The sequence below is a fragment of the Mirounga angustirostris genome, unplaced genomic scaffold, assembly GCF_029215605.1.
Source record: "Mirounga angustirostris isolate CCGP_5_RB_7025 unplaced genomic scaffold, mMirAng1.0.hap1 SCAF_8, whole genome shotgun sequence".
In the NCBI taxonomy this organism is placed as follows: domain Eukaryota; kingdom Metazoa; phylum Chordata; class Mammalia; order Carnivora; family Phocidae; genus Mirounga; species Mirounga angustirostris.
Genome location: NW_026991716.1, coordinates 137,268,073 through 137,495,531, shown reverse-complemented (window position 1 = coordinate 137,495,531; position 227,459 = coordinate 137,268,073). Strand labels below are relative to the sequence as shown.

The following is a 227,459-nucleotide window of genomic DNA, read 5'->3' as shown; positions in this document are numbered from 1 at the left end:
CCTTGTACGTACTGGTATTTCTAAGTAGGACTTTCTTCTCGCAGACTTACCCATCATTTAGCACACTACCAGGTCTGACTAAGCCGCTTCAGGGAACAGGTGCGGAAAGGTGGGTAACATGTGCTAACGCTCATTTACCAGAAGCGGCCAGGGACAAAACTGTGTGCAGAGCTAACGGATCCAATCTTCTCTCAATAAGCCGCTTGCTCTGCAGGGGCCAAGCAGTCTCTGGATTTCTGCTGCAAATGGTGTCTGTGGTAGAATCCAGTTGGCTTTTGTCACTGTCACACAGGGAGAGGGAGGGAATCAGGAAATCGGACTCGGTCAGAACCATGAGCTCTAGCTTCTCTCCCCTCTGCCAAATATGTGAAGTCCCAGTCCCGGTCCTGTGCTTTACCCCTCCTCACCATCTCCACTCCTGGGGAGCGCTCGTGTGTGTTCCTACAGGCTCACTGTCCACACCACTCATCTGAGCCCTTCCTTCCCATCTTGCATGGCTGTGCATCTCTCATGACTAGGTATTCATCTTGCCTTCTTATATTGCTCTTCCGTCTCTCATGGCTGTATATTCATTTTGCCTTCTTGTGTTGTAATATGACCTCTCGTGACCATACATCCATCTTGCCCTTCCAAGAGAACTGTGAGCAGTAGAGGGTAGTTAAGAGCAGGCTTTTGGAGTTAGACAGATATGGGCTACAAGACCCGCTTAGTCACTGCATTTATCAGGAGAAGATAGGGTATGCTGGGGTAGCAAACAAACCCTAACATTTTAGTGAATGAACACAATAACCATGGCTAGAAGATCAGACCTGTATCCGTCAGGGTTGGGTTGCTGAAAATGGAGCCCTCTCTAGTTGGATTAGACAGGACAGAACTTATTACCAGTCTTCAGTTGGCTTAGAGAGTCACTGGGAATGCTGAAGAAACAGATTTTATGTTCAGGTTTAGGAATGTGTCCCAAAGGCATATTGCAGCACTGACTTCTCATTTTTTTTTTTCAGCACTGACTTTTCAGATTAGGAAGCCACTGACTCCAGAACCAAGCCTCCATGATAAAGGGTTGCCAGGAGGAGGGAGTAACCCCAAGCAGAAAATGGGATGTGTCTACTGGCTCCAGGACTTGTTGTGATCCACAGTAGCAAAAGGGATGTCCTGTTCCTTTTCAGTAGACACTCAAGATAATGACTAGACACTGAAACCTCTGCTAACACTGGTGTTAAAAAACCCAAGGGCCTCTTTGACTGTGCTCAGATGCACAGCTTCTACCTCACTCCTGCCTTCCAGATCTCACTTGAGGACATCAGATTGTCCTTGGTCATGTAGAAAGAGCCTGGATGCAGGAGAGTCTGAGAAATCTCCAAACTCCGGAGCACAGATCAGTGTTCTGAAGCAAGGTGGAATGGAGAAGGAATTGGGAGTTAAAAGAGAAAAACATGCATATGTACATACAGATAGCTTATGTGCATATTTATATGTCTTCATTTAGAACGGACTCTTATTTTCATGAGATGTCCCTCTTTATCTTTGGTAATATTCCTTGTTTTAAAGTCTACTTTGTCTAATATTAAGGCAGCCACACTAGTTTTTGTGTGCCTACCATTTGCTTAGTATGTCTTTGTGCCTTTATTTATTTATTTATTTATTATATTATGTTAGTCACCATACAGTACTTCATTACTTTTTGATGTAGTGTTCCCTGATTAATTGTTTGCATATAACACCCAGTGCTCATTGCAATACGTGCCCTCCTTAATACCCATCACCGGGCTAACCTATCCCCCCACCCCCACCCCTGAAACCCTCAGTTTGTTTCCCAGAGTCCAGAGTCTCTCATGGTTCATCTCCCCCTCCAATTGCCCCCACTTCATTTTCCCCTTCATTCTCCCCTTCCTTCTCCTAATGTCCTCCATGTTATTCCTTTGTTCCACATATAAGTGAAACCATATGATAATTGTCTTTCTCTGCTTGACTTATTTCACTTAGCATAATCCCCTCCAGTTCCAACCATGTCGATGCAAATCGTGGGTATTCTTCCTTTCTGATGGCTGAGTAATATTCCATTGTATATATGGGCCACATCTTCTTTATCCATTCATCTGTTGAAGTGCATCTCGGTTCCTTCCACATTTGGCTATTGTGGACATTGCTATGAACATTGGGTACACGTGCCCCTTCTTTTCACTATATCTGTATCTTTGGGGTAAATACCCAGTAGTGCAATTACTGGGTCATAGGGTAGCTCTATTTTTAATTTTTTGAGGCACTTCCACACTGTTTTCCAAAGTGGCTGTACCAACTTGCATTCCCACCAACAGTGTAAGAGGGTTCCCCTTTCTCATCCTTTCCAACATTTGTTGTCTCCTGCCTTGTTAATTTTTGCCATTCTAACTGATATAAGGTGGTATCTCAACGTGGTTTTGATTTGAATTTCCCTGATGGCTAATGATGTTGAACATTTTTTCATGTCTGTTAGCCATTCATATGACTTCTTTGGAGAAGCGTCTGTTCATGTCATCTGCCCATTTTTTGACTTGATTATTTGTTTTTTGGGTGTTGAGTTTGAGAAGTTCTTTATAGATCTTGGATCTATATCTATAGTATCATTTGCAAATATTTTCTCCCATTCCACGGGTTGCCTCTTTGTTTTTTTGTTTTGTTTTATTTTTTAAAGATTTTATTTTTATTTATATATTTGACAGAGAGAGCGAGAGAGCACAAGCAGGGGGAATAGTAGAGGGAGAGAGAGAAGCAGGCTCCCCGCCAAGCAGGGAGCCCATTGTGGAGCTCGATCCCAGGACCCTGAGATCATGACCTGAGCTGAAGGCAGACGCTTAACCATCTGAGCCACCCAGGTGCCCCTACCTTTTTGTTTTGTTGACTGTTTCCTTTGCTGTTCAGAGCTTTTTATCTTGATGAAGTCCCAAAAGTTCATTTTCGCTTTTGTTTCCTGTTCTTTTATATTTAAAATATGTCTCTTACAAACAGAAGATAGTTGGGTTTCACTTCACAATTTCTGCCTTTTAATTGGAGTGCCTAGTCCTTTTTATTCAATGCAATTATTGATATGATTGGGTTTGAGTCATATATTTTACTCTGCATATGCTAGTACTTTTAGTCTAATAGTTATTTATCTGTTACAAAACTTAAGAAAAGAAAAAAACCTGTCTTTTGTATTTACCCATGTATTTAGCTTTCTTGTGTTCTTCAGTCATTTTTATAGATCTGAGTGTCCATCTGGTATTATTCTCTTTATACTAAATAACTTATTTTAATATTTATTGTAACAAAGGTCTCCTGGGAATACATTTTCTTAGCTTTCATTTATTTGAAAATTCCTCCCCCTCTTCCTCCTTCTTCTAAATTTCAGAGCTTTGAAGATTTCATCACATTGTCTTCTGGCCTCCATTACTGCTGATGAAGAGTCAGCCATCATTTGAATTGTTGTTCCTCTGAATATAATATATCATTTCTTCTTGCTCCACTTTTATTTCCCCCCCATTTAAAAATTTTCTCTTTATCTTTGATTTTTAGAATTTTGACTATGATCTGCCATCGCATGGTTTTTGGGACTCATTGGTTCTGTAGATTGGTGTCTTTTCACCAAATCTGGGGAAATTTTGACCACACTTTCTTCAAATATGCTTCTCCTGCTCCCATTTTTACTCTTCTCTTCTTCTGAGACTTGATTATGTGCATGTTAGTCCACTTGATATCCCACAGGTCTCTGAGGCTATTTGTTTTGGTTTGATCTTACTTCTCTGTTCTTCAGATCAGATCATTTATATGGATCTGTTTTTGAGTTCACTCACCTTTTCTTCTACCCTATATAATCTGATCATCTGATTAATTTTTTCATTTTGGATTTTGTGTTTTTTTTATTTTTGGAATTTCCATTTGTTTCTTTCTTATAGCTTTAATTTCTCTGCTCAGATTCCCTACTTGCTTGCTCATTAAGACTATCTTTTCCTTTAAGACTTTGAACATATTAATACCTGTTTTAAATTTCTTATGTACTAATTCTAACATCTGGGTCATTTCAGGGTCTGTTTCTGTTTACTATTTTTGTCCTTGATTATGGGTCAAAATTTTCTGCTTCTCACATGTTTAAACATTTTTGTTAATATGCTGGACATTTTGGGTGATACAGCATAGGGGGGCTTTAATTTCTAGAGTTTTATTCACACCTAAGGAATGGCCTTTCTGGTGCCCCAGCTGAATACCTGGGATATTAATGAGGTCTCTCTATGCTGACTGGGCTATAATTGCACTGTTTTCCAGAACTGTGCATCTTTAGTATCTCTGTTCCTCTCTCAACCCTGTAGCAGATCTCTCTGCTAAGGCCCTTGGAGAAAAGTGCAACGAGCCTTTGACCAAGGACTCACAGAGAAGCATCACAAAACTTCTGTCCCTTCCTGCTTCTATATTCCCCCTCCTTCAGTGCAAATCCCTTCTCCCTGATATCCTGAGACTTGAATTCACAAGTATGCTTTCTCAGTTCAGCAGGACTGCCTTACTCTGTTTGAGTTCTATCTTCTGATACTTAAGTCAAGAAACGGTCCTCAAAGAGAGAGCCATGGTGAATGTGGGGCTCACTTCACATATTTCCCTTCTCTCAGGGATCCTGATTCTGCAATGCCTGTTGTTCAGTGCCTAAAAACACTGTCCTCATATATTTGTCCAGCATTATGACTATTTAGGGTGAAAGAGTAAGTCTGGCACCAGTTACTCCAATCTGGCTAGAAATAGAAGTTCTTCTATGTGTATATTTGAAATGCACGTAATACAGAGAAAAATCAAGAAGTACTAATTTTAAAGCAGCTCTATTAATTTTAAGCCAACCTGAGTTAAAAACACTCTGCAAGTACATACAGATGATACGTAAATGTTATGATTTGAAAAATTATCTAAATATAAGATATATCTACTATGGTTTTTGTACTTGGGTGTGGCAGGCAGGAAAATCCTTGTGTTGCTAATAGCTCCTGGAGATTTTAGCATGAGCTGAAGGACTTCATTTTCCCATTTATATAGTTTCCAAGGATGAGGTGAATGTTTCCTTTAGTCCTAACACTAGAGCATGGGTTGGCCAGACCTGAGAAGCTGGACTATCATAAAATTGATGACTTTAAGAGAAATTATTTAAATAGAATGAGTTTAAAGTACAGAGAATGAAACTGCTGTTACATGTTAGATAGAAAAGGAAGTGTGATTCAAAGAAGAGACAGCTATTTATAGCAGCTCAAACTGTATGGGGGCAAAGTGTGACTGACAACCCAGATTACTATACAACTGTCATCCTACCATTGTGAGTCACACATGAGCCCTCCAGGAAGCTCTTTATTAAATGTTCTCTTTGCTTCAGTGGTCAAACCTGGACTCTCCAGGGATAGCCTAATGGGCCAGCAACATTTCAAGCTAAAACCTAATAAATGCAATGAAAACTTTAAATGAGTTCATATTTAAAAGACTAATAAAAAAAGATGTGCTTATGTTGCCAAGTACACTTAAGAAAGTCTGATCCTTGACATCAATGAAAGGAAATGTCACCCTCTGTGGTTAATTCAATTGCAGGTAATTTTTCAGTGTCTAAATTATTGTTTTCTATTAAAATCAGCTAAGACTTTTGGCCCAGGCAGCATGGGTTATAGCAACAAACCCTGAGGGCTATTTAGTAAGTAGGCAAAGGCAGACCCTAACCTGGGCCTGGAGACTTATAGAGACTAACCTGAGGCCAAGGGGGATGTGGGAAAATGTGTGATTGACAAAGATCATTAAAGGTGGTGGTTAAGGCTGATGTTTTGGAATCAGACACACCCAAATTACAATCCTGACTCTGACTTTGGGCAAATTAACTTGGCTTCTCTGAAAATAGTTTCCTCATTTGTAGAATGTGGTCATAATTGCATTGACTGCTCAGAATCCACGTGATGTTTCAATGAGATGATGTTTGTAAGCGCCTGAGCCCAGATCTTGAAGATAATAATGCTCAGTATATGGTAGAAGTTATTATGAACATGCACGTCCCATGGCTTCTCTGCAAGTCTGCACATCACTAACACAATAAAGCCAAGCACTATGGTTTCTGCATTTTGTTGAGATGCTAGTGGATCATAGGTTGTATATGAACAAGTGTTCTTTCTCCCCCACCCCACCCCCATTTCTCCCTAACCCCCATGCCTTCTGAAGATCTTTGATCTCTGCAGTAACCGGGCAGCCTCACATTCATCCAGTGATTAGTTAGGATCTGTCAATGTTATTTTAAAATCCTTGTGTTGTGACATTAACCAGACATTTGTACACACTGTTTAGGATAAGGGCAAAGCACAGTTGATTCATCCTGGAATATGTATTGGATAGACACTACAAAGCTTTGTTAGCCTGGAGAAGGGGACCACCTGGTCAATTGTTTTAGTGGACTACTGCTCAAAGGATGCTTTCTGGAAAGTGGGATGCTGGGAAAGGCTGATTTTAATGCTTGGAATTTGTTTGCATGAGTAAACATAAAACTCAGGGATACTGTCTTTTATTATCCATTCATCAACTGCTTAATTAATTAATTCAGCTCATATAAAATCCACAAAAGTAGTTGTATCTACTGGCCAACTTTGCAGGACTGTGAAGAATGGGAAGGGGGTAGCCTCAGGGAGGTTGACTCAAAGGTCATTAACAGTGACTCAAAGGAAGTAAATTGGTCAGAATTGTTTTTATTTGTTGTCAGTTTTCCCAGTGGGTCTGTGCTAGGCAAATGTAATGGGGTGTTTGTCCTGGCTTCTTCTGTGCTCCCTCCTTCTTGCAGGACATTCCTTGCTCCTCCTTCATTCTTCCTCTAATAAGGGAACCAATAATCTGACTTCCCTGGGATCACTCTGGTTTTGGGGTTTCCCTGCACCCATCCTCATATTGTGGACTATTCCTCTTTACTCCCCTTTCCAGAACTTTGTCTGTCCTTTGACCTCTTCTAGGCATTTTGCTACCTGCTTAAGCAGTTCATCTGTGGTAGTGGAAGTGCAATGAATTACCTGCCCTGCCTCACAAAATGTATTTACATTTTAAGGGTGGGGGGCACAGAGAAGCCTTCCTCAAAAGTAATGACTATCCTTCCTCAGATGGGTGCAGAGTGAATTTTAGAGGGAGCATGGGTGGTGGTGTTAATTTTTCGGGTTCCTTCAAATTACACCCCATATTCAGCCTCACCAGGAAGCACAGGCTTTGGGGATGGGTTCACACAGCCACACAAGCCTCCTGGTTCTAGGCTCTGGAATTAGAAGTGGCTCTCTGCACCACGTGCTTCAGCGTGGGGTGACCCCTATGGGTGCTGGATCCATGGGCTGAGGGCCTGAGCCAGGAAGAGGCCACTCAGGGTCAAGGAGAGATAGAGACGGGAAGAGGAAGAGTCCAGGAGAGATGCCATTTCCTCTCCCATCTCCCTCTGGGCTCAACCTCACACTGGCCCCCACAACTCCCAGCCACACTGATGTCCTTGAGTGTGATATCACCATAGTACAGAGGTGGGGTTGGGAACAGGAAGCCACTGAACAATCTTACTGCAGCTGCCTGGACTCCTCTGTGTAAGGGAACTGCCATTCATCAGGAACCTGAGGTGGAGCCCGAGTGCAGTCTTTCCCCTGACGCCCACCCTCTGAATCTTAGTGGGTGTGTGAGTGCATGCTTCTCATAGGGTCTATCCCACTTTCTCTAGCCCCGAACACCCAGGAAACCCTTCACAGGGAGGAATGGTGGTGGGAGGGGTTGAGTTCTGGCACACACTGGCTGTCCAGGCCTGGAAAATCCAGGTCCCTCCTTCCCAATGGTCTCTGGGAAAAAAAATAGGAGAATACTGAGGTACCACGTAAAACACGACAGGGCTTTTTTTCTCTCCAAATTTGGTGTTTCTATAAAAAAAACAACACTGTGGTTACTCCTTGGTGGAATTATTATTAAAGTTGTATGAGTTCTAGATGCTCTCGGTCATCTCCTCCTTTGAGCGTCCTGTTATTCCCTCAGGTTGGGTCCTCAGATCATCAGATCATGGGTTCCCTTGACCCTGTCCCATTCTTCCCTTGGGTTTGAGGAGACATTTTGTTATGATATGATGCTGTGCTGCCCTTGACTTTATATCTAAAACCATTCTTCAGTCACCAAGTATCTACTGGGACCCACTGAGTGTCCACCATGTTTCTCAGTCTTCTCGGGGCCCTTCACCCATCGCCATGTCACACCCCGAATCTTGCCTGCAAGAAGAGAAAATTTTAAAACATCCCATGGTGTCACATCTACAAAACTGTGCTCGTCATAGAGTATTTTAGAAACTAGAAAAAAGGAAATTTCCAGACGACTTCTTACTCACCCAGAGATCTGGTGAGAGGTGAGCTTGGAGGCAGAGAAAACACCTGGTCAGTCAAAACTCAGCTCGTACCAGGTTTCACACATTGTGTCACTTGTGAAGTGAAAGGTACTTGAGCCATCAATCAGGGCAGGGAGAGCCTGTCAACTGGTGGGGGGGAAAGCTCTGATTGAGAGGCGGGAGGAAAGGCAGCGCTGACGGCATCCCTCACCGTTGGTCCCGAGGGCCCGTGCACAGGAAGTCCCTGAACCAGGCCCATTTAATGCAAATGTCCTGGGACATTTTAAATTCCTTTTAAGAGGTCAAGCCATAAATCTCAGCGTGATGTCACAAATTTCCAGAGTAAAGGAGCTCTCTCAAGTGTCTCGATCAGAAGATGTTTTTGTTGGGGCTGGAAAAAACAAAGGAAAAAGCATAACCATCCCTGCCGGGGCTGTGTGTGAGGCTCTGTTGCCAGCCCCAGACGACATGCAGGAGCCATGAAGAGGAGGCCAACAGTGACCTCAGCTCTGCTCACCTTCCTTCTCCCAGCCCAGGTCACGGGGCCTCAGGGCCTTGACCTTGACAAGACCATGCACTCTGAGCCCCCCAACCCCGGTCCCAAACCACAAAGCTCCCTATCCCAGCCTTTAAGGAGGTCAGAGGTGGAAACTTTATGGGCTCACAGTGGGACTTTCCAATTTGGAAGCCAGGATCTCCTTCCCGTATATTACAATAATAAAAAATAATTACTCCTACTATTGAATTTTTATACTAACCACACCAGGTCCGGACATCTGCATTAAACTGAACTGTAGAACCTTTAGTGGAGATTTTTCCACAGCTGCAAAGCTCTGCAAAACTAGAAAATGTCCAACAGCTGCTGCAGCCACAAAAGTATTACAAGAATGAAGACATTTCAAATGTAAGAGAAATGGCTGATTATGCATATCAGAGCAGCCTTAACGAATAGTAGTTTCCTTTGGCTAACGCTACAGAAATGAGTAATGAGCCATTAATTGGAATTAGGAAGATAACGACCTTTCATTAATCATGTAGCGGGTTGGAGGAAGGAGAAGAAAGGGTTGGTCCTGAATTGGATCTAGGAGATTTTATCCAATCAGAGAGGCAGCCTGGAACGCATGGGACAGATTAGCAGACTAGTTCCTGTCAAAGAGGAAGAATCAGCTGCAAGAATTTTGGAAGGGACCTATTTTCATGCTGGTTTTGAATATCCAGTTTAGTATATGTGATGTGGGAAACAAGGGCAAAAGAAAAAATTATATTTCCTTACTACTTACAGACCACTGACAAGTCCTTGAAACAGGCAGGGTGACATTTCTCTAGGAGCTCAGCTGCTCAGATGTTAATGCTTTGTTAAGGGCAAAAGGCAATCTTAGCCTAACCTTATCCTGACCCTCTAGGATCCTGTAAGTCTATTTTAACATATACAAATTCCTTTGGAGACTTCTCTATCTCTACCCCACCAAGATACATGTTGACAAGCATCTCCCAAGCATATGGCCCACCGAAATAAGGTTTTATTAGACTGTAATAAATGACCTTTTCTTAACAACAGCTAGCCCCCTCAAGGTCTTGGAAACCTTGCTTCCAAAATTCCTTAGAGACTTATGCTATCCCTAACCCCCTCCCAACTTGAAAGTATATAATCAGTCACCTGTCACAACCCCAGTGTAGCTCTTTCTGCCCACGTGGCCTGTCCCCATGCTTTAATAAAACCACCTTTTTGTACCGAAGACATCTCAAGAGTTCTTTCTTGGCTATCGGCTCTGAGCCCCAACATTTTCTACATCATTATGGAAACTAAGAAATTTTACCATTACCTACTACTTGTTTTTGCTATAAATAGACATGGTGGTCATATCTTAGAGTGGAATGCTTTATTAAATGGGAAATCAACGATCTGTTATAAAAAGAGCACAAACTTGTAACATTCGTAGACGTGTCTCTGCTTCTGTTGCCGTGTGCACTCAGGCACCATCAGGCCTGTGTACTCTGGGCAGAAGTTCTCTTACCTGACTCAGCCACCCTTCCCCCAGCATGGATTCCTTTCATCTTTCTTGGTTATTCTTTCCCTGGGTCCAGGGAGATTATTTAAGAGGTCACAAGTCAGGGTTCTCTGGAGAAACAGAACTAATAGTGTATATACACACACACAGACACACATATATATGATATTTTAAGGAATGGCCTTGTGATTATGGTAAGTCCAAAATCTGTAGGATAGACCAGTAGACTGGAAATTCAGGCAGAGTTTTTATGTTGCAGCCTTGAGGCAGAATTCCTTCATTTTAGGGAAACCTCAGTTTTTGGTTTTAAGGTCTTCAACTCGAGGTCCACCCACATCATGTTGGGTAATCTTTACTTAAAGTCAACTGATTACAGATATTGACCACATCTACAAAATATCTTCACAGAGACATCTAGACTAGTGTTTGACTAAACAACTGGGCACTGTAGACCAGTCGAGATGACCCTTAAAATTAACCATCATACCTTGTATCTGTTTCAAAAGCATTCCAGAACTCTTGAATTCCCAAGGGAATCAGGTCCCCAAAGCCATACTTGGCTGAGCTTGGCGTAGAGCCAGTGGGGCCCATGGAAAAAGGTGGCTGTGTGGGATAGTGTTATTAATACTATTTCCCAAAGGTGGAATAAATGTCATTTTTCTGTGTTCAAATTTTAGTAAAATTTCTGAATTCTAGAATACTGAAAGAATACAATAAGCATTATTGAGGGCTAGAAGGAGAATGTCAGTTAAAATTTATCAACAGGCTGCTACCGCCGTGAAAGCAGATTGTAGAAGAGTGAAAATCTGCCTCTCATTTGCTCCCTCACACATACCATTCACGCCTTGGGGCAGGAGGAACCCCACTGGAGAGGCAGATCTCTTTCTGCTAAAGCCCTTGGCATGTTGAAGTTAGGGCACCGCCTGCGGTTAAGGCTTCCCAGGATTCCACGTTATGTAAAGTACCTGCTGGTCATCAAGAGACTGGGTCACTGGCCCCAGAGCCATAGCCAACCTGGTGACTCTGCCTACAGGGGCCCCACCCTCGTCCTTGCCTCCTGTGACTCCATCCTTTTCTTGCCTGTGGAGCAGAGATGCCAGCAGAATGTGGAGCTGACAAAGGCCCCAGAGCTCTCTGATAAGGACACTCATCACTTCTTGACTTCTGGATTACTGATTGCCAAATTCAGGAGGAAAGATGATATCTGGGATTCTTTTTTTCTTTTTTGAAACAGTATGATTGTGACTCTCTGTCCCTTCTCTGCCTGTTGAATTTCCTCTTCTTTCCAGGGTGAGCGCAAATCCACATCTTCCCTTAAGCTTTTTCCTGGACCCCTCTAGTCAGAGCTAATGCCCTTTTCCTTGCAACTCTTATTCTTTCTATCATTCATTCAAAAAACATTTGACCATGGTGTTGCTACTTTTTAGGTCCAAATTGTCTCTCTTCAGCAAGGTTGGAAACTCCTTGGCCCAAGTGTCACGTTTATTTAAAACCTGCTGTATAATGCACCTCCTCCCCGCAACCCCCTCATGTACACACTCGCCCAGGCATGTGCACATACATAACACATACATGCACGCACACAGCCCCAGAGAGTAGAGATTTAATTAACATTTATGAGTGGTGTTGATGGCTCAAACTGCTTCACTACCCAGCACATGATAATTCAGCATATGATAATGACAATTTTTATAGGAAAGAAGTTTTCCTTTAGAGGATTATCTTACGTGGTTCTACTGCCTTAAAGTTGCATTTATTGTGCAATTCCTATGTGCCAAAGACCCAAGGCTCTTTTTGTATGTTGTCTTATTAAATTTCACAATAGCCTTGAAAGATAAGGGTTCAATATGCACTTTTTTAAATGGCTAATTGTGACTCAGAGTGGCTAAATAGTAAGAAAGTTTATTATAAAAGCACCTTGTATGACTATGCTCATTAAATTTAGTCACCATATAGGATAAAAATAGACAACCATCTATCTTAATAAGAGTTTGGTGTCAACCTGATAGGAGGCAGGAACCCAAGAACTTCCTGGGAGGGCTCTGCTCTTATATTTTGAAATAAGAGTAGTAGAGTGAGTGGATGCACGTAGGAAAAGGAAATGGGGAACAGACCTGCTGGTTTATAAATAGTAACAAAGATGCTTTCAGTTAGCCTCGCATGGCTGGTTAAGTTAGAAACAGAAGTGAACCATGTAACAACTCAACTATGGTGGTGCAAAGACCCCTAAAGCAAAGTCCACACACAGGTTCTTGCTTCCTTTAGTGTGGGCCTAGCCCACAGCACAGTAAAGGCTGGGAATGGAGGGTGAAGGGATGCAGTGGGATACAAGGCAGCCCTCTGCTTCCAAAGGAGAAGACAGGAAAGAGCTTGCAAATGCTTAATGATGAGTTCTAAGTAGGAATTTGCAGTCCAGGACGTCTAAAAGCAATAAATACTTGGTGAGATCCACTTAGGATGGGTGTTCTCTCAGGTGTCTTACAAATCTGGTGGGGGTCTCCTGCTGAGCCCCAAGCAAATCTACTCAGATGCAAACAGTGGGGAGAAAATCCAATAGCACAGCTCCATTTGGATTTTCAATTAACTATCAATGCGAGGTCTTGTATTCTGAAAAGTACTAGGGATGAAAAGTACTATCTGATGAAATCACTCAAGCATTGTTTTAAATTCTATCCTACATTAGGGTTAGGTTCTAATTCTGCCTTCATTTCAAAATTGTCTGTATACCATGAAACTGTAGTAACAACTTGTAGGACCACTGTATTTATTCCAAATGCTGTGAGCTCTAAGCAACAGAACACCTGACTAAAAGGGATTTAAACTCCAAAATGGCTTAATTATCTTACCTAATAAATTGGAAGATAAGGGTCCAGGTTGAGCGCAGAAGCTCAAAGAATGTCATCAAGGATGCAGACTCTTGTCTTGTCAATCTTCAGGGTATCAACTTTTTATCCTTAGGCTCATACCTCAATGTTGCAAAACAGCAGTCACGTCTGAACACCACTCCCTTGCACAGGGACATTTAATATAGGAAGGAAAAAACCTTGATGAAAAAAGGGATTTCCATTTACAGCAGAGGAAAAGATTTCCTAGAGGACACTCCAGCAGCTCCTCCCCACCATCTCATGACCAGACCTGGGTCAAATAGCCACCCCTAGTTGCAAACGAGTCTGGGAAAAAGGGTACGTGGCAGAGATGAATGATTGTCGTAATTGGCCTACACCAATCATGAATCATTGTCTGGAGCTGGTCAAATTGCCACCCTGAATAAAATCATGGTTTTGTTAGCAAGGAGGAAGGCTGAAAATAAATATTGGTACACAGAAGATTTTACCACAGCTGAATAATACAGCTTTAAGGTTTTAAATTCCAGTGGAGATGCAATCACCTTTTCTTGCTATAAGTAAACTGTCTGTCCCAAAGAGCTAAAATTTTTGGCCAGTGATAATTGTGATGGAATTTAATATTTATTTCTTAACAGCAGAATTTAAATCAGAGTAAAAGACATAGGATTGGTGTTATGGACCAACAATAATGAGACTGAAGGGGAATCAGTAGTCTATTATATATCTGTATATATTCACAGCCATGAACAGCCTCTTCCAAATTAACCCAAATGAATTACTCATACATTTCAACTTTGGTTATTATTCTTCAAGATAATGCAATTATAAATTTTAGTGGAATATTTCTGAGAACAAGATAGGTCATGAATTCACAAGTGTGGAGGCATAAATATTGGCACAAAAACAGGAGGAACATTTGCATAAAAGCAAATGGCTGGTAAAACTGCACTAAAGGATAGCTGATTCCATAGGTTAAGTGCTACAGGGAAATGCAGCCCAAAGAACCCAAGTGCTACTCAGGTTGTGAGTCTCAGGCATGGGATAAGATTTAGTCCCCTTATGGATACCAGGCACTTCAAAAAAATGCATCTTCTTTTGGTTACCCTGGCGAGCAGTCAAGAAAGTAGAAACACTTAGCAAAATTCATCACCATTATTGGAAATACCTCTAAGCCGTTCTTATTTCCCTTTGCCTTACTTTCCTTGGTTAATTTTTATTTTTCTTGCCATAGCATATGCAGCAGTTAAATCATTTCCAATCATGTCTGATGCAGGGGGTGGAGTGTAAATAAACAATTAACCAAACAGACTCAAAACATATATTATACATATGTTCAGTGACATTCTGAATGTAAAGTCTTTACCCTCTGCTATAGGCCATTTAAACAATTGTAAAAATTGTTCTTTGTGTAGATAAATCATACCTTAAAAAGAAACAAGAAATAAAAGTATATGTACTTTAGCATTCCACATCAAGAATGGCCACGTGAAGGGCTGTGTGGGCTCAGTCCTCTCCAAAACAAGGACAACTGGTGAAAATGATAAAGAACAACAAAAGCCATTAAAAATCTCTGGAAGTTTTTCTAAGGGTATGCAGCAAATGAAGAAAATATCCTCAAGGAAATCTATCAAGATTCTGTAAGAACAGTGAGAGTCTGTGGCATTTGAACCATGACTTCTCGCAGCTTCTTCAAAAAACATAAAATTCTATAAAGCAGTAAATTTTGCCATGTAACATTGAATTTCTTTTTTTTTTTTTTGTAACATTGAATTTCTAACCCACGTCTATATCTGGTATGTGTGATAATTGTAGAACAAAAAGGAGGGAAAGGAATAAGGCTATTCCTGAGATGTTCCTGTATTTCATTTTACCTAAGTTTGCATAAATCTGAAGTAGATTCTGAAAAGACACATAAAGTCTAAAGTAACCACTAAGAAAACAACTCAAAAATATATAGTAGAAAATCACTGAAGGAATGTAAATGTTATACTAGCAGGAAGGAGGAAGGGAGGAACAAAAGGACATGAGACAGAGAAAAAAGGGAAAATGCCAGATATACATACAACTATCTCTGTAATAACATTAAATGTAAATGGGTTTTCATTGGACAACAACTCAATCAAGGGACAGATCATCAGACTGGATGAAATGCAAGATCCAAGTGTATGTTGTTCACAGGAGGAAAACTATAGATTCAAAGATACAAATAGGTTACAAGTAGAAGGATGGAAAGAGATATGCCATGAAAATAGCAACCATAAGAGAACTTAGAGGCTTTATTCTTGCTGGACAAAATTGACGTTAAAACAAAAAAAAACATGTTACTAAAGATAAAGAGGAACATTTTATAGTGATAAAAGGATCAATCCATCTGGAGATACAGCAATTATAAACATATATGCGCTTAGCCAACAGAGCCCAAAAATACATGAAGTAAAAACCGACAGAATTAAAGGGATAAATAGACAATTCAACAATAACAATTGGAGACATTCATATCCAATCTTCAATAATTGATATGGAAGAACTAGGCAGAAGATCAACAGGGAAATAGAAGATTTAAGTGACACTTATGAACCAACTAGACCTAACAGACGTCTACAAAACACTCTGCCCAACAGCAGCAGAATATACTTTTTTTCCAGAATATAGAAAAACCTTCTCAAATATTGGCCGTATGCTAGACCACAAAACAAACTTCATTCACTTAAAATGACTGAAGTAGTGCAAAGTCTGTTTTCTGACCACAATGGAATGCAATTAAGAATCAATAACAGAAAGAAACTTGGGAAATTTAAAAAAATATGTGGAAATTAACATACTCCTTAATAAGCCATGAGTCATGAGGAAATCATAAAGGAAATTAAGAAAATGCTTTCAGATGAATGAAAATGAAGACACAACATACCAAAATGTATGGGATGCAGCTAAAGCTGTGCTTAGAGGGAAATGTATAGCCATAAACACCAGTAATAATATAAGAAGAAAGATCTCAGATTAATAACCTAAACCTCCAGCTTGAGGCACTGAAAAAAAAGAACAGCAATCTAAACCTAAGGCAGGGAGAAGGAAGAAAGTAATAAAGGTTAGAGTGGAAATTCATAAAATGGAGAATAGAAAAACAAGGGAGAAAATAAACAAAACCAAAATCTGGTTCTTTGAAAAGATTGACAAAATCTTAGCTAGAAAAGTATATGTATATTAAGAAAATGTGATCAACTTCCACTCTGTAAGCTGAAGTCATCTCCCTGTACATTCTCAGTTTTTTAGGCAGGGTAGAGCATAGGACGTACAGCTGAAGTTCACAGCAGCAAAAATAAGTGGCTGGTATGGAAAGCGGTACAACTAGCATACGTCATAGCAGGGCGCTGTAGAGCTTAGCGGGAACAAGAGAGTGCATATCCAGCCCCCTGGTGGACTGTTGAACAGGAACAACTTGAAGGTACGCCAACTCTGAGAGTTTCTGATTTTATAAGTTTCAGCAAAATGTCCAAAATAACACAGTGCAAATATTAGTAGATCTGTTTCATAAATCTCTCCTATTAAGATGTTGGGAAATACAACACCATTTAACAATAATGCTTTAAAAAAAAATTCCAGGGATACACAATGCTGTGATTTATTCAGTTAGTTTGGCCAACACTGCTGGATGGATGCTGTATGTGAATATTTGGGTATGCAGTGCAGCCAACAGGCATGTCTTCATGAAATACAGATACACAGCTAAGTAAGCAGTGTGGAGAGGAGATTGGCAGGTAAGCTTGTTCCCTGGTGGTCTGCTCTTCTCTGAATATTTCAAGGACTATTAAATCAGTTAGTTGCTTGCCATAGCCAACAAGGTCATTCTTACCCTCTTGTCCTGTTTGAGAGGAAGCCATCATTAGTAGTTACTACCTTCTGTGGCAGAGATCAGCCTGCTTCTTGTACGTGTCCCCAGCGGCTTGTACCGAGCCTGGCACACATAATAAAGGTTTGTTGGTGTAAGAACAATAACCACGATATTTTGAGTACTTACGATGTGCCAGCCTCCTGTCATGTATCTATGACTCCTTCTGGGTTACCTTTGTGCCTGGTGAGTGCATTTTCATTATCTTCACCCTCTTAACATCATCATCATCGTATCCTACAGGCTGGCTGCCTGATATAATCCTGGCACATGCCTTTCTTGATGTTAAAATGTTGCCAGGAATGATTGCTGGCTCAGCCACCTCCTATCTGTGTGGCCTTGGGCAAGGTGAACTTAACCTCTCTATGCGTCAGGTTCTTCTCCGGTGAAATGGAGTGAATGTTAATACCTACCTCTAGGTTTATTTAAGAATTTAGTGAATTGAAAGTTGCAAAGCACTTAGAGTAATGCCCGGCAGATAGCAACACTATTTTTCTTTTTTTCTTTTTCTTTCTTTCTTTCTTTCTTTCTTTCTTTCTTTCTTTCTTTCTTTCTTTCTTTCTTTCTTTCTTTCTTTCTTCTTTCTTCTTTCTTCTTTTTTTTTTAAGATTTATTTATTTGTTTTAGAGAGAGAGAGAGGCACTCACAAGCCAGGGGTGAGGGGAGGGGCAGAAGGAGAGAGAGAGAATCTCAAGCAGACTCCTCTCTGAGCATAGAGCCCAACACGGGGCTCAATCTCAGGACCCTGAGATCACAACTTGAGCCAAAACTGAGAGTCAGACGCTTAACTAACTGAACCCCCCAGGCTCCCTAACATTGTGTGTTTCTTAAATAAATAGAACTAGTCAGCGAGTTAAATCTCCCTTTTACTATATGAAAAAAAAACTCATTTGCTCCAAACTTCACAGCCTTTTCTGCCAATAGCCACGTGCTTCTGCCAGAGGGAAAAGGAGAACAGACCTCCGTTTCTGATATCCTCATTTGGCCACAGCCTTCGGCCAAAGACTCTGTGTTTATCCTCATGTAGGACTTACTCCCTCCCCAACACCAGCTTAAGGGCACCCCCTAAAGCTGCCTTTCCCCAGCAGTGATGAGGCATGCTTTTTGCTGACTCAGATACCTGAGTATTTTGCCAAAGCAGAAACATCCTTTTTTTTTTTTTTTAATATTTATTTATTTATTTATTTATTTGAGAGAGAGAGACACAGCGAGAGAGGGAACACAAGCAGGGGGAGTGGGAGAGGGAGAAGCAGGCTTCCGCCGAGCAGGGAGCCCGATGCGGGGCTCGATCCCAGGACCCTGGGACCATGACCTGAGCCACCCAGGTGCCCCTGACTTTTTAGTGTAAGTATATCCCATGCAATAGTTGGGAGATACTTATACTAAAAAGTTACTTGTTGTTTATCTGAAATTTATATTTAAGTGGGCATCCTGTATTTTATCTGTCAACGGTACATGCCCTGGATAGGAAGAAATCCAGGAGAAGCCCTACAAGGCTAGTTAGTATTTGGTGGGGGGACGACCTCTCTCTATAAATGATTTTTTATCAAGGGGACCATGTTCTGCCTCCCATAGACAAGAGGGACCAGAGGTTGGGTTGTGGGCTCAGCAGCTCAGAAGCAACAGGAGAGAGGTTACACGGGGTGTCTTGTGCAAGGCAGTGTGCCCATGTGTGACCTCAGATTTGGACCCAAATCCTCCCTATGTGCTAGAGCTTAGTACTTCCATTTTTTTACCTCTCCTGAAGAACTATCTCATATTTCAAAGGTACATGATTCATCAGGAATCCTCCACACTGGCAACACGCTAGCCACTCTGAAAATAGAGCCTGCAGACTCACATGGGAACCCCAAAGGATGGGGATCTCTTTGACTTCGAGTCACCAGGATTGAGCTAAGATGAAGTGATCCTCATAAAAACACACTTATGTATTCATGCACGTGCTTTTTTTTATTATTATGTTATGTTAATCACCATACATTACATCATTAGTTTTTGATGTAGTGTTCCATGATTCATTGTTTGTGTATAACACCCAGTGCTCCATGTAGAACGTGCCCGCTTTAATACCCATCACCAGGCTAACCCATCCTCCCACCCCTCTCCCCTCTAGATCCCTCAGTTTGTTTTTCAGAGTCCATCATCTCTCATGGTTCGTGTCCCCCTCCGATTTCCCCCCCTTCATTATTCCCCTCCTGCTATCTTCTTCTTTTTTTTTTTTTTAACATATAATGTATTATTTGTTTCAGAGGTACAGGTCTGTGATTCAACAGTCTTGCACAATTCGCAGCGCTCACCATAGCACATACCCTCCCCAATGTCTATCACCCAGCCACCCCATCCCTCCCACCCACCACTCCAGCAACCCTCAGTTTGTTTTCTGAGACTAAGAATTCCTCATATCAGTGAGGTCATATGATACATGTCTTTCTCTGTTTGACTTATTTCGCTCAGCGTAACACCCTCCAGTTCCATCCACATCATTGCAAATGGCAAGATTTCATTCCTTTTGATGGCTGCATTATATTCCATTGTATATATATATACCACATCTTCTTTATCCATTCATCTGTCCATGGACATCTTGGCTCTTTCCACAGTTTGGCTATTGTGGACATTGCTGCTGTAAACATCGGGGTGCATGTACCCCTTCGGATCCCTACATTTGTATCATTGGGGTAAATACCCAGTAGTGCAATTGCTGGATCGTATGGTAGCTCTATTTTCAACTTTTTGAGGAACCTCCATACAGTTTTCCAGAGTGGCTGCACCAGCTTGCATTCCCACCAACAGTGTAGGAGGGTCTCCCTTTCTCTGCAGCCTCTCCAACATCTGTCATTTCCTGACTTGTTAATTTTAGCCATTCTGACTGGAGTGAGGTGATATCTCATTGAGGTTTTGATTTAGATTTCCCTGATGCCGAGTGATGTTGAGCACTTTTTCATGTGTCTGTTGGCCATTTGGATGTCTTCTTTGGAAAAATGTCTGTTCAGCACATGCTTTTATATATTCTCTTTTATGTTTACTCTGGCTAAGCCTCGAGTATGTTACCCAAGTCATCTCAGCACCAGACTCTGAGATGTCTTTGGAGAAATGGGAGCAGCATCCTGAAGAATAAAGTTTGATCCTAGAAGAGGTCATCTTTAGAGGTCCCGTGAGGGCTACAGTTATATTTCAAAGTTTAGTCATATTATACAGACAGTGAAAGACGCCTCTGGTGAGCAGAAGGAGGAGGGAAGCAGGGAGGACAGAAGAAAGAGACATCTGAGACAGAGAAACAAAGAGAAGTCGAGAAAGGATACCCAGGACCTAATTTCTCCTTCGGTTGGATGAACTTTTCTTTAACAATCAAGCTTCTCATCTTTTTAGACTGAATGTAGAAAAACTTTGACAAAATACAATCAACCTGATCCAAGAATCGTTGTTTGGGAACACAAGGAAAAGCACCATTGAATTCAAATGGCAAACCCAGAGTGTTCTGATACAGTGATTCTCTCTCCATGTAGTTGATATAGGGTCCATCTGTAAATCTATGTAGGTAAATACATTTATCTATAATTAAATATAATGAATTAGTTCTTGTCCCCAAAATGGCTTACGGATATGGTATTTTTTGGTAATATATATTTGTGCATCCTTAAATTTGACTGTGGAAGTAATCACATTTCCTGAATCAAGGTGTTTTATTTTTTGGTTTTGTTTTATTTCCTTGCTCCTCAGCACACTGATTGTTAGAATGCTCTGGAAGAACAGTGAACCAAACAAGTATCCCTGCCCTAGGGGGGCTTGTACACGCTCCCCCTACACTCCTGTGCTCTGAGGCAAACAATGGTGCTTCTCTACAAGCATCAGAGATCATTTATTCCCTTTTCGGCTTTGGTTCGGGCGGGACTGGCTTCCTGGGTGTGTGGCCTGTGGAACCACAGGGCCCCTGCTTGGGAGAGCCTTGTGCTTAGACGAATGCTCTGCTGTCCCCAGCCTGAAACACATAATCATTTTTGTACAAGGGCCTCCCATGTTCATTTTGTCCTGGTCTTGCAAACTATGTAGTCTGTCCCACACTTATGCATTATAATACAAAAAAATCAAAATAATAATTATGTTTCCATAGAGAACTTAGAATATGTCTCCTAAATTATTCAAATATTTTCATATTTGTAACCTCTAAATCGCTAGGAAGTCAGAAGATGATTTTTTTTTAAAGATTTTATTTATTTATCTGAGAGAGAGAGTGAGAGATCACAAGCAGGGGGAACAGCAGAGGGAGAGGGAGAAGCAAACTCCATGCTGAGCTGGGAGCCCAGTGCGGGACTCGATCCCAGGACCCTGGGATCATGACCCGAGCCGAAGGCAGACGCTTAACCGACTGAGCCACCCAGGAGCCTGATGATTTTTTTTTTTTTTAAATGGGGTAAGTGAGGCCCAAGGGATTATGTCTATGTCTAGCTAACACCCATTTTTCCTAAACCTCACACTGTATTTCTCAGATGTGATCGCTCTACCTTTGTGCTTCCCAGAGCTCGACCTTTCTTCTCATGCCAGCTAAGGACTTAACCAAAGAGAGTGGGGCTCTGAGCTCTGTCCTTGCCACTTTTCTGTGCATTAAATTGGAATTTTTATAACCTGTGGGACTTAGATAGCTCTTCACAGCCAATAACTTTCCAATCATCAAATTTCACTGTGATTTGGCCGATTGTGAGCATATTTCTACTTCTTTCCTCTGGTTTGCAGAGAACAGGAAGAAAAACAGGATGCACAGGGTAGGGATAAAGCTGGCAGGAGGAATCAAGCTTTCCTAACTCTGTCCTCTGGTCCAGCAAGCTGGACCAACCGTGGAGCCGTCAGGAGCCACCGATGAGAAAAATCCTGGTTGCAGGAGACTCAGACCCTCCGGCCACTGCAGACGGGCAGTGTTTCCGAGTTACTCTTCCGTGAGGCCATGGACAGTCTGATCCGGCTGCCTCTCATCGTTACTTCCTTTTTGGATGCTCCTCTAACTTGCACTTACTACAGATCTGTGTTCTCAATAAATGACTATTGTGGCCTAAAACATACCACAGCTTTACTTTGCCAGGATTAGGTTAAATCTGTTTTGGGGGCTGGTGTGTTTCGAGGCAGGGTGATATTATCTTAAATAATTATCAGATCTCCAGAGGTGAATGGGAGAATGAGGATTTACCTTATCTGTGGGACTTAATCCCTTCTATCTTGTTATCAAGCTTCTATGACCTTAATCATGCTTTCTTGTCTGTTTGTATTGTATTTGTGCGTATCTGATATATACATACATATACACACATCATATATATACATATCATATATATACAAACCATATATGTCATATACATATGGTTCTGACACAGAAGAAGTCTCAGAAAATGTTTGCCAAATTCAAATGTATATTTTGATCAATCAGAAATACAGGGGCACCTGGGTGGCTTAGTCAGTTAAGCATCTGCCTTCGGCTCAAGTCATGATCCCAGGGTCCGGGGATCGAGCCACGCATTGGGCTCCCTGCTCAGCTGGAAACCTGTTTCTCCCTCTCCCTCCCCTCGCTCATGCTCTCTGTCGCTCGCTCTCTCTCTCTCAAATAAATAAATAAAATATTTAAATAAAAAAAGCAATACACATCTACATTAACACTGCTTGAGGGGCACCTGGGTGGCTCAGATGGTTAGACGTCTGCCTTCGGCTCAGGTCATGATTCCAGGGTCCTGGGATTGAGCCCCGCATCGGGCTTTCTGCTCAGTAGGGAGCCTGCTTCTCCCTCTCCCTCTGTCTCCTCCCTGCTCATGCTCTCTCTCTGTATCTGTGTCTCAAATGAATAAATAAAATCTTAAAAAAAAAAAAAAACACTGCTTGAAAAGTTTAGAAAAGAACGTGGTCATCTGTTGCCATTGTGACTTTCTCTTCTGTGGCTCACAGAACAGGTATCATTCTTCTCTCTCAGCGATGGTTGTGTATACATTCTGAGTGGGGAGAGTCAGTTCTAAAGTCAGTGGTCAGATTAAACTTAGGTGAGATGCAACACCAGCACCTTATAATGACCTACTTTCTACTTTGCAGTCCATAATATCCATTTTAGGTGAATCACAAAGATTCTTATAATAAAGGCTATTCCCCTAATGAAAACAGAGATGGAGTGATCTTCCCCACCCCTCTTTTTTATTTTTAAATTCAAAACCCACAACTTTTTCATAGAGAAAGAAATCTGGAGTGCACGATCAGGACAGTCATTTCAATATATAAAGGCAGAGGCTCCCCCAGCCCTAAAAGTACCCTCTTTCCCTTTCTCGAGCTCTAAACTTTCCTTCATTATTCTCAGACTTTGAAAGCAGTTCGCGGATTTTCAGGAAAAATGGCAAATTTTCAAGCATTCCCTAGAAAGGGTGGAGCCCTGCATTTCTCATTTATCTGCTCTCCTTACATCAGTGCATCAGCCCGATGTTTGCAACCCCAGGCATTTTTTTTTACTCCAGTTCATTCAAGGGTGAACCAGAGATGACAGGCCCGCTGGGCTATGGGGGGTGGGGGGTTGGGGGGAAGTGTGAGACTCAAAGCACAAGCAGGTGCCCTCACAGAAGAAAGCTGGACAAAGCTTGAGAAGTCCCTGCTCTCTGATTTCTAGCCCTTCTACAAAGCTGTTTCGTTTCCAATCCATTTTCTTATAAGTTTTGACTCTTGGAAAAGTCTCGTGACTTTCCTAGGCAAAGTCTCCAGGGGAGCAAGGTTTCAAAGCCCGCTGCTAAATATGTGCCAGGCTAACACGTGCAAGGGGCATTTGTTTACAAAAACAGGGTAAACGCACAGATTGCTTCTCACCAGGCCTTACACCCCCACGGCTGCTTAACAACTAGTACTGAGACTTGCGGGCGTCTGGGGAACAGACTGTTTTGAAGCTGTTTCTTCTCTGGGACTCTTGACTGTTATTATGATGTCATGCATGTTCCTCTTGTTTTGTTCCAGATGTATAACATTAACACAAAAAGTTGGAGGTCATGATTGCATTAGGCTCCAAAAACATTATTGCTTGTCTTTTCAGCGCCAGTCCCCAGCACGACTTGCTAAAGAAGAGCTGGCATTTCTAGCATTTACACAATCGGAGGTCTGGGGTGGGGGGGGTGGGAGTGGGGATGGGGTAGGTCCACTTCACCGGGGACCCCAGTAATATTACAGACCCAAGAATATGTCTAGTTCTCAAGGTGGCAGCTTATTTTACTATTGTTATGGGTCAATCAAAAGGGCTTTGGATCGCCTTCACAAACTTATGGAAGGGCTATTAAATACACTTGCAGGGTTAGTCAATTGCAGACATACTTACACAGGTGTAGTGATGCCAAGTAGCAGCATCTCCATCGTCTGACCTCCAGCTGCCCCACGTGAAAATAGTGTGCTCGGCATGCAAGCATAGCTTCAATACAAATCCCCTAGACCCCCCTTTTAACCAGATAGCCAATCCTCAGCCCCATTATTTCTTATATAGAGACTCACGTACGTTTGCAGTGAAAACAGAGCGATCTCAAAAAGTCTGTGCAACAGTTATCTGTTGCTGCGTAACGAATGACCCCAAAGTTCATGGCCTGAGCAACAATCATCCTTTATTATTTCTCACAGGTTCTTGCCTCAGGAACTTAGTTAGGGCACAACAGGGCTGGGCTGCCTCTGTTCCACAACTTCTGGGGCTTCAGATGGAAGGCTCAAAGACTGGGGGCTGAAACCATCTGAAGGCTCATCACTTTCATTTCTGCTAGTTGATGCTGGCTGTTGGAGGGGGGCCTAGCTGGGGCTAAGGGCCAGCATGCCCCTGTGGGACCTCCCCATGGGGCTTGGGCTTCCTCACAACATGGTGACTGGATTCTCAGTGTGACCATATTGAGACAAAGAGAGATCCGGGCAGAGCTGCGTGCATGCCTTTTATGACCTCGTGTCGGCAACATGCAGCATTACTTCTACTGTGTTCTTTCGGCCAAGACAGTTACAAAGGCCTGCTCTGGTTCCCAGAATCCACCTCTCGTGGCAGAAGCATTGAATCACACAGTAAACATGTATTGGATCAGCCACCTTTGAAAAATACAAGCTACCAGAGGTACCACCTCCATGTACAGTGGCTTTTCTGCAGAAGCAGTGGATTCTCTATCCATATTAGCAAAGGCACCTCCTGAATCAATATTAATGGAGCTGTGTGAGAAGTACAACGATGGCAGGTCTCCCATGGGATGCAACAGCTGTCAGAAAGCCGAACAATTCAGTGGAAACCCTTGAAGAACTTGCCGACTGGAAAGACAAGAGAGCTGATTGTTGGATTCTTCTCCCAGCTAGAGAGTATAAGGCTCAGCAAGTTAAGAGCCAACAAAAGCAACACCATAAAAACAACAACACCCATACTTTCCCGCACTTGATGTTTCTCTAAACTCTATCCCATCTGACTCACAGGACAGCAAGCTGAGTGAAGTATGGACAGTCTTTCCCAGAGTGTCAACGGTAAACAGGGAAGACACTTCTCCTATGTGCAGGGAACTTGCACTTACATAGGAGGAGATGGACAAAAGACAAAGCAGAATAAACGAGGTGACAAATGAACAGGAATATGGCAGCTAGTGATGGGCATTGTAGGAACGCTTGCATAGAAAGTGGTGGAGACGTACCCAGGGCCGTGCTGAGCCCAGCAGTGCATTTTAAGTGTTCGATGACAACCTCTCCCAGACTCCTGGGATATGCGTCACACACGACTACATTCTATGGATGGAGGAATTCAAGTCACCGGGGACATCCCGTGGCTTCATGAAACCAGCGGCCAGCAGAAATCTCACAGGTTGGTGTAGCAGCAAAGGCCAGGGTGGGAACTCCGGCTTACTGGCAGTCGTCCCTTGTTCCCCGAGGGCTGCACAGCTCCAAGCAGTGGTGGGTGATCAGGTCTGGTGACCTAGGTGGTGGGTGATCTAGGCTGGGCCAGGTATTGTCTCCCCTTGGGGACTGGAAGGAGTGCCAGGAGCCCTTTGAGAATGGAGAAATCAGTGACAGAAACACATGATCTTCCCTAGCTGTTTGGATCAGGAAATGAATGAAAATTATCTTTCTCTACATAGTAGATGTGGTCATGAAAAGCTAGATGTAAATACAGTCTTTGTGGATTGAACTGTATTTTAAAAGCTCTCTGACATCAGGATTGGCAAAATATTGATAATGGTTGAAGATGAACAAAGGATACGTGGGGACTCACTAGACTATTCTATTTTGGTATATGCTTGAACATTTCTCAAATAAAAAGTAGGTAAATGAGCAAATAAATAGCTGTCCTTCTGGCAGTGGATCTCTCTCTCCCTCTCCCTCTCTCCTTCTCTTAAAATAAGAACAATTAATTCTAACTAATCTTTTTTGAAAAAGTAAATTTTCCAAAAAAAAAAAAATGTCTAATTCTTCAAACACATTTGGCTTTTCTAGCGCCGAGCAATAGCATATTGAAATAATTGGCAGTATTAGCGCCACCTTTAATTTCTGTGATAGTTAAATAACACGAATAGGCCTGTTTCTACCTATTGGGAACATATTTACTAAGCATCAGAAGGAGGCAGCGTGGTTGGCGTGGTTACTCAGGAGAGGCGAGAGGAACCTGGGAGTTCTGGGCCCAGGGTCTGATCCCGGCTCTCCTCCAGCAGGTCTGTGACTGGAGGCAGGTCTCCTCCCATTTCAGGGTCTCAGTGTTCTCAGGGAATGGAAGCGTCTGCTCTGGATCGCTTCAGGGATCCTTCCTCCCGACAATGGGAGCTTGAGACAGGACCGGGAAGACAGGTTAGAATTTCCATGTCCTTGGACCAGAATCAACATAATCTTCGTGGCCATTAGGGATGTTCCTATCATCCGAGGCTTCTCTCTCTACTTGTCTCCTTGCCCCTCCTCAGGCTAATGTCTTACACTGTCTGAAAAGGAAACCGATGAAAAGATGAGTAACAGCTTCTGGCTATTGAAAATATTTTCACAGTATCTTTGAATTTCTCAGATAACACAGCATATAAAGGTCATTCTCTTCATCTGGAAGAAGGTAAAGCGAACTTCGACCAGACCGCCACAACTCCGTGCCCTGTGGAAAGTCTGTGCTTGGGCTGCGACCCCACAGCCACCTTTTCCTTTCCTTCCCCTTGACTGGTGACATGACCTCTCTGGGGTCACTCTCCTCTTCACCCCCTGACCAGAAACCAACCATGGTATCTCTAAAACACAGCAAGGAAACGCTTGATGCTCATGCTGTAATATGCTTACAATTCTTTCTAGGCAGTGGGATTGTGACTTCTAATTTTTTATAAATTTTACTTATTTTAGCTTTTCTCGTGGGGTTTCTGGACTCTCCAACTTTTCCTCAATGAGCAGGCATTCCTTTGTACTCAGGAAATTAACCCCAATACACACCATGTTTTAAAAAGTAAATACAGTTACTCCTCAGTTTAAAATCCGTCGCTGGCCCTTGGTTGGCTGTCCATGCTTAGCGCAGAAAATTCAGAAGCACCGGCCTGGCCCCTCGGCCTCCAGGACCCGGGTTCCCTACTGACCGATCTTACTCCTGGTTCCCTGACCCTCTGCGCTCGGATCCTCAGGCTGTCTACTGATCGCACCCATGCCCCGCACCCACACGCACCTGCCCTCTGCCTCTGCTCCCTGCCCTGCCACCACCTTGCCACCAGCGGTCCTCCCCATGTCTGCACTTCCTTATCCCTCCTGCGGGGGGTGGGGGGCAGGATGCAGCACGCTCCTGCAGCCCGAAGCCTTGTCTGGGGGCACCCTCGGTTACCCCCCGCCCCGCGCGGGCACCCAGGCTATCACGGAAGCAACCCCAAACCGCAGGGCGCAGTGCCGTTTCTTCACTAGCCGGGAAATGCCCTGTCGCCAGGCTCAGTGTCTTTCTCCAGTTTTGCTGTTTTCTCTTTTGTCTTTTTGGACTTCTCAGTGTCCAACAATGTCAGACTCACAGCAAGTGACCCATGAAATCACTGAATGTTTGCTTGGGTTTCAGGATGTCTCCGCAGCAATTATAAATCACTAGAGGTCGTTTCTGCTCCAATAAAGGCCACTTAGGGATAAACCCACGAAGAGTGTTGCACGCAAAGGACCAACCTGAACACAAATGACTTTCTTGGGACCGACGTTACCTGAAGCAGGGTTCCCCGCTCTACCTGCGCTGCATTTGCCTGCCACCTGGAGCCCCACCTGCCTTACAGATGACAGCCTCAGGCGTGCTTCTGTTTCCACCCCCCCCCCCAAGCTCCTTGGGGACCCTCTGGTATACTGTAGGTGTTCATTCAATGCTTGGGGAAGGAATAAATTTCACACTTAGGTAGCCCGTGTGGCAGGAAGGGTTCCCTCCAAATGAATAAGGGCGTTAAACAGTGGGTGCCTGGGCGCCCCTGGGGGAGTTTTGGGGCGCGGTTCCTGCACTGGGGCACCTGACGGAGCGGGGCCTCGGAGCCTGGCGCTGGGCCCTGGGACGGGGCTGTGCGGTCTGGAGCCAGGCGCCCGGAACTCAGCCCGCGTCCTGGGCGCTAACAAAGTTCGAAAATTACTTGCCTTTCCTCCTTCCCACATTAAGCTGCAGATTCTCCGTTATTTTTGAATTCTCCTCTGCCCTCTCTCCAGAGCTTTGCCAGTCCCGACACTGAAGAGTCTCAGAGCGTCACCCTTTAGGAATGTAAAATGATTCTTGTCCCAACGCAGCTTTGCTTAATAACACACTCTACAAATTCAGGGAGCTCGTTTGGGTAAAACACAGTTTTTCCTTTTCGTCCGTTTTCTGCTTTCTCCAAACAAATTCTAAGAAAGACTGCAACATCAGCAAGTTGGCAATTTGGAACTGAAATAGAGAGTCTAGAGTCTGGAACCTCAAGTCTTTCTCCAGTTGAAAAAATAAAAATTCTTTGAAGTGTAGAAATTTGTGCTTGGCAGCGCTTCCGTCTGGCGTTGTTTCATTTTTCACAGACCAAGCCAAAGCTGGGAACTCTATTCCTCAACCCTTCAGCACGAAGCTTCTCTGCCTTGTAAACCTTCACAAACCGGGACGAGAGTTGTCCTGAAAAGGGGTGTGAGCCTCCTTCCATCATGTCTGACCACAGAGAGGAATCCCCAGTGCTCCTCCTCATCTTCCTAACCATCCTGTCCCCACCTACAGTGACATACACCTCAGAACCCAACACCCAACACCAGGCAATTGGTTAAATGCTCTCTGAAGTATGGGGCGGGGCGGGGGAGGGGGGATGGAAAATGGGAGCAGGCTTGGTTAGGTGGCTGCCACCTATGCATCCGATCCCCGAAGTAGCCCCCCTCTCTTTCCTGGGTGGCTCATGCGTGGGGTGTGGGCTGTGCTGGGGAAATGTGTGATTTAAATATGTGTGTTGTTTAAAACCATTAGTTTGTGATTATTTGTCATGTAGCAACAGATAGCCTTGCCTGGAATTGCCACCATTCATGGATGGATCCCAAAGGCTCTGAGGTCCTGGTGCTTTTTGGAATATGATGTGCCCACACCAGCCCCCAGCACAGGGCGCTTGCGGGGGATGGGAAGCAGCACTTGATCACTGGGTGCAGTGAGAGGAGCCAATGATAACAGATAATCAATACAAGTAGTACTTAAAAAACACACTAAAAGTAACTGGGGTGATATAATCAGGAGTGTTATTACTGTCAATTAGGCACCAGGGAACTTCTACTATAAAAATATGAATATTAAATGAAAATACAATTTATTTCACAGTAACAGGTGGAGGAGGCTAGAAAAGACAGGTTATTTGAGAAGTGCTTGTGAATTATTTATTTCTCAAAACTATGTCTCTTACCCCTTGCTTAGAACCCCCTCTCTCTTCCTCAGTTGCTTTCCCACTGCCTCCCACCTGGAAGCTGATCTCCTGCCTTCCTCGTTGGATCGGTGACTCAGTGGAACCATGTGCCTGTCTGATTTTAGGCATTGGCTAAATGCACCTCTCTGGTTTGGGCACATCAGATCCCAAAGAGCACCAGGACCTCAGAGCCTTTGGGATCTGAATGGTGACAATTCCAGTCAGGGCTCACCACAAGAATCTGGAGAAGGCCCAGGGGAGCTTTGCCATCCATGAAGTCTGCACCATACTTTTCAGCTTTCCTCTGTCTGATTAAGATCAAGGGCCAATTTCCCAATGTGTTTTTACTTGTTTGGAACCCAGTAGAAGTGGAGAATTTGGATATTTCACCACTTGAAATTGGAATTCTTCTATCAGTTTCTGAATTTAATTTCTGAGATATGGTGCCTGATGGGCACTTTCTTTTAAGTTGCTTTTGTGATGTTGTAAGCTCCACTGACACAGCTTTAAGGTTTGATGAAACATTGAAGAACATTTCTATAACGAACAAAATGCTATGTCCAGGAAATCACCCTCATTTTGTTGTCAAAAATATTTTTTTTTCTGTACTATTTGTTTTATATCAAAGTGTTTGGATTAAGTTTGTTATAAACATAAACTGTTTGGAAGGTTTTCTTTAATGCAGTAGTCATTTGTATCTCCTCAATCTGAAAGACAAACACACACACACACACACACCACATTATCACCTAGAAGTGAAGAAAGATGGAAGGATCCACATGTGGGGTCACTTTCTCATGCTTGACCTCCACACAAATGTTCTGAAACAAAGATTAAATCAGACAGTGAGGCCTGCAGAGTAAATAATCTCTTCCAAGTTTTTTTCACTTGGTCCTGGAAAGCTGGTCCATTTCTAGACCAGGAGGGAGGCTAGCTGAGTGGAGCCAGGACTTACCAATGCTCGTTCTGAAGGATGTTGATAATGCCACAGCCTCAGCCGGAGTGTTGAGTCAGGCAACTCTCAACTCTTCTATTCGGATAAACTTAGGCAGCAAACCTTATCTTTGTACCACCCTTGGAACAGGTGAGCCAGGGAAATTCTGCAGAGACTGGAAGTGCTTATCTGCGGCGGCAGGAATGTTCATACCAAGGGAAAAAGCAAAACTGAACTGCATGTGTCCAAATTGCTTTCCTTGGCAGTGGGTCTCCAGGGATCTGGCCTTGGCCTGGGCTCTGGGAGCTGGCCTAGCATGGAGGAATGATGGGGCTACAGATCTGGAGCCAAAAATCAACATTCAGAATTAAGCAGGCAGAGGGGCACCTGGGTGGCTCAGTCAGTGAAGCATCCAACTCTTGATTTCAGCTCAGGTCATGATCTCGGGGTTATGAGATTGGGCCCCATGTTGGGCTCTGCGCTCAGTGGGGAGTCTGCTTGGGATTGTCACTCTCCCTCTCCCTCTCCTCACCCCTGTCTCCTAAATAAATAAATAAATAAATAAATAAATAAATAAATAAGTCTTAAAAAAGAAAGTATCAAGTAGGCAAAGTAGGAAGAATAGGAAGGGACTGAGCAGAAAATTTGCTACAGGGAGATTGCATCGGGACTCCAGCATGAGTGAGGACAAAGGCACACAGACAGAGAAGTCAAAGCCCCAGGAGATTCTGTGAGGGACAGGGCCTCTTTAGGGCCCCTCGATCTTGTCTCTGGGTGGAGAGGGGATGTGAGAGCAAACTCAGCACAGCAAAACCAGGGTTCCCAAGCCAAGAATGGAATGGAGAGAGCTGACAACACTGAAGGGAGGCCGGAAGCCAGTGTCAGAGCCACAGTCTAGAGTTAGCAGAACAGACCAAGTTCAAGTCAGGACCGCAGCGAGTTAGATGGCCTGGTCCAGGAAGCAGTTTTAGTCTCTGCTTGCATTAATAAATCAACCAATGCATGATTTATGGATAGATCATGTATGTTACTGGTAGGACCAGGGCTGGAAGGGATACTTTATGTTTAACCTGGACAGTCCCTGTACCACCAGCAATGGAAAGGAATGTCAAAGGCTCAGGACAATTTCATCCCCATCCAGGAAAAAGAAACACAAACCACAAGGCCCTCAGACCCTGGGTCTATTGCTCCCCATTTGTTCATGGGGGATAGCATTGGCCTGTGGGGAGTGAGCCTTCTCTGGGGCCTGCAAGGCAGAGGTTGGATTTCATTCTCTGGTCTGCAGCTCTAGGGGTCAAGCTGAAGTCTTGCAGAGGAAGAAGGCAGGTTTTGAATTCAGACCTGTAGTTGACATTGACTGGAAGCCTGTTTAGTGCCTGTCATCCGGGCTGTGCCCTGGGGATGCTTTCAGTGCTAGAAGGGAAATTTCTGAGCAGTGAGGATGCAAATCTATGGGTGAGAGTATTCATTTTTCTTTGCTGAATTTTAGCCATTTTCAGATTTTCCTTCTTAGAGTTATACTGTTGTTAAGATTTTTTTTTTTTTAACAATTTTTTCCTCCTTTGCCAGTAGGAAAATGTATGCTTCACATTTCTTTTGAATGTCATTCTCTTCTTTCACCCAAGGGTAGGGGTGGGTCTAGTTTTGTGGGGCTTGGAGACTATACAGTTTGGGAGTGGTCCTCTCCAAGAAAACGAATATAAAATTTTAACACAAAATTAGGTACATAAAAGTGAAATGATTAAATTGGAATGAGAAAAAGAAAGAAACCACAATATATGATCAATTTTTAAAAGCTGTCAAATATAAAACATCAGATCTAGAAACTATCACACTATTTTTATTAATTAGCTGCCTGACTTTAATAATCTTTGACCTACATTTTTGGCTGGGTAGTCCAATCATCTCATTTAGCAACAATTTTTATAATATTTTCTATAGAGAAAAACCAAAAACTACTTCAGTCTTGTTTTGAGCATGATGGTTTTACTATTGATAGTTTAGAAAAATTTCCTTTAGCTTTTCAACTTTTTTTTTTTTGATGATGATGTGATGATGAGTTTTAGAATTGTTACCAAATGTGAGAAAATCTCTATCAATTTTCCTTCCTTTAGGAGCTGCTATGGGTGCACTCAACTTTTTGGAGTCCTACTATATTCCAAACACAGGAGTCCTGATAAATTCTATTTTTGCATGATTCCCATTAAAGAAGAACAAAGCTGCACAACACATTTCTAATTCCATACACTGCATTGTGGAATATATTCCCAGTAGGGGAAAGTTTTAATTTTGAATAGGCATTGGTGAGAACTAACTCCTTGACTTACAATTTCCATGCCTGATGTTGCAAAACTTTCTATGGGGTAACTTCTGATTCTGTACATGCCAAACTTTGTTTCTCTTTCACCTGCCACCTGCATCCCAGGTCAGGCACTGGACATCATGTTCACATTGTAATAATTCCCGTGTCCCGGTAGCTCTGTGTCTGAGCTGGGTAAGTCAGCAGGTGTGCAAGCAGAGAATTCCTGGGAGCCATTCCTGTATCTGGACAGCTGGCCAGGACTTAACCATACATGAGAAAGACTGTGGGGTTATTGTATACATGTATCGCTAACTCAACTTTTCTTTGGACAGATCTCAAAAATACCCATGGACTCTCCAATGCTACTTGACATTGGGAAATGTGACAAGGCGGAATAAGAAGTACGGAGAGACAATGGTCTTGACCATGAGCAGCCAAAATATCCCACATTTGCTCATATTACCAGAAACATGTGATCCTGTAGACATGTTGCTAGGGTCCACCCAAGGTTTTAAGAGAAGCTGAGCAAATGCAGAGCCCAAGGTGGATGCACCACTTTCTGGAAAATCAAACCTTCCCCAATATACTAATTTCTCAGAAGTCATGGTTTTGAGCTCCTGGATTTCATTTTCTCCTAGAGAAGAGTGGGATTTTTAATTCCTTCTCCTTGGGGCACATTTTCTTATTTTCCTCCTTGTTTTCACAGTGGGCACTTTAGCTGGCTTCCAACATAGTGACATAAAGTACTTAGGATTTTTAATTCATGCTTATTATTGTTATTTGAAAAGTGAAAAGTCTCCAAATGTAATAATTGTTTAGGTTCGTCCAGGACAGAAACACAGGGAACCAGCAGCTCACCTTTCAGCCACGTGGCAGCTCCTTTATTTCTGCATGAGCTCCTCCTGCCGTGGACTCAGGACAGTCTATAAGGCCATCACTGGAGGGCACAGAGAAGGACGTCTCCTCCCAGGATTAAAACTCAAGTCAGTTCATTGTAGATCAGCAGATTTTAAAAAGCTGCGTGAAGAATTTAAATCTCTAGTATTTCTAAAATGTTGGACATGTTAAAAAATAAGGTGTTGGCAAGTGTATGGTTTTCTAGCCCTGCCTGTTCTCACTCGCAGCTGATGACTCGGATGCCAGGTTGGGCAGCATGCTCCGCTCTGCGTGGTATCCTGAGGAGCCTGGACTCAGGGCCAGCACAGTGACAATCTGGTCCCAGCCTGGCTGCTTACACTAAGTCACATCCCCTTTGTGCAGTATGCAACCTGGGCAACCAGGAGCAGGGAAGGAAGAAGATCCAAAGCCCACCTGGCTCTGCGGCTCCAGGTTAGAATTCACGCCATTTAAAAACTACATTCCAGTATTTCAGTTTCAGCTTCTCTTCCTCCTTCCCCCTCCCCATCCTTCTTCCCCTTCTCTTCCTCCCCCTTCTTCTCCTGCTTTCCCTTCTTCTCCTCCTCCATTTCCTCCTCCTCCTTCTCTTCCTCCTCCTCTTTCTCCTCCTCCTCCTTCTTCTTCCTCCTCTTCCTTCTCCTCCTCTCCTCTTTCTCCTTCTTCTCCTTTTCCTTCTCTTTCTCCTTCTTCTTGTCTCCTCCTCGCCCTCCCTCCCCTTCCTCCTCCTCCTCCTCTTCCTCCTCCTTCTTCTTCAGCTTTCAGCACCAGCACAGAAGAAAACTTTCAGTAACTCCTTTTGGCAGTAAGAACCAGATGTTTTGTGGAAATGTTTGTTCAAATTAGGGGGTCCTTCAAGGTTAAGTAGCTGGTCTTTCATTCTCCCTTCAGGGCAGGAAAACAACACAGACCCTAGCAGAGAGGAGATTGTTCTCATTTAAGAAGCTCCAAACAAGAAAATTCCAGAGCCTGTTACTTGCTTTGGTCATTTCACGGTCATGTATTCAGCATCTGTAGGTGCCTCCCGTGAGGTGCAGAGCAGCCTGTCTGGGAGGTCCTCAGTGGGAACAGCGAAGGGAGAGCTTCCATGAGTGCAGGAGGGAGCCTGGCTGGCTGCGGGCCGGTTCTGCCTCCCGACACGTTTTGTTTGACTTGAACAGTGTTGTGCTACATTAGCTTTTAAAATGATGAGAGAGTTGACAGCATTTTAAAATTCAGAAAATTCATGCGCACTCACGCTCACTTTCTCCCCACACACATTTACAACCCGATTTCCAGTATTTCTTTAAAAACTGAGGTGATATTTCAACTACACTTCAATGAAAAAAAATAAACTTAGGAAAGCTAGGGATGATTGAGCCCGTGTTCCTGCCTAGCTGTAGGCACGTACTCCACGGTCCCCATCACTGCCTGTGGACACCCCAGAGGGACCACCCATGTTACCAGCCGGCCTCAGTGGTCATTGACTTGGTGTCCACGGCTAGAGCCATGTTAACAGAAATATAATGCCAGACACACGTGCAAGCAACATAGGTAATGTTCATTTTCTAGCAGCTACATTTTTAAAAAGAACAGATAAAATTAATTTTAATAATATGTTTTGCTTAACCCAAATAAAATGTCAAAATGGGATGCAACTACTATAAAATTTTTAATGTGATATTTACATTCTTTATTCATCCTGTGGCTTCATAATCCACTTTGAATCTCATGGCATATCTTGATTCAGACTCACTCCATTGCAGATGCTGCAGGTGGGTGGGCACCAAACAGCGCAGGATTCTAGCATGCTACGTGGAGGAGGTGGGCCAGCTGTGGAAGGTTAGGTTGGAGAGAGAGATTGAGGCCAGATCATGACCTCAGAGTGCCAGGTCAGGCAGAACGCTCAGCTCTGGGTGGCCTTAAAGGAGGCGCTTTTTTGTATCTCCTTTTATCAACAGTTAGAAGCCACTGGAATTCTGTTTGGGGGCTTCTGTGCAATGTTTTAAAATTCCTTTATTTTATCTGACATTCCTACTCCCACATTTCAAATCCGTGTACTCTTGGACTGTCTTGAATGCATATGGAGAACAGCTGAGCAAATGCTTCTAGAGGTTTCCAAACTGTTTCCTTTAGAATGCCAGGGTTTCAAGGAGGGACCTCGGAGGAACGGTGTGTGGGAGCGCTAGACCCGGGGCCCATCTGGGCATCAACAGGAGGAGCTTCATCAGTTTTACACATGGCATGTGCGAGATTTTATTTATAGAAAGAGCTCTACTGGTTTTTTTTGTTTGTTTTTAACTGAAGAACACTCCTTTATGACATAACCTTCCAGAATGTATAAAATAGTCTCTTCTGTGTTAGGTATTTAACTACTTGGTGTGTTTCCCATTCCCTTCATGTCTTTTATGAATCTTTTATTCACCTTAATTCCCTTTATCCTGGATGGTCCAGTATAAGTTGGGTACCCGATATGGTCATCAGATGCTAAAAGAGGCCTTTTTTTTTTTTTTTTAAGATTTTAATTTATTTAGAGAGAGAGAGAGAGTGCACATGAGCGGGGAGAAGGAGAGGGAGAGGAAGAGAGAGAATCTCAAGCAGACTCCCTGCTAAGCACAGAGTCCCTTGTAGGGCTCGATCTCACAACCCCAAGATCATGACCTGAGCCGAAATCAAGAGTCCGATGCTTAACTGACTGAGCCACCCAGGTGCTTCTAAAAGAGGCCTTTAAAAAAAATATATAGTCATAAGTCATGCTTTAAAAACTTCAAAGGGTTATTTAGTGACTACATATCTTCACAAATCTCGTGTTATTGAGTGATTATGGATCTGACTGTACAATTATAAGCTTTTACATTAAACTCCATTTTCTGTTACATAAATCAGGACAGCAGTCTTTTGTAGAGACAGATTTCCCACAAAAAGGAAATGGACAATGAAGAAAGTAATTGGCTCCTCCTAAACCTTCGAATCAAACTGACCATGCTTACCCACCCCCTTCCCCAAACCCGTTTGTAAGCTGATCTCTTAGCTTTCCGTTTTTATGACTTACATGGAATAAAGAGCTATGTCTCCACCTCTAGACTGTGACTGTCTCTGACTTTACTGTGATCTGTGGTGAGAGTGGAATTCACAGAGGAACGTTCCCCGGTCAGCCGCAGATGGGCTTCTCGGGACGTTTATCTGCCTACATGGCTGAGCTGTCTGCTCTCCCTCTCCTTCCTCTTCTGCTCAGGTGCTTCCTTTTTATTGGAGTTCATAATTCATCATTCTTTACCTGACAATCAACCGATTGATTGATTGATTTATGGTGGTTCCAAACACGACTTCATAGCACGAGGTGGTTTCTTTTATTGAATTCCTTCAATGTGAATCTAACATGTCCAGGCAAAGCCTGTGATGGAAACCCACACCAACCCAGTAGTAGTTGTAAAGGACTTCCCCAGGGCTGTGTTCAGTTACAGAGTTTCTGTAAACTTCCTTGGTGTTCCTCATTGTCTTCTGAAAAGGCAAAAAAGGAAGTCAGATGTGTCGGTGAAGTAACAATGCTAATATAACAAGGACTAGGGTGAGGAAGGCATGCTTGGGGACCCTGGGTGGGACAGAGGCTATGCCCCAACACTTGCGTTCGGACATGTAGTCATTCATTCCATGAAATGTACTGAGTAAGGAGCTCATCGATCCAGGCATGGGTGAATAGGGCATCCTCCAGAATGGGGAATCCATTCTGGGGAGAGCTTTGAGGGGACACAAGATGGTGCTCCCATGGTGTCACACTTAGGAGAAAGTCCTTGCTGATTGCTGTGATTCCACCTTCACTCTTTTTTTTTTTTAAAGATTTTATTTATTTATTTGAGAGAGAGAGAATGAGAGAGAGCACATGAGAGGAGGGAGGGTCAGAGGGAGAAGCAGACTCCCTGCTGAGCAGGGAGCCCGATGTGGGACTCGATCCAGGGACTCCAGGATCATGACCTGAGCCGAAGGCATTCACTTAACCAACTGAGCCACCCAGGCGCCCGCCACCTTCACTCTTGTATGAGAAAGTGTAGAATAATGCCAGGGAGATGTTATCATAGGCATATATTTGAATCTGTTCTAACTTACATAAAAAAGTAGGTCATTTGCAAACTTGGATACTTGAATATCAACTTATCTCATTCCCTAGAAATGCCCTGACAGCCCATGTCTTTCAGCACCAAGTTCAAAGGCAAAGCAGACTTCAAGCATCTCAGCAGGAAAAGATGGCACATTCAATGGGGATAAGTAGGAAATTTTAATATTGTGATTATTTGCAAAAATATGAAAAAGCTTAAAAGAAATGAACATGGAACCATGAAGCACAACTGGGCCAGCTACAGCAAGGAGACTTTCTCCCCTGAGCCTGATGCAGGGAGGGCAGAAGTGCTCACTGGATTCTAAGAGAAAAGAGGGCCATGTGGAGGGAGCTACAGTCTTTGGGGAAGCCACCAACACTCTGTGACTGAGCTCTTCCTATCTTCTGAGCTGTTGCTTATAAATGCCACTGTAAGCCAAGGGCAAGGGATGATGTTGAAGCAGCCCATAGAATCCGGCACAGAACAAGATGGACAGGAAGTCAGAGGGTCAAAGGGAAAATGCCTCGTATAAGCATCGATTTCAACAGGATGGGGCTGTTCATCAGCCAGAGGACCAGGGAAACAGGGCAATCTGGCCCAGTTTGAATTATCAGAATCTGAAGTAACAGCACATTCTCTCCCAGTCATCACTGTAAAGCAACTGCTACTCTAATAAATGGCTTACTATGTGTTCTCTCCTGCATGCCAGACTGTGAGCTCCTTGAGGGAAGCACCTGCCTTTTCATCTGTACATAGTTTCGTGGTTTACTGCAGAGTGCTCAATAAATGGTTGCAGACTGAATAAATGAACGTCCCAGGCCACTACTAAACTGAAGCTCTGTTCCTTTTAACTCTTTATCTTGGCCAGAATCGGTCTTCAAGAATGGTGCAGACCAATAAAACTAAGAGTTAGTTTTTTGAAAAGAGAAACAAAATTGACTAACTTGTAGCTAGACTTATCAAGAAAAAAAGAGAGAGGACTCAATTAAATAAAATTATAGATGGAAAGAGGAGACATTACAACTGATATCACAGAAATACAAAGGACCATAAGAGACCACTATGGACAATTATGCAACAACAAATTGGAAAGCCTAAAGAAATGGATAAATTTATAGAAGCATACAACCTACCAAGAATGAATCATTAAAAATGAAAAAATCTGAGCAGACCAACAACAAATAGGAGATTGAATTAGTAATCAAAAACTTTCAGCCAAAAGGAGCTCCAGGACCAGATGGCTTCCTGGGTGAATTCCACCAAACATTTAAAGAAGAATCAGTATCAATTCTTCTCAAATTCTTCCAAACAACTGGAGAAGAGTACACTTTCAAACTCATTTTATAAAGCCAGCATTACCCTGATATTAAGACCAGATAAGGATACTACGAGAAAAGAAAACTCCAGGCCAATATCCCTGATGAATATGGATAAATGCAAAAATCCTCAACAAAATACTAGCAAACTGAATGCAACCATACATTAAAAAAAAATAACATACCATGATCAAGTGGGATTTATCCTTGGGAAGCAAGGATGGTTCACATATGCAAATCAATAAATGGGATATACCACATTAATAGAAAGAAAGATAAAAATCAGATGATCATCTCAACAGATGCAGAAAAAACACTGGATAATTCAACATCTTTTCATGATAAAAACCTTCAACAAAGTGGATATAGAAAGAATATATCTCAACATAATGAAGGCCATATATGACAAGCCCACAGCTAACATCACATTCAATCGTGAAAAAAATGAAAGTTTTTCCTCTAAGATCAGGAACAAGACAAAGTGCCCACTTTCATATCTCTATTCAACATGGTACCAGAAGTCTTAACTAGAGCAATTAGATATAGAGAGAAGGAAAAGGCATCCAAATTGGAAAGGAAGAAGTAAAATTGCCTTTATTTACCGATGATACAGTCTTATATAGAGAAAATCCTAAAGATTCCACCAAAAAAATGGTTGGAACAAATAAACAAATCTAGTAAAGTTTCAGCATTCAAAATCAACATACAAAAATCATTTCTACACAGTAACAATGAACTGTCTGAAAAAGAAAGAAAACAATACCATTTACAATGACATCAAAAACAATAAAAATCTTGGGGCGCCTGATGGCTCAGTCAGTTAAGCAACTGCCTTCAGCTCAGGTCATGATCCCAGGGTCCTGGGATTGAGCCCCACATCGGGCTCCCTGCTCCACAGGCAGCCTGCGTCTCCCTCTGCCTGCTCCCTCTTCTTCTGCTCTCTCTCTCTCTCTGTCAACTAAATAAATAAATAAAATATTAAGAAAAAACAATAAAATTCTTAGGAATATATTTAACCAACATAGTGAAAGATCTGTATATTGAAAATTATGGCACTGATGAAAGAAATGTAAAAAGATACAAAAAAATGGAGAGATATCCCAAGTTCATGGAGCAGAAAAGTTAATGTTAAAATATCTATATTATCCAAATCCATTTATAGTTTCAATGCAATCCCTATTAAAATTCCAGTGAAACTTTCCACAGAAATAAAAAAACCCTAAAATTCATTTAGAACCACAGAAGACCGTGAACAGCCAAAACAAGCTAGAGAAAAAACAAACCTGGAAGCATTACATTTCCTGATTTCAAACTATTTTACAAACGGTAATCAAAATATAATGGTGATGGCATAAAAACAGATGCATAAACCCATGGAACCAGAAATAAACCTATGCATATACTGTCAACTAATATCTGATAAGGAAACCAAGAATACTCAGTGGGGAAAGGGTGGTCTCTTAAATAAATGGTGTTAGGAGAATTGGATATTCATAGCAAAAGGATGAAAGTGGGAAGATAAATATAATGCAAGAATATAAATATAATAAGTATTATTTGGCCATGAGAAAGAAGGAAACCCTGCCATTTGCAACAACATGGATGGACCTTGAAGGCATTGTGCTAAGTAAAGTAAGTCAGACAGAGAAAAGTACTGTATGCTCTCACTTACATGTGGAATAGTAAAGAGCCAAACCCATAGGAACAGTAGAATGGTGGTTGCTAGGTAATGGGGGTGGGGGAAATGGGGTGGTGGTCAAAGGGTACAAACCTGCAGTTATAAGATGATTAAGTTCTGGGAATCATGGTGATTACAGTTAACAACATTGTACTTTATACTTGCAAGTTGCTAAGAGAGTAAATCTTGAATGTTCTCATCACCGTCATACTGGTCACAATAAAAAAAAAAGTAATTATGTGAAGTGATGATGTATTAACTCAACTTACTGTAATTATTTTGTAATATATATGTGTATTAAATCATCATGTTCGACTTACATAATCTTATATATCAATTATATCTCAATAAAGCTATAAAAAAAAAGAATGGTGTGGAGCTTACCTATAGGTTTAGTTATCAAGGTTAGAGGCATTTAAGGAATTTGGGATTAAGATGCTTGTTGCTATAGCTGAAATAGCTGAAATATTCAAGGTCCCGAGACTAGGGGCCCTGGAGGTATATTGAGAAGATCAAGGAACCCAAATGCTAGCAGATAGGGATCTCAGTGGGGGCATGGAAGGTTTACTTACCACAGCCAACAGGAGCATGGACAGGTCTCTCTGTAGGCTGAACTATAATCTATGTATGCATCTCGGTAGAGCAAACTGAAGGTCTGTTGATATAACCCTGACAGCAATGTAGACCATAATAAATGGAACAGGCCAAGTAACAAAGGTAAGTAATTCTATGCCTAAACTTGAAAAGCATATTCTGAGCATATAAACATATAAAATACTCATGTTTATAGGACTGGGAAATTACAATAGTACATTCATTTTTTCCTAAGGACTTAGGAAAATAAATTGGGTCATTTTTCGAGCTCATTGTTTTTTGGGAAAGTAACATACATGAGCACAAATAAATATATGAGTATTTGCAACAATTTGAGGTTTGCCACAATACTTTGACTCTCTAAAACTTATAGTGGTTCTGCCTTGAGGGCACCATATTTACCATGGCCTGGTGTCTTTATGGAAATGCATTTGGGGGTCTGTATTCTTCAATAAAAGAACCACCACAAATTTGGCATGGCTTAAGTCTGTCAGTTCTTCCAGAAGCTGGGGACTTGGACCCATGAAGCCCTCTTTCAGAGCAATAAGACCCTCACACACATGATATTCTTAATAAAATTCTATGACTCTCATCTTTGGAGACCACATTTAAGACATTTATGATCTTTTGCCATATTGCCTTAGGAAAAAAGTAAAAAAATTAACCGTAGACATTTCAACCAAAGAATCTTTCAGGAAAATGAGAAATGTCTTTAATTATAGAGAAACCAGTACGGTATAAAATGGATTCATAATATGGATTCCACCAGTTCTGAACTCCTTTGTAGGGCTCTTAAAATTGACCATGCTATATAAAATCTACAAGTCGGAATACAATAATAAGGACAATTGAGGGATTCAGGGCAAATACCAGCATATTTTATATTTACATACGACATCAACAGCCACAACAATATTATCCTAAGATGTAGTGGGTTGAATTGTGTCCCCCCCAAAAAGTCCTAATCTCTGGTACCTGTGAATGTCCACCTTATTTGCAAAGAGTATCTGCAAATATAGTCAGGTAAAGATGAGGTCATACTGGATTAGGGTGGATCCTAAATCCAACGACTGGTGTCCTAATAAGAAAAGGAGAGAGACATTTAGACATGGAGACAGAACACACTGTGCAGGAAGGCCACATGAACCCAGATGCAGAAGCTGGAGCAAAGCAGCTACAAGCCAAGAAGTGTGGAGGATTGTTGGCAACACCAAAAGCAAGAAGGGACGGACCCTCCCGTAGAGGCTTCAGAGACAGCTTGACCTTGCTGATGCCTTTATTTCACACTTTTGGTCTCCAGAACCATCAAAGAATAAATTTCTGTTCTTTCACACCACCCAGTTTGTAGTAATTTTGTTAGGGCAGCTCTAGGAAATTGGTACAAATGTAAACAAAAGTAATAAAAAAAAAAGCTGGTATTTCCTGCTCTGTGCACAGTAAAAACCCAGAAGTCGCCCCGGCAGTTCCCCATATCCAATCCATGGCTGGGTCGGTCCAGTTTCACCCCCACATCTGTTGGCTGCTCCATTTCTCCTTCTCCCCGTCAGCCCCTCTCCAGACCGGGCTCCTACGCCACCTCGACCACAGTGGCCTCTCTCCACGCCTTGCTGCCCCAGAGCTTCCCCAGGTTCCACACCATCCTCCCGCAGCCAAGCTGACCTTAACATGTGAATCCAATTACACCCCCCCCCACTGCCCTCCCAACCTCCCCACTCACTTTTACATGGTTTTAACCATTTTGCACTTTTTAGAAAAATTTTTTATTGTTATGTTCATCACCATACATTACATCATTAGTTTTAGATGTACAATTTTGCACTTTTCACTTCTGATGGAATAAAAACAAAAACTTGTACTGTGAGCACTGGTGCCTTATGTGGTCTGGTTTCTTCCAGCCTCTCCCCTCATCCCTCTCTGTCCCTTGCTCCCTGCTCTCAAGATGTTCCGGCCTCCTTTCTGCTCCGGAACTTTTCAGAACTGTATCCTCTCCCAGGACGTTCCCACATGCCATTCCCTAGGTCTGGAGCACTCGTGCCTCCTCCCTTGGAGTCGGTCAATCTGCACCTGACATGCTCACAGCTCCCGAACTCTGTAACATAATTACACATTCGTTTGTGTGATATTTGATGAACATCTTTCTCCCGTGCTCCACAGTTGTTACGTTGTAGCTCTGTGGTCAGTTCTGTTCCCAGGCCCTGACCCAGCGCCTGCCCCAGGAGGAAATCAGCAAGCTGCTACTGAGTGCCTGGATTTCCTACATCCATTCAAATACTCCTTTCATCTAACTACCACGTTTTTAGGAGGGAAAAACCTACAGAAGACGTACATGTGTGTAGTCTTGACCCTCCTCATCGTCCTTTCTCTCTCTTCTTCCAGCAAATGTGAAAGAATTGTATATGATTGACCAAAAATAAAACAACAACAAAAACAAAAGATAATCTAGCTACAGATTGCAGCCTCAGGCTTGTGGGATTACTGAGTGATGAGCGCACTGATTACAAGAAACATTTTTTCATTATAAAAGGAAAGAGATCAAGAAAAAGATCTTATCTCGTCTCTAAAGCTCTTTGTAAACATGAAGCATCACAAAGCGGCAGCTCTTCACAAATGTCTGGCCCCTCTCCACGTGGGGAGCTTTTTCAACTACTTTACTGATAAGAAGATTGGCTCTCATTAAAAGTGAATAGTTCATGAGACCGCTGGACAAAAGACAAACGGAAAACTGTGCTTTAGGTCAGGAACAAGAGCGGAGCGTTTCTGGAAGACACCGACCTCCATTGAATGAGCCCCCTCGCTGGGTGGTGCCTGGTGGGGCCCTGTCCCTCTCTGGTCAGAACGCATGCTCCATCTCCAACCGGGGCTGGCGGTGCCCCCTCCACCCCTAAAACGGTCTGCTTCTGGGCTGTTCCTGGAGCGCTCTCCTGTGGTCCCCAAAATATCCACCCTCCCTTCCTCCCCGGCTCAGGACAATTTGTAGTTATTGGCAGGTGACTAAACCTACTCCAAACGTGCGTGTGCATACACACGTCGAGCTGAGGTACAACGCGGAAAGCAACGCGAGCCTCTTCTCCACGCTGCGGCGCCAGCTCTGGGAGGAAAGACGGCTGCCGGGGGTGGGGGGTCCTGCTCCTTCCAGCCCTTCCCTAGGGCTCCAAGATGGCTACTTCAGTCCTCAGCCGTGTTTTCAGATGGCAACCGCCAGCCAGTCCAAGGCCCCGAGGGAGTCCGAGACACCCCCTACCATGAGGAGAGGAAGGCAAAGGCCCGGGACTCAGGACGGAGCACAACCTTGCCATCCGCCCGGCTCCTCCATGCCTCCCCGGCCGAGGCCTCCACTTCTGGTTCTAAGGAGCGAGGGCTTCCGGGAAGGGGCTGCTGAGGGGTCCATGGGGCGTGTGATGAGTCCATGTCCACCTGCTCTAAGATACAGTGTCTAACAAACAATACAGCCCACATAGCTACAAGAGCACCCCCTTCCCCATCCCAAAGGACCTATTGCTTTGATGGCAACCTGCCCAAGAACAGCTTTGTCTTTTATTGGTTGGTTTCTGCTTTATATTTATTTGACTGATGCAAATGGGTATTCAGCTAATCTTTGAGGTTATGTAAAATACACAGACCTAAATTAAGGCTTACCGAAAGGACCCAAAGGGGACAAAGAGCCACGTCGGGTGTCGGCTCCTTCTGAGCTACACAGTCACTCCAAGTCCCAGGGCTTCCAAGACAGGGATTGCGGACGGAGGAGGTTTCGTGGAGGGTCGGGATGGTAGCTCAGACAGAGAGAGAAGAAGGTCAGGCAATCTTGTGTGTGCATCTGCCTGTCACACCAAGGAATGAAGTCGGAATGGGCTGCACTGCTCAGCTTTATCCAACGGCACCTCACGTCCTACTTGGATCCTCACTGTCTTGGGCTTGTGCATCTGTATGTCCTCATGGCCATGTGTGACAAGGACCACAGGAGCAAAAATCCCTACTTGGAGTGGCTTTCCCCAGAAGGGAGACGTGGCCTGGCGGGTACCAATGTCTAACGGAAGCTTCGGTTCTAGCACTTTACAAATTTTCAAACACCTTCATCCTCACAGGAAACATAAAGCCAAATACCATTCTGGCAGTTTTGAATAGGAGGGAGCAGCAGCCTGAGGGATAGTTGGTCAGTCGTGGGGCATCTGGGATTTGAACCAGGCTCTGGGATTGCTCCGAAGCCCACTCTTCCATGCACAAGGCAGAGCTTGCTTCAGGGGAGCTTTGCAGGCTGCCTGATGGCATCGTTGTTATTCATACACAGTCTTGTAAATCCTGACGGAATTGGCTGGCTTAGTTTTGTGTAGCAGGGATGACTTCTCATCGTTGCAAGCTGGAGTGGGCAAAAACTAACTTTATTTTTCATAACTGGAATGATTAGCTATATTCTGGTTCTGAGCCCCATCCAATGAAAAACTAAACACATCCAGACATGATTCTTGTCTAGTCGTGTCTGGGAAACTCAGCTAGATGTATTCCCTGCTTATGACCTTGCTTCATCCTCAACACCGCATGCTCGTCCCAGCTCAAGGAACTGTTATCAAATCTGGATGCCAGGAGGGAAGGCAGCAGACACGATTATGCCAGATCACATCTCCCTTCAAATCTTTTCTGTTTTATACCCGGCTCAGTGGCTTTTGAAGTTAATAGTGAATGACTCTTTTTGTTTTCTGGCCCCAAAGCAGTGGAGTGTCCTAAGCCGAGCAGTGTGGGCTATGGCCCGGAGGGGAATGGGCGGTGGAAAGAAATCCTACAGTAGGGGCAGGGAGGGGCGGGTTGGCCGATCCCTGGCTGATTTTCACACTTTCTTCCAGTTCCTGCTTAGATAACCACTTATCAGGGGTTCACCCTGACTCCCCCACATAAAACAAACCCTGGTCTCCTCAACGGGTGAGCTTTCTTACCTTCACTGCTGAATCTCTAGCACCCAGAGCAATATCAAGCAGAACATCAATGTTCATGACATATTTTTTTTTTTTTTAGATTTTATTTATTTATTCATGAGAGACAGAGAGAGAGAGAGAGAGGCAGAGGGAGAAGCAGGCTCCCAAGGAGCAGAGAGCCCGATCGATGCGGGATTCGATCCCAGGACCCTGGGATCATGACCTGAGCCGAAGGCAGACGCTTAACCGTCTGAGCCACCCAGGCGCCCCCTGTTCATGACATATTTACTGAAAGAATTAATAAATTGAATGCCACAGACTCTCCCACTTGAATTGGTTTTATAGGAAAGACCCAGTCTTCATCTTATAAAATGACTCTGTTAGTGACTTGCTGTTTATACATCTTGTTGCCCCCAAATCCACCAGCACGTGAGCAGTCCATCCCAAGGCCTGGGCCATGGGAAGGCCCTCTCTCATTGTGGCCCATCAGACTTGAAGGCATTTCACTTCTCCACCACATTGCAATAAAAGAAACCAAGAAATAAAAACAGTCAGTCTGCATCTTTCTAGCGTCTTTCAGTGTCCGAAGGACATAGCCACGTAAGCCACAGAGTAAGTGGCAGACATACACACTGAGGATAGAACAGAGAAGACTCCTAGATGGTGTACGTGTTGGGAGGGGAAGTTGTTAGAAAGCCAGTTGGAAGTCTCCACTCGGAGGGGAAGGTCATCTTTTCCCATTGTTAGCCAAATATTCTTTCCCATGCTGGAAACATCTCCAAGCTTGTGTTGGTGTCAGCAAGTTACCCAAGGGTTATCTGTCCATCCATTTCCATGGTAAATACTGTAACTATGGAAAAACAAAGCATTCCAGTTTGAGCAACATGATTCATTTCTCTCCGTTGATGATATTTTGCATAGTTTTAAAAGATAGTAGATCAACGAACTGAACATGCAAACAGGCAAATGTTATGTTGCCAGAGTTGCCAAAGATCCAATACTTCGGATGTGGGAACACCAACGAGTAGCTAAGTCTAAATGGGAGAATCTGAAAACAACAAGAAGAACCCTGTACGCCTGGGTGGCTCAGTTGGTTGAGCGACTGCCTTTGGCTCAGGTCATGATCCTGGAGTCCCTGGATCGAGTCCCGCATCGGGCTCCCTGCTCGGCGAGGAGCCTGCTTCTCCCTCTAACCCTCCCCCCTCTCATGTACTCTCTCTCTCTCTCTCATTCTTGCTCTCTCAAATAAATAAATAAATCTTAAAAAAAAAAAAAAAAAAAAGAGCCCTGTACCAAGGAATCCCTCTCTGCTGGATTTCAGTGGGGCTGTATGGGTTTCCTGTTACTTCTTTGATCCTTTCAGTTTTTAGCTTAGCACAGATTCCCAGACTGGATCCTAATATTTTCTTAGCTACTTGCTTTTAACAGCCTGTCCATCAGCAACTCTGGCTTGTCCCCTTGACTCTGCCATTACAGACAATTCTCCCCTTGACTTTCCACTGTTGCTTCTCAGGTTCTATGGTGCTGCATAATCTAGTTGTGTGTATTGACTCGTATGATCTGGTAAGGGGTCATCCATGCTCCACTTGACCTCAGTTTTTTAAAAGTGTTCCGAGCAAGTATAAACCCTGTTGTCTGTTTTCGGCCAGTACTTCTGTTGGGCTGTGCGGGAATGGCCATATAATATGAGTAGTAAACTGAGTGCTCCACGTCCATTAAGAATTTCACTTTCAAACAAGTAAAATTGGTACCAAAGACAATATGATGTATTTGGAAATAGGCATGACTATTTCCCTTGCTGTCTATATGTTTGATATTAATGTTAACTCAAACCTGGCAATAAAATACTGGTAGTATCTTTACATTGTCAGCTGGCAGAAAAAGTGAATCTGGGATGGAGGAGGTAATTTTAGCCTATGGCCACGATGAGCTCCCTTAACAATGAGGTGCCTGTTCAGCAGGGAAGTGGAGGGAAGGCAGGGAGGGGGTGGAGCCCCCAGGTCCAAGGACCCAGAGCCCTTGGCTCTGGGTCCCTGCAGCTCCTCAGGGACCAGATATGCTGAATGCACTTGCCACTATGGCTGTGAGACCAGGCATATTTTCAGGGGGTGAGATGGAAGGGGCTTAGAAACTGTGCAGTATTTAATATAACTACTCTGACTCTGTCCTCTAGAATGTGATGCCCTGGATCAAACCTGATTCCCTGCTCTCCATTATGATTCTGGAGGAAAGATGGAACATTGATTGTCCTTAGGTCCCCTTTAGGGGAGGGAAGAGACATTCATGCCCCCTTTCTGTCATTAGGAGAAGCTGTCATTCCATCTAAGGACAAGACAACCCCCATATCAGTGTCTGTGCCAACACAACCTTGGTGCTGGAAGTGGAGTGAATGATGAGAACACAGATGTCTTAGAAATATGGGTTCGGGCGCCTGGGTGGCTCAGTCGTTAAGTGTCTGCCTTCGGCTCAGGTCATGATCCCAGGGTCCTGGGAGCGAGCCCTGCATCGGGCTCCCTGCTCCCCAGGAAGCCTGCTTCTCCCTCTCCCACTCCCTCTGCTTATGTTCCCTCTCTCGCTGTGTCTCTCTCTGTCAAATAAATAAATAAAATCTTAAAAAAAAAAAAAAAGAAATATGGGCTCATTAATTTATTAGTGCCTGCACTCTCAGACTCAAACCTCACAACAAGTATGGCTTGTCTGAAATTTTAAGAGGAGAAAGGAAAGTGTTAGCTAATTAACTAGCTCTGGGCCTTCTTAGGCACATGCTCACTCATACTAGGTTACGGACTACGGCCAGATGTTATGCCACAGGCTTGGCTTAATTAGCTTGGAATTGCAGTTAAATACAAATAGTAATTTAATTGTGAGCTCAATTAAATGAGTACATGAAATTGAGGTTACTAATAAAAGCTGAGAATTACTGATTAAAAAAAAAAAGATTAAGTTTAAGAGGCTCCGTGGGCAATGGAACAAAATCAAATCAAATTTGAGTTACACACCAGCTCAGACCTGCTCCACTCAGTCATCTTGATCTTATAATCATCAATAGTAAATCATGTTGACTACTCAAGTCAGGGTTTCAGATTCCAGGCCCCCCCTATATAAAAAGCATGGCTCCCCTGCATTATGAGGCTGAGGCAGAGAGGATGCATCTCTTTAATGAGAGACATCACACAAGACAAGCTCTCAAACTGTTCAGAGCAGCTGGAGGAAGAGAAAAGGGTCTATTACGTGTTAAGTTGTGTACTCCACCCCCACCCAGTCATATTCATATGTTAGAATCCTAAACCCTGGGACCTCGAGTGTGACTTTATTTGGAAATAGAGTCACTGCAGGTGTAACTTAGTTAAGATGAGGCCATACTGGAGTAGAGTGGGCTCCTAATCTAATATGAATCTTGTCTTTATAAAAAGAATGCTATGTGCAGAAAACAAGGCGCATACAGAGGGAAGACAATGTGAAGGCACAGGGAGAACACCAGCTACCAAACAAGGAACCTCAAAGATTGTCAGCAAACCACCAGAATCTAGAAGAGAAGTTAGAACAGAACTTCCCTCACAGCCTTCAGAAGGAACCAACCCTGCCTGCACCTTGATCTCAGACTTCTGACTCCCAGAGCGCTGAGACATTTCATTTCTGTTGTGTAAGCCACCCAGCCTGTGGCATTTTGTTACAGAAGCTCTAGCAAACTGATGCAGGGCCAACTCGAAAGGGTAGGAAAGCAGCCACGTCATTGGTGGGCTGTGCTCCTGTAACATGACCAGATTCCTTTCCTGCCGCCATCTCTCTCTCTCACGTGGAGGGTAGAGTTTTGGGTTAGTGCTGAAAAGAGGGCACAAGGAATTTGTCAGTGTAGCATATTTGAGGTAATTCTTGAGGTTCCTTCCATGGTGACTCCCTGTACCCATTCCTTGCCCCACCACTGGTGACATCGATGGCATTCTTTGTGCAGAAACCTCAGGGGAAGGGAGGATTAGCCAAGAGTAGAATCAAACTCTTGGCTCTCAGTTTCTGTACAAGAGCTGGAAGATTGGGGGAGGATTTTCTTTAGGGATTCATCAGCTTGACCTTGATTATAAGGAGGAAAAAGATCTATGGAACTTAGGACGTATAATTTATATACGTGGAGTGGGAAAGAGTGTGTGATGATGTGAGGACAGTTTTCCACACAGAAGAGAAGAATCTTTGCCAGCCAACGGTTGGGGCTCAGATGCTAGTGAGTTCCTGAAGAAGACATTCCACCCTGCTTTGGGCCCAGCCCCTGATGATGGGAGAATGAAAGAAATCTCAGGAAAGTTGGGGGTGGGGGACCTAGAGTTGGGGCACAGTTTTGTCTCTGAATGCTGAGGGGCAACAGGACTTATGGGAAGGCCCTTGAACAATGGGGAGCAGCTTTGGTAGGGAAGAAATGGCTGTGTGGATCACTGATGCAGAAGGAGCCTGAGGCAGGCCCCACACATGTCTCCCATTCACCCTACCATGGAAAGGACACAAAAGTGTTCTGTTCCCCTGAGGATGGTACAGAGATGCCAGGGGGATGGGCAGTGCCACACGTACACAGGTAGATCTAGGGTCACAGGAGTCACCTGGGGAGTGGGGGAGGGAAGCGATATGCAGATGCTTTAATCAGGTTGCAGGAAGGAAAGTCTATCAGTTGGAAGTCAGAGTGGAGGGGTGGGCTGTGGTCACCTTGTAATGCTTGAATCCATTCTATAGCAAGTATATCCAGTCAACCTCTGATGTGTGAAGGAGGCCTATGAATGGGCAGAGAAAAGAGGTAAGAAATGGAGTAGAGACCCAGAGAGGGAAAGTATAAAAGATCCCCTTTCCCCTCCTCTGAAATGGGTACCATGTTGTCTTACTCCCCTTCCGTGTCTTTGCCTTCCTCAAGCACGCACACATGCACACATGACTGTGTAGAGTAGTGCGGCAGGCAGGGCTGGGGGACCATCTTATGTGAGATGGTTGTGTTGTGCTGCTTATAAAGAACCAGGCCATAGGCTCCACCAGAAGCTGTGCTGTGGACCACAGTGGACATACGCATGAACCCTTCTCCATCTCTCTTGTTCCTACCATACTTCAGCAGAGGTGAGGAAGAGCTCCACGGCTCTGGCTGACTGGCTGTATGGCTGACTGGGCCCTGTGTTTTAACAACTAGGTCTTAAGAAGAAAAAATATCTCTTTCTACTTTCCCAAATTGTGAAGGATTATTGTTTATGAGGCAGGAAAGGAATCTGGTCATGTTACAGGAGCACAGCCCACCAATGACGTGGCTGCTTTCCTACCCTTTCGAGTTGGCCCTGCATCAGTTTGCTAGAGCTGCTGTAACAAAATGCCACAGGCTGGGTGGCTTACACAACAGAAATGTAATGTCTCAGTGCTCTGGGGGTCAGAAGTCCGAGATGCCGTAAACCTGAGAAAGGTGAGGGATCTGTGAAATTATATTTTAAAAGATCCTTCTAATCTGCACCTTGTGTCTCTACCCTTTGTCCAAGCTTATCTTTCTCCTCTTACCAAAACAAATCACTGTGAGATGTGTGCACTTTTAACCTGAGATGCAGGTCTTATATAGTTCAACAAACGTTGAAGATCTGGTTCACAGAAATTGGATTGGAAATCAAATAAAATTTGCCGCAAATGATTACCAATGGTCTTACTAGTTTGCTTCTATAGGTATACTCTCTGCTCAAACCTCCAGAGAGTTAGAGAAGACTTTCTGGTTAATAAGAATTTTTTCAGGCTTTATCTACCAGTTGCAAAGCCTATATCCTAGACAAAGTATACCAGTAAATACAAATACATAAATATGGCTTGCCATATATATGCAACACTTAAGGTTAGTAATGCATTTTGAGTGGTTTAGTGAGAAGAGGTGGATGATGTTTCTATATTATTCTAAGTAGTATAATCCCTGGGAAATACCATTTTGAAACTGAATTATTAAGAGTTGCAATTGTCTTTTATCTCAAAGATGTTTTTGGCCAAGTGCTATTAAATGTGTGGTCTGCTGAGTCCTCAAGTTGAGAAGCATGACTGGTAGTCATTTCTCCCACTCAAATGGATCCCCAAATCTGGTCCACTTCCCACTGGGGAAGTGGTTTTTATTGGAGCCCAGGGCTTTCAGAAGTATTCTCAGGAATGGTCAGCTCTTGACTAAAAGCTTTGAAAGAGTTATGCCAGTCCAATCCCACTATGCTTTGTCAACTCCTCAGAGCTTTCCCATTTCCAAATTAAAACTTAAGCAGTTCTTGGGGAGAAATCTGCCTCTGATGTTTAGAGAAAGAACACTCAAACAGACATACTGGGTGTTGATTAATTCAATTCAGTTAATATGTGCCAAGCGTTCACTGAGTACAGTGGGGACCACAATGCTGACATGATACAGGTCCTACCACGTAGAATCTTATATTGGGGCAAAAAAGGGAAAGGGGGGTAGATACGTGAGAATTCTACAGAAAGAACTCGAAGTTCAGATTATAATCATCAAAAAAGGAACTTAAGTGCAATGCTTTGAGGGCCAGTTGGCCTTGTGTTCATAACTGTCGAGGCTGGATGACGGGCATGTGGAGAAGAGCTTCATCATGCAGTTCTCTTTACTTTGAATCTATTTAATAATTTCCATAATGAAAAGTTTTACAAAATACTCTGGGGTACCTGGAAGAGTTTGCATATGTGTGGAAGATTGGGAAAATGGGTTCAAAGAAGAGGTGATAATTATGGGAAAGATTTGAAAGACAAGAAGGATCTCAACAGGTGGAAGTGGATACGAGTTTGTTTCTACCATTTCCCCAAGAACGTCACTCCTGTCTCCTAATCTCACAAACCAGGTTGTGTCGTTATTGTTGGAGTCTTTGGTGGTCCTGCATACTTCGCTCTATCCGGCACGGTGCACTTAGCCCCACTGATACCGGTAGCCATAAATCCACCGGGGGAATCCAAGTGGTGACAGGTCTATTCTTGTGGTTCTGCCGGAAGCTCCCCCAGATTTTGCAGAGGCTGCATTTCCCTGGTGCTGCTGAATGGACATGGAAGCCAGCCCATCTGGCTATACATTAGCAAAAATTCCAACTCAACTCAAATTTTCAGTAGGTTGTTTTCCCTGAGCAAAGTTGCAGTTGAAGCCAGGTGTTCCAGTTTGACAGAAGAGGAAGCCCCCCTCATTCTGCTTGGGCTCCAACCTCCCATGCTCTACCATATTCTACATGGATGTCCTCTTCACTCTCTTCGGACTCTGACCCTCACTCCTGGCCACCACCATGCTGGGCTCTCTCACATCCTATGTGGATAACCTCCTTGTCCTGCTCTGGATCCTAGTACCCATGCTGGATCACTCCCACCCTGCATATATATATATATATATATATATATATATATATATATATATATATATATATATATATATTCTCTTTACCTGCTTAGGTTCCAGTGCCCATGCTGGGCTTTCCTTTCAAGTGGAAATACTCTTCACCCCATTCATCTTGCGACATCTTGTGTTGGACCACCACCATCCATGAAGCTTTACTAATACCCATAGGATCTGACTCCCCACTTATGTGGATGCCATCCTCACTCGCTTTGGGCTCTGACTCCCTATACCAGGCCACTCCCACAAGATGACATCTTCCTCGTCCTCTTGAGCTGTGACATCTCACAAAGGGCCACAACTCAGGGGATGCCTCTTACATGCTTCACAGACTCTGAGACTCCACTTGGACCAGCTGTGGCTCCTCCACACACAGCATGCACGCCTACCTTGCTAAGCCTACCAGAGTGGCTCCCCAACTTAACTTTTCAGCAAAGAAGGGAAGAGAAAGGAAGGAGGGGCACAACAGTCTTGGGAGATTATATTTTGTTCTTTTTTGAGGGGAGGGGTCAGAGTTACTGAAGTATAATTTGCATACATGAAAATTCACCCTTTTGGGTAAATAGTTCCAGAAATTTTTACAATTGGTGCCACAAATAAACAAATAAATATATCACCCCCTAAAACTCTTCATGCCCCTTTATAGTCAATGCTTATTAGTAATGCTTTCTTTTTCGAAACTTTTTAGTGATTGCCCTAGGATTAATAATATACATCTCTAATTTATCATTATGTACCTTCAAATAATATTATACCACTTCACATACATTTAAGAACCTTACAACAATAGACTTCTAATCCCTCTCTTTTACGTTTGGCCCAGTGGTTGTCATATATTTTTAATTTTATTTATGGTACGAACTCAGCAGCCAAGCTTGGCCTGTATCTGTGGCAGACATTGATCAGAAGAGAGTCTTCTACCCTCAACCAGGAGTAGGTCTCTAATTCTATTTGTAGAGAATCCTGGGCCCTGGGTTCTTTCCTTCCCCTCTCCAGGAATCAAGGGCTTTTTGTGTGTGTCTTGGTGGTGTTCGATCTTTTCCACAGCAAAAACGTGTCTTTACCTGTGCCCTGGGGATGGCACGGTTTGCTTTCCTTTCTTGAGAAGCTCAAGGTGTTTATTCTGTGAGAAAAATGCCCAGGCAAGGGGCAAGGCTTCAAGCCTTGGTCATCACGACCGCGGCTCTACTTCCCAACATCTGTGCCAGTAGGCGGCGCTCTCTTCACCTCCTACCCTGCGCCTAAGCTTTCTTGTGGGCACCCAACAGAGGTCTGTGGAAAAGATCGTGTGAGTTAGTGTAAACTCCCCTCATATCTGGGACCTCCACGGAGTCTGTGCTGTCATGTTAGCCCACTGTTGGCCTTTAGAAGTTCTGTAAAACTATAGTTGGTTTCTTTTTACCTACTTATGTGGCAACTCCCCCTTCCTCCAATCTTTCATGCACGTGCTAGTCTGTGCATCCTGACTCTCCAGGGAAGCTTATCCCTCCTTGGATTTTGGGGCTACTTGATGGCCCCATGAGGTCAGCTCTCTGATGGGTTCAAGAAATGCTGTGATATTACTTTTTTTTTTTTTCTGCATTTGTCTCATTATTACAGTGGGTCAATACTCTTCTAGCTTTCTACCTCCTAGGTGGAAGTAGAAGCCCTAGAAGATTTTTAAAACTTGAAATGTTGGGGCACCTGGGTGGCTCAGTTGTTAAGCGTCTGCCTTCGGCTCAGGTCATGATCCCGGGGTCCTGGGATCAAGTACCACATCGGGCTCCCTGCTGAGCGGGGAGCCTGCTTCTCCCTCTCCCGCTCCCCCTGCTTATGTTCCTTCTCTTGCTGTGTCTTTCTCTGTCAAATAAATAAATAAAATCTTAAAAAAAAAACAAACTTGAAATGTTTTCCTTAAAGTTGTGTTTTTGAAGGCATAAAGTTACTATTAATTATATAATAATGAGGAAGGAATTTTTGAACCTATGACAAAAAGAATTACAATTAAACAAGAAGAAATAAGACTGTATACTCTAGAATTAATTTTCTAATATGGGCTAATTCTGTAAAATTACATGCATGCATAAATGTCTATAAACAATGACTGATGATCGTTGGAAAGCGATGCTTTTTTGTTAACTTTACTTTTAATTGATTTGTAATATATATTTAGAAATGCACGCCAGTGTAGAATTCAAGAAGACTATTTTTAAAGACACCTCTAACTTCTAAATATATCCTTGTGCTATTAGAAATTGACCATTGTTTTCCATGTGAAGTTCTCAGCTCCCACAATAACAAGTACCAAAGGAGAATGGAAATAATTATGTTGGAAATTGAGCAGAATCTGTAGTTTTGCATGACATCTTTTATTTCTCAACATATTTTCCCAAGTCCCAAAAACTTCTTGGATAAAGCTAAAACCTCTTGAGTATATTTTGCCAAAAATTGAATGAGAACAGGAGCTGCTACAGTTGAAAGCAAGGACTTGAATGAAACTCTCACATCCTTGCAAGAGAAAAAATTGCCCCTTTGGTTGGGCCTAGGGAACATCAACTCCTGTCTCTTATGACCTTGCTGGTAGTAGGTTATGGAAAATTAGGATTTTTACTCTAAATCAGAGGAAAAAGTCCTCTGATTGACCTCTCATTTTTCCTCTTGGAACCAAATTCACCTTGGGAAGCCTCTATTTCAGACAAAGGATTCTCCTAATGATAATTGACTCTGGAGAGGGGATTAGTCCTTTTTATGGAACCTGAGCTTCTTCGGCTGACTTTGAGTGTGTGGCTGACTTTGACTAAAATAAGAGACCTCTCTATATTCTTCACTGAGCAATTGCTCCCCTTCCATACTTCCTGGGAATCAATTGGTGTCCCCTAGAAACACATGACTCCCTGCTTATTAGATTGTGTTTTTCAGGTCCCTGTGTCCGCCCTCTTCTTTGTGACGTGATTTCCATCAGACCACCAAGAAACATCAGCAGAAGATTTAACAGACCTGGTTTGACCCTATTTTCCAACAACAGTACAAGAATTGCTTGGGATTCCTGTGTTCCTTCAGAGAATTAGTCTGTGTCTAGGTTAGTTCATTTTTTGTGGATCCATCCAATATTTAATTTTCTCCCCTAACACCTTAAATAAGTTGTCCCTGATTTTCATCCTTCAGCAGTGCATTCATTCCCATATTGAGTAAGCCAAAATAAAGAATTTGAGGCCAGCTTCATTCTGGAGTCTAGGCTCTGATGGCATTAGTAGGTAGAAAGGGCCAGAGCCTACAGAGAGGGTTTGCTTAACTGCCTGATGTGCTAGAAGCATTAAGCCAAACCACGCTTTGCTTCCCCAGTGGAGTAGGTCTGGGAGGCCATGGACTCCTACTATTGTCTCAGGGTAAACTGAGTCAAGAAGGATGAGGTTTCGCGAATGCAAACATGATAGATAACTTGTGACCCCCCTGGCTTTCTCCTAGCCTGGAACCCAAACTCTCCAGGGACAAAGAGGCTTAGGTATCTGGGTAGGTCCCATGCTGGTTTTAAGGTGTGGTTCTGTCTTCAAGCATAGAAGTTGAAGGTCTGATAAAGAGTACCCAGTTCTCACAGGACATCCAAAATTGTCTGGCCTGACCTCAGCCCTTTACAAGAGTCATGCTGGTGGGGGTGATTAATAGCCCTGATTTGAACTTTTGAAAGCCTCTAGAATAAAGCTAACCACAGTTAGGGATCTCTTTTAAGGCAGCTCTTTTCTCTGGCCCACTTATTTTTGGAAGATTGACTATCCTTGCTGATTCTGCCCCTCCTGGTCAGCCAGGCTGGCCTCTATATTCCTGGTCTATCAGCCTCTCCCAGACTGTGGACGAGCTCACCCAGTGATGGCCCTCGCTGGTCTGATGAGCTTTTCCAGATACTTTCAACCTAACATCCTTCTAAGTAGGTACCCTTCCACCGGTAAAGTGGCATTGAATCAACCTGAATGAGGAGATAAAAATTCATCTCCTTTTTCTGTAAGATCATGCTCAAGATTGTGAACACTGGTTTCTCTCTGAGTTAAAATATAATTTTTTCTTATTACAAAGCAATAATTGTTTATCATCCTAGAGAGGGGGAATTATAGTTTATACTCTTGAAAATTACTAGGTGAAGCTATGCAAAATTGGGAGGTTTTCAGTAAGGTCCTCTTCAATTCCTCCTCTGGGCACCTTCGGACTCACTCTGCCCAAGCTCGTGTATTCATGCCCAAGAACACGCTTGTGTAGCCGACATTAATGCCTTTTAAAACAACATTTACCTTGAGATTGTTTTTCTGCATCAATACAATCGGCCATGGAGTAAAGAACTTTCTTCTAAGAAGTTTCCATTTAGTGAGTGAAACAAATAATTTGGCATTTGATAACTGCTAGTCTGATTCCCGTGAGATCTACACACACAAACTCAAATGTCCTTCTTCTGAGTTCACATGATCTTTTTGTTCTGTATCGCCAACAAATAGGGATTTGTGTTAATGAACTTCTTAATCCTGGGCAAGTTCCTTGAATGGAGGAATGTAGGTATGGCTTTGGTTCACATGTTCTTAAGTAATTCATGAGCGCCCTTATTTCAGAAGTCCTGAAATGCTGAAGAACGTGGTCCTCCCCACAATCCTATGAGAAGGGGTTATTCCCTCTGTTCTGCACTTGAGGAATTTGAGATGCTCCAAGGAAATAAATAAAGCCTTGAAGGTGGGCTCGCTGGGAAGTGGCAGCCACTGGGTTTGGTCCCTAGTTGGTGCCAGAACCCAAGTTTGTGTCCTCACCCCTGTCCTCCCCTGTAACCTCTGGTAACCAGCAGCACCCCCTCCAAACCTCACAGCCTGCCGTGTCTCTGTGCCATTAGAATGGGGTTGAACGTGGCAAATCTGGGGTTTGCCAGGTCCCACAGCACAGCTCACAAGGATAAATAACCACCCCAACCAGGGCGCAGGAGTGTTGCAGGCAAGCACATCTGCCTAACTCCTCACAGAGCCGTGTTTCTCTCCCGAAGAGTGCGAGGTTTTCATAGTAACTATTAAGATGCCTTTCGGGAATCCAATATGCTTGACAAATGGTCCTGGCTTCAGGCCTCCCGACTTTCCACATGGCTGAGGTTGCTTAAACTGCAGTGACAATTTAGGGATTTGTCTCGTTCCAAGCCCCTACTCCCTTTTCCGCCCCCTTCCCCACCCCTCCCTTGGTTTCCAGTCCCTGGCTGAGGACCCAGCTGCAGGAATCCGCTGCCACCAAGCAAAACAGGGCATCTTGTTGGCATGTAACTGTGGGGAGAGGCCCAGGACTGTATGAGAGCTGAGCTGGAGACCCCTGAATGCCCTTCACTGAGGTGGGGGCTTGGCTGGCTTTCCCCACACCGTTTCCGACCCCGGCATTCTCTTTCCTGGGGAGTTCGGTTTACACAGGACTGCACATTGTTTAGCTTGGATGCGAAGATAAAAACAAGGCTTCCTTATGCCAACCCAGGATCTGAGGTACAGCTTTCTGTGAAGAGAAAAATCTATTTACCAAGGTTTGAGGCAAGAATGTGCCTTGAGGCTGAAGTGCAGATCCCCGAAGAGATGTTAGAAGGATTTCTTTCATTGCTAAATTTTACTTTGTTTTAAAAATCATGTACTTTTTTTGAAATTTCAGTTTTTAACGTGTACATGTAGGTAAAGCCCATCCTTTTTCAAGGTTTGAATATCCCTTCCCAAAGTCCCGATTCCCACACATTCTCCAGTCAAACCTCCTTTGCCTGCAGTTTGCATGAAGCACACTTTTTGTTACGGGAGGTTTTCAGAACTGCTGTTTTCCTGTGTGCAGTGTCCAAAGGCTAAAAGAGAAAGAAGTACATGTATTAAACCTTGAAAAAGGAGAGCAAATGTTTTCAAAGTCTTAAATATGGCTTAAATAATGACCCGGATAAATATACCACGATGCACTCAGAGGTGTGCAAAATAAGCAACTGTATTAAGTGTCATAAAATTGCAAAGAGAACACTTTGGTAAATTGCCTGCAAGGTGGGCGCCATTGCCAATGGGTGCCAAGAGCACCCCATCCTTGGGTCCACGTGCAGCCCCTCCCATCCAGAGGGAGAACCATTTTTCCTCCCCTGAACTTAGGCTGCTTGGAGGCTTGTCTCACCAACAGGTTGCTACCTCAGAGCCCAGACATCCAGAGGCCTCCCCGCTTTTGTTGTGCCCTCTTGGAAGCCAGCTGCCATGTTGGATCCTCGGTGAGATCGCTGAATGGTGGGAGATACAGGGAAAGAGAGGTCACGTGGATGGGAGCTGAGCCCCCCTACGGACACCAGCGGAGGGACGACAAAGCATTGCTTTGAAGCAGGCACTGAGATGTTGTGCTTTTGAGCCCCTAAGTTTTGGGGTGGCTTGTCCTAGAGCAATAGACTACGAAAGCAACGTGGATGGCCACCTATGCAATACGGAGAAAGGAGGAAATACAATTAATTCCACCTGCATCGCCTGGAAGGGCCACAAAAAGGCCACAGTGTGCACCGTGAGAGAGAAAGACCTCATGAAAAGTTGCTATCACCAAGCTTCCGACTCAGGAAGCAGACTCCCGTGTAGCGATAGTGAACGCCGAGGCGATGCTTAGTCCCTGCCAGGTGCTGTTCTCAGTGCTTTATGCACTAACTTGTCCCCGCCTCCCATAGTCCTCTGGGGTAGGTGTGTAGCTATCATCACCTGCATCTTACCAGTGGTTAAACTGAGGTAAGAAGGGGGTAAGTAGCGTGACAAAGAATCATCTCCAGGCCCTGCAGGACCAGAGTCTTAAGCTTTTTTAGTCTCTGCCTACAGCCGGGTTCAGGATGCCCCTCTGGCTTTGTCATGTAAATAGCCTTTGGCAGGTCACTTAGCTGCTCCAGGCCTAGCTTTCAAATCTATAAAAGCAGGGAGTTGGGTTAGATCAGTGGTTTTCAAATTGTGCCCCCTGGCGAGGGAGAGGCCCCTGGGACCCGGAGAACTAGGAGCTGGGTGTTTTCAGCTTCCTCCCCTGCTTGGCCAGAGGCAGCTCTCCTGGTAGCAGGTTCCACGTTAGCAGTCCACCGAGGAGAGAGTTCTGCTGATGAAGACACCTCCGAGAACGGCCAGATTCTGGAGTTCTGCCATTTGATTGGCTGCCCCTTCAGACCCCAGCAGCACCCCCTCCTCTCACCTGGCTGACTGCTGGACCCCGGCTGCATGTGGCCTCCCTTCCCTGCCCCACACCAGCCTGGCTGGTTCTAAAAGCTGCAGGGCCCAGTGACACAGTCAGATCACCGGGTTCGCATGTGATCCTTGCGCAACAGGGAAGGCGTTACGGGGAAATGAGGGTCCCTTCCAAGAATCTGATCTTTACATTAGCATACCAAGCCTTGGCTAGAGTGCAGGCCTATTATTCAGCATTTTGCTAAAAGGCTGCCTTCCCTGGGAGTGCAGCATACGAAGGTCAAGAGCCTCCAATATCACTTTGGGCAGGGGCGGGCCGGATCCAGGGCTGAGGGGAGCCTGTGTGGCCCCACAGGGACCCAGTACTGGACCAGGACCGAGGAGAACCACATTCTTCCTTTGGCTCTGACGCCGCATCATCATGGGGCTTCCAACAACTCACCTTTATAAGGTAAAGATAATCATATGTGCTTTTCAACTTTATAGAATAATTATAAGGATTAAACGAGAAAAGGCAAAAGTAAATATTGTCTATACTGTGTACAATGTCATTGTCACCTCTTAAATGGTAATCGCATGATACATAAGGAAAATTCATTTCTCCCATGAAGCGGCGGCCTTCTTTGTTTCCGGTTATTATTATATTTTTGGTAAGAGATGAAGCAGGGTAAGTTTAAAAATGTTATCTCATTTCAATCTATTTTTTTTCTAGTACGCTACTAATAAAAGCCAGCTCGGACGCCTGGGTGGCTCAGTTGGTTAAGCGACTGCCTTAGGCTCAGGTTATGATCCTGGAGTCCCAGGATCGAGTCCCGCATCGGACTCCCTGCTCAGCAGGGGGTCTGCTTCTCCCTCTGACCCTCCCCCCTTTCATGTGCTCTCTCTCTCTCTCTGAAATAAATAAATAAAATCTTAAAAAAAAAAAAAGCCAGCTCAAAGTTGTTTTGCTGCATAGAGAGAGGCAATATGTTTGACGTCATCATCCTAAAACAAATGTTCAGTGTCCCTTGATCCACCTCTCCTTTCCAGTAAACTGATTTTGGCCAGTTCTCAGGAACAACCTGCCGCTTCAGGAGCCCCAGGGGGTGAGAAGGGGTTCAAAGCGTCTGCGTGGATCCTAGAGAAAGCCCCCAAGCCAACAATGGTGGCTGGGGCTGGCTGCCATAGAAGTGGACTATGTTTTATGGGTAAGAAGGTAACAAGGTGGTCCCCAGGCCCGTGGTAGGGACACGAAGACCGTGACTTAACCCGTAAGTCAGAAAGCGTCGGTCCGTTGTGTTCTCTGAGTCATTTTGCCGGAGGAGAAGTCCCGGGACCGCAAGGCCTGCATCTGCAGAGGCAAGAATGCTCGTCTGGGAGAAGACAAAGCTAAGGAAGTTTATGTTGGAAGCTGGGGCTGGGACACGTGTTTCTTGGCTTAGAGCAGCACCCACAGAAGGGCGGTTACATTGACCAAACGCCTGTCAGAGCAGCAAAAGCCGGAGCCAAAGCTTGTTGCTTTGGGGTTCACCTCCCACCGAAACATGTTTTCCTATTGATTGAACGGAAACTCCGTGCGGCCTGGAGTTGGCAGGAGGGTTGTTTATCTGCTCCCATCACCGTTGTCTTAAGGGACCAATGGCGGATGAGGACGGACCCTCTCCCCTGGACCCAGAGCACGTTTCAGGAGAGGCCACCAGGTAGCTGGTGCCCCAGGCTGGGGGGAGCTGAAGACACACCAGCAGACAATCTCTTCTTCTCACTTGCAGATTCTATTGCAGTGCCAGCTACATGGACCTTCTAGAACATTTCTGGTCTTCTTTTACCGTGCCCAGAAGCTTTTCTTTTTCTAGTTTGCATTCTGAAATGCTTTACCTTGTTTTAAGGTGATGTCTAAATCTGGAAAGTTCAAAATGCTCCTGCCCCATTCTCTTTGCTGCCTCTCCGTACCCCACGCGTATACTTCCTCATCTTTACCACCACTCCGAGGGAGCCGCTGCCCCTGGAAACAATGTCCCCAGGGTGTGTTGAGAAATGGGGGAAACAGTGTGAGGACAGCCAGTGATAGTTAAGAACGGTGAGGTTTCCCCTTATGTCCTGTATTTTGCCCATTGCCTCGACACATTTTCAAATTTAGGAACTTTGTAAACATTGTCACAGACTGTTCAACACCCCTAGTTAAAAGTTTCGTTATTGGGATGAAGATGGGCCTTTGATTAGTTGAGAGCTCTCTCTGAAAATGCAACAGAGGCCACTGGAACAGCCCAATACCAGGCCGGCCTGAAGCTGGCGGGCTCTCGGCTTTGTTGCCATGGGGGCAGCTTCCCTAAGACATACCAGCTTCCTGGCGCTTATGAAGAGAAGCAGCAGCTGAAGAAGAGTCCTGGAGCCATGTAGCATGACATGAAAGCTTTGCCTGTGTGTTTACTTCAAGGCAGCTGCTAAAAATTACGTGCTGCGTTCAACAAACACCTCTGTGGGGCATACCATGTGCCAGCACTTGGCTAAGAGTCCCCGCTTGAGAAGAGCAAGGCCAGGCACAGAGAGGCTTGTCCCCGCTTGAGAAGAGCAAGGCCGGGCACAGAGAGGCTTGTCCCCGCGTGAGAAGAGCAAGGCCAGGCACAGAGAGGCTTGTCCCCACGTGAGAAGAGCAAGGCCGGGCACAGAGAGGCTTGTCCCCCCTTGAGAAGAGCAAGGCCGGGCACAGAGAGGCTTGTCCCCGCTTGAGAAGAGCAAGGCCGGGCACAGAGAGGCTTGTCCCCGCTTGAGAAGAGCAAGGCCGGGCACAGAGAGGCTTGTCCCCGCTTGAGAAGAGCAAGGCCGGGCACAGAGAGGCTTGTCCCCGCTTGAGAAGAGCAAGGCCGGGCACAGAGAGGCTGCAAACCTTGCCCAAGAGCAGAGCTGCTGAGTGGCCCAGCCAGCCGTGCCCACGGGCATGCACTTCCCCAGGCCCCACGATGTCTGCGAGCAAAGGCCCCGAGTGGGACTCTCACTTTGCCAGAAGCACACGTATGGGAAAGCCTCTAAGGAGAATCAAAGTCAATGCCAAGCAGGGATAACCCTGCTTGGTTTTTGTATTATGTTAGGTTAGGTTTTTGTATTATGTATTATTGACTATGACTTTCCAATCACCATCACAGGGGCGAGCAGCCAAAAAAGGCAGGTGAGCATCAATGCCCGAGGTGGGAGAGTGGACTCTTTACCTCTTTTTTGGGGGTAAAAGAAAGAAGAATTGGCAAAGTAGGGCCGGTGAAGGTTTGGTTTTATTACACCCTTAATTCTCAGCTGAAAGGCTTTCTTCAACTGTTTCCACTGTCAAGTTGGATGTTATTTCTTTTTTCTTTTTCTTTTTCTTTTTTTTTAAGATTTATTTATTTATTTTAGAGAAAGAGCATGAGCAGGAGGGGCAGAGGGAGAGACTCTCAAGCAGAGCCCGACTTGGGGCTCGATCTCAAGACCCTGAGATCATGACCTGAGCCGAAACCAAGAGTCGAAGGCTCAACGGCCTGTGCCACCCAGGAGCCCCAAATTGGATGTTCTTTCTTTGTTATTTCCCACTGCTCTTCTGTGGGGAAGGACAGTCTATGCTGGGTCCCAGGCTCTGTCTCTAATCCCGCATACTCTGAAGCTCAGTTATTAAGAGCATAGACATTTAGGATTTTATATCATCTTGGTCATTTGAGCCTTTACCGTTATGAAATTACCCTCTTATCTCTGATATTTTTTCTTCTAAAATGGACTTTGTTTGATATTAATACAACCAGCCTGGTTTTCTTCTGGTAAGTGTGAGCCTGGCATACCTTCTTTTAGGCTTTTACTTACAATTTATTGGTGTCTTTATATTTAAACTGTGTTTCTTGTAGGGAGCAGGGAGTGTGGCCTTGCTATTCTGTCCGTTCCCGCGACCCTGATCTCCCTGGACTTTAGCTCTCACCTCTTTACTCAGGCAGTCCTCCAGGCCCCACCGAGGTTCTCTTCCCTGCCCTGCATCCTGAAGACTCCCTCAGGGCCGCACACCGGGCAATCCTGGGCCTCACCTCATTTTTCCCTGTTTCTCGAGGATCACTAGCTTTCATTGCCCAATGCTCAGTGCCTTGAAAGCAATTGTTTTGCATATTTTTCAGTTCTTCCGTTGTTTGAGGTGGGAGGGCAAGTCTGTCCCTGTTTCCCCATCTTGTTGGAGGCGGAAGTCACCAACCCAGGAAGAGCCCTTCACTCTGGGGTGAGCAGAGGCTGAGCCCAGAGGGCAGAGGTTGAACCTGGGAGGAGTTTGATGAGCCCTCCACTAAACAGTTTTGAAGAACAGTGTGCTATTAATTTTGAAGCAAGTCCAAAGTATTTATAAATTGTATTTGACCACTTAGTTATTGGCTATTTTCATCTTAGACTTTATACGCTCTGTGATTCCCCTTTTCTGTGAAACATAAAATCATGGAAAATTAATTTTTTTTACAAACCCCAACAGACAAAATGATAAAGAAAACCTCAAGGGTGTTTGGCAAGCATGTGGATCAATCCAGGATGTATCTGTTTTCCCCTTATAATCAGGAGAAAATCTGCTCCATGTAGAGTTGCTGTCATACTTTACAACAGAACAAAATCCATTCTATAATTCTCAAGTGAGAGGACATAACTCTATTGGCAATTTTCCTTATACTTAAGGATTGTCTCCGTGTGGAAAAAAATGGAAAATTAAACCTTTCTGCAGGAATAGGGAAAACTAGATTTGCTGCAGATTCTCTCCTAGCTCTGTTAAAGAGGAATCAAAATGTTTCATGATGTCGTAAGGACCCCAGTGATCAGTACTTGCTGCTGCAGGAGGAGCAGAGTCCCTCTCGGAGACAAACCAGGGAGGGACCGGGTTATAGACACTCAGCAGACCTTACAGAGGCCAGAGGGATACTTGCAGTGGGAGTAAATTGTCTGCCATTAGGAAGATCAGGGAAGGAGCCCAGGAAATTGGGAACGAGGGGCATCTACATTGGAAGAAGTGACAGAAAGCAGAAAAGCAATGACTGAGCTGTCGGAGAAGGCCTGAGCATGTTGCTGGCAGTGAGATCCGGACCGCCAGTCAAACTCACTCCAATTTCCTTTGTTGTTAGAAGTTAGACGTGAAAACATGGTGTCTCTAAGGGTGTTTTAACTGCTCAGAACATTTGTTTGATTTAACGAGGCACCAGGTCCCAACCATCCTCCAGCTCAGCCATCTGTAGGGCATGATTCTCATACCACCTGATTCTGGATCATTCCTTTCAAATCCAGACAGAAGAGAAAAGATCAAGCAGTGGGTGAGGCTTCAGGGAGGTCTTCATATGGAGGGAACACTTCCTGTTGTCCAGTTGTTTATCAATATCCAAGACATCCTTCCTTCCCTGCCCCACAAAATGCATCTAGGACTGGACATCTGCAGATCTAGATGTGTATGGAACAGAGTTTTGGAAGGATGCTTTATCTTTGACTCTAAAAAGAAAGCATGGGTGACTAGAACATTAAAACGATCACAAGGAATTTAAAAAAAGATGCTGTTTAGGGTATATTTTCGATTGCATTAGACTCCTAGATAAATGTCTTGGTCTTCATATCCCTTAAGATCCCCTGGCAAAGCAGCGTCTGTCTCCATCCCTCTGCGAGGGTGGCTGGTTCCCTGAGCTGCTCTCTGCTGGGCAGTTCTGAAACAAAGCCAGACACACTTTGCCACAGCTCAGCTCACACTTTGTCTCCTCCATCCTGCTTTGACTGTGTCTATAGAAGTGGTTCCATCCACAAGTGACCACCCTATCAAGACCAACCGTAACAGCACCCCCAAAGGCTCTCAGCAGAAGCAACGCCCCAGCAAGTCACCCTGAACGTTGGGCCAGAGTCGTGCCTAATAATTTAGCTCATTTAGTGGAATCAAGAAGCTGAGTGCATATCATTATACCCTGAGACTGCTCATGACGGATCCTTCTCCCTAAGTGATACCGTTTTGTAGTCCTCATTGCTACCAGCTCAGGATTCATTTCTTGGAATATTCCAGAGATGACCTGAAGTTCCCTCATAGTAGGAATGACGCCAGAGGAAAGACAATGAAATTTCTAAAATTAGTAATAAACACCTAAAGTGGGTAACTTGAAGACCTAAAATAAAAGCTTGACTCATGTGATTCCCAACTTTGCAACATACTTTCAGGGAATCACTGCCGGCTGTGCCCAGATGTATTGTTAGTATCCACTGAGTCAGAAATGGGGCAATGTTAAAAAGCAATACTTTTATTCATTTATTTATTTGTTTATTTATTTAAAAGCAATAGTTTTAAACTAATTTATAGTTTGCTAATTCTAACAGCATCTACATGCATTTGAAAAATATTATGCCTTTATTGTCTACCTGGCTTTATGAACCCCTTGCCCTTTGCCCAGAGTTTGGGGATCACCAGCCCATTTGGTACAATATCAATGATACTACAAGGTTAATTCTAGGAGGAAGGGAAGCCACTGGGGTTCAATTAGCTCTTGTTTCTTTAATCAGTGGTCCTCTTACTTAGGTTAGCTCTCAAAAGAAAATGATTTCAGAGATGCATGCTTTCATCTTTGATAACCAGATTATCTTGGTTGAGCTTGACCTGAGAGTCCTAAAAACGTTCTCTTGAATCAAAGATAGCAAGGGAATCCTAGTTCTTTCAGCAGTTTGGTTTCCAGACAAAGTATGAATGGAGATTATGTTTCTAGGAGGAATCCATTTGTTCCAAATCTGAGCTGTTCCAAGTTTGTGTTTGTCTAGACAATGCTAGGCTCTTTTACAGGTGGTACCATCCATAGTTGTATGTGTGAATTGCTCTTATGAAATAAGCTTTGCCATTTATTTAAATGCTTTTTTATTTTTTAAATTTTTTTAAAAATTTTATTTATTTATTGGCCAGAGAGAGAGAGAGAGCACAAGCAGGGGAAGCGGCAGGCAGAGGGAGAAGCAGACTCCCTGCTGAGCAGAGAGCCTGATGCGGGACTCAATCCCAGGACCCTGGGATCATGACCAGAGCTGAAGGCAGAAGCTTAACTGACTGACTCCCAGGTGTCCCTAAATGCTTTTTTAAAAGCTAAGACATTTGTTTCACTTTTTAAATTTCAATAACTTGTATTTGAGTAAGAAAACATATTTCACATAAAGCACCATTTTTCAAAGATCTGAACATATATAATTATGAAAGAGTCCCAGCACACTTTTTTTGTTGGTCTGTTTTATGGGTCTTAATAAAATAGCTGGTTTTCATTAAACTGTTGTAGACACAGGGGACAGGTAAGGAACCTTCCTACAGAGCCCGGGACAGGAGCCAGGGCGACCTATGTACGTTTGATGTTGAAGCTACACACGTGGCCGGGCCATCTGTACCACTTCCTCTGAGACCGAAGAGGCCACCACGATGGCGTTGGGCCCTTTCGCCTGGAGAGCACCCTGACCTGGTCTCGGGGTGAGTTCTCAGGCAGTAGGGACTCTCAGTGGGCGTTAAGTAGACATGATCTCCTTGGGAGCACAATGAAGAATGTCTGTTGGGGAGAAAAATATATAAATATGTTTTTTTTCTCTCTCTGGGCATTATTTGCAAGGAGTGAGGAAGAAGTTGTAGATGACGGAGGGTAGGAACAAAGAGAATCTAGAATGGAGGGGCCTGAGAGCAGAATGAAAGGAAGCTAGACAGAGAGGAGGGAGGAAGCAAGCAGAGGGGATGCCTAGTGCAGCACCACCTCCCGTGGAAAGAGGAGCCTCCTGAGCCACCTGAGTTCTGCGGGAGACATGGGGTCGTGGGCGTGACAGGATGGCACTTGGACCCCAGCGCCCGAGCACGGCCAGAGCAGGAGGAGGGGGGTGCCCATGCTCACATGCCACGGGGTTGCACAGGAGCCACGCACCCCATGGCGGGGATTCCCTGAGCTGCCGTGGGAGAGCTGCCGAGCCCACCAGAGACGTGCCTGCAAAGGCCACATCAGGAAAGGCCAGGAAGCTGAACACAACTGCATTGTCCCTAAAGAGCAGTCAGCGGTCTCGCAGCTGCCCACTCCCATAGCGGCCTCTGGAGGGCACTATAGGGCCAGGAGGGGGGAGTAAAAAGCCACCGTCACTAGATTAGGAATGGAATAGGACTCTCTTGCCACAGGTCACAAAAGCCTAGGATGCTCTGTTTGGCGCGGCAAACCCACACCTGCGGCCCCGCTGGGACCGTCACCTGCTCTGTCCTATTTCTCTGGGAAGCATCAGGGAGGAAGCAACTCAGAGCTGGCAGGAAAATGCAAGCCTGCTTTTGTTATTTCTGTCCTGAAACAGGTCATCATGTCTTCCCTTTCTTGCTGCCTTGGCCCCATGAGCCCTGTGCTGCTGGCAAAGCCCTCTGAGGCAGAGGCACCCCGACACTAATACAGGGTACTGTGTTTTGTCTGCTCCGACAGGACCCCAGGAGTGCTGCTTTATGAATATCTTCAGGCTCCCTGCAGGCACAGAGGTGCAGTGCTTGCCCACACGAGAGCCACCAGGTATATCTGTTTCCTTCCTTGCTCTCTGACCAGGCAGGAGATTGCTTCTGCTCATAGAACCATCTGTAATCTCTGCTGCTGGACAGTTCATTCAGTGATTAAGGGCCGTCTCTCCTTTAGAAACCGTCCCCACCCTTCCCGTTCCCAGTATTGCACATGCGTCTTCGCCCTTCCTGGCCCCCCAGTGTCCTCCTCTGGTTAATTTCCCGGCCATTGGCTGAGGTGCAGCCTCCCACCTTTGTTTTTGTTCTTGTAATTTAATTTAATTTTATTATGTTATGTTAGTCACCATACAATACATCATTAGTTTTTGATGTGGTGATCCACGATCCATTGTTTTTGTATAACACCCAGTGCTCCATGCAGTATGTGCCCTCCTTAATACCCATCATGGGGCTAACTCATCCCCCCACCCCCCTCCCCTCTAAAACCCTCAGATTGTTTCTCAGAGTCCATAGTCTCTCATGGTTCATCTCTCCCTCCGATTCCCCCCCTTCATTTTTCCCTTCCTTCTCCTAATGTCTTCCATGCTATTCCTTATGGTCCACAAATAAGTGAAACCATATGATAATTGACTTTCTCTGCTTGACTTATTTCACTTAGCATAATCTCCTCCAGTCCCATCCATGTGGATGTAAAAGTTGGGTATTCATCCTTTCTGATGACTGAATAATATTCCATCGTATATATGGACCACATCTTCTTTATCCATTCATCTGTTGAAGGGCATCTTAGCTCTTTCCACAGTTTGGCTATTGCGGACATTGCTGCTATGAACATTGGGGTGCATATGGCCCTTCTTTTCACTACATCTGTGTCTTTGGGGTAAATACCCAGGAGTGCAATTGCTGGGTCAGAGGGTAGCTCTATTTTTAATTTTTTGAGGCACCTCCACACTGTTTTCCAAAGTGGCTGTACCAACTTACATTCCCACCAACAGTGTAAGAGGGATCCCCTTTCTCCACAACCTCTCCAACATTTGTTTCTTTCCCTGTCCATTTTTGCCATTCTAACTGGTGTAAGGTGGTATCTCAATGTGCTTTTGATTTGAATTTCCCTGATGGCTAATGATGATGAACATTTTTTCATGTGTCTGTTAGCCATTTGTATGTCTTCTTCAGAGAAGTGCCTTTTCATGTCTTCTGCCCATTTTTTGACTTGATTATTTGTTTTTTCGGTGTTGAGTTTGAGAAGTTCTTTATAGATCTTGGATACCAGCCCTTTATCTGTAGTGTCATTTGCAAATACCTTCTCCCATTCTGTGGGTTGCCTCTTTGTTTTATTGACTGTTTCCTTTGCTGTGCAGAAGCTTTTTATCTTGATGAAGTCCCCAAAGTTCATTTTTGCTTTAGTTTCACTAGCCTTTGGAGATGTATCTTGAAAGAAGTTGCTGTGGGCGATGTCAAAGAGGTTACTGCCTATGTTCTCCTCTGGGATTTTGATGGATTCCTGTCTCACATTGAGGTCTTTCATCCACTTTGAGTTTATCTTTGTGAGTGGTGTTAGAGAATGGTCGAGTTTCATTCTTCTGCATGTGGCTGTCCAATTTTCCCAGCACCATTTATTGAAGAGACTGTCTTTTTTCCATTGCATATTTTTCCTGCTTTGTCAAAGATTATTTGACCATAGAGTTGAAGGTCCATATCTGGGCTCTCTATTCTGTTCCATTGGTCTCTATGTCTGTTTTTGTGCCAGTACCATGCTGTCTTGGTGATCACTGTTTTGTAATATAGCTTGAAATCGGGCAATGTGATGCCCCCAGCTTTGTTTTTCTTTTTCAACATTTCCTTGGCGATTGGGAGTCTTTTCTGATTCCATACAAATTTTAGGATTGTTTGTTCTAGCACTTTGAAAAAAGTCATTGGAATTTTGATCAAGATGGCATTGAGGTAGCACAGACATTTTAACAATGTTTATTCTTCAATCCATGAGCATGGAATGTTTTTCCATCTTTTTGTGTCTTCTTCAATTTCTTTCATGAGTGTTCTGTAGTTCCTAGAGTACAGATCCTTTACCTCTTTGGTTAGGTTTATTCTGACGTAGCTTATGGTTTGAACATGAGCTCTGGGCTTTCCTTCCCCGTGTCACAGTCAGCCAGCAGCCAGCGAGGCCAGCTAGTGAACAGGGTGATGGAAATTCAGCTGACGAGTGGAGGAGTGCCAGTATAAATTTCCCTTTTCTCGCCACAATTTTATAGGACTTTGCAAAGATGCACATCAGCACTTCTGCTAGCTGGGCTTCCTTCTGAAAAGAATCAAGCCTGTCAAAGCTCTAAACTTTTATGCTGTTATTTTTAATGGTTTGATCAATTACCCAGCACATTATGTTCCTGTAACATTATCCTATGCCATAAGAAGAGGGTTTGAATTCCAGAGTTCCAGAAAAGTCTGTTGGCCACATCAACCAGAGTTTTATGTAACCCACCTCCTGCTCAGGGACTCATTAATTACATTTTTTCTTACATTCTCAGATACCGACCTCCTTTTATCCTGACATCTCAATACCATTTCTTTAGTACATGGGAGTAGAGTACATTTAAGGTCTGACTATACAAGGCAGCATTTCCATAAACCGCCTTTCTAGTCTTTGTTCATAAATGAACCTCCAGCAGGGAGGGCTGGCTTGCTTCGGCTGACAGATTCCATGGGATAGAACTGAAGTAAGAAAGTGTTAGCAAAGCAACAACTCTAGCTAAAAACGCAAGAAGTTCTAGCAAATTCCAAAAATATTTCATAGGTTCTTGATTGCATTATGTCCTCTTTGGCAAAGGAAGCTTCCTGTGCACTTACTTCACATTTCTGCACTTCACAGATGAAAACTCAGACTCTCAAGTGGGAAAGTCAGCTTCATTGTCTTGACCTTAACCCTTCAAAGTAGATCAAACAATAGTGAGTGGCTAGAACCCATTTCACAATCGATCATGGGGATTTCTTTAAATTACAGAGTTTTCTCATTTAACATGCCAAAACAGAAACTTTGCAAAAAAAAAAAAATTATTTCAACTTAGATATATGACTGGTCTTATACAATATGAGCTCTTCAAGGGCAAAACTGATGTGTAATTATCTTGTTGTGTGGACACCTCAAAAAGTACATTTTGTAACTGAATGGAACCTAACACTAAAGGCTGGACAATCTCCCAGATCCCAAGAGGCCACGGCATTCCTTGCCCCTGGCCTTGGCTTATACTGCTGCCTTCCCGCGCACCCCACCTGCCAGAGCAACGCCTGCTATCTTTCAAGACCCACCTTTTCCAAAAGTCTTCCTTGAGCCCCTGCCATCCCCTTCCATAGAGTAGATGTGATCATCCTGATTATTGAATCCCCCTGCATCCTGTGCAGTCCTGATACTATCACATACCTAACACCATATTGCACTAATAACTCTGCCTGTGCGTTCCACTTTCCCAACCAGGGGTTCTCAATCTCTCTACTACTGACTTTGTGGGCCACATAATTCTTTGCTGTGGGGGTTGTCCTGTGTATTGTGGGATTTTTTTTTTGAGAGAGATAGATAGAGCAGAGTTGGGGGGCAGGGACAGAGGGAAAGAGAGAATCTTAAGCAGGTTCCACACCCAGTGCGGAGCTTGGCATGGCACTTGATCTCACGACCCTGAGACCATGACCTGAGCCAAAACTGAGTCGGACGCTTAGCCAACTGAGGCACCCAGGTGCCCCTATTGTGGGATATTTAACATCATTGCTAGCCTCTACCCTGTAGATGCTACTAGAACCCTCACCCCTAGTAGTGACAACCAAAACTGTTGTCGGACAAATGTCTCTCGGGAGGCAAAATCACCCCAGTTGAGAATCACTGTCGTAGACTCTAAGGTCAGGAGGTGATGACATTTTATTTATCTTTAAATCCCTTGCACCTAGCATAATCCACGCTCTATGGTGTCATTTGGTCAGTAGTCGTTGAATTTTGAGAATCAAGCGGAACAATATGAACACTCAACAAATTTCTGCTACTTTTCTACTACTCTCTGCTGCTGCTATTATCCGGAGCAATCACCCAATCTCAGCTATAGGTAGTGCCAGTGACGCCTACTCTGTTAACTACGGTGAGGATTAACTGTATAATGCAGGTGTTTAGCACCTGTGGTGTGGAGTATTGGTTGACTCTGAATGTGGGCTGGCCTCTGAGATGGGTCATGATCATTGAACCCTGGACTCCTGCCCACAGGTTTGACCCAGACTTCTTTTTATTTATTTATTTATTTTTTTGACAGAGAGATAGAGAGCACAAGTAGGCAGAGTGGCAGGCAGAGGGAGAGGAAGAAGGAGGCTCTCCACCGAGCGGGGAGCCAGACATGAGGCTCGATCCCAGGACCCCGGGATCATGACCTGAGCCAAAGGCAGCTGCGCAACCAACTGAGCCACCCAGGCACCCCTGACCCAGACTTCTACTGGCCCTGTGTGAATCACACTAAAGAGAGCCGATTGAAAAGTAGTACCCAGTTCTGTGCAACAATTGAGTTGGAGGCCTTGTACCATGCAAAACAACCAGACTGACTGATATTTTCAGTATCTGACTGCCTTGGTGCTATGTGAACATTGCCCATGACAGAATTTAGTTAAGTACTACCTAATGAAAACTGATGACCTAACTGACTATTGCCACATTATAAAATTTCCACCACAAAAACTCCGCACTAACTGTTCTCCTTTGAGATCCAGGTTAATGTAAGACAGACGATGAGTTGAGCCAGGCTCTCAGCCTGGGCAGTATCGGTCTCCAGCAGACATCTGTGGCCCCTATTGAGCCGTAAAGTGACAAGCGATGCCTAGTCAGAGGTGTCACCTTGACACAAGTTTACATAGTTTGTACCTTTCTCCACCTTGCAACCTCCACTCCTAATGCTTATCTCCTTCCCCTAATCATCACAGCAACATACATCCCACAATAAGGAGTATGGCATTGGCAGAGAGCAGGAAAGCTATCCATAAATTGGACTTTCACGCCCAAGAGCATTCTCCACACTTGACTGCTCATTTCTTTGGCCATTTATTTATTCACCCCCCCATCTATCCATTCGCTTATGTGTCCATTCAGCAGACGTTTATTCAATAACTATGGCGTGCCCAGCGCTGCGCCCACCCTGGCATGCCACGGTGAGTAAGGATGATGTCGTCCCTGCTCTCTAGACTTTTGGATGAGTGGAAAAGACAGACAATCACAAATAACCCTGCAAATAAAGGTACAATCAGCATGGCAAACAATTCTACCTCGAGGTCAGGGAAGGCTTCCCTGAGGAAGCAACGTTGAAGCTACACTCTGAAGGAGAGGTAGGAGCTCACTAGGCAAAGTGTCAGAACGACACAGTCGGCTTAGAAAACATGCTTATTTCTAGGAGCTGCTTTTAGCAATTCCAATTCAGAAGGTTTGAGGTGGGCCCAGAGAGGGTATTCCCTAAAAGCGTGCTTGGGAGCTGCCTCAGTCTGTACAACCCTTCCAGGAAGCAGGGCTGTGACCAGCAAAGACTCAGCGCATTGACAAGGTGATATACCATGCTACCATGCTTGACAGCTGGGCACACATCAGTGTGGAGACCAGATGAAGAAAATGCAGGTTAGAATAAGCCTGATACATCCTCCAGGTCCAAGGCCTCTCTTCCTAAGTGAAGAGTCCAACATATTCTGACTCTCTTTGACTCTTCCCCTTTTATAAGTATTTTTTTTAAGATTTTATTTATTTATTTGAGAGAGAGAGATTGAGAGAGAGCACAAGAGGGGGGAGGGTCAGAGGGAGAAGCAGACTCCCTGCCGAGCAGGGAGCCCGATGCGGGACTCGATCCCGGGACTCCAGGATCATGACCTGAGCGGAAGGCAGTTGCTTAACCAACTAAGCCACCCAGGCGCCCTGACTCTTCCCCTTTTAAAGACAGTTCCCATTTCAAAAAACAATTTTAGGGAGGCACATGTCACACAATGGCATGAACACCATGCTCATCACCTCTAGCTCAAGTGAGCGTCGCTGACGTTGGCTTCCAGTCCTGTTGGGTGCTGGCCAAGCTTATTTATCCTTTTGTTCTTTTTGCGGCTTTCAAGTATCTGTGTGAGGCCCAGGATCCCGTGTAAGGGAGCCAGTTTCTTTAGAACCCTCGTGCTTGGAAAATGTGTTTTGAAATTTACCCCAGAAAGGGTACCCGGGGTCCTCTTTAGATATTTATGAGTGAGCAATCAAAAAGCAGGATTTTGTTAAATGATTTCATTTGTCTTTTTTTCCTTGTGTGATTCCAAGTTCAAATCCGGCAGGACTGAATCCATAAATAGTATGGTGTAAGTAACCCATAAAGGCTCTCCAGCACTCCCCCAACCAGGCCAAGGCCTGAGCAGCTCTAGACCCTAGAAGGCAAGGACCCCATCACCAGACCCCTGTTTTGCTATGATTACAGCCAAAGATTCTGCTTCTCTTTACACTTAATTTTTTTTACTCTTACATGTATTTGTATTTAAATTTAAAGATTTAAAGAAGGTGGTTAAACACTAAGTGTCAGAGGCCCTAACTCTGACCTTAATGCTTCAGTGAAGTGCAGGATCCAGTAAGTCTGTTTTATGGCATTTTGATAAATAATGGCCATTGGAAAGTCTTTTACTGTGTTGCTGAACTGGTGTCAAGAAGAAAATGTCAAAATACTAAAAACGGACTGAAGTTAACAATCTGGCCTCCAAGTCCACTAGGAGTTTATTCGTTCTTCTCATTTTACATACACAGAGGTGATCTCACACTGTCACGTGGTAGTGGGAGCAAAGTAATATGAAAACAGCCAGATGGGCTGCACAGAAGGTCCAAAACCAGGACCTCGTGAGTGTGTGATAAAGCGAATGGCCGGGAATGGAGCCAAGGGCTGACTATGAGCTCCATCTCCTCAAATTTTTCCCTGAGATAAACGATTTCCAGGTTTTGTTATTTTTTTTTTTTTTTAAGATTTTATTTATTTATTTGAGACAGAGAGAATGAGAGAGACAGAGAGCACATGAGAGGGGGAGAGGGTCAGAGGGAGAAGCAGACTCCCTGCCGAGCAGGGAGCCCGATGCGGGACTCGATCCTGGGACTCCAGGATCATGACCTGAGCCGAAGGCAGTCGCTTAACCAACTGAGCCACCCAGGCGCCCCCAGGTTTTGTTATTTTTATCAATTCCCAGTACAACTGCTTGAATCACATCTAGCTGATTTAGGTTCCTTAACATGTGTAGAGCTGGAAGAATAGCCAAAGAAACTCTTGTCAAGGAGTTTTCAAACTTTGTTCTTCAAATTGCTAATGTACCTTACAGATATTCCAGGGCCCTCCAGAAGACTGAGCTGGAGGCTGAGGGGAAGCTAATGGGAGTCAGGGCCCAGGCTCCAAGCCTCAAACCCAACAAGAAACATTGCATTTTTATTTGTTATTTATATTAGGGTACTGAATTCAGATCATTTTGAAAAAATGCTTTAAAAATATTGTACTCCCTAACCCCCATTGTGAAGCTCAAATGTTACAGTTATAGCTCAAATTATACAGTTAATTAGTGGCAAAGCACAATGGAATCTTACTCTTCTGAGTCTCAATACACTTTGCAGATTTGAAATTTCAATCTCAGTTTCAGATTTCAAAACTCTCTGATTAAGCTCTCAGATGCTTCTTTGCAGTAGTGTATGATTCTATGCTATGAGTCAACTGGAAAAAATTCAGTAAAGATTCATGTTGTCTTAATTCATACTCAACCGACAAATCCTTGTAATTACCAAGCTACTTTATTTTCTTAAGCACAAAGCCTGTAGGCCCAGACCCAGATGAAATTCTCCAATTTGGAATCCATCTGAGCTTTTATATAATTTATTTCAGGGATGGATAAAGGTTTAGTTAACATACCAATACTGATCAATTGGTAGTGACTGAATGAGAAAGATCCTGGGGATACCATTGACTACAGAGAACAATGCAGCAATGATTGACAATGTCCGCCATGGACATGGGAGGGGAGTGTGGTATGATTGCCTTATCGATGTCATTGCCACCTCTCCCAAGAACCATGCTCTGGCTTATAAACTATCTTGAAATTGTCTCCTTTTCCCAATTAGACTATGAGTTTTCAAATTTAGGGACTGTGATAGAAATTCCTAACAAATTGCTGTATATAAATGTAGGTGCTAGTACATAATGTGATGGAACTGAACTACGTTGAACTGAATCAAATCAAATTGAATCAAGTTGAATTAAATGGTTTATTTCCAAAGGACATCAAAGTGAGGAATGCACATCTATCTATGCAGAGACCAAAAAGATATTTTCATCAATACTTAGAAGTCAAAACATTCTAGGGCGCCTGGGTGGCTCAGTTGGTTAAGCAACTGCCTTCGGCTCAGGTCACGATCCTGGAGTCCCGGGATCGAGTCCCGCATCAGGCTCCCTGCTCGGCAGGGAGTCTGCTTCTCCCTCTAACCCTCCCCCCCTCTCATGTGCTCTCTCTGTCTCATTCTCTCTCTCTCAAATAAATAAATAAAATCTTTAAAAAAAAAAAAAGAAGTCAAAACATTCTATATTTCATTTAAGAATATCTCCCAACAAGTAAATTTAAATTGGCACAAGGTTTCCAAAATTTTTTTTGTCTGGAGGGTATCAAAGCACAGGGTCTTGGAACAAAATTAAATCCAAACAAAATTAAATGTATTTATAATTGTGCTCTCCTTGGCTGCTGAATTTCCAGTAGTCATGAAAAATGGCAATGTAAATAATGGAAAATTGATTCTCGGACAGTTTTTAAAGAATGATTAGAAATAGGAATGAATTAGATCACAGAAGGAAGCCAATTTCACAGAGATCTGCAAGCACCATGAGGATAGGATGTTCTTTCCCGTGATATTATTTTTGAGCAAACTCTCCCTTCCCATAGAGCTTTGCTCTCAGCTCTCCTCAAAAGCTTCCTTTTCTCAGTGCAAAGCAGAGAGTAGAGTGTGTCTGAGTCAGTTCAGGCTGTTATAACAAAATACCATAGACTGGTGGCTTAAACAACATTTATTTCTCACAGTCCTGGATGTTGAAAGTCTGAGATGCAGGGTCAGGTTCTGGTGAGATCTCTCTTTCTGGCTTGGAGACAGACATTTTCTGGATGTGTCCTCACATGGCAGGGGAAAGAGAGAACAAGCTCCCTGGCATCTCTTCCTACAAGCACTCCACCCTCATGACCTAATCACCTCCCAAGTGTCCTACCTCCTGATACCATCACACTGGATTAGGGTTTCAACACACGAATTCTGGAGGGACACAAACATTCAGTCCATGTGTAGTGTGGGAAGGGGGGTGCATCTAAGGCTGACCTTCAGGGCAGTTGAGCTTTTCCCAACTCATTTGAAGAAGGCACATCAGCAAAGGGGCAGAAGAGGCGAGGTCACAGAGGCGGGAGGGAAACTAGAAGGGTGCCATGTCGCAAAGGCCATGGAGAAGCACCTGTCCTTCCCCTTCTTGCAGTGAGCCGGCACACTAAAGCGTCTTCCTGTGCCTTCTTCTGCCTCATCAGTGACAGGCTGAGTAGTATATGAATCTATGCTATGAGTCGACTGGAAAAAATTCAGGAAAGTTTATTTTTACTTGCAGATGTGTTAAATGGGCTTTGCAGGTCTTCAACATGGGTTTCAAATACAGAATATCTCTAGGAAGAAATCTTATTTGTACCTAATAGATACAAATTTTAGCCCAGTGTGTGAACAAAAGCATAGTTTTATTTTAAGCCTTGCTGCACTGACTCCAGTGGGTGGCAAAAACTGAATCTCAATTCATTAGGTACCCCCTCCCCTTTCTCTGGGGTTGTAGCTAAGTTCTATGGGATGTACATTGAAGCAAGCCACCATACATGTGGGAGTGTGACAGAGGACATGCTAGTCTCGATAGGTGCTAATACAGACACTGTCCAAGTGAGTGTTTGCTGAGATAGCCATCTTCCCATTGGGTCTGTGGAGATCAACCCATGTAGGTCCCACTCATCTGACCCATTGTAGACTCAGGAGCTCAGCTGTCACTTCTATCCATCCCTCTGGGGCACTGGGATTATTCTGTCCCTGGCTTGGAAACCTTGATGAGACTTGCTCTGTCTGTCGGGATTTGCTGATCCCTTCCCAAAGTCTAGCCACTTGAGCAGGACTCTTGTAGGGCCAGCGCATAGATTCCTCCTCAGAGTCTTCTGATCTACCCCAGGCTTTGTTGCCTTGCCAGGAAGCAGGGTGTAGAACCACTATCCCGGCAAAGGAGGAAGAAAACCAGCCATATTCTTCAAAGCTCCTGTCCCCAGTGTCTTAGTCATGCTTGAACTCTAATTCCCAGCAGAGATGCTGGAAGCACAAAGCCAGAAAAGAGTATGGGCTCCATTATTCCGAGTTTGATCATTAGAACCAAGATCTGTGTCAGGCACATAGCTCAATCAGTATCTATGGAATGAGTTCATACCTGAATAAACAAGTCAATATCTGCTCTCCACACCACCACACCCTCCTGAAACAATGAACACAAAAGCACCAGCCATGTCAGTGGAGGGGAAAAGAGAAGAAAGAAATCTTGGGGAGGAAGGGAGAGATTAGTATTTCTAAAATATTATCCCATCACATGTACTTTGACCTGAATTTGTAAGAAATTCAAAGACAGATCAACTACAATTTAAGATTCCACCTTTAAAATAAATTAGACCTCACCTAGAAAATAGTTTCCTTTTGACTAGGACTTATATTTAGTTGAATTGGGGGCTAATCCTTTCTGCAGTAAAAGTATTAAATGTGGTGAATATAGCAAAGATTGGGTAAAAAGGCCTTGACTGCTAACCAGCTGTGTGAATTCCTTGGGCTCAGATTCTTCATTTGTAAGTAAGAGAGTTGGACTCTTCCTTTTTTCATTCAACAAATGTTGGCTGCCTACTTAGAGCTCCAGGCACTGGGCCGGGTTCAAGGATACTGGCTCCCAACCTAGAGAGGACATCAGCTGTTAAACAAACACCTAATTACAATATGTGTCAGGTGTGAAGAAGAAGTCCAGAGGATTGTGAGGAGACCCAAGGCTCCTCCCAGCTCCAACATTCTGTGATTCCGCAGTGATTTCTGTTGTTTCCCATTCTGGGGTCTCCACATACTCACAGGAGGCTCTTTTTAGGGAGTTATAGGCATGATTAAAGGCATGAAGAGATACTGGGGTCCAGCCTCCTGCTGGGATGTCACCTCCTGCTGGGGTGTCACCAAAGGCACGTCTCATGAGGTCATCTTACACATTCCTTTTCCTCAAAGCCTTACAAGGAAGATGAAAGTCAGCTGTACTTAAAATATTTTCTTGGATGAGAATATGGCACTTCTTAGAAGAACTTTTATTCTTCCTTGGCTGTAATCTAAATCTCTCTAGTTATATCATAAACCCATCTGTTGCTGCTTGTCCCTCTCGAGATGGAGAACACCTGGCTTATCATCACCCACAAGATCCTCAAGGCCACACTCCAGGTCGCCCCTCTGCCTTCTCTGCAGAGATGCTCCCATTTCTGTGAAGCTAACTTTACAGGTTTCCTTGTCCCTTCCTTTAGACATTGCTCCCCATCCCCAAATTCTTTCCAAATCTCCACAAGGACAAGAGCAAAACTAAGTCCAAAACGTTGGATAGGCTCTCACCAAAAATAAAGAGTATTAAGTCTTAACTGTCTTCTCTGCCCCTTCTTTTTTCAACTTTGGGCAACAAACATTTCTTGATCTACTAGATTTCAAATAACATTTATACTAGTTGGATTATTATTCATTTACTCATAAATAACCTCCTAAACACTGGCACTTGAAGTTCAAGATTTCAAAATAACATGAAAAGTCAATACAACATAATCGCATCACCATAATGGTATTGGCTTTGTGAGCAGAGGGTGCTCTGGCCAGGTCTATGTTACATTTCTGAGGGAATGAGCACATGAGTAAGTCATCATCTGTTTGTACTGTGAGCCAAAATTTGGTCTCCATAAATGTATCCGAATCAGTTAAGACAATAAAAACAAGGGATCTTTGTTTGGCATAGATTTCATTATGAAATGCAACACTTACATTTTCCCAAAAAAAGTCTCTGGATAAAATCAAATCTTTTTCTTAGTCTGTTTTTTTTAAAAAAAGCTATACTCAAAACTCGGATATTTCTATAGTTTCATATTAGTCCTTCCCTAATTCTGCTTTATCATTCTTCTAAGCATATAAATACTGGGCAACAATGAAGTTTGTAGAATTTTTTAAATTAATTAATTAATTTTTAAAAAGATTTTACTTATTTATTTGTCAGAGAGAGAGAGCACAAGCAGGGGGAATGGCAGGCAGAGGGAGAAGCAGGCTCCCCGCTGAGCAGGAGCCTGATGTGGGACTCAATCCCAGGACTTTGGGATCATGACCTGAGCCAAAGGCAGAGGGTTAACCGACTGAGCCGCGCAGGCATCCCTGCCAGCATTTTTTTTTTAAGATTTATTATTTATTTAGGAGAGAGAGTGCAAGAGCAGGGGAGAGGGGCAGAGGGAGAGGAAGACAAGCAGACTCCCTGCTGAGCAGGGAGCCCAACATGGGGCTTCATCCTAGGACCGCAGGATCATGACCTGAGCCGAGATCAAGAGTTGGACGCTTAACCAACTGAACCACCCAGGCGCCCCAAAGTTTGTAGACATTTTTGAAGATTTCTCAAGTCAAAACAAAAGTTGTAAATAGAGGAATTAAAATTGAGGAGAAAGAAAGTATTCTCTGCCCTATAAGCTGTGTTCTACAAATTTAAGCAGCCCTACAAACTGTGCTACACAAAATTTATAAACCTAGAGTCCTATGTGATCCATAAACACGCAATGTCAGGTTCAAGGAGCTCAGTTTAAAGGCCAAGTGCAATTTAAAAAGACTTCCATCCTTCCAGCATCTCTGAGGACATTAAAGAAGATCTAAATACATGGTTTTAGGCTCTAGAATAATTTACTAGAATCCTCCATGTTCTCCCATCCCCTGCTCCCCTCAGCTGCCCCAGGACCTCTGTTCCACTCATGAACTCAGCCCATAAGACTCATCTACCCTAGCTCCACGTCACTCAGCATTCACCATGCCAATGCACTTAACCTCTCTTAATTCTTACTTAATAATGTCTTAGGGGGAGTCTAAGATTCAGGGAAGTCTGTGAATTGTCTCATCAATTATGTATTTCCTAGGTGTATTAGTCAGGATTGTTTTCATTTAAAGTCTCAAAAGTCCAACTTGAATTGAGATATGCACAGAAAGCTAAGCTATTGGCTTGTCCAACTGTGATATTACAGAGTGTGTTCCTACAGACATAATTGGATCCAGTTGCTCAAGCCATGTCTTTAGGAATCCATTTCTCTTCATCTCTTGATTTTGGGTTTTTTTTGTGTTAGCTTTGATATGTGATAGGCTTTTCCCAGTTGGTGGCAAGATGGCCACTAGCAGCATTAGACTTATGTCCTGTCAGCCTGACAACACTGGTGAAGAGATAACATCTCTTTAAAAAATGTTGCAGAAAAAAATCCTGGGCTTGATGCTCATTAGCCTCCTTTAATTGTGGACACCCTGACTTCCAAAGGATGATATACTCTCCTGTACCCGGCTCTTATCTACCCATTCCTGGAGCCAGAAAATGGTGTATCTCCACATCAGATGGACAGTGGATGGAATCCTGGTGATCTCTTAGGGAAAATGGAGGAGAATTTATCTGAAAAACAAAACAAATACTGGGGATGCCAAAACAGCAGATGCCAGTCAGGATAGGCCCGGCTGGTCTGGGGTAACAAATAATCTCCAAATGGCAGGAAAAAAACAACAACAACAACAACAGAAGCCAATCTCTTCCCCTGCTGCACATGCAACATGAACTGGTAGGAAGCTCTGCTCACTGTGGTCACCTGGAGTCCAGGAAGGTCAGGGACCCATGGCAGCACTTGCCTTCAGAATCCCCAAAGAGGAAAAGTGAGAAAGACGTAAGAAACTCTTTTATGATGGTAGCAAAATTCAGGTGGTTTTCTTTAAGCAGGTTCTAGCAGCATTGCTTCACACAGGCAATGAAACACTTTTGCCTGGAGGTGATACACATGACTTTTGCTGGAAGGACCAGGAATTACAATCCCACCAAATGCTTGGAAAGAGGAGAACCAGAATATCCAGGAAGAGCTACAATGATAGCCACTGGACATTAGGACTCTGGACATTATGGACACCTTTCTGCAATGTTCACACATCCCATTGACAGATCTGAGTCGACTTCTACAGCCAGAGACCCAACTCAGAGGAAATGAAAACATCTCACCAGCCAGAACTGTCCTTACTTTCCCCCTGAATCAGCAGGATCCCATGTCCCTACGAGGATTCTCAATGCTTTGTCATATCTGAATTTCCTCCTCTCTCCAAAAGAGCAAAGAAACTTTGGAGGTGATGAAATTTAAGATTTTCCTTGCGATGCCTCCGTTTGGAAGGGCCCCGGGTCCCACTTAGCTCTCTTAGCTCTGGCACCTGATCAGCAGGAAAAGATGAAAGCAATCAGTGGTTTGGGGGCATCTGAGTAACTTCGTACATTTAATGAGCAAAGTACTTTGTATATTCTAGTCTAAGTGAAAGTTAGCAGTTCAATTTTATTTCAAATTTGGCAACAGGTTTTGATTATTTGAAATATGAGAAACTGATACAAAGTGGAGAATAAGTTCTTAAAAATCTTTTTAAATATGTCTTTCCACGTTCTTGCTTAGTGTGCATCCTATACACTGTTACATGCATAACCATAGCAGCAGGCATCATTAAGTATAAGTGCCTAGAAAATTCTCCCAGTGTTCAGGACTGGCTGTATGCTGCATTTATAATGCTGAAGACAGTTATACAAGCAGGATTCACTCAGGGAGGGTTTTCCTCCATGAGACACTGTACAAGTAACTTGATTTTTCTGTAGAAACAGACCTGTGTGGCTTCATAATTCCTAGCTTACATATAATATTTTATTTCCATTTTTAAAAAATGTAAGAAACTCTTTTATAATGGTGGCAAAATTCAGGTGGTTTCTTTAAGCAGGTTTTATCAGCAATATTTGATAAGACTAAGGAAAAGTCTTCCAGGATCTTGGTAGCGTTTTGGAAGAAAACAAAGCTAGAGATGTCTGTTTTGCACTAGTTATCACAGCAGAAAACAAGGAAGATGGACGCTAAGTATGAATCTTCCATAAACCAAGGGCTGCCCATATTGGCCCATATCAGAAACCAGTAAAATTAGTGAGGTCATTGTTTCAGACTGAATTAAGATTTTTGTTATTCTCCAGGTGCAAAAATGTAACTTTTGCTTTTTATTTTCATAGGAAAAGACAATCGTTTTGGCTCCAGCCAAATAGAATTTTAGTCAATGAAATATACATGGATTATCAATGTAGGGATCAAGTTTCTGTTAACAGGTGGATGGCATGCAGAAGCAAAGAAAGGGGCTGCACAAATGTATTTGGGGTTTTAATCAGACCCACAACATATGATAATGCTCTGAGTGATTGATGAGCCCCTAACTATATCAGGGTTTTGTCTAACATGGCAAGAGGCAGGAAACGGCATGCATTTATGAACATGTGGCAGGCTCTGACAGATCATAGACCTGAGCAGAGACTATTCATCTGGTAAGAATAGTTGCAATTTATTGAATAGTTACTACATGAAAAGCGCCAAGTATGGTAGACAGGTTATACCGGGAGCCCTCACCATGGTCTCTTGAGGAATTATCCCAGTTTCACCCCTTCCTACTGTGTCACTTTGGGAAAGTTACCTCACCACTTCCGCCTTGGTTTTTGTGCATGCAGATGGCCTAGAACAGAGTCTGGTGTCGATTCATTCAACTGTGTGCCAGACACCATTCCAGGCACTAAGGTACCGCAGATCCTCCCTGTGCTCTTGGAGTTCCCATTTGAGATGGTTAATTTTACATGCCAGGTTGATTGACCAGATATACCTGGTAAAACATTATTTCTGGGTGTGTCTGTGAAGGTGTTTCTGGAAAAGACTAGCATTTGAATGGGTACACTGAGTAAAGCAGACAATCCTTGCAATGTGAGTGGGTTTGTTCCAACCTTTCAAGGGCCTGAATAGAACAAAAGGGTAAAGGAAGAGCAAAGTTGCTCTCTCCTTGAACCAGGACATCTATCTTCTCCTGTCCTTGGACATTGAGTCTCCCATTTCTCGGGCATTCAGACTCTGAATTGCACCACTGGCTTTCCTGGTTTTCCAGCCTGCAGATGACAGACCATGGAACTTCTTGGCCTCCATAATCCTGTGAGCTAGTTTTTATAATAAATCTATCTATCATCTATCTATCTATCTATCTATCTATCTATCTATCTATCTATCCATCCATCCATCCATCCATCCATCATCCATCCATCCATCATCCATCTATCTCCTATTGCTTCTGTTTCCCTGAAGAACCCTGACTAAAACACCACTCCAGTGGGTAGAGACTGAAAGTAAACAATAAACATAGTATGTTACAAGATGGTAAGCATTGTGGAAAAAAGAAAAAAGAGCAAGGTAAGGGGTATATGGAGTGCCTGGGTGAATGTAGAGGTGGAGATGGGAATCTTAAATAGGGCTGTAGGGAGAGGCATCACTGAGAAGAGACATCTGAACAAGGACTTAAAGGAGGAGAGGGAGTCAGCTTCACAGATATCTAGGAGATTTTTCCAGAAAAGGATATGCTCTAAAACAATGATTGGGAAGCATTTGCAGCATTAAAATGTCCATATTAAGAAGGAGAGAGGTTCCTGCGTGGCTCAGTTGGTTGGGCATCAGATTCTTGATTTCTGTTCCCTTTGTGATCTCGGGGTCAGGGGATTGAGCCCCGCATCAGGCTCTGTGCTTGGGGCAGAGTCTTCTTGGGATTCTCTCTCTCTCCCTCTCCCTCTCCCCCAACTCTCATGTGTGCATGCTCTCTCTCTCTCTCAAATAAATAAATAAAATCTTAAAAAAGGAGAGATTTCTCAAGTCATTGACTTAAGGCTTTATCTTAAGATGTTAGAACAAGAATACATTAAATCTGAAGCAAGAAGAAGAAATAAAATAATAAATATAAGAGTAGGAATCAGTGAAGTTGAAAACATAAAATAGCACAGAAAATAAAAACAAAAGCTTCTCCTTTATTTTTTTAAATTTTAATTCCACTATAACTAACATATGTTATATTAATTTCACGTATATAGTATAGCAAGTCAACAAATATATACATCACTTAGTGCTCATCACCATAAGTGTCCTCTTAATCCCATCACCCATTTCACCCATCCCCCCAACCAACCTCCCCTCTGGTAACCATCAGTTTGTTCTCTAGATTTAAGAGTCTCTTTTTTGGTATGTCTCTTTTTTTCTTCATTTGTTTTTTTTTTTTAATTCCACATATGAATGAAATCATACGGTATTTGTCTTTCCTTGAGTGACTTATTTACTTAGCCCAATGCTCTCTAGATCCATCTATGTTGTTGCAAATGGCAAGATTTCATTCTTTTTTACAGCTGAGTAATATTCCATTGTATGTATATACCACATCTTCTTTATCTATTCATCTATCAGTGGACAAAGGGCTGCTTCCATAATTCAGCTATTATAAATAATGTTGCAATAAACATAGGGGTGCGTATATCTTTCCAAATTAATATTTTTGTATTCTTTGGGTAAAAACCCAGTAGTGGAATTACTAGATCATAGGATAGTTCTATCATTAATTTTTTGAGTAAACTCCATACTGTTTTCCACACTGGCTACACCAGTTTGCATTCCCACGAACAGTGCAAGAGGGTTCCTTTTTCTCCACATCTTTGCCAACACTTGTTGTTTCTTGTGTTTTTGATTTTAGCCATCTGACAGGTGTGAGGTGATATCTCATTTTGGTTTTGATTAGTGTTTCTCTGATGAGGAGTTATGTTGAGCATCTTTTCATGTGTCTGTTGACCATCTGGATGTCTTCTTTGGAGAAATGTCTGTTCACGTCTTCTGCCCATTTCTTAATTGGATTATTTGTGTTTTGGTGTTGAGCTGTATAAATTCTTTATATATTTTGGATACAACCCTTTACCAGATATGTCATCTGCAAATATCTTCTCCCATTCAATAGGTTGTCTTTTAGTTTTGTTGATTGTTTCCTTTGCTGAGCAGAAGGTTTTTATTTTGATGTAATCTCAATAATTCATTTTTGCTTTTGTTTCCCTTGCTTCAGGAGACATATATAGAAAAATGTTGCTGCAGCCAATGTCAGAGAAATTACTGACTGTGCTCTCTTCTAGGATTTTTATGGGTTCAGATCTCACATTTAAGTCCTTAATCCATTTTGAGTTTACTTTTCATGTATGGTCCAAGAAAGTGGTTCGGTTTCATTCTTTCATATGTAACTCTCCAGTTTTCCTGAAACAATTTGTTGAAGAGATGTCTTTTTCCCATTGCATATTCTTGCCTCCTTTGTCAAAGATTAATTGAACATACCATCATGGGTTTATGTCTGAGCTCTCTATTCTGTTCTATTGATCTATGTGTCTAATTTTGTTCCAGTACCACACTTTTGATTATGAGAGGTTTGAAATATATCTTGAAATCTGGGATTGTGATACTTGTAGTTTTGTTCTTTTTTTTTCAAGATTGCTTTGCCAATTTGGGGTCTTTTGTGGTTTCCATACAAATTTTAGGATTATTTGTTCTAGTTCTGTGAAAAATGTTGTTGGTATTTTGATAAGGATTGCATTAAATCTGTAGATTACTTTGGGTGGTATGGACACTTTAACAATATTTGTTCTCCAAATCCATGAGCATGGAATATCTTTCCATTTGTTTCTGTCATCTTCAATTTCTTTCATCAGTGTCTTATAGTTTTCAGACTACAGATCTTTCACCTCCTTGGTTAAGTTTATTCCTAGATATTTTATTATTTTTGATGTAATTGTAAATGGGACTGTTTTCTTAATTTCTCTTTCTGATAGTTCATTATTGGTGTATAGAAATGGAATAGATTTTTGTATATTGATTTTGTATCCTGTGACCTTACTGAATTCATTTATCAGTTCTAGTAGTATTTGGTGGAGTCTTTAGTGTTTTCTATATATAGTATCATGTCATCTGCAAATAATGAAAGTTTTACTTCTTCCTTACCAATTTGGATGCTTACCAATTTGGATGCCTTTTATTTCTTTTTCTTGTCTGATTGCTGTGGCTAGGACTTCCGGTACTGTGTTGAATAGAAGTGGTGAGAGTGGGCATCCTTGTTTTTTTCCTGATCTTAGGGGAAAAGCTCTCAATTTTCCCCCATTAAGGATGATATTAGCTCTGGGTTTTTCATATTTGGCTTTTATTATGTTGAAGTATGTTCCCTCTAAGCCTACTTTGTTGAAGGTTTTTATCATGAATCAATGTTGTACTTTGTCAAAAGCTTTTTCTGCATCTATTGAAATGATCATATGGTTTTTATCCTTTCTCTTGTTGATGTGATGTAGCACGTTGATGGATTTGCAAATATCGAACCACACTTGCATCCCATGCATAGATCCCTCTTGATCATGGTGACTGATTTTTTAAATGTATTTTGGATTTGGTTTGCTAATATTTTGTTGAGGATTTTTGCATCTATGCTCATCAGAGATATTGGCCTGTAGTTCTCTTGTTATGTGGTGTCTTTATCTGGTTTTGGTATCAGGTTAATGCTGGCCTCATAGAATGAGTTTGGAAGTTTTCCTTCCTCTTCGATTTTTTGGAATAGTTTGAAAGAATAGATGTTAACTCTTCTGTAAATGTTTGGTAGAATCACCTGTGAAGCCATCTGGTCTTGGACTTTTGTTTGTTGGGAGTTTTTGATTACTGATTTAATGTCCTTGCTGGTAATTGGTCCATTCAAATTTTCTATTTCTTTCTGATTCGGTTTTGGGAAGTTATATGTTTCCAGGAATTTGTCCATTTCTTCTAGATTGTCCATTTTGTTGGCATATAATTTTTCATAATATTATTTTATAATTCTTTGTATTTCTGTAGCATTAGTTGTTATTTCTCCTCCTTCGTTTCTGACTTTATTTATTTGAGTCCTCTCTCTCTCTCTCTTTCTCTCTCTCTCTCTTTATGAGTCTGGGTAAAAGTATATCAACTTTGTTGATCTTTTGAAAGAACCAGTTCCTGGTTTCATTGATCTGTTCTGTTGTTTTTTAGTTTCTATTTCATTTATATCTGTCTAAACTTTACTATTTCCTTCCTTCTACTAGTTTTGGGTTTTCCTTCTTTTTCTAGCTCCTTTAGGTGTAATGTTAGGTTGTTTATTTGAGATTTTTCTTGCTTCTTGAACTGGGCCTGTATTGCTATAAAGTTCCCTCTTTGAACAGCTTTTACTGCATCCTGAAGTTTTTGGGCCATTGTGTTTTCACTTTCATTTGTCTCCATGCATTTTTGGATTTCTTCTTTGATTTATTGGTTAACTAATTCATTGTTGAGTAGCATGTTATTTAACCTCTATGTATTTGTGTTCTTTCCAATATTTTTTCTTGTGGTTGGTTTCTAGTTTCATAGTATTGTGATCAGAAAAGATACATGGTATGACTTCAGTCTTTTTGAACTTGTTGAGACCTATTTTGTGCCTTAATTTGTGATCTATTCTGAGAATGTTCTGTGGTGCACTTGAAAAGAATGTGTGTTCTGATTTTTTTGGATGGAATGCTCTGAATATATCTGTTAGCTCTATCTGGTCCAATGTGTCTTTCAAAGCCACTATTTCCTTGTTGGTTTTCTATCTGGATGATCTATCCATTATTAAGTGGGATGTTAAAGTCCCCCACTATTATGGTACTGCTATCAATTACTTTCTTTTTTCTTTTTTTAAAGATTTTATTTATTTATTTGAGAGAGAGAGAGTGAGAGAGCACAAGAGGGGGGAGCGGGAGAGGGAGAGGCAGACTCCCTGCTGAGCAGGTAGCCCGATGCAGGACTCGATCCCGGGACCCCAGGATCATGACCTGAGCCGAAGGCAGTCGCTTAACCAACTGAGCCACCCAGGCGCCCCTCAATTACTTTCTTTATGCTTGTTATTATCTGCTTTATGTATTTGGGTGTTCCCATGTTGGGTCAATAAATATTAATAATTGTTATATATTCTTGGTGAATTGTTCCCTTTATCATTATGTAGTGTCCTTCTTTTTCTTTTGTTACAGTCTATTTTTTTTTAAAGATTTTATTTATTTATTTATTAGAGAGTGAGCAAGAGAGAAACAGCATGAGAGAGGAGAGGGTCAGAGGGAGAAGCAGGCTCCCCGCTGAGCCGGGAGCCCGATGTGGGACTCGATCCCAGGACCCTGGGATCATGACCTGAGCTGAAGGCAGTCGCTTAACCAACTGAGCCACCCAGGCACCCGTTACAGTCTATTTTAAAACCTATTTTGTCTGACATAAATATTGCTACCTTGGCTCTCTTTTCACTTCCATTGGCATGACAAATACTTTTCCATCCCTTCACTTTCAATCTGCATGTGTCTTTAGGTCTGAAATGAGAATAGAATGAGAGATAAAAAAAAAAAATAGGTCTGAAATGAGAATAGAAGGAGAGATAAAAAATTTCTTAGACAAACAAAAGTTAAAGGAATTCATCACCTTTATAAAAAAAAACCTTCTGTTGTAGGCAGCATATACATGGGTCTTGTTTTTTAACACATTTCATCACCCAATGTCTTTTGATTATGGAGTGTTTAGTCCATTTACATTAAAAGTAATTATTGATAGTTGTGTATTTATTGCCATTTTGTACTCGTTTTATGGTTGTTTTTGTGTAGTTCTTTGTACTTTTCTTCTCTTGCTCTCTTCTCTCATGGTTTGCTGGCTTTCTTTCATGATATACTTGGATTCTTTTTTCTTTATTTTTTGCATATCTATAACTGGGTTTTGATTTGTGGTTACATTAGGTTTGTATATAACATCTTCTGATATTAAGTTGATGGTCACTTAAGTTTGAGTCCATTCTTTACTCCTCTCCTTCTCACGTTTTAGGTATATGATGTCATACTTTACTTCCTTTTATTTTGTGAATCACTTGAATGGTTTTTTTTAAAGATTTTATTTATTTATTTGAGAGAGAGAGAGCATGAGCATGGGGAGGGGAAGAGGGAAAGAAAGAAGCAGACTCCCCACTGAGCAGAGAGCCTGACTTGGGGCTCAATCCCAGGACCCTGAGATCATGAGCTGAGTGGAAGGCAGATGTTTAACCTACTGAACCACCCAGGCGCCCCTCCCTTGACTGATTTTAATAGGTATACTTAATTTTACTGCTTTTGTGCTTCCTACTTTTCTTACTCGTAATTATAATCTTTCCTTTCCACTCAAAAAGTCCCCTTTAACATTTCTTATAGGACTGTTTAGTGGTGATGAATTCCTTTAACTTTTGTTTGTCTAAGAAATTTTTTATCTCTCCTTCTATTCTGAATGATAGCATTTCTGGTTAGAGTATTCTTGGTTGCAGGTTTTTTTCTTTTAGCACTTTGAATATATCATGCCACCCTGTTCTGGCCACAAAGTTTCTGCTGAAAAATCAGCTGATAGCCTTATGGGGTTTCCCTTTGATGTAACTGTTTTCCTTTCTATTGTTGCTTTTAAGATTCTCTCTTTATCACTGCATTTTGCCATCTTAATTACTATGTGTGTTGTTGTGGACCTCTTGGGCTGATTTTGGGGGTCTATCCCTGCCTCCTAGATTTGGATTTCTCTTTCCTTCCCCAGATCTGCAAAGTTTTCAGCTGCTACTTCTTCAAATAAATTTTCTATCCCCTTTTTTCTCTCTTCTTCTGGTATACCTATAATGTGAGTGTTATTATGCTTGATGATGTTGCTGAGTTCCCTTACCTATTTTCATTTTTTATTTTTCTTTTTGCTCTCCCCTGTTCAGCTTGATTGTTTTCCATTATTCTGTCCTCCATATCACTGATCTGTTCTTCTGCTTCCTCTAGTCTACTATTTCTTCCATTTGGTATATTTTTAATTTCAGTTATTGAGTTCTTCATCTCTAATTGGTTCTCTTTTATGTTTTCTATCTCTTTGTTGAGGGTCTCACTGAGGTCCTCCATTCTTTTCTCCAGTCCAGTGAGTATCTTTATGACCATTACTTTAAATCTTTATCAGGCATATTACTTATCTACATTTCACTTAGGGCTTTCACTGTGATTTTGTCCTGTTCTTTCATCTGGGACATATTACTCTGTGTCCTCATTTTTTTCTAACTCTCTGCATCTGTTTCTATGTATTAGGAAAGTCAGTCATGTCTCTTGTTCTAGAAAATACTGGCCTTATGAAGAAGAGGTTCTGTAGTGCCCTGTAATGCAATGTCTCCTGTTCACCAGAACCCAGGGCTTCAGGGGTGTCTCCTAGTGTGTTGTATGTGCCCTTTTGTGGCTGAGCCTCTTTTGTCTTTAATCCAGCCATCTGCAATGACTCTCTTTGCCTGTTGTAGCCAGGGTTTGGTCCCTGGGTTGTTAGCTGGCCAGTCTGGGGCCACCTGAGGCTTGAGTTGAGTCAGACCAGGCATTTGTCAAAACTGTGGTAGCTGAAGGGTGCTCTTCCTATATAGTCCCCCTGAGAAGCTTTTATTGGTGGGTGGAGCTTGCCCTCAGACCAGATGTCAGCCCCCAGCCAACTACTGGAGCCACAGATGAACTGATGTGTATGATTTTCTTTCCTTCTCCCCTTGGCAGGAGTCACTTTGGGGTGGTGCTGACTCCTGTTGGAGTTGCTGGCACACTGCCATGCTTGTGGGGCCAATTTGGGTGGACTCCTGCCAAGGGTGTGTTGGAGGGGGCAGGACCACAGAAGAGTGTGGGGACAGGGCACACTGTTAGCTAGGTGGAGTGATGCACTGTTTCCTGCAGATGTCCAGTTATCTAGGCTGGAGCACAGGGAAGGGAAATGGCACCTGTCAGTCTTTTGTTCTTAGAGAAGTCCCCCAAAGATCCATGACCCTCCAGCACATGCTCTGAGATTAGTAAACAAATCTCCCTCCTATGTACCTCAGGCATTTTTCAAATGGCTGCTTGTATGCTACATCTCCATGGGCTGCTTTTTGGGCTAGTTCTTAAAGGAGGGAACTCAGTTTCCTATTCTTCTCTGGCTCTCCTAGAACTGAGCCCACTGACTTTTAAAGTTCTAGGTGTTAAACGCCAGTGATTTTAAGTTTTCAAAGCCAAATGTTATGGGGATTCATTTTTCCAATGCAGGTCCCTCATGCTTGGGGTGCCTGTTGTGGGGTCTGCTCCTCTCCCCTCTCCACATCAGAGGCATCCTTCCCTCCCTCCCACAGACAATCCTGTGGGTCCTTTTAGTTGTGTCAACTGTGTCTCCACCCTTCTGACCCTCTTCAATGTCACCCCTTCTTTACATTTATCTGTGGGGAGTCTGTTCTGCCAGTCTTTTGGTCATTTTCTTTGGTTATTTAGACTGATGTGGGTGTTTTATAGGTGAATCCTTGGGATGAGGTGAGGATCCTCTTACTCCACCATTTTCCCTGGAAGTCTCCAAAAGCTATTCCTTTAAAAATATCAATCAAATTAATAAATATCCAGACAGACTAAGCAAGAGAAAGAGAAAGCAAAAATTACTCATGTTAGAAATGAATGAGAGGACACCACTACCATAGAGATATTAAAATAATAATAAAAGAATGCAATATTGGGGCACCTGGGTGGCTCAGTCAGTTAAGTGTCTGCCTTTGGCTCGGGTCATGATCCCAGGGTCCTGGGATTGAGCCCTACATCTGGCTCCCTGCTCAGTGGAGAGCCTGCTTCTCCCTCTCCCGCTCCCCCTGCTTGTGCTCTGTGTGTGTGTGTGTGTGTGTGTAAAAAAAAAAACAGCAGCAACAACCTACCAAATTGAGAAGGTATTTGTAAATCATATATCTGATAAGGGATTAATATCTAAAATATATAAAGAACTTGTACAACCCCATAGAAAAAACTCGAGTATATACTATCTCCAAACTCATGGAGTTCTATACGCTAATTATATGCGGGTTTTTTGTTTGTTTGTCAATCATACCTCAAAATGATTTAAAAACCAAAAAATAAAAAATAATAATAAAAACAAACAAGGAATGAATCTGTATTTGGACGAGTCCTTGGCACTTGGCAAGGACTTACTGAAATTGACTATTATGGATGTGTGTATGGATGCATTAATAATCTATACCTTGTATTTTGACTGTGAACGAATCTATATACAATCATACAATTTATTTTACAACTCAATAATTGCCAGTTAACTCAGAAATACCCTGACTACAGATAAAACCCTATATAAATACCAAGAAAATCTTCTGGACTGGTCAACAAGTTTTGTACCTCTCAGACCACCATTTGTTTCTCATTAATTAGAGCATTCCCAGTGGGGAAACGGCATTTTCCAATTCAGTATCAAAAACAGAACAGAACGCTGGTCACCAAATAAATATTTCCTATAAAACAAGGCAACCCAAAAAATGCTGTAAATGGAATTTAGAGTCTCAAAGCAGCTGTGCTTCACATAGAACAGAACAATCGAGATGACAGCACAGAGATACAAATAAACACAAAGTATTTAGAATTTAGGTGCAATTTTCCCAATCTTTTAAAAAAGTCCAGCTTTTCAAGTTTTGTTTTAGTGTAGACTGTGAACTCTGAGATGGACAGGAGCTATGTATAGACCTACATTGTATGTATATGTATATATATGTGTATATACATACATGTATATGTACATTCATCCATATCCCCTGGCACATATTGCCTTTGAAAGTTTGTTGAATCAAAGAAGGGATGGATCAACACATTGCTTCTAAACATCATCACATGCTGAGGGCACAAGTCAGATTCACCCACTCTCCCAACATTGCCCTAAGTCTGAAGTTGAAGCCCATGAAATCCTGTGTCAAAGTGAAGTGTAATGCCAGGGACTCTGCACCCACACATGCTCATTCCTGAATGAACCTCAGACTTCTAGAGCAGGACTATCTCCCATATAGAACCTTCAAGATCCATCTTGCAACTCACCATCAACTTCCCCTACTTTTTCAACTGAGGCAAATCCATAAATTTCCAAACCTTCAAGGAGGTGGTAGTGGGATGGGGCTTATTAAGGTCTTGTAGGGTGCAGATAGTCTGTATGCCATGCCTGTATAGAGCCAAGTGGGAGAGCAGTGAAGACAATGCCCTGGCTCCATACTGAGGCAGGGACAGAAGGGACGCAAAGCTCCTCTGAATCTGACATCACAGGAGGCGGACTGGAAAAGTGACCAGAAGTAATGCCAGGGTTAACCCAGCCACAGGAAGAGTGGAATGGATGCTTTTTCCCTTAAATTTGACTAAATCTTTGAGAGCAACAAACACACCTCTCTCCCTTTGGTCTCAGCGGCAGCTAGCACAGTTCTGACTACATAGCAGAAGCTTGTGAACAAATCCTTGATAAATTGAACTAAATGAGGACTTAGTGCTGAAAGAAGCCAGATTTGTCAACTAAACCCCAAAACTGGACCCTGCTGGGCAGAAAACACTGATTTGATTCAAACAATCATTTCTCCTCAGTTCTGACCACATATCAGGGAGCCTTGAGAGTAGAAGATTAGTTCTTTTTTTTTAATTTTATTTTATTATGTTATGTTAGTCACCATACAATACATCATTCGTTTTTGATGTAGTGATCCACAATTCATTGTTTTCGTATAACACCCAGTGTTCCATGCAGAAGATTAGTTCTTGCCAAGAATCCAAACGAAGAGACATTTACAATGCAAGATAGCAAGCAGGTTTGAACTTGACTGCTGGCACTGTTCAACCAGAGAAATGCCCAGAAATAGACGTTGACAGTGACGCTCTGGTCAAATGCCGGTTGTTGAGGTAAAACCACCTTGACTGATTAGCTGTCTGTCATGGTTCAGAAGAAGCTGAGTGGTAGCCTCTGTGCTCATATTGTCACACCTGCCAGGGAGAAGAGTGGGACTCGGTATGTGGCTTTGGCAGGTTATTTCAAATTTCAGGGTCTCAGTTTCAACTCTATAATGATTCAGGTGAAATGCCCTGTGAAGTCTCCACCAGCTCCAGGAAGAGGAGGGAGTTTGAAGTCCCTTTCTATTTAAACAAGTGCTCTAAAAATTGCCCTTAACTCATATCATAATGTGCTAAGTGTAACTAATGACTGTGAAAAATGAGTTATCAATTCCCAGGTGTGGTGCATGCTTCCTTCACCCTGCTGTCTACAGCAGAGGCGACCTGCTTCAACCTCATCAGCCAGCCTCCTTACCACCTGGCTTCCAGATGGGTTTGGATGATGGGGAGCTGGCAGGAAATAGGAAGAAGTAGGAAGGGAAAAGGAGGAAACCAGGCATGGTCCCTTGACTGAGGTCATGCTTCTCTAAAACTGGACTTCTCTATGAGACCCTCCCTCTGGATCTGCTAGTCATTCTTTCCTCTGGCTCTCCAGGCTCAGGGGCAGTCACAGTCAATACTGATACAGTATTTTGTGGGGTCCCCACCCACATCTACATAACCAGTCCCCTTTTTCAACCTCTTGAATGATTCTAATTTGAATGTGACATCTGTTCAATGTTGAGATGCTGATCCACCATCACTGTGGCTTATACAAGTTAGTCAGTAATAAATGTTTGCTTAACTGATGAAATATGTATAAGTCTATGTCTGCTTTGAAGGCTGTATCATCTTGGAAAAGGTCTGACTAAGGTTGTGGGGAGCAAGGATAGAAAATTGTGAGCAAACATCCTGGACCAAATAGCTTAGCTCTTCCCATATGTCTCTTGCTGTCTAAGCCTCCCTCTTGGTGTCACTGTTGAAGTCATGGTGGGCTTTACTCCCTTTATATCTATTATCTCTCTCTCTCTCTCTCTCTCTCTATCATCTATCTCTATCTATCTATCTCTATCTATCTATCTATCTATCTATCATCATCTATCTATCTATCATCTATCATCTCCCTAAAGGGATAATCTGATGGATACATTTGAGGGTCCCTACAGGCACCCTCTAATTCCAACATCATTTTTGTCCCATGAGACTTGGGCAGGACAGCTCCTTCACAAAGCTTCTTTTCTCAGAGAAAGACAGCAGGTGGAAGTGTAACTTGCAGGTGATTTGAAGAGTCCTGGCCTGTCCAGTACAAGTGGACTGCAAAGGCATGAAAACAGGTCAGGGGAGGAGTGGAAAGACAAGCAATCAGTATAGAGACCCATCTTTAGAATCCTTTCTAGCCATGCCTTCCCTAGTCTGAGACCTAGCTTCAATGTAGACACTCCCAATACCTAGTGTCAACTGGCCTTCTGGAAGACTAGGTTAGGAGGAGATTTTGGGGGGCTGCTATTTGCATGGAGCTTCCTCCTCTGCTCATTTTTTCTTGCTCCTAATTGCAGTTCCCCTGCTTCTTGGCAAAAAGAAAGGAAGCATAATAGCCTTGAGTCACCAAGACTAATTATATTCTAGGTTCTATGTTACAATGGTATATAATGTATCTCAGGTATCAGGTCTCCAATTTCCAAAGGGAAAAAATTGCATAAATGAAAAACATCGTCACAGAACTGGAAATAGTCTAGCTGAAGACTTGGAGGAGATACTAACTGGAGACACTGGAGGAATTTCTCCATGCTAGTGGAACTTTCTTGAGATAATGATCCTGGTCTCAAATTCTCTGTCCTTTGAAAAACGCTGAACAGAGCCAGTATATTGAAAGAAGCAGCATACCTAGAAGAAATGCGATCAGAGGAGAGCAACAGAGAATGCATTCAGTTATTCATTTGCTCATTCATTCTTTCACTGAAGACTTACTTACTGAACACCTGCTACGGGCCAGGCTCTGTGTGTGATGCCAGGACATGAAAGTAAATGCAATAGCAGACATGGCCTCTGCCTTCACGACGCTCATAACTCAGTGGGCGGTGGAGATTGGTATGGCAAGCTTAAGTTTCCAAAAAAAGATGGACATCAATTGATCTCTCTGTTGAAGGGGAGATACCCTTTGTGTTGAGAAAATGACAAAAGAGCCTTCAGTCACCCAAACATAAAATAAGTACCTAGTCAGTGTCTGAAAGGAGAAATGAAATCTAGCTCTCTGGTCTCTGGAAGAAAAAGCCTTGCTGTCCCTCCCCTCTTCCCTGGTGATATCTGGGCTTGAAGATGGGTGACTAGTTGGGTGGGTGGGTTTGGACTGAGGTCAGTAGCCCCTTGGTTGGGACATGATCTAGACTCTCTTATTGTGGTGTTAATGTTATAGCAACATAATCAACTAGGGATTGCCTCGGTGGCTCAGTAGGTTAAGCGTCTACCTTCCACTCAGGTCTTGATCTCAGGGTCCCCTGCTCAGCAGGAGTCTGCCTCTCCCTCCCCCCTGATCATCCTCTCTCTTTCTCTCTCTCTCTCTCTCACACACACACACACATAAATAAAATCTTAAAAAAAAAGAACAATCGGGTGCCCGGGTGGCTCAGTTGGTTAAGCGACTGCCTTCGGCTCAGGTCATGATCCTGGAGTCCCGGGATCGAGTCCCACGTCGGGCTCCCTGCTCAGCAGGGAGTCTACTTCTCTCTCTGACCCTCCCCCCTCTCATGCTCTCTCTCTATCTCATTCTCTCTCTCAAATAAATAAATAAAATCTTTAAAAAAAAAAAGAACAATCAATTAGGGTAATCCTACTGAGTTCAAAGGCCAGGAAATGAGCATTATTTTATTTCTACTTGTACATATCAAGTCTGAGATCCCATATGCCCAGGTAGAAACTCTCCAGGCTCAGTCGTTACTGGTGCTCCCTCCTACGCCCCACTTCCCTTCTCTCCCACCAAATGGTATCCTAGGTCTGTCCCAGAACTGAGCATTTGAGCATCCTGTCCCTGGCCCCCAATTGCCTGTGACACAATCATCTGCTTTATTTATATTCATTCACTTTTACCACCTGACATCTTAATCTCTGTGAGGGCAGGGATTGTGTGTGTAGCCACATTACTTAGGGGAAAGTCTGGCACATATCTTGAATTTAACTGACACTAGCTGGATGAATGAGAGAAGGAATGACTGGTCACTAACTCTGCATTCACTCCCAGGCCAGCATGGCTGAAGGCAAACATGCTCTTACTCCCTGCTGTGTGTCAGTGGGGGAGGGCTCGGGATGGGGGTCAGCTAGAAAGCTGTGAGCCCTTTGGGAAATTTATAAAAATTTCTCCATGAGCCCAGCTCCAGCTTTACTGGCTTACTATAGTCATCCTCATGCCACCATAGCCCCAGGGAAACGGGTAGGAATGGCCTGCACGGTCCATCTAGCATCTACCCACCATCTTGGGGGAAATGTTTCCTTCTCTACAGTAACTCTCAAAGCATTCATCTCCTGCCCTTGCATATCTCTTTAATGTGCTTGGACTTTTGAAAAGACAGTCAGAGGAGAAAGTTGTCTTCTGGTATTATCCGAAGTCCCTTAAGCAAAAACCAAGAAGACTTGGCTGCCATTTTGGAGCCAGGAAAGGCAGAACCATGTATGGAACAGTTCAGGAAGGACAAGCTGGTGAGCAGCTCACCTCAAAACTGGAAAATACTTACCAGTTTCCATTGGGTTGAGCCACCATAGAGACCAGGGCCTGGGGAAGCTGAGTGTGAGGTGGGTCACAGAAGCCTGGGTATGGTGATGGTGAGACAAATACATGGGAATGAGGTGGAGGGCTGGGGGTTGGAGTGCAGGTGATTAATTCAGGGACTCAGCTCAAAGCAAAGCACAGTGTGAAGAAGTAGCTGAGGGGGCACCTGGGGTGATGGAAAACATTTTTTTAATTTAAATTAAAAAAAAAATTTTAAGGTGAGAAAGACTAGATCATGTCTGAATGTTGGGGAAAAATCTTTCAAGACAAGAGGGAGACACCACAGCATAGAGATCGGGGCACTGGGCCTGGGTCTGGGGGCATCTCAACAATAGGATGGGCATGCTGTAACCTCGTGGGAGACCAGTGCTTCCGCCTGCTGGTTCTGTCTGCCTTGAGAGGTGAGGAGTCTCCTGAATAAGGGGCAGTGGAGGATGTAGGTGAGTGATGATGGGGAGTAGATGTCAGGACACTGGAGACAGTCTGATAAACCTTTGTGGAAAACTGCAGGTTGCTGAGGGAATCCCAGACAGACTGGTGGGCTGGAGGGGCACGTTTTGCTCATTGAGAATCTTGGATTGAAAAGCTTTGTCTTTTCAATTCCCATCTATATCTTAGCCATATGTTTACTCATTTGATGCATATTTAGAGCCCACTCTGTGCAGGTAGGAGCAGAGAGGGGAGGAGACAGGTCAGAGTCATGGCAGGGTCATTGGTGTCAGTGGGTATGTTGGGGGCAGGAGTGGGGTGACCAGATCATGGGGCACCTTGGAGGCTGTGGAAAAGACCTAGGATTTGACTCTAAAGAAGCTGGGTATCTCAGAGCACTGAACAAAGTGCATCCCTTTGTTACTCCAGAGCCTGGAGTAAACTCCTCCAGCCCTTATAAGTGTTCAGGGCCAGTTACCTCCAGGGCTTTCAAGAACTTTCTCTTCTTTTTTTTTTTTTAAGATTTATTTATTTACTTATTTGAAGGGGGGAGGGGCAGAGGGAGAGAGAGAATCTCAAGTAGACTGCCCTCTGAGCACGGAGCCCAATGCATGGCTTGAGACCACGACCCTGAGATCATGACCTGAGCTGAAATCAAGAGTTGGATGCACAACCGAGTCACCCAGGCACCCCCCAAGAACTTTCTATCACTGGCTAACTCATTGTATCTTGTCCAGCTAGACTACGTTAACATCAGTTATTCATTTCATCATTGGCCTGGTAACAGAAAGCTTCAGAAAGACTGTGTATTGCTCTTATTTCTGTTCAAAATTTTAAAATTTTCTGGAGCATCTCAGACAGCAAAATGAATGTACTCATAGTGAACAAACACAAAATCCTCAATATATCCTAAGTGAAATTTTAAAATGACCAGTTGCCTAATACAATGACTCCTTTTTCTTATTTGATTTCTCATTCACCTATGTGTATTTGTCCTAACATGTCAGTGATTATCTTTTTCCACATGTAAACAGCCCCTGTGTAGGGAGCAGGCATAGGTAGCCTCGTTTCCACCAGGTGACAACCCAACATAGGAACAGCTGATTGGATCAGGATGTGGACCCTTGCCCAAGACATCCAATCAGAGCCTGTCGTGATGGTTAGAACTGGATACCGAGAGACTTGGAGAGCTGGTTGAGAGAAGCAGAGTTACAAGATTTTGTAAACAGATCATTGCACACAGGGCGGCAGATGGACACTTATACACAGCAGCCCTATGTGAAGTCTAGGGGCTGGTGGCATTTGGGCATCATGTGTCTAGAGAAAGCCATCCGCAGGGAAGAGGATGCAGCCATGCATGGAAAGCAGGAGAGAGAACAGACTGGAGAGAAAAGGAGGCAAGAGCCACTACTCGCCAACCTGTCACTCTCAGCAACTCCCGTACATTATTTCCTGTCCTGAGACTGCATGGTCCGACCTTATGCAAACCCTTGATTTAGCTCTAGAGTTAGTGCTATTTTGGGCCATCAGATAATCTCTGCCTGCGAGAATATTGTTTTCCCAATCTAGACCAAGCATTTGTGTGTGTGTTAAATTCATTAGCTTCCAACTTTATATCAATTTTATTTCCCTTTTATCATAAACCCTTGTGTGCTTGGCTCTCATTATAATTTTTAAATTTTGTACATTAATAAGCTTACAACTAAGATTTAAAATCACACCTCTGTTCATAATAAGTAGGCTCTGTGGTTTCATACAATTTTACTGAGCTCTGCCTGATCTGAGAATGGTTGGGAATGGATGGTTGGGAAGACTTCTTACTTTCTAAACTCACTTCTTATCTCCACCTGCAAAATAGTTACACTTCAAGGAGATGATTTTAAGGCATCCACAATATGCAAGATGCTCCACAAGCATGGCCTGATTGATTCTATCAGCAGAATCCTCGTAATAGTGACTAAGAGCTGATTTCCATGCAGAGAGAGGAATCCCACTGTAACCCCATTCATCATCACATTCCCAAATTCCCCAGCCCCCTGAACTGACCAGGACATGTGGCTTGAGTAGGTCAAAGGGGAGAAAGTAAGTCAAAACTCATCTGGTAAAAGCTGGAAATTATGTTTTAACCAGATGGTAATAAATATGCATGAAGCCTCCCAAAGACTCCTGAGACTGTAGCACAAACAAAGGGTTTGTCAAACAGGAAAATTGGGAACCCAGGATCTAACACTCCGAGAATTCAGGCGTTAGGCGCTAGAGATGGTCAGAAAAAAATATATAACTCAAGTAAGAGAAAACGGAACAGACATCTATTAAGTAGGATGTGCTAGTTTTTAAATTAGGACTATGCTTTAACCTCCTTTCAACCTCAAGAAAACAAATCCGTGGGGACACAAACTTTTTCTTACAGGGTGAGATAGTATTTTAGGTCTTGCAAACTACATAATATGGTCTCTGTCATAGATTACTGGTTTTTTGCTCATCTGTCTACTCTGTTTACAACTCTTTCAATGTGTAGACACTGTTCTGAGCTCACAGATCATAGAAAAACAGGTGGGGGCCTCCAATGGCAAGTTTAGACATTTCCAGGTATACTCGAGGCCTTTCAGTAATGGACATCGCACTATTTTCCAACAAGGCTCGTCTGCTAATTGGACTCGTCTAAAACTTCATCACATTGAGCCAAATGTTCGGACGCCTGAGTGGCTCAGTTGGTTAAGCATCTGCCTTCAGCTCAGGTCATGATCCCGGAGTCCCGGGATCAAGTCCTGCATTGGGCTCCCTGCTCAGCGGAGAGTCTGCTTCTCCCTCTGCTCCTTACCCCACTTGGGCTCTCTCTCAAATAAAGAAATAAAAATCTTTAAAACAAAGACAACAACAAAAAAACATTGAGCCAAATGTTCTTTTCCTTTAATTCCCACTTGTGCCTACTTCTGACCTCTAAAGTTGGCAAGCTCTTCTTTCTCAGAGCCTTTGAAATAGATGAAGCCTTCTTTAGGGAATCAGTAAATTAATTTCCTCCTAACTGGATATGCAATGGTTTTGAGACTCATGGCATTTCTAGAACATGGGCTCCAGACCTGACACGGGACCAGAAACTTATTGCAGCCACTGTGCACTCAGTTGGACCGTTATGTAGCCTCGTTTGGACAGAATATCGGTAAGAATGCCACCTACCTATGCTTACCGTCAGTGTTTTCTTTTTTGTTTTGGCTGCTCTGTCATCTGGAGTTTGTGGTAATCTCTATCAAAAAACCGTCAACATTTATTTTTAATAGAAGTTCAGATTTCCAGAATGAATTACAGTCTAAGGATGTAGGCAGGGCTCGAAAGTCATTGCATGAGTGAATGCCAGGGAATTTCTTTGGCTTTCTGTGAGGTGAGCATAGACTCCTTCTGAGGGACCCATGTCTTTTAGGATGTGGCATGAGCATCCGCCCCTTTTGGGGTGAGGCAAGGAACGCTCCCTTTAGGTGTGAATCGCAAAGGGGGTGGGGTGCCTGCCTCTCAGTGCTGATCTGGATCTCTGTGTCTTCCAAAGGGGACCCCATCACCAAGACAAGCTTGTGGAACAGACCAAATGGTTCTTCTCTCGTACATGCTAATGAATTATTTATACCCGAGGAGACACTTTCAGGAAATGTGCAATCTGCTGGTGCTCTCCCAACAGGGGCCTCATTTTGGCATCTTTCTCTGGTCTCTGATAGCAGGCGAATGGAGGCTGAAACCAGACAGAAGTTCGGAGGGGTGGGTGGGAGTAATGAGGGAAGCAACTTATGTGTTTATCAGGGAAAGTCACTATATTTAAAGACCATATCTTTTGCTCGGCATTGTGAAGTATGTTTGAATGTTATCTGTGTGAAAAATAAGGTTTTTAGACATCCTTTTTTTTTTTTTTAAATAATCCCCTTTTCATGGACGAGAGCCCTAAAAGCTACTTAGAAGTTCCCATCCTGTTTTGCAAACTAAACTGTGAGTGACATATGAACTGGGTATCTAATCTGCTCCCTAAGGAATTCTAGTATCTTCCCAGGCTGTCGGAATGCTGCATTTTCTTTACCGCTGTTTATTGTGGAAAGGGGATCATGGAATCTAAGGAGAACATCAGCTTTCACGGCCTCATGGAAAGGACCCTGCCAAGTTTCCTTGTTAAGTTTTACCTTCGAACCCACCAGATACATCAGGTCGCCCCTCAACACAGTGCTGGCACTGAAAGGAATTGATTCCAGGAGGCTGGACTGCATTCTGCCACTAAATCATTCCACAGTGGCCTGGGGGCCCCAGAAAAGGGTACACTTCTAGCTCCCTTCCCCACCCCCCTACTTCTCATGTGCTGAAACCTTTATGAAAGCAGACAAAACCTTCATGCCACGGAGCTGCCTGAGGACACGGGATAGCCAAGCACACGGAAAGGCCACCATGTTTGAAAAAGAATTAGAATAATGGGTCTTTAAATAAATGTTCTCGTGTTGCCATCCAAAGGAATAAGAGGCTCATATTTTGAGGAGGAGCTACTCAGGCAGGAAAGGGGAAAGTATTTTCTTTTTTAAACTGGATTTTTAAATCATTTGGGATCTAAAGTCTTGATTATTCTGAAAACATACTGGACATGTCCCTATAGGGGCAAGTGGTAGTTTTCACCCAGGTCTGGACAGATTGTTTCTTTAGGTAGAAAGCACTCGGTCTGCATCTAGGTCACTGGTTTCAGTTGCTGTCACTGCCAGCTCCCCATCATTCCCAGAGTCGAGCAGCGTTCACTCTGTTGTTCTCATTAGGCAGAGCACAGGTCCTTTGGACACTTCCAAAAGACGTTCATTAACAGCACCTTTGCCCCAAAAAGTCCCACACGCATTTATCTAGTGAACAAGTACAAATGTAGCCACTTTAATCAATGTTCTTGCAGACAAGTGAGGATATGTATATGCCTATATACATATATATATCAAAATTGAGAATTTACAAATATAATTTGATACATTTGGTCTAGCAGTGGGTACACCCACGGGATAAATCTTAAGTAGGATATATTTCCTTTGGTGGTGTTTTTAGTAACTCAGTTCTACTGCACAGTGAGATACCTGAAGCTTAAATTCGGCTACTTTTAGAAGAGTCCAGTGAGAAAAGAGAAAGCGTGTAGCATTCCATGAAGCAAGTCCAGCATGTTTATGCTGTTCCCTGGAGACACTGACATGTCTGAATTTTGTGCCTATAAAGTGTGAAGACTGCAGTGAGTCAGTGGGCATCCCCTGTAGCTCTGTGTTTCTGCTGTCTCTGGCAGGTGCTATTATAATCAAAACATGTGGAGAAGCAAAGTTAACAGCAACATTGAATTCTGTGTGTAGTTGAGGCCAAGAAGTAGGACCGCGTTCCAGACCAGAGATGCCTGAGATGTCCAGTGTCCATCACGTGGCCTTGCCGGCACCCAGGGTCGATGGGGCTTGGGACACTATCTTTTCCTGCTCACAGTCCCTAGTGCAAGTTAGTCAAGGCGGCTGGACGGGTGAGCTCTCAGCATGATCTTCCCGTGGTTACCACTTCCCTGGAATGGAGACCCCACACTCATACCAGCCCACGTAGTAGTAGGGGGTTCCAAAACCAATGTTGCCGAAGCTGACCGGCTCCTGGCGATACTGGCGGAAGTAGCCTAGAAGGGTAAATGGAAAGGGAGGGAAAGAAAATGCATCTGTGATATTGTGATTGATAATAAGAAATCTATATTTGGTCTTTATCCCTGTTCCTGGCACACAACTCCTAAAACCCTAGGATTTTCTAAGTGATAAGAGTGGTAAAAGTATCTCAATATTCCTAACATACCTGGGTTTATGATGATGGGATTACTTTCAGGAAGCATCTATGGATGGAACTACTCACCAGAGAGGCCCGCCATGGGATTAGAGGGTGAGACTTTCAGTCCTACCTACTGGCCTCTGCAGAGGGGAAAGGGGCTGGAGATTGAGTTCAATCATGAAGGGACAATGATTTATTCAATCACACCTCCACAAAGACCCAAAAGAACCAGGTTCTGAAAGTTCTGGGCTGGTGAACATATGCAGATGCTGGGAGGGTGGCGCTCCCAGAGAGGACACGGACATTCTGTGTCCTTTCCCCACACTGTGCCCTATGCATCTCTTCCATCCGGCATCCCCCAAATTGTATACTTTTATAATAAACTGGTAGGTAGCCTAGTGAGTAAAATGTTTCTCTGAGTCCTGTGAGCTGCTCTTGCAAATCAATCAAGCCCAAGAAGGGGGCAGTAGGAACCTCCAATATGTAGCCAAGAGGTCAGATGCTCAGATGGCACTCTGGACTTGTGACGGGCACTTGAAGTTGGTCGGGGGAGGGTGTCAGTCTTGTGGGACTGAACCCTTAACCTGTGCGATCTGACGCCACCTCTGGGTACATTGTGTCAGAACAGACTTCAATTGTAGGACACCCAGCTGGTGTCCAAGAATTGCTACTGGTGTGGGGGGAAAACCCACACTTGGAACTGGTGTTACAATTGTAGCATCAAAAGCGCTCAAACCAACAGAAAAAATTCTCATCCCTAGAACCTCCATTCAGACGGAAGACCTCTGATAAACTGTTCTTACGACAAACGTTACTTCCAAATAAGCACGACCATTTTTATGTGTGGGGGTCACAATAATCCCTGGGGTTTATCCCAGGCATGATTCGGGGGGATAACCCAGTCCCCACACGTGTATGACACAGATGGGAAAGCGTGTTCATTAGTGCCCTAATTCTCTCTCTCCACCAAAGAAAACCACTGGAGCCACTCGCTAGGGAGACTCCCTGCAGGGCAAAGAACTGTCAGAAAGACCCCCACCTGCTCCTCACAGCACTTACGGCCTTGCGAGTCACCTAGAACCTCAAGCCTCCTGGTTTAATTCTTGAAGTCTGTGGTAGGCTTTTAGATCCTTCCGGGAAATCTCTCAAAGGAAAGAATGCTAGAGCATTTTTGAGCAGGTCTCCCTTAAAGTAAAAGGGAGGCCCCAACCTGTTCAAAAAAAGTTTTTGGCAACTCCTCTCTGGCCCTGTTTACTCTTGCCAGATGAAAGGATACATGCCATCCTATCAGTGAGCATGCTGACTAGGCAGCACCTCTGCTCAGAACCAAAACCACAGTCACAAAACACAGCAAAATATAAATCATGCATAGTAACCTTGGGTCAATGCAAGATCCTGAAAAAATTAAGAAATGTGGTATATTTGGTATACTGATTGTGATGGTTAGTTTTATGTGTCAATGGGGCTAGGCTATGGTACCCAGATATTTGGTCAAATATTATTCTAGATGTTTCTGAAAAATATTTTTAGATGAGATTAACCTTTAAATCACCACACTTTGAGTAGAGTAAGCTACTCTCTATAATGTGGGTGGGCCTCATCCAATCAGTTGAAGGACCTCATAGGAAAAGATTACCCTCCCTGACAAAGTGGGCATTCTGCCAGTAGACTGCCTTCAGACTCAAATTGCAACCCGGACTCTTCCTTGGGTCTCCAGCTTACTGGCCTGCTCTGCAGATTTTGGACTTGCCTGCCTCTATAATCATATGAGCCAACTCCTTAAGACACCTCTCTCTCAATCTCTCTTTCTCTCTGGTTCTGTTTTTCTGGAGAACTCTGACTAATACAATTACTTTTCTGTTCTATTTTACTCTACCTTAATTCTTTGAAAATAGGTAATCTGTGTTTACCAGCCTATGTTAATTTTTTTCCAAATTAAAAAAGTTGATAGGACATCTCATGTCTTGATATTGCCAGATCACTAGGAGTTGAGTGCATAATGGAAACAGTGTTGGACTTCATTCAGTTGTTCTGTTTATTTTTTTGTTCTGGCAGTTGAGGGAGTTAGTAGCATACTGCAAGTTGTTAACCTTTGAGATTAATGTATATGTTGTCACCCTGTGATACCATCATGAACTAGTTGTTATGTTACCTCCTAAAGTATATGATAAGCTATGGTTGGTTTGTATGTTTGTTTACCTTTCCTTCTCTGCACCCATGTTCACGTTGTCCTCTGCCCAAAAGACTCTATCCTCTGCATGTCTAGGTTTCTTAATGACTCAGCCCAGACTCCACTTCTTTCTTGACAGCCTCAAGTAGCCTGTCTTCCTCGAACTCAGATAGTGACTACAATCTGCACAATTACCTAACAATAGGACAACTATGTGACATAACTCCTATCATTATCTATACTTTAAGTTGTTCACTCCCAGTTACCTTTCACATATCTATTTTCTCTTCCCAGTAATGGAGCAGAGAAGAGATTTTTCTGAGTGTAAGGACAGGTCTTATATTCCTTTGTATCCCTGCCTCTCCTAGGTTCACACAATTCCAGCACATGGTTGGAATATTTTGTTGGTTTCTTATTTATATGATCCAAAATGCTGCCAACAATTATCTTTAAAAGATAAACAAAGGGGAGAGCTATAGTGACTTCCTCCTTTTATTAGCTCTCCTCTCCCAACCCTCAGGGTAGTATGATCAGGCCTTCGTTTGAATTACCTTGAATGGTAGGGAGAGCTTCTACATAGGACTGAGGCCCTGTTCTTCCATCAAGGTGTGAATCCACAAACTGGCAATGATCTTCACCTCTTCCCCAGCTGTCCCCAATGCTGTAGAATGAGTCTGCATAAGGGAATATCATGGGTTAGTGACTGGTCAAAAATGTACACCTGTTTTAAGATTTTGCACAAGCTTTGGAGACCATTTGAACTGGGTACTTAAACTTGGTGTGTCATACTTTCCATGTTGAAAAAATAGTGATAATGGCACCAACGTCAAAGTGTTGTAAGAATTCAGCAAGATCATGTATGCTAAATACTTAACGAGTCCTCAATAAATGGAAACTATTAATATTATAGGCAGTTTCAGCTTATAAGTGGTAGGCCTTTTTACTCCTTGGTTTTATTTATTTTATTTATTTATTTTAAAGATTTTATTTATTTGACAGAGAGAGAGAGACAGCGAGAGCAGGAGCACAAGCAGGGGGAGAGGGAGAGGGAGAAGCAGGCTTTCCACCGAGCAGGGAGCCTATGTGGGGCTCAATCCTGGGATCGTGACCTGAGCCGAAGGCAGATGCTTAACGACTGAGCCACCCAGGCGCCCCTACTCCTTGGTTTTAAAAAAAGGGATAGTTGAAACTATGATAGGAATATATTATGAAATAATTACAAAAGGCATGAAGATCTGTAAAAAATAGAAGAACCTATTTTCATACATAACTAGAAGTAGGGTGTGTTGTCAGTGCATGAGCTGCTGTCCATGGTCCTGAACCACAGCTGCACAGTAGGGCAGTTCTTTCTTTTTTTTTTTTTTAAGATTTTTTTTTTTATTTATTCATTTGAGACAAAGAGACACAGAGAGAGAGAGAGAGAGAGAACATGAGCAGGGAGAAAGGGAGAGGGAGAAGCAAGCTCCCCGCTGAGCCAGGAGCCTGATGTGGGGCTTGATCCCAGGACCCTGGGATCATGACCTGGGCCGAAGGCAGACGCTTAACCATCTGAGCCACCCAGGTGCCCCGGGCAGTTGTTTCTATCGTCCCTGGGACACTGGAGCTGGCTGTGTAATTTCTGCCAGGAGTTCTGATGCAGGGGAGCGCAAGCTCAATGATAGGAGAGGAAAGAAAGAGCAGAAACAGACAGTAGGTGTTGGGAGAGGCATATACACTGAGAAACTGCCAGAGTGGAGAATGGTAGGAAAGAATTTGTTTTGACATTGTCTTTAAATGATCACCACTGGGAAGAAAAAAAAAACCTATAGCAGCTGAGGAAAAGTTTTAAAAATGTATGTACTAAAAAATTAAAAGTGTGCAAGTTTAAAAATAAAAAACAGATTTGTGTAGGTGGCAGAATCAAAGCCAGCTGGGTAGAAACGGCGTTTTGAAATGTTAGTAGTTCAAGATGCTTGTGGTATTCTTTGTTTCAATCCCCTGCCATAATGAAAACAATGTAATTTTTATTCAGACACAGAACAAGTAATACTGAGGTATGTTTCACCATCTAAAGTTTTTTCTTCATTAAGGTATGGCAATGGCAAGGACGGGAGTGGGGGGGGGTCCTTGGTGCTTCTAGCTTACACTCATACCTAATATTATTGAATTAATGGCAAAGAAAATTGGCCCTTACATTTCTAACAGAATTTTGGGCCTCGTTTCTAAAATGTAGTGGATTTCTGGGGCACCTGGGTGGCTCAGTCGTTAAGCATCTGCCTTTGGCTCAGGTCATGATCCCAGGGTCCTGGGATCGAGCCCCGCATCGGGCTCCCTGCTCGGCGGGAGGCCTGCTTCTCCCTCTCTCACTCCCCCTGCTTGTGTTCCCTCTCTCGCTGTGTCTCTCTCTGTCAAATAAATAAATAAAATCTTTAAAAAAATAAAATAAAATGTAGTGGATTTTAAAAAATTATAGATATGTATTTCTGGGTGTCAAAGTAAAAACTAGTAACTCCAAAGTAGAGCCTGAAAAACTGATTTGTGTTCAAGCCACAGTGAGATATGATGGGTCCACAGCTCAAATACATTCTGATGCACCTGCTATGTCAAGTTAGTACCTGGTAAAATATGTCAAGTTAGTACCTGATAAATGTCAAATTAGTACCTGATAAAATAAAAAATTTCCATACCTTCTCATACCACACCATTCTCAAAGACCTACCTTTCAGATTGTCACTAAGGTAGATCTTATACCGCAGTGAATTACAAAGAACAACTCCCACGAATTTTCTATACCACGTCCGCTTCACATACTGCCGGCCATGGCAGTCAGTGTAGCTAGGGTCATGTTTGAAAGCAAATGGGATCCAGATGGGCTCACCACCTTGACAACACAAGACACACTCTCTCAACCATGGGATTCCACGATGTTTATTCTCACCCAAAGTATCAGAGAATTTGACTTATTCATTGGCCCTTTCCCTCCTCTCAGGGCTTTTCCCACCTCCCCAGTGGGCACTCTTTCTCTCATTCCCCTTCTTTCTTGGCACCGAAGTACAACTGAGGAGCTCCTTTTACCTGAACATATTTAAAGTATGTGCATTTCTATAAGGGATTCCTGAAGTAAGAAAAAGCCTTCAAACTTCAAGGAAAATGAGATATAATGGCATATTTGATCTTTTGGGATATGCTATCCTACCTGCCCCCTCCAGAAGTCCCTCAGCATAGACTCTCACTGTTCTCATCCCTCCCAAAACCTGTCTTGAACTTAATAGGGCTTTCACAATTTGTTTGAAAACAAAGTAAAAATTTGTTGTACATTTAATGCATTTTGCTACCTTTTCAGCCATTTAAAATATTTAAAGGGATTAAGTAAATAAAGTTATCTATTTTATAGATATTGGCCACCCCATAATGTTTTCTTTTACAGATATTGGCTGCTAGGGTCCTATAAAAAAAATTTCCAGACCATTCTTTTCCCTAGATCAGGATAAAGGGGGCAAGGAAACCAAAGAAGTTATCAGAAAATCATAAAATGCAAAAATGGTCTAGCATTTCTACTTGTGAGCAATCATAGCAATCTCATATTCACTATCCAACTTGATTACTAGAATGTCAAGTTTGTCAAGAAGAGAAACTTACCTGGTGGCCTCACAACAAGCAGAGGATTGTCTGTAAAATGAGAAAGAAATAATTGACTTCACTATCCTATTTCACAACCATGCAATTGTTGAAATGTTTATCGTGGCAGAGAGAGCTAACCAATGAGCTCCCTGGAATAGATACAAACATAGTTTATTCAAGCAATGCCAAAGTTTTCCTTAGTTTTTATTTTCTAAGCATTTCCTTTTGAAAAATATCCTTTTCTAGCTAAACTGCCTTGATATTTGTACAGAAATTGTGGGTCAATATAGTAAGACTTTGATTTGGGGTATGACAGAATAATTCAATACTCGTCATTTTTAAAAGATGTGTCTATCTTGAGAAAACAGTTTGGTGGTTTCTTAAAAAGGTAAACATATATCTACTCTATGATCTATCCATTCCACTCCTAAGTATTTACCCACGAGGCATTAAAACACATGTCCATGCAAACACTTATACATGAATGTTCATAGCAGTTTTATTTGTCATAGCCAAAAAGTAGAAGCAGCTCAAATGTCTATGAATAAGTGAATGGGTAAGTTATGGCACAGCCATCTGATGAAATACTGCTAAGTACAAAAGATGGATGGATCTCAAAATGATTTTGCTGAGGGAAAGAAGCCAGACAAAAGAGTTCAGACTGTATGATTTCATTTATATAAAATTCTAGAAAGTACAAACAAATCTAAAGTGACAGACAGCAGATGAGTAGTTCCCTGTTAACAGGGGAAAAGATGCCCACATGGGGGGACAGGGGAGCTGGGTTGCATAGCAGCAGTGAGCATGTAGGGGTAACAACGATGTTCACCAGTGTGATTGTGGCGATGGATTCAAGGCGGTAAACATACTTTAAAACCCACTGAGTTGTACACTTACATGCAGCTTACTGTATGCCACTTGCATCTCAATAAAGCTGTATGTAAAACATCTATATCTTAGCCCAAGTAATGCCACTTAAGAAAATATGGCAGCACCTGGGTGGCAGAGTTGGTGAAACATCTGACTCTTGGTTTCAGCTCAGGTCGTGATCTCAGGGTTGTGAGATCAAGCCCCGAGTTGGGCTCCACGCTCAGCGAGGAGTCTGCTTGAGATTCTCTCCCTCCCTCTTCTTCCGCCCCTACCCCCAACTCTCTTTCTCTCTCTAAAAATAAACAGTGTGGAGGTTCCTCAAAAATTTAAAAACAGAGCTACCCTATGACCCAGCAATTGCACTCCTGGGTATTTACCCCAAAGACACAGATGTAGAGAAAAGAAGGGCCACATGCACCCCAATGTTCATAGCAGCAATGTCCACAATAGCCAAACTGTGGAAAGAGCTGAGATGCCCTTCAACAGATGAATGGATAAAGATGTGGTCCATATATACAATGGAATATTACTCAGCCATCAGAAAAGATGAATACCCAACTTTTACATCCACATGGATGGGACTGGAGGAGATTATGCTAAAGGAAATAAGTCAAGCAGAGAAAGTCAATTATCATATGGTTTCACTTATTTGTGGAACATAAGGAATAGCATGGAGGACATTAGGAGAAGGAAGGAAAAATGGTGGGGGGGGGGGAATTGGAGGGAGAGATGAACCATGAAAGACTATGGACTCTGGGAAACAAACAGGGTTTTAGAGAGGGGGGAAGGTGGATGGGTTAGCCCGATGATGGGTATTAAGGAGGGCACGTACTGCATGGAGTACTGGGTGTTATACGAAAACAATGGATCGTGGATCACTACACCAAAAACTAATGATGTATTGTATGGTGACTAACATAACATAATAAAAATTAAAAAAAAAAACACCCAAAAACCATTCCACTTAAAGAAGAAAAAAAAAGGAGGGCACGTACTGCATGGAGCACTGGGTGTTACACGAAAACAATGAATCATGGATCACCACATCAAAAGCTCAATGATGAACTGTATGGTGACTAACATAATAAAATTTAAAAATAAATAAATCTTTTAAAAAAAAGAAAATATGGAACTAGCTTTTAAGGAATTCTGTTTTAGAAAAAGTTCATTTTTATAAAATAATTCTCCTTTTTTTTTTTTGAAAAATTATCATGGAGTAAAACTACTCTTTTATGGTAAATATCCTGTGAGTTTCAACACATGCACTGATTCACGGAACCCTACTACAATCAGGATACAGAATATTTCCATCACCCCAAATCTCCCTTGAGCTGCTCCTTTGTACAGACCATTCACTCATTCCCACAGAAGAGCGACCTACTGTTAGCTGTAAGTGTAAATGCTCATTTTGCTCTCCTACTCTTAAGTTTCAATAGTCCGCTGAAACAATCTCAAATGCTCCAGGCTGGAGGGGAGGGGAGGGGGGGGACATATAGAACAACAGCGCAACACAAACAACATGGAAAGCTGACCCCTTGCTGCAGCCTGTGCTGACATATGTGTTTACTTCGTGTATTTTTATGTTTGGCAATTACCTGATAATTTTCCTGTTGCTCAACAGCAGGGTTGTGAAAAGTGCAGGAGAAACTTGAACAAACTGACTGAATAAAATGAAGATGGCCAGAGCAAATAATTGTCAAATTTCAAGTAATTGTCGAATTGTCAACTTTTGACAACTGTCAATTGTCAGATGCATGAGGATCTCCAGGGAGCTGATGGTAAAAGAGGTCTGCATGGGGGGGGCCCTGGAATGCTGTCACTCACCCTTTGGAGGCCACAAAAGGATAAGGTGGGAGCATGGTGAGGCTCTTCTTGGGAGGGGGATAGCAGAGAGCCGTATTTTTCCATTTATACTGCGGTCTCAGAAATTACATTTATATTTCTATTCTCAGATTTGGGGCCAATTTCTTAAAGCTTTCTAGATTTGAATTTTTTTTTTCTACAGACTTTTATCATGTTAATTCTGATAGTCGCCAAAGGTCCATTCTCTTTTTAGGAAATGTAGCCATGAACATAGACACGTCCCCTACTTTAGCAAATTAACCCTTGAAAATGGCTTTCTTTGACTTTCTTAATTACTAATGAGGAACACATTTTTTAAATGAAAACACTTTTGAGGTCCTTTGCCAACATTTCCAATATGAAGCATATTCTCACAAAAGATTTTATTTTTTTTCCCACTTATTGTGATTCGGTAGATTTCAAAGCATCACACTTAAAAATATCTTCCAATGATCAATATTCTGGGATCAAGCTATATGTGGGAAATAATCTAACCAAATAGAAGGTAGAGCAAGGTTAGTGCACAGCTGGTTCAGCCCGACCTCTGAAGGTGGCTTGGCTTAGAGGCATAGGGACCAGCTCCCAGTGTGGTTTCCTGTGTGGAAAGGCTGTTCACCCAGGACTGTCCCCATGGCCAGCTCTGGGCACACTGGTCAGACCACGACCACAGGAACATCTTACAGAGGGCTGGAGAGCTCTGTATACCAGCATCCCCCAGAGCAGGGCCATCCTCCGAGTAACACTGCTTGTAAGATTGGGTAATATTCCAATTAAACTCTCCGTATTAGGACATCTTTGTCTCCTAGTGAAAGAACCATCTTGGAGACCTGACTAATTGGAAGAAGCAAATACCTCTGAGGCCACATGGCATTTATGCTCTTCAGCTGTTTTTAATAAAAAAAATTAGCTCTGCAACTAAATCTTTTACAGAGAGATTCAAACTTATCTTTCCCACATGGTTGAAAACTAGATTTTTTCCTTTCATTGGAATGTGACCTTTCCACTTCCCAGGCAGCTCCAATGAAGATTACTTTTTAAATTTTATTATCCAGATTTTAACACAGCACAAAGAAAATGATATTTATTTTATAAAGTGATATCCAATATGAACTCACTAAATAGAAAAATAAGGACTTTACTTCTTCAGTTTTTATTCTATTGTAGTCATGATTCCAAATTATTTGTCTTTGAGAAAAGGCAAAAAATGAGAATGTGAACCCGCAGATACCTGATTCTGTAACAAATGAGACCGAAGGGCTGATGGGTCCGTAGCCATGTGGATTTTTGGCTTGAACTTTAAAATAATACCTGAAATTGGAAGAAAACATTTTTTTGAAAGAGAAGCTTGTTTAATTTCTGTATAATAAGACAGATTCCCAAACTATTGAGCACTTACTCTGTGGCAGGGTTTGAGTGTTATTTTGTAACAAATGCATACATCGCTGCTATTCATATTTTTTTCTGAACTTCCGCATTTTCCAATAACTTTTCAAAATAATACAATTCACAGCATTGACTCACGTGGCTGATGGCATCAGAAGGAGCATATTGGGCAAAGAAGTCACGTAGAGAGCGTATGTTCCTTAGGGCATCACGGCTGCGTGGCCCCATGTGGATGGATGCCTCTCTCGTCCTGCTCTCATCCCACCAGAGTTCCACAGCTCAAGCGGGAGAAACTGGAGCAGCAAAACACTTACAGAGCAAAATTCAAACTTAACCTAATTCTTATCACTGGACTCCGTATGAAAAAGCAGGCTGTTTGACCCAGTAATGATGCAACTCATTGTTGGCGGAAGGAAGGCGAGCCAGTCCCGAGGTTGGCCTCCTCAGTGAAATGAACATGACAATGATGTCTTGGGCGCATGACAAGTGCTATGGTTGGCTCTGGAGCTTTAAAAGTCACTGAGTTTCGAGCTTCTGTGCCTCCAGGAAAGAGAAGCAAGTCCAAGAAGGGGAAGTGGAAAAGACCAGGAGAGGTTTTGCTGTCAAGATTTATCCTTGTCTTGGAACAGAGAATGTACTTGTTTGTCTAGAGGGAGACTGAGAGGCTGAGTGGGTGGGGAGTCCCCAGACATCTTGCTCTGTGCTCTTATGAGATACAGGACAAAAGGGGTGGTTAAGTAATATTAGAGACCAACACCGCAGCTGGGACCCAGTATATGCACGGTTAATCTTCGTTAAACACGAAGATTTTACCTTTACCTCTGGGACACCGGACATTATCTATGCTCTCAAAGCCCTGAGCTACTCACAGGTGAAGAAGAGGGTAAGAAACCCCTGTCAGGGGTGGCTCTCTGCCATTTCAGAGAGCTCCTAACAAGTCTTTTCCTATGTCAGTCTTGGCACACAGGTTCTATGCACTAATTAAAATGCACTAAATTTTCAAAAAGGTGGATTATTTATTCGGAGAGCAAAGGCATATGTCTGTTACACCACTGTCCTGGGGCCAAGCCTCCGGAGCTCCTGAGATCACCCAAGGGAGCCTCAGGCTTCACAGTTACACGGAAATATTTGACTTTGGGTTTGATTAAACAGAGAGCAAAGAAATTTGGTAAATTTAGTCTTCTTTTCATCCTTTCAAGAGTCATTCACATCTCATTTAGAAGAGAATCCTTTTTAAACTGCATTTTTAAAAAAGATACGCACAATTAAGAACATAGGCGTTTCCAAATAATTCGCTCAGCAGTCCGTGTTTTCCCAATTATGCATACTTTTATTCAGTGGTTATGGAGTTATTTAAGGCAAAATTCTGCAGGCAGTGGGCTTGGCATACATCAATGATACTGGTCAAACTTTACAGATACTTTTTTTTTTTCCCTTAAAAAGGGAAATCAAAACCTAAGGAATGATACATCCTCAGAGGCTGCATGAGACGTTTCTGCTGAGCATTTCTTAAGCCATTGCTCAACTGGTCCTGACACCAGTTCCCAAGGTCCACAGAGGGAATCACGGCTCTACAATTGTGGAGAGGGTACAGGATGCCCGACCTGTCTGATTCCTTCGCTGTATCAATTCTGTCTCCCCACTGAAACCCAAGTGTTCCTCCTCATCTACTTTCTCTGTTCACACAGAGATCTTGAGTTTTGAATGTCAGGAGATGGTTACGTAAGATGAAGGTGTATTCATTCTTTCAGCAGGTATGAAGGAGTGCCCCCAATTCCTTCTATATGTACTTGGTGTTTGCTCTGCACCAGGCACCAGGTTATGCACTGAGGGTAGAACGGGGGTTCGGAGCAGGAGTGGGTGGACGTGGTCAGGGAGGTGGGCTATAAAATACAGAGGAACTGTCCTCACAGAGCTCACAGTTTGGTAGAGACACCTTGTTTAGCAAAAGCATAAATATAATCACCAATCCATACCCTGAGGGAGACCGTTGGAGTTCCTCTGTCCTCCAACGAAGCCCACACGATCCAATTCCAAAGACATAATTCCATTTGAACCTCACCTAATGTGTCAAAGCAAATTTAAATACATGAAGCTGAAAAACACGAAATGATGGGGGAAAGTAAGGTTCTCATTTTCCAAACCACATTAAACTTCTTCTAGAAACTAAAATACAGATGCCATACTCTGAATAGTATCTGCCTCACCCAAGTAACAAGAGCAATCCATGCCTTTCCTTCTCACATAAGCTCTTGCACCTTCTTTTGAATAACCCCCCACAGTCTCAATCTTTGTGCTTTGAAGTATGGATGAAATATGCAGATTCCAGAAAGTGGTCTGGGACTGAGTTGGGTGAACAAGGTGGGCCATGTCCATGTAAAGTCAAACACAAGATTGAGTTATAAAGAACCAAAGCTGGTGTCTGACATTCTGGTTCATCTTGAGGGGACTGACTTCTTGTGTCTCCCACAGACACTTGGAGGTAGGTTCCTGAGAAGCCCCGAGGACGGTGCTAACAACAGGGACACACAGCCTCTGTGGGAGAAGGACCTGGACCACTAATGTGGGCCCTCCGGAGATGCTCTGTATCAGTGTAAAGCAGGGAAACAATGAGCACCCTTCCACCAGGCTGTTGACAGGGGTTTTGAGGAAATCTGTGTAGAGGAGCCCCAAGTGTTCTGTGCCCCCGTCAGCGCCCTCCATCAGAAGCAGGAATAATCGACAGGCATCCCAGAGAAAAGGCTAGAGTAGCACCTGCTGTTTCCAGCCTGGCTATCAGGGCACTAAATGTAGGTGGAGGGTAGGAGAGAAGCCACAAGGGACTCCCAAGGCCCTCTGGGACCAGCCTGTCCAGGCTCCCACCATCCTGGCCTCCTTTCCTTCCTAGAACACACCATGCTGTTAGATATCCTTTCTGCCCAGAACAACTTGGCCTCACCCCACCCACCTTCTTCAAGTTCACAGCTGCTTATCTATTTCCCCAGGGAAGCTCACCTGACTACCCCACCCCTCCCCACAAGCTCAGGAAAAAGGTCTCCCTCAGGGTATGGATTGGTGATTGTATTTATGCTTTTGCTAAACAAGCTGTCTCTACCAAACTGTGAGCTCTGTGAGGACAGTTCCTCTGTATTTTATAGTCCACCTCCCCGACCACATCGACCCACTCTTGCTCCAAACCCCCATTCTACCCTCAGTGCATAACCTAGTGCCTGGTGCAGAGCAAACACCAAGTACTTATAGAAGGAATTAGGGGCACTCCTTCATACCTGCTGAAAGAATGAATACACACCTTCATCTTATATAACCATCTCCTGACACTCAAAACTCAAGATCAGCCTGGCAGCAAAAGTTGTAGAAAGAACATTGGCCAGAAGGGTGGGGGGGGTGGTCAGGAGACAGGGATTCAAGTTCCACTACAAGGAGCCATGCAGCAAAACCTCTCCTGTGCCTCTTTCAGCTTTGGGATGCTGAGGCTGTGCTGGGGAAGTACCGTCACTCTGCACACAGTAAAGAAAACTGGGTGTCGACTCCACTGTCTTAAATGTGTTGTTTTTGTTTGCTTTAATTAATCCATCTTTCCTCACAATTAGGGAAACATAAAGAAAAGTGCTTTCTCAGTTTCCTGTTTCGCTCCTTGCTTTTTATTTGCCAAATCCTCAAATTGATAATAGTTTGTGAACATTTAGCTCAGATGAGCCCACATGGAACCTCCAATGCCCTGAGGAAAGTTCTCAGCTAGTTCAGAAGTACCCAGGGCTATTAACTAATTTCTATGCCCTTTCGGCACATTTCTGTTTAAGGAGAGTATTTTGTTTCAACCTTCTCCATGTTCCTCCAGCTATACAGGAAATAAGAGTCAGGCCACAGACACACCATTTAGAGCTCTTTGCTCCATAAATATGGGGCTTGATGTGACCTTGGGGGTGCTGCACTCATTTGCACGAGCATGAAAGAGACAATCATTCAAGAATCCAGCAGGCCCCCTGGAAGGCTGGAATTGGCCATGGTGGGAATGCTCACACTACAGAAAATGGTAAGCACCATAAACCAGGGACTTTTTTTTTTTCTCCAGAGAGCTGGTTTACACGCACACCATGCTTGACCCTCACGTGCTTTGCCCATTTTCACCGGAAAGCTTTCCTGATGATCATTACTATCAAAACCAGATAGCGTGAAAGAGGAAATGCACACTCACTCTCTTTGTAACCGTGGGAACAAGTTTTGTAGATTTCACACGAAGCATCACAAACTCTGGCTCCCAGATAGGCCTCTGGCCAGCCAAGCACCGCCCAGCTTAGCAAGACATGTTTATAACCTTATCAATGTGTAAAATGCATCCTTCTAAATGGTCTGAACTTCCACATCATAGAATGTGAGTACCAGTTAACTAATATGTTTAGCAATTGCTGCCCCATTAATGTCACATATGAAGGTTGTGCTGCCTAATGCCACCACCTGGGTGCCTGCACATGGATCCAAGTCCCTTTCAACAAACAGAACAACCTTTCTTTCCCCAGAGGCAGGTACCGTTTAGTCTCTGGAACATTGGTAACAAAATATAAACACAATAGACTAACAACTATACTAGAAACAGTAATTTCCTCTAAGAGAAATATAATGACACATGGTGGGTATTCACTGATATTCTATGAAAAGTAAACAGAGACTACAAAAGAAATCATAAAACCTTTTCATTGATCTTTTCACTTTCAACCTGAGGATATCTGTGACCACACACACAGGTTTCTCTCTCTCTCTCTCTCTCTTTAATGACTGACACATCATACCTTGTGTTTGGCTTCAGGTTCTCAATGGGCAAATGAGTTACTGAGGAAGCTTGAGTGGACCACTTGTTCCTAATGAAGTCTTCATAGGATGCACTGTAAACCAGGTAACCTGCAAGAGGAGATAGAGAAGGACCCACTGAGCATCAAGGAACCACATCACCCAAGAGGCATGCCCGATGGAGGAGGATGGGGAGGAGGCCATGGCCCAGAGGCATTGCCATCTGAGGGAAAAGTTCAAGAACAGGACCAAGCTGCATGTTGTGTCTGGGTATAACATTGGTACCTTCTTGTGAATTCAGGTGTGGATAACAAAATTAAACACACTTCTTGACAACTACTGGTTCCCTACCTTCTCTTCCTTCTCTTTATCTCCCACATTTCCTCAGAACTAATCACCTTGACCAACCTTGACAGCACAGAGTAAAAGGCGGCAGAAGAAAAAGCAGTGACCTCCACACAAGTATTTAAGAATTTCCTGGCAGAGATATATACAACTGTCCTTACATGAAACAACAAAACTGTTGATGGTGAGTGCTGTGCGTGTGTATGTGTGTGCACGTGCATGCACTTGCACACGTGTGTGGGACTGAAAGACCCCAGACTCGCAGTGGTCTCTTCACCCAGTTGGTGAAGGCTCTCCTTTGATTGCTAGTTGTTGAAGATCTGTGCCTGCCCTTGACCTCGATGTCTAGGGACAGTAGTCAGGCAACTCCTTCTGCCTTTTCTGCTAGGAATGGACCCCAGTGGGCCCTGACACCTGCCCAGCCTTCAAGGAGGCCTCAGAAGGCCAAGTGAAGTCATGGCTCAGCGTATCCTCTACAGTCTCCTATGTTATACACAAAGGAAGAGAACATCCGTCAGGTATTTCCCATGAGCCAAACATTCCAAACACATTCAACCAAGTTTTATTTTGATTAATTCTCCTGCTCCTAGTATGTAAGCATCACTATCCCCATTTTGACACATGAGAAAACTGAGTCTTAGAGAGACGTTAAAGCATGAGATGAAGCTAAAGAAGCACGGAGCAGAGAAAATATTCAGTGCCCTTAGGTCATGCAGGTTTTTGCTTTTCATTCTAAAAGAAAGGGAAAAACATTACAGGGTGGCACAATCAGACTGCCTTCAATGCCTCCTTCTGGTGCAGTGTGAAATGGGTCAGGCATGGGGGTGTGTGGATCAGGTGGCCCAGCCAGCCGGCTACTGTAATATCCAAATGACAGGTGGCAACAGCCCAAGTTAACTTGGTAGTTAATGGAGAGAAATGGATGGGTTCATGAGAAACCTGGAAGGTAAAATTGATAGGATTCAGTGATGAATTAAATATGGTGGGGGAAATTAAAGAAGATTTGAAGACAATCCCATGCTTACAGAAATGAGTTGGGGAGTGCGGTCATTCTCTGAGATAGGAAATGCAGATGAGCAGGTTTGGGAATCAGAAGAGTCATGAGTTTGATTTTGGATATGCTGAGTCTGAGATGCTTTGGAGACATCCTGGGACCGATATTTTCCACCTACAGATCAAAGAGAACTCTGAGCATCTGCCTTGGACACACCTGTTACCACATCTCCTGGGGTGGCTTTGTCCCAGTCTACAATGACAAATGAGTGGCAGCCTTCCATAGCGACCACAGTGATGTTGCGGGGGGGATGCTGAGGAGGCAGGTCACTCTTCCTCATGTCATTTGGAATGATTTCATCCAGGCTATCCACTTGAAAGTGATCCAGAGCATCAGTCAGAGAACATGGGGCTGATGGGTCTTTACTCAGGTATGTCACATAAGGAGCTGGAAAAGAAGACAGACAGCCAATTGTATTGTTAAAGCTTTCTCTAGAGGCAAAAACATAATGTCTACTCCATGGAGCAGACCTACCATTCAGTCTTTCCCTGCTAGACAGAGGCTCCAGTGCCATCAGCCCGATGCTAAACCCAGAAACACATCCTTAGCTCTCGTTAATGGATCCACACATCTTCCAATCTAGTAGTTTCAAAAGATCCTGTTGCCCCATCAACATCAATGACTATGTCTTCAAAGTAATTTTGAAAGACCCCCAAACTATAATTCAATGTAGTATAAGTCTGTGGCATTCTGCCATTTGTATGCCCAGACATTTGGAAAGGTATGAATCGGGCCTAGCTGACACTTAACTAGAGCTCTCTCGGCACCATTCACTCCTTAGACTGTCTTGGAACCAGAAAAAAAAAAATACCCCGATCAGGATATACAACTTCTAGCCTTCAGTCCTGGGTGGCCTTCCCTAGAGCTTCAGAGATACCCATAACCATCAGGGATATTTACACAAGGCCAGGCCTGAACAGCCTTTACAACATTACTGCTAAGTACAATACAGCTACTCACATTTACAGACAGGTTCAAGGTTTTCTATACACATTATCTCAGTGGATACGAGCCCTGGGAATAAAGCAGGACATGGACTGATATCCCATGTTCCAGCTGAGCCTACTGATGCTGAGAGGGCCCATGAAGCTCAGGTCAAACAGGAAACTCTACCTCCAGCCCACACCTCTTTATTATATATGCTCTGTAAGAAAATAGAAATGTCAAGGAATTGGAGCTGGGGCCTCATACATGCAAGATTCTCAAGTGCTTTCAAGTAACAATTTCTATTACTTTCTAAATATTCCATTGCATCTTTTGGTACAGGTTCTCATTCTTGGTGGGACTAAAAGCAATTTTTAGACTCTCTATTTTCCAATAATTTGTATAAAACGAGGCCTTGAGAGCCTGTCGATGGATCTAATCAGGAAGTTCTGGAGAGTAATCTACTATGCTTTGTAGAGTTACAGACATAGGAAAATAGCCGGACAATAGTAAGCCTTTCAATCTTGAGAAGAGTTCTGTGGAACAGCAAACGATAGTGATGAAAGCATTTTCATTCCTGTCAGGGAGCCACAGAGAGGACAACCAGAACATTCAGCAAATTCAGCCAGCCTGCTTAATGCCAGGGGCCAGCATTAGCGCTTGCCTCAGGAATGCTACCTCAAATTAATATTCTTGTTCTTCAAGCACATGAGATTTAGACACTCAATACGACATCTCGGCTGGCAAGCGCTGTTCTCTGCTTATGGCAGAACATTTGTTTTGGAAACAGAAAAGTGTTATATTAGTTTAAGCTTTCGCCTGTCTCCACTTGGTAATATTTTTTTCCACTCCATAATACTAATCTAACGGTCTCGTTAGTGAAGTTCATTAAGGGCATGGGAAAAGAAGACTCCCAAAGGGAGTGAAGCACAGTTTAGCGAAGTAGAATTTCCTCTTGAAATTGTTTAATAACTGAGAAAGAAGAGTCAAGTAAAATTCTAGGATCCCCAGTCCCCGAGGCTAATGAAAATTACAGGAAACAATGGAAGAACCCAGCTCTGGTTCTGTGGGACCATAAGAAGCACCAGCAGCTCAATTCGGTAAACTGCTCATCTTTGAGGAAGAACTTAACAATGTATGGGTGAGTCTCAGTGGAAGGAAGCCCCATCTTGGAAAAGTTGCTAAAACAAAAACAGTCATGTTCTCTGGTCCTGAAGACGTTTGCAAGTGTTCCTTACCCTTGGTCTATACGAGGCGGCCTCTCAAAGCTCTGTTTGGTTGGATACCAAACGGTCTCCCGCACAACCCCCTCCGCTGACTCCTGCAGAAAGCAAGCTAATGTGTCTTCAAGCAGGACTGACTCAGAGTCACTCCACATGGAAACTTCGCTCCGGGAAAACTTCTGCTCCAATGCGCTGCCTCAGCCAGGCCAAGAAATTAGTTACGCTCTTCCTCAAAGAAAAAAGTTAAAAACCCACGTTTCTCCAATTAAGGAAGTTCTATTTACCAACAAATCGTTTCTTTCCAGCCAGATCCAACTCTTCTTCAGGAAAGGAGCTAATGGCACCTTCTGGCGGGATGACCTCAGACACCGCAGCTGTAGTGGAGGGCCTGGTGGTAGCTGGTGGCCTCGAGGTCTCAGATTCATAATCTGAAATGATATGAAGGCTTTGCACTGGGCCCTTCCAGAAAGGGGGCACCATGTACGGCCAACATTCAACCCAAGATTAAAGCGCGCACACACACACACACACACAGCCAAAATAAATGCTGTGCTTGAATGTAATTTGGTCCCAATGAAACAGTATTCCTCCTACCTCAGTCCCTTCAGGAAAGCAGCTGCAGAAAAAAGAAAGGAAGAGGAAAAGGAAACACATATGAGCAGAAAAATGAGATCTTACAATCAGAGCTGGACAGAACCTTAGAATTTATCCAGTTTTGCATGTTCCTGTTACTGACAGGCTCTGCCTAATTTTCTCCTTTAGAGCCATAAAAGATTCACATCAGAAAATAAACTTGATTTTTTAAAAACATTTACCTTCTGTGTATGGGCTTCTTTTCTGGGGAGGGGGTGGGATGAATCCTATTAAAAAAACTAACCCTTAACATTTAAAAAAGAAGACTCTGCTCCCTTTCAACCGCTCAAAGATAGTAAGAAAATAAGAAAGGAGCTTATATTTTCAAAGGTGCTAAGAAACTTTTCTTTTTCTTCTGACATCTGTTGTTTTTCTTTTAAGTCAGGTTTTTCTTAAACTGTGGGATGAAACCAATTTATCGAACTTCACTGTCACTGCATCAAAGGTGACATTATTCTCACATCGGTGTTTTGAGGACACTGGAGCTGCAGGTAACAGCAGAAAGGAAGCACAAAAGGGAGAATATCCTGAGTATCAGAGACCAGCCCTGCGGTGGGGACAAGATGCCCCCAGGAAAACTGCAGAGGCAATTTATAAAACCCACAGAACCATCACAGCGTGGCTCCAGATTCTACCTAAGGCATATTGCATTCTTTTTTTTTTTTTTTTTTAAGATATTTAAAATTTATTTGACAGAGGGAAACAGTGAGAGAGGGAACACAAGCAGGGAAAGTGGGAGAGGGAGAAGCAGGCTTCCCGCGGAGCAGGAAGCCCGATGTAGGGCTCGACCCCAGGACCCTGGGACCATGACCTGAGCTGAAGGCAGACGCTTAATGACTGAGCCACCCAGGCACCCCAGCATATTGCATTCTTAATCTTATAAGCTTATTCCTGCTTGAAAAGATTCTATGATAAAAACACTTACATAGCACTGCATTTCTTTCTTTCTTTCTTTCTTTTTTTTTTTTTTTAGAGAGAAAGTGAGAGAACATGGGCATGCGCACCAGCAGGTAAGGGTGGTGGTGGGGTACAGGGGGAGGGGCAGAGGGAGAGAGAGAGAATCTCAAGCAGGCTCCACGCCCAGTGCGGAGCCTGAGGCGGGGCTCAATCTCAAAACCCAGAGATCATGACCTGAGCCCAAATGAAGAGTTGGATGCTCAACTGACTGAGCCATCCAGGAGCCCCCATAGCACTGCATTTTCTTACATAATTAGAAAAGGAGAGAAAAGAGAACAATGAGAGGAGCCAACAGAGGAAGTGGAGTTGTGGGTTGAACCAAGCCTGTTCACAAATGGCAGTGGAAGTGGAGGCCCAGACAAGCAGCTCCAGAGTTCTGGGGGGCGGGGAGAGAATGGGGGGCGCAGAGGCTTGTCTGGAGGCTGTATTCACATAGGAAGCCCCCTCTTTTCCCTCGGATCAAATATGTACTGGGCACTAACTTGGAAGCTGGCGTACAACCACCTTCCTTCAGCACTGCCATGCAGCCCAGAGCTCTGAGGGAAACTCGGAAAATTGAGATCATCCACCTAGTAATTAAAGTGAGAGAAACTGTCCAAATCCAAACCGTGTAAAATCAGCTGGTACCTTCGTCATAGATAACGTACGCCTCTTCCGTGGGTATTGCGGTATCAGTCTCCAGTCCTGAGAATCCATCTAGTGAAGAAAGAGGAGAGAAAGGTTTCCTCCCAGCAGCTGGGACCCGTGCCCTGGGCATGGTATTCAGTCCCCACCATTCTTCCACAGAGGTCAGTCACCAGGCCAGGGCCGCCCAGCCTTCTCAGAAGGAAGAGCATTAGAATCCAGACACGAAACCCAGACTTCCTCTCCTTTACATTCAGGGAAGGGCACTCAGAACGTCCCCTGGGGGTCAGAAGAAAGCCACCTCCCCCAGCACACCCACTCTCTGGCACAAAGTGCCTTCTGACCTCCCCTCTGCACACAGTGCCCACTCACCCACCAGCCCAGGCAGCTCTCAGAAGGCTGCAGGAAGGGCCCAGGTCCAGCAGGTCACAGGCCTGAGAACACACATTCTCAGAAAGCAGGAAGGTGGGAGACTGCTGCTCAGGGTGGGGACAAAAATCCCCCCAACTGCAAGCTCCCTTATTCATCAGGCCTTCATCCCCCTACCCCCTCGATCTTGCCACGATCACATGTTCTGGAAGCAGGGTGATTTCCTGCCTCTCCCACATTCTACATTGGCAAACCACACCAACATGACTTCCCTGTGCTTCACTGCTTCCCTCCTAACCTTCCACCCTCTCTGGTGGGAAGCCTGCAGCCCAGGGCCTGTGAGATGCCCCGGCACCAGCTTCGCCATTGAGGTGGTGGCCCTCGGTGTGTTCTGATGGGGCCAATGGATGTCAGCAGGACAGAGGTTGTAAATTACCAACACCCTTCAGGGCTCAGGACTGTCATTTCAAGAACAACTATTAAGACATAATTTTCCTTAGGTCATTCCAATGTCAATATTCTTAGATCCAAGAGGAATTACTTCTGGGTTGGTTCAAATCAGACAGTTTTCAGGTTCACACCATCCAGTTTGGGGCTATCTTGCCATTGCTTCCTTGGGTACTATTTTCCTTCCCTTGTCAATTTAACTTTTAGGAACATGGTCCTGTTTTTCCTCATTCTTGGTTCACATTTGCTTCTTTTCCTTATTATTTTTAGTCAGATCAAAAATGAATAATTTGTATAACTTTTGCATCCCAGAGTAAAGAAGAAAAAGGAAAAAGATAGCATTTCTTGGTGGATTCTCGCTGTTGAGTGTAATTCTTGAAGTGCTGGAGCACTGCAGTGCATGCAGCAGGCCACAGAAATCATGCCTATTACCTGCAAACTGGGATCGCTTCTTGAATGTCAGTTAAGTCTTCTGGCAAAAGTAAACATCCTACTGAGTGATTCAGTGCTCTTTTTTTTTTTTTTTTTCTTAAGCTCAGATAAAGTCAGGCATAATTTTCCTAAAATAGCACCATCTTGGCTCCAAGTAAAAGTAACTTCCAGACGTAAGAAAGTGTATTCTTTTTTAAAAATTGGCCATTAGGGGCACCTGGGTGGCTCAATCATTACGTGTCTGCTTTCGGCTCAGGTCATGATCTCAGGGTCCCAGGATCGAGCCCTGCATCAGGCTCCCTGCTCAGCAGGAAGCCTGCTTCTCCCTCTCCCACTCCCTCTGCTTGTGTTCCCTCTCTCGCTGTGTCTCCCTCTGTAAATAAATAAATAAAATCTTTCAAAAAAATTGGCCATTAGAATTTGTCCCACCTGATTGCCATTTGGAAGCATTTGGAACTACAGAAAACTAGATGCATTATACGTCAACTCAGCATCATTGTCAAAAGCTTCCACCTCGTCACATAAAAACCATAGCTGGCAGCCACACTGGTGGTATGGTTCATTCTCTTGAGTAGTTTGTCCAAATGGACATAAAAAAAAAAATGACAGCAAGATGTCACCAAAGAATTAGGGCCTTAGCTCCAGAGATATTTAACAAAACTATTTAAAAAATCCCAAGCAGAAGTTTAGAGAAAAAGTGAAAGACAGCCATTTGAAAACCAAGGATATTCGTAAATTGTACAATTGGTCCAGCCCAAGTGAATTTTCAATTATTCTCCTTGTATTTTCTGTCTTGAGCCGTGGATGAGTGGAATGGTTTTCCATAATGACTGATGTTTATCTGAACCATGGCCCAGGATCATGTTACAAATTATTGAAGATGTTCAGCTGGCTCAACATTTCCAAACATGCATGATATCATCTGATCTGCTGTAGAAATGGAACCTGAAAAACAAAGACCATTGGCTTTTACTTCTCAGTTAGAAAAATGGAGAATGCCTATAGCTTAAGATATTGCTCGGATACACAAAGATGAATAATAAGGTACCATGAAGAATGTGAGATGAAGCAGAAGACACTGTCTCTACTGCAAGGAGTTTATTATTTAATGGGAGAGTCAGATCGAGCAAAAGTGTGTGGGGGGTGGGCGGGGGATGGGCAAGAAAAAGAGAAAAGCTATGAAACACTGAAAACAAGCATATAATATGCATCTATGCTTCCAGGAATATACATACACATATGGCATGCATAACAAATGAGGAAGTATGTAAATACTGCTTGAATTACTGGAATGACTGAATGACACAAGGTTATTCCTAGAATGTTATTTTAAAGCAGTGTTTTAAAGGAAAGGAGTGCATGATTTAACCAGGGGAGCCAAGACTTTTAGATTTGAAAAGATGATTTTAAAATTGGAGGGCTAGAAACAAAATTTTTTTACTTCACCAGTGGAATGTAATAACATATGGGTGACTAGGTGGGGTTGTGGAGTAGGGGCCTTGAAGGGCAGGTATTCATTTGCCGATCACAAATGCAGGTGCTAGATCATAAGCACTACCATAACAAACATTTCAGGCTACTAGCCTGCAAAGTGCTATGGTCAAAATGTTGCTTGCTAAATACTGACTATGTACACATGGAGCCCCAGCACTTGTGAGTGTACATTATGGACTGCACTAAATACAACAAAAGAGCAGGGGCATGAGAAGAACACAGACTTAAGAGCAGAGTAAGAGGCATAGAGACAGGATACAGGTGGTTCTGCAGTTCATGTGTGAGGGGGAGCCTTGGGACTGCCCCTCAGCTGGCAGAGCTTCTTACTGAAAGCATCTCTCTGCTCTCAGTATCATTACAGCATTTACAAAATAAATATCAAGTCCACTAAGAGATGTTTGTCAACAAATTACAAACTCCATTGTATTTTATAGATAATGCACAGGATTTTCCAGAGTAATTATGACTGCTTTTCAAATTATAAGCCATCTGTAGAAGCTAATTCCCACCCAAGATGTTTGTTCCTTTGCTTCTCTCCAACACTGGCCCTGGAAAGTTTCATTCCAATGATGAATGAAGCTGGGACTATGTGTGATATCCCCGGGCAAGTAGAAGCTGGTAGAAGGAAGCCCAATAAAGAATAACAAAGAGTATTGGGCCAACAGGGCCAGCCTATAGATGGAGAGAATGAAGCAAATCTAAGAAGTGTGATGAAGTGGATGGACAGATGGTGGTGGAGTAGGAGGACCCTAGGTTTCCCTTGTCCCATGAATACAACTAGGTAACTATCAAATATTCTGAATACTCCAGAAATCAACCCGAAGACAGGCAGAACAAACTCTACAACTAAAGGGGGAGAAGAGGCAACAATGAAGAAGGTAAGCAGTGCAGAGATGCATCTTGAAAGAGAAACACATCATGGCTACTGTGGTGGGGAGGGAGCCACGGTCCACAGAGAAGGCCAAGAGACAGACTAGCACACAGGGGAGTACATGGGAAAAATGAATCCCCATAGCAATTGGTTTAGAAAGTGAGAGGGGCCACATTTTGTGACTTTTGACAACCAGGAGGCCTTAAAGCCTAGAGTTTAAAGGTCAGTGGGCTTGGCTCTGGGAGAGCCTGGAGGACACTGAGGCTGCCCTTGGAGAGAAGGTTGGGCAAACAGCCATGACATACAGTATGGAAACAGTGATCTGAAGAGCACCTGGAGCACACAATGAGGAGGTTATTCACTCATCTCAGTGTGTCCCAGAGAGACAGCATTCACAGAGACTGTTCCAGGAACAAAAGAACTGGCAGGCATCATTTCCCTTCTCCACCCCTCAGCATAAGCACAGGGCCACCTGCAGGAAGCAGCACAGTCCTGACACTGGCTACCTAACTTGCTTATACCAAGCCCCATCCCCCATTCTGGAAGAACCACCCCTCCGAGTTACAATTGCTTCAGTCCCAGCATGGCAGGCCCCCTCCACTAGAAGAGCAGCCCAAACACCTGCCAGTGGCGCGAGCCAAGCTACTCATGCTGTTTGACAAAGTCCAAGTGTGGGGGACGATCCTGAAAACAGGAGACTCCACAGCTGGCTCCTGCTATTCTCTTTCATTTTGTTTATGGCAATCTTTATAATTGTGGGAATATTTCTGGGGTTTCATGATAAAGTGACTACTCATCTTAGTCACGCCTATCTAAGCAATCATAATGAAACTAATTCCACGAAGAATTAGTTTCTATAGAACAAAATAACAAGACGGTCACGCTCTGCCTAGCACCTTTCTCTTTGCGTACTGTTTTTTAGTTTTAGTGAAAGCCAATAAGCAGAAATCAATAAAGGTCATGTTAATCATTACAAAGGAAAAATGAAAGAAGGCTATGGCTGTAATCCAGAAAATGATCTAAGATTTGGAAAAACAAAAATATCCTAACATATAAATAAAGTTTCTCTGAGACTGTCAGGAGGAGATGCTTGCAACCTGATCCTGTGTCTGTGTCTCCTCATTCGCCAATGCCGTCCTTTCCTACGAGAGACCCACCCCGGCTGGAGCTGGACTCTGGCATGCCAGCGCCACATCTTCTGACCTGGGAGTTTTGAAGGGCCTCAGTTCTGGCAGTGGTGGTGACAGGTCTCATTTCACAAGCAGACCAGAGCACACCTAGTCAAAACTCACACATTCAGGCCAGAGACCAAACACTGCTCACAAAAGGCAAAGAGAACCTCTGCAGATGGCTGGCCTGAAGGATAACGTGGCCAGGACACAACAGCAGAGCACATGCAACCCACACTGAAGATACTCCCAGAATCATCAGGCCCTGGTGAATAGGGGACTCTGTACTGCAGGGTAATACAGGACCTCTTCTTCACAAAGCCATTACTCTCAAGAGCAGGAGACATAGTTGACTTTCCTAACACAGAGAAACAGGCACAGAGACTTAGACAAAATGAGAAGATAGATGAATTTGTCCCTAATGAAAGAAAAGAACAAGGCCACAGCCAGAGATCTAAGCAAAACAGATATAAGTAACATGCCTGATGGAGTACTTAAAGCAGTGATCATAAGGATACTCATCGGACTTGATTAAAGAGTGGAAGACATCAGTGAGACCATTAACGTGGAGATAAATAACAGAGCAGAGATAAAGGGCTTGATAAAAGAAATGAGAAACACACTTGATGGAAGGAGCAGCACGTTGAAAGAAGCAATGGGATGAATTAAAAACCTAGAAGACAGAGTAATGGAAAGTAATCAAGCTGAACAAAAGAGGAGGAAAAAGAATTATACAAAACGAGAATAAACTTAGGGAACTCGGCGACTCCATCAAATGTAATAACATTTGTATTACAGGAGTCCCAGAAGAAAAGAGAGAAAAGGGGTCAGAGAATTTATTTGAAGAAATAAATAGCTGAAAACTTCCCAAATCTGGGGAAGGAAACAGAAATCCAGATCCAGGAGGCACAGAAACCCTCCCCCTGCCAAAAACCAACAAAAGCAGATCCACACCAAGATGTATTATAATTAAATTGGCAAAATCTAGCGATAAAGAAAAAATATTAAAAGCAGCAAGAGAAGACAGTTACATACAAAGGAAACCTGATAAGGCTATCAGCAGATTTTTCAGCAGAAACTTCCCAAGCCAGAAAAGAGTGGCATGATTATTCAAAGTGCTGAGTGGGAAAAGCCTGCAGCCAAGAATATCCTATCCAGCGAGTACTATCATTCAGAATAGAAGGAGAGATAAAGAGTTTCCCAGACAAACAAAAACTAAAGGAGTTCATAACCACTAAACTAGCCCTACAAGAAGTACTAAAGGGACATTTTTGACTGGAAAGACAAAAATGACAGTATGAAGGTAGAAAACACAAAAGCAGTAAAAATGAATATTTCTATAAAAAAATAAGCCAAGGAACTCACAAAATAAAAGGATGTCAAATATGATGCCATGTATCTAAAACATGGCGGGGAGAGGAGTAAAGAATGGGTTCAAACTTAAATGACCATCAACTTAATATAGACTACTATATGCAGAAGATGTTATACACAAACCTAATAGTAACCACAAACCAAAAACCACTAATAAATATGCAAAGAATAAAGAGAAAGAAATCCAAAAATATCACTAAAGAAAACCAGCAAACCATGAAAAAGAGAAAGACAAAAAAGAATCAGAGAAAATCTTCAGAAACAACCACAAAACAAGTAATAAAATGGCAACAAATACATATCTATCAATAATTACTTTGAATGGAAAGGGACCAAACATACCAATCAAAAGACATAGGGTGACAGAATGGATAAAAACAAGACCTATCTATATGCTGCCTACAAGAGACTCATTTTAGCCCTAAAGACATCTGCAGATTGAAAGTGAGGGGATGAAGAAACATTTATCAGGCAAATGGATGTCAAAAGAAAGCCAGAGTAACAAAACTTAAATTGGACAAGAAAGACTTTAAAACAAAGACTATGACAAGAGACAAAGAAGGGCACTACAAAATAATAAAAGGGACAATAAAACAAGAAGATACAACAACTGTAAATATTTATGCACCCAACATGGGAGCACCTAAATACATAAAACTGTTAATAACAAACATAAAGGAGCTACTCGGTAATATTAAAGGACTTCAACACCCCACTTACATCAATGGACAAATCCTCTAAACAGAAAATCAACAAGGAAACAATGACTTGGAATGACACACTGCACCAGATGGATTTAACAGATGTATTCAGAACATCCCATCCTAAAAGAGCAGAATACACATTATTTTCAAGTGCACATGGAATATTCTCAGAATAGATCATATATTAGGCCACAAAACAAGCCTCAACAAATTCAGAAAGATTGAAATCATACCATGCATTTTTTTCCCCACAACATTATGAAACTAGAACTCAACCATGCACACACACACACAAAATCTAGAAAGACCACAAATACATGGAGGTTAAATAACATGCTACTAAACAATGAATGGGTCAACCAGGAAATAAAAGAAGAAATTTAGAAAGTACATGGAAACAAATGAAAACGAAAACACACATACAAAAAGAAAACACAACAGTTCAAAACCTTTGGATGCAGCAAAAGCTATTTGAAGAAGGAAGTTTATAGCAATACAGGCCCACCTCAAGAAGCAAGAAAAATCTCCAATGAATAACCTAGCCTTATGCCTAAAGGAGCTAGAGAAAGAAGAACAAACAAGACATAAAAACAGTAGAAGAAAGGAAATAATAAAGACTAGACAGAAATAAATGAAACAGAAACTAAAAAACAGATCAATGAAACCAGGAACTGGTTCTTTCAAAAGATCAACAAAATTGATAAACTTTTATCCAGACTCATAAAAAAAAGGAGAGAGAGGACTCAAATAGTCGGAAATGAAGGAGGAGAAATAACAACCAATGCCACAGAAATACAAAGGATTATAAGAGAATATTATGAAAAATAATGTGCCAACAAAGTGGACAACCTAGAAGAAATGGACAAATTCCTGGAAACATATAACTTCCCAAAACTGAATCAGAAAGAAATAGAAAATTTGAATGGACCAATTACCAGCAAGGACATTAAATCAGTAATCAAAAAACTCCCAACACATAAAAGTCCAGGACCAGATGGCTTCACAGGTGATTCTACCAAACGTTTACAGAAGGGTTAACATTTTTTCTCTCAAACTATTCCAAAAAATAGAAGAGGAGGGAAAACTTCCAAACTCATTCTATGAGGCCAGCATTAACCTGATACCCAAACCAGATAAAGACACCACACAAAACAAGAGAACTACAGGCCAATAGCTCTGATGAGCTTAGATGCAAAATTCCTCAACAAAATATTAGCAAACCGAATCCAACAACACATTCAAAAAATCAGTCACCATGATCAAGAGGGATCTATGCCTGGGATTGCAAGGGCAGTTCAATATTTGCAAATCCATCAATATGCTACATCACATCAACAAGAGAAAGGATAAAAATCATATGATCATTTCAATAGATGTAGAAAAACCACTTGACAAAGTACAACATTCATTCATGATAAAAACCCTCAACAAAGTAGGTTTAGAGGGAACATACCTCAACATAATAAAGGCCAAATATGAAAAATGCAGAGCTATTATCATCCTCAATGGTGGAAACTTAAGAGTTTTCCCCCTAAGGTCAGGAACCAGACAAGGATATCCACTCTCACAACTTCTATTTGATATAGTACCAGAAGTCCTAGCCACAGCAATCAAACAAGAAAAAGAAACAAAAGGCATCCAAATTGGTAAGGAAAAACTTAAAACTTTCACTATTTGCAGATGACATAATACTCTATATAGAAAAACCAAAAGACTCCACCAAAAAACTGGTAGAACTGATACACAAATTCAGTAAAGTCACAGGATGCAAAATCAATATACAGAAATTGTTGCATTTCTATACACCACAATGAAGCAACAGAAAGAGAAATTAAGGAATTAATTTATAATTGCAACAAAAATATAATGTACCCAGGAATAAACCTAACCAAAGAGCTGAAAGACCTGTACTCTGGAAACTATAAAATGTTGATGAAAGAAATTGAAGATGACACAAAGAAATGGAAAGACCTTCCATGCTCATGGATTAGAAGAACAAATATTGTTAAAATGTCTATAGTACCCAAAGCAATCTACACATTTAATGCAATATACACATTTAATGCAATCCCTATCAAAATACCAACAGCATTTTTCACAGAACTAGAGCAAAATATCCTAAAATTTGTATGGAACCACAAATACCATGAATAGCCAAAGTGATCTTGAAAAAGAAAAACAAAGCTGGAAGCATCACAATTCTGGACTTCAGAGTTGTAGTAATCAAAACAGTATGGTACTGGCACAAAAACAGACACATAGATCAATACAATAGAATACAAAATCCAGAAATAAGCCCACAATTTTATGGTCAATTAATCTTTGACAAAGCAGGGAAGAATATCCAATGGGAAAAAGAAAATCTCTTCAACAAATGGTGTTGGGAAAACTGGACAGCAACATGCAAAAGAATGAAACTGGACCATTTTCTTATATCATACACAAAAAGTATGCGCTAAATGGATTAAGGACCTAAACGTGAGACCTGAAAGCATAAATATCCTAGAAAAGGACATGGCAGTAATTTCTCTGACATCGGCCCTAGCAACTTTTTTTAGAAAGGTCCCCTGAGGCAAGGGAAACAAAAGAAAAATAAACTATTATGACCACATCAAAATAAAAACTTCTGCACAGCAAAGGAAACAATCAACAATACTAAAAGGCAACCTACTGAATGGGAGAAGATTATTTGCAAATGACATATGTGATAAAGGGTTAGTATCTAAAATATATAAAGGACTTATATAACTCAACACCAAAAAACAAAATAATCTAATTAAAATGGGCAGAAGACATGAACAGATATTTCTCCAAAGAAAACATCCAGATGGCCAACAGACCCATGAAAAGATCCTCATCATCACTTATCATCAAGGAAATGCAAATCAAAACTACAATGAGATACCACCTTACACCTGTCAGAATGGCTAAAATAAAAAACACAAGAAACACACGATGAGGCCAGGATGTGGAGAAAAAGGAGCCCTCGTGCACTGTCGGTAGGAATGCAAAATGGTGCAGCCACTGTGGAAAACAGTATGGAGGGTCCTCAGAAAGTTAAAAATAGAACTACCCTACAATCCTGCAATTGCACTACTGGGTATCTACCCAAGGAATACAAGAACACTAATTCAAAGGGATACATGCACCCCTATGTTTATAGTAGCATCATTTACAACAGCTAAGATATGGAAGCAGCCCAAGTGTTCATCGATACATAAATGGATAAAGAGAAGTGGACAGATATATAACGGAATATTACTCAGCCATAAAAAGAATGAAATCTTGCCATTTGCAACGGCATGGATGGAGCTAGAGAGTATAATGCTAATCAAAATAAGTCAGTCAGAGAAAGACAAATACCATATGATTTCACTCATATGTGGAATTTAAGAACAAAGCAAACAAGAAAAGTGGAAAAGACAGAGAGAGAGAGAAAGCAAGAAACAGGCTCTTAAATCTAGAGAACAAATAGATGGTTACCAGAGGGAAGGTGGGTGGGGGTGGGGTGGGTAAAATAGGTGATGGGGATTAAGGAGTGAACTTGTCATGTTGAGCAGCTGGTGATTAAAATGAAAACTTAAGAAAAAAAAGGAAGCGTGGTGGAGGAAGAGTGAGCGGGCAATGAGTCCTGGCAATGAGATGAGAGAAGTCCAAGGAGACACCAAGGCTTCAGGCCTGAAGAGCTCTCTGGGTTATTGCAAAACAATCTTTACCCTGCCTTGTGTTATTTTAAAGAGGAAAAATTGGGGGGGCACCTGGGTGGCTCAGTCAGTGAAGTGTCTGCCCTTGACTCAGGTCATAATCTGGAGGTCCTGGGATCGAGCTCCACATCGGGCTCCCCGCTCCTCAGGGAGTCTGCTTCTCCCTCTCCCTCTGCCCCTCCCACCCCCTGCTTTTGCACGCTCTCTCTCTCTCAAACAAATAAATAAAATCTTAAAAAAAAATAAAGATGGAAAATTTGGTTTTCTGACAAGAGAGTGAGTTGTTTTTATCTACTGTATGTTCAGTAGATAGCCCTTCAGGGGCAGAAGCAGGCCACCTACGGCTCTTCTGTATCTCCCAGAGAACCTGATTTACATGCACTAGATGATTAATCATTATTTGCCAATTTTAATTTATAAAATTTTGAATGAAGCCAGAATAACAAAAACATCCTTTCTAGTTTACCACATGAACTTTCTCGTAATGACATCACTGCCACAATGATAAAGATGAAACATTTGTCAGATGAATTTACTCAATTCTACATCAGGGCTGACCTAAGGCACCAGATGTAATCCTGCTCGCTTTCCCTTTCAGAATCTATCATTGGAAAGTATACAAAGTCACCATGTCAACAGCATTAGTTATTAGGGAACCGGAATTCAGAACCACCAAGAGATACCACTTCACACCCACTAGGATGGCGAGGATCAGAAAGACAGAGAAGCACAGGCATTGGTGAGGATGTGGAGAAATCGGAAGCTTCATATGCTGATGGTGGGAATGTAAAATGGTGCAGCCACTAAGGAAAGCAGGTTAGCAATTCCTACCAAAGTTAAACACAGAGTTACCATGGACACAGCAACTCTCTTACTGAGTATATACCCCAGAGAATTGAAAACAGGTGTTAAAAAAAATTGTACACACCATTCTTAGCAGCATTATTCATAATAAGAGCCAAAAGGTGAAAACAACCCAAATGTCCATCATCCAATAAATGGATAAAATGTGGTTTATCCACACAATGGAATATTGATCAGCAGTAAAAGGAATAAAGTACAGACCTACTCTACAACATGGATGAAACTTGAACACAAGTCATGCTGAGCGAAAGACACCAGACACAAAGGCCATATATCATATAGGATTCCATTTATATGAAACGTCCAGAAGAGACAAACCCATAGAGAGAGAAAGTGGATTTGTGGTTACCCAGAGGTTAGGAAGACAGGGGAATGAGGAGTGACAGCTGATGGGTACGGGGTTTCTTTTGGGGTGATGAAATTGTTCTAGAATTTGATAATGGTGATGATTGCACAACTCTGAATATACTAAAAACCACTAAACTGTATACTTTAGAAGGGTGAACTTTATGGTATGTGAATTGAATCTCAAGAAAGCTATAATTTAAAATTTTTTAAATAAAAATAACTATGATTAGAATTAATACAAGGAAGAAAATTAAGTTGTTAGTGGAGCAGCATAAATAAAAAAGGAAGACTGGCCATACAGGAATATTTTTAAAATAATAATTATAGTACATTATAACATTATATAAAGATTATATGTTGCTCTCCACGAATTTACTTTGTTCCCAACACTTTGTATTGTTTTGTACTTATTTTGAAAATGCTGCCTAGAGGCAAATTATAATTAATATTTGGTTACTAATTCGGCCTGGGCTAGGGAAGTAGAAAGATGACATAAGTGAAGTGAAAAACATACACATACATCATGATTTTCCAGAAGAAGAAGAAGGAGGAGGAGGAGGAGGAAGGGGAGGAGGAGGGGAAGAAGAAGAAGAGGAAGAAGAAGGAGGAGAAGAAGGAGAAGAAGAAGAAACAAAAATACCAATAAAACCATTGACTTTCATGCCAAATAAAAGCCCAAAAATCCAAAGTAAATGAAAAGAATATGCTATAAGCCCTCTTAGACAAAAGAAAATGAAAAATATTCATAATAATAGTAGTAATTCCATCCAATTCCAAAACAGTCACTCTCCTGTTTGCAAACAATTATTTAGTAAATATCTGTTCCAATTATACTTTGATTTAAAAAAACAAACAAACACATCAATGTATGCAGAAGTGAAAGGTCAAGGAAAGTACATAATATTTTCATACCAGAAGTCCAAAGGTAAATTCCAATTCGTGCTCACTGGGGAAAATGATAGTCTGCAAATCTTCTTCCCAACGGCCCTCCTCTCAGCATGGTTCCTTATCCTTTGGTGTGAATTTTTAGATGGGTACAATGTTCCTGTTTACTTGGAGCTTTTCTGCAGGAAACGGACTTCAAACAGAATTCCCATTTTGAATACAGCATTCAAGTTCAAGCTTATCACGGTCAACAAGGCTATGTAAAGAATTCCAGGTGTGCAAACTAATTCCTGAAACAAAGCGCCTTCACTCTGTATCAGCTTAAAAAGACGTAAGTGTTACAGTCTACATGGTGATTCTTTTCCACCTAAGGGAAAGAAGATGAATTTTTCTCCTCTGAGCCGGACACCAATGCAGGATGACCTCTTCCAAAACAGCCTGAACAGGGACCGAGCAGAAAAGATGATGACTCTGCAGCTCCACGGGAACCTGACCGAAGGTTCCTCGCTTCCATTCTTCAGGGGGAACGGGCCATTCTCAGCGGGAAGACATGGAAGGGGCAGAGGATAGTCCTGACTTGGTGCCCCACAGCGGAGGAAACAGTGCAGTCCTACCCAGCAGAAAGCAGTCCTACCCTTGCTGCCACCAGAGCCCAGCTACTCAAGGATTAGCATTCTGCAAAGTGAGAGTGGATCAAGAAGGCGTTCATCTGACAAAGGAGCTTAGGACACTCTACTTTCCTTGGAAATTCACAATGAAGCTATTCAAGGATCTGAATAATCCGACAGTCAGAAATCATTAGCCTTGTTTAAATCACATAGCTAATCACAGAACCTTTTTTTTAACTATAACGCATACAAATCTACTAATGTCCAGTAATATACACTTGGAGAAATGCTCGTCCATATTCATAATATTCCATGTTTTAGCTAAATTTTTTGACTTGGGTTGCGATAAGTGTTGCCAGAGAAAACACAGGATGTCCACTTAGGTTTGAATTTTAAATGAACAGCGAAAACTTTTTCATATTAAGTATGTCCCATGCCGCACTTTTATTTGCTAAATCTGACAACCCTGAACGAAACTTGTGGGACTGGAAATGCCTCTAGTCACCATTCCACTGTGTATCCTACTTACCCCTCCCTGCAGCCTTTGTGACCCGACTCGGAAATGCAGCACGCTAGTTACATGGGCCACCATTACAATGAAGGTCGTTAGTTACCTTCTTCAGGGTAGCACTCGGGGACCCCGCTGGAGCCTGTTACGAGGTTGCCATCTTCATCATGCCGTTCTAGGGTCCCAGGGGGACAGGTGGGAATGGGGGTAGTGGGTTCAGGGGTGGTGGTGGTGGTGGTGGTCGTCTGCGTAGTGGTTCGAATGGTGGTGGTTGGGCGTGTAGTGGGGGCTGTGCGGCGGGTGGTGGTGGTTGTGGGCCTCGGGGTCATCGTGGTAGGTCGTGCAGTTGTAGTGGGGGCATGGGTGGTTGTTCTGACAACCTCCAAGCCCACCAGAGGCTTCCCTCCAAGACTCAGAATGGGCTTATCCTGGGCACTGGCCACAGGTTTGCCATGCCGCCCCTGCCCAAAGAGGGGCAGGCCATCTGGGCTCACCACCGGGGTCCCTCCCAGATCTGAAACAAAAGCAGACAAAAGCTGTGCAACGAGATGAGATCATCCAGAGGAAGTAAAAACCAAACGCAAAGTGTCTTCTCAAAGCTTATGGATTCTTACATTCGAATCAGTAAAAGGCAAAGGAAGCATTAAAAGGATATTCAGCAGAGGTAGCAATATCTGCTGCCATCCAGAAATTTCTGGGCTTCTTATATTGTCCCTTACTCTATATTACTTTATATAATCCTGTAAATACTTCATTGATATGCCCCATTACCCTGAAATAACTCTTGGTCTCTAGTCAAGAAAGTAACTCTTTCCTCCTCTTGATTCCTACACCTAAGGAGGAAGAGTGTTACATTGTACCTGGGGTGGCAAACTTACTCTGTAAAGCACCAGAGAAGATAGAGGGCCAGGTATTTTAAGCTTCACGTTGCAGCTTCTCAACTCTGCCATTGTAGGGCAAAAAAGCACGGAGAGTACACAGACAAATGAGTGTGTCTATGTTCCAGTACAACTTGGGTTGGACACTGAAATGTGAATTTCAAATAATTTTCACATGTCACAAATATTATTATTCTGATATTTTTTTCTTGCAATCATTTAAAAGGGAAGAAACTATTTTGAGCTCACAGGCAGTACAAAAACAGGCAGCAGACAGGGTTTGGTCTCCGTGCTGTCGTTTGCAGACCCCTGCTGCTCTGGGCTGCCCTATCTCAAGAAGGAACTCAAGCACCAACTTTTTGTGGAGGATGGAATCTGTAGGAAGAGTAGAACTACAGTTGTATTGGGGGAAAAGCTAAGTTCTGCCCCTTTGGAAAACTCCTTTCCACATGGCTAAAAGTAACTGGACCGAGGGTCCCCATTAAAAATCGGCAGGGGGTTATCTTATAGCAAATTCAGAACACTTTTTGTTGCCTAAAAACCATTCTCACTTACCCACAATGGTGCGACCATCTCCTCCTAGTTTAATCCGAAGAGGATTTCCTTGTGAATCCTGGAGGTACCTTCCTTCTGCATTCAATACTAACCCACGATCGAGATCGACGACCTAAATCCATGACACAGATTAAAGAATATACTGAGCATGAATCCACCTACATGAACATATCCAAGAAGCCTCCACAGAAGGAAACCATAATGTGAGTAGGAAACATTATTTCTGTCCACATCATTCACAAGGCTTAATAAGAATAAAGTGCAGGGCACATGGGTGGCTCAGATGGTTAGGCGTCTGCCTTCAGCTCAGGTCATGATCACAGGGTCCTGGGATTGAGTCCCGCATCGGGCTCCCTGCTCAGCCGGGAGCCTGCTTCTCCCTCTCCCTCTGCCTCTCTCCCTGCTCATGCTCTCTCTCTCTGTCTCTCTCTCTGTATCTCTGTGTCTCAAATGAATAAATAAAATCTTTAAAAAAATAAATAAAATAAAATAAAAGAATAAAGTGCAAAACCGTCCCATTTCATATTATAATTACTTAACCATAGAATATATAAATTAAGTTTCTCAAATATGCAAAAGATGTTCATAATACTGCTACCATTTAGTACGCTGTGTGTAATGTTGAAAAGCAGCAAACAACTTAAGTGTTCATCAATGGAAGGAAGGGATTAAATAAAATATGGCCCATTCACACAGTGGAATGCTAGCAGCCAATGAAAAGGATTTGGAAATTCTACATATATTGACATCAGCTGCTATGAACTGACTATTTTGCAGAAATAAAAATATATTCATTTGTGTATATAAGCTTAAAACTGCAGAGAAAAATAATCTGGACAGACATATCCCAAACTGTTAGCAGTAGTTATCTCTGGGGAGTGGTTTGGGATGTTGATTAGCTTAGAAACTATCTTTCTCAGGGCACCTGGGTGGCTCAGTTGGTTAAGTGACTGCCTTCGGCTCAGGTCATGATCCTGGAGTCCCAGGATCGAGTCCCACATCGGGTTCCCTGCTCAGCAGGGAGTCTGCTTCTCCCTCTGACCCTCTTCCCTCTCATGCTCACTGTCTCTCTTTCTCAAATAAATAAATAAAATCTTTTTTAAAAAAAGAAACTATCTTTTTCACATATTTCTGAATTGTTTTAACTTCTTGCCATGAACATGTATTGCTAGTGTATTAAAAACATGAAATGTTGGGGCGCCTGGGTGGCTCAGTCGTTACGCGCCTGCCTTCGGCTCAGGTCATGGTCCCAGGGTCCTGGGATCGAGCCCCGCATCGGGCTCCCTGCTCCGTGGGAAGCCTGCTTCTCCCTCTCCCGCTCCCCCTGCTTGTGTTCCCTCTCTCGCTGTGTCTCTCTGTCATATAAATAAATAAAATCTTTAAAAAAAAAAAAAAACATGAAATGTTTCCATCTGGCTGTTAATGTCAAAAATTGAAGTTGCTATAACAAAAATAATTTAATTTGCAATTAAATTGCCTAATATAGAATACAGGCAAAAATGTCATATTCTCAGGAATTGTAATACTTTGGGGAGGGGGGAAGCTATTATTATCCCTATTAAGGAACAAGCTCATGCTCTACACTGGTGGTTCTCAAAGTGTGGCCTGGACCAGCAGCCTCAGCGTCCCCTGGGAACTTGACAGATATGCTAATTACCTAGCTCTACCCCAGAGCTTATTTGACAAGCCCCCAGAGACTCTGATGCTCTGTAATGTCTGAGAACCATGACTCTGCACAGCAGGCCACTGGAGGAACCCCTGCCAAAAGTCCACTTTGTTGGATGCTAAAATAAAATGTATTTATATAAACCCTTCTTTTGAACTCTACTCCATACTGTTTCAATGCAAAATTGTTTGAATGATATTTCACTTTAATATACATTCTTACTTTATAAATTCCTGCTCCTTTGAAAAATGTTAAAGTGTACCTTGTTACCTGTGACCAAAAATTTTATAAAGTCTCTCAATATGTTTTCCTAAATCTTACTGCTATAAAGGGGAAATTTTGACTGGGAATTCCTAGTCAAAATATGAATAATTTTGTGATTCTCTGAAAAAATCTTTTAAATCCTTGAACATTGTAAAAGTGTTCTGCCCATTACCCTCTAACTTACCAAAAACCCCTAAACATTTAACCCCGGGAAGTTAAAGTCATTTAGCTTAAACGCATTATAAAATACTAATAATTGTTTTTCTGTTTCGGTCGAACAATGATCATTGGAAAATTCAAAGGTGCTCTAATAAAAATTGCCTAATTGATCCAGGGTTTTTTGGTTTGTTCATTTGTTTTTACCCTGCTTTCTTTTATGAAGGATATGGGACAATTTACAGAAAAATGTGTATACTAGTTGATCAAATAACAAAGAATAAAGATAAAATGAAGCTATCAGAGGTGGAGAAAAAGAAGTCCATTTAAGGGGCTAAGTATCAGGGTCTATGTAATTGCTGTGGGGTTGGAACATACATTTGTGTGATCTTCCTAACCAGTCAAAGCAAACAGGAAATAAAGGGCCCACTTATCATATTAGCTACGAGAAGAAAGCAAACTAATTATTCAGGAGAATAAAAGATCTTTCTGAGCAATGGAAGAAGCAATATAAGAATATATTGACATATGAGTGGTTAAAACTGGAGAAGAAAAATGAAAGACCATTTCATTTATTGCTACACATGCCCACCATTTTTCTCTTCCCAACAGCATGAAAACAACCAGTATGTGTAAAGAAGTTTACCCTACCCACTTTGTTCCTTGAGGGCCATTGATAATTCTTTGTCCACTTGGTTTCCCATTACTACCAGGAAGCACTTTCCCTTCTACATTTGGTCGGCCATTGTAACCTACATGGCACACAAAAGAAAACAAAAGCAACAACAACAACAAAAGAATCTGCTAAACTCAACACTCCTGTAAAGTTGGCTTCATACCAAACTCTAAGTAGTAACATATCATTTTGAACAGAAATACTAAACAGAATTTTAAGCCAGTAACTTGTATATATTAGACGACAGTCTTAAATTGTAACTTCTAAATACCAAAAATGAAAGTCTATGAAGAGTACAGTAAAGTCACAGTTTTCTGCCAATACTGGGGAAAGGAGAGAGTCCACGTACGTAAATTTTCTAAATAAAGCTTAGGACGGTAGTGGCTATAGTGTTATTTTAGCCAGTTGGAAGATAGAGGGAAGGAAAGTTGGAAGGATGAACACTCTCTAAAATATACTAGATGCTGTCCTGCTCTTCTCAGCAGATTATACTAAACCCAACAAGTATTTCTAGCTGAATCAGGTCCAGTCGTCAATCGCCAAGTGTAAATGCTCAGTGCTGACCTGTGTGGGGCTGCTTGAGAAGTGTCTGCTCAGAGATGAAGTAGAAGGTCCAGTTAGCTGCCCTTTCCATTGCTGTTCTGTCTGCTCCTAGCATTTGCCCTTCCTCTTCATCTCTCAGCATTTCTGATCGGCTACAGTTAGTCGAGGTCTGCGCTGGGAGCACTCTGGTCCAGCCCCACCCACGGCATAAAGTACTTGGGCTTTCTGACAACTATTTGAGGGTCAGAGACTTACTTTTCTCACTCAAATAGCTAGTGAAAATTAAATATTTATTGATTTTCCGCTATATACAGGGAATGTGGATTTTACATCTATTATCAGGGTCTTAGGTTTGCTCAAAATAGTCTATTTAAATAGTAAACTGACCTCTATATGGGGCATTGTTCTATTTCTTTACATTGGGCTAAGCTAATAACACATAGTACAGACTAACAAACACTAATGCATTCATTCAAGAATCTTCCATTAAGCCCAAATTCCATGCAAGGAGAGTGCAAGATGTCACTAAACCGAATGCAGACCTGGACTAAATACCCTAGATCCTGCCCTGGGGTCCATGGAGACTCCAATTCATAGCTGTCTACATTGTGTTCTCAACATAAGTCACACATCTGTCTCTTACTCCTCCATGTGACAATCATCTTTAACATGCATTTTCTGGAGGTTTTAAATAACATGCACTGATTGCAATGTCTGAGCAATTCACACCCAAGACATTTGAGTCTGTCCCAGGGTATGTTGAGAGTTTTATATGCAGAATCAACAAGAACAAGATCCAGCTTACGCAGTTACCTAATTCCTTTCTGTGGATTCTTTAAATATACACTGGCAGGTGAGCAACTAAAAATAACCTAAAATACAAGAACCTTAGTTTGGCATCATGACTGTGACGCATTTTCACAGATTAAGAGCCTAAGTTGGGGAATTTAAAGAGGCAGTATGTGATAGAGGAATGGCAGAGGCCTGAGGAATTAGCACATCTGGGATGGGAACTGTGGCTCAGCCACATAGGCTGCCTGACCTCTGGCAAGCCACTCAGGCCCCTGGGCCCTAGTCTGCTCATCTGAAAACCAGCAGAAGCAATGCAAGAGGCAGTTAAGAGGATGAAATCAGTTTCATCTGTAAAGCTCTTAACATAGTGCTTGGACATAGCAGACCCTCGATAATATAAAATAAAAGCCTCTCAAGAATTGCTATGAACCCTCTTGAGAGCCCCAAAGAGAATGTTAAGTTAAAAACGAATTACCTTGTCTGGTAGGGGATCTGGCAGGCTGGCGCGAGAAGGGGTTCCGGAATCTTGAGTTCATCATGCGCTGGCGCAAGGAGAGCATAGGGGTGGTGGAGGAATAAACAGGAGGGGCGTGGGTGGTGTACCGCACGCTGGCAGGGGTGCCCGCGGTGGGGCTTGGGGTGGCAGGGCTGCGGTGGGGGTGTCTGGGCGGGAGGTGTGAGGCTCTCGGGGAGCTGCTGGGAGGGGGGTAAGGAGGACGCTTCACAGGAGTGTCGTTCTTGTCCTGGGGGGAGCTCACCCTGGGAAGCGAGAGCACAATGGCAGGGTCCGTCTTGTCCTTAGCGATGTTCCCATCCACATATTTGCTGCCCCTGGGACTGGAGGAGGAGGGCCACTTTGGAACAGAGGAGGACAGAGGGTCCTCGTCCTTTCCTCTTTTAAAAAACATCGCGTCTTCACCCTCCTCCTCTGCCGAGACCGACTGCTGAGATTTAGAGGTCAGGGGCTCCCTTTTGGACGGCACGGCCTGAGAAGCGCGGTCCTTGCTCCCCACAGCCTGGGGCCCCGCTCGGCCCGGGACCCTCGGGCGGGCGTGGGGGTAGTGGCGGGGGCTGCCGGGCCGCAGCGGGGAGCCTGGGGGTCTGCGGAGATGACTGTCGCCCGCGCCTCCTGCGTGAGCCTCCAGCTGGCGGTGCTTGGGAAGGGACAGGATGGGGTCCCCGGCCTGGGCCAGGTGTGCTGGCGCCCGGGAGCCTCGGGCCTCTGCTTCGGTGCTGTCGTGGTGGTTTCCGCCAGATCTGCCCTCGGAATCCTCGTCCCGATGGTGCGGAGACGTGGGGAGCACCCCTCGGGAGCTTGCCGTGTGGGGGGACTGACTGCCTCTGGCCGCGTAGGGGTCCGAGAAGGAGGCGCTTTCCTGCGCCGCGGGGTGGGGACGCCCAGCCTGGGGCAGCTCGGGCTTGGGTTTGGACAGCGGACGCCCCACTTCCTTGCTCGGGGGGCCTTGGGGCTGTGGCTGCGACACGGAGACCGCAGGGGAAGGCTGCCCTTCCGAAGCGGCGGCCCCCGCACCCAGGCCCTGGCCGGGTGCCATCCTTTTGGGCACGCCGGGCGCGGGGTGGTGCTGGGACCGCGTCGCAGGCCGCGGAGCGGGGGCCAACTGCGCCTTCGGAGAGCCGCCCTCCACACCCACTTCTGTGCTCTGTTGAACATCCAGCGCCTTGGAGGGCAGGGATTTGCCCCGAGGATGCGCACCTGCCTCGGTCCCGGCCGATTTGGGGTTCTCGGCCAGGGGCTCCTTCCGAGGAACGCTCACCCCTCTCTGCGGGCCTTTTCTTAGGTGGTCCACGCCCAGGGAGGCGGGCTGCCTGGAGGAGGAAGACACGCGGTCGTTTACCACCGCGGCAGGCAGCGGCTTCTCGTCCTCTGCTTCGCTCTCGGCGCCGTCTCCATGGATACCGGAGCCACGCCTGGGGTCCGAAGCTGGGTGGGAATTCACCCTCCAGGGGCCTCTGGGGGTTACGGTGGCCGGTGGAGAGCTGGAGGGATGCAACCGGGGTCCTCGGCCACTGCCAAAGCGGCTTGGATATCTCGTGTGGGCAGCAAAGGGCTTGTTTCTGAACAAACTGAAATGTCCAGAGACAGGCGGACCTGCGGGCAGCCGGGCCCGAGACGTGGGGGCCGTGGCCTCAGCCTGCCTGCCTCTAACTTCTGCATCACCGTCACCATCGCCGTCAGAGGCACCCTCTCCCTCAGACACCGGTGTCCTTGAGGAGAGACCAGAAGACGAGGAAGACTTGGACTGTGATGGCGCGCCGGACTTGGGGGCTGGGGCGTCCTGACCATCCTTCCAGCCCCTGGACACGGGAGCCCCGGGGTGTGGCTCTGTCGGCAGCAGCCGAGATGACCCTCCCTGGGGCAGAGAAAGTTTCGAGGGTGAGACTGAAGCACCCGAATTTCCCTCCCTACCCCCAAAATGGGGTGCTCTCCGCGCAGGCAAGGCTGGTTTTGTGCCGTGGTGCACAGGGCCTCTGTCCCGCAGGGCGCTCGACGTGGCCTGGCGGCTGGGCCACAGGGCCGGCCGAGCCTGGGCGGTGCTCTTGGGAGGCAGCCGCTGGGAGGCAGCGTCCTTGGGGTGCCGGGAGTCTGCGGCTGGCTCCTCCTCTTCTTGGCCCACGGAGTCATTGTCAGTAGGGCTGGGGGGCAGGTTGGTGGAGGGCGCCACTGGAGGGCGGTGAGGGCTACCCTCAATGGGTGTGTGTGCTGCAGAGGAGGACGCCCCTGGACGAGGGTGGGAAGCCAGAGAGGAGCCACCCCGGTCTGCCCCTTCCTTTTGGGGCAGCACCCTCACTGGGGTCCTCCCAGGAGCAAGGACTGGGGACACAGATCTACTTGGTGGCCTCTGCTGTGGCTTCTGGTCTTGGGTCTCCGAGGGCAGCATTGGTGGGTCCCCCCGGGAATCCAGCCCCTCCTCATCGGTGATTTCTGTCAACTGAAGATCCAACCCCTCAGTCCTCTTAGGGTGAAGCTGGGGTTTTCTGGGCATCCCACCATTAGCCAGTATTTTGTTCTTCAAGTCAAGAAGAGGGTTTTTGACATTTCTGCCTCGCAGAGAAATAGGCAAATGAGTGTGTTTTGAGGAAGTGGGCGCTTTGGGAGAAGCTTCTGGCTTTTCAGATTTCCAGTCATCCTCAGCATGGGTCTTCTGCTGCACATTGGACTCACCAGAACCGGCTATAATAGATTTTAAAGATTCTGCCGTCAAAAAAATTGAAAGCTGAGAAACATCAGGTGAGTATTTCAGATGGCAGTGTGGAGGCATTTATAATTAGTCATTATAATTAATAACTTCTCATTCTTTAGGCATTGAACACATTTTCCAAATTATGGCAACCTCTTTTAAAGACCTCTTTTGCTTTAAGTGATGATATGGTCCCAGAAAATGTGTATTAAATTTCTATAAATTGAGTTAAGTTACAGCTTATTATTTGCAGAACTTTTGAAAGGAGTGCTTTAAAGTAATCCATCAATTTTCTGAATGCAAAATCTTATGTAAGATTTTCTCCATATAACTGTCAGGATACTACAGATGTATTATAGCCACTCTTAGTGATGTAGGGAAGAAATACACATAAGCCTGGCTCAAAGTGCTGAAGGATCTATACTCAAAACTAAATGGGGATGTGTTGTGTGTGATTTGCAGGTGACAGGTGAGGAATAAATCTGTAATTTTTAAGGCATTACAAAGAGTTTCCTGTTCCCCCTAACATGTCTAAACTTGCTTTCTCTTTCTTACTTAAAATCCCTTTAATAAATACATTTGTAATCCCAAAATAAGCCTAAACTAAAAAGATACCTGGGGTAGGCAAAACATTTTATTACAGGGGCCCTACAAGTTACCCTTTCTTGAAAGCAGGGTTGAATGAAGGAAGGGATGCTGCGGGGGGGGGGGGGGGGGCAGTTATATGGCAATGGGGGCCCAGAAGGAGCAAACCTCATCTATTCCAGTTTTTCTAGCACAGAACTGTTTAATATTGCAGTATACTGTGAATCCTCACGGCACACCATGCAGGAGACAGCTACCAATATCTGGTATAAATATGGGGAAGCAGAAAAGAAAATACAGTCCAAAAACACCTCACTCCAATTTGGGATTTTATTAACTTGCTCAATTTTGATAGTGATCAGATAACAAGGTAATTGAAATTCTTCTGACTAAACCTGCACTCCAAAATAATGGAATATAAACTAAAAATCTTAAGTGCTATCTAGAAGTTGAAGAGGGCTAACAATTAAAAATGTCACCTTACACCTGTAAAAATGCTCTTTACCTGTCATCATAAGCCCCAAATTACACAATGATATAAGATCAATCACATAATTAATACATTCATGTTACTGTAATATTGTAATAGTAATTCATGTGACTAGCCATCAATCATCTTTTAGCCTCCAGGGAGACTAATTTCCAAAGGGATAACAAAAATATTTTAGAAATCAACAGGAAAATGTAGCCCCCCAAATCATCAACAAAGCAGTTCTAAATCCATGAGCATGATTCAAAGTAACACACCACAATTAGCGGTAATGAAGAGAGAGAAAGAGCCACAAACACACAATGCTTACTTGGCATAGCGACAATGAAGGCTTTGGAGTGAGGACCCAGTCCTCTCCTGTTTGCGGCCCGGATTTTGAAAAGATAGCGTTCCCCAGGCTGCAGACCATCCACTAGGGCAGAAGTAGTTTCTCCGGGATAGGTGAGGGACTTTGCTCCAAATGGTTTGAGAGCCGGGGCGTATGAAAGAATGTATTCTGAAATGATTTGGCAGACGGTTGGAAGGAGGAAACTGAAAACAGTCCTGTGTCCAGCAGACAGACTGTATGGGCAGGATGAATTAGAACGTGCATTACTAAAATTAATACTCTAGCAATGCACGCCAAGTCAGCAGCTGGAGCATAAAGACACAGAGGAAGGTGAACTAACATTCATTCAGGCTACCAGACAAGGCCATGGGCAGTTTTCCATTCTCAGCAAATTAAACATATGGAACCCAGGAGGCGTTGTCTTCATACAACGTACCAAAACTATTTACACAGCATTGGGAGTTTTTCTTCATTGTGCTTATTTACTAGTTTACTATGTCAGCATTAATATATCCTGAGTAGAAGAAGCCATGGAAGATTTAAATGACAACAGTCATAACTGAATCTGAAAAGCTACCAACACCTTTAAGAGTCTTGGTGTACTGATCTGGGCTATTTGTGCATTAAGCCAGGTAAATTCCATATTTGGAGTATAATTTCACTTTTGCAGGAATTACAGTCCTGACTCAATATATCTGGGTAAGGATATTTCACAGTATTTAAAACTGTGAGGAAAAGTTGCCAGTTCACAGATTTATGTGATGTTTAATGTTTCCATCTCCAATCAGCGATATTTACAAACATGTAATATCCCTGAACTTTGAAAATCAGAGCAAATTCAGTCCAAGGAACTAATATAGCTCTGTGCTTCTATGGAAATGCTGTAAGGTAAGGAAGCCATGTTTTGAAGCAGAATTTCCACCCTCGACGAAAATAGACTCATGTCTATTTTCCTCTCAATGAACTCAAGATTTACAAAACTTATCAAATTAATGTGAGTAGGAGCTAACCACGAAAAATAATTTGAATCACAGAAAAACCAAGCAACTGTCATACTATCTATGTCATATGGAGAGAGCACCGAAGACCTTTTCTCTTCCCTGAGATCTAATCTTTAAAAAGTACATTAATTAAAAAACTTCAACCAAAAATGCCTTTGCAGCATTTGTCTGAAAAAAAAAAAAAAAAAACCCACATTCTTTTCTTTTTGGAAATGAACAAACTAGTCATTTGTGTTGGTCAAAAGTAAGAATTAAAAGAACCCACTGTCTATGAAATCTGGTAATACAGATTTTTTTATGAATTCAATTCATCTGGAAAAAAATGCAACCATGTCGAACTATATTCTTCTTTTATCTTTTATATTTGTCATACATATAAATTCCCCAGTGTAATTACGAATTTTAAGTCCCACCACCACTGCTTTATGAAAACTGCCTAAGTAGGGTTAAGATACATGAGTTCTTTTGGACCCAAAAACTCAGTAGCTATTATTATTTCTGAAAATATTTCATTGACTACCAGGGAGGTTTATTCGCCAAAGAGCTATAAATATAAACTAAGATGTGGGAGAGGGAAAGAAAGCAAATAAGTAGCATGATAATAAAGTCATGAAAGGAGCAACAATTGCTTTTTTATAACTAACAAAAGTCATCAGCCAAAAATGTCTTTATGCAATTTTCAGAATCTTTGCCAGCATCACAACAAACTGTCATAAAAAAGGATGATTTAAAGGGCAACTAAATATTTCTTCTCTTCATTTGTTTCTGATTTATTCCACTGGGGAAAAAATGAGCAAGAATAATACAATATATTCTTTAAAATCTGCAAGCAGATGAGAAAGCATTAAGTTTGGAAACTACTACCCCACATCTGCCTTCTAACTTCCATTGTTCCATGGAAAGATATCCTTACAGGTCCTCAAAGATAACTTAACAGTCGAATACAAGAGAACCTTTCAGTTTTTTCAATTAAGAAATTCTCAAAGGAGGTTAGTGATAATTTTCTCAATTTCTTTACGCTTACACAGACCTTTCATAGTTTCTGGACATAGACTTAAGCTGTCTTCCAAAATCAAGTAATAATAAAACATACCCTTAGGGTATCTATGTATAGGCAATGTCTGGGGAAAACCACCCTACAGCCTTCTTAAATGTCTCTGAAAAGACTTCTGAAAGGTTCCTGAATGTTTTTACACAAAAAAAGAAGTAATTTGTGTTTTTATTTAATATCCTCAACAGATTATTTTTAAATTTAACTAGCTGTGAATATTTTATCCTATTTTAATTCCGTTTCATCTTTGTTTTTGTTTTTTTTTTCTATTTTAAGGTCATATTTTTTCCTCAACCAAAAAAATAATTAATTAAAAAGGCTGACAAATAGGAAAAAATCCATTTTCATTTAATTTTTATTACTTGGTTTTCAAACCCATTAAATATCTGGTCTTATTCAAGACATTTGTGGTCCCACAGAGTTCCTACTTACTCCCACATTCCATGATCTTATTGGTACAATGAGAAGATCCATAGCATGAAACACAAGGTTGTCACTTGTATGGCTAAAGGTTATGATGTCACACCCATACAATTAAAAACACCCTTCCTGATAGCAGCATCGGAATCGTGGATAGGGAAGATGAAAAGTCATCTTCATGAGTACCTGGATCTTACTGACAATGAGAACCCTACATGAAATACCCTTGCCCGTTGGGTTAGCGACCCATATACGTATGTTGCTTCCCTATTGCTCTTCCAGTCACCAAGCCTGCTATTAGAACTGGTGTTTATCAGAGTCAATGTACACGTCTCTGTTTGGGGTATGTCACTCCTGTGTGCACCTGATACCTTAAATAATGAGGTTCCTACCTTTCACTTTCCCCTCGGTCTCGGGCAGTGCGTCCCAAGCTACAGTGACAACTGTAGGTTTGCCGTTGACTGGCCAGACGTTTAAGTTTTCAGGAGCTGTTGTAGGAGCTACAAAAGGACAAGGACCCAAGGTTTAAAAATGCCCTTGTGGATATTTTAAAAGTAAGTGACATATGGTCCCCACAGATAGATTTTTCACTGAAACACAATGTTCATTTTTATTATACATGACAGAAAATTCTACACTCTCATTACTCTTTGTGCAATATAGTGATTTATGTCAGTGCTACCAACTCATGTAGTGAGTTTAGACATATCCAGGGAAATGCCTTTAGAAATTTAGAATTTCTTTCATTGCTGAATTTTGAAATATGTAAAAAAGATTAAAATCCAGTTGGAACTTCTTTTTAATAAAGCTTTTAAAAACATCGTTTAAAAGACAATAATTGTACAGAGCACAATTCTCCCCCAGAATCAAACACAAGCCCAGCCTTAGGGAAAAAGAGTCTCCCCTAACCTCCAGAGCCATGCATTACCCAGGGGCATGCACACATCCAGTGGTGATTTATGATTATGCTCCATCCTGGGATGTAATGTACTCTACATGTCAGAATAACATGCTAATGAAGATGGCCAGTGGAGGATAAACATGGACCTAAGGCTACAGTGCCTGAGCTTCTTTGCGTTCGTACATAGAAACACTTCCCAGATTTAGGGTTAATGTTACTTTAAAAAATGCCTCTGCTGCCCTTTATCACCACTGGCTTCTTAAACTATCTTTAAATCTTATTTTCAGGGCAATTCCCAAATGGAAGATCCGAAGGCCATTTTAAATACAGACCAGATTCTGGTGTTCTCTGGAAGACAGATGTACTCCATTTGCCATCTCTTTCACCCTGTGAAATACGGACTGCGAATTCATACATGGTGTCTGGAATCAGGTTCTCGACCAACACGCGTCTGTGGGAGGTCTGCTTGTGATCCCACCTTGCCAATTCCCCCTTTTCTCGATAGCGTACAGTGTATTGTCTATAAGAAAATGCAAGGCAACAATGCACCCAGTTGACCAATTCTCTGCAACTGAACGCTAGGTTCCTTGCTATTTTCCCTTCCCCATAAGTAATGACTTTTGGAGGTGAGGAGAGAAATTAAAGAGGAGAAAAATCTACATTTTTGACTATGTTATTAAGTCAAAGAATTTACTCTTGTGTTCCAGGAAAGGTGTCTAAAGTCAGTCAGGAAAGATGGAGCTTAGTATCTTACTGCTCACGAGATCAAGCAGAGATTAAGAAGGGAAGGTACAGGAGGGGGACAGGTTTGACCAGGCAGGTGCCTTCTGAGGGGTGTGTGTGTATGTGGTGTGGAAAAAGCAATATTAAGAACTGAAACTGGCCCAAGGCATCTTGACTCTCCAGAAAAGACAGGAAGTTCCACTTCATGCCAAAGCAGGCATGTTTTCTATAGGTTCAGGAGGAAAGCCAACATGTGGTTTTGAGTAGAATTATTACCATGAGAAGGAGCAAAACTGTGTAATAAGCAGAGCAGGAGAGAAGAGCTTACAAAAGGAACCCTACTGTGTGATTATCAGGGAGAGAAACATTGTGAACAAACATGGTAATAACAATCCCAGACAGAAGACATCCTCCACACTCTAAGAGTTGCAAATACCATTTATTGTGTTCCTTTGCCAAGAAATTTTCTTTGCAGCCATTTGGCGGTATAAAGCATGTGAAGCATTAACGAGGCGATATTTAATAAATCAAGATAAGACTTCAGTTGCAGACACAGCCCACCAATTAATACAAGAGTCCTGCTAAGAAAACCCGGGCCCTTTTTCATTTTCATCAAGATATTGGAAATCAAAGTTCAGTGGTAATCAGGAACAAAATGGCTAGGAAGAGAATCACTATGAGCTTTCTCAGGTCTTTCAAACAAAGCAGATGTCTTTTCTTTTTCTTTACTAACAGACAGTAACAGAAACTGTATCTAATACAAATGGTGTGTGTGTGTGTGTATGTACATACATATATAAAGAATAAATATATATAATAAAAATATATACATAAAATACATATATAATCTTAGCATTATATTCCACTCTTTTTTTTAAAGGATGTTCACTTTTCCTGGTTGTAGGAAGGTTCAAAAGCTAATAAATAGTGCCTTAGTGGCCACCAAATCTTTGGCTTCCTCTTGGTAATATAAACAATTCAGTAGTTGAACACATAAAATTTTGACGGTTATATTAATCTACCACTAACAAGGAATGGTATTCACCGCTGGCTTTTTTAAACACAAAAATTACTTTAACCTATGATTGGTTTATCTTCTACTGCTATTGCAAATCAGTATAAAAATCTGAACAGCATAACATCATGGCTTACGAGACAAAACAGTGCCTTCTGCCATGCACAAATGAGCTAGACATAAAACAATTCAGTGTTTGAAGAATAAAGAACTACGGTGTGCAAGGCATTCAACAAATGTCCCCTTCTCTACATAAAAATCGTTCCTACTGTCACCCTTCCTGGATAACAGGAGGAAAGGTAAGACTCCTTCTAAGATGGGGCCACATCCTCTGCACACAAATAGATCACAGTGAGACAAAGCAAAACACAAATGGGGCAAAGAAAGAAACGGAATCTAGGGAATTTCCAGACACAAGATAAAACTCTGAGCAAGTGAGAGGTGAGGTCCTGCTGTGTGCGTTACACATGAGGCCTTGTCATATCCGATCTGCGGAAAATGTGTGACCGCACCTGAGACCAGCTAGATTGTCATAGAATAGTCTACCATTCAGCTACAGAAGAGGTCAGCATTCAGATATGTCAGAAGATATGGTCATTCAAATAAACACATGTCTCTGCAGGGCCAGAAAACAAAGAAATAATGGAAAGTACCTTGATGCAACAACTTTCTTCTGTTTTTCCAAAACAGGATCCACCCAGGCTACAAGCACGGATTGGGATGACATGACCCGGACATTGATGTCTTCAGGCACGTCTAGTTCATCCTCTTCTGAAATGACAGTGGGACACATTAAAGACTATCTCTACAGTAGGATCTGCCCTGAGTTCCTCTGGCCTCTAGAGTTCATTATTCATGCTGTATAATTTTTAAATTGCTTACACTTGATGTCGATAAAATGAAATGAATAGAAATCTAAGCAATTGTTTGCTTGGTCAATGTAAAAAAACCAAACTCTCCATTCCTGTTCTTCTTATCCACAGTCTAAGAAATGGGCCATTCACTTGTAAAGTTGCCCAATCCAGCTGACGTAAAGAACAGTGCAAAAGGGATGCTTCGCCTTGGTCCAAGATACTCCAAGTAACTCAGTGTTTTCTTAACACATACTGTAAGTTTCTGGGAAATACAACAAGATTTACAGGAAGCAAAAGTTTTGGGGGAGAAAAGGTCAAGCCAGAGCATTTCCTTAGCGATCATGGCATGAAATGAAATTCAAACAAATGTACAAATCACATTGGGTTCAGTGTCCTCCCATTTTAGAAAATATGGTTCCAAGACACATTAAAAGTTACATTCAGACATAAAATAGAATTCAGTTTGCCAATTTCCAAGAGAATACATCATACTCACAAAGCCTATAGTTTCTGTTCGATCTCCCCAAAACAAAGACCTACAGGCTTCAATTTTGCTTTTAGTATCTTGGGGGTTTTGTTTGTTTTTTTTATTTTCACCTTTCAGGGACCATGTTTCAAAAGGATGTGACTTTTGTTACAAGTAAGGGAAGGTGGAAATAGCCTGTTAGAAAAGCAATGCAGGCACTTTTTCTATAGCAGTAAATAACGAAAAATAAAAATGCAACATCATATATTTGAGACTTCTGTCACACAACGTAAGCAACTATAATCATAAATGTAAAATGATAATATAGAAATACACATAATAATTTAATATCTGCTCTGTAATATTAAACAATAATCACAAATAAATTGTGAATTCATGAAAATAACCATGCTGCAGGCTGCCTCTTTAAATTAAGGTGCAAGACCCAGAATAGGTATGTGTAATTTATTAATATGTAATATAAAAAAATCTGTGAAAGGATGTAGGGAAAAAGCATCCCTTAGTAAATGACCAATGATCAGGTTATGAGCAAGCCTCTGCTACATTTTTCTCACTCTTCTCAATGTTAGGGTTGAGGTAATTTTGGCTAAAATGAAGTATGAGTGCCGATCTTGCACCCTGTCCCCTCCACACCTACTCTTATTTCTCTCTGTTCCCGGGCTGCCACAAAGGGCAACTGATATGTGGGTTAGACTGTGGCTTTAAATGGAGCAAATGCTTGGCTGCTCCTATGGCAGTAAATCCGCTGCACGGGGAAGCCATTCAAAATACACAGAGACATATACTTCATTGGAAGAACACTCTCATCTCTGAGTATAAAAGAAATAAGCTCGTGTCCGAAATGTGACCAAGCCGGTCCTGTGGTTTCCTTCATACTCAGTGAAATCCATGTAATTCGCCACTCACGCAGCATCATTTGGAAACAACCCTGCATCCACACAGACAATGATATGAGCAGGTGCGTCCTTGGAAACATACCTGAAATCTTCCGTTTCGTTAGGGCAGCCCTGTAGACAGGCTGACTCTGCCCCTGTGAGTTCATGGACCGCAGGGAGACCACGTACACCGATTCCGAGGCTGTGAACCAACCGGCAAGGGATGAGGCTCTGCGTTTGGCTTTCCAGAACGCACACCCTCTTTGTCCGCATCCCCCTCCCCTCCACTCCCTTCCCATCTCGTCTTTCTGGGGCATTCCAACTGCTTCAGGACAATTAAAGATGAGACCAAGAACATTAGAAACTAGGCCTAAGAAGAACATTATTATGTGAGAAAATATGGAATGATATTACCCATAATTCTTGAGAAATGGGTTTCTATTTCCTCAACATCAAAGAAAGATGAACAATGCTTTAAAAAAAAAAAAAGAACAGTATATTTACCCACAGAATTCCCCCAATTTCTTTTTACCTCCAAATAGAGAAGAGGGGTCAGTCTGTTTTTTTATCTGTCATCCAAAAGAAGGGAGCAAGACAAGAACAGTGAGTGTACCAGGTTATCAGTCCAGAGAGGATGCTGGGCCCTCGGAAACTGAAATCCTCAGAACTGAGCCTCCAAAGATTTGCTAAGAGCAAATGTAAGAGTTTAAATATATCTTTTATTTCTGGATTGTTCTTTCCGTTAGTTCCCTCTACCCCACACTCCAAATTGTACATTGGGTCCAGTAGTAGCCAACCGAATCTAAACTTGAAAACTTTATTTGGAAAAAAATTACAATGATGAAATAAAACTTATAACTCTTGAGTACCATGGAATCATAAAATCTGGGATCCCAATGAAACCTTGATTAAATTCCAAGTTGGCCTTCTTATTTTATAAGTAAGGACATAAAGCCATGAGAAAATTGATTGATTTGCCCACAGTCATGCCCCTAAGAAGGACTCATAATCTTCTCTGAATCCAGAGTCACTGATGCCTAACTCCAGGCTCTATTGACTGGGCTTCCAGCAGCAGCCTTAATTAGTTCAAGAAAAAAATGAGGCAATATGATATATTTCTTTATTTTTAAAATTTTTTTTGAGGTAGAGCAAGCATGGAGAGGGCAGGGAGCAGATGGAGAGGGAGAGAGAGAACCTTAAGCAGGCTCCATGCTCAGCATGGAGCCTGACTGGGGCTCAATCTCACCACTCTGAGATCGGGTGAGCCCAAATCAAGAGTGAGACGCTTAAAGGGCTGAGCCACCCAGGCTCCCCAATATGATATATTTCTAATCATACACCATCAGGTAATACACCATCAGGTAATACTTAAGCAAGTTAGTAGAGGTGACAGAGATCCTAATGAGAACTTGTAACACTGTAGGTCTTCCTTCAGGCATTGCAAACTTTCACAGTAATGGGAAAATAAACCTTTTGTTTTTACAAACAGCATGTCAGTTAAACATAAAAGGAGACCAGTGTTCAGAAACCTCACCCAGAGAAACTTATAAACTGCTGTAGGCCAGTCACATTTCAGGAGAAGGGGATAATATCTGACAACCTTTGAACAGCCTCTCTCTCTCTCTCTCTCTCTCTCTCTCTCCACACAAACACACACACACACACACACACACATATAGGGCAGGTGAAACTCATGCTGTGATGAGTAAATTATTATTTAGGCTAAGGCTCTGACATGCTACCACTGAATTTTGAAATGTATGTTTTATAAAAGGGAAAAATCAAGTTTGTAACATTGGGATTCATAGAGCATAAAACTAAGCTTCCAAAAAGAGGAGTCCCTGAAGACGGTCAATTTCTTGGTGCTATTGACAAAGGAAGCAGCCAAAGGTCAACAAAGAAAAACTCTGCCATCCAACCTCGCAATCCAGGACCACATATAAAGAAACTGAAAAAGCAGTGCCCCATCATTTATCAAGAGCCCCCCAAAATTAATAATTTCCACAATTGACATTTTTACATACTTGTGATGTATTTCTTAAAGTTCCTAGGTTGTTGTTAACACCCAGATTCTTGACTTGCAAGCTCTCCACACTCGACCTGGCCCGAGGTTACCATGAAGGAAGAATAAACCAGAACAGCCCACGTGTCTGGGTCTGGTCTCTGCTGTGTTGAGTGTGTCACATCAGCTCCTCATTTAGTCCCGACAGAAGCCCATGAGGAAGCTACTCTCACAGTCTCCTTTTCACAGACGAGAAACCAGGTTCAGGGGGATGAGATGACCCACCCATGGTCCTGGACGAGGTGTCAGGGCCAGTGTGACACCCAGGATTTACTGCAGCAGGTGAGGAGAGAGCAGGGCGCAGAGCCAAGTGCCGGCTATGGAGCAACCATCTCTTTTTCACAGAAATAATGAAGACTCCCTGGGATGATAACACGCTCCATTCTGTGCCCCTGATCATTAGTACTCTGGAAATAAAATTTCTGAAATGACCTCAGCGTCACAGTGCCCCCAGGCACCACGGCCCCTCATCAGAGCCAGCATATCGGCTCACTTCCCCGACCTCAAGTGTGTGACTCGGTAGAAACTCTGGACTTGGGACTGTCCATCCTGACTTCCTGAAGGCCCCCAAACTCATGCACTCCTTCCTTATTACTGTCCCGCTCCCATGTGAGCCCCTGTGCTTCCTATGTCCTCTGGCCTCTGTCTCCCATGGCTGCCCGTGCTCCCCTGGATGGGACTCAGCCCGGGGCTCCCACCCCGGCACTTCCGGCCTCCCGGGCCTGCTCTAAGGTCTCTGCTTTCACGACACTCTGTCCCTGGTCTGTCTCTGTGGAGGGCTGCTGGGGCCCCAGCGCCCCCTGGGGAGCCTGACATAGAAGACGTCCAATCATATGCACTTCGGGAATGGCTGGGAGGGTGGGAGTTTTGCTGACAGGACCTCGGGCCCACCTCTCTCCAAGTTTCCTTGGCCACCCTCTGCGGGTACCATGCTCTCGATGGCATCTCGGTCATAAACGGAAGTAAAATCCTATGTAGGATAAAATGAGGACACTGGCCTGCCATGACACAGCAGGCCCCCTGTGATGCCCGCCCCCCCCCCCCCCGCCCGGGATTCACTGCATCCTCCCCACCATGATCGAGCAAGCATCCAGGGAGCCCTCTCCTTCCTCATGGCAGCCTTGTAGAGCATTGGCAGTGGCAAGTCCAACACTTTTTTGTTTGATGAAAACTCAAAAGCCAACATGTTGTCATGGAGGCACGGGAGGCACTGTTCATCAGGCTGGGACCGGAGCCCAGCTCTGACCTCGGTTCCCACGCTGGCTCAAGTTCAAGAAGCAAACAAATCCTTCTGTTGCCCTCAGATGAGCCAGGGGTCACTACTGAGGAAATGAAGAGACAGCAGAACCAGTCAGATGAGAAACTTGTCCGCACTAAACGAGGTTTAGAACGGACTGGTTCTGCATGGTGTCTACGAAAGACTCGGAACAATGAAAACTTCCTGCTGGAAACACGCTCCCCTCAGTCTCAGGAATGCAGAAGGAGTGACTCTCCTCTGCTGCTGGTATTCTGGGTAGAATTTGGCCCATTTCCCCCCGCACAGTACAACTATTCAAAGCAAGGGATAGCTTGGGAATGAATGACCAGAGTCTCCAGATGCCAGGGCCTCTGGCTCTAGGTCTCGCCGCTAATACTGAAGCCTCACAAAGCACATGCAGTGCCTTCTTCGATCCCATGTGGTGTCTGGTGGCACTGGAGCTGAGAAGTAGCTGGTCTTTTTGTCTGGGAAGTCTGGAGTCTGCATTTTGAGATGATTTGGATGCTCTGCCCAGCAGAACACCCATCAGACTTGTCCAAGGGTCTTCAGCAGGTGGCTGAACAGACAGCAGTGAATAGGATGGTGACTTGCGGGCTATTTCAGGAAGGGAATCCAGCCTGGCCTTCCACTAGTGTCTCCAACCAGATCAAAGTGGCCCCGAGCAGTGCCTGCCATGTGGCGCAGGGGGCCAGCCTTGGGAGTCCTGAGGAACTCAGAGCTGCTTGTCCAAATTCCAGAATCTGTGGTCACACCTTGAGCAGAGGGGACTGTGTTCCCAGAGCACTGGAGGCTCGTGGGGCCAGCAGACCTTATTCCCATAGGGCAGCCCCATTTCCATCACCACCTTTCTCACCAGGCTGCTTCCTGGGCCCCAAACTGCTGGTCATCGCTGCTGCGAGCCTGGAACCCTCACTCTGGCTTCTCCTCTCCCTTCTTTCTCCCATTTCTTTGTTTTGTCTCACCAGTCTCATTTCCCAAGACTTGCCTGTCCCTCACCGTGTCTGACAGAAGACTTAACTGCCTTCTCACCGGTGACTCTGTTCACAGCACAGACCTTCAGCTCTGTGCCCTTCTGGGCTCCTTTGCCCAGATCTGGTCCTCTTTCTCACCTCCAGCCCATCTCTCCAATGCTGGAAGCTGAACGAGGCCTGGCTTTTGTTAGCAAGTGAAGAGATCACCAGGTCCCACTGGAGTCTCTGGGAGGACCCAATAAATCACCCCCCCTTCCTCACCCGAGTACTGATCCAATTAGGAAGCGACTGAAGAAAAGCAGTGGGGCCAGCATATTTATTGCTGGTACCAGCTATGCTAGAGATCACGGAGCAAGCGTGCTTTCTAGTATGAGCCCCAGAATTACCAGGTTCTACTGCCCGGCAGCCCTGGGCCCTACGTTACCTATGCCCAGAGGAGTTGAGCAGATTGTGCGCTCTCTACAGCCTGGCTTAGCTGCAAGAGGAGGACACACAAAGGGGCAACCCACGCTTTCCCAGCACCTCCCGCCAAACTCATCAGGTCAAGGGGGGGGCATAAGGAAAGGGGGAGAAAAGCAGGACTTTGCAGCATCTCAACCCACGCTGGAACCCTGTGCATAATCTCTCCACGTTCCAGCCGATGTCCTGTCTGCGTCCCATGGCCAAAGCTTCCTTCGCACAACAAGGGTTTGCAAAGAAGGAGGAAGGCAGGCCTGGCATGCAGGCTCCATCAGCGGCCACCATATTTCATCTTGAAAGGACCCAAGGTCCAGTGTCCTGGGAGCTAAGACAAAACTTAAAAGAACAAAACGGCGAAAGCAGAGACAAGATGAGAAAAGCATCAGCTTCTCCATGTCCAGGGAAATGGCCCAGCTCAAGGAACTGGTGCTATCAGATAGAGCCAAGAACACAGTTGTGAATCATCATCACACCCGGAAAATGAACACTACACCTCAAATATAATTTTCGGTCACAAACAAGCTTCTAAACGTTGACATGATGGCAAAGGTCATCAACACATCCGACACCATTTAACATTGAACTCACCCAGCTTTTTAATTTCGTGCGTCCGCTCATCTCTTGTCAGTGGGACATAATTCATCTTCCGGCCACTTTCCCCGTAGCCCAGAAGAAAACCCCGCGATCTGCGTGGACTCTTGGCTCCCGACAGGCGCGGTGCCTTCCACGCAACAGAGAGCCGGTCGTCTGAGGATCGGACTCGGACACGCAAGGGCTTGTTTGGCACTTCCTTTTCTTAAAGAGGACATGACACAGAAATTATTACACAGTATATCCGTTAGCATGAACCACTGAGTCTAGAAAGTCTGTCCAAAGACGGAGCAGCAACAATTAGCAGCTGGGCTCAAAACATCCATTTTTGGTAAATCAACTCTAGTAGGAACACTTTTCCCCCAAGGGTATCAACACTCGATGCCCCCATTCCTCCCCACATTTCAGACAGAGGTCTCCAGAACTTAAAGTGAAAACACCCCATTGTGAGCCTGCCATCCGGAAGTCTTGGATGTTTTACAACATTCTTCCTCGTCTATTTTGCCTTCTTAATTAAGTTGGGCGGCGATGATGACCACACAGCCCATTGCTGGCACCAGCCGCACTCTGGCCCGCATCAGGGATATGGTCCGGCTAATAAGCGTCTCTCTGCTTACAGAAGCCGGGTACTTCCAAGCATTGTTCTTCAATCATCTACAGTGACTAATTTTTTAGACTGGAAAATTCCCAGCTAAGTGAAGGCATAGAAACAAAATCCAATGTCATGAGTTAGTGTAAACTTCAATAACATAATAAATCAAGAGCCGTTGGAGATGGTTATTCTGAAAAGCCAGACACATGGCTCCCATGCCTTGAATCTAATCAAAAAGAATATCCTTTTGTACATTACCTGGAGATAACCTGCTCAAGTTACTGGGCACCCCCATTCCTAAAGGCTTCTAAGAGAATACCATGTTATGGTTCAGTAAATATTTTCCCCGATATGCAAAATAGTCATTATTAAGATTTTTCAGTTTTGACCCAATAATGCAGCCAAAGGACTAACCACATGAAACTTGCCCTTACAGCCTGGTGTCATGAGCGTAACCACGTTCCCTAGGGTTATACTAAACTGATCTCAGTTTTGTTCCAAGTTAAGAGGTAGGCTCTCAATTTCAAGGACTAGCTTCTATAAAAATTAGGGACCACTAAGTGATTATGGAAATGATAAATATGCTCATTTATATAGTTCAAAAGAAAATAATTTGCCAAACGTGTTCAATACTGACAGCCAACTCATTAATGGCACAGCATTCAGTAACTGTATGAGTTCCTATATTAATCCTATGACTTGGTTATTCTTATGAGTTCCCAATGCGATGCTCCATGTTTCTAGAAAGATCCAGGCTGCCAAAACTTATTAAGGCTTGAGTTATCCACAGGTGACTGTGTCACAAAGGTGGACACGAATTCCCTTTATCAGCATGGGTCACTGATGAATAGACCTTGTGTGGGGTCTGGGTGAGAAGACTTTTTGTAAATACCGGAGGCAATGTCTCATAAAAACCACGTAGGAAAAGCAAAATCTGAATAATGAGCAGCATGTTCAGTCTCATTTATCAACAATGATGTTTTGGTTTGTTTTTAAAGTTAGCAGATTTGCAGAGGACATTCATCAGAACAAAACACATAACCAAGTTGACTTGCTCAGGAATAGTGTTCACATCATTTTCAACTTTGTACAAAGTCATGAAATAGACTTGACATGAGCCACAAGCAGGGGCATAGACGTGGAGAGAGAATTTCACAGGAAGCAAAACCCTTTGCTTCATTCTGTCTTCACAGCCTCTAAGTCATGTTTCCCTCTGTTTGCCTCCAACACAAACCGTCACCACACGCACAAAAGTCAGTTTTAACAGAAGACCGTCCCGTGAGTGATGACATAGACTCTCCGAGGGTGAACCACCTGAGGCTGGGGTTTGATTTTATGGGGTGCCCAGCTTTGGGCAAGGGTCGGTACTGTGTTTTTTAAAAGTTCATAAGATGAAAATGATCTCCGCCAACAACATATGATGCTTACTTTATTTCTATAAAAAGCTCATACCTCCTCAAGGGAACTTCTCAGTGATGTGGGGCTGAAAATGACACCTGCTCAAGCTGCCACAGGCCATTTGCACTGCTTGTTTGGGGGGCAGAAATGACAGGGTCGCCACCCAACCATGGCTGCCACAGTCTATTTCCTGAGGGGCAGCAGTAAACAGGACAGATGTCCATGGTGCTATTATCAACTTGACTGTCCTCAGTGTTACCCCCCCACCCCGGCACTTGTTCCGTATCCCTTTGTGGCCTATGGCAATGCTCCCACCACTGCAGAAAGCAACACACCAGCGTGGGAGTTCTGGGATGACCTCCAACAAAATGGGCAAATGTACTGAAAACACACACATGGGTCTCACAGGAGTCAGATAAAAAATCAATTATTGAACAGACATGGTATTCTCTGCCCTGTGGCTCTGTTCCAGTCCTGGGACACTTCCGGCCATGCACACTACAGGGCAAAGTGCCCCTGGAGGGCGCACTGTCCCTGCCAGGCTTTGGGAATGTGGCGGGTCTCTGCTCCAAACAAATAACCCCTGACACTCAACAGTAAAGTGCTGACAAAACTGTAAGAAGGAAAAAGACCATTGGAACAGTGACAGGGTCCCTGAGGAGCAGGAAACACTAAGCTTTCAAGGACGTGGAGTTCGGTCGCAGACGGCAGAAGTTTATTGCTTCAGCTGCCCAGCCCCTGGCTCTGTCTAGGCATCAGCCAGCCACACTGCCCCCCTCAAACTGTACGGGCTTTCACCCCAGGCCCCCACCTGCTATGTAGCCATCCCACACCAGGGCTGGAGAATGAGGCCAGGCCTGCTGAGCAAGGGACTCAGGGGGAACGGGGAAGAGGGCTGAGGCTGAGGCCAGCCCCAGCCACCAACCACGCTGCCTACTTTACACAGAACTTCACAGTTTACCACAAGCCCTCACACAGTTTATTTTAATTGTCCTTACAAGAGCTTCAGGGTTAAGTAGGATACATGGCACAATCCCCAAGAGGTTCAAAGAGGTGACGTCGCTGACCCAAGGCCACAAAGCTACCAAGTGCCAAGTGAGGACCTGAATTCAAGCACTGTGGGCTGGGTTCCATTCTCATTTCGCGAGACACCTTCCAGTTCCGCTCTCCCCTCCCCCCACCTGCCATCCCGCCAACCACCTAACCTCTTCTGCCAAGGAATGTGAAGCAAGGTTCTGAGCTGGACAGACCCCTCCTCAGGGGAGCATAATGCCTGGCACAGTAGGCATGAAGCGCACACGCGTGCGTGCGTGTGGTGTGTGTGTGCGTGCGCGTTTAAACAGACCAGACAGTACACACAGCCGGGAGCAAATGAGTAAGAGAAGGCCTCTTGCCACACACAGAAGTCACTGACTCTGAAAACCACAGAGTAAGGTGAAAACAACCCCCTCAACCCAGCCCCCCATCTTTCAAACCTTGGTTTTAGAAAAGCCAACCGTAATTTTTTTTCAAGCATTTTGAAATTTTCCTTTCTTTAATATTCTGGGACACATACCATCAAACATCTTCCATAGATCTTTATAGATCATCTGGTCATCCTCTTTTAAGCTGATGCACACATTAAGAAAAAAACAAACTATCCATATGGTTCAAAGGCACTTGCTATGAAATTATTTCAGTGCTTTCTCTAAGTCTTATGTGACAGTCCTGGGATCAAGTCCCACATCAGGCTCCTGGCTCAGCGGGGAGCTTGCTTCTCCCTCTGACCCTATCCCCTCTCATGCTGTTTCTCTCTCTCTCTCTCTCTCTCTCTCTCTCTCTCTCTCTCTCAAATAAATAAATAAATAAATTTTTTAAAAAAATGCCACTTCAATTTTGTAGACTACTCTTTAACATCTCGGGATTTGTTTTAAAGTAGAAAGTAACATTTTGAAAGATCATCCAGAAAGCACTTCCTGTGGACGTGGCCCATGTCTCCTAAGCCTTTGTGGACTTCCGGCAGGGCAGCGTCCTCCCAGGTTCTGAGAAGCCCAGTTTGAGAAGCCCCAAGGACCACTGGTACATCAGCACCTTCAGGCTGACATCCAAAGTGTCCATTTGTGGCGGACTTTGACCCCAGCAGTGCTATGAATATCAGTGAAAACTACTTCATGCCATTGATTTCACCACCCAGGACTAGGGCTGCAAAATGCCAGGTCCCCCAAGACAGGGTTCTGCACAGGTTGGCCGTGAAGCCCCTGCCACGGATGTGAGAATGAAGAGGTTCAGCAACCACCTGCATGGACATGTCCCTCGGTTCTTACAGATCCTAAGCCTTTTGAGGGGCGTCTCTCCCTACACTAAGCCGACAATCTTACTGTGTAGGCCGAGCGAGGGTCGGCTTCCTACTCATGGCAGCGGCTCATCTATAAGCCCGGAAGAACCATACCAGCCGCCAATGTCCTCAGCCACCTGCGACAGGAGCTTGGGGGGAGCCCAGCCCTGGCCCAGCCCCACGGACACAGCTTGAGGGGATCAGGAAGTTTCTCCAGCTGCGGAGGTCTCCTCCATTCGAGATGGGCAGGTGTAGTCACTGGAAGCATCTGCTCTAGATCCCTCTGGGGGCAGTGTCGCTTCCAGAAGCTCTTCCTGAGGACCCATGAGGGCCACGGAAAGCAAGGGAAGCAACAGCCCTTTCCTGATCGCCTCAGCAGCTGAAATGCAGACACCTGGCATTTCTTCACCCCGCAGTGTAATGAAGGGCTAGCCTCCTAGACTCTGGAAGCCAAGACGAAGGAGTGGGAAATATTCTGAGGAAAACTATGTCTCGGTTCCAAGGTTTGTTTGGTTCAGTTTGTTTGTTTTGGTCTAAAGCTCTTCGGCATTGCTTTCATTCAGGAGGACAGTAAGTAATGCACTTGTTTCCTGGAAATGAAAGACCTTGTTTCTGTTGAGTGGCTACTGATTAATTCAACTTTTTACTGTGACCCAACATACGCTTTGCAAATGGAAGACCCAGTTATGATATATGAGTAGGTTGATAAGTTAAAAGAGAAAGGCTTTCTTTCAGGACTAATATCTGCATTTGCAGGGATCCAATATAAGAACCACATCCCTCATCAGAGACCTCACAAGGGACGTGCCTGGCCTCTTTTTCACTCAGACATGAAAAGAAAAGCCCACGATGGGTCTGCCATCCCCCAAGATGCTGATCTCGTCAGAAGCATTAGGTATATTAACAGGTGCAGGACATGAAGGCAAAGTCGGCAGCCCCTTCACTCAAGGCCACACACGTGGGGACAGTTCATCTCGCCAGCGTTCGGGCCCTGCCCTGCCCACCTGGAGCAGCCACTGAAGTGAGCACCCACCGCACCCCCGAGGAAACGGCCTCACTCCTGGTAGCCGGCTTCCCAGCCACTCACTGATGGGAAAATCTGTGAGCACGTACTCACATTCATCAATACAGAGGAAACACCACAGAATGCGGCGAGAAGCCTCTCCAGTCCCCATTAGCTCCTGATTCCCTTCCAGGGCATTTCTTTTGGGGGCTGGAACCCCTGAGGGCTTTGCTCCGAACCAAGAACATTCGGCTACCGGAGAAGTTACACAGCTCCGCACACAGGCCTCCACTGCCTACTTTTTCATTGTTGAAGAATGGGCTCGAAGGCTGGGGAAGTCTACACTCTAATGGGAGAGGCGACTTCGAAGCAGGCACTCCGATAAGATGGGAGCCCCCAGGAAGAAGGGGCATCCCCACAGCAGACGGATCTTGCTGTGTACACGCCTCGTCTTCACAGACCAGCCGCCTCGAGGAATTCCAATCCACAAATGCACTCCATGTCATTCCAAGACACAGAAGGCAAGAATGAGGATCTCTGATTGATGACAGCACCCCTCTGTGGCCGACACCCTGGCCTGCCCAGGACCAGCCCCAGCGGCAGCGGCTGAACTAGCCAGGGTGACGCTCTGCTCCACATCTCACACTGCCTTACCCTTGTCACGGCTCATCTCCTCTGCCGAGGCACAGCCACGGAGGGCGAGGGCGAGCAGCCTCCAAATGCACTTCTGCTTAACAAACATTTATGGAGGGCCTCCGTGTGCTCGCCCCAGGCCCTGGAGATACAAAGAGGAGCCTCTGAGGCGGCTCACCCTGCCTCCGGGCTAGGAAGCAGAACCTGATCTTTGCCCTAAATTGCACTTACTAAAGCTCCTGACGGCACGAGAAAGCCACTGAGAAAATCAGGCCACAGACATCACTAATTCCCGTTGGCCAGGGCGTTCATTGAAACTAGCGTGTGAAAAGAGGACCATCTGATCATGATTATTAAATATTCTGGGTTGGGGTACAGGTTAAGCCCGGGTCTGGCTCCAGCATTTCCGGATGGAGCCCCGGAGGTGGCAGCACTGTGTGTAAATGCTCACGGGTGCGCTACGCCTGCACCGTCGACCCACAGCGACACCAACAGTCTAAATACGTTCACGGAGGGGCGCCTGGGTGGCCCAGTCTTCGAGCGTCTGCCTTCGGCTCGGGTCGTGATCCCAGGGTCCCGGGATCGAGCCCCGCATCGGGCTCCCAGCTCGGCGGGAAGCCTGCTTCTCCCTCTCCCGCTCCCCCTGCTTGTGTTCCCTCTCTCGCTGTGTCTCTCCCTGTCAAATACATAAATAAAATCTACGTTCACGGGGCTTCTTCCTGGCTCACGTGGTGGCACTCGCGCCTGCGCACACAGAGAAGGGGGCGGCACAGACAACGGGGCCATTGGGAGAGGTGGGGCCAGTGGATCACTGGCGACACCTCTTTACTCCGTGCACCTCCCTGTGCTCAGGCACAAATTCACCACCTAGAAACTGCAGCTCAGCGTGTCTCCCTCTAACAATATGATTTTTTATTTTGCTGACCTAAAACAGTCAAAGGGATGGAGAAAAAGGCGCAGAGCCGTTTCTCAGTACTACAAATGGTTCCCAATTGCTTGCAAAGCAATTAAAATTAAGTTTGTTGAATTTATTGAATAAAATTAAGATTAAAAGCACCCAATATAAGTGGTGGAATCGATCCACTTCGTGTCCTAAATTCACAAAATTTCCCAGCTGAAAGGAACCCTAGAACCTTAGAATAAAACTTAGAACCTGAGACGGTTCCTCAAAAGGAGCCTAAATCCTTCCCATCAGGGGCACCTGGGTGGCTCAGTCGTTAAGCGTCTGCCTTCAGCTCAGGTCATGATCCCAGGGTCCTGGAATCGAGCCCCGCGTCGGGCTCCCTGCTCAGCAGGAAGCTTGCTTCTCCCTCTCCCACTCCCCCTGCTTGTGTTCCCTCTCTCGCTGTCTTTCTCTCTGTCAAATAAATAAAATCTTAAAAAAAAAAACAAAAAAACAACCTTCCCATCAAGCCCCAGCATTTCACAGCTGCAGGATTTTACAGCTACAGATTCAGGAATGTGCTGGAGCTGCAGCCCAGCCAGCCGTGCGGGAGTGGACAGGGCGGGGAGTACAGCCTGATGGTGACTGTACTCTCGAGTCAATGGGTCAGGAAAGGGCCCGTCGCAGGACACTAGGGTTAGAATTTCCACTCTCCACGTCAGTCACATTTAAACAAATTGGCAAGAAGATATACCTGAAGGTCAGTGTTTGCTTTGATGAACTATTGATAGAAAAGGCCAGAATTCGTAATTTTAGATTATGCAATATCCATTTCTCATATGACCATAGGTATTTCCTATGAAAGGAATGCCAGGGAAGGAATAAAGATGCCAAACTGTGGTTTGCATGGTTTCTTAGTTTCATCATTTCTCTGTCAAGTAATTTGACACCCATTCAACAGCAGGTATCAGCTTTTAGAGGCAGGCACCGCGGAGAGTAGCGGGGCTCCCGTAATGGACCCGAACCCAGGTCTGCCCTCGGGTCTGACCAGGCATGCTATGCAGCTTCACATCTATGAAGTCAACCTTGAAGAGTCATGGGGACAGCAGTTCCCCTCAGAGCCAAGAGGAGGGAAGGGAGATGAGGGTTTGGAAGTCATGGGGAATAAGAGGAGGGGTGTCATGCTGATAACCTTTATTTCAAAGGGAGGCAGGAAGCAAGGCTAGAAGCAAGAGGAGGACAGGAGGAAGGAGCTCGAGCAAAGTGGCAATATTCTGGACCTGCTAAGCCATGGAAGAAAGGAAGTAATCTGAGTAAGGACACAGAGAACAACTGCCAAGCAGAGCTGAGGACCCAGTTGGAGTTAGCAGACCAGCTGTAAGGAGTCACAGAGGTACTGATCGGCTTAGCTCTTTGCTTCTCCCACAAGGCTCAGCAATTCACATGCAGGAGGGAAGCCAGGGAGGTAGGGGCCCTGGTATGGGGACTAGCAGGCCACAGAGGCCGTCCCATGGTCAGGGGTGCTGGCCGAGCTAACAGGAGGGGGACCAGGAAAGACAAGAAATGAGACAGGAGACAGCACTGGACTGTGGAAATGGGAAGGGTCTATGGACCCAAAGCCCAAGTAAGTCTGGAAGGGAGCTCAGGACAGTGAGGGAGTTGAAAAAGCAAGATGACTGTGGAGAAGAGCAACTCTACCACAGGCAGCAGGTGGTGGCAGCTGGAAACCATGACATGAGGATGTCAGGTGGGCCACCATCATGGAGGACGCCAGTGTGGACAGGCTATTATGAGCCAAGAGCCAACACGCTATTTGTATTTGGGGAGCAACGTGGAGGTCAGGGAATGGCTGGGCGCAGCTATGCCAGTGTTGGTTGAGAATGGCCAAAGAGAACTGTGAACTCAAGTCGGAGCTATGATTTAATTGTCTAAAAAATGAGCAAACTTCATGGACTAAAATATAATGTAAGAAAATACGAGGCAGAAATCTAAAAGAAGAGACTTTTATCTCAGTACTCTGTCTAGTTTGGGCGCCATAGCTTAAGGACAGCATGAATGACTAGAGTTTTAGAAAACCATCACCTTATTAAAAATACACATGATCCTGGGATGCCTGGGTGGCTCAATCGGTTAAGCATCTGCCTTCGGCTCAGGTCATGATCCCAGGGTCTTGGAATCGAGCCCCGCATCAGGCTCCTTGCTCAGGGGGGAGCCTGCTTCTCCCTCTGCCTGCCACTCCCCCTGCTTGTACTCTCACATGCTCTCTCTCTCTCTCTCTGGCAAATAAATAAATAATCTTTTAAAAAAATACACATGATGCTATTGAAAACTAAAATTTTCCAGATGAAGAGCCGGTGAAAGCAGAATGACCTGCATGCTGAGTCCCCGGGTTGGTTGAAATCAGAGCTGGGCCATGGTCTTGTCCTGACCCCAGTATCTGGCTCGGCACAGACCAGATGACCCCACATCTGATCACAGAAATAAAAAGCTAAAACAACTTCAGAAAAGAAGTCTGCAGGGAAGGTAAATAATAAGATTCCAATAGCTAAATGGACTCGGGACCTCTCTTCCCTGGGGACAAAACAAAGGGATATGGGTTTACATCTCAACAGGAGGGATTTCACATTGAAATACAAAGAAAACTTTCTAACTAAAAGATATAAGATGAGCTACCCAAAGCCAAAGCCAAAGCCAAAACTTCTGCCAGAGTTGCAGTTCTGCTTAGTCCTCCTACTTTCTGAGTCCTGAGGGCTTTCAGATTTGGACGAGTGACTAGTCTGAGAATCACTCAAGTCTGCCTGTCATGTTCTTCCTCTTCCTCACGCTCACCCCGGCCAGCGGTCCCCATACCATCTCAGCCAGGTGCCACCATCTTAGCCCCTCCTGGGCTCCCCCACTCAGCTTAGTCCATATCTCAGTGTTGTTCATTTTTCAAAGAATTTATGATTCTGTTACAGGCTGAATTGTGTCCCCCCTCAAAATCATATGTTGAAGTCTTGACCCCCAATTATCCCAGGATGTGACTGTCTTTGGAGACTGAGCCTTTTAAGATGTGATTAAGTTACAATGAGGCCATTGGGGTAGGGCCTACTCCCATCTGGCTGGTGTCCTTTTAAGAAGAGGAAAGTCAGAGATACATAGAGACACCAAGAATGTGCACTCATAGAGGAAAGACAAGCCAAAGAGAGACCTCAGGGGAAATCAAACCTACTGACACCTTGATCTTAGACTTCCAGACTCTGGAACTGTGAGAGAAAATAAACATCTGTTGTTTAAGCCACCCTCTGTGGTATTTTGTTATGGCAGTCCTCACAAACTAATACAGATTATATGCGTTATTTTTTTGCTTACATGTTTATTGTCTTTCTTTCCCACTAGAATCCAGTCTTCGTTAAGGCAAGCCCTTGTTTGTCTTACCCCCTATTGTATCTGTAGCATCCAGACCTGCCCCTGGAAAGCCAATGGCACTGAATGAATGAATCTAATAATTAGGGAAAGACAGTGAGGTCAAGATAGGTCTCCGCCACAAAAGGAGGACTTCTGGAATTTGTACTGAAACTACTGTTTCCAGCAGAGCAAAAGGATAGATTTTCCTCTGGTTTCAAGTAAAACACTCAAAGAAAGTGAGATGTTACCAGGCAAAACACTAAAGGGAACCCTTGGGGCCTTCCACCAGGAGCCAATGCCAATGTCTACATTTTGAGGACAAATCCTTTCCTTTGAATGAAGATACCTGGAACTCAGAATACTTACTTTGTTTAATGGGATTGTCATTTATTTAACCATTCCTCAGAATAGCAGCATAGCATATTTTCCAAGCCTTATAAAAAAAAGGCATAGATGCATGCTGATCATTTATTGATAACTTCTCATAAATTATTCTTATTATTTTTATTACTAATGACATGTAATTTTTTTTTCTGGAGCACTGTAACCAAGTCTGTGCATTCTGTTATTCATTTTTTTAAAAGAAAAAATTCTGCTTTATATCTTATGCTGGAAATGGTTTCAGCTAGCAATTTCTTCCAGTATCTTTTTTATCATAATATATAACAAATATAGTATTATATATTACAGAAGAGTGCCCTTTGGCAACTAGGGCATACAAAGTCTACTACAGAGAGAGGTTAAATGATTTCACAGTATGCAAAACCAATAACGAGCTGGACCACGACTGTCTGTGAGTCCCAGTTCCCAGCGTTTCTGTAATTCGTGCTCACTCAGAAAGGTTGCAGACACACACACACACACACACACACACACACACACACATATGTTTTTATTAAAGAAGGCATAAGAAATTAATTACTTAAGAAAAAGCAAAAGAAAATTACTTGTTCTAAAACCACTGTCATTCGGAAAACTTTATCAGAAAGATTATAAAAAATAAAATGGTCATCTAAAATACAAGATTCCAATACAAGGCACTGAACATCTGTCAGTAAAAAGTTTACATGTGCCTCTTCAGGGGTGGACAGTCTCGGAATAAACACACCCTTGCATATTTTGCACATTTCCTAGGTGTACTACCATCTTGGCTATTCGACTGTCATCATCCTCTCAGTTTTGACTGTGGCCCTTTGCTCTTGTCCCTCCTGTCACCCTCATACACACTCGGCTTCCACTCTCACTCTGGAGCATGACTCTGGAATCCATGCCTGCCCCTTACTTCTCTCTTCCGACTTTCATCTCCCCACCTCCAATCACCTCCGAGATGTCTCCCTTCCAACACCCCATGGTCGCCCCAAGTCCAACATATTGGAACAAAAGCATATCACCTTTCCTTGAAAGCCAGCTTCCTTTTCTGGTTGTTTCATTTTTTCACCCCCTTTCTGCAGAAAGGGGACTTTGAAACTGCCTACACCCATCAAACCTGACCTGAGAAGCAGATTATGGTCATTGGTTTCAAAGTACTCACCTTCCTCTCAACAATAACACCAGATTGACGGACTTAAAAACAGCATTCATGAAAACAGAATACAGGTCCTCGCCATATTGCCTTTGGGATATTATCCAACCACACTCCAAAATGACTGCATTCATTTTGCATTATTTTTTCACCATTAATTAAATGTATTCAAAAAAACATACAAGAAATGTTAACACTTCCCTCAACAAGTAAAACAATATGACTAGACAACATCAACATCCAAATGATAAAACAGACATATATACAAATATGGAGCAGAGATGGAAGGCAGGTGCTCGAACATATCACAAAATATCCCATGCTTATGAGAAAAGAGAGAAAGACTTGATACAGCATATTAGCCAATAAAAGCCACTTCCTGGTGGATTCCATTCATTTATGCCATCCACAGGTAACAGAGCTATAAATATCCTCATCAGGCCAGGGCTGCCATCTCAACCACCATATTTGCCTGTTAACAGTGCAACAGTAACCCCAGATGTAGACAAAGACACTTCCCCACACCAGCACGTGAAAGAACAGTGCGAAATGAGCAACACCGGCTGCAGTCTGGGCCATCGGGTGCAGAGCAGATTGACCAAAACCGTGTGGCATGTGTGTTAGTTTAGCGATGGGAACTAAATGAAGGTTGGTGAGCACATGTGTGTGACAGAAGCACAACCCTCTTGCGAGACGGTGCTTCAGTGAGGACATGAACCGAAGGAGCACGTAGTACCTGTGGTGGTTTCATTAAATGGTCCTGGACCCTTAATGGGAAAACCATCAATCCGGATCCATTCACCTCCTAAATGAGGAAAATGCAACTTCATAGTTAGAAACGAGGACGATTGGATTTTCCACATTTCAGTGCAGCCCTAACACATGTTTAGTGGTCTTTTCAACAGTCCTCAAAAGGATCCGCTCAGGCCACATCCGTAACGAGGCACCTAAGCTTTCTGGACATCACATCTTCTTGGTCTTTTGCACATGGCTTACTCTAATGAGTACTCCAAAAATTTAGGACAAAACGCTAACAACCTACATCAAAATTACTTTAAAAGCAGGGATAAGTCTCTCCTAGTTTTCTATCTTTCAGCTTGCTATACAAGTCATTCTTGCTCAGGAACCCTTTAAAGATTCTAAATCTGTATAGATCCGAGAAAGCAAAGAAGGATGTTTCTCCCCATCTAAGTAACAAAAATACAGCCTCCAATTCTAGGTATGACTTACCAGGTGGGCTTTCAGCTCTGTAAACCGGACGGCTCACTCCACTGGGGTTTTCTGCAGTAACCAGCACAAAGCACACTACCCCCGGCTCTGAAACATATGGTTTACATCAAGCCACCGTTTCAAATCTCCAGGAATGACAGTGTGATTCACTAACTGTCTCCCTTATGTATAACCAAATATAAAAATCTGAATTAAGTGACAAGTCTAACTACAGCTCTCTCTCTCTCTTTTTAATCAATATCACTAACATTCCTCTCATGCAACGAAAATATGCCTGACCCAAAGAACACGAAATTTATTTAGTACAAAGTACATGGCATGTCTAATAAACCTGGATTCATAAGCTGTCAACAGAAAAGGCTTTTGAGCTTTTTAATGTGAAATTAATGTAGGAAATAGGAACGCACCATCCACTAAGTAGGTGTTTTATAGTCTACAGTGTCAGTACCTGCAAATAATATCTCCCCCTGGAAGCTTCAAACAGAAAACTCCAAAGCACAGAAAGAAAATTTCAGGGTAACTCATAAAATTTAGCACATGGGAAATCTTCATTGCAACATGTAAAGCTTCATGAAATTTTTCTCCTTATGACAGTGAATACTCCCTTTACTAGGTCTGCATGTTGTTGTCTTTGACCATTTCAACAAAAACCTAGAGAAACAGCTGTTGGAACCTTGGACATGTTAATCTTGAAATAACTGGGCTTCACTTTGACGTGTATATAGGGGTCAAGGCCAAATAGCCATGGTCTCTTTGGCTGAGCTCCTGAAGTCGGTGGGACGGGAAGGGAAACCGGGAGACCACATTACCGTGTGAGTGTGCCCTGAATTTGCAGCTGCAGAAAGGAAAACTCCAATTGTGCTGGTTTTCCTCAAAATGAATTACTGTGAAAGGTAAGTGAAGGCGCCAGTTCCTTGGAGAGATGAGAGTTTGTGGGCGTTTGATGGGACGGACGGTTGGAGAGATAAGTGTTAGATGTGTCAAAGGCAAGAAGCATATGTACATTTCTCAAGGTGAGAAGTGTTTCTATAACAGAACTTCGGTTCTAGGGCCAGAGGCCCAGCAACAGCGACACAGAGATGCCATCTAGCACCCCTGCTGTGCTCGAGGTCAGTAGGACCTCTGTCTGACTGTGGCAGGGCCTGGTAGCATGTAGGGTTTGGCATGGCCTGCTGGACTAACTGGGAAATGCTCTCTAGGGTCAGACAGCACACAAAATCATGCTTTGCCAGGCACTTTCTCTCTTCATTCTGAGGTTATTCACATTTCAAGGCAATTTAATCCACATGTCTCTGATTCCCATTAACTCATCAGTGAGTTACTTGGGAGAGACTATTTGTTTTTCAGTGAGTTCTAGGGCTCTCTTTTTGCATGTTTTTCTTCTCTGCAGTGATCATAACAACCTAAGGTTTGAACAAGCAAAGATGACCCTGCTCATGCCTTGGGTCCAACAGATTCTCCATTTAACCTCACTGTCGTACTTAGTAGGGTCATACTGATGTGGAAAAGATTCAGAGAAATGTATGTTTAGCTGGAACCACGAAGAAGGAAATCTGGCTCCTTTGATGTCCCTTCTATATACTTTCTGCTCTGTTACTCAGAAAGTCTAACATTATAATGCAGGAGGTGGAGAGAGAGTAAATGTGTAGACAATGGCCAGGAATCTGAGGAGCCATGAGTTAGTTGATTTTGATCCACCAAAGGAAGGCAGGAAAACGGAAACCCAGTGCAGGGAGACCTGGTTGTCAGAGATGCTGACTTCTGTTACTTCCTTACGATCCATCATGAGGTTGGACTGTAGAATAAATGGGAGTTTCAGGCTCGTAGGATCAAAAAAGCAAAAGATAGAGGGTCCCAAGGAGGCAGCTCAAAGCCTATGTTCAAAACCACCTACACTTGCACTTATAAAACAATATATTTAGAAAAATTTTTAAGTATTACAGACTTCCAGAATCAAATTTAATGGGGAGAATGTCATGTCTTTGAACCAGATGTGTCTAAGCATGACATATCACACACACCCTCACAGGGACATATTATTTGAGTAATCTCTAATTGGTTTATAAATTAGAAATCTCAAGATTAGGCTACAAAGTAAAGTTTCTAGGAAACAAAGAAACAACATGCTTTCCAAAAGCACATTCAGAAACTAAAAACTGGTTTCCTACATTCGTTTGGAGAACTACCCAGAAATACTTGAGTTCAAATGCAGAATGGGAAGTCCAAGGGCAAGATAAAGATTAAGCAACAGCCTCATGACCTCAGCTACCTGTTCCCAAAGAACCATGAGGTCCCTGGAGCCTGGCCACACTGTGTCTCACAAACAGCCATCCTACCTAAGAAGGGAACTGAGAATGTTGGTGTACAGTTAGTTCTGACCGGGAACAAGACCATAGAGTCACTTACCCACATCCTCAATAAGGAAGGAGTGCGTCTCGGCATTCACCTTGATGTATTTAAGACTTTTCAGTGACTTCCCATAGGCAATGTTGTAATGCTCCACGGGTCTACTGGTAGCATCTTTGGGTGGGTCCCACGTGACTTTCAGGCCCATTTTAGTGGACAGCAGTTTCACGTGCCTTGGCTTCAGTGGGTGGTCAGCTATGCAAACAGCGCAACTATCAACTTATGGGAATGGCAGATTGTGAAAAGGAATTTTTTTCCAATGTTCTCTGATATTGTTATCAAAAGAGCAAATGACTTTTAATTTGTCTGGTCCTAAAGACGTTAAGTATAGTCATGTTTGAACATTGTTACAGTATGAGAGAGCAAAACAAACATATCAAACCCACAAGCTTTTATGTATTTTGGATAACTGTGGGTGGTAAATTTAAAACAAAAGTGAAACAAATCAAAACAAACTCTAGGCATTCTCTGGCTTGATTATGTTGCCTTGCTAGTGCAGGAATAACGAATTCATAATTTGACATGTTCTCCAGAGGCATTCATATATCAAATAAGCTCTTAGTATTCTATATGGTACAGTTGGACAGTCTTTAAAATACCTCCGAGAAGAACAATATAAAATTGTCATGATGGGGACGACTAACCATTGCATCCAAAGCGAGATAACAGAAGCATTCATTTCCACAAAGAAAACAAATCAAGATCATCAACACCTTAGAAGGGAGGTAAGCTTCTGGTTCATCTGCATAGAGCTAATTTAAATGTTTCCATATTTTGTCCCAGAAGAAGAAAAGCAAGTTATTAAGAAGCACAATTACATTTTTATATTCAGTTATGAGGTCCCATAAACATATTCTTGATTTTGAAAAATAACCCAAATGACACATAACATTTTGTCAAACAAAATCTCTCAGCTCACATTGTAACAGATCCTGCAACATTACATCATATGAATAGATGCTAAACATTCACACAACAGTCAAACAAATTTTAGGCAAACCTGGATCTGAAACTGTTTATTCAATGATACAAGGCACTCTCAGGAAAGAGAAAAGTAATCTAAGAAACCCAGAAACCTTTAAACTGAGTACCATGAAGAAAAATGAGTTTGGAACCTCATGGAAGAAGAAAGGGGAAGGAGTGTTTTGTGACGACACGTGGACTGGTTAGTATGTGATTTTGATACCAGGTGAAAATTCTGAACACCATAACCACAGATGATGCTAGCATACATCACTCATCCCTCCCCAAATTGCCCCACTGCCTCAGGAGTAAAATGATGAAAAAGGAGAACTCATATGGCCTCACTCAAAGAAATCCAAGGAATGAAGAAGAAGAGAATGGATCTGATGATTTCAAAGCAGTAAAGAAAGAGTGCCTGTTTTGGAGACAAAAGCATGTTGTCAGACTCCGGGCAGGAAGCAAAACCCACAAAGCCTCCCCTCCCCAGTTCCAGGGATGAGGGTCCCATAAGCCCATAATGGGAGAAATCATAGACAAGAAACCTAGCGCTCTCTGCAAAATTTTGAGTTGAGGAGATTGTACACACAGTGCGTCGGTGACTTTCTGGGCATTTACTAGCAATCATGGCTACTCTTCAATAATTCTCATGTACCCCTCCCTCCTTGCCCACGAGAAACCTTCCAGGACTTACTTAGCCAGAAGACTGGGGTTCCCTTCTTTCAGTTCCCTTTCTTTCCCCCAAGGCTTCACTACAAAAACCTCTCCTCCTTCTCTGCCATCTGACTAACCAGCTTTTTCTAGTCGTGATCCCTATTTCCCCCAACAGCAGCAATCAGTCCCAGGAATCCAATATTTCACACTGACCAAAAGGTGTGCAAGAGCAAAGCGAGGTTCCCCGCCCCCGTCCCAAAACTGCAAAGGGATGCTCATGGTTGGGCGAGTCTCCCAAGGAAGAAAACAAATGAATGAATATGTGAATAACGTTTTTCTTTACAGTTCGAGTCCAAATCTCCCTTAAGGAAAGTTAGCTCCTGGACAGACAGCCAAAAACAAGAGGCCAGTGACCCCCAAGCACTGTCACATTTTCTCTTAGGCGCTCGTGATTCAATCAGTACAATACTGCCTAGGCTTGAAAATGATTGACTTTCATTACTGATAATCTGAAAAGAAGAACAATTGATAAATATACTCATTGTTCTTCCTGGCCCTGTCTTGCATCTATTCTTGGACACAGCATAAAAGAGTTTCCAACACAAGTGAGAATCCACATTCAAATGGTTGTATCAGCCCAGCATATGGGGAGATACTTCAAACCTTCAAGGAGCTCCAGTAAGAGATGCACAAAGTAAAAAAGGGCAAGGGGGAAATACCTCTGGGTTGCCAAAACCTAATGACCATCACCTCACTGTGCTTACACAATCGGAGCTTCCAACTGTGTCTGTGCATGAGTTTGTTTGCCCTCCTCTAGCCAATGATCAAGTATCATCAGTGTGTCTCAACTTGATAACTGCCTGAGCCAACATTTGGATGCTGAGAGAAAGGCCATATGGTGCTCAACTACAGTAAATACAAATGGGAGAGGGCAATGGACAGGAGGAGAGGGTTTATGGAGTGTCTACCACCCACCGCCCACGGCTCTGAGCACCTAACCCTACGTTACATGAGGTGCTCAGAACACACACCACCTGGGAGGTGTCATTTACTCCCTCTGTATTCCAGATGAGTAAAGAAGGCCAGGAGCAAGGTTAGGGTTCACCCGGAGTCACACAGCTGCCCCAGAGCGGAGTCAGACGCAAACCCTGCTTCACCCAATTCCAAAGCCCAGCTCTCCCCCTCCCAGCTCACAGACCCTCAGAATTTGCCCCTGCTCAGATATGACCTGTGACCATTGCCATCAAAAATTAATTTAGGAAGCCACCACCATTCTAAAACAAATCACGAGGCCTCCAGAGTTGGGTTTACCATCTCTTCCACCATGCCACTTTCCTCCCTGGGGGGGCACTCCTGCCCCCAATACACTGTTATGGCACCTTGTGCTGGGTGTCCTCATCCTCCCCCCTCTCTGGAAGGAATGGAAGAAGTGGATGATGTGCTCTCTCAGGGACATTTGCATTCTTATGACAAAACCTAAGACCAAATGACTTTTCTAATAGTGACGTCTTAGGCCTCAGAGAGTTGCCTAATGAAGGTCATTAGTGAACACAAAGGCCTCTGGGAGACCTGGAAACCATACTTTCAAGGCAGCCTTACCGTCAATCTCCTTAAGATCCATCCTGAATTTATGGTTTTCCAAAGGCCTTAGGCCAATCTACCATGACCCTTCCTCCCACCCTCCCCCCAACACACGCAACCTGGGTCCGTTAAACAAACCATATGGTGGCTTGATTAGCAGATATTTTCATTCCCTGGATTGTTATCTACTTTGATATTTCAAACTGATGTCATTTTTGATGCTTCCTAGTGAACATCATCTGTGCCCGCTTAGGAAGAGTTGGAGGAAGAAGAAGAAGAGGAGGCCTGGATAGAAAGCAATCTTTTCTGTCACTCCAGCCCCATCCAGAGCCCCTCATGCCTGAGCTCTCAGTGAACTCATCAAACCAGCATCTATCTGAGGAAGAACCAGTCTGAGAAGGCACAAATCAATGCACGTGCACGTGAATTACTTGACAGAAAGCTGCTTCTTGGGACTAGAAATATGACCGTATGTTCTCTTCCCAATGATTGTTTTGTAGGTCTCCTGATTTCATTCCTTAAATGTGCAGTCAAGGCATAAAGGCTGTGAAATTGGTTTCCAGGTCTGCAGACTGCATTCTGGTTCTGTGTTGTGGGATCAGTATTCTGGGAGCATAAGGATGAAATATGACAAAGTGATTCCTGATTTATTCTAACTGTTCTTAGAAACTTAGACCAGACCACCCTCTCTGCTAGATAAATGCAGCACATAACCTTTTGTAATAGTTTTCTATATTCTTGTCTAATAAAGATGATACTGGGTACATCCTTTAAAGCTATAAATCCCATGAACTGCCTCTCTAAAAAGGAAAAAGGACAAACCCAAAGTCAAGACAACAGGAATTCTATGGCCCAGCAGAGGGAACACGAGGAAGTAACCTCCCAGAGCCTGAATGACAGGTTAAGGCCATGACAAGCTGTTTTTTCCTTTACCCCAGGATACAAAATGAGGAAATGAGCTTAAGTGGCAGCCTAAGGGATGTTAGGTTAAGTATAAAGAATTTCCTGTCCATGTCTTTTCTCATTTCTCTCCATTCAAGGTGACTTTGAATGGAGCAGATGGTAAGGTGCTCCAGATAGAAGAAGGAAGCTAGTAGAGTCTGCTACGACTCCAGCAATTTCATACCATGAGAAAGTCATTTCCATAGTTCATGCCAGTAAACATTATCCAGATTCAAGGATATTTTGCCAGGGACCAAGTGGCAATGGTATTTTGGTGATATTTTGGATACCCAGCAACTGCTAGGCTAGACATTTCTGAGCCATAGCTCCTATGAGACCTCTACTGGTTTGTTCAGGAACAGACAATAAGGGCACAGTCAGCACCTAGAGTTGTTACTTTGGTCTAGCTCCAAATTTCAGGTCTTATCCAAGACGGTTCTAGGAGGCCACTTTGGCTCCAGGGCCAAAGTATGGATCCATTTCTGCTCAAGGATGGAGACCAAAATTCCAATGGCTCTGGAATGTCTGTCTTTGGAAGGTCTTCAGCTTCTGCAGAGTGACCTCAAGGGGTTCCCCAGGGCTGAGGATGCCCCCAGGATGCCAGAGCTAGGTTCCCAGGGCCAGGCTGGCCTGACCAACATCTGCAGGGCCCATTTCTCACAGTAGACAAGGGGCATCACACCTCACCTGGCCCTTGCTCACCTTCCCACTCTGGCATCTTTCTTGACACCAGATATTGACCATACACCTGGTGCTCACTTAAATGGCTGATGGATTGAAGAAAAAGATGTTAGGAGGTTTTAGACTCACGAGGTCAACCAAGGATTTCCAACCCAAACACTTCTAAGGACCAGGAAGATCAAGCAAATAGTGAAGACATATTAAGGAGTGTTGTCCACTGTGTCTAAAGGCACAATTTCGTCTCACTTTAGGTACAGATGTGTTCAAGGACTCATATCTCACTGCCAGACCTCCCTCTGTCCCCTGAGAGGAGTAAAGGCTCTGAAAAAAATTGGCCTGGGTTCCAGAGAAGAAAGGAAGTCCCATCCCAGGATGGCTTTGGGGAGGGGACTGTGGGATGCTATACAGGCTTTGGCTACTAGCAAAACTGATGACTGCTACATGTCCAGTGCTGGCCTAACCATCCCAGACCAACAGTCCCTACTGCCTATGTGATAATCCCATGTGAGTTCCAAATGGTTCAAAGTGAATCTCAGTATCTTAACTTCTCATTGTCTTGCTTCAGACATCACTGCCCATCTGTAAGAGTACAGTCATAGCCACAACGAATGAAAATACATATATTCCTAGAAAGGGAATTCCGTGAAGGGCTATTTCTCAGAATAAAGGGAAGGCAAGTTCAGCATCAGTTGATAAAATGAATCAATGGTAAAAGTAATCCAAAATGGACACAATTCAGGGAGAAATCATGCTTTGAGGACTGTGATTCAAAACAGTAACTGAATATTTCTGGATCCAAAGTATTGTTTTTGCTTGTTTCGTTTCATTTTACTTTTAAAAAACAACACAGTGACTTCATTATATTCTCCATATAGGCAAAAAATCAAACTATCGGGTTTATTATTGATAAGGTTACATCAGAGAGGGTGGATCTAATGTGGGACCATCACCATGCTTCCTATCTCCCTCCCCTCTCCACTTGCAGACCCTCAGGTGAACACAGAGGGGAGAGCAGAGCCTACAGAGCAGACGGCGTCAGGGCCACTGCCACAAAGGCCGGGAGAGAGCAATAGGCCTGAGCCCCAACCCAGTGCCCTCCCCTATGGAAGCAGGCCCGAAGAAGAGACTCACATGTCTGTGTCTTCTAACCCATTAATGCCACGGAGTAGAGAAAGCAGACAAATGGAGACTGGGCTCTAACCACTCACCCCTCAGATACAGCAAGCCTCAGGGAGGACAGAGGCCAGAAGCGAAACACGAGGAGAGGAAAATGAAAGTCCCCTTAATGTCTCCAGCAGGCTATTCCCTGGCCCCACTGGGCATGACCATTAACCTGAAGTCAAGCTGTAGCTGCCTCTTCTGAGAGAGGATCAAGACCACTTGCCCCACCTTCAGGGGCCTCCCCAGGACTAATCACTGTCCCACTATGATCCTCCTGGGGTGACAGATGGGGATCCTTCCAGCCCCCAAAAGGCTCTGAAATGAGGAAGGCTCATTCTTTAGCCAACTCCAAAGCCACACTGACCTCTAGGCTGAAAATCCACTCCTGCCTGTCCTTCCCCAATCCCATATTTTGCCCAGTCCATGCTATCCAAAATAGCCCACCAGAGTTTAAGCAATGAGATGAAATACCATACACATATTCTGATAATACAATACCACCAATATAAAAATGTCCCAATTGCAATACAAGTCCTTCCCATTATAAAATTCCCAAGGAAAATTTAGAGTCCAAGAGTGAAGCCTTCTGGGTCTTATAGCTTAAAATCTAAAGAAATTAAAGTCTAGGTTTCTTTCCACTCTTACTTCCTGTTCTGTCTAGCCTCAGCCAGAGGAGATTCATCTAGTGCCCATATGGGGTAGCCCCTCGGCCACTGCAGCCCCTGCCATTTTTCACTGGAACTGGTGTGAATTCTTCAGGATTCCCTGACATGAAGATAATTAAATCCAAAGTCTTCCACCTACCTAGATTCTTAAAGAGCCCCAAGACCCGGGGCGCCTGGGTGGCCCAGTCATTAAGCGTCTGCCTTCGGCTCAGCTCATGATCCCAGGGTCCTGGGATCGAGCCCCGCATCGGGCTCTCCGCTTAGCGGGGAGCCTGCTTCTCCCTCTCCCACTCCACCTGCTTGTGTTCCCTCTCTTTCTCGCTGTCTCTCTCTGTCAAATAAATAAATAAAAATCTTAAAAAAAAAAAAAAAAGAGCCCCAAGACCCTACAATCTCTATAAGGCAGCAAATCCAAAATGTGCAGTGTAAAGGACACATATTATTTTTGTCTACCGGATGAAGCCTCCCCCAGTTCTGGTAACAGATTTCTGTTCATGTGAGCTCAGAGGGCTCAGGAGACTTCACTGGAATCGTTCTAACTGGAGCTAGACCCTGGGCACTGCCTCGGCTTTCCAGTCACGAGGCTGTGGCAGAAGCATCTTAGAATTGTTAGTGACAGCTCTCGTGTCACGTGGAGAGAGAGTCCAGGGGCTGTTAGAGCCCTGGATCTAGGGCTCAGTCCCTAAGGTCAGCTCAACCCCCACACTTCTGAACATACAGCTCCACAACGCAATGAATTCTGGTACTTAAATGAGTTCAAGTTGGGTTTTTGGCCACTTGCAGTCAGACCCTGATGGATTAATCAAGATCTTCTATGAAAGTCAAAAATAACTTTCTAAAGCTACCCCAGTAGCCAGTACGTTTAGTCACAAAAGGCTGCCAGTGTGCAGACACACCCCCCAAAAATTAAGGCAAATACCAGCCAGGGATGGCTGCCATTCCTAGCGGAGCACTGCGTGCAGCCCACCCAGTCTGGTAGTCGCTGCTGAGGGACAGGAGCGGACAACCTTGTTGAGAAGGAAACCCCCAAAGGAATGTTAAGAGCTTCTGAAATAAACTAGTCCCTTAAAACCCCAAAAATTCTAAAATTATTTCTTAAGTATACTAAGGATTGCTCTTTAATGCAACAAAACCTTCATGTTTATGTAAGTCTCCCTACTTCATCTTTGTATGAAATACAAGTTTTACTTTCCACTGGAAACCACCAAATACTTCCCAGACTCTGAAATGAAGAAAACACAGATCTCACTGCAACCATGAGTGTTTGACCAAAAATTCAATCAATAAGCCAGAAAAGGTTAGGATGTAAACTGGGGGGGGGGGGGGGGGGGGGGGGGGGGGGGGAGGCTGTGGAATCAACATGATCTACAACTTTGAGACTAATTCCAAGGAAAGGTGGAAAAATTCGGCTCTTGTCCATAAGATACCAGACAGCAAAGGAATAGTCACAAATGTAGAAACATCCAGATGGTTGGCAACACATGGGCAAAACACTGGAACGCCCAGCCAAGTTTTAATAACTTGTCAAATGGATGGAATTATATTTGCCAAATAACTATGACGCTCCCCTCAGAAACAAACAAACAACAACAAACAGGGCAAATACAGGTTGTTTTGCAACAGTGTGAAGTAACACTCTTATGAGTAAAATCTACATATGGTTGACTGCATTTTCCACCTGGAAGACTGGGGCTGGGTAGACACAGTCGAATATTAAAATAATGGTCTGGCTTCTCTTCTGACATTTCACATTATGAACGGGGTTCAATAAAAGTGTTTTCCACAATTGGCATGGTTCTCTATGGATAACTGCTTTAAAAAAAATAAAACCGACAGGTCTGGAAGTCTAGGTCTTTGGAGTCTTTAAACTTAAAAAACACTCTACAGAGCTGAACGAACTTTGCAAACAAAACCTCTGACCCCACCACGGGGAAGCCACGCAGTGCTGTTCTCGAGTCAGAGAAACACCAAGGCAAGCAGGTGTCCCGGGTCTCCCGGGAGATCGAGGGCAGCCAGGGCTCTCCAGACTTTATCCCTGGCTCGCATTCCTCAAAACCCAATCCATCTTCCCTTGTCACGACGTGCTCAGCATGTCACTGGCTTCCACCCCCATGCCCAACGTGTCCTGTCACGTTCACCTGCTGAGGGCATACACAAGTAGAGTGAGAAACCAGAAGACTCAGAATGCCCTGAGCAGCTCTGGTGGGTGGCTGGAACACCCTGGCCCTCGCTGCCTGCAGAGTTTCCTAACGAGCAGAGGGACGAGCGAGGCCACTAGGCTCGTGTGTGCTCTGCTCACCTCCCGCAGCCTCAGCTAAACCTGAGTTCCCTGCCCTTGTCCCCAAACCCTCAGGCATATTCCAGTATTCTGATCACAACAAAGCATCATTTTATTCAGACTAAATGGCCAAATTCACAGGCGTACATGCCAATGAGCTTATAAGGGCACTAGATGGTCACTGAATACAATTGTGAATCACATTTTTTTCTCCATCAGCTCAAAGAAGCCAAATGGTGAAGCCATCCAAATCTCAAAACTCAAGCCACTGGCTAAGCTTAAGTAGAGTTTGTCTGAGTCCATTTCTATCCTCTCCAGACAGTTAGCACCTCCATCACCTTCCTCTGCCTCTGTGCAAGCATTCTTTACCTGGGGCGAGTTTCAGGTGGCCACATGTCACAGAAAGAGGCATCCTCATACGTGGCTTCAGTAAACTGCTCCCCTGGGTCGTGGAGTGGGGGAGGGGTGCTGCACATAAGCTGGTCATGCCCTAGGCTGCCCAGTACTCCTGTCAGGGCATGGGAACTTCCCAAGGAAAGAGCCCAATGCTGCATGGGCTGTACTTTCTTTACTGTATCCCTTTCTCCTTAGGAGTTGGCCCCCAAGCTCCCACCCAAGGCCACCTGCACCCAGCAAAAGCTGTCATTCAAATGCCATCTCATTACCCTCAAGGGTTAATGGCTTCCTATGGGAAATTTCTGCCTAGAATGTTCTAGATTCTAGGTTGTTTATTTGTACTGGGGGAGAAAGTGGGGTGAAGAGACAAAGGCAGAATATCTGCTAATATAATTTACCTCACATTATTCCCTTTCATTATCTTCCTTCCTCCCTGTCAGCCACATTGGGGAAGATCTATAAAGCAGAAAAACACACAAAATGGACAACAAAATGAAGCAGCAAGGAATTGTTTCAAAACAAGCAGCAAGTGGCAAAACTAAAATCAAATTCTCAAACTCTTTACTCTCAAGAGTAAAGAATACTCTTAAAGTGAATCTGCTTTCTCCTTCAAGATGTCTTGAGATGTTTTAAGTTGAATTTTTATTAGTTTCACTCAAGAATGGCCCGTTTCCCAACTAATTTATGAAAGTTTACAACTTGCATTGAATTCAGAAAGTATCATGGCAGATCCATTTCCGGCTTCTTCCTCCCTTGTCTTCTTCCACAGTAGAAACTGGGATGCTAAATATTCATGGCCCTTCAGCCTTCCCAGTAGCTATGGGTGGTCATGTGATCAATTCTAGCTAATGACACGTATGAGGAAGTTACTGCTATCACTTCCAGGAAAGCATTATAAAGGGGTCAGGATCCGCTGTCGTGTGCTTATGACCTTTTGTTATCTTCCTGCTTTTCCCCACTCTGGGATGTCAACATGACGCCTAGCCATGCTGCAGCCATCTTGGAACACGAAGTGGCAAGCCTGAGTATGATGACCTGGCCTGGGATGGCAGATTGGAAAAATGGAACAATCCTGGTTAGCCTCTCTGCTCCTGAGTTTATTGATGAGTGAGATAAACAATTCTCTTACCTGTTTAGCCACTGTTCTTCAGATACTGTGCTATTAGCCACCCAATCCATTGCTACCTGGTGACATCATCTCTGGATCCATACAATCAAGTCACATTTTCTCTTGATCTCTAAATGAGAGGTGCTTTGTTTCAACTTTAATTTATTTCTGTTGTTGTTGTTAAGGGACCTGCTCTGGGAATTTAATTTTGACAATGTCAGTGCTTTATTTGTCAGTATTCCACAGACTTGAGTCAGTACATCTGTCCAGAAAATGACGCAGCCAAAAATGAGAGTGAATTTAACCCACAGAACTGGCAGAACTTGATCATTAGGATTTAAAGTTTTAAAGCTGTTGGCCATTTTAGTCAGGAACTAATGTAAGCAAAAGCTACTGTTCCAGAGAAAAGACAAGAATGTTTCCCCATCTAAACCACCAGCTTTCCAGAATGATTTAGGGAAATGGAATTGGAGGGATTGGACAGATATATTTATTTTAAAAAACAATAAGAAAACAAGAGACCCGGAAGAGAAAATGCATATGGATTGGAAAGGAATACAGGACTCATGCCTGCTACTGACTGGCATCAGAGATCCCACTAGATACCAGCACTTTCCAGGTTTTTGTGGGATCTTTTGCACATTCTTCAAATTCAATTTGCAACTGAGAAATAGTTTCTCAAAGAATTACCATTGTTTGCCGGTCCAGCTTAAACTCAGCCTACTATAAACTGCTTGATATGCCAGCCAAAAAAAAACTCCCTGAAAATTCATTCCTTTTCCCAAAATGTGAAAGTCATTGTCTAACTATGTTAAACACTTGGGTATTACTGTCACTGAAATCACCACTCATCTTACTCAAAAAGCCCCCTGAAAAATACCCTTAGAAGACAAGCCAAGCAAATGTTGTGGAGAGGCAGGTATGAAACAGAGTAAATGAGACAGACATGACCGGAAGCCAACGACCACACGGACCCAGTGACAACCCAGACTGCTAATAATAATCATCTTTTAAAATATGTTTTCATATTTTAAAAATTAACATTTCAGATAATCACTCAATGGTTATGAATAAAGGCATAGGCAAACAATCTATCAATGAAGGGGAAAGAAATGCTTAACACACCTCATGAGCAAGGAGTTTAAGTTTTGTAGTGGGGCCACATGTGATCAAGAAAAAATAGAGAGGGAAATAAAGAAAAAAGGAAATGAATATTTGTTATTTACCCATTTAGTAAGAGCCATACATCTCATTTATTTCTGCAACAGACGTATGTTGAACACCTACTGTGTGTCAGATTCTGAGCTAGGTGCTGGGGACCCAGAGGTGATTAAAAAGAGTTCTAGATTACCATAACTATCAGCTCTTGAACCTCCATAAAAACTATATCAACTGTGCTTTGGTATCCCCATTTTTATAAATGAGGAAACTCAGTCTCATAGAGTTCAGTGACTCTCCAAGGGCACACAGCTAGTAAGTTACATTGGTTAAACCCAGACCAATCCAAAACCAAAGACCATGCTCTTTCTACTACTCTTTGTTGCCTCTCAGCTCTCAGCTGCAGTTATAACTGAAAGGGATGAATGCAGGCCTGGAGAGAAATCAGAACCAAAGGTACAAAACTGTAAGTTATTGGAGCACCTGGGTAGCTCTGCTGGTTGAGTGTCTAACTCTTGATCTTGGCTCAGGTCTTGATCTCACAGTTGTGAGTTTGAGCCCTGCACTGGGCTCTGCACTGGGCATGGAGCCTACTTTTAAGATTTTTTTTTTTTAATTTGAGAGAGAATGAGATAGAGAGACAGCAGGAGAGGGGGGAGGGTCAGAGGGAGAAGCAGACTCCCTGCTGAGCAGGGAGCCCGATGCGGGACTCCATCCCGGGACTCCAGGATCATGACCTGAGCCGAAGGCAGATGCTTATCCAACCAGGCCACCACTGGCTCTTCCTTTGAGCTCCATTGTGTCCAACAGTGTACGTGACATCTCCAGTGGAACCCAAAGAACACAGATGTCTGAAGGATGACTGGAAAAGAAGGCATTTTAATTTGAACCATTAGTTATAAGAGGAGAACCAGGAAAAAAGTTGCATCATGGAGGACCGAAGTGGAGAGATTTTCAGGAAGAAGGGAATGCTAAGTCAAATAAAGTCTGAGAAGAGCCCACTTTTCTCCACTTAAAATTAGGACAGGTCCACTCCCACTCAAGGCCTAAAAACAAAGCAAATAGTTCATCAAAGTTTCTCCTGGAAAATATAAAACTGAATGACTTCCTTTTCTACAGCTACCCTCAAAGGATTGATGCAAGAATAAAATGTGAAAGAAAATCATAAGGCACTCAGCTAATGTGGGAGGAGGAAGAGCCACAGATGGGCTGATGTAACCAAGTAAAACCCAATAGAAATGACGGGGCATGATTCCCAGTACCTGGGCTCTTGGTCAATTCTCCCTGCTCATGTAGCAGAAGTGGGCTTGGGGTCTTCATTTTCCTCAACCTTAGGAAATAATCTTTGAATTAAATTTTAAAATCTTAAGAGTTGAAAGGAAATTTAGGTAATCTGATCACCTTCCCCTTTTCAATCTGCCTATGGATTCTGTGCCTAAAACGGTCTTCAATAGTTTCCATGATCAGACAGGTCTACCTAGGCAAATTACGCCACGTTCCCCGCCTCTTCAAAGGTGAATCTCAGTGAAGGTGTTCCTCAGCCAGGTGACATAGAGTTAGTATGCAAGATGCTGCCCTGGGAATACAAGTGAATAAATTCACGGCTGTGTAAGGAAGGCAGTGGTCTTTAGGGTTCTGAGGGAAGCACTGTACTGGCAGCGCATGAAAAGAAGAGTAAGGGTATCAGACATTTAATATCAACTGAGTGTTACTAACGATGAACATTCTCAGGGCTCCAAGGGTGAGGAAAGCAAGTCTTTCTCAAGTCAGGATGATCAGAGAACAAAGTACGACATTGGTAGGATTCAAGGAGGGCCTTTGCCAGAGATTTTCCCCAGGTGTGGGAGACTTGGCCAGTGCTTTCCACAGCTTGGATTCTTTTTTTTAATTTATTTATTTTTATTTAAATTCAATTAACATATAATGTATTATGGTTTCAGAGGTAGAGGTAAGTGATTCATCAGTCTTATATAATACCCAGTGCTCATTGCATCCACGTGCCCTCCATCACCCAGTTACCCCATCCCCCCATCCCTGTCCCCTCCAGCAACCCTCAGTTTGTTTCCTATGCTTAAGAGTTTCACAGCTTGAATTCTAAGAGGACATTTGATCAAGTCCTTTCTGTAACTCTAACCCAGCCTGCTCTTTACCCTTGAGAATGCTCTGAATTGCTCCCTAAAATGAAAGCTCATTACAATTTCAGAGCATCAGTGGACCCCACAGAACTCATCCCAGAGACTTCTAAGTCAAAATCCTCATGTTCTCCAAGAGAGACATGTAATCTGCTCAGACAATAGCTCATGTCACATCTCCAAGACTTCTTCCTTCCCAGGTATTAGAGTCAAAATGTGGTGATGACACAACTATAAAATAAGATCAGCCTGGGTCTCAGGGAAGTTGGGGAGCATAGTGTTCTCTGTCCCTCTTTTCTCTTCCCCTTGGCTCTGGTTTGCTCAGATATCTGCAGGTATATATGTGGATTCTGAGAGTTATTAACCACAAGAAGAGGTTTCAATTCTCCCAGTCTATCAGAAAACAATAGAAGGCAATTGTTGGGTGGGTTAGAAAATGTGAAAAAATGGAGCAGGGCCAGCGCATGTGTTACAACAGAAAAAGGACCTGACATTTTTCTATGACATAAAGAATGTCAAAAAGTCAGATACTCTGTGAGAGAGCAAGGCTGCCTCACCTCATCACCTAGAAGTCTCAACTAGAGACTACAATCTAGATAAGAGAAAGACAGTGGTGCATCCAAATTTTATTGAACAGGAAAAAAATATAGATTGAGTGAATATTCAAGTGAGGCCACCAGGCAAAGTCCTCACACAAATTTGCCTATTTCTCCTGCTAATCTAACAATTTTATGTATGTCAATGTAAAAACATTCAGAACTTAACACTATACCTGATGAGTAGAAGTTGATTAGAAAGTACTAGATGATCCTATATATTGCTACACATCACAATCAATGCCATTATTTATTGCTACATCAATCCCGACTTCATTATTAAGTCTTTGTATCCATGTGCCTCAGAGCCTAGCATAGTCACTGGTCACAGAAGATCTGAGTTAATTACTTAATTACTTACTTTGTGAATGAAGGATTCAACCAGGTTTGATCTATGAATTAGGCCTACTGAATGTGCGTAGGCCTTTGGAACTCTGGGTTGATAGTTCAGCACAGAGTACAACACAGTGACTCATGTCTTCCTACGGCTCAACTATGGCCCACTGCTGGAAGCTGCAAGAATTCTTTCACCTACTGAAAAGGAATTGTGTTGGTAGGCATACCATATGTTGTGGGTTGAACTGTCTCCCCAAAAGCTATGATGAGCGCTAATGCCCAATACCTGTGAATGTGATTTGCAAATAGGGTTTTTGCAGATGTAATCAAGTTAAGATGATGTTATGCTCGATTAAGGTTGGCCATAATCCAATATGACCACTATCCTTATAAGAAGACTCAGAGAGAAGACCATATAACGAAGGAGACAAGAGAATGGAGTGACACATCTATAAGCCAAGGAACATCAAGGATTGCTGGAAACCACCAGTCACTAAGAAGAGACAAGGACGGAGTCTTCTCTAGAGGCTTCAGACACGAGTATGACCCTGCCCTACAGACTTCAGACTTCCAGCCTCCAGAACTATGAGAGAATAAATTTCTTTTGTTTAAAGCCACCCAGTTTGCAGTCCTTTTTTACGGCAGCACTAGGAAACTGGTATACCAAGTAAACATAATTCTTTGCTCCAGCTGCTGATGGGACTTCCAACACAAGCCAACACTCTTGAAAACTCACAGACTGACCTCACAGGGTTATGGGAAGAGGGAGGCAGGACACTGTCCCGCACTCGCCACCCCCACATATCCTGCTCTTGTCAGGTCATGTACATAAATATATTTGGTGTATACCACATGTAATCAATATCAAAGAAAGCACACATCCAATCATTCAGCAAATATTTACTAAGTATCTTCTCTTGGCACGCAGCATAGTATTCTAGACAATGAAGAGACTTCAGTGAATAAAACCAACAAAATGTCCTGCTCTTATGGAGCTTATAGTCCAGTGGAGGACAACAGGCAACTATCAACTACAAAAGCAAAATACATGAACTATTAGGTGGGGCTAAAGGTTGTGGAGAAAAATAAAGCCAGGATAAGAAGTGCTGGGGAGTAGGGATAGGATTACACTGTTAAATTGGGGAGTAAGTGGTCACATAGGGCCTCGTGAGATGTTGCATAAAGAATCCGAAGACTTCGAGGAATGTACCCATAGATGTTTATGGAAAGTTGTTTAGGCAGAGGGAACAGTAAGTGCAAAGGTACTGGGGCTGGAAGGTCCCTAGCACATTAGAGAACCAGCAAGGAAGCCAAGGAGCTAGAGCTACCAGTGAGGGAGGGCGTGGTATAGAAGATGATCCTGTGTAGCCCTGATAACTTGTTAGGATTTGGGTTTTTATCTAAGAGAGATGGAGAGCTACTGTGACTTCTGTGACTTCTTGCATCATAAGAATCACTGTGGCTGCTGTCTTGAAGAGGGTGTAGGGAGAGGGGGCAGAAGCAGGGAGACCAATAAGGAGGTTCTGGCAGTAATCCAGGTAAGGTGGCCCGGACCAGGGTGGCAAGCAGTACCACCCAAATTACATACCATGATATCTCAGAACATACACAAATACTGGCAAGGTAACTGTAGTGATCTCAAGCAGAATGGGCGAAAATACTTCTTAAAAATAGGCTTTTACCAACCTCAAAAGGTGACACATTACACAGTTCCATTCCTATGACATTCTTGAAATGCCAGAATTATAGAGGTGGAGAATGGACTGGTGGTTGCCAAGGGCTGAGGTGGAGGCGAGGAAGGGGAACGTATGTACACACATGACAAAATTACACAGAAACCCACACAACACATCACACTGGTGAGGTGGGAACAGTCCGCGGATCGTAGCAATGTCAGCTGCCTGACGGACCCCGCACTAGATTTAAGCAAGATGTCACCTTTGGGAGACACCGGGGGAAGGGCACAGGAGACCTCTGCATTCTTTCTTACAATTGCATGTGACTACAACTACCTCAAAAATGACACTTTAAAAAGCCGTTTTTCAGAAATAGTCCTTTATGCCTACAGTGGAGTCCAAAATTCTGACCTGGATGCTTGGGGAAAAGAGCATGCCAGGGTAGACTCCTGATAAATGACCACGGAAAGCGCCCTCGGAAACCAAGCCACCACACTGCAGACCACTGTGGGACAGGCAACCCGGAGCTTTCTGTTTTCTAAGTGGAAGCAGCCCAGTGGCACCATCACGGTCTGGAGAGACTGAGCCTCCTCCGCAGCGGATTTTATTTTTTAAAACGCTGCCCCCGTAAGATGGTGCCACTAAGAAGGCTGCGTGCCCAGCCATCGCCCCACCAACAGCAGCCCCTGGCCGGGGTCTTCAGAAGACGGCCCTGGCCTGGCCTGGCTGAGGTGGCTGCTCCCGAGCTCCTAGGAGACCACACCTGACTCTTGGGGTCCCTGGCCTCTTCCCCTGCCCAGCGCTGCGGGTTCTGGCTGCCGTGGCCACCTGTCCACCACAAAACAGCCTTCAGACCCCGGAACGGGTGGATGCTTAGTGGCCTTCCTAGCCGAGTGTCACTATTTAGACTCTAAGGGCCTGCATAAATGATATCCATTGATTTCCTCCTTTCCAAGTTCCCCGCCATCGCCACTCCCACGAACTCCTAAAATTACTCATACGGTTTTTTCCCTTGGAAACCCCACTGAATTCCATCCCCAGAACCACCCTCAACCCCAAAGCCATTGTATTCAACTCTTGAGCACTCCCATCTTAACTATAAAGTCTACCAATCTGCCCACATGTGGACACATGAGACTCATGGTAACTTGGAACCCATTCCAAAATGGGATCGCGCTAGAACACTTCAGATAGGACTGAAGGTAAAGACAGTAGTTAGGAGCTCTCAGCTTGGTCTACAATGTAATGAAGAAACCCCCAAAGCCTCAAATAAATAAGCAGATATCAAAAAACACCCTCCCCTCTGGTCTGACTCCTGCATTGTCCTCCACTCAGCGGCCATGCACCCCCCACCATGGCCACTCCTTCAATGGTCATGACTACTCTGGACTATGGTCAAACTCCAGGACCTTCCTGAGCTGCCTAGCAGGGCTGCCCTTCTAGCCCTGAATGCCACCATTCCCCCAGGGGGGCCACTTTGCAGGAGCCACCAGAAAACACAAGTTTCTTCAAATGTGTCATGATGCTTCTTGCCTCTCTGTGCCTTCACACACACACACACTTCCACCTGAAATGTCCTTCCTTGCCCTCCGTCCCTAACTAATCCCACTCCCCTCCTCAACACCCAGCTCGAATATGGCTGTCCTGGATGTCCAGTCCGAGTCCCCCCAGGGACTGTCCTAATATGCACCGCGTTGTGTGCATCCCCTCCCCCACCCCCTCTGCCTATGCCTTCTGGACAGAGACTGTGTTTATTGGACTTGGCATCCCTGCATCTGACGTGCATTAATGCTGACTGACTGCCTGAACGGATGGATGGATGGCCTTTAAATGGAGACTCAAACGAAGTTAGAGCCAGAAGGGGCCCTTAGCCATGGTCCGTAGTGCGATCTCCTCACTTTGTAGATGAGAAACAAGCCTGCAGAATTATGACCTGCCCAAGTTCACACAGTGCAAATTAGGAGCCGGGTCAGGTGAAGCAAATGTGGGTGAAGAGATGTGACACGATAAAATAATCCTTAAAAAACAAATCCCAGCATTTAGAGAACACTGTTTTCTGAGAAGTTCCAAACACCTTAATGATAATGCCACCCCTGTGAGAGGTAAGGATCTGCCAACCCCACAGATTAACAACTAATGTCTGTCAGCACTGTTCCTTGATTTAAATGGTCTGCTGTAAACAAACTTCAATTCTGGGAACCTTGTGGTTACAGCACAAGGCTGACAGGCTCCATCATGAGGATCAGGCATCCACAGAGAACCACTGTGCGAAACGCTGAAGGGTTTCTGTAACCAGCTAGACACAGAGCACTGATCTCAAGGGCAAGTTTTAACAGGATCCACTAAGAAAGGGACACCGCCTGCCATGAGGATCGTGCTTATACCCAATGCCAAATATATTTTGTAACAGGGAATAGGTTCACTGCAACTTCATCTGAAGTTAAGCCCTACTAGAGTTCAACACGCTTCGGTGTGTGACAGGATCATTTCTCAACAGCCAATGGCAGTGTTACTGGAACGTAGAGTTAGAAGGGCATGCTGAGCAAATCAAAAGTGGTGGGGCCAGCTCCCACCTCCAGCCCAAAGAAGAAAACACAGGGAATTCATCAAACACCCAAACAGGAACTCGTTAGTCTGCAGGAATCCCAAAAGATGTGGGTCCAGAAGACTGGGGTCCAAATCCTGGGATACTACAGACTACATGACTTTGGGAAAACCAGCCAACTCCTGTGAACTTTGGGAAAACCAGCCAACTCCCGTGAACCCAGTTCCCTCACGGTGAGGGGAGGATGCTACCAACTTCACAAGGTTGCCACGAAAATCAGATGACGTAACATAGAGAGAAATGGTAAACTCTGTGGCACTTTTAACTGCCAGTTACTATTAAAAGGAAATTAAAATGCACACCGAAGAACCCCACGTAAAAATGAGAATAATATTGTGTAGGTTATACCATATAGATTATGATGCTATTATAATTTAATCACTTCCTCCCCATGCAAGGGACCACAGCAGAAGTGAGTAATAACATGAGCAGCTCCCCAGCTATTTTGCTAGACTTACAAATCTGCCTTAGAACGCACATTACTCTCCCCAGATACAAAAAGCATCCAGGGAGGTTAACAGGGAGAAACTGAGACTGATTAATCAACTCACTCAAAACAGTGCTCAGGAGGCCCTTGTCCTCCGCCCGGGTCCCTTGTCCCTCCCCGTCTTCCAGCTGCTGCAGCTCTGGGGACCGGCAGAGATGCCAGGAGTCCCCCAGCGCTCAAGAGCTGCCGACCCCTGCTTTAGCTTCAGGCTTTCAAGCTCCTCCTCACCAATGATCAGCCGAAAACTGCTAACAAGCACTCAATGCCACTCTTAATGCATGATCTGTCCTTCCTGACTTACTGTCTGAAGGAAGCTTCAGCGAGGAGCAAAGCTGACAAAAGGCAAACATTAAGGGAAACCCAAAGCAAATAACTGCACGTTTATCCTAAATTTTTTCTCTCTTTAAAGCCACAGCTGCTGGGGCCCGAGTGCAAGGGGCCAGAGGGCGGTGGAAGCGCCGCAGGAAGGCCAGCAGCGCCCTCTAAGGGCCGCGGAGCGCAAGCGCGGCCGCCCTCGGGGCCGAGAGGAAAAAGGAAGGAAAGGGGGCGGGAAATGGGGCTTCCTCATGACGTCACCCAACGCTCAGCGGCACAAAGATATCTTACTAGAAATTTCTAAATTTTAACCATCTGGCCCATACTGGAGAAATTTCCTTAATGTAAAATCAATAATAATACAGTTCCCAAAAACTGAATTAAATTCGTATTCTTTGTAACAAGGATAAATTCTAGAAGGAAGGAAAAGAAGATGTTAGCTCGTATGTATAACAAATACCCCGATCCAAATGCCCTGATATGTGCTTACTAAAACTGATAAAAGAAATAAGGAATACCTGTCCCTACCCCCGGCTACCCAGCTCGCGTCAAAGGCATCTAAAATTTCAAGTTCGGATATATTCTAACGGAAATAGTCAATGGATTAACAAGTAACTATACGTATTTTTTTTTTCCTCTCCTTTATTTTTATACCTTTAAATACTCGCCTGTATATTTTCAAACTGAAATAACATGTCCTGGTAAGAGGTTTAATGATAACTTAAGAAATCCCCGGTTCCATAGGAACAATGAAGGGAGGTTTGCTCCTCATTCAGCGAAGGGTGATGGGGTCCTTTCTGAAATGTTTGCGTCTAGCCTCACCCCACCACCATCACCTGTAATAGCAGGACAACAGCCCCCGATGATGTGCATCCCGCAATCCCCGGACCCTGTGAATATGTGACCTCACATGGCAAAATGGACTTCTTCGCAGATGTGATTGAGTAAAGGACCTGGAGATGGGGAGATTATCCTGCATTATTCCAGTGGGTCCAATATAATCACAAGGGTCCCCATAAGTGAAAGAGAGAGACAGGAAGGCCAGAGTCAGAGAAGGCAATGTGTGGGAGGGAGCAGAGTGACAGGACCGCTGGGAGGGGCCGCTAGAAGATCGTGGGCACCTCTAGAAGCTGGAAAAGGTAAGGATCAGATTCTCCCCCAAGACCCTGCAGAAGGAGCACAGCCCTTCGTTTTAGCCCAATGAGACCCATTTTGGACTTCAGACTTCCAGAACTACAAGATAATAAATGTGTGTTGTTTTAAGCCACTAGATTTGTGGTAATCCATTACAACAGTAAATAGGAAACTAATACATCCCCCCCACACACAAAATCCTCACCTCCTCCCCTGACTGTTTTCAGGGAATGAGCCTTTGTGACTTAACTAGAGATATGAATGGCCCTGTCAAGAAATATTGATAATGCTCTGGAACCATCCAGTGACAACTCTCCAAAGACATGAATTATCACTCTGCAATTCTATTACAACCTCTGATTTCACAGTAACAAATTGCATGCTCAGTTGATGAGTTAAACAGTTCTTTCATCTGGGTGGGCTCCGATGCACAAGATAAAAGGAAAGGGTATATCCACCCTCTCTTCTCAAAGAGGACAGAAGTAGGAGGGAAACCCTACAGAGCTGGGTGTAGGTTGGGCCACAGGAAAGCCCCTGAGGACTTCTGGAGATGGAAGGAATCTTTCCATTCACTTGGACTAGTGGAGACTGACTAGCTGGCCCAAGGCTGGGCCACACAGCGTGTGAATGAATGATACAGCAGAGACTCAGAGCCAGTCATCTTGATGGGGGACCTACTTCCCCTCTCTATCCCAGTGGTTATCAAACCTCCTGTTCTCTGGATTCCTGTCTACTCTTAAATTAATGAGGATCTCGCAGAGGTTATATTTATGTGGGTTTAATCTGTTGTGATCTACTGACCAGAAGTGTAAACTAAGCACACATTCCGCTGCAGGCATTAAATCATTTTAAAATAGCAGCAGTAAGCCATTTCATATTGGCATTAAAAAACCTGTATTTTATGAAAAATAACTGTTTTCCAAAACAAAAAGAAATAGAAGAGTGGCATTGTTTTACACTTCAGCACATCTCTTCAATGGGAGACAGCAGGATCTCTTCTCTGCTTACGCCTTCAGTCTATTACAATATGTTGTGGTTGAAGTGCCTGAAGAAAATCCAGCCTCACACAGGTCTGTGGCTGGAAAAGTATCTTAACCGCCTTATGAATCATTTTGGGAAATCTTTGATACTACACCAAAACTCATCAAGTAGCGGTTTCTTCAAGATTAGCCGTGATGTAGAATCTGAAACCATATGAGGAATTTTTCACATTTTGTTACGTGAAAAATCCACTGGGCTTTCTTGCACTTTGGCTAGATCGTTTAGCCAGGCAAGATTTGGTAACATTATGCACTGGTCACTGGGAATTCACTGGTTCACTTGGTTATGCAGGTCATCTAAATGCTGATATGTTTTTATACGACAATATTTAAGCCATTGCATTCATTTATCTCACCACCGATATTGTTAGAAAAGTTTTTAAGCATTGGGAAGCTTTCAAATGATGTTGGAGATAACTTGGCAAAATTTCTAATTTTCATTTGAAAGCTCAGACTTTATCACTGGCAAGACAGACTATCAGTTATTTTACTAGAAGTGACAGGCCCCCTTGTTCGTCTTGGAGAAGATGTCTGCCAAATACCCAAGTTTGTCTGTGGTCATTCTTTCTGGTAAATATGGTGTGCCATGAAGAAAGAAGCTAGTTCAGTTCACAACTCAAACTATCACACAAGAGGTTTCCTCAGGATTACCAGGATTTTCCTTAGGATTTTTCCTCAGGATTACCACTGAACTTGGGCAGCTCGCAGAAATACTGTATGTCCCTTTCCTGTTCCTTCACACAGAATATTAAAAAGACATGCCTTCCAGGGTAGAGACTTGGTAAAATTAATAATTTTTGCACCAGGACATTCTTAATTGAAACTGACATATCTTTTCTTCACTTCAATGACTACTAGTTCATTATGGCGCCAATGCTTCGATTCACCCAAAAGCACCAGCAGTTTCACCCACCAAGCTTTCCACCCTTGCTGCAAACAGCAACACGGTAAAAAAAGAAAAAAAAAAAAGGCAAACAGTATCTGGGCATTTCTTTGAAAATAGTTTTGACCTTGCAGAATCCCTGAAAGGATATTAAGTTCCAAAGAAAAAAATGATAGTCACCCATAACCACCCTAAGATAACTGCTAGAAATGTCTGCGAGTTTGTGTGTCCTCCCATGTTTAGAGATACGTATCCTATCAGACTGGCAAGTGCCACCATAATCTTAACGGTTGCCTAGCAGTTTACTGTAGGGAGGGATGATGGAGGTATCACTTGCTTATTTTGATTTATGTCTTAATGGACCACCAAGGTAAAGGGTTTATTTAGATCTTTAGTATGCCCTGCTTATCTCCTCTGTTTTAAGGAAAGTCCCCGTGCGCTGTGGTGGCCTGTCATTTAGAGTGGCTCTGGGTGCTTTCATTAGAGGGATTCTGGTCCCCAAAGTTTGGGAGCAGGGGAAGGTTTGACTCAAGCAGCTAGCTGGGCCCATGCATTGATTCAACCAGAGAAGGAGCCGTATGCCCATGGCCTTGCTGCCAGACCCAGAATCCAAGTCCGGAGCAGTGACTGTAGCTATGTAGGGCAGGACAGACGGGAAGCCTTCCAGAGGAGCAGATGAAATAAGTTATGTGCCCCATGATCTCTTTCACAGCACCGGGGAGCTATCTGCAGAATATAGCTGTTGCTTTCCTTCTATTAATTTCATTTAAATGCAGTAGATGTTCATTTCGAAACGTGCTGGTCCATTTCTAGTCTGATCGTCATTTTCCTGCAAATCCCACGTCAACACAGTCGAGAGAAGTGCCAGCAAGCATTCCAGCTCCCACATTCCACAGCTCAGTGGATTTACAGAGCAGAAGGCAAGAGAAGGAATAGCAAGGACCATGGCAGCGTTTCGGGAACTGCCACAAAGAGCCCTGACTCCAAGCACACGCAAATGTAACCCACTGGGCAGGTGGCAGGGGAATCCACCCGGAATGAAGCTGGAATCATCACGAAGCCAGTTTAGCATTACCTCCAGTTCCAGCCCATTTTCTGAAACAAAACCCCTTTCAACATTCACAAAATTTAATTTTGGGGGTGCGGGGGAAGCCATGGGTTGTAGGTGGGGAAGTTGAAAGGCTTTAAAATATGTTTTATTCTTGTTAACTACTACACCAAATATTCAGTGAATGATTTCCTAGAGATTGCTAACAGAGGAAAACAAAATCTCCCACTGGTACTGCCTTTTTTATGAAGAAGTGACTTCTGGCTTCCCACCATGTGGCATCAACCCGATGCAGATGTACCCACCAAAAAGAACTGCAAGGCACCGTGACTCCCCAACTGTCCCTCGTTTCCCCTTTCTAAGAGGGCAGTAGGGACACTAAATAGCATCATAACGCAAGTAGCCTTCCTTGGAATCACATCTGAATTTTTATAACCCAGCTGGGAGTGAATAGTATCCACAAAAATGTGGACTCTTGGACTCCTACAAACTGATGACATAAGTAAAAGCCACACCGTTTCAAGTGTGAAAATGCCTGCACAGGAGCTGGGACCGAGGGCTACCAAAGGCTTAGGGATGAAAACCCACCACAAACTTTAACTCTCTGCCGGAAACCTTCAAAAAAGTCTGACACCGAAAAGCGCTGCTCACATTTCAGCCCCGAAAGAAAGCATCCATCCCATCGCCAGCCCTCAGTCTCTTCCGGGAAGGGCGAGCTTCTCCCACTTTCCCGCTCCCTCCTCTCAAGACCAAGGTCTTCTCCCAGCTCCTAAGTTCCCACCGGGAGGTTCTGGCCTCCGTCCGAGCGCCGCTGATGCTTGGGCGCCGAGGTACCCGGCCGCCCCCGGGCGCAGCTTTCCCCCGGGCGCTTCTAGAAGAGTCTTCCCTCCCTGCCTCCCCGCTGGTCTCCCGAGTGCCACCCTCCAACAGGCATCCCTACCTCCGGGCAGGCGAACTGAAGGAAAGAGGGATGCCCACGGGGATATTCTGGGCAAAGGAAAACATCACCCCCACCTCCACCGCAACGCCAAAGGGTCGCTTTCCTTTTTTCTTTTTTGTTGTTTTGTTTTGCTTTGTTTTTCCTTTGCCTGAATCTCTCCGGGAAGTTAGACTGACTGCTCGAGTCTCCGGCCTCCGCGGCGTTCGACGGCAAAGTTGAAACCGAGGGCGCTGAGGTCCCCGGCACCAGTGGTGTCCCGCGCCCGCCTCCCGTGCGCAAGGCGCCGAGTGCCCAGGCCCCGCGTCCCCAGCCGCCCCTCGGCGCCCCGACCCGCGAGCGATGAGGACGCACAGGTTAGTGACACGACACGCACAGCACAGAGCGGGACGGCGGTCCCCGGAGCGACAGGCAGGGTGGATGGTGCATGGAAGGTGGACAGAGAAGCGGCGAGGAGGCGCGGAGAGCCGGGCAGCCGAGCCCGGGACTGCGCGTACCTGGAGCCCCCGCCGGGGACACGACGGGCAGCAGCGCGGCCAGGAGCAGCAACGCCGCCCAGGGCAGCGGGCACCGCGCGCGCGGGGCCGCCCGGGTCTCGGGCGCCATCGGGAGCCCGGGGTGCGCGGCGGGCTGGGCGGGCCGGCTGGCGGGTGGGCGCTGGGAGGGAATCGGGGAGCGCGGAGGCGCCGCCGTCGGGTCCCCGCCGTCCGTGTGGGTGTGCGCGCTCTGCGCCGTGCCCGCGGCGCCCTGGTCCCGCGCTGATCGCTCCGCCCGCGCACCGGCCGCCGCGCTGTGTACTGAGGCCTCGGGCCGCCCGCCGCGCCTTTTAGCCGCGAGCGCGCGCCCCCTGCCGGCGGCGGGGCGGCGGGGCGGCGGGGCGGCGGGGCGGGGGGCCCGGGCGGGAGGGGCAGCGGGTGCCGCGTCAGGACTCCGGGAGCTCGAGCGCCCCGGAGCCCCGCCTGGGGGTTCTGAAAATTCGGTGATTGCGATGCGGGTCGAAGGGGCCTGGGAAGTTCCTCCCATTGTCTAACCTCTCTCGTTTTCTGGCTCGGGAAATGGCTCATCGCTTCCAGTCGCTGCCAAGCCCAAGAGCGCCCTATGGTCCCCTAAGTAAATACCCCTGGTTTTAACGCTGGGGACTGGAGCCAGGTCCCTTCCCCTCTTTCTGCACGTTGCGGCCTTTCCTGCGGCTCACCCCGGCCTTCCCACACCCCGCGCGCCCAGGAGAGGGGGTGGGATGTCCTTAGACACCGCTGCTCCTCGCTGTCATTTCAGGGGAGCGCATCAACTCGTCGCAAAGGAATCGTCTTGAAGTACGGGAAGTCCCAGCCCGAGGACTTGACTGGCCTTGCTTCCTCCAGGACCGATGGTGTGAACCCTGCTCAGGGGCTCCCTGGACCGGACTCCCACCTGTGTGTGGCCGGCCCTCGCCCTCCGAAGCCTCGTGCCCCTCCAAGCGGGAGGGGAGCGCCCCTGGAGGCGACAAGGACACCTGCGCCAGGCAGGGCGCTGGGGCGCCAGTGCTGCCGGCTGCCGGCCGGTTTCCGCGCAACGCTGCTCGCGCTCAAGCTCGCAACCTAACACTGAGTCAGTTCTCCGTCGGGACACCCCAAAACTTGACCAGATTTGTGTCATTCCGCAGAGAGGAAACGATTATTGAATGAATTGTAGACCGATGAAAAAGAGAAACACAGTAGGTCTTTTCTGAAACGAAGCACCAACACATCCTTGCCCTTGAACCCTGGCTGGTGCCTCTTGCCCAGTGATCGGCTATGAACCCGTAATTCCTTCAGCCCTCCTTTCGGGAAAGCTTTCTCCTGGTTCCCAATGACGGTTTGTTTTTCATTCATCCGGAGAGTCCTTTGTACTCCCAGAGCTCTTGTAGCTTGCCAGCATTTTAATGTTGAAATAATGCACTTTCTTACATTGCTCCCTAGTATTGTGATGTTTCCTCCATAAGCCATGTAATGCGGCTGTGGTTTTTGTCAGCCCAGCAGCCCGCCACCTCCGGCTCTTCTTTTGGGAATAGTAGCCCTTTCCCCCACTCCAACCAAGTGGCCCCAGTGGGAACTGTCCCTTCCACGCCACTCTGTTCTCCACTCCAGTTGGTCCAAGGATCCCTAGTGACCCAAGCAGGGTCAGAGTCCTAGCTGGTGGGAAAGTCTTCTTTCTCCAGTCATTCACAGATGTTGAAGGATGGCATCTATGGTAGGCTGAAATATGGCCTTCGAAAGATATCCATGCCCTAATCCCTGGAATCCATGAATGTTACCTTATGGTTGCATATATGATTAAATTAAGCATTTTGAGATGGAGGGATTATCCTGGATTATCTGGTGGGCCCTAAATGCCATCACATGCATCCTTACAAGAAGGAGAAGGGGATTTGACATAACAGAGAAGACAATGTGCCCACAGAGGCAGAGATAGGAGCGATGCAGCCATGAGCCAAGGTAGGAGGCAGCCACCAGAAGCTGGAAGAAGCAAAGAACAGCTCTGGGCACCTTGACCCCAGTGGAACTTATGTCAGGCTTCTGGCCTCCAGAGCTGTGCGAGGATACATTTCAGTGGTTTTAAGCCCACAGACCAGTAGTTGCTACAGCAGCCACGGGAAACTGACACAGTAGCCAGGAGGTGCCTGTGTCTCTGGCTTCAGCCTTGAGGGGCATCATCCAGAGAGAATGAAGCCAACACACGAACAACGGAACAGGGAGATAGAGTCTGCAGGTGTGCAAGTCCTGGGCTCGAGCTCCGGCCCTGCACTTCCTAAGCTCCAGGAGACAAAAATTCCCTTTTGCCAAATTGGAATGGGATTTCCATCCCATGTAACCACTGAGTCCTGACCACCGTATTCCTTCCTTCCTTGTGAAATGCATGTGCATAGCACCTGCCTCCCCAGCATGTTGCTTATTAGAGCAGCTTTCTTCTGTGGCCATTTCAGAGTGAAGAACAATGCAAAATTGCCTCCAACTAGATCAGAACAATCAGCCAGGGACTATGAGATATAAATGAAATGGCTAACATTTCTGAGTCCAGATTCTGATTTGATTACAAATTTGAGAGTGTGTTTCATTTTTAAAGTCCCAAAAGGAAACTTCAAACTTGAGGATTAGAAGACTTCAAAAAAAAAAAAAAAAAAAACAAGAAACAAACAAAAAACAAAAAATGGGGGAAAAAAGACCTCAAAGGAATCTGACCTAAGAATCATAGTCTTCTATCCTCGATGTGACCATTTCAAAAATACAAGCTCTCCAAAGTTTTCTTCCCCTCTATTTTACTATTGTCCTGATAGATGTTTCTGGTAAAATAAAATAATGCTTTACCAAACATGTCTTGAGCAGTATCTCTTTTGTTCTGATTCACACAACAATCTTAGAGGCACTACTCTAAGCGAGAAAACCAAGGCTCTGAGTGTTTATGTGACTTGTGTACCCACACTAGTGACAGGTGAGGGTGACAGTCTCCCCCATCTGACTCCAGGTGCGCGTCTTTTCCACAATACCACAACACCTCCGGATGTCTCCTATTCGATTTTCGGCAAAAGCATCAGGATCCAAGCAGAGAGTACAAATAAAAGTATATTTTGCATGCCCCGTGTCCAGTACAGATGGATTGGAGACACCTCTTTATCATCCGAATGGTGAGCAATCCTTGTTAGCAGACAATTACACAAGACCTCAGCGTTACATCACCCACCTTCTCAGGGTTTGGAAGATGCAGGAGAGAAGTGCTGGTTACATATGCGTAAATCCATCGTTGCCCGAAACATGCTTCCTCTGTGAAGAAGTTCTGACTAGTTTCCACAGCAGAGCGGTGCCAAGGTGAATTCTCTTCTGTGCAAATATACTGCAAATTAGTGGAACGTAAAGGATTAAGATGTCAGATACCCAACCTAGCCTAAGAATCATCGAAGATTCTAATTGCAAATGTTTTGATTGCCATGATAGGAAAGCCCACAGACCTTACTCAAAGTTTCTGTCTGGTGGCCCCAGGCTGTTAGACAAACACACTGCAAATAGAAGCAGCTAGATATCCCAGTTTATCACCTGCCACTTGTTAATGGGCACAGGACTTGGGCTAGATCAAGAGAAATCATTTATTAATCTATTCCTTTATATAACCTTTGTTGAACAGCTGTTTCTGTGTCAAGTAATGTGTTAGAATCTGGGGATAAAATGTGACTGAGACTCAGGCAGCCCCTTGCCTCAAAGAGCTTTCAAAGACAGAAACACAAAAACGTACAATCCAGAGCACTGTGCTATTTCGGCCATGAAGCTTCCAGACTTCGTTCTAAATGCTGCCTATCCCTTCTCTTACTTTATTCTCTTTTTTCCCCAAGGAGGGCTTTAACCCTGCATGTAATTTCCATAGGCAGACCTCACTCAGGGTGCACTCACTCTAATCCTGCAGAATTAAGAAGTCTAGTTTGGGGAGAAGGCATTAGTAAACCAGGGTGGAATATAAACTCAAAATGTCCAGTCTTCGAGTCACAGTAGGCAGTTTGAGAAGTTGGCTGAGGCATTATGCTAGCAAAACACAAGTCTGGCCGCCATCCAGCCTGCCCTGGCCCAGCCCCGCCTCCTGTCGAGAGCAGAACCGTGGGGACTACAAAGCTGTCAAGCATGGAGCATGTCACACCAGCCACACACACCTCAGATCCCATGCGGTTAGGCAGGTACTCATGCTCAAAATGGGGAAACTAATTATTTCTTCAGTAAGCCTTTAATGAGCTCCTACTGCATACCTGGCCTATATTCAGGGGCACAGACCTGTGGTCACCTCTGAAATGGCATGGGCCAGCTGACAGCGGCTTTGCCATCAGCAAAGTGGGCTACCCCCGGGCAAGCCACAGAAAGGCCCAGCATAATCCTGGTGCCCAGCAAGACCCTTCTCTACCCAGGAATACATACCTGGTAGTATCATGCTACCCGGCATGACCAGTCCTGGAGAAGGTGATAAAGAAGAGAGATCGTCAGCAGTGACCCACAGCCCCTTTCCTCCTGGGTGGCACCCCCTCTCATACCGCTTACCCCAGCCCACAGCACCCATGGGCACTCTATCAATCCCTCCCACCACCAAATCTGCCTTCAAGGATGTTCTTATACCTCCTTCTAGCTAAAATGTGAGTGACTGATACGGCTTTTCAGGTACTCTTAACTGTAAGTATGTGGTGCTTTCCAACTCACAAAGCAGGATCTCGTTCACCTTCATGAACCATGAAGGAGGAAAACACACTATTATGCCCATTTTACAGAGGTACAAACAGGTTATGTGTCCAGTCCATGTGAATACAGTTATTAAGTGTCAGACCAGGAGGCAAATTGTGACATTCCCTTTGCAAACTCAGCCCTCTTTGCATTACAGGCCAATCCCTTAACGCTTCTGTGAATTACCAGCAACAAAATATCAGCAGGGGGAGGTGCATTTAATACTAGAGCCTCTTTTATTTACACTTTAGAAAAGGCACCACTTTTTTGCATCAGCTTCATAACCAATTCTTTCAGGCCACATTGGAGAAGCAAACTAAGCCCATTTTTCTTAAATCCTTCAGAATCTGCACCAGTGTCACCCAAGAAGAAACTTTCTATGATTTTGTAACATTCAAATCCGTGTGCTTTTCTAACATAATTCATGAACTATACTTGGTAATTACTTATATGATGCTCTTGAAAAGAAAAGGTGTAGTTGAGCTATTTCGTGAGTTACCTCCATTCCTGGAAGGGTCCTTAGTCCTCTGCTCCTGCTTAAGCCAAAGTCCCATGACTGCCCAGCTGCATCATCCCGTCTTCTTCCTCCTTCTGGATGCACCCTTCCTTGGCCCCCAACACTCACTACTGTCCTGGCTTCTCTGACTCTCCTACACAATGCCTCGGTCTTCTTCACGGTCAGGGCCTTTTTCGGCTCTCCGTCTCTTCTCTCAGTGGAAGACCTCCCCACCCCCACCCCACTCCTGCTACAATAACTGTGCGCACCACCACCAGCCCTCTTTCAGTCCCTGAGTCACTGTGCAGCCTCCTTCCATGAGGCTTTTGTACCAGCTGATCGCTTCCCCTATTTTTTGCCTTCCTTCCTATCCTTCACAACTCAGCTCACATCAAAGTCCTCCCAACCCCTGCAAGCTGGTCAAATGCACCCCCCGCCCCCGCTGCATGCCCACCTGAAGCACCTGATAACTTTCCTTTGCAAGCCCTTCTCAATGCTGCGTGTTTGCACTTCTCCATGTGGTTCTCCATTGTGCATTGCCACAGCGTGACTGTGAGCTCCACTAGGGCAGAGACCATGCCTGGGTTTGCTCCCCCCGTGGCCCAGGAACTGGCATGTGACCTGACTCACACAGGTGCACAGCAAACATTGGTTGAGCGCATGTAGGCTGAAGGACATTCTGTACTCAGTGGGACAAGCTTGTTGGAATGAGCCTCTGCAAGAAGGAAGTGCAAGCTTGGACTTCTGCCCTGCCGCCACTCCACTCCCACCCAGATCCTGGCTGTATTGAATGCCCTCCGTGCATAACCAGCGATTCATTGAACCAGTGGGCAGACATCCTCAGGCCGAGAGACCCTCCTGCAAGCACAATTTAGAAGGACTAGATTTCCTGGGGCACCTGGGTGGCTCAGTTGGTTGAGTGTCTGAACTGATTTCAGCTCAGGTCATGATCTCAGGGTCATGAGATCAATCCTCCGCATTGGGCTCTGGGCTGAGCCTACTTAAGATTCTCTCTCTCCCTTTGCCCCTCCCCCTTCTCTCTCTTTCTCTCTTTCTCTCTCTCTCTCTCAAAAAAGAAAAAGACTAGGTCCCATTTTGGACGATCGGTGCCATGAGTCTAGTAATCACAAGAAGATACTCATTTATTGTTTCCAAGGTGGGGAAGGAATGAGTGGCAAGTAATTGTGTAACAAGTTCAGGGTTTTTTTAATTATTATTATTAATTGGTGACACACATCCTGTTTGCTGTTTCTTTAATTCATTCAACAGATGGGTGTTGAGTGCCTTGGGATTTGCAGACACCATAATTTCTCCAATCAGCTCGTGCCGCTGGTTGGTATATTCAATGCTACTTGGTGCTGCCAGGGAGGAAGAGTCCACGTCCTTACATAATGTCAGTGATCACCTTGACCAACACCGTCATATCAGAAAGGCAGAGAGAGGGACCCTCTCCACATAATCTCCTTCTCTTCTGGTCCATGACTGAATAACTACCCAAGAGTATGACAGGTTTAGATTTTTTTTTTTTTTCGGAAGCCTTGTGTTCCAGTTATTCCAAATAGTGACTTAAAGCAGTGCTCACTTATTGTCCCTCACAGCTTCTGTGGGGCAGGAAGCAGTTTGGTTAGGCAGTTCTAGCTGGAGGTCTCTCATGAGATGCAGTCCGAACGTCAGCTCGGGGTGCCATCATCTGATGGTTTGCTGGGGCAGGAGCACCCACTTTCGAGAGGATTCTCTCACATGGCTGGCAAGTTGGCACTGGCTGTTGGCTGATGGCCTCAGTTCCTCTCCATCTGGGCCTCCAACAGAGCTGAGTGTCCTCAGAACGTGAGGTTGGCATTCCCTGCAGCAAGCAGAGCAGGAGTCCAAGGAAGAAGCAGCACAGCCTTTTATGACGCACCTTGGAAGTCACCTATCGCCACTCACATCATATTCTATCGGTGACTCAGACCAACCTTGATTCAGCATGAGAGCGGGCTTTCACAAAGGTGTGAAAACCAGGAGACGCAGACCATGGAGGGCCGACCTGGAGGCTAGCTACCACAGGTTGATCCTATAGCCATGTCCTCTTTTTCCTGCCAATTCCTAGGTTCACTGACCAGTGATTTGTTTCTCTTTGAATGTTTACTTCAAACTCACTCCCCTTTGTTCCAGCTGAGGCCGTGCTGCTGGGAAAGGCACACCACCTGCCCAGGCCTCCTGCACAGGGTCACCAAACATGACATCCTACCCCCCGTTGCCTGTGGTGTCCTTTGTCAGTGTGTCCCGTAGCTGGGGTCCCTGAGCATGTTTTTTTGCGAGGTGATGACTTCCTGGTTTGCTTTTATGGCAAGGATCCTTGTTGTGAACTCATAAAATATGACATATATTGTAGCTCATAAATTCTATGCAGAGGCCCATCCAGGAAAGATTCCATTTGCAGCCTCATTGCATTTAGCAGGGCCCCCTTATAGCATCCTGTGAATGGAAATGATGCAGCTTCTTTCCTCATTTCTCCTGTTGACCACCCCTCCTCCATACTCCCTCATGCACCTCCCTTAACCTAGAACGCCCCCACCCGTTTTTCCTTCACCTAATCAGTTCACTTCAACAAATGTTTTTTTGCAGCATGTATTCAAATCTTATGCCACCTCCTCCTGGAAGCCTTCCCTGACTAGACCCTCAAAGAATTTTCTCCTGAAAATTCCTTTAGCATTTATGTCTGCATCACATCATTCGTAATCATGTGTTATTATTCCTGGCTTGATGGCAAACTCCTATTCCTCTTTGGTATCCCATGGAACCATGAAGAATGTAGAGAACATTCTAGGCTTTAGAAATCATTTTGAAATACCTTACTTGATTTTTCAACAAACATGCATGGAATACCTACTATGTGTCAAGCACTAAGATAAATACCAAAGGCACAAGTGTGAGTAAGACACAGTGTCTGGAATGATCTTTCAGAAGAATGATATTTTGGTGGCAAATCGCACAAGGTCCAGTCATGTATCATTCACTTTAATGTGTGGCTTATCTGCATGTTTAGTAAACTTTATATCAAATAGAAGTTCAAATGTAGCTATCAAAATGTGGCCACTTTGCATATTGCAGTAGTTAGCAAACTCTTACATAAGGCTAATTAATCAAGCTGGATGTTCTCTTCAGGCACTTGTTTGCTCGGTTTGCAGAGCCTAACATGAAAATGTCACTGGAATGCATTTTTAAAAGCAGGATGTCGGGGCACCTGGGTGGCTCAGTTGTTAAGCTTCTGCCTTCGGCTCAGGTCATGATCCCAGGGTCCTGGGATCGAGCCCCGCATCGGGCTCCCTGCTCAGCGGGAAGCCTGCTTCTCCCTCTCCAGCTCCCCCTGCTTGTGTTCCCTCTCTCACTGTCTCTCTCTGTCAAATAAATAAAATCCTTAAAAAAAAAAATTTAAAAAATTAAAAATAAAAGCAGGATGTCTTGTTATAACTGTTGGCAAGAAAGAAAATATGCAAAATTTCAAATATCACAGGGAAAACTTGAAACTGCTGAGCCACCAAATTACTGCTTCTCTGTAAAGAGAGACTGCCAGGGTTCCTCAGATGAGGATGGAGAATCTCTCTGGCAAGCACGATCCTCTGCCCACTCCCCTCACTCCCCTGCTTTTGCTCTGAGGTCCTTCTGAATGTGGCCACTGGGCTCCATGCACACATTCGGAGATTGAATCATTCGTTCAAGATTGTATCTCTGGGGTTTTTTTTCTCTATTTTCCATATAAAATACACATCAGTGGAGAGCCCTTAGCCTTTTAGCCCTTCAGAATTAAGTCCCCTGAAAGCATCCACTGAATACACCCCACTTCCAGTCCAACCCTCCACCTAGAAAGCCTTCAGGGAGCCACTGGGTGTAATTATGTTACAACCACCAGTCTTCTCAGGGATGTCTCCACTGGGCTCCCTTTAAAACACATGGGATCCTATAAACACATTTCACCTTTATGTGGAAGAATTATTTAAAGATGGGATTGGAGTGAAAAAACCAGGGGATTGGCTACAAAGATGAAATATAGGGGTGACTGGGTTAAGTGTTTGAGTCTTGATCTCAACTCAGATCTTGATGTCAGGGTCATGAGAAGTAGATGTGGAGCCTACTTAAAAAAAAAAAAAAAAAAAAGATGAAACAGAACCTGACCTAAAAAGTCAGAGTAGTAGGAAAGAGAAGGAAAGAAACTCTGAGACAAAGCACAAAGCAATTAGTTCCTGAGGAAAGGATATGACTGTGTGTGTGTCTGCCTGTGTATGTGTGCGTCTGTGTGTGTGTGTGTGTGTGTGATGCTTAATGCACAGGAGACATGAGTTTGCTAAGCTGAGGAAACAATGAAAGGTGTCTTAGAAGAGTATTTGAGCCAGACCTTGAAGGAGAGATATCACCGTGGAAATGGTGATAACAGGACCTTCTCACCAGAACAACTGACGTGAGGAAGGAAAAGGAGACCTTTGAGTTCAGGTTGGCTGGACTCGAGGATGCATGAAATACATTCATATACAGGATACTAGGAGGTAGAATTAACAAAACATGGTATATGTGTGATAGGAAGAGGCTTTTAAGGGGCCCCATGATTAATCTTTGGGCTTACCACAAGGCAGAGACTGAGTCAGAACACCCACAAGACCAACAGCAGCCTGGACTCCTGAGTGTCCTAGGTCGCAGACATTTTCTGTCCCTGGCAGAAGCAAACACAAAACCTCTTCAGATGAAAGCATCCCCATTTTAGGCCCTCATGATTTCCACAGTTTAAGGTTAATCAGATAGGAGATCACAAACCCTCAAGGAAACAAACACCATGAGAATAATCAGCAGAAACAAGATTCAGGCTCTCAAGTGCTTTAGATATTGGAATTATTAGATACAAAATATGAAATGACTATACATAATATGTTTAAAGAAATAAAAATAGAATAAAAAATAAATAATAGTTTGGGGGCACCTGGGTGACTCAGTCTGTTAAGTGTCTGTCTTTGGCTCAAGTCATGATCCCAGGGTACTGGGATCAAGTCCCACATTAGGCTCCTTGCTCAGTGTGGAGCCTGCTTCTCCCTCTGCTTGCCGCTCCCCCTGCTTGTGCTCGCTCTCTCTGACAAATAAATAAAATCTTTTAAAAAATAATAAAATAAATAAATAATAGTTTGAACAATAGCCAAAACAACTTACAAATGAAAATATTACCATGAATAATAAAAGTTCAGTGGATGGCTAAATAGTAGATTAGACATGGCAGAAGAGAAAATTAGGCAACTGGACGACAGGTCAGAAGAAATTGCCGATTGTAAAACAGAGGTAAAAGAAGATGGAAAAGATAAAGAAAGAAAAAGACATTAAAAAAAAAGAATGGAAAGAGCTGGCATCTGTCCAATCAAAGTCCTGGAAGAAAAGAGAATATTATGGATTATCATAATTGTTTGCTCATCATCATTATTTGATCTGCTCATAAATGTAATATTAATACATTTGAAAACTCCTATGAAATAAATTCCTGGAAAATTATAACTTATTAAACTTGACTCAAGAAGAAAGAGAAGGCCTAAGTGGTCCTACAGCTTTTAAAGAAATTTCATCTGTAGTTAAATATCTTCCCCAAAACAAAATGGCAGGTTCAGCCAATTTTATGAGCAAATTCTAAGAAAGATCATTCCAGTCTCCTAGAAGATGGAAATGAGGTAGTACTGCCCTAGTAACATTCTATGAGGTGAACAGAGCCTCGATGCTGAAACTAGGCAACGATGGTATGATGAAAGAAAATTGCAGACGTTCTAACTTGTAAACATCGATACAAAAGTCCTAATCAGCAGAACAAATCCAATCCAGCCAAGTATAGGAATGAAAATAGATCTTCTCCAGATTTGCTCTACCCCAGGAATTCAGGGGAGTCTTAACACTAGAATAAATATAATTAACCACATTAATAAATTAGAGGAGAAAAACCATATGGTCTTCTCATTTAACTGGGAAAAAGTATTAGATACATGCCTTTAGGTTAAAAAAAAAATCTTAAGAAATTCAAAACACAAGGGAGACTCCTTAAACTATTGCATACAGCAACACCTTTCTTAATTGTGAAATACGAGAAGCATGGAACGTCCATTCTCATCAGCCCACTACACTGGAGGCCTTGGCAACTAGCCTTTATTTCAGGCACTTGGCAATTTCTCTGCCTGTTGGTTGCAGTGCTTGGCACACGAAAGGCAATCTTTTGCACATATCTTAGTAACAAAACAACACAACTTTATTTACTTACACAATCTTCCTTTCTAAGATCCTATAAGACACATGGTGGTAATTGATTTAATTATCTCCAGCTCCTATACAAAATCCAGCAAAGCCCCTGCTCCCACATTCTAATTCTCTCTCCTCTGGACATTTTATATTCTTTAAATTTCAACAAAAGCAGTTGGAATGAGGAAAGGGGATAAAAGTCAAATGTGTACATTTTTTCCCCTTATTCATGATGCAGGAAATATTTCAAGAAGTTGGTGGTAGGCATGATTCCGTTTCTCCATATTCTTCCTGGTACATACAGTTCTTGGTGATTGACTCTTCACTATCACTCATTTTATGTATGGTTCCCATCGTACATCAATAACCCAGACATTTCTCTTTGCAAAGGGCAATGAACCCTACATGTATTGCTTTTAATGATGGCATTCGCCCAGTTGGAGAATCTGATTTCTTTTTCATATGCCTTCAAGTCAAATCACAAATTATTCTACTTCCACAGCTGGTTTTTCTAATAAATATTTCAGTAAGAATAAAGTAATTGGCAAACATGATGTTAATTAGAGGAACATTTTGTAGCATGCTTGACTGTTCTTTTTGCTGGTATTTGACGATTATGTCATTGTTTACAGTTGCTAAGGTGATCATGTGAGAATACTCAGTTTTAGAACACTTGGGAGTCCAAGTTTGTGGCTCATATCCTTGTGAATCACTCCACTTATAAATAAAATTAATTTGACACTGAGCCATTTCATCAACTTTACCTCTGGCAAGTTAAATACAAGCCAGTTGTATTCTAGCAATAATAAATGAGTTATTTCTTGGCCAACCCTTTGCAGCAAATATCATTTGGCTCATTTAGAAATAGATAGAACCATCCACCAGGAAATCAAAGCGGCATTTTATCAGGAAAATTGAATAAAAGAAGAATCTCTGTGTATACCACCACAGAACTGCTTAAAGCAAATTAAAAAAAAAAAAAAAAAGAGGTCCAGAAGCTTCCAACTGTTGGTGGAAGTTTAAATTGCTACCTCAGATTGAAGGGCAACTCAAGATATTTGCCAAAATATTAAATGCACATATTCTTTATACCATCCACAAACAATAGAGACATGCTCAGGTTAAATTAGGTAATAATTTTTTTTTAAGATTTTATTTATTTATTTGAAAGAGAGAGAAAGAGCAAGAGCAGGGGGAGGGAGAGGGAGAAGCAGACTCCCCACCAAGCAGGGAGCCCAATGCAGGGCTTGATCCCAGGACCTGGAGATCATGACCTGAGCCGAAACCAAGAGCTGGATGCTTAACTGACTGAGCCACCCAGGCGCCCCACCGTTTTTTTGTTTTGTTTTGTTTTGTTTTGTTTTTAAGATTCTATTTATTTATTTGATAGAGAGACAGAACGAGCAGGGTGAGGGGCAGAGGGAGAAGCAGGCTCTCCACTGAGCAGGGAGCCCATGGGGCTCAATCCCAGGACTCCAGGATCATGACCTGAGCCGAAACCAAGAGCTGGATGCTTAACCGACTGAGCCACCCAGGTGCCCCTACATTTGGCCAGCATTATAAGATCCTTTTCAGGACAAATCATCCCCAACCCTTTTCCAATTTTGTGTCACTCTGGTCAAGAATCAAGTTCCCAGGAGGGTGTATCTGATTGGCTTAGTCAAATCACATGACAAGATGCAGAGTTTCCTCTCCAGGAAGGGCAAGGGCTGGCCCCACTTTGTATTGCTTTAAAAAAGTACAGTGGAAGACCACAATCTGAGATGCATTCTTATTACATCTCCCTTTCCCCAAAGGAAATCGAGGTGCTGTTGTCAGAAAGGAGAATCGCAGATAGGCAGACAAAAGCAACACGGGGTCAATCTCTTTGCAACAGTACCTGCACATCAGAGAATCTATTCTTCTACATCACAGAGGTGGTGAAAAATGTTTCTTAATGGAAAAAAAAATAAAAATAATGGGAATGCCCATCAATAAGGGAGTAGTTAAATAAGGTATTGTACATCCAGATGGGAAGTCTAGTTTGTCACTGGTCAGTGAAGTTACAGGACACAGAAAGATCTCTAACATACATTCCTAAGTGAATCAAGGAAGTTCCAGAAGGGGATGTAAAGCATAATAATGATCGCGTACAATTTTAAAAGATGTATATGGAACAGGAAAGATTCATAAGATCTAATGAGAAAACTTCCCTATTTTTGTCTTCCACCAGTCCTTTAAAATATATCCAGTGTTGCTGGAGTGGATGGGGGTGGGAGGGATGGGGTGGCTGGTGATGGACACTGGGAAGGTTACGCGTTGTGGTGAGCGCTGCATGTTGTATAAGACTGATGAATCACAGACCTGTACCCCTGAAACAAAAAATGCATTATATGTTAATAATTTTAAAAAGTTAAAAAAATAAAATAAAATATATCCAGTGGGAAAAGTTTATTCTCTACTTAGGGGAGAAATTTAAGTGGTATCCTGGTCTCTGTGAACTCACAGGTAATAAACAAATGTTATGGTTTGCTTTAAGTCATAAACACAGCATCAACTCAGCAACTGAAGATGCCTAATCCTGTATAATAATAAAAATCCCAAACTTGACTTAAATTAGATTTTCTCCCAACCTGCCCAATCTGGAGCCTACTGAACTTGGAAGCCTGCAGACCCTGAAGCCTCCTTCTTCTGTTTTCCTTCGGTACCACCTTCCAACCCTCAGCTTGGTGAAGGATTCTGACCCCTCCAGGTTCAGAAGCAGAGAATTCTTGCCCAACTGGGGATCCTGTAGGCTCGCATCACTCTCTCTTCTGGGTGCTTTTGGGAGTACCTCACAGGCCTCTTGTAAAGAACACGGAACAGCACTTCACATGATGCTGGCTGCATCTTTTTCTCCAGATGGCTATCCCCTCATGTTTGTTTCTTTGGGAGCTGGAACCACATGGATTCACGTGGTTGACACCCATTGCCCCTCTAGGCAGCCCTCTTGGACACGATTGAAAATGGCCAGTTCTCTCCCCTATGTGGTCCGCAACTGGTCCGTGAGAAGCACTCATAAACCCACCTCCTGCCCTCCCCACCAGCCATCTCTGGATGCATACAGTGCACCCAGGTCCACCTTACTCCGCTGCCTCTCGGTGACAGAACCTCTTCATTCTTAGCTGTGTGTCAGAGGCTGGCCCTGCATTTGGAAGGGCCCCATTAAAGCTCCCATTGGCTTGGGATAAAGGGGAATCACCTCTGTGCTCCCACCCTTAGGAGATAGGATAGATATTCAGAGCAACTGGAGTTAAATCTTTTCAAAGTAATTCTCCTACAAGTACTCTCTAATCTGCAATGACCTAGCTCTACCATACCCTTCATGTGAGCCGTTCAATCAGTTCTTGACATTCGATTTTAAAATGTCTGCACAGTGGTATATTTCAAATACCACCCCGTTGCCTTGTGTTTCTCTGTCTCTGTCTCAATCTCTCTGTCTCCCTGTCTCTCTATCTCTCTGTCTCTGTCTCTCTCTCACACACACACACACACCTTAATCAAGTTCACCATCTTATTTATCATGCATGTGAGCGTTTGTGTGTGTGTGTGTGTGTAAAGTCATAGGAAAATGTGGAAGGACACACTCTGTATCCATCAGGGTCCTGGCATTAAAACTGGATAATTTGAAAAGAATTTGATAAAAGTACAGGTGGAATTTTGAGAAAGAATAAGGTTTAGCGCAGTGCCCAGGACTGATAAGAACATGGAACCATTATAACCCCCAAGCCTGACATAACCTGGAGAAGGTGGCTTTATGGAAAAGGTCACTTTGACTTTCGGTGGAGATGCAACCAACCCATGGTAACCCAACAGGGAGGGAACAAGAGGGAATAAATACCCTGACGTCACTCGCCTCCTGCCTTCCCATCTCCTACTAGTGCCTCCCTTACGGCCAAGTCCAGCGAGAGGCCAGAGAGCAGAGCTCATTCATGCAGTCTGGTATGGGTCAGCCACCCAGAGGCAAGGAGGAGAAGGGTGGGAAGAGATCAGAAGGGCAAATGGAGATTGCTCAGAAACACCTTCCAGAATGCTAACAGCACTTATCTATGGAGACAGAAGTGAAAGATGACTTTTTGCCCTTTATTCTTTCTAGCTCCGTATTCTGCATTTGGATTTTTTTATAACAACCATATCTTGATGTATTCTTTTTGTAATGTTTTTAAAAAGTAAACAATCCATTGAGCAGTTATAGTTACAACTGCATGATCTTAGACCGTAGATGGCACTGTGTGTGGCATTAGTAATTCTACTCCGTGAGTTTATTAGCTTCCAGTGATCTAGCTCGTGACTCGTGCCCATAGCTTGTCACTCTGTCAGGGCATACTAGCGCTTAGAGCTGAGTAAGCTCCAGCGACAGCCAGAGCCAAGCACAGACCACTGCGGAGTTCTTCCAGGCAGTGCGACAGAAACAGCTAGATCTCACCCTTTGCAAGAGCAGAACAACTGTCCCCCAGAGATGTCTGTCCACTTCCTAATCTCCGTGACCCATGAATGTGTTACCTTAGCAGGCAAGAGGCCTCGCAGATGTCACTGAAGATCCTGGGAGGGGGACATTACTCTGCATCAGCTGGTTGGGCTCAGTGTAATCACAAGGTCTCTAGAGGGTGGAAGAGGGCAGCAGCAGGGGAGTCGGGGAAGAAGATGCCACCGTGGAAGCCGAGGTCAGAGTGAGGTGGCCACAAACCAGGGACCGGGAGCCTCTAGAAGCTGAAAAAGGCAAGGAACCGATTCTCCCCTTGAGCCGCCAGAAGGAACGCGCCCTTACCAACACCTTGAAGTTGGCTCTGTGAGACCCATTTTGGACTTCTGACCTCCAGAATGGAAAGATAATAAGTTCGTGTTGTTTCAAGCCACAAGACTGGGGTCACGGTTACAGAAGTGATCGGAAACTCACACACCTAGTTTTGTGTCATGCCCTGTATTTCTCAGACCCCTTGCAGTTATTTAAGTGGGGCAAAGTGACTGTGTTCTGGCCAGCAGAGAATAGATCAAAGTGACAGGCGTGACCTCAAGTCTTGGCCCCTAAAACATCGCCCAGGATGCCCCACACTCTCTCTGGTGGTCAGCTGGAGGATGGAGTGAATCCAGCAGGGGATTCTGAGGCCCTTGGAGATGGCTGAGCTGATAAGACCCCAGAACAACCCCCACCCCAACCTGCATTACACTCTGATATGAACAAGAAAGACATCTTATTACCATAAATCATTGGGGCTGTTTGCTAAAGCAAGGAGCTTACTTTGACTAACACGGGGAGTTCTGTTTCTTGGATGGTAAGGAGCACATACTTCTACATGGACTCTTGTGGGGATTTTAATGATCAGAAGCCATCATGGAAACCTCAGGACCAGTTTTTAATCACAAATGCTCATGTTGTCCCCAAATCATTTTCTCAGGTCTTGCAGAATAAAGGTATGCTTTTATTTCTAAAATAAATCCAAAAGAAAGAATGTTTTCACCATCTGGCTAATAAGAGTTGCTATTGGAGATATTAATCTGATGCTTCTGAAATTATAATCCCTAATGTGCATGAGAGGTCAAGGACAGAGGTTCTGTCATTTACCCAGAGCCCAGACACTCACACTTAGTGTGACAGTTTTTGGCTCCTTCACATAGCAGGTTATACCAGTACTTTCAGAGTCAGGTGACACAAAGACAGGGAGTTTTTAAAATCCGCTTTGCTTTCCAAAAGAACTGAAGTACCTGGAGCCAAAGTAGAGGAAATAGCATTGTAGTCAGATTTCATTTGGCTAAAATGTATAGTCAAGAACTTCACTAGAGCCGTAGAAGACATCAGATAGCCAGGAATGCCAATTACCATGAATCACGGTGCACTCAGTCACCGGTCCTTGAAAGAGAGAGAACTGGAATTTAAGGAAAATATTCCAAATGTCAAGTGGAAGTAATGAGCAGAATGCTCAAGTCCTCTCAAGGTTGTTTTTACCTCCTTCCAACGCCACCACTGAAGCAGCCAGGGCTGCTGAGTCTGGCGAAGGTTCCTGAAGGCGTGTTGTTCCAAATACACACAGGACACACATCATTTCAGTAAAGTGCAAATAATCCAGTCTTTCAGACGACTGGTATGAATTCCTGAGGACAAGAAGTGCATTTTCTTCACCTTTGAATCCATAGCCTGTAACAGAGTTTTCCCACAATTTGTGGGTGCTTTATAGAATTTTTTGGTATAACCAAAATCTCAAAATTTACAAAGCTCAAATCTATACTGAGCAATCAAGCCAAAGCCTTCTATGCTATCATGATGAAAAAGAAAAACCAAAGGAAGAAAGCAAATGAACAGCAACCCAACAATTTAAAAAGGTAAGTAAAGTGATGAATATAAGAATATATGATAAATACAAATTTATGGTCCCATATATACCAGCAATAATCGACTACCAATCAAAATGTAAAAGATTCCATTTATAAAACAATCAAGTCATAAATTATCTTAGAATAACTTTAATGAGGCCTACAGGTGGAAAACTATAAATCTTTATTTAGAACTTTAAAAGAAGGCTTGACTGAATGTAGAGATACTTTATTCATCAAATACAAATTGCCCAGGAGTGTTGGAGTGTTGCTATGAATAATTGGTAGACAGCGAACTCTATTCTCTCCCTTAGAGGTCCTGCTTCTCTCACTAAACCCTGACTACTACCAGCCACCTATCAACATTATCATTGTGACTGTCATCCTCAACGTTATTAATCATAAAAGCATTGGTTTTCTCAGGTAATATTCTATGCAATCCAAAGGATTCATTTCTTTTCTATTGCCTTAATAATTTGAAAGGCAAATATCATTCTCCCCATATTACAAATAGTTAAATAAATTGATAACAGAAGTCCCTTAAGGAAAAGGGTCTGACATACCCATTTCTCATTCCAAAAGTTACCATGAAGGAAAGAGGAGGTATGACTAGCCCGGCAAACAGGTCTCCCACCCCTGTTTACCTGGAAGAGGTCAAGGGGCCGCCTCAGCTCAGCGCAGGGCTATATGAGGGATTCAGTAAATCGGGTGCATCTACATCTATGCGCATAAAAATTCAATCCTTTGAATGTTTTGCTTTAAAAGGGCTGACCTCCCTCTGCTTGGTTAAACAAAACTCTTCTGATTAGTTCTAACCAGCCTTGAATTGGGGATTACTTGGCCTTGGGCAAGCTTAAAAGTAGAGCAAGTCAAAGCAAAGCATAAAATGAGGGTGTGATTTTGCGTAGGGTTTTTCTTATGTATTGGTTTCTCCGACTCTTTAACTTCCTTGATGGTCTAAGATACTAGAGACTTTATGCAAGAAAACACCTGCGTTGCAGAGCCTCCCTGAACCCAGGAGAGTTGCATAGCTCCCTGTCACGGGGCCGCCTCCCGCAGCACCAATCTGGCCCGCGCCCCCTGTTTGTGGGGGGTATGGATCTCAGCTCCTGCTTTCTGTACCACAACCGGATTTCTCTTTTGACGCCTCGTCCTGCCGTGGTGAGGAGAAACCCACGCAATCTCACGCAACCTCGGTCAGGGTCTCCCTCTCTTTTCCCTGGAGCTGTGTGTAAAGGCAGGACGTTTAGAGGGTGCAGAGCCTTTGGGAAGGTGCCATGAGACCCTCTTTTCATCTGTTCCACACGAGTCCCCACTGAGACAGCTCATGTCCCTGACTACACCATCCTTCGTCCTGGTGGATTTTCCTGGGCTTCTGTGTCACACTTAGGACAAAAGGACCATCTGGCTGCTCCAGCACTCCGTGGGGGGAGGGAGAGGGTGGCAAAGAACGCCCTAAAGATGAAAACGTCCACTAATATGTCTCAAATAATATCCATCTCTGGCGTATTATTAAATTTTGTTCTAGTTGTTTCCATCTCTCAAGCAAGAAGTTGATCCCTCCAGGACATCAGCTGTGCCTTGCATCTCTGCACTTGCTCACCGGCCAGCAGAGGGTCCAACGATACACTTGTATTGTTGACAATAATCCTGTGTGGGTCACATACACTTAGGCATGTCTGGGGGCTTTCACCATACATGGAACCCATGTCTTAAGTCAGAATTCCCCAAAAGTGGACCCTATGATGATTCGTGTGCAAGTGATATGTTGATTATGAAAGCAGTGCTCCCAGGGTCAACTGGGAAGCAAGGAAGGCAAGATGGGGAGGCGGGGGGGGCGGGCAGCAAAGGCTCACTCTCAGGCCAAAGCCCCACCGAGGGTAGCTGCAGCCTGATCCCAGTAAGCAACACCTCGGGGTTGTCCCCAAGCGAGCCCTGGGTGCTGGGGCTAAGTCCTGTTCCCCAGGACTCCCAAGGGCAGTCCTTAAAAAGGTTGGGGAGCACACAGACATGGTGAGAATGGGCCCAGGGGGGTCTGAGCAGAGCCTGGGCACTGACCAATAGAGCGCCCCCCACTGACTCGACCGGCGAGCACAAGCAAGGCTGGGAAGGGACGCTGGTGCATGCCACATAGTGGCTGTAGCTGTAAGACAAACAGAACCAGGACAGGAAAAGGTTTTTTTTGTTTTGTTTTGTTTTTTAATATTTTATTTATTTACTTGACAGAGAGAGACACAGCGAGAGAGGGAACACAAGCAGGGGGAGTGGGAGAGGGAGAAGCAGGCTTCCCACAGAGCAGGAAGCCCGATGCGGGGCTCGATCCCAGGACCCCGGGATCATGACCTGAGCCGAAGGCAGACGCCCAACGACTGAGCCACTCAGGTGTCCCAGGAAAAGGTTTTTTAAAAACTTCAAACAAAGGTGTGCACGCCTCCCGTTCACTAAGATTCTTTAACATGTAATGTCAGCAGGAGTGTGACTCTTTGAGGAATGGCTTCAGGCCAAGACTTTATTAAATAGAGCTGCAAAAATAGCACAGTGACGGTGACTGTCATTTCAGAACGTTAGCGGGCTTCCAATGGGACACAGGGAAGAATTCCGATTCAACTGACAGGTGCTTGGAGGTAGTAATGTCCATGATATTTATTCACACAGATACGTTACATAATTTATGGGGGAAAAATGGTCTCATAAAAATTCAGGAATTCTTTTCTCTATTTTGTATACAGTATTTTAAAGGAGCACTTATTCTGGAAAAGTTGGAAAAGAGATCATGACTTCTAACTTTGGAGACGTTTTCTCCTTATTTAGAGGAATCATTCTCAAAGTGTGGGAGGTGTGGTTCTGGAGCACCAGCAGCGGTCCCGGGGGGGGGGGGTTGTTGGAAATGCAAGTTCTCAGGCTGAGCCTGCAGCGCTGTGGGTGGCCCAGACCGCAGCAAGCTCACAGCCCCAGGTGATTCTGGTGCATGCTGAGCTTTGAGAACCATTGCTTTAGAAAACCACCTACGAGGAGCACCTGGGTGGTGCAGTGGGTTGAGCGTCCGACTCTTGGTTTCACCTCCAGTCAAGATCTCGGGGTCCTAGGATCGAGCCCTGCATCGGGCTCTGTGCTCCGTGCTCTGCACAGAGTCTGCTTGGGATTCTGCCTCTCCCCCTGCCCCTCCCCCCACTCTCTCTCTCTCTAATAAATAAATAAATCTTAAAAAAGAAAGAAAGAAAACCACCTATTTAAGTTTATGATACAGAAAGGGGGAAAAGTACACTGGAAAGAGTTCTAATTATCAACTTAGAATTAAGTTTCTCAGAAAACTTAACCTTATTGAAGCTACACAAGATAGATTTTATTTTAAAAATGACAACACCTTTAATGATTTTCTGATCCCAAAATCTTTCATGTTCATTATTTTAAAGTGTGAGCCACTACAGAAAGGAAGTACGTATTTCTTACGGGAAGAGTGAGCATTCCCTTAAATCCTACCACTTAGGGGAAAAAAAAAACAGTTAACATTTTGGCAAATGTCTTCTGATTTTTTCCATGCATAGATACATATATATATAACTATATATTTTTTTACCAAAATAAAGGATCATACTAGACATATTGTTTTGTAAATTTTTGCAAGGTACTTTTTAAATTTAAAGATATATTGTAGAGGGGCGCCTGGGTGGCTCATTCAGTTAGGTGTCCGACTCTTGATTTCCACTCAGGTCATGATCTCAGGGTCGTGAGATCAAGCCCCGCATCCAGCTCCATGCTGGGTGTGGAGCCTGCTTAAGATTCTTTCTCTCTCTGCCCCTCCTGTTCCCACTCACACTCACACGCTCTCTCTAAATAAATAAATAAAATAAAAATATATCATGGATCTCTTTAATATCAATAGGTAGAGGGCTACATTGCATTAATGTCTGCATAGTATTCCACTGGAAGGAAAAACCACAATTTTTAACAACTGCTTTATTACTGAATATGCAAGCTATTTTCCACATTTGACTATTATAAACAATGCTGCAATGAACATCCCTGTACTAACACCTTTGTGGGCTGGGTTGAGTCGATGTCTTACAGATCTCTCCCCCAAATTATATAATCCTACCTCCACGTGTAAACCACCATGCTGGGCCACAAAATGTTATCGCTTCCTTACCCCTCTGTTGCATCTTCTCCCCCTCTCTCCCTCTGAGCTCCCCCTTGAGTTCTCTCTCCCCTCCCCTCCTCTCTCAGCCTCTCCCAAGCAGGAACTTTTTACGCAGGAGGAAACGACCTGGACTCTGCCTCCCTCTGTACCAACCCTAAAATACATGCCAGAGACTCGGGCAGGAGGGGAAGACACAGAAGAAAAAGATTGTATTAGAAACTCTAGTTAAAAATTCCTTGTATTTTCTCTTTGTCTCCCAAGGAAACCCTGCCAGCCCCTCTGGAAAACTGGCCACATCATTTCCCATCCCAACTGAACCGCAAGGCCTGTCTTGTCACTATGTCATTCAGTTTAGGGACGGGACTTGCAAGGGCGCAGGAATGGCTGCTTCCTCTTGGAGGGTAAAGCCTGGCAGAAGGAAGAAAGAGGAATCAAGAGGGTGGAAGGAGCAGGGAATGAGGGGAGGGGAGAGGGCGGGACCGTTTCAAGGAGGTTTGTGTCATTTTGGAGCAGGGAGCATAATAAAGCTACCCCCTCGCGCCCCTCATCACCTGGAGCACTGATTACACTTAATACCCGAGCAATCTGTACTTCCATAAATCCTCAAGTCATTTTTCTTTACGACCTCAAACAAAAAAATTCCCCTTCTGCTGCGGTGGCTACAAGCCATAATAAATAAATCTCCAGCAACTTCAGCTCACAACGGTGCCAGAATTTGTAGCCTGAGCTACAAATTTTTAAATGTGTTTTTCCTTTGACCATATAATTGGGAGAAGAAAGATAACTCCCACAGAAATGTCAACAGGCAGCTGAAATTGAAAGAAGATGAAACAAATCATCCTAGACTATGATATAAATTCATCCACACACACACACAAAAATTCATCCACATATTTTCCATTCTGCTGTGTCATTTGCACCAATAAATGCCAAGAACAGAATTGTACAACTTTCCGGTAAGCCTGAAATTTTATAAGTAAAATGTCTAGTCGCCTGAGCAAGAATGTGAGCCTGACTAAAAGTAATAATACTGTGGAAACACCCTTTCCACAATAATGGCAAATTACTGTGGTTGGTGGCCTCATCTGCCACCTCATCTCCTTGTGGCCCCCCGAGCTCCACTTCAGCCCACTGTCCCATCCCAGACACCTCAAGCTCTGGGCCACTTGCTCAGGACTGCAGACCCTCCCTCGCCTCTCTAATCATTGGGCTTGCAGATTCACCTTCCCACCCACACCACGCAGGGCCCACTGCCTGCCTCAGTTGGGTTTATCCAACTCTGTCACTGGGTCATGGAGACCATATAACCCTCCTGCCTGCCGCCCACCCCAGACTCGAAGTCCTGCCAGAGCAGCTTGGTCATGTGACATGCTTTGGCCAATGGGAGACCAGCAAAGGTGCTTCTTGAAGGAGTCCAGGCCATCTGGAGGACAAGGGATGACATCATCCAACTGTCAACCCAGGCCCAGCTGACCTAACGCCCCTAGAGAGTGGTGAGAAATAATAAAATACGCTTGTTTAGAATAAACGGATAATTTGCACATGAAAGGGATGGGG

At 43.9% G+C, this 227,459-nt stretch overlaps 1 protein-coding gene across 2 annotated transcripts; it reads right to left on the bottom strand.

Moving 5' to 3' along the window:
* Positions 1-105,321: 105,321 nt before the first annotated feature.
* Positions 105,322-204,279, bottom strand: FNDC1 (fibronectin type III domain containing 1). 2 transcript variants are annotated; one of them, XM_045865832.3, is made up of 23 exons: positions 203,995-204,279; positions 178,725-178,919; positions 176,319-176,405; positions 175,825-175,893; positions 163,354-163,560; positions 158,119-158,217; positions 156,453-156,570; positions 154,394-154,581; positions 153,553-153,660; positions 150,671-150,856; positions 146,561-149,278; positions 144,726-144,826; positions 141,989-142,100; positions 140,662-141,069; positions 126,782-126,850; positions 124,849-124,992; positions 122,574-122,804; positions 121,021-121,129; positions 116,079-116,158; positions 112,157-112,186; positions 111,237-111,398; positions 109,090-109,212; positions 105,322-106,225 (listed from the first exon to the last, which is right to left on the bottom strand). In XM_045865832.3, the coding sequence occupies exons 1-23, from the start codon at positions 204,101-204,103 to the stop codon at positions 106,110-106,112; spliced, it is 5,769 nt and encodes a 1,922-aa protein (XP_045721788.2). In that variant the 5' UTR covers positions 204,104-204,279; the 3' UTR covers positions 105,322-106,109. The 2 variants fall into 2 exon arrangements, with proteins under 2 accessions (XP_045721788.2, XP_064454377.1); XM_064598307.1 differs by lacking the exons at positions 163,354-163,560; positions 175,825-175,893; positions 176,319-176,405; positions 178,725-178,919; positions 203,995-204,279 and adding an exon at positions 158,548-158,683 and having other exon boundaries at positions 105,334-106,225.
* Between the last annotated feature and the right edge of the window lie 23,180 nt (positions 204,280-227,459).

Excerpts from the sequence above, each read along its gene's own strand:
- FNDC1 (XM_045865832.3), bottom strand. The coding sequence starts at position 204,103 with ATGGCGCCCGAGACCCGGGCGGCCCCGCGCGCGCGGTGCCCGCTGCCC. Across the intron at positions 126,851-140,661 it reads CGAGTGCTACCCTGAAGAAG|ATGGATTCTCAGGACTGGAG; the intron begins GTAACTAACGAC and ends TTTCTTCACTAG. Across the intron at positions 116,159-121,020 it reads AACCTGAAGCCAAACACAAG|GTATTATTTTAAAGTTCAAG; the intron begins GTATGATGTGTC and ends TTCCAATTTCAG.